The following is a 274,065-nucleotide window of genomic DNA, read 5'->3' as shown; positions in this document are numbered from 1 at the left end:
CAGTGGGACGCAGGGGTCTCAGCACCCCCGGTCCCCTCTGCCTGTGGCGCTCTCTGACCCTCAGCCCCACGGGGCTGGGAGACGGGAATCACTGGGAGGGAGCAGGGGTGCTGGCGGGAGGGACTGGTCCGGACGGCTGCGGAGGGTCCGTAACCAGCCCCGTGCCCTTGTGCTCCCTCAGATAACGCACAAGAGGAGCAGGGCGGAAAAATACCTGGACCAGAGCCTGCCGTACCTGGAGAACCCTCAGGCCAGCGTGCGAGAGGCTGCTGTCAGGTTCACTGGTGAGTCCCCGGGGACCCATTTCTGGCCACCCAGCCCCAGTCCCCACTGGTGGGCTCGCTGCGGGTCTTGCCGGGTCCCACTGCCCTCGGGTGCTGTCCTTCCCGGGGGGACAGCCCTGCCCAGGGGGAGCAGAGCTCTGACACCAGCTCTGTGCCCCAGGTCTTGCTGCGCGGCACCTGAGGATGCACAGCCAGGAGAGGCTGCAGGAGATCTGTCACGGTGAGTAGGGGCAGTGCAGTGCTGCCTGGGGCTGGTGGGGCAGGGGACAGAGCCCAGTGGGGCTCCTGGGGGTCTCTGTGGGCAGTGGGGGTTCACGTCTGCTCTGTTTCCTTCTCTTGAAGCCCTCCAGCCCTTGGAGAAAGATGCTGAACTCTCCGTCAGCTCCCTGGCAGCTCAGACCACCCTCATCCTCACAACTCTCCATCAGAAGCCCAGGTCCCGATGGAGCCTGCGGTCTCTGTGTTGCTGGCCCTGCTGAGCCGAAAATGGCCATATTTGAATAAATTGTTGTTGTTGAATGCCTGAAGAAATTGTTGTTATTATTTTAGTTCAGTTAGTTCAGTTATTAAACTCTTCTTACTTGCTGTAGTTGCCCACTGGGGGCAGTTCCCCACAACACCAAGGGGCAATTTTGCCTTCTGGAAAAAAAAAGAAATCCCTTCAGGTACCAGCAGTAGCGTTCCCTTACTGGGTCCAAGAGAGCACTAGAGAACTAATAGAATCAAGAGAATCGGAGAATAATTCTGGCTGTAACAAAGGTCCGGCCGTTAACCCAACTCTGGTGAGCCCACCACTACGCCAGGTCGCTAAGCGGCACATCTACACGTCTTTTACGTCCCCCCGGGCTGGTGACTCCACCGCTTCCCTGGGCAGCCTGTCCCAGTGCTTGACAACCTCTGCAGTGAAGGAATTGTGCCCGGTGTGAGCTCAGGTGTCCAGAGAACGCAATGCCGGGGGGGCGAGGGAAGTATCTGACTAGGGACAGAGAAGAGAGAGGGGGAAGGACCTGGCGGGGGTCTCTCCTTCGCCCCACAGCTGCTCCCCCCGGCGCCATGGGCAGCTCCCCGGGCAGGCTGAGTGCTGACCCTGGCCGGCGGCAGAGTCCCTGCCCCAGCACACAGCCCCGGGGGTGCAGGGACCCTGCTCGGAAGGACACCCCCGGGCACCCGCGGCTGCACCCGCGGCTGCACCCCCCTGCAGCCGTCCCCGGGAGAAGGCAGAGCCATGGCCTGTCCCTCCGGCAGCGCAGCAGGGAAGCCCTGCTCGGGAGCACGGCCTCCTCCTCTGGACAGGAGGGAGGTTCCTGGGGCTGTGCCGGCTGCACCACATCCCTCCGCCACCTGCAGCTGCCCTGCCCTGCACCCGCAGACCGACTGTGTCAAGAGCCGCCACAATTCCAGCTCCCGTGAGCCCTGAGTGTTCTCCCACTGCCGTCCGCCTCTGCCCTCGCTGTGCCCGGCTCCTGTGCCCTCGGTGCCTGCAGGCAGTGCCCTCGGCCCCGCTGCCCTTCGCAGAGGAGCTGCTCCTGGGCAGCGCTGTCTCTCTGCCGCGCTCACCACTTGCCCTCAGCTCCCTCCGGCCCAGGAGCCCGGCCCAGCTCCGCAGCACAGGACCAGCCCCAGGCATTTTAATGACCCCGCGGGTGGGTTTGGAGCCGAGTCCGTGAAACTCAGGCGGCGAGAGGAGGTTGAAGACACCTCTCCAGAAGTCAAAGTCAGATGCAGACTCCAGAGTTTCTTGGAGCGTTAATGGGTCCCACCAGAGCCAGCACTGACAAAGCCTCCCTAGGGGCTGGGCAGAGCAGAAGACTCCTTGAGGAGGCGACGGCTAAACAAAGGCCATGCAAAGGTGGAACAGATCTGGACTAAACCTGGATGGGTTCTACTGAGGCAAAGACTTGTGATCCCCAGCCCCTGGAAAGGGAGATAATGTCCCTCACACATCCCTCAGGGCTCTTCCTGGGACAGTGCGATGTGGGGACGGGCAATGCCAAGGCCAGGACTATGGTCCTACACCTCCCAGGCTCTCGGCTGGGGAGAGGGAGGCCATGAGAGCCACTGCTGTAAGGGGAAGGGCTTCAGCACAGGCCTCTGTGGCACAGACAGCAGCCGGAGCCCATGGAAGGAGGATCTGAGCTCAGCTGGGGGCTTTTCAGACTTTCCTCATACCTCCGTCATCTCCAGCATAGTCCTACAGTGTCTGCTAAGGGATTTTACCAGGCTGTGGGTATCTCTAGGCTGGCTTTGATAACAGCTCAGAGTTGGGCCATCACCTCAGCGAGTGGCAGCAGCTGACCAAAAGCGTCTTATATTTGTATGATTCTTTTTACCATGCAACACAATACTAATTCATCATCAGTTTCAAAAGTCCATTATATTCCACAGCTCCGACTAGTTGTTCTTGTCTTGCTCAGGTTCCTCTTCTGAAGTTGCTGCTCACTGATGCATCTTCGGTCATCATGGTTACTTGTCTTCAGAATTGTTCCTAGAGCACCTGTGCTGTATGAAACAATATCTATTTATTCATATCCCTGCTACTAATAATATCCTAAGAGAAAAGAGTTTTCTAAAGCGTTTTGCTTTTACAGCGGTTTCCAGAGATGTTGCTAGTTCTTCAGGATTCTGCACCGGTTCAGGAGTGAAGTGCCAATACAGCGGAGGTGCCCACGGTGCTGGGCACTTGCCCATGCTATCCCACAGCCCCAGCCACTCCTAATTCTCCAACCTGGGGGTAGATCTCCGGGCGATACTCTTAAATAGTGGCTTAAGCCTGAGCCTCATGCCGGAACACACCAGCTCCCAGCAGTAAGACGTCCACAAGATCCCCCAAATTCTCAAACACAATTGTAAGTCCCCTCAGGACCGACGACTTCATCGTGCCATAAGTCAGTGTGTTACAGTACAGCAAAACAAAAACCTCACTCCAGCTCCCACGGGTGGTAAACAGCAAGATGGGGACTATGTACAGCAAAAGAGGAGAGGAAATGTTAATGACCCAAGCGATCGACTTTATGACCAGCAGTTGATAAGCCAGTAAAAGGAATGCTTCTAACATGTTATGATGACACACTGACCTGATCAGCCGTTATGTGAAGGCTTCAAGCCCCACGCTGGGCACCAAAACGCACTGTCATGGTTTGAACTCAGTCGGCAGCCAAACACCACGCAGCCGGTTGCTCACCCACCCCTCGCTGGGGGAATGGGGGAAGGGAGTGGAGGGACACAAGGAAAACTCGTAGGTTGAGATAAAATAAAACCAGTTTAATGACTGGAGTAAAACAAACCAAGAACAATAATGGAAAGTACCAACGGGTAATGCACAATGCGATGGCTCAGCACCCACCGACCGATACCCAGCCCGCTCCCAGCCAGCCATCCCAAGAGAACAGAGATCCCGCCGTGGCAGCACACAGCCCTGCGGCTGTGCAGCTCAAGGAAATGACCTGTATCCCAGCTGAAAGCAGCACACTCTCGTAGCAGATTAAAGAGACTCTGTGAGCGTGGGAGAAAACTGGAGACAGGCGAGCAAGCGCTTCAGGTGACCGCAAAGTAGGGATGGGGCAGCCTGTAGTATTTCTGTCAGGATCAAAGCAGAAGGTCCGGGGTTCGTGCCGGGGTGTGTGAACCCTCTGGGAGGAGCCGGTGGGTACCGGCAGGTGCTGAGGGGACATGATGGGGGCCTGGGGGCAGCCCGAGAGGAGCCATGGGCCAATGGCCAGCTGGGTCCCTACCCCCCCGCAGGGCAACCCCTGCCCCGCCCGACCTGTGTGACATCACAATGGGAGCCCCTTTGTGACATCCCTCTGTGTCACCCCGCAGCACCATAGAGAACCAGCGCAGCCCCGCGGTGTCTCACAAGACGGGGAAGGGACAGGGCAGCAGCACAGTGAGGAGACTCCTGAGCACAGCCCACGTTTTCCCCTGGCGTTTCCCTTAAACTGAACCCCCCCCACTGTCCCTCAAACTTTCCTCCACTTTCAAAGATGGAGCAGACACCCCCCAGGCACCCCAGGGAGGCTTGGAAGAAGACGGAGGATCACAGGGAGAGCAGCTCTCTGCTGGAGCCCCACACGGTGTCCATGGTCCAGCCGCTGCAGATCGGTGAGTGAGGGGGCCGATGCCGGGACCCCATTTCCCGCGTTTCAAGCTCTTGTCACCCTTTGGGAGGCTCGCTGGCCAAGATGGCTGTTGTCTTACCAACTCTTCCATGGTTCCGTGTAGATGAGACGCTGCTGGAGGAGAATCTAGAGGAATCGGCATGCGATCCTGAGAGCACCTGGTTGCAGTCTTCACTCCGCAGCAGCATCCTGACAATGGTAATGAGCTCCCCCACACACCGAGACCCTTGTCCGTGGCATCTGCTTGTGCAAGCAAAGGGACCCAGAGGTGGTCGAGCTGCTCAGCCAAGCTCAGCGTGACACATCTTCCCCAATCCTTCCTCCCGTAGGCGTTAGAGCAAGATCTTCAGCCTTCTCAGAAGACGGACATTCTCCTTGTGGCCATTGAGGCCTTGACGGCGGATGACGTCCATGACCGGCAGATGGGCATCGGCATCGTGGACATAGCCATGAAATACCGTGTGTCCTGGCTGAAGGATGTAAGTGCCCCGTGGCTGGATTGTCCTTGCGTGTCCTTGCGTGTCAAGTCTTGTTCTCGCCTCCTGCCCTATGTCAGCTCTCTCGGGCGCCCAAAACCGTGTCAAGGCAGCAGGCAGGGATGGGAAGGGCAGCACCATCCTGACCTGTGTCCCCTCCAGGTGCCAAAAATCCTGAGAGGCATCCACAGAAATGTGGAGCACATCTGCGGGGAGCTGGCCCGGCGCAGCCTGGACACGCTGCTGCTACGGCTGCTCAGGCGGAGGCCCAGGGAGGTGGTCAGGGCCCTGCTGGACATCTCTCCAACATGTGACAGGTACCGACCCTGACAGCCCTGAGGGCTTGTTCCCACGGGGAGAGTGGCCCAGAGACCCTCTGGCTGCCAGACCCACGGAAGCAGGGAGGAGCAGGGCTCTCCATGCCCCGACGCTTCCAAGGCTTCGGCCAGAGCCGGCCAAAGCAGAGCCCCTGCCCCATGGGGAACAGCTCCTCAAGCTCCTGCTGCCTCCCTGTGCTCCCCAAAATGCGGGGGGTGGGCAGCGCCGGGCTCCGGAGGAACTGGCCCGCGGGTGCAGTGGCCGAGGCAGCTCTGCTGACGGAGTTTGCTCTGACTCGGCAGCGCTGCCGTGGCCATGTGGGAAGTGCTGATCTCCGGGCGCTGGGCTTTGTGGAGAGTCTTGTCAGAGCTGCTCAGCGTGCTGCAGGACTGCCGGCTGCGCAGGGTGTTTGGCTGTGCCGCAGAGGACTCCTGCATCTACCCTTTGGCTGTGAGTGACCACGCTCTGCCTTCCTCCTCCTCCTCCTCCTCCTCCTCCTCCTCGTCCTCCCAGCCCCCTGTGCCACACGCTCAGGCCCACCCGATGCTGGTTTGGCCCCACCAAGCCTGTCCCGGCACAGGCAGCACTCTGCCTCCCACCCTGCCTGCATCCCCCTGCCTGGCTCTGGCCCTGGCACAGAGACGTGGGGACTCTGAGGTGGCTTCAAGGGGAGAGGAGACACTTGCCACGGGCTGTGCTGGGACAGGGGAGGGAGCCCTTCAGCTCTGCTGGTCTCTCACCGCTCGCTCCATTTTAGATGCTGGTCTGCTCTGAGATTGATGTCGAGGGGTTTGCTGACCTGTACGAGGCTCAGAGGTACCTGAGGCATCCCAGCCCGGTGATGCTCTCACTGGTGCTCACGGGCCTCGTCACACTCTCAAAAACACCCAAAATGGTGAGCAGGGGGTCGGCTAGGGGAGCCACATTGGTAGCCGGGGCCTGGGGGAAGCGGTGGCTTGGCCCTGGCTGGGAGGATGTGGGGTGACGGCTCCAAGCACCCTCCCTGCTCTGGAGGGGAGTGGGTGGTGCCTGGGGGGGGTCTTTCACCGCTTCACAAAAAGGTAACCGGTGTGTTTTGCACAGGCCAGGAAAATGCCAGTGCTGCTGCCGGACATCGTGGAGAACCTGCCGGCTGCCAACACCAATGTCACGGTGAAGGCCCTGGTGGTCATCACCAATGTGACTTGCCTCATGACTTGGGAAGAGACCAGCGACATCGCCCTGCGGCTGGTGGAGAAGCTCCTGCCGCTCTTTGATGATGTAAGGCTGCTGTGGTTGCCTGAGCTGAGGTGATGGGTGAAGGACCTTCAGCCCCAGCCCTGCGGGCAGCATTTGGGCAGGGCTGTCCCCCTGGCTCCTCTTGCGTGGTCTTTTGGGGCTCTTCCCACTCTCCTTCTGTGGCCGTTCAGGGCTCCAGGGCCGTTGAGCCGCAGCTGCAGGTCTGGCCGACGGCTCCTGCGTTCAGGCTCCGACCCCAGAGCATCTCCTCTCCCATCAGCCACGCTAACACCCCTGCTCCCCGTGGGCAAGGAGTGCTGGTGCTGAGCTCCCTCTGTCCTCCTCCCTGCCAGGAGTCCAGCCAGGTGCGGGAGCTCTCCTTCCGCCTCTTCAAAGAAGTGGTGACGTCCGTGGTGGGGAAAAAGACAAGAAAAATGGTGAAGAAAGTGAAGAGTGCCCTGCTCCCACTCTTCTTCCATATGAATGAGCAGAACGAGAACGTGGCCCAGGTGCAGTGAGCAGCGATTGGTGTCGCGGGGAAGGGCGTGCTGACACTATGGGGGTGGCCGGGGAGTGAGGGACAGAGGGATTGTGTGTCACCCGCAGGGTCCCACTGCACTGGTCCTACCGCTGCTGCCCTCCTTCCCCCCGAAGGCTCCCTTCAGCCCCAGCACGAGCAGGGATGGAGAACCTGGCACAGACATTTCCCTGCTCAGCAGCGGCCCGTGGCCACCGAGCACATGAGCCCCACGGGCTTTGTGTTCTTTGAGCCCCAATCCCTGTCCCACCCTAGAGCGCGGGATGGCCCCAGGAATGAAGAGGGATCAAATCCCGGGATCACCCTGTTCCCGCAGCTCGGAGCCTGGCCCAGAGGAGGAGGATGCCAGGTCTCCTTCCCCGGGCTCTGGTGCCAACTCCCCGCCACTGCTTTTCTCTGCAGGCTTCCCAGGGCACCTTCTGTGTCTGCGCAGACTTCCTGGGGTGGAAGAAGCTCAGCTCCCTGGCCGTGACCAGGCAGACACAGCGGATAACAGAGCACTTGGTGAGTACAACCCCCAAACGCCCCGGCCGGGCTGGACGAGGGCCGCCCGCCGTGCCCCTGGGGAGGGCTGTGCCGCGCTGCATCGCTGCCCTGCTCCAGCCCGGCTGCTCCAGCTGCATCCTCCTTCCCTGCCCTGGAGCACGCAGCCACAAGGGCTCTTCTCCAGGAGACCCCGGCCCATCTGGGCTCTAGCAGTGGGACGCAGGGGTCTCAGCACCCCCGGTCCCCTCTGCCTGTGGCGCTCTCTGACCCTCAGCCCCACGGGGCTGGGAGACGGGAATCACTGGGAGGGAGCAGGGGTGCTGGCGGGAGGGACTGGTCCGGACGGCTGCGGAGGGTCCGTAACCAGCCCCGTGCCCTTGTGCTCCCTCAGATAACGCACAAGAGGAGCAGGGCGGAAAAATACCTGGACCAGAGCCTGCCGTACCTGGAGAACCCTCAGGCCAGCGTGCGAGAGGCTGCTGTCAGGTTCACTGGTGAGTCCCCGGGGACCCATTTCTGGCCACCCAGCCCCAGTCCCCACTGGTGGGCTCGCTGCGGGTCTTGCCGGGTCCCACTGCCCTCGGGTGCTGTCCTTCCCGGGGGGACAGCCCTGCCCAGGGGGAGCAGAGCTCTGACACCAGCTCTGTGCCCCAGGTCTTGCTGCGCGGCACCTGAGGATGCACAGCCAGGAGAGGCTGCAGGAGATCTGTCACGGTGAGTAGGGGCAGTGCAGTGCTGCCTGGGGCTGGTGGGGCAGGGGACAGAGCCCAGTGGGGCTCCTGGGGGTCTCTGCGGCCAGTGGGGGTTCACGTCTGCTCTGTTTCCTTCTCTTGAAGCCCTCCAGCCCTTGGAGAAAGATGCTGAACTCTCCGTCAGCTCCCTGGCAGCTCAGACCACCCTCATCCTCACAACTCTCCATCAGAAGCCCAGGTCCCGATGGAGCCTGCGGTCTCTGTGTTGCTGGCCCTGCTGAGCCGAAAATGGCCATATTTGAATAAATTGTTGTTGTTGAATGCCTGAAGAAATTGTTGTTATTATTTTAGTTCAGTTAGTTCAGTTATTAAACTCTTCTTACTTGCTGTAGTTGCCCACTGGGGGCAGTTCCCCACAACACCAAGGGGCAATTTTGCCTTCTGGAAAAAAAAAGAAATCCCTTCAGGTACCAGCAGTAGCGTTCCCTTACTGCGTCCAAGAGAGCACTAGAGAATTAATAGAATCAAGAGAATCGGAGAATAATTCTGGCTGTAACAAAGGTCCGGCCGTTAACCCAACTCTGGTGAGCCCACCACTACGCCAGGTCGCTAAGCGGCACATCTACACGTCTTTTACGTCCCCCCGGGCTGGTGACTCCACCGCTTCCCTGGGCAGCCTGTCCCAGTGCTTGACAACCTCTGCAGTGAAGGAATTGTGCCCCGTGTGAGCTCAGGTGTCCAGAGAACGCAATGCCGGGGGGGCGAGGGAAGTATCTGACTAGGGACAGAGAAGAGAGAGGGGGAAGGACCTGGCGGGGGTCTCTCCTTCGCCCCACAGCTGCTCCCCCCGGCGCCGTGGGCAGCTCCCCGGGCAGGCTGAGTGCTGACCCTGGCCGGCGGCAGAGTCCCTGCCCCAGCACACAGCCCCGGGGGTGCAGGGACCCTGCTCGGAAGGACACCCCCGGGCACCCGCGGCTGCACCCGCGGCTGCACCCCCCTGCAGCCGTCCCCGGGAGAAGGCAGAGCCATGGCCTGTCCCTCCGGCAGCGCAGCAGGGAAGCCCTGCTCGGGAGCACGGCCTCCTCCTCTGGACAGGAGGGAGGTTCCTGGGGCTGTGCCGGCTGCACCACATCCCTCCGCCACCTGCAGCTGCCCTGCCCTGCACCCGCAGACCGACTGTGTCAAGAGCCGCCACAATTCCAGCTCCCGTGAGCCCTGAGTGTTCTCCCACTGCCGTCCGCCTCTGCCCTCGCTGTGCCCGGCTCCTGTGCCCTCGGTGCCTGCAGGCAGTGCCCTCGGCCCCGCTGCCCTTCGCAGAGGAGCTGCTCCTGGGCAGCGCTGTCTCTCTGCCGCGCTCACCACTTGCCCTCAGCTCCCTCCGGCCCAGGAGCCCGGCCCAGCTCCGCAGCACAGGACCAGCCCCAGGCATTTTAATGACCCCGCGGGTGGGTTTGGAGCCGAGTCCGTGAAACTCAGGCGGCGAGAGGAGGTTGAAGACACCTCTCCAGAAGTCAAAGTCAGATGCAGACTCCAGAGTTTCTTGGAGCGTTAATGGGTCCCACCAGAGCCAGCACTGACAAAGCCTCCCTAGGGGCTGGGCAGAGCAGAAGACTCCTTGAGGAGGCGACGGCTAAACAAAGGCCATGCAAAGGTGGAACAGATCTGGACTAAACCTGGATGGGTTCTACTGAGGCAAAGACTTGTGATCCCCAGCCCCTGGAAAGGGAGATAATGTCCCTCACACATCCCTCAGGGCTCTTCCTGGGACAGTGCGATGTGGGGACGGGCAATGCCAAGGCCAGGACTATGGTCCTACACCTCCCAGGCTCTCGGCTGGGGAGAGGGAGGCCATGAGAGCCACTGCTGTAAGGGGAAGGGCTTCAGCACAGGCCTCTGTGGCACAGACAGCAGCCGGAGCCCATGGAAGGAGGATCTGAGCTCAGCTGGGGGCTTTTCAGACTTTCCTCATACCTCCGTCATCTCCAGCATAGTCCTACAGTGTCTGCTAAGGGATTTTACCAGGCTGTGGGTATCTCTAGGCTGGCTTTGATAACAGCTCAGAGTTGGGCCATCACCTCAGCGAGTGGCAGCAGCTGACCAAAAGCGTCTTATATTTGTATGATTCTTTTTACCATGCAACACAATACTAATTCATCATCAGTTTCAAAAGTCCATTATATTCCACAGCTCCGACTAGTTGTTCTTGTCTTGCTCAGGTTCCTCTTCTGAAGTTGCTGCTCACTGATGCATCTTCGGTCATCATGGTTACTTGTCTTCAGAATTGTTCCTAGAGCACCTGTGCTGTATGAAACAATATCTATTTATTCATATCCCTGCTACTAATAATATCCTAAGAGAAAAGAGTTTTCTAAAGCGTTTTGCTTTTACAGCGGTTTCCAGAGATGTTGCTAGTTCTTCAGGATTCTGCACCGGTTCAGGAGTGAAGTGCCAATACAGCGGAGGTGCCCACGGTGCTGGGCACTTGCCCATGCTATCCCACAGCCCCAGCCACTCCTAATTCTCCAACCTGGGGGTAGATCTCCGGGCGATACTCTTAAATAGTGGCTTAAGCCTGAGCCTCATGCCGGAACACACCAGCTCCCAGCAGTAAGACGTCCACAAGATCCCCCAAATTCTCAAACACAATTGTAAGTCCCCTCAGGACCGACGACTTCATCGTGCCATAAGTCAGTGTGTTACAGTACAGCAAAACAAAAACCTCACTCCAGCTCCCACGGGTGGTAAACAGCAAGATGGGGACTATGTACAGCAAATGAGGAGAGGAAATGTTAATGACCCAAGCGATCGACTTTATGACCAGCAGTTGATAAGCCAGTAAAAGGAATGCTTCTAACATGTTATGATGACACACTGACCTGATCAGCCGTTATGTGAAGGCTTCAAGCCCCACGCTGGGCACCAAAACGCACTGTCATGGTTTGAACTCAGTCGGCAGCCAAACACCACGCAGCCGGTTGCTCACCCACCCCTCGCTGGGGGAATGGGGGAATGGGGGAAGGGAGTGGAGGGACACAAGGAAAACTCGTAGGTTGAGATAAAATAAAACCCGTTTAATGACTGGAGTAAAACAAACCAAGAACAATAATGGAAAGTACCAACGGGTAATGCACAATGCGATGGCTCAGCACCCACCGACCGATACCCAGCCCGCTCCCAGCCAGCCATCCCAAGAGAACAGAGATCCCGCCGTGGCAGCACACAGCCCTGCGGCTGTGCAGCTCAAGGAAATGACCTGTATCCCAGCTGAAAGCAGCACACTCTCGTAGCAGATTAAAGAGACTCTGTGAGCGTGGGAGAAAACTGGAGACAGGCGAGCAAGCGCTTCAGGTGACCGCAAAGTAGGGATGGGGCAGCCTGTAGTATTTCTGTCAGGATCAAAGCAGAAGGTCCGGGGTTCGTGCCGGGGTGTGTGAACCCTCTGGGAGGAGCCGGTGGGTACCGGCAGGTGCTGAGGGGACATGATGGGGGCCTGGGGGCAGCCCGAGAGGAGCCATGGGCCAATGGCCAGCTGGGTCCCTACCCCCCCGCAGGGCAACCCCTGCCCCGCCCGACCTGTGTGACATCACAATGGGAGCCCCTTTGTGACATCCCTCTGTGTCACCCCGCAGCACCATAGAGAACCAGCGCAGCCCCGCGGTGTCTCACAAGACGGGGAAGGGACAGGGCAGCAGCACAGTGAGGAGACTCCTGAGCACAGCCCACGTTTTCCCCTGGCGTTTCCCTTAAACTGAACCCCCCCCACTGTCCCTCAAACTTTCCTCCACTTTCGAAGATGGAGCAGACACCCCCCAGGCACCCCAGGGAGGCTTGGAAGAAGACGGAGGATCACAGGGAGAGCAGCTCTCTGCTGGAGCCCCACACGGTGTCCATGGTCCAGCCGCTGCAGATCGGTGAGTGAGGGGGCCGATGCCGGGACCCCATTTCCCGCGTTTCAAGCTCTTGTCACCCTTTGGGAGGCTCGCTGGCCAAGATGGCTGTTGTCTTACCAACTCTTCCATGGTTCCGTGTAGATGAGACGCTGCTGGAGGAGAATCTAGAGGAATCGGCATGCGATCCTGAGAGCACCTGGTTGCAGTCTTCACTCCGCAGCAGCATCCTGACAATGGTAACGAGCTCCCCCACACACCGAGACCCTCGTCCGTGGCATCTGCTTGTGCAAGCAAAGGGACCCAGAGGTGGTCGAGCTGCTCAGCCAAGCTCAGCGTGACACATCTTCCCCAATCCTTCCTCCCGTAGGCGTTAGAGCAAGATCTTCAGCCTTCTCAGAAGACGGACATTCTCCTTGTGGCCATTGAGGCCTTGACGGCGGATGACGTCCATGACCGGCAGATGGGCATCGGCATCGTGGACATAGCCATGAAATACCGTGTGTCCTGGCTGAAGGATGTAAGTGCCCCGTGGCTGGATTGTCCTTGCGTGTCCTTGCGTGTCAAGTCTTGTTCTCGCCTCCTGCCCTGTGTCAGCTCTCTCGGGCGCCCAAAACCGTGTCAAGGCAGCAGGCAGGGATGGGAAGGGCAGCACCATCCTGACCTGTGTCCCCTCCAGGTGCCAAAAATCCTGAGAGGCATCCACAGAAATGTGGAGCACATCTGCGGGGAGCTGGCCCGGCGCAGCCTGGACACGCTGCTGCTACGGCTGCTCAGGCGGAGGCCCAGGGAGGTGGTCAGGGCCCTGCTGGACATCTCTCCAACATGTGACAGGTACCGACCCTGACAGCCCTGAGGGCTTGTTCCCACGGGGAGAGTGGCCCAGAGACCCTCTGGCTGCCAGACCCACGGAAGCAGGGAGGAGCAGGGCTCTCCATGCCCCGACGCTTCCAAGGCTTCGGCCAGAGCCGGCCAAAGCAGAGCCCCTGCCCCATGGGGAACAGCTCCTCAAGCTCCTGCTGCCTCCCTGTGCTCCCCAAAATGAGGGGGGTGGGCAGCGCCGGGCTCCGGAGGAACTGGCCCCCGGGTGCAGTGGCCGAGGCAGCTCTGCTGACGGAGTTTGCTCTGACTCGGCAGCGCTGCCGTGGCCATGTGGGAAGTGCTGATCTCCGGGCGCTGGGCTTTGTGGAGAGTCTTGTCAGAGCTGCTCAGCGTGCTGCAGGACTGCCGGCTGCGCAGGGTGTTTGGCTGTGCCGCAGAGGACTCCTGCATCTACCCTTTGGCTGTGAGTGACCACGCTCTGCCTTCCTCCTCCTCCTCCTCCTCCTCCTCCTCCTCGTCCTCCCAGCCCCCTGTGCCACACGCTCAGGCCCACCCGATGCTGGTTTGGCCCCACCAAGCCTGTCCCGGCACAGGCAGCACTCTGCCTCCCACCCTGCCTGCATCCCCCTGCCTGGCTCTGGCCCTGGCACAGAGACGTGGGGACTCTGAGGTGGCTTCAAGGGGAGAGGAGACACTTGCCACGGGCTGTGCTGGGACAGGGGAGGGAGCCCTTCAGCTCTGCTGGTCTCTCACCGCTCTCTCCATTTTAGATGCTGGTCTGCTCTGAGATTGATGTCGAGGGGTTTGCTGACCTGTACGAGGCTCAGAGGTACCTGAGGCATCCCAGCCCGGTGATGCTCTCACTGGTGCTCACGGGCCTCGTCACACTCTCAAAAACACCCAAAATGGTGAGCAGGGGGTCGGCTAGGGGAGCCACATTGGTAGCCGGGGCCTGGGGGAAGCGGTGGCTTGGCCCTGGCTGGGAGGATGTGGGGTGACGGCTCCAAGCACCCTCCCTGCTCTGGAGGGGAGTGGGTGGTGCCTGGGGGGGGGTCTTTCACCGCTTCACAAAAAGGTAACCGGTGTGTTTTGCACAGGCCAGGAAAATGCCAGTGCTGCTGCCGGACATCGTGGAGAACCTGCCGGCTGCCAACACCAATGTCACGGTGAAGGCCCTGGTGGTCATCACCAATGTGACTTGCCTCATGACTTGGGAAGAGACCAGCGACATCGCCCTGAGGCTGGTGGAGAAGCTCCTGCCGCTCTTTGATGATGTAAGGCTGCTGTGGTTGCCTGAGCTGAGGTGATGGGTGAAGGACCTTCAGCCCCAGCCCTGCGGGCAGCATTTGGGCAGGGCTGTCCCCCTGGCTCCTCTTGCGTGGTCTTTTGGGGCTCTTCCCACTCTCCTTCTGTGGCCGTTCAGGGCTCCAGGGCCGTTGAGCCGCAGCTGCAGGTCTGGCCGACGGCTCCTGCGTTCAGGCTCCGACCCCAGAGCATCTCCTCTCCCATCAGCCACGCTAAAACCCCTAACACCCCTGCTCCCCGTGGGCAAGGAGTGCTGGTGCTGAGCTCCCTCTGTCCTCCTCCCTGCCAGGAGTCCAGCCAGGTGCGGGAGCTCTCCTTCCGCCTCTTCAAAGAAGTGGTGACGTCCGTGGTGGGGAAAAAGACAAGAAAAATGGTGAAGAAAGTGAAGAGTGCCCTGCTCCCACTCTTCTTCCATATGAATGAGCAGAACGAGAACGTGGCCCAGGTGCAGTGAGCAGCGATTGGTGTCGCGGGGAAGGGCGTGCTGACACTATGGGGGTGGCCGGGGAGTGAGGGACAGAGGGATTGTGTGTCACCCGCAGGGTCCCACTGCACTGGTCCTACCGCTGCTGCCCTCCTTCCCCCCGAAGGCTCCCTTCAGCCCCAGCACGAGCAGGGATGGAGAACCTGGCACAGACATTTCCCTGCTCAGCAGCGGCCCGTGGCCACCGAGCACATGAGCCCCACGGGCTTTGTGTTCTTTGAGCCCCAATCCCTGTCCCACCCTAGAGCGCAGGATGGCCCCAGGAATGAAGAGGGATCAAATCCCGGGATCACCCTGTTCCCGCAGCTCGGAGCCTGGCCCAGAGGAGGAGGATGCCAGGTCTCCTTCCCCGGGCTCTGGTGCCAACTCCCCGCCACTGCTTTTCTCTGCAGGCTTCCCAGGGCACCTTCTGTGTCTGCGCAGACTTCCTGGGGTGGAAGAAGCTCAGCTCCCTGGCCGTGACCAGGCAGACACAGCGGATAACAGAGCACTTGGTGAGTACAACCCCCAAACGCCCCGGCCGGGCTGGACGAGGGCCGCCCGCCGTGCCCCTGGGGAGGGCTGTGCCGCGCTGCATCGCTGCCCTGCTCCAGCCCGGCTGCTCCAGCTGCATCCTCCTCCCCTGCCCTGGAGCACGCAGCCACAAGGGCTCTTCTCCAGGAGACCCCGGCCCATCTGGGCTCTAGCAGTGGGACGCAGGGGTCTCAGCACCCCCGGTCCCCTCTGCCTGTGGCGCTCTCTGACCCTCAGCCCCACGGGGCTGGGAGACGGGAATCACTGGGAGGGAGCAGGGGTGCTGGCGGGAGGGACTGGTCCGGACGGCTGCGGAGGGTCCGTAACCAGCCCCGTGCCCTTGTGCTCCCTCAGATAACGCACAAGAGGAGCAGGGCGGAAAAATACCTGGACCAGAGCCTGCCGTACCTGGAGAACCCTCAGGCCAGCGTGCGAGAGGCTGCTGTCAGGTTCACTGGTGAGTCCCCGGGGACCCATTTCTGGCCACCCAGCCCCAGTCCCCACTGGTGGGCTCGCTGCGGGTCTTGCCGGGTCCCACTGCCCTCGGGTGCTGTCCTTCCCGGGGGGACAGCCCTGCCCAGGGGGAGCAGAGCTCTGACACCAGCTCTGTGCCCCAGGTCTTGCTGCGCGGCACCTGAGGATGCACAGCCAGGAGAGGCTGCAGGAGATCTGTCACGGTGAGTAGGGGCAGTGCAGTGCTGCCTGGGGCTGGTGGGGCAGGGGACAGAGCCCAGTGGGGCTCCTGGGGGTCTCTGTGGGCAGTGGGGGTTCACGTCTGCTCTGTTTCCTTCTCTTGAAGCCCTCCAGCCCTTGGAGAAAGATGCTGAACTCTCCGTCAGCTCCCTGGCAGCTCAGACCACCCTCATCCTCACAACTCTCCATCAGAAGCCCAGGTCCCGATGGAGCCTGCGGTCTCTGTGTTGCTGGCCCTGCTGAGCCGAAAATGGCCATATTTGAATAAATTGTTGTTGTTGAATGCCTGAAGAAATTGTTGTTATTATTTTAGTTCAGTTAGTTCAGTTATTAAACTCTTCTTACTTGCTGTAGTTGCCCACTGGGGGCAGTTCCCCACAACACCAAGGGGCAATTTTGCCTTCTGGAAAAAAAAAGAAATCCCTTCAGGTACCAGCAGTAGCGTTCCCTTACTGGGTCCAAGAGAGCACTAGAGAATTAATAGAATCAAGAGAATCGGAGAATAATTCTGGCTGTAACAAAGGTCCGGCCGTTAACCCAACTCTGGTGAGCCCACCACTACGCCAGGTCGCTAAGCGGCACATCTACACGTCTTTTACGTCCCCCCGGGCTGGTGACTCCACCGCTTCCCTGGGCAGCCTGTCCCAGTGCTTGACAACCTCTGCAGTGAAGGAATTGTGCCCGGTGTGAGCTCAGGTGTCCAGAGAACGCAATGCCGGGGGGGCGAGGGAAGTATCTGACTAGGGACAGAGAAGAGAGAGGGGGAAGGACCTGGCGGGGGTCTCTCCTTCGCCCCACAGCTGCTCCCCCCGGCGCCGTGGGCAGCTCCCCGGGCAGGCTGAGTGCTGACCCTGGGCGGCGGCAGAGTCCCTGCCCCAGCACACAGCCCCGGGGGTGCAGGGACCCTGCTCGGAAGGACACCCCCGGGCACCCGCGGCTGCACCCGCGGCTGCACCCCCCTGCAGCCGTCCCCGGGAGAAGGCAGAGCCATGGCCTGTCCCTCCGGCAGCGCAGCAGGGAAGCCCTGCTCGGGAGCACGGCCTCCTCCTCTGGACAGGAGGGAGGTTCCTGGGGCTGTGCCGGCTGCACCACATCCCTCCGCCACCTGCAGCTGCCCTGCCCTGCACCCGCAGACCGACTGTGTCAAGAGCCGCCACAATTCCAGCTCCCGTGAGCCCTGAGTGTTCTCCCACTGCCGTCCGCCTCTGCCCTCGCTGTGCCCGGCTCCTGTGCCCTCGGTGCCTGCAGGCAGTGCCCTCGGCCCCGCTGCCCTTCGCAGAGGAGCTGCTCCTGGGCAGCGCTGTCTCTCTGCCGCGCTCACCACTTGCCCTCAGCTCCCTCCGGCCCAGGAGCCCGGCCCAGCTCCGCAGCACAGGACCAGCCCCAGGCATTTTAATGACCCCGCGGGTGGGTTTGGAGCCGAGTCCGTGAAACTCAGGCGGCGAGAGGAGGTTGAAGACACCTCTCCAGAAGTCAAAGTCAGATGCAGACTCCAGAGTTTCTTGGAGCGTTAATGGGTCCCACCAGAGCCAGCACTGACAAAGCCTCCCTAGGGGCTGGGCAGAGCAGAAGACTCCTTGAGGAGGCGACGGCTAAACAAAGGCCATGCAAAGGTGGAACAGATCTGGACTAAACCTGGATGGGTTCTACTGAGGCAAAGACTTGTGATCCCCAGCCCCTGGAAAGGGAGATAATGTCCCTCACACATCCCTCAGGGCTCTTCCTGGGACAGTGCGATGTGGGGACGGGCAATGCCAAGGCCAGGACTATGGTCCTACACCTCCCAGGCTCTCGGCTGGGGAGAGGGAGGCCATGAGAGCCACTGCTGTAAGGGGAAGGGCTTCAGCACAGGCCTCTGTGGCACAGACAGCAGCCGGAGCCCATGGAAGGAGGATCTGAGCTCAGCTGGGGGCTTTTCAGACTTTCCTCATACCTCCGTCATCTCCAGCATAGTCCTACAGTGTCTGCTAAGGGATTTTACCAGGCTGTGGGTATCTCTAGGCTGGCTTTGATAACAGCTCAGAGTTGGGCCATCACCTCAGTGAGTGGCAGCAGCTGACCAAAAGCGTCTTATATTTGTATGATTCTTTTTACCATGCAACACAATACTAATTCATCATCAGTTTCAAAAGTCCATTATATTCCACAGCTCCGACTAGTTGTTCTTGTCTTGCTCAGGTTCCTCTTCTGAAGTTGCTGCTCACTGATGCATCTTCGGTCATCATGGTTACTTGTCTTCAGAATTGTTCCTAGAGCACCTGTGCTGTATGAAACAATATCTATTTATTCATATCCCTGCTACTAATAATATCCTAAGAGAAAAGAGTTTTCTAAAGCGTTTTGCTTTTACAACGGTTTCCAGAGATGTTGCTAGTTCTTCAGGATTCTGCACCGGTTCAGGAGTGAAGTGCCAATACAGCGGAGGTGCCCACGGTGCTGGGCACTTGCCCATGCTATCCCACAGCCCCAGCCACTCCTAATTCTCCAACCTGGGGGTAGATCTCCGGGCGATACTCTTAAATAGTGGCTTAAGCCTGAGCCTCATGCCGGAACACACCAGCTCCCAGCAGTAAGACGTCCACAAGATCCCCCAAATTCTCAAACACAATTGTAAGTCCCCTCAGGACCGACGACTTCATCGTGCCATAAGTCAGTGTGTTACAGTACAGCAAAACAAAAACCTCACTCCAGCTCCCACGGGTGGTAAACAGCAAGATGGGGACTATGTACAGCAAAAGAGGAGAGGAAATGTTAATGACCCAAGCGATCGACTTTATGACCAGCAGTTGATAAGCCAGTAAAAGGAATGCTTCTAACATGTTATGATGACACACTGACCTGATCAGCCGTTATGTGAAGGCTTCAAGCCCCACGCTGGGCACCAAAACGCACTGTCATGGTTTGAACTCAGTCGGCAGCCAAACACCACGCAGCCGGTTGCTCACCCACCCCTCGCTGGGGGAATGGGGGAAGGGAGTGGAGGGACACAAGGAAAACTCGTAGGTTGAGATAAAATAAAACCCGTTTAATGACTGGAGTAAAACAAACCAAGAACAATAATGGAAAGTACCAACGGGTAATGCACAATGCGATGGCTCAGCACCCACCGACCGATACCCAGCCCGCTCCCAGCCAGCCATCCCAAGAGAACAGAGATCCCGCCGTGGCAGCACACAGCCCTGCGGCTGTGCAGCTCAAGGAAATGACCTGTATCCCAGCTGAAAGCAGCACACTCTCGTAGCAGATTAAAGAGACTCTGTGAGCGTGGGAGAAAACTGGAGACAGGCGAGCAAGCGCTTCAGGTGACCGCAAAGTAGGGATGGGGCAGCCTGTAGTATTTCTGTCAGGATCAAAGCAGAAGGTCCGGGGTTCGTGCCGGGGTGTGTGAACCCTCTGGGAGGAGCCGGTGGGTACCGGCAGGTGCTGAGGGGACATGATGGGGGCCTGGGGGCAGCCCGAGAGGAGCCATGGGCCAATGGCCAGCTGGGTCCCTACCCCCCCGCAGGGCAACCCCTGCCCCGCCCGACCTGTGTGACATCACAATGGGAGCCCCTTTGTGACATCCCTCTGTGTCACCCCGCAGCACCATAGAGAACCAGCGCAGCCCCGCGGTGTCTCACAAGACGGGGAAGGGACAGGGCAGCAGCACAGTGAGGAGACTCCTGAGCACAGCCCACGTTTTCCCCTGGCGTTTCCCTTAAACTGAACCCCCCCCACTGTCCCTCAAACTTTCCTCCACTTTCAAAGATGGAGCAGACACCCCCCAGGCACCCCAGGGAGGCTTGGAAGAAGACGGAGGATCACAGGGAGAGCAGCTCTCTGCTGGAGCCCCACACGGTGTCCATGGTCCAGCCGCTGCAGATCGGTGAGTGAGGGGGCCGATGCCGGGACCCCATTTCCCGCGTTTCAAGCTCTTGTCACCCTTTGGGAGGCTCGCTGGCCAAGATGGCTGTTGTCTTACCAACTCTTCCATGGTTCCGTGTAGATGAGACGCTGCTGGAGGAGAATCTAGAGGAATCGGCATGCGATCCTGAGAGCACCTGGTTGCAGTCTTCACTCCGCAGCAGCATCCTGACAATGGTAACGAGCTCCCCCACACACCGAGACCCTTGTCCGTGGCATCTGCTTGTGCAAGCAAAGGGACCCAGAGGTGGTCGAGCTGCTCAGCCAAGCTCAGCGTGACACATCTTCCCCCCGTCCTTCCTCCCGTAGGCGTTAGAGCAAGATCTTCAGCCTTCTCAGAAGACGGACATTCTCCTTGTGGCCATTGAGGCCTTGACGGCGGATGACGTCCATGACCGGCAGATGGGCATCGGCATCGTGGACATAGCCATGAAATACCGTGTGTCCTGGCTGAAGGATGTAAGTGCCCCGTGGCTGGATTGTCCTTGCGTGTCCTTGCGTGTCAAGTCTTGTTCTCGCCTCCTGCCCTATGTCAGCTCTCTCGGGCGCCCAAAACCGTGTCAAGGCAGCAGGCAGGGATGGGAAGGGCAGCACCATCCTGACCTGTGTCCCCTCCAGGTGCCAAAAATCCTGAGAGGCATCCACAGAAATGTGGAGCACATCTGCGGGGAGCTGGCCCGGCGCAGCCTGGACACGCTGCTGCTACGGCTGCTCAGGCGGAGGCCCAGGGAGGTGGTCAGGGCCCTGCTGGACATCTCTCCAACATGTGACAGGTACCGACCCTGACAGCCCTGAGGGCTTGTTCCCACGGGGAGAGTGGCCCAGAGACCCTCTGGCTGCCAGACCCACGGAAGCAGGGAGGAGCAGGGCTCTCCATGCCCCGACGCTTCCAAGGCTTCGGCCAGAGCCGGCCAAAGCAGAGCCCCTGCCCCATGGGGAACAGCTCCTCAAGCTCCTGCTGCCTCCCTGTGCTCCCCAAAATGCGGGGGGTGGGCAGCGCCGGGCTCCGGAGGAACTGGCCCCCGGGTGCAGTGGCCGAGGCAGCTCTGCTGACGGAGTTTGCTCTGACTCGGCAGCGCTGCCGTGGCCATGTGGGAAGTGCTGATCTCCGGGCGCTGGGCTTTGTGGAGAGTCTTGTCAGAGCTGCTCAGCGTGCTGCAGGACTGCCGGCTGCGCAGGGTGTTTGGCTGTGCCGCAGAGGACTCCTGCATCTACCCTTTGGCTGTGAGTGACCACGCTCTGCCTTCCTCCTCCTCCTCCTCCTCCTCCTCCTCCTCGTCCTCCCAGCCCCCTGTGCCACACGCTCAGGCCCACCCGATGCTGGTTTGGCCCCACCAAGCCTGTCCCGGCACAGGCAGCACTCTGCCTCCCACCCTGCCTGCATCCCCCTGCCTGGCTCTGGCCCTGGCACAGAGACGTGGGGACTCTGAGGTGGCTTCAAGGGGAGAGGAGACACTTGCCACGGGCTGTGCTGGGACAGGGGAGGGAGCCCTTCAGCTCTGCTGGTCTCTCACCGCTCTCTCCATTTTAGATGCTGGTCTGCTCTGAGATTGATGTCGAGGGGTTTGCTGACCTGTACGAGGCTCAGAGGTACCTGAGGCATCCCAGCCCGGTGATGCTCTCACTGGTGCTCACGGGCCTCGTCACACTCTCAAAAACACCCAAAATGGTGAGCAGGGGGTCGGCTAGGGGAGCCACATTGGTAGCCGGGGCCTGGGGGAAGCGGTGGCTTGGCCCTGGCTGGGAGGATGTGGGGTGACGGCTCCAAGCACCCTCCCTGCTCTGGAGGGGAGTGGGTGGTGCCTGGGGGGGGGTCTTTCACCGCTTCACAAAAAGGTAACCGGTGTGTTTTGCACAGGCCAGGAAAATGCCAGTGCTGCTGCCGGACATCGTGGAGAACCTGCCGGCTGCCAACACCAATGTCACGGTGAAGGCCCTGGTGGTCATCACCAATGTGACTTGCCTCATGACTTGGGAAGAGACCAGCGACATCGCCCTGCGGCTGGTGGAGAAGCTCCTGCCGCTCTTTGATGATGTAAGGCTGCTGTGGTTGCCTGAGCTGAGGTGATGGGTGAAGGACCTTCAGCCCCAGCCCTGCGGGCAGCATTTGGGCAGGGCTGTCCCCCTGGCTCCTCTTGCGTGGTCTTTTGGGGCTCTTCCCACTCTCCTTCTGTGGCCGTTCAGGGCTCCAGGGCCGTTGAGCCGCAGCTGCAGGTCTGGCCGACGGCTCCTGCGTTCAGGCTCCGACCCCAGAGCATCTCCTCTCCCATCAGCCATGCTAACACCCCTGCTCCCCGTGGGCAAGGAGTGCTGGTGCTGAGCTCCCTCTGTCCTCCTCCCTGCCAGGAGTCCAGCCAGGTGCGGGAGCTCTCCTTCCGCCTCTTCAAAGAAGTGGTGACGTCCGTGGTGGGGAAAAAGACAAGAAAAATGGTGAAGAAAGTGAAGAGTGCCCTGCTCCCACTCTTCTTCCATATGAATGAGCAGAACGAGAACGTGGCCCAGGTGCAGTGAGCAGCGATTGGTGTCGCGGGGAAGGGCGTGCTGACACTATGGGGGTGGCCGGGGAGTGAGGGACAGAGGGATTGTGTGTCACCCGCAGGGTCCCACTGCACTGGTCCTACCGCTGCTGCCCTCCTTCCCCCCGAAGGCTCCCTTCAGCCCCAGCACGAGCAGGGATGGAGAACCTGGCACAGACATTTCCCTGCTCAGCAGCGGCCCGTGGCCACCGAGCACATGAGCCCCACGGGCTTTGTGTTCTTTGAGCCCCAATCCCTGTCCCACCCTAGAGCGCGGGATGGCCCCAGGAATGAAGAGGGATCAAATCCCGGGATCACCCTGTTCCCGCAGCTCGGAGCCTGGCCCAGAGGAGGAGGATGCCAGGTCTCCTTCCCCGGGCTCTGGTGCCAACTCCCCGCCACTGCTTTTCTCTGCAGGCTTCCCAGGGCACCTTCTGTGTCTGCGCAGACTTCCTGGGGTGGAAGAAGCTCAGCTCCCTGGCCGTGACCAGGCAGACACAGCGGATAACAGAGCACTTGGTGAGTACAACCCCCAAACGCCCCGGCCGGGCTGGACGAGGGCCGCCCGCCGTGCCCCTGGGGAGGGCTGTGCCGCGCTGCATCGCTGCCCTGCTCCAGCCCGGCTGCTCCAGCTGCATCCTCCTTCCCTGCCCTGGAGCACGCAGCCACAAGGGCTCTTCTCCAGGAGACCCCGGCCCATCTGGGCTCTAGCAGTGGGACGCAGGGGTCTCAGCACCCCCGGTCCCCTCTGCCTGTGGCGCTCTCTGACCCTCAGCCCCACGGGGCTGGGAGACGGGAATCACTGGGAGGGAGCAGGGGTGCTGGCGGGAGGGACTGGTCCGGACGGCTGCGGAGGGTCCGTAACCAGCCCCGTGCCCTTGTGCTCCCTCAGATAACGCACAAGAGGAGCAGGGCGGAAAAATACCTGGACCAGAGCCTGCCGTACCTGGAGAACCCTCAGGCCAGCGTGCGAGAGGCTGCTGTCAGGTTCACTGGTGAGTCCCCGGGGACCCATTTCTGGCCACCCAGCCCCAGTCCCCACTGGTGGGCTCGCTGCGGGTCTTGCCGGGTCCCACTGCCCTCGGGTGCTGTCCTTCCCGGGGGGACAGCCCTGCCCAGGGGGAGCAGAGCTCTGACACCAGCTCTGTGCCCCAGGTCTTGCTGCGCGGCACCTGAGGATGCACAGCCAGGAGAGGCTGCAGGAGATCTGTCACGGTGAGTAGGGGCAGTGCAGTGCTGCCTGGGGCTGGTGGGGCAGGGGACAGAGCCCAGTGGGGCTCCTGGGGGTCTCTGTGGGCAGTGGGGGTTCACGTCTGCTCTGTTTCCTTCTCTTGAAGCCCTCCAGCCCTTGGAGAAAGATGCTGAACTCTCCGTCAGCTCCCTGGCAGCTCAGACCACCCTCATCCTCACAACTCTCCATCAGAAGCCCCGGTCCCGATGGAGCCTGCGGTCTCTGTGTTGCTGGCCCTGCTGAGCCGAAAATGGCCATATTTGAATAAATTGTTGTTGTTGAATGCCTGAAGAAATTGTTGTTATTATTTTAGTTCAGTTAGTTCAGTTATTAAACTCTTCTTACTTGCTGTAGTTGCCCACTGGGGGCAGTTCCCCACAACACCAAGGGGCAATTTTGCCTTCTGGAAAAAAAAAGAAATCCCTTCAGGTACCAGCAGTAGCGTTCCCTTACTGGGTCCAAGAGAGCACTAGAGAATTAATAGAATCAAGAGAATCGGAGAATAATTCTGGCTGTAACAAAGGTCCGGCCGTTAACCCAACTCTGGTGAGCCCACCACTACGCCAGGTCGCTAAGCGGCACATCTACACGTCTTTTACGTCCCCCCGGGCTGGTGACTCCACCGCTTCCCTGGGCAGCCTGTCCCAGTGCTTGACAACCTCTGCAGTGAAGGAATTGTGCCCGGTGTGAGCTCAGGTGTCCAGAGAACGCAATGCCGGGGGGGCGAGGGAAGTATCTGACTAGGGACAGAGAAGAGAGAGGGGGAAGGACCTGGCGGGGGTCTCTCCTTCGCCCCACAGCTGCTCCCCCCGGCGCCGTGGGCAGCTCCCCGGGCAGGCTGAGTGCTGACCCTGGGCGGCGGCAGAGTCCCTGCCCCAGCACACAGCCCCGGGGGTGCAGGGACCCTGCTCGGAAGGACACCCCCGGGCACCCGCGGCTGCACCCGCGGCTGCACCCCCCTGCAGCCGTCCCCGGGAGAAGGCAGAGCCATGGCCTGTCCCTCCGGCAGCGCAGCAGGGAAGCCCTGCTCGGGAGCACGGCCTCCTCCTCTGGACAGGAGGGAGGTTCCTGGGGCTGTGCCGGCTGCACCACATCCCTCCGCCACCTGCAGCTGCCCTGCCCTGCACCCGCAGACCGACTGTGTCAAGAGCCGCCACAATTCCAGCTCCCGTGAGCCCTGAGTGTTCTCCCACTGCCGTCCGCCTCTGCCCTCGCTGTGCCCGGCTCCTGTGCCCTCGGTGCCTGCAGGCAGTGCCCTCGGCCCCGCTGCCCTTCGCAGAGGAGCTGCTCCTGGGCAGCGCTGTCTCTCTGCCGCGCTCACCACTTGCCCTCAGCTCCCTCCGGCCCAGGAGCCCGGCCCAGCTCCGCAGCACAGGACCAGCCCCAGGCATTTTAATGACCCCGCGGGTGGGTTTGGAGCCGAGTCCGTGAAACTCAGGCGGCGAGAGGAGGTTGAAGACACCTCTCCAGAAGTCAAAGTCAGATGCAGACTCCAGAGTTTCTTGGAGCGTTAATGGGTCCCACCAGAGCCAGCACTGACAAAGCCTCCCTAGGGGCTGGGCAGAGCAGAAGACTCCTTGAGGAGGCGACGGCTAAACAAAGGCCATGCAAAGGTGGAACAGATCTGGACTAAACCTGGATGGGTTCTACTGAGGCAAAGACTTGTGATCCCCAGCCCCTGGAAAGGGAGATAATGTCCCTCACACATCCCTCAGGGCTCTTCCTGGGACAGTGCGATGTGGGGACGGGCAATGCCAAGGCCAGGACTATGGTCCTACACCTCCCAGGCTCTCGGCTGGGGAGAGGGAGGCCATGAGAGCCACTGCTGTAAGGGGAAGGGCTTCAGCACAGGCCTCTGTGGCACAGACAGCAGCCGGAGCCCATGGAAGGAGGATCTGAGCTCAGCTGGGGGCTTTTCAGACTTTCCTCATACCTCCGTCATCTCCAGCATAGTCCTACAGTGTCTGCTAAGGGATTTTACCAGGCTGTGGGTATCTCTAGGCTGGCTTTGATAACAGCTCAGAGTTGGGCCATCACCTCAGCGAGTGGCAGCAGCTGACCAAAAGCGTCTTATATTTGTATGATTCTTTTTACCATGCAACACAATACTAATTCATCATCAGTTTCAAAAGTCCATTATATTCCACAGCTCCGACTAGTTGTTCTTGTCTTGCTCAGGTTCCTCTTCTGAAGTTGCTGCTCACTGATGCATCTTCGGTCATCATGGTTACTTGTCTTCAGAATTGTTCCTAGAGCACCTGTGCTGTATGAAACAATATCTATTTATTCATATCCCTGCTACTAATAATATCCTAAGAGAAAAGAGTTTTCTAAAGCGTTTTGCTTTTACAGCGGTTTCCAGAGATGTTGCTAGTTCTTCAGGATTCTGCACCGGTTCAGGAGTGAAGTGCCAATACAGCGGAGGTGCCCACGGTGCTGGGCACTTGCCCATGCTATCCCACAGCCCCAGCCACTCCTAATTCTCCAACCTGGGGGTAGATCTCCGGGCGATACTCTTAAATAGTGGCTTAAGCCTGAGCCTCATGCCGGAACACACCAGCTCCCAGCAGTAAGACGTCCACAAGATCCCCCAAATTCTCAAACACAATTGTAAGTCCCCTCAGGACCGACGACTTCATCGTGCCATAAGTCAGTGTGTTACAGTACAGCAAAACAAAAACCTCACTCCAGCTCCCACGGGTGGTAAACAGCAAGATGGGGACTATGTACAGCAAATGAGGAGAGGAAATGTTAATGACCCAAGCGATCGACTTTATGACCAGCAGTTGATAAGCCAGTAAAAGGAATGCTTCTAACATGTTATGATGACACACTGACCTGATCAGCCGTTATGTGAAGGCTTCAAGCCCCACGCTGGGCACCAAAACGCACTGTCATGGTTTGAACTCAGTCGGCAGCCAAACACCACGCAGCCGGTTGCTCACCCACCCCTCGCTGGGGGAATGGGGGAATGGGGGAAGGGAGTGGAGGGACACAAGGAAAACTCGTAGGTTGAGATAAAATAAAACCCGTTTAATGACTGGAGTAAAACAAACCAAGAACAATAATGGAAAGTACCAACGGGTAATGCACAATGCGATGGCTCAGCACCCACCGACCGATACCCAGCCCGCTCCCAGCCAGCCATCCCAAGAGAACAGAGATCCCGCCGTGGCAGCACACAGCCCTGCGGCTGTGCAGCTCAAGGAAATGACCTGTATCCCAGCTGAAAGCAGCACACTCTCGTAGCAGATTAAAGAGACTCTGTGAGCGTGGGAGAAAACTGGAGACAGGCGAGCAAGCGCTTCAGGTGACCGCAAAGTAGGGATGGGGCAGCCTGTAGTATTTCTGTCAGGATCAAAGCAGAAGGTCCGGGGTTCGTGCCGGGGTGTGTGAACCCTCTGGGAGGAGCCGGTGGGTACCGGCAGGTGCTGAGGGGACATGATGGGGGCCTGGGGGCAGCCCGAGAGGAGCCATGGGCCAATGGCCAGCTGGGTCCCTACCCCCCCGCAGGGCAACCCCTGCCCCGCCCGACCTGTGTGACATCACAATGGGAGCCCCTTTGTGACATCCCTCTGTGTCACCCCGCAGCACCATAGAGAACCAGCGCAGCCCCGCGGTGTCTCACAAGACGGGGAAGGGACAGGGCAGCAGCACAGTGAGGAGACTCCTGAGCACAGCCCACGTTTTCCCCTGGCGTTTCCCTTAAACTGAACCCCCCCCACTGTCCCTCAAACTTTCCTCCACTTTCAAAGATGGAGCAGACACCCCCCAGGCACCCCAGGGAGGCTTGGAAGAAGACGGAGGATCACAGGGAGAGCAGCTCTCTGCTGGAGCCCCACACGGTGTCCATGGTCCAGCCGCTGCAGATCGGTGAGTGAGGGGGCCGATGCCGGGACCCCATTTCCCGCGTTTCAAGCTCTTGTCACCCTTTGGGAGGCTCGCTGGCCAAGATGGCTGTTGTCTTACCAACTCTTCCATGGTTCCGTGTAGATGAGACGCTGCTGGAGGAGAATCTAGAGGAATCGGCATGCGATCCTGAGAGCACCTGGTTGCAGTCTTCACTCCGCAGCAGCATCCTGACAATGGTAACGAGCTCCCCCACACACCGAGACCCTCGTCCGTGGCATCTGCTTGTGCAAGCAAAGGGACCCAGAGGTGGTCGAGCTGCTCAGCCAAGCTCAGCGTGACACATCTTCCCCAATCCTTCCTCCCGTAGGCGTTAGAGCAAGATCTTCAGCCTTCTCAGAAGACGGACATTCTCCTTGTGGCCATTGAGGCCTTGACGGCGGATGACGTCCATGACCGGCAGATGGGCATCGGCATCGTGGACATAGCCATGAAATACCGTGTGTCCTGGCTGAAGGATGTAAGTGCCCCGTGGCTGGATTGTCCTTGCGTGTCCTTGCGTGTCAAGTCTTGTTCTCGCCTCCTGCCCTATGTCAGCTCTCTCGGGCGCCCAAAACCGTGTCAAGGCAGCAGGCAGGGATGGGAAGGGCAGCACCATCCTGACCTGTGTCCCCTCCAGGTGCCAAAAATCCTGAGAGGCATCCACAGAAATGTGGAGCACATCTGCGGGGAGCTGGCCCGGCGCAGCCTGGACACGCTGCTGCTACGGCTGCTCAGGCGGAGGCCCAGGGAGGTGGTCAGGGCCCTGCTGGACATCTCTCCAACATGTGACAGGTACCGACCCTGACAGCCCTGAGGGCTTATTCCCACGGGGAGAGTGGCCCAGAGACCCTCTGGCTGCCAGACCCACGGAAGCAGGGAGGAGCAGGGCTCTCCATGCCCCGACGCTTCCAAGGCTTCGGCCAGAGCCGGCCAAAGCAGAGCCCCTGCCCCATGGGGAACAGCTCCTCAAGCTCCTGCTGCCTCCCTGTGCTCCCCAAAATGAGGGGGGTGGGCAGCGCCGGGCTCCGGAGGAACTGGCCCCCGGGTGCAGTGGCCGAGGCAGCTCTGCTGACGGAGTTTGCTCTGACTCGGCAGCGCTGCCGTGGCCATGTGGGAAGTGCTGATCTCCGGGCGCTGGGCTTTGTGGAGAGTCTTGTCAGAGCTGCTCAGCGTGCTGCAGGACTGCCGGCTGCGCAGGGTGTTTGGCTGTGCCGCAGAGGACTCCTGCATCTACCCTTTGGCTGTGAGTGACCACGCTCTGCCTTCCTCCTCCTCCTCCTCCTCCTCCTCCTCCTCGTCCTCCCAGCCCCCTGTGCCACACGCTCAGGCCCACCCGATGCTGGTTTGGCCCCACCAAGCCTGTCCCGGCACAGGCAGCACTCTGCCTCCCACCCTGCCTGCATCCCCCTGCCTGGCTCTGGCCCTGGCACAGAGACGTGGGGACTCTGAGGTGGCTTCAAGGGGAGAGGAGACACTTGCCACGGGCTGTGCTGGGACAGGGGAGGGAGCCCTTCAGCTCTGCTGGTCTCTCACCGCTCTCTCCATTTTAGATGCTGGTCTGCTCTGAGATTGATGTCGAGGGGTTTGCTGACCTGTACGAGGCTCAGAGGTACCTGAGGCATCCCAGCCCGGTGATGTTCTCACTGGTGCTCACGGGCCTCGTCACACTCTCAAAAACACCCAAAATGGTGAGCAGGGGGTCGGCTAGGGGAGCCACATTGGTAGCCGGGGCCTGGGGGAAGCGGTGGCTTGGCCCTGGCTGGGAGGATGTGGGGTGACGGCTCCAAGCACCCTCCCTGCTCTGGAGGGGAGTGGGTGGTGCCTGGGGGGGGGTCTTTCACCGCTTCACAAAAAGGTAACCGGTGTGTTTTGCACAGGCCAGGAAAATGCCAGTGCTGCTGCCGGACATCGTGGAGAACCTGCCGGCTGCCAACACCAATGTCACGGTGAAGGCCCTGGTGGTCATCACCAATGTGACTTGCCTCATGACTTGGGAAGAGACCAGCGACATCGCCCTGAGGCTGGTGGAGAAGCTCCTGCCGCTCTTTGATGATGTAAGGCTGCTGTGGTTGCCTGAGCTGAGGTGATGGGTGAAGGACCTTCAGCCCCAGCCCTGCGGGCAGCATTTGGGCAGGGCTGTCCCCCTGGCTCCTCTTGCGTGGTCTTTTGGGGCTCTTCCCACTCTCCTTCTGTGGCCGTTCAGGGCTCCAGGGCCGTTGAGCCGCAGCTGCAGGTCTGGCCGACGGCTCCTGCGTTCAGGCTCCGACCCCAGAGCATCTCCTCTCCCATCAGCCACGCTAAAACCCCTAACACCCCTGCTCCCCGTGGGCAAGGAGTGCTGGTGCTGAGCTCCCTCTGTCCTCCTCCCTGCCAGGAGTCCAGCCAGGTGCGGGAGCTCTCCTTCCGCCTCTTCAAAGAAGTGGTGACGTCCGTGGTGGGGAAAAAGACAAGAAAAATGGTGAAGAAAGTGAAGAGTGCCCTGCTCCCACTCTTCTTCCATATGAATGAGCAGAACGAGAACGTGGCCCAGGTGCAGTGAGCAGCGATTGGTGTCGCGGGGAAGGGCGTGCTGACACTATGGGGGTGGCCGGGGAGTGAGGGACAGAGGGATTGTGTGTCACCTGCAGGGTCCCACTGCACTGGTCCTACCGCTGCTGCCCTCCTTCCCCCCGAAGGCTCCCTTCAGCCCCAGCACGAGCAGGGATGGAGAACCTGGCACAGACATTTCCCTGCTCAGCAGCGGCCCGTGGCCACCGAGCACATGAGCCCCACGGGCTTTGTGTTCTTTGAGCCCCAATCCCTGTCCCACCCTAGAGCGCGGGATGGCCCCAGGAATGAAGAGGGATCAAATCCCGGGATCACCCTGTTCCCGCAGCTCGGAGCCTGGCCCAGAGGAGGAGGATGCCAGGTCTCCTTCCCCGGGCTCTGGTGCCAACTCCCCGCCACTGCTTTTCTCTGCAGGCTTCCCAGGGCACCTTCTGTGTCTGCGCAGACTTCCTGGGGTGGAAGAAGCTCAGCTCCCTGGCCGTGACCAGGCAGACACAGCGGATAACAGAGCACTTGGTGAGTACAACCCCCAAACGCCCCGGCCGGGCTGGACGAGGGCCGCCCGCCGTGCCCCTGGGGAGGGCTGTGCCGCGCTGCATCGCTGCCCTGCTCCAGCCCGGCTGCTCCAGCTGCATCCTCCTTCCCTGCCCTGGAGCACGCAGCCACAAGGGCTCTTCTCCAGGAGACCCCGGCCCATCTGGGCTCTAGCAGTGGGACGCAGGGGTCTCAGCACCCCCGGTCCCCTCTGCCTGTGGCGCTCTCTGACCCTCAGCCCCACGGGGCTGGGAGACGGGAATCACTGGGAGGGAGCAGGGGTGCTGGCGGGAGGGACTGGTCCGGACGGCTGCGGAGGGTCCGTAACCAGCCCCGTGCCCTTGTGCTCCCTCAGATAACGCACAAGAGGAGCAGGGCGGAAAAATACCTGGACCAGAGCCTGCCGTACCTGGAGAACCCTCAGGCCAGCGTGCGAGAGGCTGCTGTCAGGTTCACTGGTGAGTCCCCGGGGACCCATTTCTGGCCACCCAGCCCCAGTCCCCACTGGTGGGCTCGCTGCGGGTCTTGCCGGGTCCCACTGCCCTCGGGTGCTGTCCTTCCCGGGGGGACAGCCCTGCCCAGGGGGAGCAGAGCTCTGACACCAGCTCTGTGCCCCAGGTCTTGCTGCGCGGCACCTGAGGATGCACAGCCAGGAGAGGCTGCAGGAGATCTGTCACGGTGAGTAGGGGCAGTGCAGTGCTGCCTGGGGCTGGTGGGGCAGGGGACAGAGCCCAGTGGGGCTCCTGGGGGTCTCTGTGGGCAGTGGGGGTTCACGTCTGCTCTGTTTCCTTCTCTTGAAGCCCTCCAGCCCTTGGAGAAAGATGCTGAACTCTCCGTCAGCTCCCTGGCAGCTCAGACCACCCTCATCCTCACAACTCTCCATCAGAAGCCCAGGTCCCGATGGAGCCTGCGGTCTCTGTGTTGCTGGCCCTGCTGAGCCGAAAATGGCCATATTTGAATAAATTGTTGTTGTTGAATGCCTGAAGAAATTGTTATTATTTTAGTTCAGTTAGTTCAGTTATTAAACTCTTCTTACTTGCTGTAGTTGCCCACTGGGGGCAGTTCCCCACAACACCAAGGGGCAATTTTGCCTTCTGGAAAAAAAAAGAAATCCCTTCAGGTACCAGCAGTAGCGTTCCCTTACTGGGTCCAAGAGAGCACTAGAGAATTAATAGAATCAAGAGAATCGGAGAATAATTCTGGCTGTAACAAAGGTCCGGCCGTTAACCCAACTCTGGTGAGCCCACCACTACGCCAGGTCGCTAAGCGGCACATCTACACGTCTTTTACGTCCCCCCGGGCTGGTGACTCCACCGCTTCCCTGGGCAGCCTGTCCCAGTGCTTGACAACCTCTGCAGTGAAGGAATTGTGCCCGGTGTGAGCTCAGGTGTCCAGAGAACGCAATGCCGGGGGGGCGAGGGAAGTATCTGACTAGGGACAGAGAAGAGAGAGGGGGAAGGACCTGGCGGGGGTCTCTCCTTCGCCCCACAGCTGCTCCCCCCGGCGCCGTGGGCAGCTCCCCGGGCAGGCTGAGTGCTGACCCTGGGCGGCGGCAGAGTCCCTGCCCCAGCACACAGCCCCGGGGGTGCAGGGACCCTGCTCGGAAGGACACCCCCGGGCACCCGCGGCTGCACCCGCGGCTGCACCCCCCTGCAGCCGTCCCCGGGAGAAGGCAGAGCCATGGCCTGTCCCTCCGGCAGCGCAGCAGGGAAGCCCTGCTCGGGAGCACGGCCTCCTCCTCTGGACAGGAGGGAGGTTCCTGGGGCTGTGCCGGCTGCACCACATCCCTCCGCCACCTGCAGCTGCCCTGCCCTGCACCCGCAGACCGACTGTGTCAAGAGCCGCCACAATTCCAGCTCCCGTGAGCCCTGAGTGTTCTCCCACTGCCGTCCGCCTCTGCCCTCGCTGTGCCCGGCTCCTGTGCCCTCGGTGCCTGCAGGCAGTGCCCTCGGCCCCGCTGCCCTTCGCAGAGGAGCTGCTCCTGGGCAGCGCTGTCTCTCTGCCGCGCTCACCACTTGCCCTCAGCTCCCTCCGGCCCAGGAGCCCGGCCCAGCTCCGCAGCACAGGACCAGCCCCAGGCATTTTAATGACCCCGCGGGTGGGTTTGGAGCCGAGTCCGTGAAACTCAGGCGGCGAGAGGAGGTTGAAGACACCTCTCCAGAAGTCAAAGTCAGATGCAGACTCCAGAGTTTCTTGGAGCGTTAATGGGTCCCACCAGAGCCAGCACTGACAAAGCCTCCCTAGGGGCTGGGCAGAGCAGAAGACTCCTTGAGGAGGCGACGGCTAAACAAAGGCCATGCAAAGGTGGAACAGATCTGGACTAAACCTGGATGGGTTCTACTGAGGCAAAGACTTGTGATCCCCAGCCCCTGGAAAGGGAGATAATGTCCCTCACACATCCCTCAGGGCTCTTCCTGGGACAGTGCGATGTGGGGACGGGCAATGCCAAGGCCAGGACTATGGTCCTACACCTCCCAGGCTCTCGGCTGGGGAGAGGGAGGCCATGAGAGCCACTGCTGTAAGGGGAAGGGCTTCAGCACAGGCCTCTGTGGCACAGACAGCAGCCGGAGCCCATGGAAGGAGGATCTGAGCTCAGCTGGGGGCTTTTCAGACTTTCCTCATACCTCCGTCATCTCCAGCATAGTCCTACAGTGTCTGCTAAGGGATTTTACCAGGCTGTGGGTATCTCTAGGCTGGCTTTGATAACAGCTCAGAGTTGGGCCATCACCTCAGCGAGTGGCAGCAGCTGACCAAAAGCGTCTTATATTTGTATGATTCTTTTTACCATGCAACACAATACTAATTCATCATCAGTTTCAAAAGTCCATTATATTCCACAGCTCCGACTAGTTGTTCTTGTCTTGCTCAGGTTCCTCTTCTGAAGTTGCTGCTCACTGATGCATCTTCGGTCATCATGGTTACTTGTCTTCAGAATTGTTCCTAGAGCACCTGTGCTGTATGAAACAATATCTATTTATTCATATTCCTGCTACTAATAATATCCTAAGAGAAAAGAGTTTTCTAAAGCGTTTTGCTTTTACAACGGTTTCCAGAGATGTTGCTAGTTCTTCAGGATTCTGCACCGGTTCAGGAGTGAAGTGCCAATACAGCGGAGGTGCCCACGGTGCTGGGCACTTGCCCATGCTATCCCACAGCCCCAGCCACTCCTAATTCTCCAACCTGGGGGTAGATCTCCGGGCGATACTCTTAAATAGTGGCTTAAGCCTGAGCCTCATGCCGGAACACACCAGCTCCCAGCAGTAAGACGTCCACAAGATCCCCCAAATTCTCAAACACAATTGTAAGTCCCCTCAGGACCGACGACTTCATCGTGCCATAAGTCAGTGTGTTACAGTACAGCAAAACAAAAACCTCACTCCAGCTCCCACGGGTGGTAAACAGCAAGATGGGGACTATGTACAGCAAATGAGGAGAGGAAATGTTAATGACCCAAGCGATCGACTTTATGACCAGCAGTTGATAAGCCAGTAAAAGGAATGCTTCTAACATGTTATGATGACACACTGACCTGATCAGCCGTTATGTGAAGGCTTCAAGCCCCACGCTGGGCACCAAAACGCACTGTCATGGTTTGAACTCAGTCGGCAGCCAAACACCACGCAGCCGGTTGCTCACCCACCCCTCGCTGGGGGAATGGGGGAATGGGGGAAGGGAGTGGAGGGACACAAGGAAAACTCGTAGGTTGAGATAAAATAAAACCCGTTTAATGACTGGAGTAAAACAAACCAAGAACAATAATGGAAAGTACCAACGGGTAATGCACAATGCGATGGCTCAGCACCCACCGACCGATACCCAGCCCGCTCCCAGCCAGCCATCCCAAGAGAACAGAGATCCCGCCGTGGCAGCACACAGCCCTGCGGCTGTGCAGCTCAAGGAAATGACCTGTATCCCAGCTGAAAGCAGCACACTCTCGTAGCAGATTAAAGAGACTCTGTGAGCGTGGGAGAAAACTGGAGACAGGCGAGCAAGCGCTTCAGGTGACCGCAAAGTAGGGATGGGGCAGCCTGTAGTATTTCTGTCAGGATCAAAGCAGAAGGTCCGGGGTTCGTGCCGGGGTGTGTGAACCCTCTGGGAGGAGCCGGTGGGTACCGGCAGGTGCTGAGGGGACATGATGGGGGCCTGGGGGCAGCCCGAGAGGAGCCATGGGCCAATGGCCAGCTGGGTCCCTACCCCCCCGCAGGGCAACCCCTGCCCCGCCCGACCTGTGTGACATCACAATGGGAGCCCCTTTGTGACATCCCTCTGTGTCACCCCGCAGCACCATAGAGAACCAGCGCAGCCCCGCGGTGTCTCACAAGACGGGGAAGGGACAGGGCAGCAGCACAGTGAGGAGACTCCTGAGCACAGCCCACGTTTTCCCCTGGCGTTTCCCTTAAACTGAACCCCCCCCACTGTCCCTCAAACTTTCCTCCACTTTCAAAGATGGAGCAGACACCCCCCAGGCACCCCAGGGAGGCTTGGAAGAAGACGGAGGATCACAGGGAGAGCAGCTCTCTGCTGGAGCCCCACACGGTGTCCATGGTCCAGCCGCTGCAGATCGGTGAGTGAGGGGGCCGATGCCGGGACCCCATTTCCCGCGTTTCAAGCTCTTGTCACCCTTTGGGAGGCTCGCTGGCCAAGATGGCTGTTGTCTTACCAACTCTTCCATGGTTCCGTGTAGATGAGACGCTGCTGGAGGAGAATCTAGAGGAATCGGCATGCGATCCTGAGAGCACCTGGTTGCAGTCTTCACTCCGCAGCAGCATCCTGACAATGGTAATGAGCTCCCCCACACACCGAGACCCTTGTCCGTGGCATCTGCTTGTGCAAGCAAAGGGACCCAGAGGTGGTCGAGCTGCTCAGCCAAGCTCAGCGTGACACATCTTCCCCCCGTCCTTCCTCCCGTAGGCGTTAGAGCAAGATCTTCAGCCTTCTCAGAAGACGGACATTCTCCTTGTGGCCATTGAGGCCTTGACGGCGGATGACGTCCATGACCGGCAGATGGGCATCGGCATCGTGGACATAGCCATGAAATACCGTGTGTCCTGGCTGAAGGATGTAAGTGCCCCGTGGCTGGATTGTCCTTGCGTGTCCTTGCGTGTCAAGTCTTGTTCTCGCCTCCTGCCCTGTGTCAGCTCTCTCGGGCGCCCAAAACCGTGTCAAGGCAGCAGGCAGGGATGGGAAGGGCAGCACCATCCTGACCTGTGTCCCCTCCAGGTGCCAAAAATCCTGAGAGGCATCCACAGAAATGTGGAGCACATCTGCGGGGAGCTGGCCCGGCGCAGCCTGGACACGCTGCTGCTACGGCTGCTCAGGCGGAGGCCCAGGGAGGTGGTCAGGGCCCTGCTGGACATCTCTCCAACATGTGACAGGTACCGACCCTGACAGCCCTGAGGGCTTGTTCCCACGGGGAGAGTGGCCCAGAGACCCTCTGGCTGCCAGACCCACGGAAGCAGGGAGGAGCAGGGCTCTCCATGCCCCGACGCTTCCAAGGCTTCGGCCAGAGCCGGCCAAAGCAGAGCCCCTGCCCCATGGGGAACAGCTCCTCAAGCTCCTGCTGCCTCCCTGTGCTCCCCAAAATGCGGGGGGTGGGCAGCGCCGGGCTCCGGAGGAACTGGCCCGCGGGTGCAGTGGCCGAGGCAGCTCTGCTGACGGAGTTTGCTCTGACTCGGCAGCGCTGCCGTGGCCATGTGGGAAGTGCTGATCTCCGGGCGCTGGGCTTTGTGGAGAGTCTTGTCAGAGCTGCTCAGCGTGCTGCAGGACTGCCGGCTGCGCAGGGTGTTTGGCTGTGCCGCAGAGGACTCCTGCATCTACCCTTTGGCTGTGAGTGACCACGCTCTGCCTTCCTCCTCCTCCTCCTCCTCCTCCTCCTCCTCGTCCTCCCAGCCCCCTGTGCCACACGCTCAGGCCCACCCGATGCTGGTTTGGCCCCACCAAGCCTGTCCCGGCACAGGCAGCACTCTGCCTCCCACCCTGCCTGCATCCCCCTGCCTGGCTCTGGCCCTGGCACAGAGACGTGGGGACTCTGAGGTGGCTTCAAGGGGAGAGGAGACACTTGCCACGGGCTGTGCTGGGACAGGGGAGGGAGCCCTTCAGCTCTGCTGGTCTCTCACCGCTCTCTCCATTTTAGATGCTGGTCTGCTCTGAGATTGATGTCGAGGGGTTTGCTGACCTGTACGAGGCTCAGAGGTACCTGAGGCATCCCAGCCCGGTGATGTTCTCACTGGTGCTCACGGGCCTCGTCACACTCTCAAAAACACCCAAAATGGTGAGCAGGGGGTCGGCTAGGGGAGCCACATTGGTAGCCGGGGCCTGGGGGAAGCGGTGGCTTGGCCCTGGCTGGGAGGATGTGGGGTGACGGCTCCAAGCACCCTCCCTGCTCTGGAGGGGAGTGGGTGGTGCCTGGGGGGGGTCTTTCACCGCTTCACAAAAAGGTAACCGGTGTGTTTTGCACAGGCCAGGAAAATGCCAGTGCTGCTGCCGGACATCGTGGAGAACCTGCCGGCTGCCAACACCAATGTCACGGTGAAGGCCCTGGTGGTCATCACCAATGTGACTTGCCTCATGACTTGGGAAGAGACCAGCGACATCGCCCTGCGGCTGGTGGAGAAGCTCCTGCCGCTCTTTGATGATGTAAGGCTGCTGTGGTTGCCTGAGCTGAGGTGATGGGTGAAGGACCTTCAGCCCCAGCCCTGCGGGCAGCATTTGGGCAGGGCTGTCCCCCTGGCTCCTCTTGCGTGGTCTTTTGGGGCTCTTCCCACTCTCCTTCTGTGGCCGTTCAGGGCTCCAGGGCCGTTGAGCCGCAGCTGCAGGTCTGGCCGACGGCTCCTGCGTTCAGGCTCCGACCCCAGAGCATCTCCTCTCCCATCAGCCACGCTAACACCCCTGCTCCCCGTGGGCAAGGAGTGCTGGTGCTGAGCTCCCTCTGTCCTCCTCCCTGCCAGGAGTCCAGCCAGGTGCGGGAGCTCTCCTTCCGCCTCTTCAAAGAAGTGGTGACGTCCGTGGTGGGGAAAAAGACAAGAAAAATGGTGAAGAAAGTGAAGAGTGCCCTGCTCCCACTCTTCTTCCATATGAATGAGCAGAACGAGAACGTGGCCCAGGTGCAGTGAGCAGCGATTGGTGTCGCGGGGAAGGGCGTGCTGACACTATGGGGGTGGCCGGGGAGTGAGGGACAGAGGGATTGTGTGTCACCCGCAGGGTCCCACTGCACTGGTCCTACCGCTGCTGCCCTCCTTCCCCCCGAAGGCTCCCTTCAGCCCCAGCACGAGCAGGGATGGAGAACCTGGCACAGACATTTCCCTGCTCAGCAGCGGCCCGTGGCCACCGAGCACATGAGCCCCACGGGCTTTGTGTTCTTTGAGCCCCAATCCCTGTCCCACCCTAGAGCGCGGGATGGCCCCAGGAATGAAGAGGGATCAAATCCCGGGATCACCCTGTTCCCGCAGCTCGGAGCCTGGCCCAGAGGAGGAGGATGCCAGGTCTCCTTCCCCGGGCTCTGGTGCCAACTCCCCGCCACTGCTTTTCTCTGCAGGCTTCCCAGGGCACCTTCTGTGTCTGCGCAGACTTCCTGGGGTGGAAGAAGCTCAGCTCCCTGGCCGTGACCAGGCAGACACAGCGGATAACAGAGCACTTGGTGAGTACAACCCCCAAACGCCCCGGCCGGGCTGGACGAGGGCCGCCCGCCGTGCCCCTGGGGAGGGCTGTGCCGCGCTGCATCGCTGCCCTGCTCCAGCCCGGCTGCTCCAGCTGCATCCTCCTTCCCTGCCCTGGAGCACGCAGCCACAAGGGCTCTTCTCCAGGAGACCCCGGCCCATCTGGGCTCTAGCAGTGGGACGCAGGGGTCTCAGCACCCCCGGTCCCCTCTGCCTGTGGCGCTCTCTGACCCTCAGCCCCACGGGGCTGGGAGACGGGAATCACTGGGAGGGAGCAGGGGTGCTGGCGGGAGGGACTGGTCCGGACGGCTGCGGAGGGTCCGTAACCAGCCCCGTGCCCTTGTGCTCCCTCAGATAACGCACAAGAGGAGCAGGGCGGAAAAATACCTGGACCAGAGCCTGCCGTACCTGGAGAACCCTCAGGCCAGCGTGCGAGAGGCTGCTGTCAGGTTCACTGGTGAGTCCCCGGGGACCCATTTCTGGCCACCCAGCCCCAGTCCCCACTGGTGGGCTCGCTGCGGGTCTTGCCGGGTCCCACTGCCCTCGGGTGCTGTCCTTCCCGGGGGGACAGCCCTGCCCAGGGGGAGCAGAGCTCTGACACCAGCTCTGTGCCCCAGGTCTTGCTGCGCGGCACCTGAGGATGCACAGCCAGGAGAGGCTGCAGGAGATCTGTCACGGTGAGTAGGGGCAGTGCAGTGCTGCCTGGGGCTGGTGGGGCAGGGGACAGAGCCCAGTGGGGCTCCTGGGGGTCTCTGTGGGCAGTGGGGGTTCACGTCTGCTCTGTTTCCTTCTCTTGAAGCCCTCCAGCCCTTGGAGAAAGATGCTGAACTCTCCGTCAGCTCCCTGGCAGCTCAGACCACCCTCATCCTCACAACTCTCCATCAGAAGCCCAGGTCCCGATGGAGCCTGCGGTCTCTGTGTTGCTGGCCCTGCTGAGCCGAAAATGGCCATATTTGAATAAATTGTTGTTGTTGAATGCCTGAAGAAATTGTTGTTATTATTTTAGTTCAGTTAGTTCAGTTATTAAACTCTTCTTACTTGCTGTAGTTGCCCACTGGGGGCAGTTCCCCACAACACCAAGGGGCAATTTTGCCTTCTGGAAAAAAAAAGAAATCCCTTCAGGTACCAGCAGTAGCGTTCCCTTACTGGGTCCAAGAGAGCACTAGAGAATTAATAGAATCAAGAGAATCAGAGAATAATTCTGGCTGTAACAAAGGTCCGGCCGTTAACCCAACTCTGGTGAGCCCACCACTACGCCAGGTCGCTAAGCGGCACATCTACACGTCTTTTACGTCCCCCCGGGCTGGTGACTCCACCGCTTCCCTGGGCAGCCTGTCCCAGTGCTTGACAACCTCTGCAGTGAAGGAATTGTGCCCGGTGTGAGCTCAGGTGTCCAGAGAACGCAATGCCGGGGGGGCGAGGGAAGTATCTGACTAGGGACAGAGAAGAGAGAGAGGGAAGGACCTGGCGGGGGTCTCTCCTTCGCCCCACAGCTGCTCCCCCCGGCGCCGTGGGCAGCTCCCCGGGCAGGCTGAGTGCTGACCCTGGCCGGCGGCAGAGTCCCTGCCCCAGCACACAGCCCCGGGGGTGCAGGGACCCTGCTCGGAAGGACACCCCCGGGCACCCGCGGCTGCACCCGCGGCTGCACCCCCCTGCAGCCGTCCCCGGGAGAAGGCAGAGCCATGGCCTGTCCCTCCGGCAGCGCAGCAGGGAAGCCCTGCTCGGGAGCACGGCCTCCTCCTCTGGACAGGAGGGAGGTTCCTGGGGCTGTGCCGGCTGCACCACATCCCTCCGCCACCTGCAGCTGCCCTGCCCTGCACCCACAGACCGACTGTGTCAAGAGCCGCCACAATTCCAGCTCCCGTGAGCCCTGAGTGTTCTCCCACTGCCGTCCGCCTCTGCCCTCGCTGTGCCCGGCTCCTGTGCCCTCGGTGCCTGCAGGCAGTGCCCTCGGCCCCGCTGCCCTTCGCAGAGGAGCTGCTCCTGGGCAGCGCTGTCTCTCTGCCGCGCTCACCACTTGCCCTCAGCTCCCTCCGGCCCAGGAGCCCGGCCCAGCTCCGCAGCACAGGACCAGCCCCAGGCATTTTAATGACCCCGCGGGTGGGTTTGGAGCCGAGTCCGTGAAACTCAGGCGGCGAGAGGAGGTTGAAGACACCTCTCCAGAAGTCAAAGTCAGATGCAGACTCCAGAGTTTCTTGGAGCGTTAATGGGTCCCACCAGAGCCAGCACTGACAAAGCCTCCCTAGGGGCTGGGCAGAGCAGAAGACTCCTTGAGGAGGCAACGGCTAAACAAAGGCCATGCAAAGGTGGAACAGATCTGGACTAAACCTGGATGGGTTCTACTGAGGCAAAGACTTGTGATCCCCAGCCCCTGGAAAGGGAGATAATGTCCCTCACACATCCCTCAGGGCTCTTCCTGGGATAGTGCGATGTGGGGACGGGCAATGCCAAGGCCAGGACTATGGTCCTACACCTCCCAGGCTCTCGGCTGGGGAGAGGGAGGCCATGAGAGCCACTGCTGTAAGGGGAAGGGCTTCAGCACAGGCCTCTGTGGCACAGACAGCAGCCGGAGCCCATGGAAGGAGGATCTGAGCTCAGCTGGGGGCTTTTCAGACTTTCCTCATACCTCCGTCATCTCCAGCATAGTCCTACAGTGTCTGCTAAGGGATTTTACCAGGCTGTGGGTATCTCTAGGCTGGCTTTGATAACAGCTCAGAGTTGGGCCATCACCTCAGCGAGTGGCAGCAGCTGACCAAAAGCGTCTTATATTTGTATGATTCTTTTTACCATGCAACACAATACTAATTCATCATCAGTTTCAAAAGTCCATTATATTCCACAGCTCCGACTAGTTGTTCTTGTCTTGCTCAGGTTCCTCTTCTGAAGTTGCTGCTCACTGATGCATCTTCGGTCATCATGGTTACTTGTCTTCAGAATTGTTCCTAGAGCACCTGTGCTGTATGAAACAATATCTATTTATTCATATCCCTGCTACTAATAATATCCTAAGAGAAAAGAGTTTTCTAAAGCGTTTTGCTTTTACAACGGTTTCCAGAGATGTTGCTAGTTCTTCAGGATTCTGCACCGGTTCAGGAGTGAAGTGCCAATACAGCGGAGGTGCCCACGGTGCTGGGCACTTGCCCATGCTATCCCACAGCCCCAGCCACTCCTAATTCTCCAACCTGGGGGTAGATCTCCGGGCGATACTCTTAAATAGTGGCTTAAGCCTGAGCCTCATGCCGGAACACACCAGCTCCCAGCAGTAAGACGTCCACAAGATCCCCCAAATTCTCAAACACAATTGTAAGTCCCCTCAGGACCGACGACTTCATCGTGCCATAAGTCAGTGTGTTACAGTACAGCAAAACAAAAACCTCACTCCAGCTCCCACGGGTGGTAAACAGCAAGATGGGGACTATGTACAGCAAATGAGGAGATGTTAATGACCCAAGCGATCGACTTTATGACCAGCAGTTGATAAGCCAGTAAAAGGAATGCTTCTAACATGTTATGATGACACACTGACCTGATCAGCCGTTATGTGAAGGCTTCAAGCCCCACGCTGGGCACCAAAACGCACTGTCATGGTTTGAACTCAGTCGGCAGCCAAACACCACGCAGCCGGTTGCTCACCCACCCCTCGCTGGGGGAATGGGGGAATGGGGGAAGGGAGTGGAGGGACACAAGGAAAACTCGTAGGTTGAGATAAAATAAAACCCGTTTAATGACTGGAGTAAAACAAACCAAGAACAATAATGGAAAGTACCAACGGGTAATGCACAATGCGATGGCTCAGCACCCACCGACCGATACCCAGCCCGCTCCCAGCCAGCCATCCCAAGAGAACAGAGATCCCGCCGTGGCAGCACACAGCCCTGCGGCTGTGCAGCTCAAGGAAATGACCTGTATCCCAGCTGAAAGCAGCACACTCTCGTAGCAGATTAAAGAGACTCTGTGAGCGTGGGAGAAAACTGGAGACAGGCGAGCAAGCGCTTCAGGTGACCGCAAAGTAGGGATGGGGCAGCCTGTAGTATTTCTGTCAGGATCAAAGCAGAAGGTCCGGGGTTCGTGCCGGGGTGTGTGAACCCTCTGGGAGGAGCCGGTGGGTACCGGCAGGTGCTGAGGGGACATGATGGGGGCCTGGGGGCAGCCCGAGAGGAGCCATGGGCCAATGGCCAGCTGGGTCCCTACCCCCCCGCAGGGCAACCCCTGCCCCGCCCGACCTGTGTGACATCACAATGGGAGCCCCTTTGTGACATCCCTCTGTGTCACCCCGCAGCACCATAGAGAACCAGCGCAGCCCCGCGGTGTCTCACAAGACGGGGAAGGGACAGGGCAGCAGCACAGTGAGGAGACTCCTGAGCACAGCCCACGTTTTCCCCTGGCGTTTCCCTTAAACTGAACCCCCCCCACTGTCCCTCAAACTTTCCTCCACTTTCAAAGATGGAGCAGACACCCCCCAGGCACCCCAGGGAGGCTTGGAAGAAGACGGAGGATCACAGGGAGAGCAGCTCTCTGCTGGAGCCCCACACGGTGTCCATGGTCCAGCCGCTGCAGATCGGTGAGTGAGGGGGCCGATGCCGGGACCCCATTTCCCGCGTTTCAAGCTCTTGTCACCCTTTGGGAGGCTCGCTGGCCAAGATGGCTGTTGTCTTACCAACTCTTCCATGGTTCCGTGTAGATGAGACGCTGCTGGAGGAGAATCTAGAGGAATCGGCATGCGATCCTGAGAGCACCTGGTTGCAGTCTTCACTCCGCAGCAGCATCCTGACAATGGTAATGAGCTCCCCCACACACCGAGACCCTTGTCCGTGGCATCTGCTTGTGCAAGCAAAGGGACCCAGAGGTGGTCGAGCTGCTCAGCCAAGCTCAGCGTGACACATCTTCCCCCCGTCCTTCCTCCCGTAGGCGTTAGAGCAAGATCTTCAGCCTTCTCAGAAGACGGACATTCTCCTTGTGGCCATTGAGGCCTTGACGGCGGATGACGTCCATGACCGGCAGATGGGCATCGGCATCGTGGACATAGCCATGAAATACCGTGTGTCCTGGCTGAAGGATGTAAGTGCCCCGTGGCTGGATTGTCCTTGCGTGTCCTTGCGTGTCAAGTCTTGTTCTCGCCTCCTGCCCTGTGTCAGCTCTCTCGGGCGCCCAAAACCGTGTCAAGGCAGCAGGCAGGGATGGGAAGGGCAGCACCATCCTGACCTGTGTCCCCTCCAGGTGCCAAAAATCCTGAGAGGCATCCACAGAAATGTGGAGCACATCTGCGGGGAGCTGGCCCGGCGCAGCCTGGACACGCTGCTGCTACGGCTGCTCAGGCGGAGGCCCAGGGAGGTGGTCAGGGCCCTGCTGGACATCTCTCCAACATGTGACAGGTACCGACCCTGACAGCCCTGAGGGCTTGTTCCCACGGGGAGAGTGGCCCAGAGACCCTCTGGCTGCCAGACCCACGGAAGCAGGGAGGAGCAGGGCTCTCCATGCCCCGACGCTTCCAAGGCTTCGGCCAGAGCCGGCCAAAGCAGAGCCCCTGCCCCATGGGGAACAGCTCCTCAAGCTCCTGCTGCCTCCCTGTGCTCCCCAAAATGAGGGGGGTGGGCAGCGCCGGGCTCCGGAGGAACTGGCCCCCGGGTGCAGTGGCCGAGGCAGCTCTGCTGACGGAGTTTGCTCTGACTCGGCAGCGCTGCCGTGGCCATGTGGGAAGTGCTGATCTCCGGGCGCTGGGCTTTGTGGAGAGTCTTGTCAGAGCTGCTCAGCGTGCTGCAGGACTGCCGGCTGCGCAGGGTGTTTGGCTGTGCCGCAGAGGACTCCTGCATCTACCCTTTGGCTGTGAGTGACCACGCTCTGCCTTCCTCCTCCTCCTCCTCCTCCTCCTCCTCCTCGTCCTCCCAGCCCCCTGTGCCACACGCTCAGGCCCACCCGATGCTGGTTTGGCCCCACCAAGCCTGTCCCGGCACAGGCAGCACTCTGCCTCCCACCCTGCCTGCATCCCCCTGCCTGGCTCTGGCCCTGGCACAGAGACGTGGGGACTCTGAGGTGGCTTCAAGGGGAGAGGAGACACTTGCCACGGGCTGTGCTGGGACAGGGGAGGGAGCCCTTCAGCTCTGCTGGTCTCTCACCGCTCTCTCCATTTTAGATGCTGGTCTGCTCTGAGATTGATGTCGAGGGGTTTGCTGACCTGTACGAGGCTCAGAGGTACCTGAGGCATCCCAGCCCGGTGATGTTCTCACTGGTGCTCACGGGCCTCGTCACACTCTCAAAAACACCCAAAATGGTGAGCAGGGGGTCGGCTAGGGGAGCCACATTGGTAGCCGGGGCCTGGGGGAAGCGGTGGCTTGGCCCTGGCTGGGAGGATGTGGGGTGACGGCTCCAAGCACCCTCCCTGCTCTGGAGGGGAGTGGGTGGTGCCTGGGGGGGGGTCTTTCACCGCTTCACAAAAAGGTAACCGGTGTGTTTTGCACAGGCCAGGAAAATGCCAGTGCTGCTGCCGGACATCGTGGAGAACCTGCCGGCTGCCAACACCAATGTCACGGTGAAGGCCCTGGTGGTCATCACCAATGTGACTTGCCTCATGACTTGGGAAGAGACCAGCGACATCGCCCTGCGGCTGGTGGAGAAGCTCCTGCCGCTCTTTGATGATGTAAGGCTGCTGTGGTTGCCTGAGCTGAGGTGATGGGTGAAGGACCTTCAGCCCCAGCCCTGCGGGCAGCATTTGGGCAGGGCTGTCCCCCTGGCTCCTCTTGCGTGGTCTTTTGGGGCTCTTCCCACTCTCCTTCTGTGGCCGTTCAGGGCTCCAGGGCCGTTGAGCCGCAGCTGCAGGTCTGGCCGACGGCTCCTGCGTTCAGGCTCCGACCCCAGAGCATCTCCTCTCCCATCAGCCACGCTAAAACCCCTAACACCCCTGCTCCCCGTGGGCAAGGAGTGCTGGTGCTGAGCTCCCTCTGTCCTCCTCCCTGCCAGGAGTCCAGCCAGGTGCGGGAGCTCTCCTTCCGCCTCTTCAAAGAAGTGGTGACGTCCGTGGTGGGGAAAAAGACAAGAAAAATGGTGAAGAAAGTGAAGAGTGCCCTGCTCCCACTCTTCTTCCATATGAATGAGCAGAACGAGAACGTGGCCCAGGTGCAGTGAGCAGCGATTGGTGTCGCGGGGAAGGGCGTGCTGACACTATGGGGGTGGCCGGGGAGTGAGGGACAGAGGGATTGTGTGTCACCCGCAGGGTCCCACTGCACTGGTCCTACCGCTGCTGCCCTCCTTCCCCCCGAAGGCTCCCTTCAGCCCCAGCACGAGCAGGGATGGAGAACCTGGCACAGACATTTCCCTGCTCAGCAGCGGCCCGTGGCCACCGAGCACATGAGCCCCACGGGCTTTGTGTTCTTTGAGCCCCAATCCCTGTCCCACCCTAGAGCGCGGGATGGCCCCAGGAATGAAGAGGGATCAAATCCCGGGATCACCCTGTTCCCGCAGCTCGGAGCCTGGCCCAGAGGAGGAGGATGCCAGGTCTCCTTCCCCGGGCTCTGGTGCCAACTCCCCGCCACTGCTTTTCTCTGCAGGCTTCCCAGGGCACCTTCTGTGTCTGCGCAGACTTCCTGGGGTGGAAGAAGCTCAGCTCCCTGGCCGTGACCAGGCAGACACAGCGGATAACAGAGCACTTGGTGAGTACAACCCCCAAACGCCCCGGCCGGGCTGGACGAGGGCCGCCCGCCGTGCCCCTGGGGAGGGCTGTGCCGCGCTGCATCGCTGCCCTGCTCCAGCCCGGCTGCTCCAGCTGCATCCTCCTTCCCTGCCCTGGAGCACGCAGCCACAAGGGCTCTTCTCCAGGAGACCCCGGCCCATCTGGGCTCTAGCAGTGGGACGCAGGGGTCTCAGCACCCCCGGTCCCCTCTGCCTGTGGCGCTCTCTGACCCTCAGCCCCACGGGGCTGGGAGACGGGAATCACTGGGAGGGAGCAGGGGTGCTGGCGGGAGGGACTGGTCCGGACGGCTGCGGAGGGTCCGTAACCAGCCCCGTGCCCTTGTGCTCCCTCAGATAACGCACAAGAGGAGCAGGGCGGAAAAATACCTGGACCAGAGCCTGCCGTACCTGGAGAACCCTCAGGCCAGCGTGCGAGAGGCTGCTGTCAGGTTCACTGGTGAGTCCCCGGGGACCCATTTCTGGCCACCCAGCCCCAGTCCCCACTGGTGGGCTCGCTGCGGGTCTTGCCGGGTCCCACTGCCCTCGGGTGCTGTCCTTCCCGGGGGGACAGCCCTGCCCAGGGGGAGCAGAGCTCTGACACCAGCTCTGTGCCCCAGGTCTTGCTGCGCGGCACCTGAGGATGCACAGCCAGGAGAGGCTGCAGGAGATCTGTCACGGTGAGTAGGGGCAGTGCAGTGCTGCCTGGGGCTGGTGGGGCAGGGGACAGAGCCCAGTGGGGCTCCTGGGGGTCTCTGTGGGCAGTGGGGGTTCACGTCTGCTCTGTTTCCTTCTCTTGAAGCCCTCCAGCCCTTGGAGAAAGATGCTGAACTCTCCGTCAGCTCCCTGGCAGCTCAGACCACCCTCATCCTCACAACTCTCCATCAGAAGCCCAGGTCCCGATGGAGCCTGCGGTCTCTGTGTTGCTGGCCCTGCTGAGCCGAAAATGGCCATATTTGAATAAATTGTTGTTGTTGAATGCCTGAAGAAATTGTTGTTATTATTTTAGTTCAGTTAGTTCAGTTATTAAACTCTTCTTACTTGCTGTAGTTGCCCACTGGGGGCAGTTCCCCACAACACCAAGGGGCAATTTTGCCTTCTGGAAAAAAAAAGAAATCCCTTCAGGTACCAGCAGTAGCGTTCCCTTACTGGGTCCAAGAGAGCACTAGAGAACTAATAGAATCAAGAGAATCGGAGAATAATTCTGGCTGTAACAAAGGTCCGGCCGTTAACCCAACTCTGGTGAGCCCACCACTACGCCAGGTCGCTAAGCGGCACATCTACACGTCTTTTACGTCCCCCCGGGCTGGTGACTCCACCGCTTCCCTGGGCAGCCTGTCCCAGTGCTTGACAACCTCTGCAGTGAAGGAATTGTGCCCGGTGTGAGCTCAGGTGTCCAGAGAACGCAATGCCGGGGGGGCGAGGGAAGTATCTGACTAGGGACAGAGAAGAGAGAGGGGGAAGGACCTGGCGGGGGTCTCTCCTTCGCCCCACAGCTGCTCCCCCCGGCGCCGTGGGCAGCTCCCCGGGCAGGCTGAGTGCTGACCCTGGCCGGCGGCAGAGTCCCTGCCCCAGCACACAGCCCCAGGGGTGCAGGGACCCTGCTCGGAAGGACACCCCCGGGCACCCGCGGCTGCACCCGCGGCTGCACCCCCCTGCAGCCGTCCCCGGGAGAAGGCAGAGCCATGGCCTGTCCCTCCGGCAGCGCAGCAGGGAAGCCCTGCTCGGGAGCACGGCCTCCTCCTCTGGACAGGAGGGAGGTTCCTGGGGCTGTGCCGGCTGCACCACATCCCTCCGCCACCTGCAGCTGCCCTGCCCTGCACCCACAGACCGACTGTGTCAAGAGCCGCCACAATTCCAGCTCCCGTGAGCCCTGAGTGTTCTCCCACTGCCGTCCGCCTCTGCCCTCGCTGTGCCCGGCTCCTGTGCCCTCGGTGCCTGCAGGCAGTGCCCTCGGCCCCGCTGCCCTTCGCAGAGGAGCTGCTCCTGGGCAGCGCTGTCTCTCTGCCGCGCTCACCACTTGCCCTCAGCTCCCTCCGGCCCAGGAGCCCGGCCCAGCTCCGCAGCACAGGACCAGCCCCAGGCATTTTAATGACCCCGCGGGTGGGTTTGGAGCCGAGTCCGTGAAACTCAGGCGGCGAGAGGAGGTTGAAGACACCTCTCCAGAAGTCAAAGTCAGATGCAGACTCCAGAGTTTCTTGGAGCGTTAATGGGTCCCACCAGAGCCAGCACTGACAAAGCCTCCCTAGGGGCTGGGCAGAGCAGAAGACTCCTTGAGGAGGCAACGGCTAAACAAAGGCCATGCAAAGGTGGAACAGATCTGGACTAAACCTGGATGGGTTCTACTGAGGCAAAGACTTGTGATCCCCAGCCCCTGGAAAGGGAGATAATGTCCCTCACACATCCCTCAGGGCTCTTCCTGGGACAGTGCGATGTGGGGACGGGCAATGCCAAGGCCAGGACTATGGTCCTACACCTCCCAGGCTCTCGGCTGGGGAGAGGGAGGCCATGAGAGCCACTGCTGTAAGGGGAAGGGCTTCAGCACAGGCCTCTGTGGCTCAGACAGCAGCCGGAGCCCATGGAAGGAGGATCTGAGCTCAGCTGGGGGCTTTTCAGACTTTCCTCATACCTCCGTCATCTCCACCATATCCTACAGTGTCCCTCACATGCCCCTTTTTCTCTATTGGCTGTAGAAATGGAGTCATAAAATTACTGAGGTTGGACAATGTGCTGCCACCAAGCTCTCTTTTAGACCCTTTACCTCCTTTCCTTCTTCGTTGGCAATAAAGCCCCTCAGGTCTGCCACGTTCCCCTGCCTGCCTCCCAGAGGACAGCTGCTCCCTCCTGCAAGGTGTCAACTTCCATGCTGCATCGAGGCCTCTCAGGAAGGCTCTTAACGCACACACCGTAAGAGCACCGGTAGTTTGCCGGAAGAGCAGAGGTTGTTCCGATCTGTACAGCCACCCCACGGGATTTCCTTCCCGCTTTGGTCGCCAGCATTCTTTCATTCAGCCTTCTAGCTCGCCGCCAACTTCCACAGAGCTGATCAGCAGTGACTCTGCAACTAAATCCCTTCCCCTCCCTGCACTAGACAGGTACTTGCAGGTCTCCAGCGGGAGGGAAATCCTTCCGGATGACGGACATTGCCCAGGCCCCTTGTTACCCTCCTGTAGAGCACATGTGATTTTTTTTCTCCCAGAGGTGTATGAGGAGACTCCAGCCCTCAGTCACAGGTACTGCCCTGGGTCCCTGAGCTCTGTGGGGTAAATTCCCTGCCAGGAGTTTGCAGTCTCTGCGCTAAAGGAGTTCTTGGCTTATAATGCAAGGAGGAAGCTGCAGTTGGGACAGCAGCAATCATGGTGGGCAACAGGACCCGGCACTGGGCAACGGGAATGCCCTTTGGCTACTGTCACAAGCCAATCTACAGCAATCTTCATGTCACAAGTCCGGAGGTGACGCTAAGAGGAACTTGTAAAGTAGCTTTGCCACTGGTGTGAACTTTCCCCGGGGAGACCGAGCCGGCTGTGGGCCCAGCGAGGCCCGAAGCACACGGCCATGTCACCGGGCAGGCGGCCATGGCCAGCCCGCGAGGAGGGAGGGCTGGGCAAGGGGCTGCCAGGCCCCGGGGGGAAGAAGCCCTCTGGGCCCAGCCCCTCATGCTGACCCTGGAGAAAGGGAGAGGAGGAGGAAGCCGACAAACGAGCGCGAGATTAACTGCTAACTTTATTGAGCAGGTGGAGGGGTATCAGGGCCAGCAGGCGGGGATGGCGTACAGCTGGTCCTGCGCCTGTGTCCAGCGGGCCGGCTGTATGGCGTTTCAACGCGACGCTCCCGGCGGGAGCGGTCTCGCGTCCGCACGGGCCCAGGGGGGCTGGAGCGGCTGCCACTCTCGAGGTCTGCAGAGGGGCAGGAGGTCCCCGCTGGCAGCTGGCTGGCGGTGCTGGGGCTGCTGCTCGCCGGTACTGGGGAGCTGTGGGATGTGGCCTGGCCGGGGGTGCTGCTCTCAGCGCTTGGCCCTGGCACACAGCTGCTCCCCCGGCCCCTCCTGGGCCGGCTGTAAGGCGTCTGGGCCTGACGCTGCGCACGGGAAAGGTGTCGTGTGCGGATGGGCCCAGGCGGGCTGGAGGAGCTGCTCCCCTCAAGCACTGGGGAGTCGCGGGATGGTCCCGATGCCGCCTGGCTGCCGCTGTCCGTGCTGCTGCTCTGCAGTTCCGGGGATCCGTGGATTGGCCCGAACTCTGCGTCACTGCCAGTGCTGGGGCTGCCGGTCTCTTGTGATGGTGAGCTGTGGGGCAGCCCTAATCCTGAAGGGCTGCCATTGCTGGAGCTGCCAGTCTCTGATGCCAGAGACTCCTGGGATGGTCCTGATCCTGAGAGGCTACCGGTTTCGGGACTGCTGGTGTCTCGTGCTGGTGATTCATGGGATGGCCCCAGTTCTGACTGGCTACCAGTGCTGGGGCCAGTGACGTCTGAGCTGTCACTGGAGTCTGTAAGGGGAAGCAGGAAGGTCACGGGCACGGCCCCCAGGTTCAGGGCGGGAGAGGCCAGAGCGGTGCCCCCAGCCCTCCTGGAGCAGAGAGCCTCTGCCAAGCCCAGGCTGGGCACCCACTGTGAGGCCGTGCCTGGGCCCTGGCCCCAGCCCAGGGCCATGAAGGTGTTTTTGCCTCTTACCGGTACCCTGGCCAGCACAGCTCTCGCACTCCCAGTTGCCCTCAGTGGTCCCAGAGTTGCAGCAGCCCCGGTGGGTGCCCTCAGCAGCGCAGGACCTGCACCGGAGCAGTTGCCAAGGCCTGGGGAAGCAAAGGGATTGACGGCTGTGAGGACAAAGTGACAGCAGAACGGGGTTGTGTGGCACAGCTCCTGGTCTCAGTGCTTCTGCTTCGAGCTCTTGGCGAGACAGAGATCCCATGCAGAGCCCAGGGTGCCGCTTTGCCAACTTACCCCCACGTGTCTGCCTGCTCCCTTCCTCCAGGACAGAGACACTCGCGGGCATTGCAGCGTCGGTGCCTCTCGATGACTTGTCTGCCTGCCTCCTGGTTCTGCCATGATGGCAATCTGATGGGGAAAGGGAAATAGCTGAGCCCTGCTGCCCCGGCATAAGGCCGATGCAGGGCAGCCTTGCTCCTCCCCCCTGCCCAGTTTACAGCTCCTCCGTGAAGCTGAAGCCCAGGCTGATGGGACAGTGGAGGGCCAGGACTGCAGGGGCAGCCCTGGGCATGGAACAGGGCTTGCAGCCTCCTGTGCTGTGAGCTGGGCAGGACACCAACCTCAAGGGCATTCGGATGCCCATGAACAGCATTTCCGGCAGAAACTCATCCCTGTCTCTGCAGAGGGGGCACTTGAAGGCAATACCCGCAAATTCAGCCTGTCTCTGCAGCGGAAACATGAAGAGCAAGAGTAAGGCCCTGGTGCTGCCCAGTGCCTGCCATGCCCCGGGGGTGAGGGAATGGCTCCTACCTGGATGCAGCCCCTGTGAAACCAGGCATGTTTGCAGGTCGGGCACACCATTGTGTGGAAGGACTTTCTGTCCTCCACAGGATCCAGGCAGATGAGGCAGTCCATGTCGTTCTCTGGAGTCGCCTCCACCTCCTGCTTTGGGCTGTGTTCCCCGCAGAAGGCCCTGGGGGAGAAGAGGGAAGGGATTGGTAAGGTGGCAAGCGCTGGGTCCCCTTCCCTGGTGGGGGAAAGGAGGGCAGAGGTGGTACCTGTACAGAAGGAGGTACTGGGTGACACATTCACCCTCCACAGCACAGGGGAGATGGAAGCTGCGGTCGCAGCCCTCCCAGCAGCAGGTGATGGCGGCCCCGCTCTCTCCGCAGACAAAGCATCGCTGGAAAAAGCAGAGCAGCCCCCGTCAGCAGCAGCCTCAGGGCCTCCCAGCCAGCCCCAGGCCTCCGGGCAGGGCGCAGCATGTGCCAGCTGCTGGGTCACAGCCCACAGATCCGCCCGGCACGAGAGGCTCCTGGGCTGGAGTCTCTGTGGAGCTGCTGGGAGCAGGGCTTTTGTCCCAGAGCTGCTTGCAGGGGCTGGGATTTCTTTCCTGGGCTCTGGGCTAAGCTCCTCCAAACTTCTGACACAAATCTCCCTGACCTTGTCAGGACCTCACCTTCTGTGCTGCCTGCTCGACTACACGGAGAATGTCCTCAGGGAGAAATCCCATGAGTCCCAATTGCTTGTCCCTCTGCTGAAAAAGCTCATTGGCAAAGAACTGCAGAAGAGAAGAGATGAAGAAGCTGATGAGGAGGAGAGTGTGGCCGGGAGGTGCTTGTCAACGAGCTGGAGGGAGCCTCGGGGCACTCACCATGCAAAACACATGGGCACAGAGCCCTTGCCTCTCCAGTTTGATCCCGCAGAGATGTGAGTCCGCCTCTGCCTGGCCACACAGAACGCACGCTGGAGGGGAAAGAGCAAATGCGGGCGGCTATGAGCACCTCTGCAGGGTGAGGGAAGCGTCCCCAAGGGATTGTCCCTAGGGGCCTGCTCCGTCCCTGAGGGGCTGAGGGGCAGCGCTGGGGGCTTGTGGCAACAAAGGGGCATCGCAGGCACTGCCTCCCCCTGCCACCACACTCGGCCCCATGCTGACCATCCCGACAGCCCCTCTGCTGTGCTGCAGGAGGGAAACTTTGCTCTCACCCTTCTCCATCGTGTTGGGGGCCTCCTGATTCCTTGCGGACATGGCGCACATCCACAACAAGCGCTAGAAGAGTCCCTGTTCCAGCAGCACCGGGGTGTCTCTCCCAGATGCTCCTTGACTGACTCTGAGGAAGAAGCAGGACGCGGGTCAGCTCTCAGCACAGCCCCAGTGCCCCGAGGCGTGGGACCCCCTCTCCTCCCTCAGCAGCACCCTGCAAGCCCCTGCCCTCTCCTCACCTCCCCAGGTCGCACTGACCACAGCCTGAGCCCAGCGATCCTTTTTATAGGCTTGTCCCCACAGATCACAATGGCCATTGTGACATCATCACCCCCAAAGATGGGCAGGGATGCCCTTGGCAGGTCACAGTGGCCATTGTGACATCATCACCCCCAAAGATGGGCAGGGATGCCCTTGACCTCCTGCCAGCCCCTCGGACAGGGCCACCACCTCACAGGGGTGGATGGGTGCGAAGTGCCAAGGTGGGGGCCCGAGCCCTCAGCACCCACATCACCTGGGTGGCTGCTCCTGCACCAAGTGCAGAGCCAAACACCAGGTCCTGCGGGGCATCCTGGGCTCAACCATCCCACCCTCTCAGAGGCGGTGGGTGGCCGGGGCTCAGCCCAGGGCCTCAGGACGGTGCCAAAATGTCGCAGGTAGCCCAACATCTTTGTGCTGAACTCCTCAGCGCTTTGGTGATGTGCTGCCTCCAGAACAAACAGCAGCGGGGCTGCAAGCTGGGAGTCAGGGCAGAAATGGCCCTTTTCCGTGGCAATAAACTGCCTGTCAGAGCCAGCATGAGCCTTTCCTTGGGGGGGTAGGAAAGCCCCTGAACAAGCTCTCGTGCCAGACCCGGCTGGGTCTGGTCACCTGTGTCACCCCAAGGGTCCTGGGGGTCCCCATCATGGTGGCAGCAATGGTGCCTGTGTCCCCACACCGTCCCGATGTCCCTGTGCCCCACACTGTTCCCATGTCCCCACACTGTCCCCATGGACCCCATGCCCCCCCATGTCCCTCCAGGTTTCCCATGTCCCCACACCCCAGATGGTTCCATGTCCCATGCCCCAGACTGTCCCCATGCCCCTCCCCATATTCCCTGTGTCCCACATATTAACATTTTCCCCCTTGGAGACTTCCCAAGTAAGATTTCTTTGGGAGTGTCACCTAGATTGTGTAATTCTGATAATATTATAGACTTCCAGGGATACACAACTGGGTACAACATGACAATTTAAGGTATAATGTAACGCTTCTCTTATCACTAAAATTGCCACAGGCCTCAACTTGCAGGCACCAACTGCTTGCAGGCATCAGCTAGCGGGCATCAACCAGGTGTTAAACAAACTTAGATGACAAACTAATGAAATACTTGGTAGAGGACATGTAAATAAATATTCTTAAGGATTTGCAGGAAAAAAAATTCAGTGAGTGTTTTAGAAGGAGACATTCACACTTGCTGGGTTAAGCAAATCTCTGTAGAGTAACGTCACTCACTGGAGACCATAAAGAGCTGGAGGACCTCCTGCCTAGGCTGCCTCACTGGAGACCATAGAGCCCTAGCAGGCTGCGGCCAGAAGCAGACCCTGTGGCTGCAGCATGGAGCAGCTGGAGGGTACTGGGGGAGCGGGGAGAGCAGTGAAATGGGGAATTAGAGAATTAAAATAGAATATAGAAATTAGGTACTTAAAGAGAAAGATAAAGATGTCAGACTTAGGAGATAGACTACGGTTAGGGACCCATTAGTTAAAAGGTAACTAAGTTTAGATAGGATAATAGATCATCGGTGATGGGCCAGAAAGCAGAACAATAAAGAAACCTTGAGTAACAGAGGCAGTGAGGATAATTTTTCCTGTCAAAACAGGAAGACAGTCCTAAAAACTGGTTAAAGCCAACCCTATAGTTTGACCCGAACCCAGGAGGCTACGGAGATTGTGCAAGGAGCAGAGGTGAAAGGTGCAGCAGTGAGGAAGAAGAGTTACTTCATCTCTGCGACCCCAGCCTGTGACCACCGGGACACACTGCACAGACACAACTGGGAGGAGACCGGGGTGGAACAGAGGAAAATGACTTTTAGGCTCATTGTAAGACGAAGTGGGGATAGGTCCTGCCTATGTCTGGCCGTTAGGAATCTGTGATGCTTTGGAGCGTAAAGCCAAGACAAGGTGCCACGGGACGGGCGCACGTTTGTGGTGGAGGATCCCCCGCGCGCCTCAGCGCTGAGTAAACATACTTTAGAACCTTAGAGGTTGTGGAGTCGTGTTTCTGCAAATCAGCAGTACCGGAGACACCCTCGCCGTCCCCACAGGCCCCCCCATGTCCCCCCTCTCCTCTGCCGGGAGCTCTGGGGTCCTCACAAGGCTGCCTGTTACCAGGGGGACCCCCAGGGGGTGGCTCCAGTGCATTGTCCCACCCCAGCCCCTGCCCGCACTCCTGCCTGCACGGGGAGTGGGGGGATTGGGGACCTGGGGGGTGTTACTGGGATTCTGGGGGGGGCTGGCCACGTCCCCACATGCTCCTTTCCTTCGGCGATGGCCTGTGGGAGAGCTGTGCAGGGGGGCTTGTGCAGCCAGGCCTGACCTGTTGCACCCTCCCAGAGGACACAGCCCGTTTCTGGCCCACACGGGTGCTGAGTGGCCACTGTGGGCTCACTGCTGGGGCACGGGGGGGAGCACTGGCCATGCTGGGGCACACTGACAGGCTCCCCCTGCCATGGCCCAACCTCGTGGCCATGGCCGGGCTCTTGCTGAGACTGGGGGGGTGACGTGTACCTGTGTGCTGCTTCCTACACGGCTCAGCGGGTGCCGCAGCACTTGGCCAGCCCGCAGACCCCCTGGCAGGCCACTTCCACCCGGGGACGTGTCTCTACCTGGGCTAGAGGGGCAGAGGTGCTGGCTGGCATCTGCCTGGCCACCAGCATTTACAGGAAGAAGGGGGTTGTGCAGGGCCAGCCATTGCCCCTTACAACGTGGATCATTGAGGCTCTGGGACAGACCCGGTTCCTGCCGTGAGCATCACAGGAGGATGCCACTTGCGTGACTCCTCAGCCTCGTGCCGTGGCTGTCCTGCACCCCTGGACACCCCTCAGACTATCACTGGGTGGAAGAGGTGGGTCTGTTCCCCATCTTTACCCCTTTGCTGGTAATTTTTCACTCAAAAATAAGCTGGGCACAGAGTTACTTGATTGTGCTTTAATCCTTACGCAGGTTTTAGCCTCTGCAGCTGAATAAAGAGCATCCCCAAGCCCAGCCATGGCACGTCTGTAGGGGACCGGGTGGCACAGGGAGGAGCAGGACCCCTCCACCATTTCCAGGCCGACCACATTTCACCCCTCCTGCCCCAGGCTCCCCCCCTTGGGAGCTGCCCAAAGCTCCCAGAGCACCCCAGCCCTCCCCGGGACACCTTCCCCGCTTCATCACCTTCCCTTGCCTTGCAGTGCCATCGAAGCCCACCCCTGTGTCCCCACCCCACGGGTGGGTGCCATCACCGTGGCACAGCCCACAGGGAGAGGAGAGCAGGGCACAGAGGGATGTCACAGTCCCTCAAGGATGGTGACAGGTGGCACGGGTAGGGGCTGGCTGTCACTACAGGGACCTTTCACCACCAAGAAAAACCACAGCACAATCGGGCCGCGTTGACACAGTTTTATTTACAGCAGAAGAGACCTTGGCCGGGATGGCTGGTGGCACCGCACTGCTGTGTGTGGTGGGGGCACGTTCCTCTGGGAAAAGGCCCCCGTTGCCAACGTGCAGCTGAGACAAACCGCTCTTAAAAAAGCAACGGTCACGGCAACGTCCTAACCCAGGGAGGGGGGATTAAGCAGAAGCCAAGTCCATTGTGGGGGCCGAATCTTCAAAACTGTCATCAATCCCCTCGTGCACCCCCCCAGCAGAGCACCCACCGTGATCTTTATGGGCACTGCTTCATGCCAGAGGTCCTTGTGGCGTGTCAGGGCTCAGCTGCCTCTTCGGGGGGGCCGTGCTCATCCCCAAGCCCCCCATCACCATCCTGGCCCTGCTGCCATCCCCCCCACTCCCGCAGGTCCTGGTACAGCTCCTGGTGCTCTTCCTTCCAGCACCTGAACTTCTCCGAGGTGAGCGCAGCGTCGCTGAGCAGCTGCTCCAGAGCCTGCAGCTCCACCAGCTTCGCCTGCCGAGAGGAAGGGCCTGTTTTGGGGTGGCTGCTCGTGATCGAAAGGGGGGTTTTGGGGGGGCAGTCAGGGCACTGTGGGCCCCCACCTTGAGCGTGCTCTGCAGAGCCCGCACCGCGTGCACCTTCTCGTTGATGCGGGGGTTCTTGTTGCGCCGGATGAAGGACTTGCGGCACTGCTCCTGCGTCAGGAACCGCTGCCGCCCGATGAGGGACACCCCTCCCTGCTTCAGGCACCGCATCAGGCACTCGAGATCCTCCCCAGCGGGGTCTGGGCAAGGAGAGGGGGGGCACTGTAGGAGGGTCAGAGTCCCCCAAACCCCAGGGGGCTGCCCCCACGTGTGACCCTGCCCCAAGAGCATCCCAAGACACTACATGGTTCACACCCAAGCACAGCTCAACTGGAGTTACCACCCCCCAGCACACACACACACACACACAAGGGAGGCCCTGACTTTGATTAAAGGGTGCACGCAAGGTGACAGGGTGACAGATGTCACCCCCCTCAGCCCCTACCCATGGGTGAGCAGGGTTGGGGGCTGCCCTGGGGGCTGCTGGCTGCACTGCTGGGCTCGCCGCCATCCGGGAAGAGCTGGGCTTTCTCCGGGGCATTTTGCAGCTTCTTCTTTGGCTGGGGGAGAGATGATGGGGAGTTGAGACAAGGATACTCCTTCCCCTCCCCAGGGTGTCCCCTACGGCCACTCACCGAGTCACATCCGTGCCTGGGGGACTCATCATCAGGGTCCTCAGCTTCTGTCTCGCTGTAGCAGTCTGGAAGAGGTCACAGGGGAGGACAGTGGGAGCGGGAAACTCCAGGCTGGCCCCCCCCAGCCCTCCCTAGGGCTGAGCATCACCCCAGCTCTCCTCGCAGGGAATATTTCTCACATTTCCCCTCAAATCATGGGCAAAGCTCCCACGCAGGGGCCATAGCAAAAACCCACAGCTCCCCGCAGGGTCCCCATCTCCCGCACGGGAACTGACCCCATCTCCCACCTTGGAAAGGGCCTGTTACCTTCCTCCCTGTCCGGGACCGACTGGTGGGCCAGTGTGTACTTCGTTTTGGCTGTTATTAGGTGACTGACCCACCTGGGGAAGGAAAGGATGGACAGACACACAGACAGACAGAGGGTCATGGCCAGCCCGGTGTGGTGGCACCGGCTGTCACTGGCTGGCACGTTACTCACATGCTCAAATCAGCCAACGTTTCTGCGGCGAAGATGAAGGGCTTGTACTTCTGATGGGAGAGCTGGAACACGCTGGAGGAGGAGAAGCAGGCAGCTGCCTTTGCTGCTGTGGTTACCTGGCACCAGAGCCAGCCCCAAGCCCCTGTCCAGCCTCCCCTGCATTCTCACCCCCCCCATCCTGACCCAACCGCGGGGTTTGGGCTTTTTCCTGCCCTTGGAGATGCTCCAGTCCTCAGCTTTGTCCCAGCTAACACCAGCAGCACAGTGCCCAGAGTGTGGGCTTCCATATCGCAAGACAGCCAGTGCTGCCAGCCCTGGGGGGACCCCGCCAGCCCTGCAGAAACCCCACCAGCTCTGGGGGAACCCCACCAGCCCTGGGGGGACCCCACTAGCCCTGGGGGACCCCACCAGCCCTGCAGAAACCCCACCAGGCCCAAAGGGACATGGAGGTGGCAACCAGCAGAGCTCCTCAGCACATTTGGACAGTGTCCACCCCCGCTTCCACCACCAGCCAGGAGGTCCATGGTGAGACAGACCCCACTCACTATTTCTTCTTCTGCTCCCTCGTGCTCTCCAGGTCGTAGGTGGCCACGTTGATGAGTCCCGCAGCCTTCTCATCCTACGAGGGAGACAGCTGTGGCCATCACCCACCCCGGCACTGGGGGGGGAAAAGCCCAACTTCCCCAGGTTGGGGGGACCAGGACACCCAGTGTCCCCACTCACATTGGGGTGGTGGTACCAGTAGAGCGTGTGGCCCTTCAGCACAAACCAGCAGCGCTTCCACTTCTGGGCCATGAAGCCCACGTGGTCCTTCTTCTTCAGGAGCCAGCCATCGCAGTCCACCCGGCCCAGGTCCCGGCACGAGACCCGCCGGCGGCTCAGCCTGGTCGCCACTCCTGCTGGCCACAGCATTGTTGGGGGGGAGGGGGGGGGGCTCCACATCAAGAGTAGGGAAAGGGGAGCACGGTGGGGGAGAGCCTGGGAAAGCCCCCAGACCCATCCATCCACTCCCGACAGCGTCCTGCTCACCTTTTTGTCTGCGACCTGTCTGGGGGCTGCCCTGGATAGGGAGACAGAGGGTTAGGGATGATTGAGGCCCCCCCAGCAGCACCCCCAGCCCCTTAGGGACCCCCAACTCACCCCGCAGCAGTGAGCTCGGAGGGGAACCCACCCCAGGGATGGGAATTTTGCCTCCCACTCAGGTGGAACATGAAGTCCTGTGTGTCCCCCATAGATGTCCCCCCAGTGCTCCCCCCTGAGGCTCAGTGCTCCTCTCCCACCCGCTCTCACCTCCCCAGGGAGCTCTCCAGGCTCAACACCCCCAGCCCCTGTGGCGGGGGCTGCCGTGGGGCTGAGCTCCGCGGCGCAGGGTCCAGCAGCAGCAGGGGTGCTCAGGGAGCACGGGGTGCTCAGCGGGGTACCCCCCTCCCACGCTGCCTCCTCCTCTGCAGCACCTGCAAACAGCAATTGGGGCTCTAGCCTCCTGTCCTGGGGGAAGAAACAGCTCCGTCCCCAGACACCCCCTCTGCTCCCCTCCTACCGTGGCCTGGCAGCTCCCCCACAGCCGCCCTCGAGTTCTGCTCAGGCTCTCCCTCCTCTTCCTCGGTGGCAAAGTCCGGTGCCGAGTCTGACCCCGAGTCCAAATCAGCCGCAGTGCTGGGGAAAAAAGGGATCCCTGAGCTACAAACCCCCTCGACTGCCACGGGGGATCCTGACGTCAGGCCCCGGCTGTCCCCACGCTCCCTTGGGGCTCCTGCAGTTCTCCCTTCCCGAGGAGTGGGGCTGGAGGCAACGTGGTGGTGGTGGTGGCTCAGTACCGGCCCCACTGGCCCCCGCAGTCCCCAGCAGGGTCCGAGCCCAGCCCGATGGCTCCTGCCCGGCTCGCCCGTGCTGCCGCCGGCTCCGCGCACGCCTTTCCATTCCGGGAGAGAAGGGTCATGTCTAAATATAGTTTCAACCCCATTAAAAGGTTACCAAGTGAATGAATTACAAACACAACCACTTTTTTTCGTTCCTTAAGACTACTGGTAGTTACCCGGCCTGCTCGCAGGCAGCTGCTGCCCTGCCAGTACTTCATCCCTGGAAAAAACTGGGAAGGGTGCACCCAAACTCTGTGCTGGCCAGGCTGGGGGTGTCAGGGGACAGGGCTCACCTAGAGGTCAGGGACACGGGGCTGCCAGGGCACTCGCTGCTCCGGGCATCGGGGGCATCTGCAGCATCCAAAAAGGCTCCCGGGAGCTGTGGATGGAGCATCAGGGCCAGCCCGTCCCCCACCATGGTCCCCCAGATCTTTAGGGACCACCAAGGCAGTGGGAGATGCCTGGCTTTGAGCATTCCTGCCCAGTTCCCAGTACAGCCCAGTGTGGCACTGGGGCTGTACTGGGACCTCTGGGATCACTACCTGCTGCCTGGGAGAGGGGGGTGAGCCGGCCAGGTTGAGGGGGATCTTCTTCAGCACCAGCGTCACCCCACTCGCCTTCTCCTGCAGCTTCTTCACCAGGTTGCTGCGTGTCCAACCCACCTGCACCCACTCCCTGGTGAGCTGTGGGACACAGCCCCGGCCCCACGGCTCCCCCATCCCCAAACCCTGCCCATCCCCAGATCCCACATCCCCCAAATCCTCTACAGCAGCTCCAGCATCGCCCCCCCACCTCAGCAGTGCCTCCTATGTCCCTCAGACCTTTCCCAGCCAGGGCTCCTGCATTCTGCTGATCACAGCTCCCCTGTCCCCCCCCCAAATCCTCCTGCCCACACACACCGTGTTCCCCCAAATCCTCCCAGCCCTGCAGCTCCTCCATCCACCACTTCACTATCGAAACCAGCCCCCGTCCACCCCGACTCACCACGACCTGCTCGTTGACCTGCACGATCTCGTCTCCGGGCAGGATGCGGCCCCCGTAGGCAGCCAGGACCTGGGGAGGAGGCAGGGCGGGAGCGGGGTGCCTGGCCCCAGGCACTCACACCACCCCCCCACACACCAGTTAATCTGCGGTCAGGAGCTCTCCCAGCCAGGGAGAACTGGGGAGGTTAACCATTAACCAGCAGCCTGACCTTGCGCAGCACCAGCCAGAGCAGCTGGTGGGACTGGGGTGCAGAGGGGGGCTCCCACCATGGCCCAGGCTGTGCTCACACGTGAGATGAGCTGCACAGTCTCAGCTGCAGGCAGACACCCCCAGCTCTGGGTTTTGGGGGAGTGGATTAGGGCGCTAAGAGGCTCACAGGATCCGGCTGGTTGGGTTGCAGCTGGGATGGGTGGTGTTCCCCACTGTGGGCACTAAAAGGGGGTGACTGAGGGACAGGGTGGCACAGGAGGGGGACAGACTGGGATGGGCAGCCCCTCACTCACCTCCGAGGCAGCTGCAGACACGAAGTGCAGGCAGGAGCTGGTGGAGGTGATCTCAAAGCCCTGGAGGAGATGGGAGGGAGGTGTGAGCAGGGTGCAGGGGAAACCGGGGGGTCCCTAGGCAGTGGGGGGCACTGGGGTGGCAGGGACTCACCAGTGGGGCAGTGAGGAGTGGCAAGGGGCTCCCCAGAGGGTCAGAGGGCAGCTTCGGGGTGCCAGGGGATGTCGGGAGGCTCCCCCATGGGCTGAGGGGCAGCGTTGGGGTGTCAGGGGACGTTGGGGGGCTGCCCCACAGGCCGGGGGGCAGCACCAGCCCCACACGCTGCAGCACAGCCCTGCGGTCCAGCAGCGCCGGGGGGCTGCAGCCCACGATGCTCTCACAGATGCCCACAATGTGCTGGCACTGCGAGTGACAGCGGCGGGGGGGGCTGAGAGGGGGAAGGGGGGGCCCTGGCAACACTGGGCCCCCCACACCTGCCACTCCCTCTTCACCCAGCACTTACAGTCTGAAGGATCTGGGCGTCCCTCTCAGCCGCGGGACAGTCCTGGGGGGACAAGACGCAGAGCTGAGCGGGATGGGATGGCTCAGCACCCCACCTCCATCCCAGCTCTCCCACCCCCCCCTCCAGCAGGCAGAGTTTTGGGGGACAGCAGAGCAGATGGCTGGCTCGCCCCCCTCGCCCCCAAGCCCATCACCGTGGCCTCGGGGCAGCGCAGCCGGCCTGGGCACCCACCGCCTGCAGCGTCTCTGCCAGCTGGGCACAGAGCAGGACGATGTCCCGGCTGGCCGAAAAATCGTTGAGGGTGGAGAAGAGGTACCTGGGGGGGGGGGACAACACACACAACAGAGAGCTCAGCCCCATGCGCAGGGGGCACCCAGCACCCACGGGTGCCCCCACCCACCCCGGACCTGTTGAGCCAGGAGAAGAGCCCCTTGGCAGCACCGAGCAGGTCGACAACGTGGGTCAGGAGGGCGAGGGGGGGCAGCTGGGGGGTAGCCCCCGCCGGCGGCCCCTCCAGCACCAGGCTCTGGGTGCCCTGCGCCAGGTCCCGCAGCCTCTCTGTCAGCGTCCGCAGGCTGGTGCTCGCCAGCCCCATGTCCTGGGGGGGGCACATGGACACCGGGGGACGGGAGGGCAATGGGGGGTCTCTGGGGTGCCTCCAAATCCCCAGGCTGCCCCTGATTCTCCCCCTCGACCCAGCTCAGGGTGCGCCCATGTCCCCTTCTTTATCCAGTTTAAGATGCCCCCACACCCCACCCCCACCCAGCCCAGGGTGTCCCCGCAGCCCCCCTCCATTCAGCCCCCATGTCTCCTCTCCACCCAGCCCAGGGTGACCCCACAACCCCCCCTCCAGCCCAGGGTGTCCCCATGTCCGTCCCCCCCACCCTCAGCCTAGAGTGCCCCTGCACCCCCTTCTCCACGCAACCTTTCCCCACGTCCCCCTCCCCACCCAGCCCAGGGCGCACCCACATCCCCCCTCCTGCCACGGGACCCCCGCAGCACCCACGGGTGCTGGCACTCACCAGGGCGCGGAGCTGCTCCACGGCCTCCAGCAGCAGCTCCTGGTGCCCCAGTCGCCACACGCCCAGCGCCTCCAGGGCCCCCGCCGACAGCCCCAGCAGGTCGGGCCCCGCCAGCCCCCAGGCCTCGAAGGGGTACCCCTGCACCGCCGCGTCCAGCCCTGCCCACAGCCCTGCCCTGGAGCCAGCCGGACACCGCGGGGGGGGCCCGGCACCCCCCTACCCCACCCCTGGCAGTGTCCCAGCTGGCCCCTGGCTGGGTGACCCCAAGGGGTGACCCCAGGCAGCCTGGAGGGGCCTCTCCATGAAATGAGTTCGCCCGGTCTCAGCCCAGCTGGTGGCGATGGCTGAAGCCCCTCCCCACCACCATCCGGATCCAGGGATCAACACCCCCCCCCCCCCCCGGGGGACAATGGCTGAGGGACAGGAAAGAGCTGCCACCGCCCCCAGCCACCCACATGTCCCCAGCGCCAGACCCAGCAGCGGGGTCCCCCCGAAGTTGGGGGAGAGCCGGGGCACGGAGCAGCCGGGGTGTGGGGGGGTGTGGGCCTCACCTCGGAGCCAGGCGGCCGCCTGCGTGGGGCCCCAGGTGCCCACGGGCTCCATGGCGGCCAGGCCGGAACCGGCGGGAGCGGCTGCTCACCTGCGCGGGGGACGGGCGGCCCCATTGGCGCGCCCGCGTGCCGCTCACCGCGGCCTCCCGCCCGGCCCAGTACGACCCCGCGGGGCGAGGCCCCACGACGCACCCCAGTGAGTCACAGGCCGGACGGTGACGCATGGCTGCCGAACCACCCCCCCGCTCCGGAGAAACTGCACCCGCCCAAGGAGCACCCCCGCCTGTCATCCCCCCCCCCCCCCCCCCCCCGGCCTCAGTTTCCCCTCAGCGATGAGATGAGGTGTCTCACCCCCCGCAACCATGCAGTCAGGGCTGAGTCCCAACAGAACTCATGACGCTAGTGGGTGTGTGCCCCCCCCGCCTGGAGCCAGGTGCCTTGTGGGCACAAGGTTTGGCCGCACAGATCCCAGGAAGAACCTGAGGGGAGACACCTGCTCAGCGCCCTCCCCACGACCCAGGAATCTGGGGGGGGTGTGGGGGGGTGTCACCCCCTGCCAAAGCACAACTCCCACCCCTTCCTTTGCAGATGGGGAAACTGAGGCAGGGGGCAACCCATGCACAGGCCTGCAGAGGGGCTGTCCCTGCTAAACCTGGCTCTCCTGCCCCCCCAGATCTGCGTTGGGCTGGCGCTGGCCCCCCCCGCCAGCGCCTCAGCGCCCGTCTCCCCCCGCCCCGGCGTGTGCGCTTGGGGGAGCAGCGGGCGCTGATCGCGGCTGACAGCAGCTCGGCGCTCGCCGGGTGCGTGCTGCCCTTTCCGAGGGGGCCGCGGGGACGGCAGGCGGGCAACAGACACAGACCCCCCCTCCTTCACCGTGGGCAAGGTTGGGGGTCTCAAGGTTAGAGGTGGGGGCGGGGGGAACACCCCAGCCCCGTTGCTGCTGACCCACGGGGCCTGATCCTGCTGCTCCCCGTCACGCCATGATCATCCGCCCCAGACGCTTAACCCCGGGGTACTTCCGTCTGCTCCAGGTAAGGGGTGAGTGGGGTGGGGGGGACCCCGTGGGGACCCCCGGGACCCCGCCCGTGCTGCCGACAGACCTGCTGGCCACAGGAGCCGTGTCCCGCCAAATCCTGCTCCAGGGGAGCAGTGAGGGTGCTGCTGGTGGAGCCCTGCAAGCGCTGCATGGGGCACCCCAAAAGCACCCCTGTATGCCCCCCCAAAGCTGCCCCCAACGCTCTCACAACCCAGCTGGGTGTGATGGGGATGTCCAGGGCACAGCCTCAGGGTCCTTGTCCCCAGGGGGGTGGCTTTGGGGTTCAAGGTCTCACAGCGCTCCCCTCTCCTCTCCTCTCTCCCCACGCAGATGCAGCTGGCGGCAGGGCGGGGGGCTGAGCCGGGGGGGCGGCTGCTGACCCCCCTGGCTCTGCTGCTGGCGGCTGCCGGGCTCTGCCTCTCCTTCTACAGCGCCCGGAGAATCGCCGGCCCCACCAAGGCCCCCCCAGAGCCGTGAGGAGGGGGCCAGTGGGGCCACGGGGATGGTCCCCTGGGGGGTGCTGGGGTCCCCCTCCGCCCGCTGGCCCCCACCTGAACGGAGCTGCCGGATGCGGATCCTTTCCAGCTGATCTGCGCCACGTCCAGCCCTTCCCTCCACTCCACGCCTGGGCGGTGCGATGCCCGGGGTGCCCCGGGGCTGGGGGACACGTCCCCCTGTCCCCCTGTTTGTCCCCGCTTTTGGGAGTTGGGTCAACGATCGGGATGGAGAGTGGGGAAGCCACCTCCTGGCTCCAGAGCTGCTGCCAGACACCACGATCCAGGCACAAGACGACCAGAGGCTGAACGGACACAGACAGATGGTGGAGCCGGGCGATGCACCCATCTCCCCCTGCAAGCAGAGCAGCCCGAGGGGGCCCCTTGCACCCCGCTGGTGGCCACGCAGCCCCCCCCATCCCCGCGGAGAACGTGCAGCAGCCACAGCCAGCCCGGCCCCGCAGAAAGGAGGTCAGCACCCAGCGCCGTTAGGTAACGCGGCGGGGAGGGCTGCGACCAGAGCGGCCTCTGCAACAACAGGGCCGGGGGAAGATGGGGCCACGGGGTCAGCGATGTGTCCCCTGGGCAGGCACATCCCTCAGGGATGGGATCTGCAATTTTCCCAACCCCCTTACACCTACCAAACCCACACATCTTCCTGGGGCTGGAGGGGGGACAAATCCAAGCAGGCTGTACAGAAATAAATCCTTTCCTGCCAAGCACAGCTGTGCTGTCGCTCTGATTTTCTGCTACGCCCCGTTCCCGCTCCTGGCAGGAGGAATGAACCTCTGGTCTGGGGGTTTTGCCAGCGCTGCATCGGCAAAACCCACTCTGCAGGAATTCGCAGCAGCGGGTGGTGGCATTGTCACACAAAATCCCCCCTGAGAGCCAGGCAGGCAGAGGCAGGGTCATCGGTGGGATTACAGCTGCTTCGGGCTGGTGGATGCAAAAGGGGGGGGCTGATCAGGCCACACACGCAGCCCCAGCCCTCTAGCAAGATGAAATCACTTCTAGCCGTTGGGTTTTAGGGGACAGGAGCCTAAAAGTGTCCCTGCCGGGGAGACACCAGCAACCCCCTCTCAAGGCCCAAACTGGCAGCACCAGCACCACGACGAGCTGCTCGCTACAGACCCAAGTGCTTGATGAAGAGATCGCTCAAGCACGTTATTCCTCCAAAAATCAGCCCCGTATCTGCTACCAGCAGGCTGGGCAACCCCTGCCAGGAGGGCATAGCAGAGGGGGTTTTGCTGCCCTGCCAGGGCAGGAGCACCAGGACGAGGCTGCTCCTCCCAGCCCGGCACAATATTTCTTTCCCTTTGCATGACTGGAAAGAACACAACACCAAGAAGTTGCCCTCCACACCAAGGGGCAGCTGCCACCCTGCAGTCAGGGCCTGGGGCACACAAACAGCAAGCTCTCAACACTGCCGGCCTGTTGGCTGACATATTTTAATGGGCGACTCCCCATGGTCAACCTCTGACCCAAGGAGAGAGGCCTAAAACCGCTCTACAAGCAGAGAGGAGCGCACAGTCACGCCAGCGCTTCGGGAACGAGTGGTTTTCCCTTTCCCTGAGAAGGGGGACACACAGTGAGGGCACCCGAGGTCTTGCTGGCTCCTTCTCCTTGTTAGTGCTCTGCCGAGGAGGGCTGCCAGGAGGAGCGGAGCGTTTGCTTGCTGGCAGGCTGTGCTGGGGCATGTTTTTCTCACAAAGCTGAGGACAAAGACGCCCTTAGGGAGCTGCTCGGCCCCTCAGTCCACTGGGCTCAGCTGGATGCCTCCATCTCAGTGACTTCCTCAAGCGGCTGGGTCTGCACTTCCACCTTCTTTGGGGGGATGTAGGAGCCCATCCCGGCAGCACGCTCAGCCTCCTCCTGCGTGTACGGTGCCTCCCGCAACTGCTTCAGCCTGCAGGGAAGGCAGAGAGAAAACGTGAAGCCTTCCGCCCCAGCTCCTCAAAACAAGACCAGCCCAGAACTGACACCCCCACCCACCTCACCCCGATGAAAAGGGGGCAAGAGGCCACGGCCTGCTCCGGTGCAGGGCACAGGCCCACGGGGTGGCTCCGGGCCCCACTCAGGCCCCCCCTTACCTCTTCTTGTGCACTTTGGATCTGAAATGCTCCTTCATGCTGGTCAGGTCCACGAAGTAGCGCCTGGGGTGGGGGGGATAAGAGGATGGGGTCAGGGATCGCCGAGATGGCAGCAGCGCTGGGGAGAGCCCTACAGAGGGGCCAGGGTCCCCCCACACACTCCTGAGGGCCAGTCCCCCAGGGGCCAGCGTGTGTAACCCCCCCCCCCCCCCATGATCAGAACAATCTCCCCGCAGTGCCCAGGGTCCCTCCTGAGACCAGGACAAGATCCCTGGGGATCAGTCTCCCCTCACCAGGCCCAGGCCCCCCCCCAGGAGCCAGGGACCACCCCGCCACCCCGATAGCCCCCTCCCGGGGGCCAGAGACCCCCCCAGGACCAAGGTATCGCCCCCGTCAGAGTCCAAACAACCCCCAGCACCAGCGCAACCCCCCCCCCCCAAGGGTTAGAGCCCTCCCCAGCCCCCCTGCGACCAGGCCCCCCAGCCCCGACATGGGCTCCCCCCCCTCCGGCCCACGCACGCGCAGTGCAGGCAGTAGAACTGGGCGCAGCCCGGCAGGTCGGGGTCGGGCTCCTGCCGCAGCAGCCGAGCGGCCTTCTCGGGCTGCAGGTCCCCGTGGATCTCGTCCAGGTCACGGCGGCGCCGCTTCGTCTTCAGCTGCCGGGCCAGGGAGTGCGAGCGGTGAGCGCCGGTGCGGCGGCCATTGCGCGGCGACATGGCGGCCACGCCGGGCCCGTGCTCCGCACTGCGCAGGCGCAGGCGGCCTCAGAACACGCCCCGCAACTATGCCCCGCCCCACGACGCGGAGACCACGCCCACGAAGCGGCATCGCCTGCCCTGCTGACGCCCACGCCCATGTATCAGGCCACGCCCACGCCGCGCTAGGCCACGCCCCCGAGCGCAGCCCCGCGGCCGGTGAATGTCCCCGCGGGACCGTCCCGTCCCCGCGGACCCCCCAGCGCCCGTCCGTCCCCCCCAGGCTGTCCCCGCTGTGGGACACAGGGCCTGGCCTCGGCGCAGGGCGTGACCGGGGGGCTGTGCTGCCCCGGTCACTGCTGTGATGAGCTGGGGAGGGCTCAGCGGACCGTGTCCCGGCACTGATCGTGTTTCTTCCACCCTGCGTGATCAATTATAAATGGGGACCCACGGCGGGGGGAGCGCTGAGCCCCAGGGCCTGCTCTGCACTGGGAGCTTGGGGCAGCCCCAAGCCCTGGGGGGGTTCTCTGGGGGCGAGGGGCACTGGGGAGGGCTGGGGCAGAGGTGTGGAGATGGGGTTTGGGGGTGACCAGAGCAGCTGTCCCCGCACTGCCCCCAGCTCGGGCCGGGCTCAGGTTCCCCTTTGTGCATTGGAAGTGGCCCCTGAAACTTTAATGAAGCCACCGGATCATCGAGGCGGCGCGGGGGGTCCGGCCCCACACCCCTCCCGCTCCCCACGGCACCCGCAGGCTCCCAGCCCCGCTGAGCCCCTCACCATGACCCAGGGCTTCTGGCGGATCTACAAGGCCAAAGTGCTGCAGACCCTGGGGGGGGCGCGGGCGGACGGGGCGCTGCAGGAGGAGGTAGGTTGGAGGGGTCATCACCAAGCCTGGCTCCTGTCCCCCCCCCCAAAGTGGGGTGACCAACTTCCAGGCCCTCCCCCTGCCTGCACCCCTGCCCTCACATGGGGGCTTCATTGCAGGGAGACCCCCCCGAGCTGATGGAGACGTCCGAGACCCCCACACTGATGGAGGAGGGGCCCAGCCCCGTGTCCCAGCTGGCAAGGAAGGTGAGAAGGGGGCTGGGGGAAGCAGGAGCCGGGTCTTGGGGGGGGGCTTCTGGGACCTGGGGGTCCCCGTTGAGCCTGCTGCTGCCTCCCCCACAGGTGCAGGGGGTGGGCGCCCGGGGCTGGCGGACGCTTTCATCCCTCTTCACCCGCGAGGACGAGCACCAGCTGCTCAGCCCGGAGCCCTGCGCAGACCAGTAAGTTGCAGCTCAGTGGGGGGGACCCCACAGCCTGGATCCAGCCCCCGGGAGCTGCCAAGTCCCCCCATCCCATCACCTACACCCTCTGACTATATCCATGGGGCTGGGCTGGGGGGCAGCAGGGGGAGAGCCGGCATGGAAGGGGCACATGGGGGGGCTTGGGGGTCCCAGTCCTGGCCACTGAGGGACCTGGCAAGAAGGGTGCCCACACTGATGTCCCCATCCCTGCTCTCTCCCCAGCCCGCTGGCCGCTGAGCCGCCCGAGCCGCCCCCCTCCGAGAAGGCGCCCGGCTTTTGGGATCTCTTTGCTACCAAGTGGCAGCAGGCGTCGGGGCCAGACAAAGAGGTGCCCCCCCCGGAGCCGGGCGAGAGCCCTGGGGAGCCGCCCGGTGACGATGGCAGCGACCTGAGGGAGCCAGAGGAAGGGGCCTTCCACTGGGGCTTCCTGGCCAGCAAACTGGCTGAAATCCGGAATAAAAACGCCCCCAAGGGCAACTAGAGGAGGATGCGCTGGCCAGACTCTCCAGCAGCGTGAGCAGCCCCCCCGCGCCGCCGGCGGGCAGCCCCCTGAGGGCTCCGCGGTGGGTTTCCGCAACGTGTCTGCACTAAAGACTCCGAGGTGCCCCTTTTCCCCGAGCCCTGCCTGGTGCTTTCTTTGCCCTCGCCTCCCCCCCCAGCTTTTCTGGAAGCTCCATCACCCCTGGAGCAGCACAAGCCCCCATGGTGGGGATGGGGAGCTGCCACCCCCAGCCCCAAATCATCCCCCCCTGCCCTGCCTGGGCTCTGCCCACACAAACCACACACACTGCCAGGGTAGGAAAAAAAAAAACCACAACAGGTTTATTGAGCTCTGCTCTGGCCCCAGCAGCCCCTTTTCTGGGGAGAAGGAGGCTGTGGGGTGGGCATTGCCCACGATGGGGGGGTCAGGCTCTGCCCACCCCCCGCAGCCTGCAGCTGGTGCAGGATGTGAGCGGCCAGTGGGGGCTGCAGGCCCATCCCACCACCCTGGGTGGATGGAGAAGATGGGTGACAGCAGGGGCAGAGCAGCCTGTCAGCCCTGGGGCCAAGGAGAGACTCACCCAGGGGAGCCCCTTCCCCACCGACCCCTCAGGTACCCCCACGGTGCTCAGCCCCTGGCCCGGGGTAGACCTGGTGGCCTCACAGCAGCCCCACAGCACCAGGACCACGGATGCCACCAGCCCATGGGCCACATCCCGCCAGTGGTAGCCACGCAGGTACCCTCATGCCCAGCCAGGCTGCCTCCCCTCAGACAGTGGACTCCTTGGCGGCCGCCCAGGCCCTTTGGCAGCCGTAGAGCCACTTGATGACGCGGGCATTGCGCTCCACCACTGAGATGGCGGAGCCCAAGCGGGCATCCGGCTCCTCGTCACCCGGCCCCGCGTCCCCCTCGCTGCCCCCTGAGGCCTGCCCGGGCTCTGACTCGCAGGAGCCGGGGAGCCGAGCCGAGGCGTTATCCCAGCCCGCCGGCCCAAAGCGCTCCCGCCCCAGCAGCTCCACCAGCGCCCGGTCCAGCCCGCAGTAGTTGAAGAACCGCTCCTGCTCCGAGAGCGGCAGGGAGATGCGCAGAGCCAGCGTCTGCTTGCTGGGGGGCTCGGGGGGCTGCGCCATGGGGCCACCAGGCAGAGGGAAGATGCCACCACTGCCACCGCCGCTGCTGGCATCCGGCGTCCTCGCCTCCTCCTTCTCCGCAGGCACCCACAGCATGCGGGTCTCGGGGCTCTGGGAGGCCGGTGGCCCCTCGCCCAGCACCCTGGCTGTGGGGGAGCTGGGGGGTTTGTCTCTGAGGGGTCCCTGGAAGAGGCGTCGCACCAGCCCCGAGCCCTTAGTGTTCTCCTTATCCCCGCCCGGGCAGTCCCGTTTCTGCCGGTAAATGATGAGGGAGTCGGGTCTCAGCAGGCGCCTGCCACCGGTCCGGCGTGACACGGGGGACTGGGGACACGGCAACTTCCTGGGACCCTCCCGGTTCAGCTCCGAGCCCTGACACAACTCGTTACACTGCTGGCAGGCGAGGAGGCGCCGGCTGCGGGGGGAGAGCCGGGGCGAGCAGCCTCGCAGCGCCGGTTCCTGACGGCTGTTGATGACCTGTTGGGATTTGACGTATTTGGCCTTGTCGGCCTCCAGCCGCTCCACAGCGCTGGGTCTCCGGCCCCCACCACCCCCCGGCTCCCGCGGGCACTCGGGGCCCCGGTTCAGCCAGGCCAGGGGGGAGCCGCGGCCGGGGGCCACGAGGCGCAGGTTGCTAGAGGCACAGATGGCAAGAGGGGGGCTGCCCAGGGGCACCATCACCTCCCAGCCCCAAAACGGCACCCCTGGTCTCTCTGCTCCCCCCTGAGTGGCTGGGGGGGGTCCGGTGCTGCAGCTGGAGAGTCTCCCGAAGCTTTGCTCAGCTCCTGGGTTCAGCCCTGGGAGGAGAGAGGAGAGCCGGGGTTAGCACCGAGGATGCAGCAGAGGCAGGAGGAGGATGGGGGGTGAAGCGGAGCCGGGGGTCCCCTGGATCCCACGCGTGGCAGGGCAGTGCTGCCCTCGGCCAAGCAGGCAGGCAGCAGGCAGCAAGCCCTGCCAGCCCAGGCAGGAACAATCCACGGGCAGGAAGAAAGAAGCGCAGAGCATCCGCCGGCTTCACCCGCATCCCAGGAGCCGCTTCCAACAGGAAAAAATACCGGAGCCGACCGCCTTATCCTTCCGAGCGCAGGGACGGCAGAACAAAGCCCGTGCTCAGGAGGGCTGGCGAGCTGCCCCGGCCGGGCCTGTGTGTGGGGCAGCAGGGCAGGGGCTGGGGGGTGTTTTGGGGTCTCTGTGCTGAGCTCAGATGCCTGGGAGGGACTGAACCTTTCCTGCCCCATGCGGCAGGGGTATGGAGCAAAGGGGCTTTTATTAGCCCTGGGGTGCGATGGCTCTTGCTCAGCTGTACCCGAGCACCCGTGTGGGTCCGGGCTGTGAGCCCGGTGGTGGAGATGGGTGCTGGGGGAAGGGGGTCTGGAGCCTGAGCCGGGGGCTGTAAATGCCCAAAGCGGATGGTTCCGCAGAGAACAGGCCTGAATGGCCATGAAGAGTCACCCCCATTGCCAGGAGCTGCCCCAGCCCTGCAGCCTCCCCGGGTGACAGCGGGGACATGGGGCCAGGCAGAGCAGGGCTCACTAGAGAGCCCACGGGCTCCGACACTACACTCACTCCTGGTGTACAGATGGGGAAACTGAGGCACGCTGGTCCTGTGCTCCCAAGGAACGAGCTCCCCAGCCACCCCCAGTGCTGGCCAGAGCTCCATGGGGGGCTCAAGGGAAGGTGTCCCCACACATGGTCCCGTCACCCACTGGCTTCACCCTAGCAGAGCCAGTGTGCCCGGGAGCAAGTGCCCGTGCCGGTGTGCCTGCACACTCCCCAGCCCAGCCCTGCTGCCAGGATCCGCCCCAGACACCCGCCTCGGCAGGTGGAGGATGCTCTCGCTCACCTGAGCCCACGCAGGGACGCAGGGACGGGACGCAGGGATGCAGAGAAGGGTCGCAGGGATGGGATGCAGGGATGCTCCAGACTCACTCAGCTCCTGCCCCTCTGGCTGCCGGCAGCAAACTGAGCCCAGAGCCAGCAGGAGCCTCATATAGAGGTTGAGGAAGAGCCACCCCATTAACCCCTGCCAGCCCGGCCCCGTCAGCAGGAGCCCACCCTGCCAGCATGACCCCCACGCCCCAGCCACAGCCTTCACACCCCGGAGCCCTGCCCAGCCAGCATTAACCCTCCTTCTCCAGCACCTCCAGCTCACCTCTGCCAGCTCTCCTCCCTCTGCCTCCTTACAGGAGCCTGGTCGGGATTTTTGGATCCACAGCAGAGATCTCTGCCTCCTCCCAGGCAGGAATGAGTCCTTCTGTCCCCCCAGCCCACAGGGCATCAGGAATGGGACAGGGAAATCATGTCTACTCTGGCAGCTTCTCCTTCTACATCCACCCCGAGATGCTGGGCGCAGCTCAGGAGCAGGAGCCCCCCACGATCCCCCTCCCCAGGATCCTGCCCCAGCTGGCGAGGGAGGAGGGAGGAAGGGTCCTTCTGGCACGTTCTCTGCTGGTGGCGAAAGGGTCAAAGCCAGGCCTGAGCCAGGCCCGTTCCTGCCTCCTCTTCCCCCCGGGAAGGGCTGTAAATCGCAGGAAGACACAACGGGCTGGAGCTGGCCCAGGGGTTATTTTTACCACTGCCCCCTCCCCTTCCTGAGGGCTGAGCGATCCCACAAGGGCAGCCCCCAGCCCCCCTCCATCCCCAGCGCCTGCCTGGGGGGCTGCAAATGTGGAAGGACATGCTGCACCCTGAGCTGGGCTCCAGTACCCCGGAGCAGGGTCAGAGAAAGCCCCCAGTGCTCCCCGAGGAACCCCAGCTCCCTCCATCCCTCTCACAGCCCAGCCCAGGCTGCTTGCAGGGACTCAGGGGACCAGGAGGCTCCAGTGGGGACAAAGCTGTGACATTTATCCTGGGACCCGCAGGCCAAGGCACTCTGTCCCTGGGTGAGAGGGGACCCGGCCCCGAGCACTGCTGGCCCCCATCCCAGTTCCTTCCTGCTGGGGAGCCAGTGCCAGGAACTGGGGCCCAGTCGGCGTCCAGCACCTCCCTGTGCGATGGCACCAGCGCCAGGAAGAGGCCGGAGACAGGACTCGGGGCCTGATGAAACCGGAGACTAAAATGGAGGCTGAGCAGGATGAGAGCGGGCAGGGCTTGTCCCAGCTCTGCCGGCACCGGAAAAACATCCCGGTGAAAGCAAGGAAGGGACAAACCACCTATTCTATTCTAATAAACCTGGAGAGGAGCAACGCAGGCAGCTGTGCTGCCAGCAGCACTCGGGCTCTGTGTGCAGGATGCGGCCACCCCAGAGGAAGACGGGGAAAGGGATGGGGACGAGGGGTGGAGAAACCTGTGGCAGCCCTGGGATCTGCCCTGAGGAGGAGAGCAACTGGGTTCCCACGGGGGAGACAGGCAGCCAACAGGGCCTTATTTTTAACTCCAGGCAAAGTGAATCACTGTTTATTAGGACACGTTTTCTTTTCGGAGCCGAAATCCCGGCAGCCATTCCGGTAAAGCCACAAGTGAGTAAGAGCAGCCTTGGATTCCCCTTTCTCTGGCGGATGCAGAGTGTTCCCAGGGGATGCTCCTACCAAACGCCTACCCCTGCCCTGGAGCAACTGCCCTCCTCTCCAGCTCCTCCTCGGAGCACCCACCAGGCACTTACTGTTGAACTGTTATATTTGGACAAGGCAGATTCCCTTTGGGATACAAAAAGGAATGATTTGAGGGGCCCTTCCCAGCACCAGCATCCCAGGCAGTTCCTGCTTCCCCCAGGGAGGCGATGGGGGGTTTGTCACTTCAACTTCTAGGAAGGGATTTACCCGATTAATCAGCCTCTTGTGAATGGACCAGGTGGCTTTTCTTAGTCACATGGATGTTCAAAGTCCCTTGTTTTTATTTACGGTTACTCGGAGCTCTCACAAGGTGCTCTCTGCTCCTCAGTGGGGCCCCGCTTCCCTCCCCTCCCAGCTCAGTGCCAGGCAAGCAGAGCAACCCCGGGCAAAACCCAACCACTGGGGCCAGGTACAGAAACTTCCAGTCCTTGGGACGGGTGAGAAAAGCCCGAGAAAGTCCTCAAAGGTCACAAATCCCACAGCACAGATCTTCCGTCCAACACCATTTTTCAGAGCACGTCTAGTTCTGGATTAAACAGCCCTGCTCCCCACAAGCCCTCCTGGCCCCTGGTAAGGGGGACACGGCCCTCTCAGCGCTGCTAATTAGGTCCCCACCTCATAACCCACACATCAGGCTCGAGGAGCAGCAGCGGAACAGCATAGCAAGAGCGTGGATCCAGAGAGCAGGGCAGGGAGGGAGGGGGAAAAAAAAGAATAAAAGAGAAAAAAAAAAATCACTTTAACTCCACCACGACCAGCTGCAGGCAGGACTGTAGCACCTGATAACACAGCCATCTGTTTCTACTTGCTGGTTTACTTTCACAACCCACAAAAGCTCTTTCTGGTCTGAGGTCCATGCAAATGCCACTGCCTGGAGAGCGGCCCATGGGAGCTGGGTGACTGTGAGCCAAAGAGGGCCCAGGGTGCAGGCGCCTTCCTGCGGGAAGGCTGGCTATACAAGTTTAAAAATATCAAGGGCTCAAATGAGCATGAATAAATCTGAAACCACCACCTCATCTAAGGCAGCCAGCAACAAGTTGGTGCAAGTAGGAACCAGAGAGCAGCTGGGCCCAGCAGAAGACACTGAGGCTCCTGTTCATACCCCCAGTGGCGGCTTCAAAGCCCATGGCAGGCGATGGCCTTGACGACTTCTGCTGGCTGGCTGGTTTCTGGGAAGGAAAACAGGTCAGTCCTGCACCCACAGGGGCAGAAAGGAAAGGCAGAGAGAGAGGGGATGAGCTGCCAGGACAGAGGGAACCTCCCCTGGGTCAGCAATGAGCATCAGGGCTGAACCCACCACCTGCAAGGGACCTGCAAAGGCGTGTAGGTTGCACCTGTTTTTACTTTAAATCCCAGAGATTAGAGAGGCCTCAGGGCACTTGCAATTCTAGCAGCAGTCTGCCCTCTTTGGGGCATCCCCCAGCACCCCAGCCCACTTCAGCTGGTGGGGTGTGGGGTGGGAGCTGGACACATGGGGCTGCCCTGGAGAGAGGGGGATTCAGGGACACTGACCCTGGCTGCTCCTCACGAACTGCAGCCCTTATGCAACTGCTTTCTGCTTCAGAGACCCAAATAATCTGGAAATTCATCTGTGAACAAAGAGATTTAAACAAGAATGTGACCTGGGCTGCAGCTCCTCTCACAGTGACAGCTCATCCTTCAGGTCACTCGACTTCACCGTGCTTGGCTTGTTCCACTTAGAAAAACGTGCGGTCTGAGGCTCCCCCAAAATGCTGGCAGAGCTAGTGAACAGAGATCTGCAGCAGCTCCGTCTTGTATTTCCACCTCCCTCCCCTCCCCAGACGGCGCAGACACTCAGGATGGTTGGTGGCATTTCAGATACATCCCTTTTCCTTCGCTGCACTTAAGAATAGAAATTGCACTTTGCATAAACGGCTCCCCAGCCCCTCGGACCGAAAGGGAAATGAAACAGCGCTCAGCAGCGCCCGTTGAATAAGAGCTTGCGTTTAAATAATCCTAACTAGTTCTCTGTGGGACAACTCGTGTTCACCACACAGACCACTGGTAAAGATTAAAAACGCTTAATGATTGATACCCCAGAGGAGGATCCGCAAGAGGATCGGTGGAGCAAAGGGAAAAGCAACACAAGTCTGTGATGCCACAGTCCAAAGGCCACCAGAGCGGGTCCACTAGGCCAGTCGCTGCACAGGGGAAGGAAAAACAGTTGTTTTTGTGACACGAGGGCACCCTTCCAAGGGGTGGGCTCCCCAAGACAGGACTTTATCTCAACCACAACGCAACATCTGCCATTACGCTGCAGTTTGCGCAGCAGCTGCGATTGGCAGACTCGAAGGAAAACTCCGTTTTAAACCAAAGAGAAAAGACAAACAGGGCAATTCCTAAGCCTACAGAGCAGGGAGCACCCGGCCAAGCCCTGCCTGAGGAAAGGGGACAGGCAAGCTGGAGCCTGAGGCCTCAGCACCCTGCAGGACAAGAGAAATAAAGCAGAGGTTGGGGTACCTGAGCAGAGTTGCAGCCTTAGTGACATCTAATTTCTGCCACAAGGCGCTTCCATGAGGGTTTTTTCCCCCCTTCTCTATGGACTAGATGTATTTCAAGTATGTAGGCTTAGTTTTCTTCCTTTTGTGGGGGAGGAATTTAGCTTGTGTCTATATTTAAAATCACCACTCTCACAACTAATCAGAAGTGTGACTTTCTCCTTTAATTAAGGTGCTTATCCTTTAATAAAAAATAATCTAAATTTCAATCCCTTTCTCTTTTGCAATGACTGCATTGATTTACCGATTTAACCACACGGCTCTTGCCAGGTGGGGAATCAGCCAATTTCTGGCACCAGGAATCTGCAGGCGATGATGCAAGTGCACGGCCCACAGGAGGTGGCTGGGCTTGGGTTTGTTGCGGGGGTAAGAAATGGCAAGACAACTGACAGAATTCCCAGTTTGCACTATTCCCATTCCCAGTCTGCACCACCCTTTGTTCCAGAGGACTATTAATTAAAACATGTAAATGACAACTAGACTTTTGTATCATGTGTGTTTCCTCAAGGGTTTCTTGGGGATTGTGACACCAGGAGGCCACGGTCCCCCCCAAACCTCCAGAAACCCATTTATGCCTGGTTCAGCCCCAGGAGCTGCCCCGACAGCCTGTGCCAGCTCCAGATGAAGCCAGCAGTGCTCAGCCCACACACACCAGAGAGAAACACAGACACGTTCACTGGGCTGCCTTCAGCTCCCTGCACGGGGGCTTGTGGGGCACTCAGGAGGGCAGCAGCACCCACCCACAGCAAGGGCTGGCTGTTTTCTGGGTAAAATCCTACTCCGGCACACACAGGAACTAGAGGGAAAAGGCTCGCTTCAGCGCAGGCTTTGCAGCCTCAAAAATCCAGTAGTACCAGTAGTGGGGTAGGCAGAGCCTGCCAGTGATTTCCTTAGAGCCCAGGGTGGTACTCTGCTTGTAATAACAACTACAAGTACATACTGGATGCAAGAATGCTGCTTTTACTCTTTAATCCCCTCTTTGAAAACGAAGCACACCCAGAAGAGCACTGTTTTGATTGTCAAAGGGCTCGGCAGGAGCCGCAGGGTCCCCACAGACAGGGTTCATTCACCTCAGCTGCTCCAGGAGCTGGCTCTGTTTTCACACCCCGTTTGGCCTCGCTCTGTCACGTCCTCCAGCAGCACGTTACACACCAGTGGAAGTTTGGCACTGCTGCTCCCCACAGAAGATGAGCAGCACAGCTATTAGCCAACCTAGCACCTTTTACAAGCCCAGGATCACTTACGGGATGACTGTGATGAAGTACTACAGCTTACTTCTGTCCTAGCACAGCAAATAAACCTTTCCGTAGCTCTGCTGACAGCGAGATGACATTGTGCTGACTGAGAAGAAAGCATTTCTCTGTAGAAAGTTCAGAAACATCATCAAAATTCAATTTTTATTTCAAAAACAGTCATGAACTTAATAAATTACACAATTTTCCTCATTATAAATTCTCCATAAAATATATTTTACAATTTTAAAGAAAGATTTGAAAAAAAAAAATCTTTTCTGAGTGCTGAAAAGTATCTTGACTTCGTGTCAGGCTGGTGAATAACTCTGTAGCTGCTACAACAATTGGATTTATCAAAAGTTTTAAAACAAAGACCTCAGACAACAGAAATCAAACAGGACACAGACCTCGAGGACTACTATTCAGTGTTAAACAAGGAAACACACAGTGTCACCCAAGAGCAAGGCTAAGCACCATGAGAGGGATTTCAGGTACCCCCACCCTTTAAAGTGGCAATCAGTGCAAAGAAACACTTTGGGAGTCAAAAACCCCAAAACCTTCCTGTGCCATTCACTCCTTTCTGCACTGCAGGCAGGCATGTTCAGCATTTGCCCTCTGAAATATTTCAGAGGGGAATCAGGCGATTTGCAAAGCACCTTAGAGGTGAGTAGGATTATTCTGTAGTAGATTCTGACTTTTGCAGTGTGCAAGAGAGGAGGAAGTTAGCAATGTATTTTTAAAAAGCTCTCAAGTTTAACAGGGAAAAGTGATATACCCTCTTAAATCTTTACTCATCGAATGAGCACGCTGAAATGTAAGTACTGTGAAACAGTGTTGGCACAGGCAGTGAGAGGCTTGTTTTCCTCCTTTCAGTAACAAGCCGAGGCTTCAACTGTACTGAACTCAGCTAAAACATGAGAACAAACAGATCTCTGCTTCTAGAACATAAGAAAGAGATTGATTTCTTCTTATCATTACTCACAGATAGGCTCCAAGTCTTCTTTTACAGACTAAGCTCCCTGCAAGGAAGGAGCAACACCGGGGTGTCTGCGCAGGCACGAGGCTGCAGTCGCTCTGTCCCTGCCTCTTCACGCTGAAGCGAGGAGCTCTGCTCTAGTCAGGATCACTGTCTTCTGAAAGTTACTTTTATAGCACCTTTTAGAAAGAGTAAACTTTGTTTGGAGACAGCAGAGTGCATTTGTCTGAGAAACAGTGTTTAGACAACTTGCCTTAAATGACAAAGTGAAGCAAAATAACAAGAATTAAGTACTAAGGCCTCCTGGGTAACTGCTGCCAGCTCTGTACAGCACCAGTAAGAACGACTTGTAGTCTGTAAAGCCTCAGAAATTTGGAAGAAACTGAATCCTTTGCTTTTGGAAGACAAAAAAAAAATATATATATTTTATGCTGTTTATTCACTCAGGCAGAACCAACACTGACTGATCAGAACTGCTCTCACAGCATTAAGAGGGAACAGTGTCCCAGAAGCAAGTGACAGAAAGGAATACTTAAGGCAGTTTTCAGGTAAGATTTGGGAAGAAACATGAAGCTGATTTTATTAAGAAAACTGGGTTTTCTTGCAGCTTTAATATATCTGCCTTTAAAGGCATTTCTACTTTTCCCAAAAGGTCAAATTGATGAGAAAGGTCACGGTCCTGCACCACAAGAACAAAGTGTTACGCTATTACAAAGCAGCTTCTGTCTGCCGTAGGGTGTCAGGTGGCCTCAGCGAAACCTCTCTCAGCATATCAATCTGCTTCTGTGCAACAAGAGCCGGGCACAAGCAGCCTTTCAACTACTTCAAAGCTTTCCACCCTACCATCCATGGTTTTAAATAAAAATTACTTCTTTAAAAGGAGGAAAATAAATTAAAAAAAAAATCAGCCAAGGTTGCCACACAACTCAGAGATACCTTTCACGTGCTGGCTACTGAGTTTTCTCCTGTATTTGAGAATAGGTGTGTTCCACAAGACAAACAGTCACTCTCTTATCTCCTCATCACTACCAGGTTAAGGGCAGTGCCAGAAAGGAAGAGGCCATGACCTGCATTACTAATTAGATTCAGTCAATGGGAAAACTGTGCTGCCACCATATTTTTGAAGAAATCTTAAAAAGAACATGCTGTGCTGCTGGATTCCCTCATCCACTTTTCCACAGAGTAAGCCCACAGTACTCTGCTATTATAAATCCTCCAGGTGCTGCTGGGTTATAGGTACAAGAGTAGAGGGCATGTTGTGAAACTGTAGATTAACTGATTAATAAAGTATTTGATTACCAGAAGAAAGCAAAATTGAATGATTGATGAACTAGCCAACATGCTAGCACCTGACTGCATGTATTTTTTTATTTGACTCCCTCGGTGGCGAGCTCATTAAGCTGTAAGTGCTAAGCTCGGCCATGTCAGCACTTTAGAAACTGCTGATCCCTTTGCATTGCGTTTTTTTGTCTACAAAGTCAAGTCTCAGACCCTATCTTTGATATTAGATAATAAAAATAAATAATAAAGTTATTCAGGCCTGGAGAAGAAGGAATGCTTCTCATCTATCTTCTTCGCCTAGTTTTCAAGCAGACCCCAATCATTCAGACCCATAGCAAATAATTTAAGAAAAAGTGGCATACACTCCCAGTCACTCATATACGTAATTATATACACAGAATTACTGTACAAAGCCTGAAGATTTGCACTACCAGCATGCAAATCGCTTTTTTTCCATGAGAGTTCCTAATACTGACATAGGAAACCGGAATGTACGAAATTACTTCGTGACACAGGGCTGGAAATCAAGCCTCAGCTCTTTAAGACATCCCACCTCCAGCCAGCACACACAAACATCCTCACATCTTACACCTGCACGTAACATCCTGGTATCATACACATCAGCTCATCGTTAACACCGCAGCCAGCTCACATGGGCATCATTTATGAAACTCAAGAGAGAGATTGGTTTGGTAGGAACTACACCCTGCAGGTTTGAGTTCAGGCTCAATTCTTTTACTGCCATTAAGTTGCACCATCAGTGAGGTGAGAAACAGCTCTATGGAGAGGGGGGACTCGGCAGGTCACGTGTCCCAGCTGCTGTCTTTAAAAGCTATGTTGACTAATCGCAGTTCTAGCTCAAACGCATCGGGTCGGTCCTGCGGGTTGGCAGCCAGCATTTCCTTGATCAGCTGTTTCATTCGAGCGTTCATGGATTTTTTCTTGACGGGGATGAGCAGTTCCATTTTAGGGTTCTCTAGAAGCGCCTCACCAACAGGCACGATCGCTGTCCCCTGTTTGACGTAACTCCCCAGAAGTTCTTTCTTTGTTTCTGTATCTATGAATGTGATTCTTTCCAACATTGCCCAGATTATAATCCCTAAGGCAAAGATGTCTGCTTTGGCAGTGTAGTGTCCTTCCCAGACTTCAGGGGCCATATAGAAGTCAGTCCCACATGCAGTTGATAGAAAACACTTATTTACGTTGACTGGTTCCTCAGGATTCTGTCCTGAGGCTGAGCATACCTTGCTCAGCCCAAAATCAGCTACTTTCAGGGTAGGCTCCAAGTCACCAGCATCCATCCTGCTCTGAGATATCAGAATATTGTCAGGTTTGAGATCACGATGAATAATCTGATTTTTGTGCAGGAATGCCAGCGCGCTGCTGAGCTGAAGCATGAAACTGGTGTTGGTCTTGCGGTTTGGCTTTCGGGACAACAGATACTCGTTCATGTCTCCTCCATCACAAAAATCCATTACAAACCAGAGGTAATAAGCACTTCTGGGGTCAAAGACTATTTCTCCTTTTAACGAGGTCTCTACAAGCTGCAACAAGGAAAAGAAATGTCATAACTACCTGATGATCACAAGAACGTATGATGGAAAAATGCGTGAAGATTGGATCTTCCTCTCGACAATCCAGAGAGCAAGATATCACAACTGGCAAAAATAAAACTTTATGCAATATTTCTGATGAAAAAGAAAAACAAAAAAAAAATCATCACAATGTATTTGACAGCCTTCTTATTTTCATGCGTGCGAAGCATATCAAGTTCACGGCTCCTGCCCAGAGACTAGAGCTAGACCCAGATAACAGTATTTTGAGAGATACTAAATGGCCATTGCACTCCCATCTGTTTCAGCTGGACAGTGTCCCACCCCAGCAAAGCCTGTCCCACCCACTCTGCTAACAACTTTAACGTACAAAGTCTCAACAAGTAACTCTGTACAGTGCCTGGGGATTGTATTTGTCCTCCACTGATGAAGCAGCCCGGCGATAGGTTTTTAAAGCCAGTTCTCCACTCCTTACACATTCATGTATTCTAGCCAGCGTTAACACAGGATCCCTTAACTCAGGGGAAGGAATGTTAATGCACCCGCAGAGCCAAACAGCTCCTGTACGTAACACCTTCCCCACCATCGTGACCCACGAGCTATTTGCTAGAATATAAGGAGTGAGTAGCTCAAGCAGCCAGTTCTAATAACTGCTTCATACCAAAAAAAAAAAAAAAGTAAAAACAGCAATGAGTTTTACTAGTTCTGTTTACACAACTACACATTTGCCTCTTCAGCTCCTCTGAAGTGGCTCTTAGCACGCTCTGGAAGGTAAGTCTTGCAATTATTTCTGTTAGTAGTAAGCCAATGTATACTAAACCAAACACAGCTCCTACCAGCTTTCAAAAATTAAGGTAGCTATTAATATTTAGAGAAGCATTTTAAAGTGCTTTAAAAAAAAGCAACTTTTTCCAAGTGCAAAATCACTGGCAATTTATAGCTATCTTTCATTACTAGCACAACTAGTACTCAAACTGGACCAAGTTAAAGCTGTAAATCCATGACAGAACTAGAAAACTACCTATTTAGGGTTTATAGCCAGCAACAGTGAGATTAAGGTATCACAGGGCAGCAGGGAGCCTCCTCTGCCAAGTGAGCACCAACGCACAGCTCTGCCCTCCACACGGCCTTACAGAAGCCATACTTGCAGCCCAGTTCAGAGCGTGAGGACAACAAGATCCACATCTGTGACAGTGGCAAAGCACCAAGACCAGGCTAGTTTAGGACTCTCCCTTTACTGCCATAGTTCAGCTGACACCGGCTAAGCACCTGCCCCAGAGCCCTTCAGGAGACACTAACACCCCTGTCCCAGCCAGCCTCCACACACCCGTTCAGCTCTGTAACGTAATATCACCTGGGGTGGGGAGAGGGGAGGGCAAGCCAAGGGAGATCTGATTTTCTCTATTTTAGCACATGCTATTATAAAGCAATCCCAGGCTCTTTGGAGTCAGCTCAGCTCTGCCCTTTGCTCTTCTCTGGAGCAGGAAAACAATTCGTAGTGCTTGCACCTGACACAGGGAGGATCTACACACCACACAGTTAACAGGCACTACCACCAAAACCCAATACCACAGGTGATCTGGTAGCTCTTCCCCACCTTGCAGTTCCACCCTGCTTTTTTTTTTTTTTTTTAAGCTCCTCTCTGTACAGCTGTCCACAAATTTGATGCAATCTCTCACAGATCCACTAACCACCAGGAAGGTAAAGCACTAACTTCTCCCACATGAGCTGGTCAGTATTATTTTACCCTAATCCCAGCAGTAATGACTACCAAGCTACAGGGAGCTTACAAAGGCAAGAACCTTCTTTCTCAGGCTTGTAGAGCGCTCTGCACAACGGGATCTGCACAGCCCTGAAGGGCTGTCAGATGAGTGTTCAGTAACAAAAGGTCCTACATTAGACATGCAAGAACGACAACAATAAAAACCGAAAGGAAAAAAAAGCTGACTAGGGATAACACAACAAACATTGAGCAGGCTACTGACTTTTTAAACCAGAGACACAAATTTCTGCCAGGGGATGATTTATAGTTGGGGCAGCCTCTTGACAGGGGAATGAATCAGATCATCTTTCAAAGTCTTCCCGGAGCTACTTATTCTTCAAAAAGATGCATCTTCAAACTTAAAAGGCAACTTAAAGGACACTTTCAGTAGTCACTCAGGGGAAGCAGTATTTATTCCCTTACTTATCATACCTCTACCTCTCTTTGAAGCGATTAATATTTATTTATTCAGAAAACAGCTCACCACATGCTACCAATTGCTTATTATTTCTGAAAGAATTTTAAGTGTTGGCTTCCTAAAGCAAGAAGGTTACTTCCTCTTCCAAGGACATCCAAGATTAAGAAATTCTTCAGAGCTCTGTCCCAAGACATTAGTATGTGTCTGCTCATTAACCCTGCAGCAGGGCTTCTCCCAGGTAATACAACAGTCTGCACCTCCCTTCTGCTTTACCTATGGTGTTTCCTCACATTATCAGAGCAGATTTGCATTTTTAAAAAAAAATCCTGGAGTCTTAGTGGCATGGCTTCAAATTACAAGGCAGAGGTGACTGTTCAATAGATACGCTCCTTTAAAGATATATAGGGTTTTTTGGGTGTCATCAATGCAAACAATACCCTCTTCTAACTAAGCATACCTCAAAAAAAAAAAAAATCTTAGCTACCCACCTCCTTCCCTCCCAGCTACATATCCATATTAAGTACTTCCACCCCATTACCTCAGCTTCATGTACCTGTAAATAAAGGGAGGAACTGGAGCCATGGGACATCTTCTGCACCATACCATCTTTCTGCAAGATGCACTCCTCCAGGTGAATGACGTTGGGATGCTGGCTCTTGATACTGCTAAGTGCCCAGAACTCACGCAGAGCTAGTTCCACGTTCTCTGGAGCATGGCACCGAATCTTTTTCACCGCGACCCGGGCAGAGGTCTTCCTGACGACTGCTTCGTACACCACACCATAACTGCCACGACCAACCTCCCGTATTAGATCGTACTTAGGCTGGCTACTCACCATCTTCAAGATCAAGGGTTCTGGGGAAGGGGGAAAAACCCACAGAACTAAAACTTATGAACAAGAACTGGGCTGTATTTTCCCCCATAGGGCTTGGGGCAGCGGTATCAGGCCTACCAAAAGCCTGCAATTAACAGGGCAGCACCTCCGAGCGTTACACTGAATGCAACGCTGCATTCGAGTGCTAGAACATTCCAGAAGCTATTCTGTAAACCTGTACCTGTTGCCACGGACTTGTTAAAAGTGAAATTACATCATTTTGGCGGGATTAATTTACGATTTCAAATACAGCCCAGTTTTCAAGGTGGCAACAATTCAAACCTAGACTTGTACTGTGCCGAGGCAGGACTATCGTGTATGCTCCTGCTCCTTTCTCTCAGTGTCTTCTGTGAACATCTGTGGGAATAACAGTGTGGTATCATGCTCTCCATCCACGCCTGGGATAGCAGAGAAAAGGTTCTAGCTGAAGCCTGTGGTTGGGCAGTAACAGATTTAATTAACACTGCCTTTTATGGAGGTGATTGTATATGTTTGATATAATTTAATCATTAAATTCTTTTACTGATAACTAAGACAAGAGGATGCTTTGGATCGCTTCCAATTTATTTTTTGATGTTACTATGATTTTTCACCTAGTCTCCTCTGAACGAGGTGTCTACAGTTACAAAAAGTTAAAAAGGGTAACTGATTGAAGAAGTTTGTACCCAGCATCTAATTTTCACTTTTGCTCAACAGGCCAAGGACGAAAGTTACGATATTGCTCTATGAAGTAAAACAAGAGACACACCAAAAAAAAAAAAGGCACCAAACACTACTACAGGTTTATGACCCTCCCTGCACACTTCCCTGGAAGATTATAAACCAAAACACACCAGCACCATCTTCACACAAACAAACCAAAAATAGGACACTGACTATAGACAGGAAAAAAAAAAAGTTTGGCTAGCCAATTATCACTGGTCAAATGGAGTGAAATGGAAAAATAACAACAAAAAAAATCACAGCTAATAGAACTAAAATAGTTTGTGAGACTGCCAGTAATATATGTCATTCTCTATGTCAGTAAAGCAGGCAGTAAGGACCACACTGAAACAGGCTGTTATTAGTAGGAAGCTTCCAATTATTTCCACTGGTTTAGGTACTTTTGTTTTTATAAAAAAAGAAAAAAGAAAAAGAGAGAGAAAAAGAGGTATCATCAGTCTCAGGGAAATACCACACAGACATTTCAACCTTTCAGCAAAGTTCTGTGATGAACATTTACCAGAATATTTTGAACTAAAGTGTGATGTGCCTAAAAAAACACATTACCATGAGATTCTGCTCACAAGAGGCATTAGGCCTGCACCTGCAGCGTGACCCTGAGGAACAGGTTAAGATTACAGCCTGCACCTTAACATCTGATGGGCCCACAGCCCCTCCCACACCGGGGAGAAGAGCAGGATCTGTAACCTCACCAGCGGCCAAATATTTCCTGAGGAAGAGACTGTATTACTCAAGCACTATCACAGCAAGTTCGAAGTGAGCAGAAAATGCACCGCCCCCCCCGTTTAGAGGCAGCTGGCTGTGTGCTGTTACCAGAGAGGAGCTGTCATTCTGCCAAGGGCCGGGGTCGCTACCTGCCTTCCTTCACCCCCCCCGGCGGGCCAGGCCGGCCTGGAAATGCCACCGAGGTTTATTGCCCAAGCCGAGGAGAAGCGCCGCCCGCTCCCCAGGGCAGCTCATGCCAAGCTGAGGGCCCTGGCACAGGGAGGCCACAGGCCGAGCAGGGCAAAGCAAACAGGCCGGGCCCGGCCCCGCACCCTCCTGCGGGCCTGGGAGCCTGCAGCCGGCGCCTGGCGGGGGAAGAGCTCTCCCTCCCTCGTAAGCAGCAATTACAGAATAAAATTAATTATCCCCCCCCGCACCTCTTCACCCTGCTCCTCCAGGGAGGCCCTGCAAGCCGCTGTCACACCGGGACCCCACCCGCACCGAGGGGGAACCTCGCTCCAGAGGGAAACTACCGCGGCGCCGCTCGCTGCGGGCCTCAGCAGGTACCCGGGCCGCCCACAGCCCCCGCGCGCAGCCGGGCCGGGGAACCCCGCAGCGGGTTGCTAGGCTGGGCCCGGCGCGGCCCCCACCACTATGACGCCCTGCGGTGACCACCCGGACGCGTTCCGGGCCGAGCGCCGCGTTACCTCAGCGCCGCCGCCGCGCCGCCTCCGCCCGGCCGCCATTATAGGGCTCCCCCCGCCCCCTCCTGCCCTGCGCCGCCGCCGCCACGCCCCCGCCTCGGACACGCCCCCTCCTCCGTGACACCGCCCTCTGATTGGCCGGCGGCGGAGGCGGCCTGCGGGACGGCGCGCGCGCAGTTCCCGCGCTGGCGCGGCGGCGCGCGCGGCCGGTGCCGCCGGCCCCGCACGGCGATGGGCGGCGGGTGGTGTCCCCCCGCCTTGTCCCCCCGCCTTGTCCCCCGCAGCCCGGCTGCTCCGGCCCTGCCCTTGCATCCCCCGCCGCTGCGCTCACCTCCCCCGGCAATAACGGCCCTCCGCTTTTTTCACAGAACCCAGACTCATCCGGGCTGGAAAAGCCCCTGCAGCTCCTCCAGCCCAACCATGACCCTCCCCCTGACCGTTCCCAACTCCCCCAGATCCCTCAGCGCTGGCTCAGCCCGACTCTTCAACCCCTCCAGGGATCCCGGGGACTCCCCCCTGCCCTGGGCAGCCCATTCCAACGCCCAACAGCCCCTTCTGCACAGAAATCCTTCCTCAGAGCCAGCCTGACCCTGCCCTGGGCAGCTTGAGGCCATTCCCTCGGGGCCTGGCGCTGGGGCCTTGGCTCCAGAGACTCATCCCCCCTCTCTGCCCCCTCCTGGCAGGGAGTTGCAGAGGGCCAGGAGGTCTCCCCTCAGCCTCCTCTTCTCCAGACTGAACCCCCCCAGTTCCCCCAGCCGCTCCCCAGCAGACCTGTGCTCCAGACCCTGCCCCAGCTCCGTTGCCCTTCTCTGGCCACGCTCGAGTCATTCAATGGCCTTTTTGGGGTGAGGGGCCCAAAACTGAACCCCCTCATCGAGGGGCGGCCTCCCCAGTGCCGAGCCCAGGGCTCAGATCCCTTCCCTGTCCCTGCTGGCCACGCCAGTGCTAACAGAAGCCAGGATACCACTGGCTGCCTTGGCCACCAGGGCACACTGCTGGCTCATGTTCACCCAGGGAGAGATCTGTAATTTTCATTAATTTATTGCTTGGCATGAAGAAAAAAAAAATAATTAGTAGAGTCCCTCACACCTTTGGTTGCAGTCTGGCTTTGTGTGACAGTGGCACAGGTCCTGGCAGAGAGCCATCCCCCCGTGCTGCTCCCTACTCTCTGCCTCTCCTCTGCAGGCTGCAGGGCTGGAGGTGCCCCCCCATACACAGGCTTGGGGGGCCATGAGGCTCCTGCCACCACCCTCCCGGCTGCTGTCCCCTCGACCCAAGGGCTGTCGCAGCTGTTTTGGGAGAAGCCAGGGCCGGCCGCTGCTCAGAGCCCTGCAGACATCAAGAAGAGGCTGTTCACATACGCTCCAGCCAGAGCACCGTGCTCTCTCACACCTCTCCTGGGTTAATTGGGAAGGAGCCCGGTGGTGATTAGCGCCTCGGGGTCCTGCCTAAGCTGCTCCAAGCCAATTAGGGCCCGACGAACCCCTTGTGGATTTTGAAAGCTGATTAGGGCATTACAACCCCTCCGTTCCCGCGAATCCCCTTAATCGAGTCCAGAAGCAATCAGTTAATCAATGCCACCCCCCGGCCGTGGGGATGGGTGCCCATGTGGGTGCCCCAATCCTGGCTCCGGTCGGCGGCTGACCCCCCCGCTGCCCTCCCGAGTGCCCAGCCAGCCCTGCTTCCGTGCCAGTTCCTTCCTGGAAGAGCCCCAAGTGCCGAAACGGGGACAATTTTGCAAGATGTGCTTGGCTGATCCCAGCACAGTCACTTGGCCGACATGTGAGCCTGCCCGGAAGGAGCACCCAGACCAGCTGTGGGGGCTGCCCTGTCCCGGGGGGGTCTGGCTGCACCGAAAACAGGCTCTGTGCACCCATGGGCCTCCCCCGCCCTGCACCCATGGACCCGTGTACCCCTGCACCCGCGAATCCCTGTACCTATCCACCAGTGTACCCCTGCACCCATGAAACCCTGGGCTGCTGCACCCACATACCCTGTGTACCCATTTACCTGTGCACCCACCTACCCCTGCACCCACGAACCCCTGCACCCCTGCATTTGTGCACCCATTTACCCATGCACCCGTGTACCCGCACACCCATGCACTAGTGCACCCATCTACCCCCATACCCCTGCACTTCTGCACCCCAGCACCCATTTACCCCTGTACTGGTGCACCCATGTACCCCACGCATCCCTCCACTTGTGCACCCATGCACCCCTGTACTTGTGCACCCACATACCCCTGCACCCCAGTGCCCATCCCCTCCTGCCCGCAGTCGCTGTGGGTGCACCAGCAGCCACCAACCACCCTGCCCCACCCCGTCCCCCCCCAGCGTGGCACATAGGTGCTATAATTACCCCTTTCTCCTCCTGCAGCTGCCAATATTTACAGGTCTCCCTGTGGACAGGCGCTGGCATTTGGCACGACACCCTGTTTATCGCCGCCCTGGCCGGGCATGCTGCGCTGGGGCTGTTGTCCCCGGCGGGTGCAGGTTCCGAGGGGCTGTGCTCGGTTGTTTTGTGTCGTGTGTCCCCCCTCCCTCCTCAGCCGTTTCTGGGTCAGGTTTTGCAACCGAGCAGAGGGGCTGGTTGGGTCATGGCTGGGCACACCAGCATGGGGAGCAGCCCTTGCAGCCCTTCCTGCAGCTCACCCTATGTCTGGGGGTGCAAAATAGCCTCCCAGCCCCTGCGCGGGGAGGGAGGGGGTGACCCTGGTGCATGTGCCAGGCGTGGGGGCTGCGTCTCCCTGGTGCTGCCTCTCCCCTCCAAGCACAACCTGGGGACCCACTGGTGAAGCATGTCTGCACCCCACCAGTGGCCACATTTTGGGGGTGCAAAGAGAAATGCTCCATATAAACCACCCCCGCTGCTGCCAGCCTCGACTCTGCCCCACTCCTGGCACCATCACAATGTCAGAATGTCCACGGGGCTGGTTTTTTACCCCTCCACACCCCCACCCTGATGTCGTTGTGGGGCCCAGCCCCAGAATCTGGCCAGGCTGTCCCCCGGGGTGTGCGGCTGTTTGGCCCCGGGGCGAAGCCTTGCCCTGTTTACCCTCCAGCTCTGGTTTCAGTGTGCCAGCAGCCGCACATGGGCAGTCAGGGCCTCACGGACAGCCTGTCCTCAGCTTGTTGTTTACTGCCATCGGTGGCATCCCGATGGCTCAGTCCCATGTGACATGTGCTGCATCTCCACCAGACACCGGACTCCGGGTCACAATTTGGCTCCACGTGACTGGGAGCGACTTATAAATAGCGGGATGAGGGGTGCTGCCGGCAGCTGAGAGCGGGTGAGAGGAGTGCACCGTTGTGCCAATGGATTTCCAAGCCGGTATCCTGCGAGATGGCAGCCCCATGGACAGCCTGGAGAAGCAGCTCATCTGCCCCATCTGCCTGGAGATGTTCAGCAAGCCGGTGGTGATCCTGCCCTGCCAGCACAACCTCTGCCGCAAGTGTGCCAACGACGTCTTCCAGGTGAGAGGGGGTCCTTGTGCCCATTTCCCATCCCCCTGCCCAGGGTTGGAGGTCACCGGGATGCTCGTGGTGCTGTGGGGACGCTCATGGACCTCCCCGATGTGCATCTCTCCCTCCCAGGCCGCCAACCCGTACTGGCAGAGCCGGGGCACTGTGATTTCGGGGGGCCGATTCCGGTGTCCGTCGTGTCGCCATGAGGTGCTGCTGGACCGTCACGGCGTCTACGGGCTGCAGAGGAACCTGCTGGTGGAGAACATCATCGACATCTACAAGCAGGAGTTCTCCAGGTGGGCAGAGGCGACTGTGGGTCATGGCTTGTGTCTTGCTCCAGCAGAGACATGGGGACATGGGGACGCAGGGACATGGGGATACCCACCTGCTGAGCCCCAGCACCATCATTGAGACCACAGGAGATTGCAGCTGGGGGAGAAATTGGGGGCTTTTCTACTGGCTCAACAGTCCCCGATCCAAATCTTCCTCTCCTGACGCAAAACTTCATCCCCAATCCAAATCTTCCTCTCCTGACCCAAAACCCCCACGCTGCCCAGAGCAGTGTGGGTCTCTGTGTGGCTCAGAGGGATGGTGGGTCCCGGGGGGGGGTGTGTGTGGGGGGGGGTGTGTGTGGCAGCAGGGCAGGTCCTGAACCCCCCCCACTCTCCAGCCGGAGCATTCGGTGGCAGATAAGGGGTGTGGGGGACAAATCCAGGCTCTGCTCGTGACAGCAGGCACTGCTGGCTGATAAGGGGCAGCTGGGGGGGGGGGGGGGAGGGGGACAGAGGGGTCACAGGCTCTCAAGGCAGAGCAGTGGTCCTGGCCAAATTCCCTGAACTGCTGTAAATATTATTTGAGAGCCATGGGGACAGGGACGATGGCACATGGCAGGTGTCTGCGGCTGCCGGGGGGGCTTGAGGGGCCAGCCCTGCCTTTGCTTCAGTGGGTTGGCTTGTCTCCATGTCCCCCCTTGCTGTAGAGGGGGTGATCTGGCTGTAGAGGGGGTGACCTGGCTGTAGAGGGGATGATTTGACTGCTGCCCCTTGGCTGGGACCCCCCGGAGGTTTCTGGGCGCTCCCACCCCGGTCATGCGTTGGGTGTCAACAATAAATCCTGGAAGATCAAGGCACTTATGCAGCCTCCCTAGAGCCCCTCGCCTACTGGTGCTGGCTGCTGCTGTACCCAGTGTCACACTGGTTTAAACTGGGGCTTACTGGGCTTGAGGCTTACAGAGGCACAGCAGTCAGTGGCTCCCGATGGAGCAAGTGTGGGGTTATGCCAGGATCTGGCCTCTTTCCCAGGGACCTGATTTTGGGGTGGCTGTGCAGCATCAGTGGGGACTTCACCGCAGTGGGGATGATGCTCCGAGGAGAGTGTCATCGTGGTGGGGATGATGCTGCAATGGGGACACCATCGCGGCAGGGACATCACAGCATTGGGGACATCACAGCATTGGGGACATCACCCCGACGGGGATGTCACCCTGACGGGGACGTCACCGCAGCCGTGCCACTCTCTCCAGCAGGCCACTGAAGAAGGGGGAGCACCCCATGTGCAAGGAGCATGAGGACGAGCGGATCAACATCTACTGTGTCACCTGTGAGGTCCCCACCTGCTCCATGTGCAAAGTCTTCGGTGCCCACAAGGACTGCGAGGTCGCCCCCCTGCAAACCATCTTCCAGGGACAGAAGGTGCCTTGGGGAAGGGGGGGGGTGGGGGGGAGCACAGGGGGGGGCTGCGGGGGACATGTCTGGTCCTGGGGCGATGTGCTGAGTTGGGGCAGCCACAAATAGCACTGGGACCCGCTCATGGGGTATTAATAGCCCCCGGGTGACTTCGCCCAGGAGACAGCCTATATTTAGAACAGTTACAGCTTGTGGGGGGAGCAGAGCTGGGGCCAGGCAATGCCCAGCCCATCCCCATGTCGGGATGGGAGATGTCCCTGTCCCTGTCCCTGCTGGAGTTCAAGCTGTTTCTGTCTATCCCTGCCCAGACCGAGCTGAACAACTGCATCTCCATGTTGGTGGCGGGGAACGACCGGATCCAGACCATCATCTCCCAGCTGGAGGACTCGTGCCGGAGCACTGAGGTGAGGAAAGAGAGAAAAGGAGCCCTCCGAAACACGGGGGTGAAACCTCAGCCAGGGGCTATTTAGGATGGCCAAAAGTGAGCTGGAACCCCCAAGAGCAGGGAAACGCCCGGGATGCTGCCGGTGCTGAGGGACACACACACACGTGGCATCCCTTGCCCCTCGTCCCCGCAGGAGAACAGCGAGGCGGCCAGGCGGGAGCTGTGCGCTCGCTTCGACGCCTTGGCAGCGCTGCTGGAGGAGAAGAAGTCGGAGCTGCTGCAGCGCATCACCCGTGAGCAGGGTGACAAGACGGGCTTCGTCCAGGGCCTCATCTGCCAGTACAAGGAGCAGCTGGAGAAGTCAAGCCGGCTGGTGGAGACGGCGATTCAGGCCATGGAGGAGACTGGGGGGGCTGCCTTCCTCATGGTGAGACCCCCAAACCTCCACCCTGTCCCCGCTGGTGCTCGCACGCGGTCCCACCGGCTTGGGGACATCCCAGTGGCTGCCACGTGGCTTCACTCACCTCTCCTCTCTCTCCCTACAGAACGCCAAGCAGCTCATTAAAACGTAAGTGTCCCAAAATGAGGAAAATTTGGTGCTCCTCAGTCCTGCAGCCAGACAGGACTCGGCTGCGGGTCTTTGCTGGTGGCACCCAGGCAGCGAGTGCGGGGATGCCCCGACCCCCCACCCCAGCACCCCAGCATGGTGAGGGGACGGCGGTGGGACATGGCTGTGCTCTCCCTGCTCAGGATCGTGGAGGCCTCCAAGGGCGGCAGGCTGGAGAAGATCGAGCACGGCTACGAGAGCATGGACGCCTTCTCGGTGAGCCTGGACCACCTCGCCGAGGCAGTCCGCGCCTTGGACTTCGACCCCGGTAATTCAGCCCCTGACCCTCCCCGATGCCCCTTTACCAACTCCCACCGACCCGGTGGCACCCGTCACCCTTCCCGGTGGTGACGTTTGGCCGCCTGTTTGCAGCTGAGGAAGACGAGGAGTATTTTGATGGGGAGGAAGAAGAAGTGGAGGAGGATGTGGTACCTGAGAGGACGGTGATAGGTAAGGGGTGGCACAGCCGAACCCACCTCCCCGGGACCCTCAAGCACCCACGGGGGAGCTTTGGGGGCTTGGACCCCCCTTGACTCCCCCATCCTTCCCCCCAGCAACTCCCCAGTAGCCGCAGTGACGTTGCCAGCGCAGGAGAAGCGCCGCGGGCACAGGATGTCCGGCGATGGGACTCAGGGTGGGGGGGACACATGTGGGGGCCGACGGCCTCACAAGCTGGCTCCTGCTCCAGCACGGGACACTTTTCTATACGGGTGCAAACAGACAATTCCGCACGTTTTATATCTTCTTTGTTTTGTATATAATTGTCATGGATTTGAATTTTGTGTATTTTGTAAAGAAAACTGTGGTTTGGATGTTTTTTTTCACCTCGCCTCTCATTCTCACCTCACCAGCCCCGCGATGGGCACTGGGGTTTGGGTGGGTTTTTCTGGGCCGGTGCCATCACTGGTGTCCCCGCCAGCACCCGGCACGGCAGAGGGACACCTCCCAGTCCAACAATTAATTTTTGACCTCATTAGCACCTTCGGTAGCGCTGGCACCCTGCGCCTGGCCGCCTGCCTGGGGATGTAACAGGCACCCGGCAGGATTTATCTCCTGGGGTGCCCAGGGCCAGTGCTCACCCGGGCTTGGGGATGCGGCGTGGGGGGTGAGAATGCTCCGGGCTCTGCCAGTCCCCAAAATGGGGACAGACTTGACATCGAGCTGAGCTCACACGGCTGCAGAAAGCTACCATGAATGCAAAACTATGGCACAGATGTGAAAACGTAAGGCTGGCTCGGCGCCTGGCCAAGGGGAAACTGAGGCAGCGCCCGCAGCAGGGCTCTGGGCTGTGCCACAGCTGTAATTAACCTCAGGGCAATTAGCGCTTGCTCCCCGGGGTGGTGGGCAGGAGTCACAGACACGTGGGGGCGGGGGGCGGCCCCAGGCTTATCTAAACTGGGGGGGACCCGAGGGCTCCCTGGGGTGGGGGGAGTCACTGGTGCCTTCAGGGGGGACAGGGGGACGCTCCATCCTCTCCCCACTTCAGGGGCTGCACCCGCGCCCTGGTGTGCGGTTCCTGAGGGGACCCATGGCGGGGTCCCGGGGTAATTCCCCCCCTCCCCGCTCCCTCTGCAGCCCCCCCGGGTGCCGGGTGAGCGGGCCCCAGGGCGGGCGGCCGCGGGCGCTCTGCAGCCGGCCTGGCCCCCTCCTCCCCCCGCCGGCCTTTGCACACGAGTCCCGGTCGCTTCGCACGGGCCGAGGCCACCAGCTGCCACCGGCGGCGGCCACACGCCGGGGTCACCCGCTCCGGCCCCCCCGCCTCGGAGGAGGATGGCAGCCGGCGAGGAGAAGCGGCACCTGCTGAGCGAGGGCGCAGGCGGGTAGGGAATGCCCGGGGGGGGAGCTGGGGATGTGGTGTCTCCTCTTTCCCGTGAGGCTCCCAGGTGGGGTCCCCTGGAGGCGTCTGGCTGGAGAAGGGGCCGGGGGGGAGCGTTCAGGGGCCAAGGCGCTCCCCAGAATTGTCCCAGGCTCCCCACTTCAGCCCCCGACCACCCCTTTCCCCAGCAGGTCCTACCTGGGGGCCGCGCCTAAGAACGGGCACAACTCGGTGCAGGGACAGGCGCCCGCCCTGGAGCTGGGGGCACGGCGCGGCCAGCACTGCCACGCACGGGGGGCCGCTGGCCACCCCGGCCAGCAGCAGCGGGCACGCAGGAAGCTTTACCTGGCTGCTGGCATCTGCCTTGTCTTCATGGTGGGGGAAGCCGTGGGTGAGTGGTGGGCGCAGGCTCCGGGCGGGGTGGTCCCCACGGGGGCACCCCGAGTGGCTGCCCGCAGCCCCTCGTGTCCTGGCTGCCCGTTGTGGGTGCAGGCAGGGTGCGGGCAGGGCTCCCTGTTGCTTTTCAGTGGGTTGAAGCACCCAGTGGGGTCCCCACTGTGGTTCAGGGTGACCTGGTCTGGGTGGGACCCTCCCCACGGTGGGACAACCGCTCCCCCCCCTGCCCCCTCTGGTGGGACATCTCCCCCCGATGCCACCCCGATGTCCCCTCTCCACAGGGGGGTACCTGGCCCACAGCCTGGCCATCCTGACAGACGCAGCCCACCTCCTGACAGACTTCGCCAGCATCATGATCAGCCTCTTTGCTCTCTGGGTGTCCTCACGCCCCCCCACCAAAACCATGAACTTCGGCTGGCATCGGGCAGGTAATGGGGTGACACCAACCCTGGGGGCTGTCACCCAGCTTCTGGGGACCCCAGGGAGCACTTGGAGCATCCCAGGGTGCCTCGGGGAGCCCTGGGGAGCGTGGGGAGCCAGGGCAGAGGCACCAACATCCTCATGCAGGGAGCAACCCTGGGGATGGGTGCTGGGTGCCCACCCCGAACCCCGGTGCTACTGGGGAGGGGGAGCAGGGGGGTGCTCAGGCTCGGTGTGATGGCGAAGCAGCAATGTGGGGTGCGTGGGGTGTCTCTGCAGAGATCCTGGGGGCCCTGCTCTCCGTGCTCTCCATCTGGGTGGTGACGGGTGTCCTCGTCTATCTGGCGGCCCAGCGTTTGCTCTCGGACAACTACGACATCGAAGGCAACGTCATGCTCATCACCTCCGCCTGCGCCGTGGCCGTCAACATCGTGTACGTACGGCCGGGTCTCGCCCTCCCCGAGTGTCCCCGTCCCCCCACACCCCCCATGCCCAGTGGCCCTGGGGATGTCACCGCTGCCCTGCCCGCAGGATGGGGGTGGCTCTGCACCAGACGGGCCACGGGCACAGCCACGGGGCAGCCAGCGAGCAGCCCAACGCCAGCGTCCGTGCTGCCTTCGTCCACGTCGTGGGGGATCTGCTGCAGAGCGTCGGCGTCCTCATCGCGTCCTACATCATCTTTTTTAAGGTATGGGTTGTCACGGGGGCAAAGGGGATGTTGGGGACTCGGGGACAGTGGCTTCTGCCAGCCCTGGCCAGGCACAGGGGCGAGATGGAGGGGCCTGTGTCTCCTCCCTGCTGGTGCCGATGAGGATTTGGGGTGGGGTGACAGCACTGGAGGGGCCTCACCCTCTCCCCCCTCCCCTCCAGCCCGAGTACAAGTACGTGGATCCCATCTGCACCTTCCTCTTCTCCGCACTGGTTCTGGGGACGACGCTGACCATCCTCCGCGACGTCCTCCTCGTCCTCATGGAGGGTAGAGACTCGCCGGGGGGGTGGGATCTGGGTTGTGGGGGCCACCCATGGGTGCCGCATCCCCCGTCTCCCCCCAGCACCCATGGCTCTCCCTCCTCAGGTACCCCCAAAGGGATGGACTTCAACGCCGTGCGGGAGACGCTGCTGGCGGTGGCGGGGGTGGAGGCCGTGCACAGCCTCCACATCTGGGCGCTGACGGCCGCGCAGCCGCTGCTCTCGGTGCACATCGCCATCAGTGAGTCACCGCTCCCCGGCGGAGCGACGGAGGGGGTGACGGGGAGGGATTCGGGGTTCACTCACACCCCAACATCCCCTCCCTTGCTCCTTGCAGACGCGGGCGCCAGCGCGCAGGAGGTGCTGGAGGAGGCCAGCTCCCGGCTGCAGGGCACCTTCCGCTTCCACACCACCACCATCCAGGTGGAGAGCTACTCCGAAGAGATGCGGGACTGCCGGGAGTGCCAGCCCCCCCGCGACTGAGCGCCCACCCCGGCAGCCCCCTCGTGTTCTGAGAGGGACTTCTCATGCGTGGAAAATAAAGTGGAACAAAGGGCTGGGTGTGCGCAGTGGGGGATGTTGGGTCTGGCGGCGCCGGGCGTTATCTCAGGTGTCTGCTCGGAGTGAAGCCATCAAGGACGGACCCACGGCTGCGGTGGCCGGAGGAGAGCAGCTGTTGGAGGCCAGCAGCCTTAATTTTCCCTATTTCTAGTCAACTGGTGGGGAAATGAAACTGAAACAACTCTTTCCCCTTCTCTGGGGAGCGCTGCGAGGCAGTGGGGTGCTGGGGTGGCCTGGGGCTGTGGGGGGACCCATCCCAGCCTGGGGGGAGGGAGGACACGCCTCGCTCTCGGTTCTTATCGCTTCTCTGTTTGCGCTTGGGAAGGCAAAGGACTCGCCCTTTCTGCGGGGCTGGGGGCCAGGGGGGGGGCGCTGCATATACAGCTGGGTGCCACACAGGTTATTTCCAGGGTGCCCGGGTGCCGATGGTGCCCCAAACCCCTGGTGCTCCCAGTGCTCCCCGCCAGGCACAGCCCGCTCCCCCATATCCTACAGCCACCAGCCAGACTCTGCCTCTCCACCCACCTTTATTGTACTGGTAAAACCCAATAACGAGTAAAACCCCGTCAGCAGCGACCACCCGCTCTGGGAGGGCTCCGTGCACCACGAACGGGGCACCCGGGGCCGGCCCTGACCCCGATCCCCGGCAGCCCTCAGGGTTTCTCCAAACGTGGGTATTTCTTGCGCAGGACGGAGACCTGGTCCTTGAAGAGGATGGGGTCGAGGCGCAGCTGGGAGGACACAAGGGGCATGTAGCCGAACCAGTCCGCCAACTGGTTGAGGCAATCCTGCTGCTGGGAGAAACGCCGGCCGCCGGCTGCCCCCGCCGTGCCCTTCACCTTGGCAGGAGGGGAGCATGGGGTGAGGGGCTCCGCTCCCCAGCCTGGGGGGGGGTCCCCACATCCCCATCTTTGCACCCTACCTGCTGGGACACCGTGTCCTTGTGCTGCTTCCGCTGGGTGACCTTGATGGGTGGCAGCTTGGTGACGGCGGCCACGAGGACGTTCATCAGGATGTCCTCGCAGGCGGCCAGGCCGTCCACCAGCTCCCGCAGCCCCACCGGCAGGTATTCCGTGAAAAGGGTGTGATAATACCTGGGGTAGGGAGCGAGGGAGGGGGGCAGGATGCAGCTGAGCCCCCCACCCTGCCAGCCCCCTCCCCGGCCGGGTACCTGTGGTAGAAAGCGGCGGCGGTGAGGACGATGGAGAGCTCGTTGGTCCACTTGGACGTGTAGCCCCAGCGCCTCTGCTCGGGGTCCCAGAAGTGGCTCCGCGTGGGGAAGCCCACGATGCGCTCGGGGAAGCTGCGCCACACCACAAAGGCAAAGTCCACCTGGCACAGAGTGGGGGACTGTGTCACGGGAGGGGGTTCACCACCACCTCTGCCTTCCCCCGGCAGCATGCCCTGGGTGTGGGGACATGGGGACAGTGGGCGCTGCTCCCTGACAGCCCCGTGGTGCCCACTGAGCATCGTCCCCGGCTCGGCACGGGGCTCGCCCCAGCTCCACGGGGCTGGGGACCGCGGTGCCCATGGCCTCACCTCGCTGGTCGAGAGGCTGGTGTGCTCGTCCAGGCTCAGCACGGCGTCCGTCTGGATGGCCGCGTAGGGGAAGAAGCGGTCGCTGAGCTACAGAGGGGAATAATCAGGTCGGGATGGGCCGCGGGGTGGGTGTCCCGGCTCCCTGCCCACATCCCAGCCCCCTGCCCGCGTCCCGGCTCCTCTCACCTTCCCCCTGCCCTGGATGATGGTCACAGGCACGGTGGTCTGGGGCCATTTCCCACGCGGGGGTGGCGGTTTCTCGCAGCTCCACAGCACCACGATCTGCAGGCGGGAGGATCAGCGTGTCTGAGGAGTTTGGCCGGGGTGGCCCATCGGGGTGTGTTGGTGTTTATGGGGCGGCCAGGGCTGAGCCCCCCCTCCCCTCCCAGCACTGCAGCAGGACCCACTCCAGCCCAGCTCACCCCAAAACCATCTCATGGTGGTTTGGACCAGAATAAACCCACAGATGGTCCCACCTCCACCCCGGTGGGCTGGGGGGGACAGCTCTACCCACCCAAAGGTGACACCATCAGCCACCCCCCACCCACCCCCAACCCCACTCTGGCCCTTCCCTGCCCACAGGACCCTGCCCCATCCCTCCCGCTGCACCCCCGGGAGCTGCACGGAGCAGCGTGGGGCTCAGCTCCCCCCACCTGAGCGCAGTACTGGGATCTGGACACGGCCTGGATGAGCCTGAGGATGGGCTGGGAGGGGGAGCCCCCCGGCGAGACGGCCCGGATGAAAGCCGTGAACTTCTCGGAGGGGCTGGAGCCTGAAAAAGGCCGGGGAGAGGATGGGTGTTGTGGCATGCGCTGAGTTTGCCGTGCTCAGCTGGGCAGGCAGGGTCCTACCGTGCTGCAGGTAGTAGAAGGGAAATTCCCCGGGGTGGGTGGAGAAGTCGGGCAGAGCCAGGAGCCCCCCCGGCAGCGTGTTCCAGAGGAAGCGGGAGCGGGAGCGGTGCGGGAGCAGCCGGTCCTTGATGATCTGTCAGAGGCCGGAGAGATGCTCTCAGCACCCGGGTTGTGACCCCGGGGGCTTGGGAGGAGGGGGCGCGGTGTTCAGGGGGGGGCTCACCTCCAGCGTGGTGTGCACGATCTTGTCGACGGAGGAGAAATAGGCGTCCCACAGGAACTGGGTCTGCTGCTGGAAAGCCAGCACGCGCTCGGGGTGGATGCAGCGGACGGCGGAGGGGATCTGTGGTGGCAGGCGGGGAGCTGGTTCCTCACCTCAGCCCCCCCCAGCCCCCCGGCAGGGTTGTCTCACCCCCATCACCTCCACGCCATCGCCAGGGACACCCCATGGCCGAGGATGCGGTGCCACCACCACTCTGCCACCTCCTCTCCCTGGAGCAGGATCTGGCCCAGGTGCTCCAAGAGCTTTGGGTCTGGGGAGATGCTCAGCACCGCCCCAGGGCTGCGGCTGGGGTGGGACCCCCAGTGCGGGCTGGATGAGACCCCCCCCTGCATCCACCCATAGCCGGGCTGCTGGGCTCAGCTGCAGAGGTTTCACCCCCAAACTTGACTGGGGGCTCCACCACCACTGGCACCAACATGGGGGGGTCCCTCGTGCCTGGCGTGGGGCAGGATCCGGCCGCGGTACCTGCAGCAGCAGCCGCTCGTTGCCCACGACGGCAGCTTTGCCCCAGTCGATGGCTTCGGCGAAGGGCAGCTCCCAGCCATCGCTCAGCAGCACGGGGATGCAGGCAGCCTACGGCAGGACCCCACACAGGCTGGGACAGAGCCCCCCCCCCAGATCCCAGGGAGGGGGATCCCCCGACCCCCCAACCCGGCCTGTACCTGCAGCGCCTCCAGGAAGCGGAAGGAGCCCAAGCGCCTGCCCCGGGGCACGATGCAGAAGGTGGAGTTGTGCAGCAGCTCCTGGTAGTCGAACCTGGGGTGGGAGATGGGGTGGGGGTCAGACACAGCCCCCACCCACCCATGAGCATCCTGAGGGGGGTCACTGGTGCCCAGAAAGGCTCAACATCCCTCCTGGGGGGGCACGGAGTCAGCCCAGGGCAGCGTTAGGATTGATCCAGGCTGATTTTGGTTCCAAACAGCCCCGGCTCTGCGAGGCCAGCGGAGCAGAGAGGTCCTGGGTGATGGAGGGATGCGCGTGGGCATCGCTTAAAGAGCGGGGGGGGTCAGCATAGGACCCCGGTGCCCTTCGAAGGCGTTACCCAGCTCCCTCCACCTGCCTGTAATTAAACCCTGTGCAAAGCCAGCGCCCAAACCCCCGAGCTCGAAACTGCAGCAACTCCTCCGCGGTGCCCAGGCTTGCAGGGCAGGACCGGCCCTGCCTGCCCTGGCAGCGTTTCAGCGGGGGCAGAGGGCCGGCTGCCTGCAGGGGTGCAGGCAGTGGGCCCCCCCTCTGGGTTGGGCTTGCACCGTGGGGCTATGAAAGCCCCTTCTGTGAGGCCGGTGGGGAGAGGTGCATCCGCTGCCGAGTCCCTGCGACCGCGCCGGAAAATCCAATATTGACTTTAGGTCGGGACAGACCCCGTCTGTTCCTGCCCGCGGGAAGGGAGGGACGGGGCAGCCAGGTCCTGGATGGGCCCGGGGGGATGAGCGTGGTCCAGTGAGGGGGGGGCCACAAAGCCAAAGGGCTGCTTGAAATGTGCTGGTCCCCAGGGGTGAAGGGTCTCCCCGTGGTGGGGACGTGGGGCTGGTCCCAACCTGGGGGTTGAGGATGTGTCCCCTCTGTGGGTTCGGGAGCACCTGGGAGCATCCTGGTGCCCTGGGATGTGAGAAATCAGCCCCAATGCCAAGGCACAAAGTTTTATGATCAAACCCTTCCTCCGGAGGAACCACCCCAACGTCTCCAACAGAAGGTGAAACCCCCATTAGCACACCCTGCCTCATTAACACCCCGGCTCCTGGCTGAGCGACCCGCCGGAGGGGCTCAAACAGCCTCCAGACCCCCCCGTGAAACTACAGCAGCGATGGCCACAGCCCTGGAGTTGCTCGCCCTTGGGGCAGCCCTGCTGCCACCCATTCCTTGGGCACCCCAAACCCTGCCGTGACCCCCAGCACCTCCGCAGGGCCGTTCCCACTGCCGGAGCTGGGCGGGCAGCAGGATGCGTCCCGGGGGGGCAGAGCGGCTGCGGGCAGCCTCCCCTCGCAGGCGGTCGTCGCGGGGAGGCTGGCGCCGGCCGGGCTGTGGGGCCAAAACCTCCCGATGGAAATACTTTGCTCCTGACGCGCTGCGGTTTCCGAGTAATCACGCCATCAGGGCTTCCTTGTTTTGTTAGGAACCAGGACGGGCGCCTGCCGTGCTCCCTCCACCCGGCCCCTCCGTGGCTCCGGCCAGGCACGGTGCTGTCGGGGGACCCGTCGGCTCCAGAGAGCCTTTCCCAACCCGCTTGGATTGCTTTAAACCCGGGGCAGCCCGCAGCAGGGCCGGACCGCGGCGCTGCCACAAGCCGCCCTTTATCCGGGCACAGAACCGGTTTGTTTTAGGCAGCCCCCCGGCGCGAGGAGGGTGATGGAGCCCCCAGCAAGGCCTTCCTCCGCTCCCCGTGCTGCCCTCCGCCACGCCGGCACCCACCACCCCGAGCAAACTGGCACTGGGTGAAGGGGACAGCTGGGATCTCACTTTACCAACCGTGGCCTGTCCCCAGTGTCACTGCCCCAGCTCTGGGTCTGGGACATCTTCTCCCGGCGCACGAGGCCATAAATCCCTGATGTGGGGTCGGGCAGAGCATGATGCAGACACTGATGGCTTTTTTGCCTGGGTGTCCCATGGGGACAAGCAGGACGGCAGGGGCTCGGTGTCACGCACCAGCACGCTGCCCTGCGCCACGTGTTTTCCATCTATCTGCTGCCTCAAGCCGCCCCACGCGAGGTGTAAATCTCCCCGTACTTGCAAACAGCATTAGGGGATTACCTGGGCCGGATGGGAGGGGGATTTCTCATCCCACCAGCCCTCGGCACAGCGTGGGGCTGACTTTGGTGTCCCCCATCCCACCATGCTGCGATGTCCCATCCCCAAAAAGGCTTCATGGCAGGGGGTGACCCTGCGGGGCTGGTGGCACCCACCGGGATGGGGCCATGTGGTGCCTGAGCCACCCCCACGTCCCGGTTAATCCCGGTGCCTGCAGCACCCCGGCTCCACTTTTACCTCTCAGCACCTCCTAAGACGCTTTGAGGATGATGCCCAACGTGGCCTCTCCCCATCTGCTCTCCAGCCAGGTGGCTGCGGGATGTCCCCAAGCAGCGGGACGGGGTCTGCACTCACCAGCCCCGCACCGGGTGGTGGGTGACGGGTCCCAGCAGGACGGGGAGGTGAGGAGCCAACGTGCGTCCCCGCACCGTGGAGAAAAACCCAAACTCACAAACCTTTGCCCCCCCCCCCCCAATTTTTTTACCAAATCCATCACACACTGCTGCCACTATCCCCATTTGCGAGAGGGGATGCAGGGGGACCCCCCACCCCACCACGTCTGGGTGAGCTCGGGGCTGCCCACAGCGGGGTGCCCAAGGAGCCACCGGTTTTGTGGGACTTTTGGTGGAGCCAGTGAGGGGGGGGATGTTTTGGGCTCATCTCCAAGAGAAACGTTTACGTTAGGGGAGGGCAGGAGGGGGGAGAAGAAAAGCATCATTCATCAGCGTTAGGAAAAAGGGAAATCGTATTAGAGGCAGCCGCAGTGATTGCAGATAAGAGCTGCTCTCGCCAGATTACTTGAACTTTAATGCAGAGCAGGAAAGCCCTGAACAATCGGCTCCCCTCCATGGAAATGAAACCCTCAGCTACTTCAGGAGAGCCCAAAACTTTCCTCTCTCCCCACATCTGGAGGTCCAGCCACCAGACGGGCATGGCTGCACCCCGCAGAGGGGCAGGAACATTTGCAGGGTGCGTGTCCCCCCGCCAGACCCCCTTTCCCACCCCATCTTCCCACTCACTTTTCGTAGTCGACGTTATCCTTGTCGCAGCGCGTGTCCTTGTGCTTCTCCCAGTCCTTGCCGTGCTTGCAGGTGGTGAGCGAGATGATGTCCTTCCCGTTGTGGATGTGGTGCAGCGCGTTCCTGGTGCCGGAGCCGATACCGGTCAGGTACCGCTTCCCCTTGAACACCAACAAATATTTCTTTTTCGGGGGGATCGAGTCCTGATACAACCAACCCTTCTCCCCGCCGCGCTGGGGGTGGTCCTTGGAGAAGAGAGGGATGGAGATGTCAAAGCCAGGCCTGAAGCTCTCGGTGTAGAAGCTGGCTTTGGCCAGGATGGCCTGGCCGATGTCGAAGCCCAGGTCCTCGGTGTAATTGGGCCAGGTGCCCGAGTAGAGGTTGAAGATGAGGTGGTTGCGGCCGCCATTCCACAGCGGGAAGCTGCGGATTTTCTCATCGACATTACGGACGTATTGACCCGAGAGATGGTCGCGGTCCAGCGTGTCGATGCTGAGGACGAAGAGACAGGCTTCCTCGGGGCTCGGGGTGTAGTAGCGAGAGCGCTCGATGGAGGCGAGGATTTTGCTGTAACTCTCCGAGAGGGGCTGGTCCCTCTCCCGGGGGTAGGTGAAGACTTTGAAGCCGTGTTTTTCACACCTGGAAAAGTCAAAGCAGGTTTCCATCCGGCATCTGCTGTTCTTGTAGACGCTCAGCCGTGCCACCTGCCGCTCCCGGGGCGATGGCAGTGAGGGGTCCCCATCGCTCAGGAGCTCCTCGGGGTCTGCAAAGCTTTTGAGGAGGGACCGATCCGTCCAGTGGGGCCAGTTCCTGCGGGCTTCAACTTTTCTCCGGGAAAAGAAAGCGAAACGGCGCAGCTGGTCTCCTCCAAAGAAGAAAAGCAGGAGCCAAGAGGCGAGGAAAGTCAGGAAAATGTATTTCTTCCTGGTCTGCATAGGTTCACGCGCAGCCCCGGCTCCTCATCGGGCTCGGGCAGGAGCCAGAGTCCGGTCAAAAGGCCAATGTCCTGCACCTCAAGCGGGCGGCGGGACGGCTCCCGGCCCCCAGGTATTGTCCCGTGGCCCTTGTAGCCCGTGGGAGCGTGGACGAAGCCCACAGTCCCCCCGCTGCCCCCTCCGCCCGGGGCTGCGCTGGCTTTTCGGGGCCAGGCGCCTCTCGGGCTGCGGAGCAGAGCTCGGTGCGGCAGCGTCCCGCTCCCGTCCCTGTGGCGCAGCCCTTTACTCCTCCGGGCCCCCGTGCCGTGACAATGACATTTCCATCGCCGCTTGGCCCAGCGTCAAATCCCTGGAGAAGGGGAGAGGTCGCGCCGTGGCCGTCCTGCCGCTGCCAACCGTGTCACCGCAAATCGGTCCCCACGTCCCCGCGGAGTGACACCCCCCCCCCCCCCCCCAAATCCCTCCTGGGAATAAAACCTCCCGCTCCCCCCGGAGCCCCCACCGGCTCCTTCCAAACGCGGTTCCCCCCCGCCGCCCCCCCACGCCGTTACCTCGGAGGACACGCAGTCCCGGGTGGGTTTTGGGCCGCCGTACCCCGAAGTCTCGACCCAGGGTTCCCCGCGGCTCCGGGCTGCATCCCCGGCTGGGGACGGCGGCGGAGGGGCCACCGTGCCGCCCCCCCCACCCCCGGGGTTCTCCCCGCGGCGGCCCCGGGACGAGACCGCCCGGAGGAGCCGGGAGGCAGCCGCGGTCCCGGGGGTCTCCCCCTGCGCTCGCCTGCCCCGGGGGGTGCGTCTGGCTGGGGGGCGGAGGAAAGGGGGGGGTGGCTGAGGGTGCGTGTCTGCGTCTGTGTGTCCCCTTGTCACCTTGTCCGTCTGTCCCTGCCTCGGGCTGCCTGGCCCCGTGTCCCCCCCGTGGCTGCCTGTCCCGTGTGTCAGGCCGCCTGTCCGCGCCCCCCCCGCCCCTCCCCGGGGCTGTGTGTCCCCGGTCCGTCTGTCCCAGCGTGCGTCCCCCCCCTCGGGGCTGCCTGTCCCTTATCCGTCTGTCCGTGCCGCTCCCCCTCCCCGCTCCCGGGGCTGACTGTCCCCCCCGCCCGCCTCTCCCCGGTCAGAGCCCGGCCCCGCCGCCCGGCCGGTCCCCGTGACCCGTCCCCCCGCCGCCATCCGTCCCCCCCGTCCCCCATCGCCCCCCGTGCTCCTTCCCCCCCCGTGTCACACCGCGTCCAATTCCCACCGTCACAACATTCGCCTTGGCCCCGCCCACCCGCCCACCCATTGGCTGACCGCTCCCCGTGGGCGTGGCCAGAGCCCAACGGCGGAGCCCCACCTACTCCCCCCCCCCGCTCCGCGGCGTCTTCCCATTGGCCGCGCCCGCAGAGCGCCCACGTGGGATGGGGGTTCCCCGCGCGCCGTGAGAGGGAGGGGCGGCCCCGGGGGGGGCCGGGGCTCCGCAGGGTCCCTGCGCCGCCCGCCCGCTGTGGGACCCCCGCAGGGCCGTGACACGTCTCGTGTCCCCACTCGCGTCCCCGCTGGCGGCGGCGGCCGGTGCCGGGGAGCCCCGATGGGGCGGTTATAGGGCAGCGATGGAGGCACGGGGGGGCACCGGTGGGCACAGACACACAGTGGGGCCACCTCCACCAGTGACCCCCCCGGGCTCCAGCGACCCCCGGGGTCCCGGCACGGGGCAGGAGGGACAGGCCCCTCCACAGCCCGACAGCTCTGCCTGGGACAAACCCAGCTCCAAACCGTCCACGCGCGGGATCCGGGGCCGCGGTGTCGAGCCGGTGGTGGACCGCGGGGTTCACACCCCCCCCCGGGGCAGAGATGGGGGTCCCAGCCTGGCCTGACCCCCCCACATCCGCCACCCACAGTGCTCGGCTGTGAGAACTCGACGGCGTGGCTGGAACAGGAGCCGAGCGGGAGCGTGGGCTGAGTTAACCCCTCCAAGAAAGCCCCTGTAAAGGCCCCGGGAGCAGCAAAGCCAACCAGCCCCCCCAGTGCCCCCCCCGCAGCACCCACAGAACCGGGACCCCGGGGAGCCCCTCAGGGAACCCCTCAGTGCTCCCTCGGAGGCGAGAGCGGGATGGCCCCGACCCGGCGGACTCGCCGCCTTGAGCACCCCCCACCATCTCCATCCAGGACCCCAATCTGGGGGCGGCTTTGTGGGGGTGCTGGGGGGGGGCTGAGCCCCGCCGTGGGTTCCAGGCGTGGGCTGGAACGGGCAGCAGAGGCAGGTCGGGGCTCGCCTCTCCCACCCTGCCCCGGCACTCCCGGCCGTGCCAGCCGCCCTCCGCCCTGCCCCGCCGGCCGGGCAAGCCGGGACGCGACGGGGCGCTGGATCCCGTCCGTGGGTGTAACAACCCGGCCGGCCTCAGCCTGCAGGTGGCCCAGCCTCTGGGCAGGATGGGTGCTCGGCACGGGGCAGGGCGCCGCCAGCCCCAACCGGGCACCCCCAGGGGTGGGGGGGCTGTGTGGGTTGGGAATGGGTTGGGGTCCCCCTCTCCCTGCCCCAGCAGCCCGGTGGGACTCAGGGGACACACACACACACACAGCCCCAGGGTCCCATTCGGTGCCTGGCCTGTGCCTCAGTTTCCCCAGGGGACCACGCTGGGGACCCGGCGTGGGGCTGTGTGTGTGCAGCAGCTTGGTAGGGCCGTTTTTTACTAAATCTGTGGATATTTATTTGCCGGGCCGGGCCGGCTCGGCCCTGTGGGGAGTTAATCCCTGGCCGTGGAGGGGATTACTGCGGGCGCCGGCTGCTTTAGCTGCAGAAAGCGGATTAACTGAAGCACGGGGAATGTGGGGTCCCCAGGGCACCCCTGGGGCTCTGGGGGGGGACATGGGGACAGTCCCCAGCCCCGGGTGGCAGGAACCCGGCTGGGGCGCAGAGAGGGACAGGGCAGCCCCGGGGTCAGGGTGGACAGACCCCCACAGCCCCCCATAGAGGGGCTGCGGCTGCTGTGGGGGAACTGGGGTTGTGCTCTGTACTGGGGAGCACTGGGAGCTGTGGTTTTGCACTGGGGGCACTGGGAGCTGCATCTTGCACTGGTGATGCTGGGAGCTGTGATGTACTGGGGGCACTGGGAGCTGTGATGTTGCACTGGGGGCACTGGGAGCTGTGATGTACTGGTGGCACTAGGAGCTGTGATGTTGTACTGGTGGCTACTGGGAGCTGTGATGTTGCACTGGGGGCACTGGGAACTGTGATGTTTTACTGGTGGCACTGGGAGCTGTCGTGTTGCGCTGGCGGCACTGGGAGCTGTGGTGTTGTACTGGTGGCTACTGGGAGCTGTAGTCCATGTGCACGGGTGGCACGGGGAGCTGTAGGGCAAAGTGCACTGGTGCGTGCTGGGATCTCTGACCCGGTACAGTGGTGAGGTCGGGGGGCGACTGGGGAGGGAGGGAGGGAGGGACTGGGCGAGACTGGGTGCTGGGAGCTGGGGGGCACGGAGGGAAACTGGGACTGGGGGGAGCTCTGCGGCCCTGGGAGGAGCACTGGGAGCCGCAGGGGGAGCTGGTGGGGGGGTGGCACTGGGAGCTCTTGGGGAGCACTGGGAGCTGCGGGGTAATTGAGGGCACTGGAAGCTGGGGGTGGAGCTGAGGTGCACTGGGAGCTAGGATGGTAACTGGGAGCACTGGGGAGAGACTGGGGGCTGCGGGGCGGGCTCTGGGAGACGGGCACTGGGAAGCACTGGGATCTGTAGTTCTGCTGGGGATACTGGGAGGTGTAGTCCGGGGACCCAGCGCATACTGGGAGGTGTAGTCCCACGTCAGGGCCATGCTGGGAGCTGTGGTTCCCCAGCCCCGGGGGCTGCTGGGAGCTGTAGTTCTGCACTGGGGGGGTGCAGGACTCTGTCCCCCCGTGTCCTCAGTGACTCCGTGGGTGCTCGGGGTCACCCCCGCACTGACCCCTCGCTCACACCTCCCCGTACCGCCCCAGCTCTGTGGTGTCTGGCCGTGCTGCCTCCCCCCAACCCTCAGCATCCCCATGGGGGGGCACAGGGATGCCCCACAGCAGCGTGGCCATGGGGCAGGTTCTGCTGAGCCCCCCCTGCCCCGTCAGGCACCGACCACCCCGGGAGAGAAACTCTGGGGTTTCACCCCTGAGCAGCCCCGAGGGCCTTTTGGGGGGGGAATTGGGAACCTGGGGTGCTTTTTCTGTGCTGGGGGGATGCCCAAGGTCTGGGCAATGGGAGAGGGGTGGGGGAAGAAGGAGGGACCGAGTCGGGGTCCCCAGGCAGGGGACAGACGCTGACCCTGTGCCTCCGCCTTAGGCTCGGCCGCGGCAGCATGGGGGGGACGCAGTCGCTGGCGCTGCCCCGGGGGAAGGGACCTCACCCCGTGGGCTGCACGGATGTCATGGTGGGCCACACGCGGCAGGTACGGGACAGGGACAGGGACAGGGATGGGGACAGGGCCAGGGATGGGGACAGGGAGAGGCTTCCCCACACAGCAGGATGGCTGCAGCCAGCTGGGTTTTGCAAGAGCTGAGCTCACCGAGGACATGGCTGCTGCGGCTCTGTGCTGTCCCCAAAGTGTCCCCCCTGTCCCCTTCCTCCCTCAGGGGCTCTTCCTCCGGCTCTTCTACCCCTGCCTGCCCCGGGCAGGGGCTGAGCAGCCGCTCTGGATCCCACGCTACGAGTACTGTGCCGGGCTGGCCGACTTCGCCCTCCGCAGCCGCCGCTGGTGCGCGCCCCTGCTCAGCGTCGCCATCGGTGAGGGGGTGGCAGCACCACGTCCCCCATCCTGGGTGCTCCTCCGAGTCCTCAGGGACCCTGAGCGGGGTTCAAGGCCGCCAAGCCCTGCGCTTGGGGCAGCTGGGTGGGTGCTACAGACAGGGACGGAGCTGAGCAGGGACCTGCCATGGCAGCAGCACCCCGCTGCCCGTGTCCCCCCTTTTCCTGGGGGGGTTTCTCTTCCCCGCAGGCTCCTGCAGAGTGCCAGTGAGCTGGAAGGGGCCGTTCAAGCCCTGCAGCAGCGGGTACCCACTGATCATCTTCTCCCACGGCCTGGGAGCCTTTCGGTAGGATGAGCCCTGAGCGGGGCTGGGGGTGCTGAGCCCCTGCTCAGGGCCAGAGCTGGGATGGGGTTGTGGGTGTCCCGGGCCCCCCGTGGCCCCGCTCAGAGCTGCCTTGTGTTGGCAGCACCGCCCTGACCCCGCTCCCCCTCCCTGGCTCCCTTGCAGGACCCTGTACTCCTCGGTCTGCTCGGAGCTGGTGTCCTGGGGCTTCGTGGTGGCAGCACTGGAGCACAGGTGGGTGCCCCGGCACCCACCGAATTCGGCAGCCGTGACGGGGGCTGGCAGGGCATCGCGCCCCGGGGAGCTGCCCGTACCTCCACAACATGGTTCCCTGCCCTCCTCCCTCTGCAGGGACCATTCTGCCTCCGTGACATATTTCTGCCCAGCGGAGGCTGGGAGAGAGGAGTGGATCCCCTACCAACGGGTGCCCCAAGGGCAGAAGGAGTTTTATTTCCGAAACAAACAGGTACCAGAGTTTGGGGGGGGTGGTGTTAAGGGTGGGCAACCTGGGAGGTGTGAAATCCCTCCTGCAAGACAAGCTGGCCTCCATCCCTGGGGTCTTCATCTCCTCCCCCTCCCAAACCCGTACTGCCACGATGCTGGCACTGAGCTTTTTCCTTGCAAGTGGAGAAAAATCTGTTCAACCTGTTTATCTCTATTTCATGAGGTTCCCTCTGTCCAGCTCCAGCTGACACCCAGCAGGACCTGGGCTGGGCTTTGCCATGTTCCCCCGATGCTTAATGTCACCCGCACCCTGGGGACAAACGGGCTTTCTGCCCAGCCCAGTGCCACAGGCTGGCAGAGCTCCGGACCGGCTGCTGGGTTTGTTCATGCTTTGATTTTTGTCTCCCCGGGATTATCCCAGACAGCTGCTTGCTGGGGAGCAAGCTTTCCTGCTGCGCCTGGTTCCCCTCTGCCTTGTTTAAAAGGACAACATCGAGTCAAGATTTGTCATAGAAAAGCTCTCTAGGAAACGTAGTGGTTGGAGGTGCTTTTGGCAGTCTTAAATCACCTCCCAGCCTCTTATTTTTGTGTATGCTCCGTCTCATGGCACATTGCACAAACAAGGGAAACAATTTTCCTACAAAGATGAACCCACGAGCATAAATGTTGAGGATGAATGACAAATAAATTATAAATAGAAGGAAATGTTTGCCAGGTCAGCCTCAGTTACAGCATCTTCTGTGTTGGAGGGAGCAGGGAGGAGCAGGGAGAGGTTTTCATCTGAGTTTTTTGTCACTTGTCACCTCGGGGGAAGGTCTTTAAATGTGCATGGCCAGCAGCATTTGTGTCTTTAGGGGAGCAAAGGATTTAGTCCAAAAGTGGCTCCAGGTCAGGGCTTCCTCCCCCCTGAATCAGCCGTTTGGGCTTTTGAGCTGCTCCTGGATGGAGCCCCCGGGCTGGGTTTCAGGGTGATGTCCAGGTTTGCTCCTGGCAGCTGGGGTGGGACGGGGGTTCTGGGCTCCCCACGGGTGTTTACACCAGCGGATGGCTCCAGCAGGCTTGTCCGGGGGGGGGGCAGCTGGCGAGGAAACCAGTCTCTCCCTCCTCTGCACACCCCGCTGCCTCCTCCCCAGAGCAGAGGTCTTTTGCTCATCTCCAGCTGTCTGTGCTATCAGATAAACTGAATTAAAAACAAACAAGAAAAGAAACCATTCCAATAAATTCACTGCATCCCTGCAGGAGCCGCTGCGGTGAAGCCTCTCACTTATTTTTTTTGTTGGCTGTAATTCAGGGAAAGCCCCGTCGGGTCTAAGCGCTGCGGTTTTGGAGGGATGAGTGTGGGTGGATGTTGGGGGGAGGATCTGGCCCCAGATTTGCAGGGTGGAGGAGCTGGATTAACCAGGGAAGGGGCAACTCTCACTCCCAGGTTCATCAGAGAGCGGAGGAATGTGTTCGAGCGCTTCAGCTCTTCAAGGACATCAGCAGCGGTAAATCTGTCCCGAACGTCCTTCACCAGGACTTTGATCTCTCCGTGCTGAAGGTATCTGGGTCTGTCTGTGCAGAACAACCAGCCAAGGGGATCCTTTGGCTGTTGGGGGGGTCCGGGTGCCCTTTGCTGGCAGGATCAATTCTTGTTGTGTGAGACTTTTCCTCCAGGGACAAGCAGGGTCTGTGCAGAGCCACAGCTTTCCACGTTTCAGCTTCTTGGTGCCCCTCTTTTCCTTTTTCTCCCCCGTGTATCTTCTTTTTCTCTCTGGTGCATTCTACATCTCAGCTTCTTGGTGTTTCTCTTCTCCTTTTTCTCCCCCGTGCATGCTGGGGAAGCCCTTGCACCGGCGGTCAAAACAGGACACAATAATGTCCCTTGCGGTGGGCAGGGCAGGGGGGCTTTGCGGATCTTCTTCCCTTGGCTTTTTATTCCCTAATTAGGGACCTTCTGCAGCGAGTTTTGAGCACAGGCTCCTCGGCCTTCTCCTTTTTGCAGGACAGCATCGACCTGACCAAAGTCGCCGTCATGGGCCATTCCTTCGGCGGGGTGACAGCAGTGCTGGCCTTGGTGAAAGAGCCCGGTTTCAGGTCAGCTGCAGCGGGGGAAGCTCCGGGGCCACGTGGCTCATCCCGGTGGGAAGGGAAGCCGTGGTCTGGGAAGCAGCACCGGTGTCTGTCCTGCTGCAGCTGCGCGGTGGCTCTCGACGCCTGGATGTTCCCCCTGGAGAACTCATTGTATCCAGAGGTGCCCAAGCCCGTGCTCTTCATCAACACCGAGAAGTTCCAGACGCCAGAAAGTGTTGCCAAAATGAAGAGGTTGAGCTCCAGAAACAGCCAGACGAAGATTATAACCATCCTGTGAGTCAGGGGCTGGGGACGGCCACCCACCAGTACCCTCCTGGGAGCACCTACGGGCTGTGTCCCAGCAGGAGGATCTCTCCCCAGCTCCCACTGAAGCAGATCTCTTCCTTATCCCAGGGGATCTGTGCACCAGAGCCAGACCGACTTCACTTTTCTCACCGGGAAGCTCATCAACCGCATCTTCAGCGCGAGGGGGACCCTCGACCCCTACAAGGGTCTGGACATCACCAGCCGGGCGGCTCTGGCCTTCCTGCAAAGGCATCTCCGTACGGCGCGGGGTGGGGGGCGCGTTGCCTGGGGGCTCGGGAGGGCACGGGAGCTCCCGCGCTTGCAGGGGGCTGCGGGGGGGCCGCTGCCTCCCTGGGCTTGGCTTTGGTGCTTCCCATCCCTCTGCACAAAGCAAAGGGGTCTGGTGGCAGCTTCTGCTTTACCCCTGGAGCTGGGCTGATAATTTCTGTAGTAACCCCATCACCATCTCTGCCCCGTGCAGACCTGCAAGAGGATTTTGATCAGTGGGACAAGCTCCTCGAAGGCATCGGAGAGTCTGTTGTTCCAGAAGCGCCGTTCTGCCGTTCCAACCTGTAGCTTGCTCCGGGGTCGCTGGTGGGAGCCGGGTACCAGGAAATCGGCTGCTTCTTGTCCAGAATGAGCCGTGCAGGAGCCAACAAGGGCAGGAGGATCCGTGGGCAGAGCAGAACCAGGGGACTGTGCTCGTAGGACGTCTGGTGGCCGGGGTGCTGGGGGAGCGTGCCAGGAGAGCCCCTCCCTGCCATGAAGGCTGCAGAGCCAAGGGAATAAAATCCCCGGGGACAAAGATGGAGTTGGCTGTCACTGTGACACCCTGCTTGAGCACAGGGGGTGGGTGGGCATCGATCCCTCGCTGGGCCTGGCTGGATCTGCTGCAGCTGTGGCACATCTGGCAGGAGGAGGCAGGGGGGTCGTTTGCGGTGGGTTGGGGGCAGTTTAACCACGGCCAGAAGAACCAGCGGCATCGGGGCTCCAAGCACAAAGGTAACAACAGTCTTATTGTCGTCCTGGAAAGCTGGCCAGATTGCTGATTCCACGCCTGAAATTTGGGGGGAAGAGAAAGAAAGAGGATGGTTTTAAACAAGGGCCTGGCTGGGATTATCTCTGAGCACCCCAACAGTGCAGGGATGTGAAATGGGGACTGAAAGCTGCCCAGGGGATGGAAGGAAAACAGCCCAGCCTGGTTTTGCAGCGTGAAGAGCGACGCTGCTGCCAACAGGCACATGCTGGCCGGGGGAATAAGGCGCTTTGGAATGACCTCCAGCACATTCCTGGGTAGACCCCAGAGCAAGGGGTGCGTTTTAAGGGGGGTCTGATCCTCAGCCATCCCGAAGCAGGGCTGAAGCCAGCGGAACTGCGTGGATTTACCCCACCGGAGACCCTCGCCAGGGCCCTCGCTGGGGCTGCGGTGGGAGAGGCGGGAGGTGGCCCCGGACACGGCGCCTCAGCAGCTGCTGGGGACATCCAGGCTCGTGGCACAGCAGCTGCTTTTGCATTGTCCCACCGCCACACTCTTGCTGGGGGACACACCGGGGGACGGCAGCGGCGGCCCCAGCTTTGCTTCACCTCCTACCATCGCAGAGAGAAGCTGCTGCAGACGACAGCGCCCGGAGCTGCGTGGAGGCAGGATTTACTGGGGTGCTGAGCTGGAGGAGAGGGGGAGTTTGGGTGGCACCTGCTAGTCCTCACCCAGTGACAGCGGGTGACATGGGTGCCAGCAAAGCCCTTCTCCTAGGGGAAGAAAGGGGAATGGAAAAACAGCATCTCCTCCAGTGCTTGAGTTGTTTTGTCACCATGATGGCCACGTCCTCACCTCGCTGGTGGCCCCCTGGCCCCTCTTAGTCAAGGGCAAGTCCTAGGGCTGAGGATGCTCCGGGTTGGCCTCAGGGGGAAGGTACAGCGCTGGGCAGAAGCAGGGGACAACATCTTTCAACATCTCCTCTGCTCTCCAGTGACACAAAGGACTGATGTGAACAGGACCACAAGACCCCAGTGGCTTTTGAGGCTTCCAGATTTTTCTTTTTTGAATTGTTTTACACTTAAAACACCATTTCTAGCCTTGGGAGCAGGCTGGGGTGTGACGACACAGGGAGCCTCAGGATCGCTCTGATGAGATGCTGAGGGTGGGTGGGGGACATTCAAGGTCAATGTATGCAATGGATCGTGTGGGGGAGCTGGGGGGGTGCAGACAGAGCCCGTCGGGTCCTGTTTTAACAGTGAGAGACAGTGACTGGTGCAGAAATCAAATCCCATTTTCCTCCCCGAATTAGCACAGCCAGCGATCTGCGCTGGCAGCTCCAGGGGAGCAGCTCGGCCACGGCTCCAGCCCGGCACAGCTGAGGCAGGCTATAAATTCTGCAAGACTCTTATGTAAAGGCTTTCGGGGAAGGGGGTGGCAGAAACCGACTGCGCTCAGAGGGCGACAGTGACATTCATTAACCCTTCGGTTCACAGAAAGTCACTTATTCCCACCGCCAGTGCCCGTGGGGCTGGGGGAACGGGGCAGTGGGCACATGTCCTTCTGCTTGGCTCTGCATCCCTTTGGTCCCTGCTCCAGAGCTGGCCTCTGCACCCGCGACCACGTGCCCAATTTTCTGAACCCTCCAGAAGAGGAGACTTCAAAAAAGCCTGGGGGTCACTTGGGCAGGGCAGACACCCTCTTTTCTCCGCTCCATCAGCCCCTTTCTGCTCTCTGGGATGTGGTGCTGCAGGAACCCTCTCTGAGCATTTTCCTACTTCACTGACATGATGCATCTGCTTTAAAATCCAGCCCGGAGCCATCTCTGCAGTCAGGCTCCCCCTGCAAGCAGCAATTTCCTCCAGATCCCCCATTACATGCTCCAGCCTTGAGGCCAGAGGCAGTGTGCACAAAAGATGTGGCACAAATCCCCAGCGTAGCACGAGAGGAAGGTGTTTTCCCTCACCGCAGCTCGCTCGCATTGCTTCACAGGGCCTCAGAGCTCGGAAGGAAAGGGGCTGGGACAGCTCTGCTGGAGGCAGAATTTCCCAGGCCAGCCACGAGTAGGGGCAGGGCATCGTTCCCTGCCCACCCACCTAGGCCAGCGACAAGAGGGGAGAGCCTTTGGGGTGGCCTGGGCTGCTCCAGTCTTGCCTGTGCCACACTGGAAGGTTTTCTGGCAAAAAGCAGGATTTAGGGATTAGCCTGGTATGTGATCTGCCACAGCAGCCCACCGCCACCAGCTCTTGGTTGCTGTGTCCCTACAACGCAGAGGTTTGGGTCTGAATGTGAACTATCTGGGGTTTATATCCATAAATCCCCCGTGTTTTATCCACAGAGGGATTTTGCTTCGCAGGGATACGGGAAGGAAACACCAACCCTGTTAAGTTGAGGGGGGTTGACAGCGTGGCCATCCCCTGCCCTGGAGGGTTGTGCATTGGGAAGAGTTCACTTCCAGCCAAGCATTTCAATGTGTCTGATCTGCTTTAATATTCAAACTGGTGGCTTTAAAAATAAAAAAACCCACCACGCTGCCCATTTATATTCCCCTCACAGCTGTGCTTGCAGCATGGCTGGGGCATGAATGGACGCATTCCTCTTACCCACGGCTTATCTCTGCAGAGCAACCTCCGCTCTCCGACCGGCTTCAGCTTCAAAGCTTTCCCCTCTCCGGACTCGGGGCTGAAATCCGACAGTGTCAGCACAGACCCGGCTTGGAGCTTTTTGTATATTAGAGCTGAGAGTCTTCTTCTCATCCTCCCCACCCCCAGCTCGTCCTGCCTGCGGCTGCCTCCCTCCTGGGAAGCCCCTTCCAGCCGGCAGATCCCTCCCCATCCCACCGCACATCCATGCAGCAAACTGGAGTTACCAGCTCCAGCCTGCTGCAGCATTTGCTGCTGCTTAGGCAAAAAAAAAAAAAAAAAAAAATCATTTACTCAATTGAAGCTTCCCTGTTGATTTAATTAATGCAAATTGAGACATGTGTTAAAACCTCTTTGTAATTACCGTAACACACACTGTCGTGTTAGTTTTGTGTGGGTTTTTTTTTTTTCTTGTATTTTTCTTGTATTTTTATGGAAAATAGTAAGGCCTGGATTCACAACAGCTTATAAAGGTCCACGGCCCTGCAAGCTGAGCCCAGTGGTGCCGTGAGAACCCGACGAGCTCTGGTAGAGGAGCTCAGTGCCCGGCCGTGGGCTGTGATACCAGCCCCGAAGACCAGCGTGGATGCAGGCACAGGGCTGACCCTGCTCCTAACCCAAACCCAGGCAGCACCCTCTTGAGCAGAGTTCCTTAGATTCCTTTGATCGGTGAGTATATGCTTGTTTTTATCTTGATTTTTCTACTGGCGAATCGAAACTTTGCTCTGGGTGAAGTTCTGAAGAAAAATCGAGTTTCTTAATCTCCAAAGTGAATTGTTACCGTCTAATGCATCGGCTTCCAGGCTGCCTTGAGCTGAAAACCCTGGATGCTCGCAGTCACGCGGGATCCAGCTCAACTTTGTCATCTTCCCAAGCAGCAGGTCCTCCCACGCTGGGTTACCAGGGCTGGGATCCAGCGCAGGGCACGTGCTTGCTGGCTTCGAGACGCAATGCTGCGGGGCTGGGCTGCAGGCGCGATGCTTGCCGAGCTCTCTGGCCTGCCAAATGCAATGCCATGGGCCAAGAGGGCTCCTGTTCTCTCAGCCAGCAGCATCAGGGGTATTTTGAGGGCACAACAGGGGTTTTTTTTGTCAGTTTTCACTCTGTAGCAGAAGCCCCATTTCAGGCTGGAGTGGTCTCTTGCTGGCCCTAGAGAGGATTCCCAAATAAACAGGGGAAACAGAGGGGAAACTGAGGCACTAGAGGACAGAAAAAGCTTTGTGATGTCTCTCTAGTTCCAGGCTAACCTGAAAAAGCCCTTGAAATAGGTTTGAAGGGGATTTTTTTTGTTAATATCCAGATTTCCCCGAATTTAGGAAGGACAGGCTGAGCTCAGCCCCATGGATACTGGGTCATTCTTTGCACCTGAACGTGGTGGTGCGGCAGAGCAGGGGGCTGCATGAGGTGGGGACCCCAAATGTCCCCCACACTCCTTTTTAACCCTTTGGTTTACATCTTCACCCCGGACAGGGGTGCTGGGAGGTGCTGAGACTGTCAATACCCCTCCCTGGGTGACATGGTGGCACCAGAATCCCCCAACCCAGCAGCTTCAGGGTGCCTTCGTCTCCTCATGTTGATAGCAGCTCTCTAACGATGTTCATCTTGCAAGGTCTGGGTTGGTTTTTTGTGTGTGTTTGGGTTGTTTTAATTAAAACGAAGCACTTAGCTTGGCAATCACAATATAAGGGTATCTCTCTGGGTATTGATTTTAGCACAGGGCAGCATTTTGCTGGTTTATTGCATAAAAGACAGAAATGTGGTTTTCCTCCAGAAAGGCTGGCTTTGTTTGCCTGTTCGCACAGCTGCAGTGGATGTGTCTGGTCTTTTTTCTTTTAATATATATATTGATCTATTCTGAACTCAAATTAGTAGGGGAAAAGGGATCAAACAGCACTGAGAACGTGTTAAGTACAGGTATTGTTTCCATGCTGAGCTATTACAGGCAGGGGGTGAAGAGACAGAGGGATGGAGCAGGAATTAACCTATTTTGATGCAGAATTGTCGGTGGAGGTGGGAGGGGAACTGCTTATTGTCCTGAGAGGATCCGAAGTGTGAAAGCATAAATCTGGACCTTCGGGTCGGACTGAAGTCGAAAGGTGCCATAAAAAAAAAAAAAAAAAAAAAAAATTAAAAATAAATCTCCAGGCTTGTTTCTTTGGCTCACAAATCCTGTGGGAAGAGGCATGTTTTATTCTGCCCATGGCAGGATATGTCATCCATAAACAGCACCTATAGATATTGCCACAGAAAATGAGCTGTGGCTGTTGCACTGGGCAGGTCAAGACCGTCCTGCGTTACCTGAGCGTGGGGTTGGATGCAAAGAGGTGGGGGTGCCGGGTGTGTTTCAAAGTCCTGCCTTTTGATCTGGATGCACTTCAGAATTGCAAACTCACCCGCTCCCCAGGCAGCAGATCTCTGAAAAATAAGTAAAACCTGTTACCATTTGGCTGCGCACCAATTTTGTCAGTGAAACAGCTTTGATAGCAAACGGCCTGAGAGCTCTGCATTGAGCGTTATTTTCAGATTTGCTCTTGGTGGGAACAGGCTCAGTCTGGGGGCTGTTACAAGCTCATTCGTACTGTTTATTTGACAGAGGAGAAGTCATATTCCTTTAAGAGGATTTCCATCCCTGAACTCCTCCCATCGTGACACTTCCAAGCTACATTTTGTCTTGAAAGGGTGGGAGTATTTTTAACTATATCACGCCAGGGAAGTATTAATAGCACAATAGGCTTGCTGAGCTGCTGGTAGAGCTGAATCCATATTTTAAATTCAAGGAACTAATTAGGAACTAGGGAATAATTAGTGCTATACCCTGCTTTTCTTTCCCCCCACTTCATTTTCAAAGAGCCAAAGCAAATGTCTTTACTGGAATCTTCTACGGCTGTTGAATATTTTATGGCTTTGCTATGCATTGCTATTCCATGTGGTTGTCAAAATCACACTGTCTCCTTTGCTGTATCCCAGCTGAAATGGCTGACTCTGACACTTTTGAAATCTAATTAGTGCATCTCCTGTTGGCTCACATGCAAAAAAAACAAAAAAAACAAAAAAAACCACAAGCCCAAAAACCCAAGCCCATAAACCCTTTCTTCGTGCTTCTCTCCCAGCCACTCGCTCTCGTTGGGTGATGCAGCTCTTGCAGCATAGTTATTTTTGAACCCTCGGCAGTGAGTTGTTTACGGGCTTCCTTGAATAGCAAAGCTCATGGTGCTCCATATGGGAAATGCAAATTTGTGAGCTCCGTTTGGGAGCAGAAAGGGAAAAGCAGGGAGGATGCAGAGAAATGGGTCGAGGCTCCCAGCTGGGTTCGGAGCTGTGGGAGCAGGGAGGGGGGGAAGCAGTGTGAGGAGCTCTCCAGGCCAGCTTTTAGTGTGTGTTTCTGGACGTAGCAGAGGTGGGAGCCAGCGTCCACACAGCTCTGTCCTTACATTTGGCAGGTAGCTCCCAGGGGAGCACAACTGCACCTTAGTGTCTTGGAGGATCTGCTGGTGCCGTGAAGAAAACAACCAGTTCTGAAATTGTACCTGCTGTTGGGAGCGTCTGTGATAGCTCTCCCTGGTGTGAAGTCTCTGGTCTCTAATAATAGTTGGGCTTGTGTTGAAGCCTTTTCCTCACTCCTGCCTCTCCCCAGCCATCTGTTTTCAAGAAACTTGTGGAATTCGTGTCACTGAGCTCTTATCCATATTTATCGGAGGGGCAGAGACTGGCTCACAAAGCTAGAAGCTGGGAGAGAATTCAGAGATACAGAAGTAGTTTGATTCTGTAAAATCTCATTTTTCTTAGGAAACAAAGAATGAAAAACATGCCGAAGATCTACCAGCGGGCTGGGAAGGGAATGCTGCTGTTCCTTTGCCCAGGCTGGATCAAAGGCAGACCTCACTATTTAGGACAAAGCATCCTGGTTGCAGCCAGGATGAAGGTGCCTGCGTGTGGGTACCGCAGCCGCTGCCTTACTTTAGGGTCTGTCACTGTTTCAGTGTGTTGGAGAATTTTTTTCAAGGGCAGCAGAGTGCTTGTGGGACCTTTGTCTTTAGTTCATTAGAATCTTACATTATTTTTCTACTCTAGAGCCTTGTCAGCCCTCGTCACCATAGTATTTGGATATCACGCAATACAAATGCAATCCTATGACTGCATTTGGAGAGGTATGACATTTCAGGGTTATATTGCCCCAATATCAAAGCAATTAATTTATATTTTCATCTCTCTTGCTGCAGGCGCAATCACCATCTCTGGTGAGTGCTTTTACTTGCCTCGCTTTATGGAGGAATTAAGTGAGTTCGAGTGAATTTGTCAAAAACCAAATGATAAATCGAAACCAGGCACCCTGTCTGATTTGAAAAAAATTAAATCATTTCCAACAGCACATTGGCAAGTGCAAATTTGTTCCGAAGGGAACATTTTCTTAATGGTGTTTTTGAGCATAAATATAGTATCAGCTTAAACACCTCCAGTAAACTAATATCAATTACCTTAAACATTTCTTCCGGTGGAAGAGCTTTCATTGTGGGGGGGACACTCCCTAAAAGTCTCGTTTTGTTCTTCAATTCCATGAACTCCTTGGCTGCATTCGGATGAAAAAGTATTTTTATCTGAAGATCAGTGAGACCTTTGCAGCCACTGATTTTCCTTCGAGGCCTTTGTTGGGCAGCAGCATGTCAGTACAGCCAGAGTGAAGATGGGCAGGCTGCAGTGTGGAGAAAAATTTGCTGAAGGTTAATAAGAAGACTGAGAAACATAAATAGAAAGAAACCTTGTAGCCCTTCTCTCTACCTCTGAGAACAAGTTTCTTTTAAATTACTGTCTCCTCTAGCAGGTTATTTCTGAAATCACTTAAACTGATTGACTCAGGTCAAATAGTACATTGAATTTCTAGTTTTAAAATGAACTTTGCTAATGCACTGACTGTTACCAAATACTTGCTAATATTACTTACGAAGGTGCTTTAAAACATTCTCTGATTAACAAATAAGCTGTCAGTCCATCTACCACGAGTGCTTAAGGGTGGCAATTTAATACTCAGAAAGCACATTTTCTCATTGGAGATTAAATATTTTTGCAAGTTAAAAGAGCTGCCGTGGGCTGAGTTGTCACCTAATTATGTCAGTCTTTGTGGGATATTTTGATAAGCACATCAGAGGAGACACTTTAATCTTTATGCTAAATCTGATCACATCACGTCCCAAATTCACACGTACAAGGAGTCTTCCGATGAGACTCATCCGAGGAGCCTCGTGTTTTGTCTGTGCTGGGAACCAGCCCCCCTCCAGCAACCCGTGGGCAGTTACAGCTGTGGCCGCGAGCTGCACCAGGGCAACAACTTCAAGGGGGGGCAGTTATCGCCGGCTCAGATGCATCGTAGCCACTGACCCCGAGAGTAGATCAAATTCCTAATTTTTAAAGCCTTTTTCCCATTCTACTCTGGGAATATCTTCTGCAGGTTCTGCTGTGGTCCTTTATTCTCCTCAAGATGCACAAATTCATCTGGCTGCTGTAGTTAGATCTGGGCTTGAAACGGTATCTTTCGTCTCAAACCCTGTTTTGGGGCTAAATAGTGACATATTGGAGGAAATTTCTGGTGCTGCTACTTGCTCTTTTTTTAAAAAAATCCTGTAATTACAGCAAAAAGCTTTTGTTGGTGATAAGGAATCCAGTAGATGAAAACTACTACAGCCACATGCTGCTAGGCTCGACGAAAGAGGAGTCTGTTTAGAATCGCAGTAAATGTGTCAATAAACACAAATCAAATGCAAATTAAATAAAAGCTTTTCATATACTCCATTCTCCTTGAGATCAGACAAAAATAAATGCCACATAAACAAACGGGGTTTATGAAATATTCCAAAAATAAAACCACTCTTGCAATGAGGCCAAAAATGAGATTGTCTCCATGCCTTTCCAGCTGCTAAGAGCTGATATTTCTCTTTGTATCACAAAAATACTCAAAGATTTTGGTTTAAATCGAAACCAGTTGTGGCAGGTTGTTGCAAAAGGGGTGGCTCAACCTAAGTGACATGGCATGGAAGATGCCAGAGCTGAGAACAGATCCTGAATCTGATTCCCAGCTCAGTGCTTCTCATCAATAAACTGTGTTGCCTCTTACATAGCAGAGTTCTTACCTGAAAGAAATGTTTTTGGCCTTAAAGACAATCTGCAAAGGAAGGTAAGTTATATTCAGGTCTTTGTTTCTTTCTTTCTGTTTTTCCCTGTGAGAAGCCCAGGAAATAAGATGGATAGTGCTGAGAACAGACCCTGTGTGACTTGTAGATTTATCTCAGCCTGCATTCCTTCATCAAAAGCAATAAATGATATTTCATCATCATCTCTCCAGGGGGTAAGGACTGACTAAAGGCAGTCACACAGGTACCAAACAAAAAGCCCTGAGCCCAGGAAGCCTTGTTTCCTCTGGGAAATCCTGAGATCACACCAGGATAAGCTCACTGATTTTACTAAAAAGCATTAATATTAAAGCATCCAACACACTGTTGATCTACATGGATGATAATTAATAAATGATAAAGCAAAACACAGGCTGATGGCATGGTCTCTTGGCTGCTTTGTTTTCTAGCAACATTTGATGCAATTTAATCCAAGCACTCAAGATGTCTCATTTAAAAACATGCGTGTTGTATGTGATATCTATGCACATACAGCTGGTATTGAGCCAGGAACCCCGTGATTGTACCAGGCATGAGCCTGAAGGGCCAAGAAAACCATTTTGAATCTGAAATCCCTTCAATCTCACAAAAAGGTTCTACCATGCTGCTGGAAAATGGCTCTTCCCATGCCCAGCGAGCCACTCCGGCAGAAACCTCTCCCAATTCTAGCAGCTCAGCGCCTGGATGTGGTTTCCATGGAAATAGACGTCAGATCAGCAAAAAACAGGGCAAGTGTTTAAAATAATCTCTGTTTTGAAAGCTTTATGCGTTTCTGTCACAATATTAACCTTCCTCAAGGTAGGAATTTTTTTTTTTTTTGGTGCAAAATCCTTGTTTTTAAGAGTGTGTACAACAAGGATGAGTCCCCTCAGTAAAGTCCTGTCTTTGGTATTTAGGGTACAGAGGCTGCTGGGCTGGGCTTGCATTGTAGCAGAAGATTTGTGCTGTTCTCCGGCCATCTGCCTTTTGTACGTATTGACTCTTGGTGTAACTCAGGTGACTGTAGCATGGAAACCGCCACGGGAGTTGTGCAGAAGTCATTCGTATAGAGCATGTGAAATGCAGCCAGTTCATTTAAAGCACATTTGCGAGCGAACCATTTATCTACACTTGGCAATAGCGTTATCCTGGGAAGGGAACTGCTCACAGTGCAGCTCTGGGACAAGGAGGGATCGTTTTTACACACTCATTAGGTACATACTGCGGAATCCACGTGAACGATGGCTCTTCTGGATGTGCTTCGACTTGCTGGTGTCACCCCATAGGAGAGGGTGGCCATGTGGCTGTCCCCCAAAACACACTGCCAGGGGCTGCGGGGCCAACACGTTGTCACACCCACAGATGCTCTTTGGGGTTGGCCTGTGGTGGCTCTGACCACGAGGTGACCAAAGAAACGTGGTGGTCATCTTGATGGTGACCAAGAGCCCTGAGGTTATCGTGGCCCTGAGATAACTGACTGGCCCTGAGGTGACCATGCCCTCAGGCAGGTGACCATGGTTCTGAGGTGATCAAGAGCCCTGAGGTGACTGTGGCCCCAAAGTAAGTGGCCATGGCTATGAGGTGACCAAGGGCCCTGAGGTAGGTGATGATGGCTCTGAGGTGACCATTGCCCTGAGGTAAGTGGCCATGGCCATGAGGTGACTGTGGCCCTGAGGTAGGTGACTGTGGCTCTGAGGTGACCATTGCCCTGAAGTAAGTGGCCACAGCCCTGAGGTGACCGTGGCCCTGAGGCCAGTGCCCAGCCCCAAGGCGACCACCCGACCCACGGCTCCGTTCCTACCAAACACCCCTGAGGGGCCGGACGGCCCTGACCGAAGGCAGCTGCACCGAGGCCCCGCTCCTCCCCACCACTGGGGCGGGAGACAAAGGGAGTCCCGCCGCCCTCCGGGCCTGGGCGCAAAGCCCACCGCGGGGGGTGCGCACGGCCCCGGGGCGGCCCGCGGAGACAAGAGTCGTCCCGACGAAGCCCCGCACCCTCCGCCCGGGCCCCGCCGGGCCGCGGGGGTCGCCGCCCCTCACCTCCCCCGCCCGCCCACGGCGGACTACGTGTCCCGGCATGCAACGGGCGGCGGGGAGGTGGGCGGGAAGGGGCGCGCGCCCCCCGCCTCGCTCTCGCCGCCGGCCCCCCGGCGGGGCGGCACGTGCCGCCGCGCTCGGCCAATGGGGGCGGGGCGGGGCGGGTCACGTGCCATTGTTTGGCGCTTTTGTGCGCGGCGGGGCGGGCGTGAGCGGAGTGCGGGGCTGGAGCGGCGGCGCGGGCAGGTGGGTGCGCGGCGGCGGCGCCGGGGCTGAGGAGCGGCGCGGCCCACCCGGCGCTGGGGGGGTGTGGGGGGTGTCCGCGTTCCTCGGGGTGTTGTTGGGAAGGCGGCGGGGAGCGCGGTGGGTCACGGAGGCTCGGCGCTCCTGTGAGGCTGGGCGGCGGTACCGCCGCGGAGGGGGCTGTGGGGGGTGCGTGTGTCTGAGGAGGGGTGTCAGGGCGAGGGGCGGCTGCTGGGGGTTCCGCCGCCGTTCGCGGGCGCTTGGGGAGGGGGTTCCCCACGCCTGGTGCTTTTGTCCTTTCTCCTCGTGGGGGGTCGCGTCACCGCTCGCTTCTCGGGTGTCGCGGTGACAAAGGGAGGGGAGACAATGGGAGGGGGGTCCTCTCTACACCCCCCTCCCCTCTCCCCCAAAATCCCGGTGGGGAAAGGGGTGTCTATTGTCCGGGGAACGGGCGACGCTCTGTGAGGGGCGACGCCCTACCCGCGGCAGCGGCGCCCCCTCCCCTCCCTGACAGGACCCCGCCATTGTTAGTGGGGAAGGGGCGGCGCCCGGGCGGCCGCACCCCGACGCCATCGAGCTCGGGGACCCGCCGCTGCGCCCCGGGTGGCGGCGGTGGGGTGCGGGTCCCCCCTTTTTCCCGCGTGCCCCCCCCCGCCTCCTTTCCACCCCGGGGTAGAAGCGGGGGCCCGCACCTGCGGCGGGAGGAGGGGGGGGCGGCAGGTGCCCGGATGTTACCGTTGGCCCCGCCCCTCCCTCGAGCCCCCCGCGCGCGCCGGCGGGCGCGCGCGCGCTCCCTCTCTCCCTCCCCGGCGGTTTGAATTCGGTGCGGTCAGGAAGGCGCGTGCGGAGAGGGGGCGGGGCCAACGCCCGGCCCTGCGACGGCCTCGGCTCTCATTGGTTGGCGGCGGGAGGGGCGGTGCCGCCGGGGGGCCGGGTGGGTGCGCGGTCCTAGCGCCGCCCGTCCGAGCGCGCACCCCACCCGGCCCCCGCTTCATCGTCGGCTAAAAAACCGTAAAAAACCCTAAAATCCTTCTTTTGGGGTTTTTAGAGCGCTTTATGGCTTTTATTTCTTTATTACGTGCCTTTTTAACAAGGGATGCCGGGCGGTGGGCGGGTTCCCTGTCTGTCGTGATGTGCAGCATCTGGCTTCAGCTGCACAAATAACATCGAATTTTAAATGAGCTCGATGCGCACATTTAAGGCCCTATGGTAGCGGCAGGAGTCCTGGCTGTACTGTCCTGTTGTGCGCTGTATTTTAATTCAGGGAGCTATATCCATTATGTGCAGTGTCGGTGAAATCCGTAGCGCTGTCTGCTGCTGAATTAATGGTGAAATGGGAGTCTTTGTTTGCATATCTTAATTATGGTGGAGTAAAACAGACTGAAAATGCCCGGCTATACTGTTGTACACACAACAGCTTCTGCAACATCAATAATAGAGAACCTTTCTGCTTGTTCCTAGCGACGTACATCAGCCTCAGCCCCCAAGACTGACTGCAGTAACCTACCTGACTGTCTTTGTTCAGGAGGTCTGATGATGCTTAGCAATTTTTATGAGGAGTTAAAAGAAATCAAATTCTTATACTTACTGTTCAAAGGTATGTCTCTTTGTTATCTAGGAATCCAATCGATTGAAATTCTCCCTGACTTGGCTTCTGGAGTCATATTTTCTTGGTCATGGCTACTTCTGGTACGTAGTATTATGTACTAAATGCTCTTGTGTCTTATTTTTTTTTGCTCTTAACTTCCTCAAATTAAAAAAATCTAATATAGTAAAATAAACTGTCATCACCATGCTTTTTTCCCCATCTCTAGGCTGCTTTGGAGAAGCTGTTAAAACCGGGTGCTTGTGAAAACATACCAAAAGCCCTCTCAGACTAGGCTGTTAGCAGATGGGCTTCAGCTCATCTGCATGCCATCTGCTCAGTTAACAGAACTGACTATCATCTAGACATCTTGGTGATCAAAACTGGTGTGCTGGTACAACTGACACCGTGCAGGGCTGACGTGCCTGTTCATAGGTGTTTGAAGGCAGAACACTGACTCACATATTTCTTTGAAAACTGATTTCAGTTTTTGGCTACGTCAGGTTGTAGGGGAGCACCTTGAAACTCTTCCTCAGGCTTGCTGTTGGAGAATAATTTTATTTTTATCAGTACTTCACATGCAGAAAAGAAACTTGTTTTCATGACCTTGAGTATCAAAGGCTAAAATAAAATGTCAGGTGCCTGGATAATGTAATATCAAGGAAGAATTGGAAACAAAATTGCATGCCACATTTTTGAATGGTGTTGCTGCTGCTTAAAACTGTCAGCTCAGTCTCCTTAAGTGAGCTTTGTGGCATTGAATTTTTGAAGGCTCTTGTTCAAGTTACCTAAGCCAGTTCCTGGCTTAAAATACTGTTTGTTTGGGTTTTTTTCCCATGTTCCTAGATATTCAAGTGAAGGAACTGGAAAAGCGTGCCTCTGGGCAGGCATTTGAGCTGATACTCAGTCCCCGCTCAAAAGAAGCAGTTCCAGAATTCCCTCTTTCTCCCCCAAAGAAGAAGGATGTGTCATTGGAAGAGATTCAGAAGAAGTTGGAAGCAGCAGAAGAGAGACGTAAGGTAAATTTGAAACAGCGTAAGTGGGCTCTGCTCAGCTAGTCTGTGCAAGTTGTGTGGGGTTTTTTTTAAAATTACTTGCTGCTTGGGACAAGTGATCAGCAGTTTGTATAATGGTAAATGGAATATTCGTTCAACTTTGGAATCTCTGGGGCTCTTATGAACCTTTGTTGTGGTCTGCAAGGCTGTAGCTTTCTTCCTGAAGTGATCTTGAATGGGAGAAAATGTCTAGTTGAGAGGGCGTGGTTTTTCATGAAGCTGTTTTTTCTTGTCTTTAACATCTAACGGATTCATTTTCTCCTAGAAAATGTAATGGTGGATCTGTAATGAGAAGGTTTGTGAATACAGTGTCTGACTTGATGCAGAATCTTGCTGATGAGGTGTAGCTGGGAGCTCCTGGGTGTGCAGAAGTTTATTAAGTGAAGTGCAGCCTCCTGTGAGACCTCAATCACAGTGATTCACCATTCTGAGAACTGGGGGCCTTCTAGGAAAGATCTGTCGATGTTAACATAAAAATCCGTGTTTTTTCCAGAAGAATCCCATTTAACAACACTTGGAAGTAATGACAGCAACTTAACTTTCCTTATAGTTTGTAATGGTGAAATATGGGTTATGTGAGTGGGGGGAGCACCAGGGAGCTCTGTCCTGCATCACGAAGTTACGTTGTTCTCTGATAAAATAGCAAAAAATAATCTTTTTCTCATGGGAGTTGTGAACAACTCGACTGTGGCTGCCTCTGTAGTTCATCTGTTTTATGTTCAAAGCCTGCATCCTCTGTTTTGCTAGTCTCATGAAGCAGAAGTCTTGAAGCAGCTAGCTGAGAAGCGGGAGCATGAAAAAGAGGTGCTTCAGAAAGCAATTGAAGAAAACAACAACTTCAGCAAAATGGCAGAGGAGAAGCTGACCCACAAAATGGAAGCTAACAAAGAAAACCGCGAGGCACAAATGGCTGCTAAACTGGAACGCTTGAGGGAGAAGGTGGGTGTAGAGTCCCAGGGAGAGAGTTTATCCATGCTCCAGACTGTGAAAGCAGGCTAAATAAAGCCAAGCGAACGTCCAAGTGAGGGGAGGTGCTGTGACTAGATGGACATCCTTGGGAGTTCTGTGGTGGTATCATCTTGAAAGATGATTAAATCTGCAAAAGACTTTGCAGAAATCCTCCTCTTGGGGGAGAGGGGATGGATGGAGTTAGTGCAGCATCTCCCTTTCTCTTCTGAGGCTTCGGTAGCTTGCCTGGGCTGGGGGGTGAGAAGCAAGGCAGGGCCTGCCCTGCCTCCTTGCACTGGGGCAGCTAACTGCTTCCCTGCTGTTGCCTTTCAGGACAAGCATATTGAAGAGGTTCGAAAGAACAAAGAAGGCAAAGACCCTGGTGAGGCCGAAACCGACTGACTTCATTCTGGAAACTGACTCTCTCCCCCTCCTCTAAATATCCAAAGACTGTACTGGCCAGTGGTTTTATCTTTGGTTTTGTTTTTTTTAAGTTTCTAGAAACTGATGTAGAACTGTAAAATTAGATCCAAACTGTACACTTTCTTTGGGGGCTAGAGGGGAGACCTTACATGTTTCACTTTTTCTAAAGTGTTGTCTTTCCAGTGTAGCTATCTTCTTGTTGCATCCTTTTCTACTCCAGTGCGCTTGCTACTGGGTTGATGGCTAGTACTGTATCAGCTCTGTAAGACATTTGTGAAAGGAATATGTAGTATACTGTTCCATGCTGAATATCTGTTACACTTCAAAAATCTGACTGTCCCAGTCTGCTGAAATACTGCTGTAACTGAGTGACTAAATAAAGCTGCACAGTGCTGTTATCATGAGAATTACTTCTGAAAATGATGTGAGAAACAAAAGTGAGTTGGCTGAGGTCTGCAGCAGGAATCCTTGAGCGGTGCTGAGTGGAAAGGGCTGCAGCAGCACTTCTCCCTCCACCCGTGGGCACACTGCACGGCTGCCTTTCCCCTAGAGCACACTCATTGTCTTAATTTTACAATCAGAGCTTTGTTTTGACACCTCAGCGCTCATCAGCTGTTGTGTGTGTTTGTTAAAAAGAGTTCAGAACCACCTCCCTGTGGATGCTGACACTTGAACAAACAAGTCCTTGTTACCCCATGACTGATCTGAGCTTTTTTTTTTTGGTAAAGGGTTTCTAGAAGATGACTCGTTGCTGTTGAATGGTGACTTGTGTACCGCTTCCTGCCTCAAAGTCAGAAACCCGCTCTGTGCTGGGGTGGTGACCCTGCCCCCATTGGAAATGCTGTTGTGGATAAGAGTTATTTTTGTTTTGGTGTCTGCCGCGGCTGTGTTGGGATGGTACACTGTGCCTCAGGGCGAGTCTGAAGATTAATTCCTGCCCACAACCAGATGTCTATCAACTTTGTTTTTTCTGGGGCGTGAGAAATAGATCCGACTGTCCTTGTGCTCTCGGGGGAGATGCTTTTTATGTGGATTGGGTGGAGTTGCTGTATTGTGCAGGTGCCTTTAAAAAAAGAAAAACCCTCTAAGGGCAGCCACAGGTACTCACGCTAAAGCTGCAGTTGGGGGGTGTGAGTGGCCCCCTAACCAGTATAAACACTGTTCTGAGCTGCTGGGTGTTTGTGAGCGTGTTCCCTCGGCGTGGGAAGCTGTGGCTTTCACAGCTTCTTGCATCAAACACTCGGTGGTACTGGCCTCGGTGCGGCACACTCGGTCCTGTCCCTCCTTTTGTGTCTCTGATGTTGAGGCTTGGCTGCCAGGTTTGTCTGCAGGTTAACTCTGCGTCTGGTGCTGCCCGGTGACATGTTCTGAGGATGAAAAAAACTGGTAGGGAATTATTTTTAAGGGGCTGATTGAGTGCTGGACCACCTGACCTGTCTTCTGAGGCTTGCTAAGGAAGGAACCTCAGTTTAGAAAGCTCTTGTGTGTCACACTTAACCACTTCTGATTGCACCAGAGTTGTACTTAACCAAAAGCTGATGTTGTGCTGCTTGAATGAAGGAAGAGCAGTGAGATAAAGCCAGGCTTGATGCCCTGGAAGGCTGGGATCAGATCCTTTCCCTGAAGGACTTCCAGAAGTGTTTTTATACTTCATCATTTAAGGTAAGAAAAACTGTACTTGTCGGGCAGCCCCCCGCCCCCAATCTGTGGTGGGGGCATAGTGCAAGTTTGGGGTTTTAATGGCCCATATCAACCGTGTGTGAGCCGAGAGCACAAGGCAGGGGTCAGGATCCACCTGGGGAGGGGCAGAGGATGGGGAAGTAGAGCTGAACTTTGAGACAAAGGCTTGAATCCACCACACGATGCACTTATGAAAGGCATTGAGTGTCTCTAGTACTACGTAATGGAGGTTCAGGTGATCACTGGATCAGTTCCTCTAGACAAGTGCAGGCATAATCAGCAATCCAAAACCCCCAGCTCTTCCTTTAATGTATCTGCCTGCTGAGGAAGTGTCCCAAATTCGGGCGGGGAGGTGTTCCCCCATCTTTTCAGGGCGTGGGGGAGGAGAATGACAGCACTGCCAAACCCCAAATGGCGTTGAGAGCACAAAGAGACGTTAAATGTGAGGTTTTGACTTGCCAAAGCTGTCAGATCTCAGCTCGGGGCCTTCTGTTCCCTTCTCTTAGTTCTGTGTTATGTGGCTGCCTGTGTTAGGCTTAACTGGAGCTTAATGCCCAGGGCCTGAGCTTAGTCTGGTTCCTCTGAGAGCTGCTGGGGGGAAATGGAAGTTTTAGGGGGTGGGAATGAGATTGGGGGATGTGAATAGGGAGAGGATGGTAATGATCTGAGAACGGAGTAAGGGAGGGAAGTAGCACGGAGGAGGTGGTGCTCAGGCAGGAAAAAGGAAACAATAGTCTGATAGGGAAAGCTGGACTATAAACAGGTTGCTTTAAAAAAAAAAAAAAAAAAAAAAAAGCGGTGGGGTTGTATTTCCTAGGCTAGACAGCCCGCCAGGCGGTAGCAAGTGACAATCGCAAGCGGTGTGACGGGTGTGGTGAGGGGAGAAGTGGCGATTCCACCCTGCTCGCGGGTGGCCGCGGGCTGTGCTGTGGGGGCCAGAAACCCGGCGCTTTACTCGCCCTCCTGTCCGTGACGGGTCCCCGCTGAGGAGAGGAGCCTGGGCCCCGGCAGAGGGGAGCAGCTGCCCCCCGGACCCGGGGGAGCCTGGGGGTGAGCGGGCACGGAGGGCTCCGGGGGGGGGGGGACACACGGGACACTGCGGCAGCCGTTGTGGGGAGCAGAGCTGTGGGGGCACCGAGGGGGGCTCCCCAGGGCCGGGTGGGGGTGTCCTGGGGGGCGGCTGGGGCATTGGGGGGGGAGACCCTGCTGACCTTGACCTCCAGCTGCACCCCCATCCTGAAGGAACACGCCCTCGGGGGGAAAAAACCTTCCCAGAATGGGGGGGATCAATCCCCTGCTGCCCCTGAAAGGGGTTTGGGCAGGGGTGGAGGGAGAGGCTTCCCCGAGGCTGGAGCTTGGCCACCAAAAACCCACTCGGTTCACCCATCCTGGGGGCTGGGTGAGCCTGTGCTGAGAGAAACCAACCGATCACGACTTAAAAAACTCCATGTTTGTGCTTTAGAAGCCTAAATACAGTTGTACGCAGGGAGCAAACGGGCACGTAAACAGCTGGGGGCTGAGTCTGTATCACTAAGTAAAAATTCAGCAGGGTGGGTGGATGCTCTGGAGAAAGGAAATGCTCTGCAGGATATGCCAGGCAGCGTCACGGACATCTCGGAGGTATGCGGAGGGTGCTCTTCAGACAACGAGCCAGGTGAATGATTTCCAGCGCCGCGCAGGATGTGCTCCGTCCGTAACCCAGCATTGCTCAAGGCTTCATAGCTAGGAAGAGCTTTGCAAATTAAGTCCTGCTCCAACAGGTTTTGGAGGACCCGAGGTAAACACCGCTCCCTCTCCCGCCTCGTGCTCGGCTGCTCCGAACGTGGCTTTTCCCGCTGCTTTTGCCACAGCATCTCCCTGAGCAGCCCCGGGGGTGCCTCGCCCGGAGGATTTTGTCTTCTGGCAGCAGTGACAGGGTCAGGTGGGTTCTGGAGCTGAGCCCCCTCCCAGGCATCCTCCTGGGCAGCCCTGGTGCAGAGGTAAGTTCTCTGGGTAGCGCAAGGGTAACGTTTTCTTCCAAACTTCCTGTTGAATTTTGGTCAAAATAGCTTAATATGGGAAGTTCTGCTTTTGCCCCCACCTCCCCAGCAGGACTCGAGGCTGTTTCAGTTCAGCGCAGTAGCTGCAAGTCCGGAAGAGGTTTATGAAGTTAATTTTTCACTGGCAGCCTGCGCACATCGCAGTGTTACAGGAGGGTTTAGGAGGCCAGGCGAGGGTCAGGATTGCCCTCTGCGAGGTGCTGCCCCAAGCCAGGCTGCTTGTTTTTGATGTGGAGCCTCTTTAACCAGGCAAGGGGGGAAAAGAGCATCCAACAGTCTGGTTTTTTATCTGCATTTGTGCTCCTCAGCTTTGGGCAGGCGGGAGTTACACAGACCCATCTACTCCATTTTGATGAGGAAATTACAGAGGTTTTTAAAATAAACAGTCCCATCCTCTCCTCCTCCCATTCCCAAACTTTGAAGGGTTTTTCCTGTCTGAGCTGTCCCTGAAATGACTGCACTTGCCAGGAGTTGAGGCGTAAATCAGCGCTGGAGTTGGACAGGAATCAGGCTGTTTTCTTCAGAACTTGTCTGAGCAAGAACAGGTAAAGAGGGGGAGGAAATCTCCTTTCGAGTATGTTCTATTCAATATGTTTTTAAGGCTGTCGTGAGAAGGCAGAAGGCAGCAGCAAGCCTGTCTTTATCTCGGAAAGGACAGCAGCTTCAAAAATGTAAATATGGAAATGCTTGCTCTCAAAGATTACACTGTTGGACCTCAGTGATGCAACAGGGTGAACTCACTCGAGCTGTGTTGTTTTTGTGCAAGGCCGCATGGAAAATCAGGAGCTGAAAAAAGATGGTCAAAACTCTAAACACAGAAGTTACATCTTCTGTTACTGGTGTTAGTGATTTACGTTCCTGGGTGCACCCCTGGTGAGGCAGAGCAGGTTGTCCCACCGCTCGTTGTTATTTGTACAGACAGATGCTGCAAACAGGCTACCAAGAGGAAAATTTGGGCAGCTCCTAGAGCAGGAAGTTTGTTGGGGGTGTTTAGTTTGTTTAGAAGTTCCCTGCTGGGAAGAGGTGAGCTAGGAACTGATGCATCCTGGTGTGTTAATTATTGTGTTAATTAACCCTGTACTGGTGTCTTCTACCTCTGTACTCCTCCAGACAGTCTGTCGCCTCTGCAGCGTGGGGCACTCCAGGGGTTCTTAAATCTCCCTTCAGCCTCCTTCCCATGACTGGTTTTGGTAATTCTTTTATTTCAGCTGTGAGGCCGTTCTCCAGTCATGCATGATTTTATGTATCTGGAAAAAAAAAAACAAAACAGACAAAGCATTCAAATGGCCCCTGCTTGTTGATTTTTTTGTTTGTTTGTTTTTTTTTTGTTTGAGTAAAGTCTCTATTAAACCCCGCAGCAAAACTTTCCTTCCCAAAGGTCATTCTGCACGGCAGGGACCCGGAGTTCAGCTGCATCATGGCAACAGTCGTCACAGAAAAGCTCAGCCGCCTCTTCATTAACGTGAGGCAGGTCCCTGCGCTGCTGGTCCCCCTCTCTCCCTCCACCGTCAGCAGTTCGGAGGTGCCAAAGGTTTTCTGGAAGCCCTACATCCATGCCGGCTACCGGCCTGTGCAGCAGACCTGGCGTTATTACTTCTCGACGCTCTTCCAGCAGCACAACGAAGCCATCAACGTCTGGACCCATCTGGTGGCAGCGCTGATCCTGCTGCTGCGGTTCCAGCAGCTCTCACAGCGGGTGGATTTTGGGCAGGATCCGCACGCCCAACCCCTCCTCATCATCATCGCGGCGTCCATCACCTACCTGACGTTCAGCACCCTCGCTCACCTTCTGCAGGCTAAATCTGAGTTCTGGCACTACAGCTTCTTCTTCATGGACTACGTGGGGGTCGCCATTTATCAGTACGGCAGCGCCCTGGGACACTACTACTACACCATCGAGCCAAGCTGGCATGAGAAAATCAAGGGGTTTTACATGCCGGTGGCTGTCCTGTTAGCATGGCTGTCCTGCGCCGGTTCCTGCTACGCCAAGTACCAGTACCACCAGTCTGCTCACCTCCTGAGCCGGCTCTGCCAGGAGCTGCCCTCTGGCCTGGCTTATGTGCTGGACATCAGCCCCGTGGTCCACCGCATCTACACCGCCCAGCCCTCCGAGCAGGCTGACCTGGCCCTTCTCTATCACAAATGCCAGGTGTTGTTTTTCCTTATTGGTGCCTTCTTTTTCTCGCACCCTTACCCCGAGAAGTGGTTCCCTGGGAAATGTCACTTTTTCGGGCAGAGCCATCAGATTTTTCACGTGTGCCTGGTGCTCTGCACGCTGGCGCAGATCGAGGCGGTGGTGTTGGACTACGAGACCAGGCGACAGATCTATTCCTCTCTCCAGGGTGATTTGGCACACAACTTCTCTGCCCTGTGCCTCTTCACTGTGACCTGCTCTGTCCTCACAGCCGCTTACATGGCCCGGAAGGTGAAGAACAAGCTGAGTTTCAAAGAAGAGTAAGAGCCTTGAAGGAGAAGCAGGTGAACTCACCCAAAGGGCTTATCTGCAGCCAGCTGTGGCGACACCAGCATGAACCTGGCCACAGACCTAGAGAAGAGGAATGAAATGCTTTGCGAACTGTTAAAGCAGCGGTGTTCTCTGTAGGGAGGGAAAGGAAGAGCTGCTTTTTATGCTTTTTTAATTCAGTATTAGTTCCAGCTTGCTCTTAAAATGGCACACCGGTTTAATTCACGTTTGAATAAACAGTTGGAACAAAATGTCGTTAGTGCTGCAGCCCGGTACCCGAACAGCGGGGGGCTGGGAAGGGTTTCTGCAAAAGGTAAGGGGCTGCCATCCAGCCCCTGGTTAGGGGTGGCAGAATCTAACCCATGGCTAAGGTGAGCTTGTATAAACCACAAGTTTAATAACGTCTCAAGCCCTTTTTGTACAGCTTAGGGAGTTGCAGAGAGCTCTTGGCGCAGTGACAGAGCCCTGTCCCTTACCTAGGGGGTGCAGTCAGAGGCAGCAGGTGGTTGGGGTTGGTGTGGGGGAGGCCGAGCCCCAGGGCACTGACAGGGACCTCCCCGCCCTCCCCAGAGTGGCGATGGGGCCCGGTGCGGTGGCCGTGGTGGTTTGATCTGAGCATCAGGGCAGGGAACTGCAGGGATGGGGCTCGTAAAGACAAAGCGAGAGGGGCTGGGGGGTGTCTGGGCTCGGGTTGCGTCTGGGAACCAGCCGCGCTGGGGGCAGGACCGGGGGAGGCCCCGCCGGGATGTGTGGCCTGTGGAAGCCCCCGCCTGCTGCTCGCGGGCCCGCCCGCCGCCATCGCTCCCCCTCAGCGGCCGCCGCCTTATATAGCGCACGGCCCGGAGTGGGCGGGGCTCCGCCTGCCGGTCATCCCGCCCCGCCGCTGGGATTGGTCCCTCGCTGCGGCGAGCGCGCGCGGTGACCGTTGGCGGGCGGGAGGTCGGCGGGAAGCGGGAGCGAGGCTGAGCCGGCGCCTGAGGGAGCGCCCGGGCCCGGCTCCCCCCGGCGGGGCCGCCCTGCCCCGCCGCCCTGCCCCGCCGCCCTGCCCCGCCGCCCTGCCCCGCCGCCCTGCCCCGCCGCCCTGCCCCTGCCCCGCCGCCCTGCCCCGCGCCGGGAGCCGGACGGAGGCCGCCCGGAGGCCGCCCGGTGCCGGGGATGAAGCGCCGGGGCGGCGCGGCCCCGCGGGCCGGGGCTTGCGATGTCTGGCTGGACACCGCCGCGCTGAGGCAGAGCGCGGCTCAGGTGGGTGCCGGACGGGTCGAGGGGCTGCTGCGGTCCCGGGAGAGCGTGTGGCCCCCGTGGAGTGGGAGGAGCGGCGGTGGTGGGAGTTAGGAGAGGCTGTTGCGGGAGTATTTCGGGAGGTGCGAGAGGGACGGGACTCCCGTGGGCCCCTTCCACCTCGGCCGTTCTGTGGTGGTGTCACAGGAGGAGCTGAAGCGTTTCACAGAGGTGGGCATTATGCCACAACGTTGGAAGTGGAATTGTTTTTAATGCATATATTCGCTTTCCGCTTGCTTCTTTCCCTACCCAGTCTCTCGCAGCCAAGTCAAAAGTCTCTCGTCGAATTCTGGGACAGAAGGGCGCTGCAGTCTCTCTCATGCAGGCAGGAGCCTCTCGGCCACACGCCAGGCAAACCACCATCCTCACCTTCTTCAGCTCGCAGACAGGTAACGTGGGCCAGCGTGTGCCCCTGTGGGAAGGTAGTTTCAGGCTGTAGTAGGAAACCCATCTCACTTTACTTCTTGGCAGCTTTACTAGGCAGAAAAATGTATTTTCTAGTGAAGAGGGTAAAGGTTAAAAGTTTGAACTCCCACAAAGAGTTTTATTGTGAGGGTTAATGTGGATGCAGGCAGTTTAGTTTACTGTCACAGTCAGTCTTTGTTGGAGGGCAGCTGAACTCCAAGTAATGCACTAGGCTTTACTCCTGACAAAACTGGGGTTTTCAGTGGAACACTGGACAGCCTGGCTCACCCTAAGCGCGACTACAAACCGCCCAGTTCTGGCTTGTCCAGGGGTATCGTGTAAAAGACAATCCGGGGGTGGGGGGATGAACACCGCTTCGGCCAGGGCTGGGTGTGCTCTGGGCAGGAGCAGTGGGCCTGGAGCTGGCTGGAGGCAGTTCTCCCTGCCCGGGGACAGGGCAGCACCCAGGGCGTTACATGCTGGGTTTATTCTAAACAATAGCAGCCCTAAAATTGTTGGTTCAACGCCCTTGGAAGAACAGTATTGCTGGAAATTAAAATGAATGTTACTTGGTTCAAAGAGCCTCCCTGTAAGGGGAAACAGCGGGAGGTGAGCGAGGAAAGCTTTTTATTAAGGGTTGGACAAAGCCTTTTCTAGAGAATGTGATGTTTAAGCCTAACTGAACCAATGAAGGGATCACAAAGGAACTGGAATATTTAGGCTAATTAAGCCAACTCATAACCTCCTGTGCTTTTGAGGCTGCTTTTGTGCTCTGGAATACAAGAAACTGGGATTTGTCCATGGGTCTCAACAAATGTGGAGAGAAATGAAATGGCTGCAGCCACCAGCAGTGTAGGATTGTGTAGTTGTTTGTACGCTGTGGGCTGTGTAAGGGCTGGTTCATCAACACTGAGCTACGTTGGTGATAAGCAGATGAGAGGAAGCATTGCATAAATTGTATAATTTAATTATCTGGCAGAATTTTTGTGTTGTGACCGGGCTATTGATGGTTTTTGCTTTGGATCTGTTACATTCCTACTCCTTTCAATTGTGTTGTGTGCTTTCCTCTTTTTTTTTTTTTTTTTTTATTCCTTCAATTGATTGCATTTATTTATTCACTGTGTGTGGTGAATTCACTGAATGCTGCTGCTGCTCATCCAAAGTCTGTAGGATTTAAAATGCTGGAATTTTTTTTTTTTTTTTTTAGCTTATCCTGAATTGAGGATGAGCTTGCTTATATTGAGAAGTTATATTAGATTTTAAATGGTTTCAGAACCAAATGTGGGACTTGCTGCCTTCATCAGGCATGGATTCACGCTGTAGTTTCACGGTGGAGTTTTTCTGGGTAACTCTTGAGCTGTTGCTTTTAAAGGGAATATCATAGGTGAACTGCTTGGAAAGCTGAGGGGAGGAGGGCAGAGAAGCCAGTGACAAGCAGCTGGAGGTGCAGCTTTTGCACCTCACTTGAGGAAAGTTTACGTTTTTGAGCTGCTCCAGCACTCCAGGCTGCCGCTGCGTCACAGCCTCGGCAGCACAAATTCGGGTCGTGGCGAGGCGGCGGCGGTGCCGCTCTGGTGTGGAACAGTCCGTGTGGCACGACTCGAGGGAGCAGCGAAGCTGCAGTTCTGAGTCAGGCAGCAGGGAGTGGTGCTGTGGGTAGTGATAACCCTGAGAAATGTGAGTGCCAGCTCTGGCTGTAACCAGTTCTGTGTTGTTTTCAGATGAAACAGACAAAGAAAACTTCAGGCCATCTCCTTTCAACCTGAATAAAGACTCTAAAGAAAAAGGTATTTCTCTGGCTGCTGCCCCTGTGAAGATCTTGGCTTTGCCGCAGATGGGGGAAGCCCAGAAACAACTCTTCGGGTTCGAGGGGACGGCGCAGGTGACACCCCAGCGCCATGCACGGGCAGCACCGGCCTCGCCGCCTCCTTTGCCAGGCTCCTGGTTGTTACCGGCGGAGTCCCACAGCCCGAGGGAAGCCTCCTGTGGGGCGGGAGAGGATTCCTGCTGCTTCAGCCTCACCCAGGATTCAGAGGGCAACCGGATCATCGCGCACAGAAACAAGTCTGGTTTATTGGCTGGAGAAACACTTCCAGAGGGTGGGATAACGGAGCGAGAGGAGGCCAAGACCGGACTGGATTTCCAACCAAGACTTGGTGCAAGCCGGAATAAGAAACCGCACCACTCGAGTAGTGTTGATTCCTTAACTGATTTCTCTGAAACTGAGAATATAAATCCTGCTCTAACGGGAGACAGTACCTGGGCTGCCGGGTTTTATTCATCTCCACGCCGAGCAGCTCGAGCACAGCCCCTGCGCGAGTGTGGCCGCTCCCCCGGCGCTGCCTCGGCCCTCGGCCGTGAGGCGGGACGGAGCCGTCCCTGCAGTCAGCTCTTCACCCAGGATTCGGAGGGGAACAGAGTCATCGCCCACCGGTGCCGGGACGCCCCGCCGCCTCCTGGGGGCGAGGGCAGCTCTGGCGGGCAGCTGCCCGACTCTCCCTGCGGGGGCCGCTCCGGCCACGCTGCGAGGAGGAGCTGGAGCGAGGCGGGGGAGCAGCCGCTAGAGGTGTGCTACGAGTCGCTGTTCACGCAGGACTCGGAGGGGAACAGGGTGATTAAACACTGATCAGGGACGTGACTGCTTGTGAAGCCTTTTTTTGTAAGAAAGTGTTGGGAATTAGGTAAGTGTACTCATTGTTTCTATATGTACAGTCTAGCCAGCAGATGCACTAGATCTGTGCCAACAGGCAGGACCTCCTTGTTCTCTGAAATTTTGCTTTAATAAAAATAAAATTTAAAAGGAATGTTTATAATGGCTTTGCTGTTTCAATCCTGATTGGCAAAGGCCTGGCTTTAGTCCTGCCTTGGTGTTCATGTAACGTGCTGCTGTCTGGCCTGAAGGAGCCCGCTGCTAACAAAAATGTCTGTGTCTCTTAGGATCCTGGAACTCCAAATTTAAAGGTTTTCTAGGCTTGGCTTAGGAACTGCGCTGTCTGCTTCATGCCAGCTGCCTCGAGGAAGCACCGGGCTCAGCTACATTCTTATTTCAGGACTGTGGTTGTGCCACCCCTGTCCGTGGGAGTGTGTGGTGATGACAGGAGGGGCCATCGCAGCGCTGAGCTGCTGCTGCCAGACTGACCGACCCGAGGTTTGAAGTGAGGAAGACTCTGACAAAGAGAAGGAATTCTGAGAGCGAGTCCGTTCTGGGTAAGTCTGGACTAATCCCGACGTTGGACTCGGGGCTCTGTCAGGGGCGGGATGCACCGAGGTGGAGCAGGGCGGGGGGGCTGCAGCTGAGCCGTGCTCCTGCAGGGCCATCGTTGTGGAGGGGTGTGCTTTAAATTCTGTCTGTTCTAAGTGCAGGGACCAGCTGCTCCCAAACCCCAGGGGGTCACGAGCCAGAGTCCATCTGCCACCAGGATCACACTCCAGAACAGCAACCTGCTCTGTCAGCAGAAACAGCTCACTTTTAACTTTTTTTTTTTTTTTAAAATGTCAAGTAGGTCTTTAACAGTGTAAGCGCTGCCCTTTAAGACATCCTGAGTGTCCCACGGGGTTAGAATTTCAATACAACAGATCGGACAGGTGTTATGTCATAGGCCAGAAGTTAATTGTGCTAATGGGCTCTTAGATCCAGCCTGCACGCTGGGGTGCAGCTCCGTCCTACCCCACCAAATCCTTACGCAGAGGAGCCTCCCTGGGACAGAAGGATCGCGTGGCCCCGTGCTCCCGGTTTGCATCCGGGAGGGAGAACCTCTGTCAACTCTCTACAAAAGTGATTAAGTCGTAAATACTCTCTCTGCTCCCCCACACTGGGTGGCCAGAGGTAGTGCAAACCTCTTCTCTCGCCTTTAACCTAATTTTTCAAGGGTTGATTAAGAAAATCCTTCAGCTGCAGCCCCGCCAGCCCCCGCTTCAGCTGCAGCAGCTGAAATTCCACCCCCCGAAGCTCCCCAGGATCCACCCCCCTGCTGGCGTGTTTGGAAATCTGCACAACCATAATATCAAGGACAACCGTTGTCTTATTAAGGCTCCATTTTATATAAAGGAAAAAAAAAAATCATAAATACAGCCATGAGGAACGTTGCAGAGAAGGTGTAGCTGAAGGAAACCTCTTCAGTGAGAGCTGCAGCCACAGACAAGGCCAAGTTCCTTCTGCCCTTCCCGGCTGACAGCTCTTGCGGTGGGTGCTTGGTTCTTAGCATCGGTGGTTCAATAAATAGACCTTCTGAATGCTAAATAAAATACGTTATCTGAATACAAGGACTATTAATGAAACATTCAATTACTGGCAAGAAATTAAGGCCATTCTGTCATGCAACTGCGGGGATCCCTTAGGCGTGACTGAGCGCTTTGATCGCTGCCGTTTCATCCTCCCGCCGGCTCGGAGCCGCCTCTGCGCGCTGAGCCCAGCACCTCCTCACCCCCAGCGTTAATTAGCTGGGGCTCAGCTGCTCTCTGCTGTACGCAGCACAGAGAGAACTGGATGTCCAACATCCCTTTATACTGGAAATGGTAACTAGTTCTATTTAAGGGCTGTTATATATTAATGCTTAGTTTGAACCTAAGGAAAACTGTAGGTAGAAAGAACATCCTCCAGCAGCACTCGTTGCACTCTTCAGAAGATCCTTATCAATAATCAACATCAAAATACAGGTGGAAAAGAATTTCCGTCATCTTAAAAAGTTTTTTTTTTTCTTAAATATAACAATACATGGAAAACACATCAAATCCATAGGGGCTTTCCTAAGTGTCCAGTGCAGAAACCATTTCTAATTAATAAAAGAGGCAAAAGGCTCAATCCTTAGGAAGGCAGCTACTGTGCAGAAAATTCTGGGAGCATAACACTTTTGCTTACAAAGTTTAATGACAGTAACATCATTTCTCCTTCAGGGCCAGATCCTCATCCTTTAGGGCAAATTTTCTCCTCAGAACTTCTGCTATAAGAACAGCTGGGTCTTCCTCCTTCATTGACGTTCGGTTTCTACACAGAAGACAAAAGCAGAGAGTATTAATAAAGAGAAGTGCCAAAATTGATGGTTTACAGCTCTGATTGAGTGTCTTTTAAGTATTTTTCTGCAGCCTTTGTCATCAGCTTTTGTCGCAAGTGGAGGAGGTGCAAGAACAACAAAACAAAATAACAAAAAAGCAGCCAAAAATTCAGCTTTCATGTTGGCTTAAAAACCTGGAGCTCCTTTCGTGGATCAGTGGGTATCCTGAAAATCTTGGCATCAAAGCCCTTTATAATTTTCATTCAACTGTGTTAATAACAAGTAAGTAAAGTAAAACTTCATTAGTTATTTACAGCCTACATCCCCTCACTATAAAGCTACAAGTGGTGTGGTGGTTTTGTTGATTTGCTCTACAGTGGATGTACGCTTTCATATTTAAATATGGGTAATTACTGGTAATTTCAAGGGGGCCGGTACACATTTCTCTCCACTTAGCTACTGCACATGAGGTTTTTCTGTAGCATTCTGTTATCAAAGCCTCCTGCCTCTTTCTGCAAGCTCAAACAAGCAGTTCATGTTCAAAGTGTTAGTGAGTTTATTTTACAGGAAGCTGAAACCCAGTTCCTTTTCCTCAGGTATCACAAATTGCTCACTCAGGTTTTATTTAGAACCTGTAATAATAATAATAATAATAATTTCAGAGTTAAATTTGTTAAAATAGCTGAATTCCTCCCTTGGTCAGAAAACATTTTGGGTGTTCTACACATTCCTATAAGAAAAAATCCCCCCGGTGTGTTTCCGTATGTGTTGGTGAGGGGCTGGTTCTCAGCGGAGCTCTGTCAGACACCGCTGAGCTGCTCCCGGGCAGCCCTTAGCGCTGCGCCAGGTTTCTGTCTGAAGCAAGTTCTTCGTTCACAGTTGTATAAACGTGTCGCCATTTGAAAGATGATTCTGTAGACAGAAGCAGGTGCCGTTGACTCCACCCAGATGGAAAAGGGTGCAGAGAAAAAACACAGTTCAGGGGCTGGAGTCCTCCCCAAACCCTTCCAGAGGCAGAGCTGAGAATTCAGTTACCTGAGTGTCGGAGGAGGGAGGGGGGAGACAGGAGCAGCCGGAGGAGGAGGAGGTGATGCAGCCTGGGCGTAGCCTCTTGCAAGGGGAACCTCTCCAGGGGGAGCGAAGAGACCGAGAACCCCCAGCAGGGTGAGAGAAGGACCCTCTGCCACCCCGGGGCACAAGTGTCCTGCAGGGAGCACGGCCTCCCCCCTCAGTGCCACAGCCCCTTCCAAAGGGCCAAGGAAATCATCGTGGAAAAAGGCAGCTGTTCAGTCCCAGGGTAGTGCTTACACGCAGAAGTGTCCTCCCAGTCCCTGTGTTTAACCCCCAGCAGGCACAGGGCCTGGCCACTGCACCAGGCTCTAGTTCCCGCTTGCTGGAACGTGCACATTTCTGCAAAGTGTTTCTCACTCATTCCCGAAGCTTCCAAGGCTGTGTTTAAGCACCGAGTCCTAAACAGGAGCATCTATGTCACTGGCTCATTAAGCATCGAGTACCATCATCCCCTGGATGAGTTCACGAGCCTTTTAAGCGTTACGAGTCCTGACCCTGTGCCAGCACAAAAGCTCTGTGTAACCTAAGAGTAGAGCTGTAGGAGCACTGCACTGACACCTGAGGACGGTGTCTAGGACCTAAAGCTCATCAAGTAATGAACAGCAGGGATTTATTTAATGTGATTCTTCAAACAGCTTTAATTAAGACGTACTAACCACTCCCTAAAACATCACTGTTGCATGTAGGAGGCAAGTTAAAGGCTGAGAAATAGGTGAGAGGAAAATGGTTCAGCTCCAGCAAGAAACAGTCTCAAGCTTTCCTCTTAAAACCTTCCTGGCCTTGTGGCAAGCAGGAGAAGGGGCAAGTGTCACCCAGGTCCTGGCTACTCAGTCAGGCCCTCACAAGGGGTCCTGGTGATTCAGTTCCTTTGCCCACTGTCCCCTTCCCCAGGTACAAACCCCTCCCTCTCCCCTCTCCTCTAACACCAAGAAGAACCAGCGCTGTTGGTAAATCCTTTGTGCACAAGTCGTCTCTCCCTCCCCCTCACTCCCACAGCTTCTCTCCCAGGGTAACGGCAAGATCAAACACCCTCATCCATTAGTGGCTGTTCTCATATGTTCTGTGGAGGAAACTAAAGTCAAACTGTGACCCACCATTATCTCCCTGTCACCTACAAGCTGCTTCTCACAGCCTCCCCCAGCCAGCACCTGCCTCCTCGTGACTGCGCCAGCGCTGGCAGAGCAGTTGTGGCGTGGATCAGAAAAGCCTCCCCTCTCCCTACTATAATCTGTATTTCTACAAGTTCCTTCTTCCCCTGAATAATACACGTTTCCCTGCCTTCATCTGACGCAGATGGCAGCAGTTTTCTTACCCTGGAAAGTCTGCTTCCATATGGCTGACATACCAGTCGGCACTAATTAGAGATTGATAATTACCTTGTTACATGTGAATGCTTAGTCCTAGAGGTACACGTGTTTCTGATAAAGCTAAAACATTACATGTCACAACATGAAGCATCCACAGGCTTTTCTAGACCAAACAGAGCCAGTGAATGGCCACTGGAAAGGCACAGTCCTAACGGGTTAAGTTTTAAGTTACCTAAAGCCTGACCCAGACCCCTGCTGAGCCAAGGTGGAAGGGGGGTGCACACAACGGGAGGGTTTTTGGGTTTTTTTTTTGAGAATTCTCTCTGCCTAATAATTCAAAATTATTTTTGGATGCCCAAAGCACCGCTTTGCAACAGACAGAAAGAAAGAAGAGGAGCAATTTGTCTGTGGTCCATGAATCCTACTCACCCCCATGGAAGATTACAGGCGTTTATATAAAGCAAGTGAGTGGTTAAGCTTTCAGGAACACAAGAGCAAAAGGGTACGCTGTGTGAATTATGGATGTGTGATACAGTCCTGACATTCTAGATGCGAGCTGAACATATTTCTTCTCATTTGACTACATAATTTTTTCAGTGCTAAGAATTTAATTTCTTTTAAACTGAATTAGGCATAAAAATTGTGAACAGCCGTTACACAACGTGTTATTTTTGGCCAGGAATTTTACTCACACAACATAATGGCTGGATAGATCTTTGGGCTGAAAAATGTGGAAACTGAACTTTATCCCTGCGCTTTCCCATGTGAAGCGAAGGCGGTTCAGGCAGCTCCTTTCTCAGCAGGGCAGAATCCTGCAGCTGGCAGGTCAGCGTGGGGCCTTCTCGTGATCCATGTGTAAACTCGTCATGAGACAAGTGAAAACTCCCGGCTGCCCACGCTCAGAGCTGGGCCACATGCAGAAGCTGAGAAGCTGAAAAAGCTGCCGAGCTGCCCGACCGCTTGGGTCCGTGCGACGACTGAGCAGCAGTACCTGGGCCCACCCTCGCTGCGACGCTGCCAGCACACACAGTGCTGGTTTTCATCAGGGCAAACAAGATTTTTTTTTTTTTTTTTTGCGGGGGGTGAACAAGGTGAAACAGCCAAACATTGTGCTAATTGGTTTCAGTTCCTCTCCACTGCTTTCTATCCCAGCGGGTCAGCCATCAATTAAAAAAATCCCCAGAAACGCGTGGGTAAGTTCTACCATAAACAGGTATTTCCCCCCTGTAAATCATGAATAAAGAGCAGCACCAACAAGCAGTGAATGCAACGTCCAGCGTCTACAATGATCTGACAGACAAAAAAAGATTAAAATTGAGAGGGTTCAGGAAGCACTTACAAGTCTTTGCTCTGCTTCATCCTATGAATGTCTTTAAGGATGCCCATCATGTCCGCAAAACTGCTGGCCTTTGAGAGAGACACCGAATCTTCCTCGTCAGGGTCCTTGGGGTCTGGTTTACAACACTCAGAGGCTGCAGAACAAAGCATGGAGACCGACGGGAGCTCGGGGCTTTCGAGTTCTGCCTCCTCCTCTGTGATATCACTAATGACAAAGGAAGTTGTAGATTGGAAAGAGGGTCCAAAACAAGGTAAAGGAGAAGATGCATTGGAACTTCCTGGAGATAGTAAGTCTGGTGTTAATGCAGCAGAAGCTGAAAAAGAAAACAGTATAGGTGGATAGATAAACTCATACCAAACCAGGTAGGTATTTTTTTTCCCCAGAACAACAGAATGTAAATCAAGAGGCACCATCAGCCAGCCTCCCCCACGCTACAAGAAAACAAATTCATCCCGTTCTCTGTTACCCTCCGTGTCCATTCTGCTTCCAACAACCCCGTGTGGCAACACGAGCCCTTCTCCAGTACCTCTTACCCCACCGACCCCCTTGCGTATCTCTGCTCTGATTGTGCCCATCACTGTCTCACCCCTCCAGGCCAAATGCTGCACCCTGTCCCGGCACAAGCCAGGTAATGTTTGCTTTTTCCATTTTTACAGCTCAGAAATAGAGGAGCAGAGGTTTTAGCTGCTGTTCTGGGTCATAGTGGGAGCCTGTTTCACAGTGTAGATCTAAATTGTCTTTTCTCCTCTTTTTCTTCATCACCTCCAGAACCACTTGCCTTTCTTTTCCTTCCAGGCTCCTTCCCCCATAACCACTGGACCTGGTGAGATGGCAGAGCTGGTGCAGGAGCTCCAGCGTTTTACACTAGAGGGTCCCAGCAGTTCACTCTCTGACCACAGGCTTTCTGGCCTGTCTTGCTTCCCAGCAGCACCCTGTAAAATGAGAACTGCATCCACCTATTCCCCAGGGAAGATGGGATTTATTTGTTCGTGCTTTAAAATGCACCAAGAACAGCTATATAAATTCCGAGTGTTATGAAGTGAAAATGAGTTAGATATTTCCAGTGTAAAACAAAAAAGCAAAACAAGCAAAAACCCAGAAAAATGCTTAGTGCACAACTCCTTGAAAGAACCATCCTGTACTGAAAACAAACTGTACCTTAAAGCACTAACGCCCTTGGCCTCGAGAGTAAACCTGTAGATAGTTATCAATTTCCAATTAAGGGATTTCTCTAACAGTATATAATAAAGCAGATTGCACAATATTTCTTTTTTGACATCAATCTTTCCAAAATAAGCCTGCTAAATAGTTATCTCCTTCATCAGATTACCGAGCTACAGCTAGGCCCTAAATCACAGCTTCCCATTATTGACTTAGAGGACGCAAAGTCAATACGAGCTGTTCTCAAACGCCAGCTGATAACAACCAGGCCTGCTGCCGAGTGGAGAGGGAAGAAGGAAAAGGTATTAAATGATTAAATCATTTTTCTCCCATCTGGATCTCTAATTTTCCTGGTTATTACTCTGCTTGAATTAAAATGGACTTTTCTATCACACAGCTTGAGCAACTGTAGAGCTGAGGCAACACTTTGAAGGAGAACAGTCACAGGATTTCCCATTCTTTATTCCAGTTTGGTTGCTCCTCTGATCTCACCTGAAGAATAAAGAGGACACACGCAGCCTCTCTGAAGGGGACATCCGTGGGGCCTTGTTTTCTGCTTATTCCCTGCGGAGTTGAGGGTAACATGGCTCCCTCCCCTCCTGAGCAGGTTCATCTCCCCACGCTGCTGTCAGAGTCGAGGCAAGCGGCACGCAGGACCCCGTGTGCTGTGACAGGAAACACCCGCCCAGGAGGTGGGTGCTCCGAGAGCGTGTGGATCATCCAAAATACCCAATCTCACCTAAATACAACTTTGCATGCTAAAAATATCCCGTATATACTCATGTGGTGACATATTATTTACAATATCGCTACCAAGTAGATTCTCGAGAGTCCACCGACCATCACACAGAACTGGAAAAAGAAAAAAATCTCTCCTGTAGAAACTGGCATTTCAACTAAATCAAACACCACAACTACTCTGATGTTCAAATGTGTTTGTGGCTCGTGGACAGCTGTCATTAAAGCTGCAAGTCCCGTGGGGCTACGATGGATCATGAGGGATTTGCTCCCTCCACGTTACGTGGTGCAGCACCAAGTAGCAATCCAGGAATGAAAATATTTGCTGTCAGATGTAGGATAAGGAAGGTTTCATCAGTCACTGTTACCCATGACAAACAGGAATTAACCTGCCTGATACCACTTCAAGTGTGGCACAATCCCGTTTAGTGGCTTTTTTTTTTTTAAAGTAAGAAGAAAAATGATAGGTCTTTTTTCTCTGGGAAAAGGTACAGCTGTCATCTGGGTTATCAGCAAAAGTACTCTGTGTACAAGAAACGCAGCTTTTAAGAAAAACTGTCTCCAAGGAGGACTAAATTCCTTTAGTTTGCAAAACTGTTCAATGTTTTTGAGTTGGGACATCAGCAGCTCTCTGCCTTCTGAACACTCCATAAACAGACACCAAGGAATTCCTGTCTTACTGGTTTCCACCCTCTAAACCAGCCACTGTTGCAGGGAGCTCCGTAGAACCACTGGGATTTGGATCCTACCAAATCTTCCCATTTTCAGAGGTGAGTATACTGGAAAAGCCATGAAAGGAAGAGAACCTCACGGTTCAGCTTCGTGGCTAAAACATGGCTCTTAGTTGTATACAAATTTACTAAAAGAAATAAATAAATTGGTTCAGCTCGGTTTTCCCACAAATACCTTATCTGCTACAAAAATGGCACTGTCCTTTCCACAGAACAAACACTGAGATCTCAATCCTGCCCAAATCAAGGTGTAACTCTCACTCATGGCTGACTGGGAGCAGGAATGGCAAGAATACACCAAAAGTTCTCATGAAAAAAGGTGCTGGAGTTGATGGTCAGCCTCTAGATCAAATGCAGCACACACAGTTATTTATTAAAAACACGCAGGACCCCTCCAACGAAACAGATGCACATGTCTGAACACAGATCCAGCACTGAGCTGACACCAGAGTGGCCCCTCACCAACGGGAGCCACAGCTCTGCTGGAAAAACACAAGTCTGCTCTGCATGGAGGGGAGAACATGGTTCACCAACAGCCCTCCTCGTTCAACAAAAACCCGCTCGTTACAGTCCTACCTGACTCTGCAGCGACTATTTTAGCGATCTGACTCCGAAGGTGACTCAGCTCGTCCTGGAGCTCTGTGGTTCGGCTCAGTGCTGGCAAACCAGGTTTCTTCAAGGCGAGCAGCTTCTCCTCCTGCTTCCTCAGGTTGGGGACCGAAGCATTTCGCTGTATAACGGTGAAGGGACTCGGCTTCCACTTGTGCTTCAGCGGGCGAGTGTCACTTCTACAGGACAGAAACCTGTTGGTCATTTACAAAGCCCAGACCCCTCTGTGACAACAACGCTGGGCAGCACTCTGCCCGCACCCCAGGACAGCAGAAGATTTCAACACAATAAATGAAGCCTCTGCAGCACTGTGCTGTAGGTACCGCCGTACAGATGCGCTGTGCCGCTGTATGTGCTCTCTCTGTGTTACAGGGAACAGAAGTCATGACCCAACGGCACAAAATGTGGTGAGAAGACGCAGGGACAAAAGTCTGGGCGTGCTCATGTGGTTTCAAGTAATTTCTCAGCGTGTTCCCATGCTGGGCAGTGCACTGGGTGCACATGGGGAACATCACTTACCCATTAGCTTTTGCTTCCAATCACAAAGTCCATTTTATCTTTCACAAGATACCTATTACTAGTGCCCTGCTGTAAGGACAAAAGTTCAACTGACCAGAACAAAACTCCTGGGAGCAGAACATTTAAATCCCAGGAGAACTCAACTCTTCAACTTTCTAAGCAGAAAATACCACAGATCAGGGGGGTTACTCTGCACAGATCTTTCAGTGAGTAAAACAGGGCATGGCACAGGCTCCTGGCACTTCCTACAGAATTCCTCCCAGGGTTCTTTGTCCATTTTTTTTTTCCCCTGTCTCTTAGGAAAAATGTTTTTCAACATGCAGCACATCAAACCTTGAGAGGACTGGAAGTTGTGATCATTTAACCAGTGTCTGGCCTATGCTGTGAGAAATAAAGCAGTGTATGAAAATAAGGACCAGTAAAGAGAAATCCAGCCTGACTCTGGCATAAGGACACAAAGAGAAAACCAACCTGACTCTGGCGTATGTTTCTTCATCATCTGCTGCTATCCACACAATGTCTGCCAAGGTGGGGACTGGAGGGACATCATTTAAATAGAGTTCTGAAACACTTGGTAGAACCTAAATAGGAGAGAGTTACATTAAGGAGAGGGTGGTTCTGTCTCCTGAGGCTGCCCCAGCTGGGCTGCACTGGCTGTCAGAGCCTTTCTACCCTGCCCCAGGGCAGCAGCTGCATCTGTCAGGTGTGACAGCAACACTGCCGGCTCCGGGAAAGGCAGCGCTTCCGCCTGTCGCCTCGGGCCGTGTCCTGGGGCGCGCTGCTGCGCTCTGCGGGGCCACGAAGGGACACTGGGGACAGCCCAGCACGCTGCCAAGGCCACGTGCAGCACTTTGCCACTACAAGTCCCAGCCCTGTCCTTGAGCTTAAACAGGGACGAAAGCGTTTCCATAAAACTTGTTTTACTCTTTAGGAAACACAGGCCCAGAGGGCATGGGGCTTGCTGGAGGTCACACAGCAAAGCACTGCTTCAGCAACATCATGTTTCTGTCTCCTCCAGCTCTCTAACCCAGTCCACAGATGCTATTTTAGGAGGTATTTTCCTCAAGTTGCCAACGATCATTTTACAAGAACAGAATTGAAAAAAGAAGAAATAACAAAAATCTTAAAACTATACTGCTACGTGAGTTTAGCGAATACAACTCTGCAGACACCCGGCTGACAGAGCAGCAGCTCGTGGCGGTGCCTTGTCTTGCTCAAGAACAGCAGCTTCCCATACACAATCACCAGATCCCTTAGGCCCCCGCTTACCTCAAAGGTTGCTCTGGGACAGGGTTTTAAAGGGAGGTTTGACCCAATCCTCCTGACAACGCTCCGTGCTGAGCCGTGGGGTTTGTTCTGCCAGATGGGGATCGTCTACAAGAAGCCATGTGATATAATTCAATATTTCAAGTCAGTTGCCTTTCTTAAAATGTATTAAATTGGAAATTGTCCCATACAATCAACTCAGGGCCTCTGATCTCTGACTTATTTGTTCAGTGAGACTTTTAATTGGGAACCTGCTAATAACTAAGGTCCTCATTCCATAAAACTGTATTTCAGCTGAACATACACGAAAGTCAGCCACTTACTAAGGGGCATTTTGAACACGGGTGTAGTATTTTCAGGACTGAAAACTAAAAGCACTCAGTAACAGACACTGAGCTCCAAATGAAAACACACCAAAAGGAGGAAAAGAGCATCACATGGGGGCCCACAAGAAAAAATAAGTAAGCAGAAAGTCCTATTGAAAGGAACACTTGTGATCTTTAATATACTGAACAGACTCTAAGCATTTCTTGGATGACGGCAAAGTTACGGTCTGCTATTTCCCATGGGGGCCAGTCATAAGCCACAACAAGTCTACTGGATGCCTATCCCAGCTGAGGGGGACGGGAGCAGCCTTGGAGGGTGTTTTCAGAAAGAGCAAATGTTTTGGTGATCTCTGGATACTTCTGAATTGGATTCAAAAGGTGAAGCGCTCTGTCCTTTGACTGCCTTCCCCCTCTGCCAGTTTTACGGCCAGTTTACAGGCTCTCGTGATAGAAGACAGTACACGACTCCGGACAGCGAACACCACAACGACAAACTGGAATCCTGACAGGTTTCACTGGTCAATCCACCAACAAATCCCTTAATTTATTTATTGCTGGAGCTTGTTACACACACAATGCCTGAACGCTGGTCTTATGCGGCTAAGATTCAAAATTCCTGACGTGTTTTAAATTGAATCTCCGAGCTGGGAGTGCACTGGCTGCTCTGAGGGTCCCCTGGCCACCGGCGAGCCAGGGCAGGGCGGGGAAGGGCCCCGGGGGCCCGCCGGCGCGTTTCGGGCAGCGTTACACTTACGGAGTCCGCAGCCATCTCCGGCTCTGGCGGGGGCCGCCGGGGCGGGCTCAGCGCTGGGTGCTGCGGCTCCCGCGGGCGCGGACCGGGCTCATCTTACCGCGCTCCCGCCGCTTCTCACTGGAAGACAGGAGGGACGCGCTGTGGGGGCGGGCGGCCCACACCAGGCCCCCCGGAGCCGAGCCGAGCCGGGCCCGGTCTCCCCCCACCCCACCCGCGGCCGGCAGCGAGCCCCCACCCCTCAGCCGGCACCGGGGGCGCGGCGCGGCCCGCTCCCACCGCCCGGGGCCCGCCGGTACCTGAGGGGCGGCGGCGCAGCGCGGCCCCGCTCCCGGCCGCTCCGCCGCCATCACCCGGAAGCACATCCCGCCCCCCGCTTCCGGCCGCGCCCGCGCATGCGCCGGAGCCGCCCGCGGCGGAAAATGGCGGCCGGCCCCGGGCCAGGCCCCCCCGCTCCCCGCCAGCCCTCCCCACCGCCCCGCTCCCCAAACCCGGCCCAGCCCTCCCGCCCGCGCCCCGGAGACAAGGACAGCAGGAGGCCGAGGCGGGTGGGACGGTTTAACAAGTGCAGCTACAGCCGGGGCCCGGGGCCCCTCACGCCGACCGGCACCGAACCGCTCGGGGCTGCTTCCCCCCGGACCCTCGCTGACAAAACATCGGCTCTGGCCCGCTGTGGGTTTCAGACCAGAGCGTCACAAAGCACAGGAGGTGGGGGAAAGCAGCACCTCCTCCCCCCCGCGAGGTATCACAAACCTATCGGAAAAAAAAACCCAACCCAACCCAACTTAGTAAGTTTACAAATAGGAGACAAAAAAGCTCGGCACGTATTAATAAAAGCTTCAGGCAACAGCCTCTGTCCGCAGCCCACTCACGGCAGCAACTAGGGAGTGAGGGATCAATTAGGCAGCTTTGCAGTTAATGCGTTAACAGGGGGACACACAATAATTGGGATTGAGTCCCCCCAGATCCCCCAAAACTCCAGCCTGGGGGCGGCTCTCTGGGCTCCTGCCGCGGTTCAGACAAAGCCCCTTCACCCCGAGCTCCGGCAGCGCTCAGGGGGCGGCTCTGGGCAGGGCTGCAAGAGCCCGGCGGTTCACCAGAGAAAGAACAAGGTACTCTGAGGGATCCCGAAGGCTCTGTGCGAGCCCAGGCTCACCGCAGGCTCAGACACAGACCCTCTGCGAGGCAGCGCTGCAATCTCCAGGGTCAACGGAGTGATGCTGCCCCTTGGAACTCCCGACCTCCGCACAGCACAAGGCAGCGGGCTGCCCTGGCCCTGCAGAACCTCTGCTGTGCCCCTTTTTTCCAAGCCTTGAAAGACAAAAGCAATCCCTGTCTGCTCAGCCACTGCCCTCTCTGGCCCCTTCTTCTGCAAAACCAGTTGGAAGGAAAACAAATAGCGTGAACTCTGCACCCCGGCGCAGGTGACAGACACAACTTGGGAGTGTGAGGCCCCTGAGTGAGGGGCTCAGGAAAGGGGCAGCAAAAACACCTCAAGGGGAAGCTTTGTAAAAGCCAGAGGCCACTGCAGCTGCGCCTCTCGAGGAGCTGGGGGGGAGGCAGGCACTCGGTCTCCTCTGCTGCTCTCTGCTTTGGGCTTAAGTCTCCCACAAGGATGAGACCAAAGTCCCCCAAAGGGACGAGACCGCTGGTGTGACAGGAGCTTGGTCTCAAACGCTGCCTGGAGGCTTTGGCACTTTCTGCTGCTGAAAGCGCTGCCGGATCCAAGCCCGTCATTCTGCAGGCCCCTTGGAGCTCGAGAAAAGTGCAGAGCTAATGCATAGTTATAAAGCTGATACTGAGAAACATCCCGGGGGTAATTAATCTCACTAGAGCAATTAGTGAAGCTACACTGGTTCAGCCCAGAGGTCCACCTAAGCTCAGTCTCCAGCCATGGATAGAGATGGGAGGGCTGGGGTGGGGTGGGGACAGGGTAATCACCACCCCTGGGTTCCAAACAAGTCCTGGAGCCAAGGAATGGAAACACCCCTTCCAAAAAAAAAAAAAAAAAAAGGCGGCTATTCGCCCCGTTTGATTTGGTCCAACAAAATTGTGCTTCAGAGAGCAGAAAAAGCATCAAGAGCCACGGCTGTCTGCAGCCATCTATTGAAGCTGCTTTGCCTCCTCACTCTCTCTGGGAATATGCTTTAAACCCCATTTCATTTAACCCTTCTTTCTCCAAATTACACTCACTCCATAGCCAGGCATTGATACAGAGTAGGAGCAACTGCTCAGGGTGCTTATAGGTAAGGGACAATGGCGTTCTGCCTGAAGAATTTCTTTGAAAAAATCTCCTGAAAATCGCTTTAGTACCACTGGCTTTTAAAACTGCTCAGCTATCGACCAGTTAATGCTCTCAGGGCAATGCTGAAGCTCCTGTTCCCGAAGGGAACTTCATTGTGGTTCATCCTTCAGTGACTGGGAAGCTCAAAGCAAACATGGACGGAGCATTTCACCACCTCTGAGGAGACACTGGGAGAACAAAACCCTCAAAGCTGGTGGGGCAGGAACGGCCCTGGGCTGAATGGGGTGGGGGCACTGCTCACCACTGTGTCCTACAGCCTGGGGTGCACGGACTGCACTGGTGGAGCTACCAGAGGCTCTGACCCCTAATCCCCCCCGAGTTAATCCATGCCTGGTGTCTCTGAGCTGTACCATGCCCTAACGCCCTGCTCTCCATTCCTAACTTCACCGGGTCAACCTGAGCACCTCCCTCAGACACAATGAACCTGAGTAAGTGAGACCGCTCGCCCGCCCTGTCCCGCAGGGCGCTGGGAGAGGCCACCCCAGAGCTCTGGCCTCCGGGCTGAAACACCACCAGCCCCAGTCCCATCACGCATCGGGGGCCGCTGCTGTCAATAAACGCTGTCGTGAAGAGCTGGCGTCCAAGCCACAGGGCAGCTTCCAGCTCAGAGCTGCTGCTGGCAAGGTGTGGAGGACAGCGGCTACCAGGTGGGAGCTTCCCACCTGCGCTGGATTCTGCGCCTTCGCCCACGGCGCACGGGCACCACAAGTGTTGGGTCGTATCGGCAACGCTGCTCTCCGTGGGTCAAGTCACAGTCCAGTCCTTGAGGGTTTCTGGGTGATGCTTGGTGTAGCTGTTACATGAGTTTCCCCCCAGTCTGAACAGGAGCTGGAAAAAGATGAGGGTGGGTGGCAAACCAAGGTGTATGCACCGAGAAGGTTTATAGATTCAAGTATTTTCACTCCTGTAAAAATTTGCCTGAACTCAAAAGGGCAGGTTATGTAAACTGGTATCACTTGAACCTTAACCTCAAACCAGCATCAAAGCAAAGCCCCAGTGCTGGGACTGTCTGCATCTTATTTGCTGTTATCAAAATAGATCTCTGAAGTCTTTGGCCATCTGCATGGGGTATTCAGGTGCCTGTGGTTTTAGGTCTGCAGGTATGGTTTTGCTCTTTGCAGTCCTTCCTTCAGGAACTGGAGGTAAGTTGCAGTAGAAGGGTCTTCAAAATTGGTTGAGAAACTAAAGATGCTATTTTCAACATCTTCAGGCTTCATAGAAGTAATGTCCAGGAAGTAGTTGGCATTGATATGGTGAACCTGGGAAAGAACACAGAGAAGGAGAGGAGACTTTAAGGGCCAGAACAATTCCCCATCCACGGCCTTGGCCTCTATCCAGGACACAGGTGACAAGACTGTAACAACTCAAAGAAGCTCTAATACTTTGCAAATGCTATTGTGTTCAGGTTTGGGCACCTGAATACAAGAGAGATCTCAAGGGGCCGGAGCAAGGGCAGAGGAGGGCAACGAGGCTGGGGAAGGGCCTGGAGAATAAATCCTGTGAGGAGCCAGTGAAGGAGCTGGGAGTGTTCAGTGTGAGGAGGAGGAGGCTGAGGGGAGCCCTCATCCCTCTCTGCAGCTCCTGACAGGACATTGCAGAGAGGCTGGGGCTGGGCTCTGCTCCCAGGGGATCAGGGACAGGACAAGAGGGAACGGCTGGAAACTGCCACAGGGGAGGGTCAGAGTGGACATGAGGGAAAAATTTTTCCCAAAGAGTGGTCAGAGAGTGGAACAGGCTGCCCAGGGAGGGGGGAGTCCCCATCCCCGGGTGTGTTTAAGGGTCGTTTGGGTGAGATGTTGGGGTATGTGGTGTAAGGGAGAACTTTCTAGAGTTGGGCTGAGGGTTGGACTCGCTGATCCCGAGGGGCTTTTCCAACCTGAATGATTCTGTGATTCTGCTAATTCAGCATCTGTAATTCAGGTTTGCATTTCACAGAGAAAGATGTGTGGAAGACAGTGGTCTGTTTCTTCCCCCAAGAGTGCTGACCCCTCACTTAGGATAAGAAGATGATGAAGGCAATTTGGGAAAAGTCACACAGGTGTAAGACCTGGCTCTGAGCAGGAGTGGGGAGGTGGCAGCCCGACCACGCTGACTGCAGGGTGCGTGCTCCCAGCCCAGCCCAGCCACGAAACCAGCCCCTGAGCTTCAAACGCTTCCGTGCTTTCTGCTCCCCCACGGAGGTGGGCAAGGGGGACATGTGGCCACTGAGCTGGAGCCAACCACCAGCCCATGGCCTCATCTGGAGGGCAGCCACTGAAGAGACAGTGAGGAGTCACTGCGTGCATTACGGGCGAGTATCGGGGGAGTGTGGGGCACAATCAGATTAGCCCTGGCAGGAGCCTCAGCTGCAGACAGCCTGGCCACTGCCACACAGCAAAGCGCTGCACTGTCCAGTGTCGGAACTGTTGTCGCTCTTCAAGTTCAAGGCAGGGGGGCTGCTGGGGGGAACAACAGAGCTGAAGTGTGTGGACTTGCTAATGGCTGATCTGCTGTGACAAACTTGGGGAATCGAGAGAAAGATAAATGTGCTAGAAGGTGCTGATAAAAATGTCCTCCAAAGCATGAGCACAAGGGATGATGGGTGCAGGAAACAAGGCACAGTGGCTTCCCAAAGGTCACTGACTCCAACTGGGGACAACGAGGAATCACAGGCAGACATTTGGTCCAAGTCTGATTGTTCCCCTCCACCTTCCCCGAGCCGTTGCTGTTCTGTCTCTGAATAAACAGACATTTGTTTCAGATTTCTTGGTAGAGCTGCTGTCTGCCACAGCACCCCTGAGAGCACAGCACCGTGAGGAACTACGGCCCCACAGAGGCCCGAGGAGGCAGAGAATGGCTGGGGGAGCAGGCACCCACTGCAGGGTCTGCAGATGACCCTGGAAAGAGCAGCACATCCAGATGGGAAGAGCCAAGCCCAGCTAAAGAGGTAACGAACATACCACCGTGCCGTTGGGGAGGCAGATGATCATCTCCACGGGGAAGTTGTATTTCTCCAGGTGCAGGTCAGCCAGCTTGCTGTAGAACTCATTCTCTCTGTTGCTCTGTAAGAAAACCCCAGAGAAACATGCCAGTGCTCACCAAAACTAGCAGAACAGAGCAGGAGTTGTACACCGAACCCAGGAGGAGGAGGCAGAGTGCAAAGCTACTTTGCAGCATGGTAGTAACTGGCTCCATTCTCACCATCTGCTTTACTATTCCCCTTCCGTCAGTCTCCCACTCACTTTTCAGCTGTATGTTTTCTCCTTGAACAACAAAATCACCCCATTGCTGGCAGCTCCCAGGCACGCCAACACCCTGACTCTTCCCAGTCTCCAGCTCTGTGACAGACCCCAGCACAGGCCCAAAGACAGGCTCGTGAGTGGGGAAAGGTGCAATCAGGAGACTCGGGGTTCAGACAGTATTTGGTTGCTCCCTGGGTTACCGAGAAGTCAGTTTGCTGATGGCACAAATGGCCTTGGGCAGGGCTATCTCACAGTGAAGCATCTGGTTTAGCTTTGAATACTGGCACGCTGACAGAGCAAAGGGGGTCATTGTGCAGTTTTCTTAGCCTGCCTCCATCTGGTGTTTGCTTGGCCCCTACAGTCACTGGCTTGGAGGACACAGAGGGCTTGGAACCAAAATCCCCCCTGGCACAGGTGTGAGCTCCCCGCTCCTGCCGGCACCCCGTGCCAAGCGCCGTCTGCACTCACCAGTGCCGAATGCGAAGCCGACGTGGCTTCAACACCCACCTGCAGCTCCTCCAGCTCCTTCACCAGCGACCAGCTGCTAACGAAGCTCTCGTTCAGCAGGGCGAGGATGGGCGAACTTTCCAGGACGGTTTCCCGGAGAGTTCGCCCCGAACCTGGCGCAGGAAGAGAGGCAGACAGTAGTTTGCCGAGTTTCCTAAGCTGACTGTTGCCATGTTTGATGCCATGGCCATGTCACCGCTCTGGTTGCTGTGGCAGCTGGCTCAGGCTCCCCCCAGCCTGGCCCTTTGTCTTTTTTCTCCTTTGTTGGCAGTTTTCCACAGCTTATTGTTTCCTGTGAGTGCTGCTGGCAGAGGAGACTCACCAGAGCAGACCCCAGCCACTTGCAAGGCAAAGAGAAGGACCAGGACAAGCTTGCCACAGAGCTGGACTGGTTTGGTGCATGTGGGAAAGGATCAGGCCCCGCGGATCCACCCTGAGTGCCTCTTGCTGTTCATGCTGAGCAGGGCCCATAATTGCTGGCAAGTTTTTAAGGGCAGACAGGAGTAAAAATACCTGCCCCTCTGCCACCCATTGCTCCTGCCCAACGTGGCACATAAGTTCTTGGGTGTGGAGGCGGGAAACAGCTATATATCAGGACAACCTCAAGCCCACATCTGGCTCTGGCTTCTCCTGTGAAGATGTCAGGGGAAGAGAGCAGTGTCGCTTTCACCCTGCAGATGCTGCCTCTACGCAAGCAGACTGAGAGGGGAAGAGAACAGAGAAAGACCAGACCCGTGTCTCCACCTTGACAAAGGCACCTGAATTAGTGAGTTGGTCTTGGGCTTGTCTCAGACAGCTTCTGCCCCTGGGGTTCTAAGCTCTGACAAGTAATTTCCCACTTCCAGCCCTTTTCTGCTCAGCATCTTCAGTGCCAAAACAAGTAACACAACATCGTGACCAGCTCCCTGACCCCCAGCTCTTCTCAAGAGCCTGAACGAGGCACATCGTTCCTCCAGCCACGCTGGGAATGGCCTCACCTCAGCAGGACTGGTCGTCCAGGGCACCCCACAGCAGGATCGAGTGCACCAGCTTCTTTTCTGCTTTTGCTCTCTCAAAAGCTTGTGTGAAGGGAAGATAGGAGACCTGGAGGCAAGAGAGACAGCCTGAGAAACAGCCACATCCCAGAGGCAACACACAGAGAGTTTAATCTGCGGATTAAAGCAAACAACTGTGATACCTTCCCCAGGGACAACTTCATCTCCTGGTGAGACTGCAGCGAGCCCTCACAGCATGTGGGCTGTTACTGGCACCCACAGAGCCCCATCTTTACACACTGCACACCTGCGGGCAGGCTGTCTGCAAACACACCTCAGCAGCCTGGGAAATCTGGCCTCGAGATATTTATTGCAAAACCTCACCTAAACAGCCTAAAAACTGGCTGTGAGGGACCCTGCGCAGAGATTGTTCCAATCTCTCAAATGAAGGGAACTTTATTAACATCTTGGCAGCTCAAAGGGACATTTGTAAGCTCAGGCACAAGGAGTCAGCCACTGAAATGTGTCCCTTCAGCCAAGGAAGCAGTGACAGGCAGGAGCCATCTGCTCCACAGGCTACTGGCATGTTACAGAGTTTGGGTCACCCAGTGCTATAAATCTGTGTCTCCCTGTGGGATGCAGAGGCACAGGCGGATTGTGTGTTTTCTGCTGATAAGGAAAGCTTGGTCCAAAGGTAGCTGAATGTTGCAAAAGTAACGCCAGAGGAAAATTGTTTGTAAGCAGCATGATTACCTGCCTCACTCAGAAATCGCATCGGCAGCTACTGATAAGAGAAAGGAAGGATGAACCTACGTTTACAATACAAGCCTGGGACACGTGACATCTAGGTTTTGCTCCTGGCTGTGCTTCTGTGCAACCTCAAATGGCCTTTCAGAGATGCTGAACTCCCTCATCTGGAAACTGGAAAGTCCATCAAGCCACACACGCGGTGCTTGGGAGGCAGATGCTGAGCTGGGAGACCCTCATGCTGCTCTGAACGCTGACCAGGTTGCGGCCTCTGGTTTCTGCTGGTCCTCGAGGTGACCAGACACCTCAGTGAAGATCACCTGCCCCAAATAAATGTGCCATTACCTTCTTAAATGGATACATGGCCACTTCCAGCTTCTGGGCTGCCTCTTCCCAGGGGATTTCCTGCTGCCAGGTTATCTCTTCGAACACAAACTGAATGGGCTCCCCTGAGGGATCCCTGCTGTCAATCACATTTCCATTCTCATCGTGGATCACAGAGGGGACTGAAGGCCCTGTCGATTCCAGCTCCATCTGCAGGGGAACAGGCTGAGTTGGACACTGCAGACATCCCACTCCTGGTTTCTCTGTATTCCAGGACAGGATAAAGATGCACAATAAGACTGTGCAGCTTCTAATGAAGATACAGCTTGATCTATTGTCTCCCAGAGCTGCACTTTATCAGTTGCAGATGTGGTTTATTGGGGAACAGCAAGAAAGCAGCTTCATTCCCTTCAGTTACTGTCCAACTGTGCTCGCTAGATTGGAAATGCACACTGTTCACTCCATGTTCCCACTTTCCCAGAGGAGATTTTTGACTATGGGACACCACCAGATCCTTAAAATCACTGGGACGTGCAGGGCTAGTTTGAAGCTCTGGCTCCTGTCAGCAGCGCAGCCCCACGCAGCCCGTTGCTAGCCACAAGAGGGTGCAACAGCTGCTCAGGAGCTGCCTGGTACATCTGAAATTATTTTGTAAGTCTCTTTTCCTGACTTTTGACAATTAAAAAGAAACATGGATCTAGTTTAGGAGAAAACGGGACTTTTAAATTCAGGCATTCAAAATCCTGACTTATGTTTCCTGTCCCAAGAGCTGGGATTACCACAAAACAGAGGAATAACCTCATGCAGTTTCTAAATTCAGACACGCTGTTGTTCATACGCCCCTCTGGGCTCAGGGCCTGGGTTCAGCTCCTAATCTCCCCCCACTGCCTGTCAGACAACTTTTTAAAATAGAAAAAGTCACGTGACTCTAGGAGCTTAGGATTCAACCCAGAGGGGAAAAGAAAAAAAAAAAAAAAAAGAAAAAAAATCACAAGAACTGGCAATAGGGAGCCATCCTGCTGCAGAGGACATACACAGATCAACAGAGAGTATATTATTATATTGAAATATTCAAGAGAAAGCTCTAAAGAACAGGGATAACTGAGGCTGTACAGCCTAGGGGCACAGCATCATAAATCCCTGCTGAGATGCTGCTCACATACAGAGGACTGAGAGCGACTCCAGACCTGAGGCAGGTAACCGATATCCACTTCCATGTTGCTGCTCTCGCTCGCCCCATACAGCCACTCCATATCGACATTCAGAGACCTGCAAGGCAAACGCTGTGTATGAGAAACCCCAAGCAAATGAGAACATCCAGTGCTCCTCATGCGGTGTCAGCACTGAAGCCCAAAGCCTCTGGCTCCTTGGAGATCACCAGCAACACCAGATCCCCGCTGGATCAGGGCGCAGACACCCACTCCTGCCTTTGAGTGCTGTCAAAGTACTCAAGAGAGGTGTGTTTTCTCCCCCTTCCTCCCCAGCACTTGCACGTTCTGATCCTGCTGAACTTTTAAAAGTGTTTTTTGGAAGTGAAAGGCTTTTGTAAGGAGTTGCTGGCAGAGCTGTAAGTGTCTGCTTGCTGTAACAAATGTGCTGACAGAGCCATAGGGATTGAGTCGCCAGGGTAATGTTATAATAGAATTTTCACTCCAGCCGTCATGGGCAAAGAGATTTGAAGCTTCTTTCCCCTGAAAATGCTTCCAGCTGCTTGCCAGAGAGCAGGAATGAGCTAGTGCAAAGCTATGCACACAAAACCTTAACCTGTAAAACAACAAGCAAAAAATAGGTTGAAGCAAGAGCCATCAGGCTTTGCTGAACTTTGGTGCTTTAAGTCAGGCACTGGGATTGCCCGCGGCTGCTCTCCACCCCCTGCCCCCCTCTCCCCATCCTCCAAGTACCAAGGGACAGCTACTGGTGAGTGAATCAGACCCCGAAATGGGTCAGGGATCCTCAGTGACTAGAGATGCATTTGCCAGTTTTACAGACAACTGCTGAGCTCGATTCACTCAGATTTTCCAGGGACGTGGCTGAAAATCATGAGCTCATCCATCACAGATACCCAAGGAGCCTTCTGCAGCTTGCAACAGGTATGTTACATCTGCAGGAGTCCCTGCCACAGCCAGGGCCTGCTGGGACAGCTCAAGGGGAGCAGCACTTGCAGCAGTGCTCCTAATGAAGAGGCTGCTGCCTGTCTCGAGGGCAATACCAGAACAACATAAAACTCCCCATCCTTGTGCATCTTCCCATCAGCCTGCGGGTACCTCCCTCTGAAGCCGTTTGGCACAGGGCAGCTCAGGCTTGAGGCACGTGCCAGCTGCAGCCAGGTTGTACAAGAACATCCATCCCCAATGCCATGCTCCATGTCCCCAGTAACCTCTGCTCTGCTTCCCCCCTGCCCCTCCTCTGCCCTTGTCCCTCCCTGCCTCTTCCAAGCCAGGTGCTCCCCAGACCTGTTGATAAACAGAGCTATTTCTGAAAAATTGCATCAGAACCAGTTTAGGGAGCAAGTGTATCTAGAGAATTGATGACACGATGACTGTGATGACCGCTGGCAGAGAAGGATGTGTGGGGAAAACAGATAAGCAAAGAGCCAAAGCTCAGACTGCATATCTGCTGTCCCTGCGTGAGCCAGGATGTCCCCATACCGCAAGGGACAGGGCTGTCCCTGCGCTTGGATCTTCAGAGAAAGAGCCCCCCAGCCTCCCCCCAGGCACAGCCCCCCGTCCTGCACAGAACAGGATCCCTGAACCCCCGGCTTCCACCGGGCTTCATGTATAACAATCCTCCAGTCTGATCAGCACCCAGGGAGAGAAACAGCTGTACCTGTTGTTAGGGACAAAGAGTTTAAACTCTCGGACATGGGAAGAATCCTTGGAGAGGATGATGTGACCTGTGAACTGGCCTGGGGAAAACCAGAAGGGGAAGTCTGGTGGCTCATTCAGCTGGAACTCAGCATGGATCCTGAAATGAGAAAGGAGCCATCAGCTGCAGTGCCAGGAGAAGAGAATGGATCACGCACTGCAGATGACAGCAGGGAAAAGTTATCTCCAGGCACCAGAAATTATGAAGCTAAATTGGTGCAGAGATTCAGTTTAAAAAGCTTTTTGTGTCACACAATGAAGAGAGTAAAAGACTGGAGCAGATCCCCTGGGTCAGAATCATCTCCAGTATCGATGCCTTTTGCAATTGGGCAGTAAGTGTCCATGCAGGAAGGATGAATTACATCATCATTCCCTGAAACACAGGAACAGACTATGACCCCTTCAGCCTCCCTTCCAGCTTGATCAGGCAAATAAAAGCTGCATGTAACACTCCCAATGAAATAAGAGAACAATTCCCCAGACTCTCCCCCTTGGAAACACACTCCATCCCCACCCACCCCCCATTAAGCAAAATCTAACAAATTTCTTGCTAACGAGACTCTCCTCTTTCAGCCAGGGATAGCTCCAAACCAAGGGTGGTGGAGAACAGCTGCTATTCTGCATCTGGGCAACAGTCCCTGTCTCACCAGGGACACAGTGACACTGGGAGCACGGGTGCCCTCTTCGGGCGCCAGCAAAGCAGCACACACAGGCAAGAGCTGGCTGGGAACCACCTTCTGCCTCCCGCCCAGCCAGGACACATCTGGTCTGGCTTGGGAACACGACTGCACATGCAATGACACGCACGCTCTCTGTTACGGGCTCAGGGCAGCCTTCTCCACTCCCCTGAGATACAGAATAAATTCAGAAGTGCCCCCGAGCCCTCCTCTAACACCCGGATCCACGGACTTACCTGAATGCTACGGTGTAGTAGAAGGTGCTGATGGCTTGGATGCAGGCCACGGCACCCTGGGGAGCAAAGCGGGTTTTGACAAAGGGGCGTGGGTGGAACATGCTCAAAAGCCTGTGGATTATGATCTAGAGAAAGAATCGTAAGAAAGTAAAAATGAGAACAGTTCCTCCACCGCAGGTCAGCTGCAGCTCCAGAGTAACACCAGATCAGGAAGGCAAGAGAACCGCTATGACTTAAAAATTAGCTCGGAGACCTACCTAATCACAAACCAAGGAGATAAAGCAAGAGACTGCTTTAAAAATAAATCCATCTTCCATGCTTTTTACGCTATTCCCATTGTTTGCAAGTTTCCATCATCCCAGCCGGTTGAATGTCTGAGTACGGTAAACTGATCTATGAGGCTGCCTCCATCAATACCACTTAAGACTTTGAAAGAGTGGGTATGCAATCAATAAACACACCCGGCTGCGAAGGTGTATCAACTCTGTGATCACTAACACCTACCCGGGCACCCGGGGGAGAGCCATGTACACGCCTGGCTTTACAAACTCTGTATACACATCGTTTTGCTTGTCAATGAAACGCTCACCTCCGGGGTGGCACAGGGCAACTGTTCCTCAAGGCACAATCACTTCATACAAGTGCTTTTAGAACAACCCTCCCTGTCCAGGAAAGACTAGCCTAAAAACCCAAACACTTCAACAAAGCAAGATGAAGTTACTCAAGTCAGCTTCCTCTGGCCATGACAGACACCCAAAGTTTTTGTCTGCTCTCAAGTTTTACCTCCAGTTTAGGAGACGGTGCTCCTGGCTGTACGCTGCAGCCTTTTTGCTCCCTTAAAAAGTCCAGGGAGACACAATGCAACAACCTTATCCACCCAAGGACTCCCGCAATTCATCTGGGCTATAAGCAGAACATCTACACAAACTACCTCTCAGGTATATAAAAATTAAGTTTCATATCTCACCTCTTTGCCCTTGGGGGGCGGAGGGTAAAATCTGTTGTTGGAAAGATACCCGGTGAAGATGTTCAATTCACTGGGAATTATCCACCACGGATCCCCAAGATTCAGTTTATTCTTTGGAGGAAGAAAGGCTTTAAACTGCCTGGCAAACATCACGCTCATAGGAGCTGCTGGGGCAGTCCAATTCCTCAGCCCAGACAGAGCAACGTGAGAAATCTGTGAACAAAAGACACTATCAGAGCCTAAGCCAGACTTCTCCAATGTGCAGTAGCGCTGACGGACTTAAATAGGCTTTGAAGAAGGGGAGAATATATCATGTTTTAAATCTTTCCTACCATGCCAAACACCACCAAATAGTTCCATAAACTTTCAATTATGTCAGTAATAGAAAACGGGAGAGGGACACGTACCACGTAACACCACTGCTTTTGGACTTAGCTCCAAGAGAGCCATCTCGAATGTCTGCTTCAAGCTTCCCAGGAAGGGCGTATTAATTGGGGCATAGTGCTGCTGAGTGCACTGAAAACAATGAAACGCTGCAGAAAGCAGTGAGCTTTCTTGTCAAAGCAAATCCCACAGGCTCAAGCAACACCATCTCCCCCTCCCAACAGGCTGGTGCTTATTCCAGCTGATGTTACCAGCCCACAGGACTTGTTTATATCAGAATTTCTGGCCATACACACCCTGTGTGATACTTACTCCCAAGAAACCATCTTTGCTCTTCGTCATCGTTTCCATGACCAAAGGCTGGAATTTAGCCACAACGGACAACGTCTCGCCGCTTGGATCAGGCGTCTCCTCCTCTTCCAATTCTGACATGGGAGCAACCCCTAGACAAAGAGAAAGGAATTTAAGCAGCTGTTCCTCTTCCCTCCCCTTTTAAGCAGTTGTGATTACACATTTATCCTGGCAAATCCAGGAGCACTGGGAGTTCCCCAGCTGTCCCTACGCTGTATGCAGCGGCCAAACTCAGACCCACCCCAGCGATCAGCTTCGGCCACATGAATTAAAGGGGAGCTCTCTTTTTAGCAGACAACTTTCTAAACCCCACGGCTCAGCTAAGCAGTTTCATTCCACCAAGGAGGGATCAGAACACACGGCTCAGCTAAGCAGTCTCATTCCACCAAGGAGGGATCAGAACACATGCCTTAGCCAATTCATTACAGCACAAGCAATCAACTGTCTGTATTTCGACTGTGCCGTAAGCTCTCTTGCACATTATCATCACCACACTTCTTCCTGCTTGGCACCACCAAGAGATGTCGGCCACACACTGATCCAGTCTCCAAACATGATCTCTCACAATTGCTAGGTGAGACAGACTGCTATAGCCGGAGGAGCGTGTGAATGAAGCGCTGCCACTCACTAATAGTTTTGGCCCAGCCCCGGCTGAGCTGTATTTGTTGCATTCACCCATCCCAAATCCTCTTTAAGCTCTAGACAAAGTAACTTATGTACTTTGTTAGTCCAGCAATGGGATCTTCCATCTTATAAAAACTCTACTTTGTGAAAGTGATGTCTAGAGCTTAAGCCTTTTCAAAAACATGCAAAGCTGAGCAGTCTATCTTCATGTAAATAAGACCCAAAACAGCACCCAGAAAAAAAACCAAAGGACATAAATAAAAACTGTTGAGTGCATTATCTTTGGCTTTTGCTCAGTCTGTGCAGATAGAGCTTTGAAAGGTAGACAGATACCCACCCGTCAGCTTCTCAGCTATCGGTTTGAACTCTTCTGGACTGAGGTACAGATCGTTGTTTGTGTCCAGAGAAGAAAAGAGAAACAGCCCCTCATTTCCCAAAGACTTCAGTGCCAGCTCCTAGTTTGGGAAGAAGAGGCAAGTGAGATTTCATTCCAACCTCTTGCAGAAATCCACTCCGGCCCCTCTCAGCTTCAGAGTTAATTTGCATTCTTTCCAGCACACAAACAGCCATCAAATCGAGAGATTAATGCCCCTTGGCAGGATTTTGTGCTATTTACAATAGGGATCGGTGTCCAGGAACTGTTGGCATGAGCATATTAAAACTACATCTGGCTGAGTAATTCAAACTGAATCATTTGCTCAGAGTCGGCCTCAAAGCCTTTTGTCAGAAAAATTTCCAACTTTTTCCAGATAGTTACTCCTAAACCTGCAGATATTCAGAGCACCTGGAGATCGTGATTTCTGTAATTAAATGATGTACAGTGAAACAAAGGCAGTCAAATACATGACTATCCACATTACAAAAAACAAAGTAAACGAACTGAGCCCTTGTAACTCTGCAGAAAGCAACTTCACTCACACCTGTACTGAGATCCATGCCAGTGTCACCGCACACTAGTGCCCTGCTCTGGGCAGGTTCCCCTCCAGGTCTCCATCGTCAGGACTGGATGGAGGATTTCAGCCCCTTGCTCCGCAGGGAGCACCGACTCCTCAGTCAGCCATCCATCGGGGAGCCACAAATCCCACGGTCTTCTCCAGAAATTTCTGCAAGGTCTCAGCCACCCTGTGCCTCAGCGTCTCCCTCTGCAAAGCCCACAGGGAGGGCATCCCGTGGAAAACACCACTGAAACACAACGCTGGAGCAGCCCCAGAAAAGCTCTAGATGCTTCTAGTCATTTCTGCTCCACAGCGCTCAGCACTGAAGGGGAAGGGACAACTTGGAGGCAGAACAAGAGAGCTCCAAGTCGGTGTGAGAGTGAGAGAAAGACATGCAGCGAGTCAGGCAAGCCACATCGCTGCCAGCCAGCCTGCAGCACATCCCCTGTGACCCATCATTTGGGGCAGCTTCCCCTGCCACCCCCGTAAAAGCCTCAAGCTGCAAGGATAAATACTCTGTATTCTGCTGTTTAACCGTGTTTATTCTCTATTGCCTGCAGCACCATTACCATCCCCAGAGCTCCTGAACTAGTTTATTTTCCATCTGTTGCCTGCCAGCCTGAAGCAGCACTAATGCAGCCTGGAAGGCTTTGCTCCTGTCAACTGCAGCAACAAAAGCACTTAAGAGCCTTCCAGGGCAGTTTCAGGACTGAGACAGACAGAAATAAAGACCCTGGAATACAAACCAGAGATCTGGATGCAGACATGGCCGAGGGAAGACAAGGAGGGGAAGGCACAGAAACTCTGCGGCTGAAAAAAGGAATGAAGGAACAAGATGGTTATTTATCTATCCACAGGAACAATCCAGAGTGTCGATGTTCCTGGGGCCAAAGCTGTGCTTTTGCTCCCCAAAGCATGGGGATGCACAGCCTTAGCTCTGTAAATAGGTAACAACATTTTTCTGAGCAGCTGCCCTGCTCCCTGCCAGGGTCATGCCACGAAGCCTTGCATGAGGCTTCAGTCTCTTTCTTGGCTTCATCTCTTGCTCCTGCACGGCACTTAATGCATTAACCTCGCGAGGGCTCACAGCCCAGCGGGGTGTGCAGGGAGCACGATGGCTTCCTCCTCTGCAGAGGAGCCCATCCTGGGTGCGTACTGAGCTCTGAAGAGACAGACCATTTCCTAGTCCTCTCCACAGCGCGTCAGCGATTCCCTGCTGATGAATCTCGTCGAGTCTCTCTTCTCTTTGCATTTCACAGACACGGACCTCAAGGGATGAGAGGCAAATGAGCAACAAAGTTTTGAGTTGGTTGGACTGCCTGCTGCTCTAGTGTTAGGAAAAAGGCATGAGCATTTACTTATGAGGGCTGAAGGCAGAAAGAGAAGCAGTTATACCCCACACACCCAGAAGAACATCTCTGACTACATCTAAGCAGAAGGTGAAGAGGGGAATACTGATACCTGGGGTTAGACATTAGCATCCAAAAATCAGTCTAAATTGAGAGCACGCTCCCATCCCCTCAGCCTGCACTTTCACAAAGGTTAAGCAATGAAAAGCCCTCAGCTGCAGGACCATCAGATAATTATTCCCACAACCACAACTGGCCAGAGATATGGCAGCTTTGTGGTGAGGAGACACATGTGTGTGTGCACACATCTCACACGCGTGCCCGCAGGCGGCTGAACGCAGCCTCCCTGCTCACTGGGCTGGTACCCAGCTCCTGCCTGCTCCAGCCGACGCTGCCTTCCCCAGAGCCAGTTAAAACAGCCACTTCTCCAGCAAAAGCACGCTCCAGGCAGTACTGGCAGAGCGCATCAGTTCTGCACACCCCCCTGGAACAGATCACTCCCTTTGGAAACATTTATTTATACCCTGGTGAAGCACGGCAGCTCAGCTCCGCACAGCCTCACTCGCGCCGGGACGGCGGATCCCACCCGGCCGGAGGTGAGAACCCAACCACGGAGGAACAAAGATTTCTGCAGAGCACACACCAGTCCTGCCAAAAAGCATGATAAAAATTAGGTTTAAAAGGGGAGAGAGATGTCAGGGCTTGGCCTTTTGCTTTCTGATAACATTCACGTTAAAGAAAGCTCTCCAGAGCTTGTGGTTTTTTGCTTTTTATTTTCTAATCTAAGATTATAAGAAATAAAATGTTTCCCTGTTTATGCTAGAGGAGTAAACCAGCTTTTTCAGTCTTTTTGTAAAGGAGAGTTGTGTTTTTCACAAAGAGTTTTCTTCTCCCACCTGCCAGTGGGTTGTTTAGCTAAATAAACATTTCCATAGAAAGAGACAGACATATGTTTTAAGCACGATGAAAGAAAAATAAAAACCTTGGGCTGTTCACATTTTGTTCTCCTCTCCAGCAGCGCCCAGGCACAGCCCATCGTCTAGAAAAAAACCAAACCTCCAGAAGACCAGGATTTTTGTCAGGCAGGGCTGAGGTCCTCTCAGCCAGTGGTGACTGTCCTGACCCTTCTGTCCCTGTAGGAAGAATCCTTCTAATTAACTGGTTCGAGCAATTTTCCCCTTTTTGCAATGCAAGAAGAGACAAAGAAGAGAGGCATCCTTTAAAAAACACTTTCCTTTTTACTACAGAAATATCAAGAACAAGAAGTCTGCTCTTTTCCATGAACCTTTTTAGATGTTCAAGGATACCCGGCGAAGCGAAGCGCCGGGGGAGTGAGGTCTTAAACAAAGGCTCCTCTCTCCAAAGCATGCAGCAACCACTTGAATTATACAGATTACAATCAAAAACAATGTCAATCCGCCTAATTAAAAAAAAAAAAAGCAACAAAGCCCCTAAAAAAATAAAAACCCTTCCCATTTTTCAGCTCACATCCTCCATTCTTTACTGCTTCTGCAGTTTGGAGTTGCTCAGGGCACACAAGACCTGCATTTCTAGGATGAAAAAAATCAACATCTGAGGGTTTGGGGCCTTTTTTACAAAGAATAAAGCCGGAAGGAAAAACACCTTCAGAGGCCGCATCGAGAGGAGGAGGGGCCGGTGCTCCTGCTCTTCCCCTGCTAGCCTCAAAGCCGTGGTCACTGCTGGTGCCTGGTGGTCACCACAGCCCCGCCGTTGTTTCAGCCTGGTGGTGGCCACCACAATCCCTGTGGCCATCACAGTTCTGCAAAACCACAGCCTGGCAGTGGCCACTTCAAGCCCATAGCCACTGGCATGTGGCAAGTACTACAGCTCAGTGGTCACCTCGACCTGGTGATGGTCACCTCCAGCTCCGCAGCTGGTGCCTGTTTGTCCCCACAGCCCGGCAGTGGCCACCTCAAACCAGCAACCACCAATGCCCCATGGCCACCACAACCCAGTGGTCTCTCAGCCTGATCATGGCCACCTCAACCCTGGTGGCCACCTCAACCCAATAGCCGCCAATGTGTGGAAGTCACCTCAGCCTGGTGGCAGCTATCTCAGCCCCTGTGGCCACCTCAATCCCAGTGGCCACCAATGCCTGGCAGTCACCTCAGCCTGGCCACAGCCACCTTAACCCCAGTGGCTACCTATGTGTGGTGGTCTCCTCAGCCCAGCAGCAGCCACCTCAATCCCCATGGCCATCAATGCCTGGTGCTTCCCTTAGCCTGGTGGTGGCCACCTCAAACCCCAGTGGCCACCTATGTGTGGTGGTCTCAGTCCAGCAGCAGCCACCTCAGCCCCCAGCGGCCACCACTGCCTGGTGGTCACCTCAGCCCGCAGCAGTCACCTTAAACCCTGTGGCCACCGCTGTCTGGTGGTCTCCTCAGTTCCAATGGCCACCTCAACGCTGGTGGCCACATCAGCCACCATGGCCACTGCTACCTGGTGATCACCTCAGCCTGGCCACGGCCACCTCAACGCCGGTGGCCACCAATGCCTGGTGCTTCCCTTAACCCGGTGGTGGCCACCTCAACCCCAGTGGCCACCGACGTGTGGTGGTCCCCTCAGCCCAGCAGCAGTCACCTCAACCCCTGGAGGTTACCTCACCTCCAGCGGCCACCTCAACCCTGATGGCCACCAATGCCTGGCGCTCCCCTTAGCCCAGTGGTGGCCACCTCAACCCCAGTGCCCACCACCACCACCTGGCGATCCCCTCAACCCCGGGGGCCATCTCAACGCCCGCGGTCCCCTCATGCCTGCCGCCATCCCCGCCCCGACCCTCACACGGCGGCGCGATGGTGCCCGCCCGCCATTTCATCCCGCCCTCCCCTCCCTGAGGGGCAGCGCGGCCTCAGGACCGCCCCCCCCCCCCCCCGTTCCCCCGCCACCTCTCGCCCCTTCCAGTTACCTGCTGCCGGGCTGCCTCCGCGTCCCGGTAGTACTTGACGGCGACCAGCGCTGCCAGAGCGGCCAGGGCCAGCGCCAGGCGCGGGGGGGCCGCGCCGGGACCCGCCATCCCCGCGCCGCTCAGCGCCGCCGCCGCCGCGCCGCCATGGCCGCGCCGGCCGGGGGAGGCGTCAGGCGGGCAGCGCCCGGCGAGGAGGGGCCGGGGCCGGGCGGGGGCCGGGCGGGGGCCTGAGTCCTCCCGGCGGGGGCCTGAGTCCTCCCGGCGGGGCCCGGAGCGGGGGGGAGCGGCCTCCAGACCCCGGCCGGCCGCTCAGCCCCGCGCCGGGCCCCGGGGAGACCTTCCTGCAGTCCGGAGGGAAAAAAACCCAACACTTTTTGGCCTTAAATTTATCCGCTGCAGGGATTCTTGGAGATTATTCACCTTCCTCTTCAGCAATCTCATTGTTTTCCGTGGTTTTTGCTTTTAATTATCGATGGGAGAGTGGCCCGTCCTCCCCCTATGAATTTCCAAAGTGGTCTTTGGTGTCCCAAAAAGAGCTCTGTCCTGCTCCTCTACTTAGTTTCACCTCACCAAAAAGTAATTTTTTATTTTTATTTTTTAAAAAAACCCACAGATATTACCAGTTTCACCTGCAATGATTCCACTGGGGTTTAAACCCCAGGACTGCAGGGATGGGAATGACTTTGCAGCCATGAGGTGACGGTGCTCGTCTGCAGCTACCACCGAGCCTCAACCTCCTGCCACCACATCATCATCTCCAGATTCTGAGTCATTGCTACCATCACCCCGCATTTTGAGTTATTCCTACGATCCTTTACGACACCCCAAACTTTTCTACCCTCCCTGTGTTCTTGGTGCCCTTCAGGTTCTTCTGCATGGTTGTCACATTGCTCCTTAGCAGTGGCTTGGCCAAGAGATATATATTTAGTCATTTTAATCTTTCCTCATAAATCAGTCTCCTGCTCCTCCTTACATGCAATCCTGCACCGCCACTGAAATCCCTTGATTGCTGGGGAAGATTTAGTACCATTTTCTGCTGCTTCAGGGCTAACAGCGCAGAATGTTTGATCTCTCTAAGGGTAGCAGGAAGCGTTAGCATTTAATCCTTTGAAGCTTTTGCTGTTTCCTAAGCCTGCCTAATCATTTTTGTTTTAGGTTTAAAGAGCGTTTTGGTTGGAGATGAGGAGAGCATGACCAAGCCATTAAGAGAGCAATGGCAGCTGCATTGAGGCTGGTTATCCTGGGCAGAGCAGGCCAGGAGTGTGCAGAGTTTTGAGCAATTCTGGGGACAAGATAAAAAAAATCATACTGTGCATTTTCTCGCAGACCACAGCAAGGAGGATTGGAGGGAGCAGGACTCAGGTGGTGAAGGTGAGATACAGCCTTCTCCCTGGGACCTGGGCACTGTTTCTCTCCCTGCCATAGATCCCGCGTAGCCCTTGATGTTTTTCTTGCAGTGACAGTGCAAGTTTGGGCAACAACCAGACTGGGGAGCCCAGAATAAACACTGGGTTATTTGTCACTCATATCAGTGTTGTTACAAAGGAGAGGTTCCTCCTGCCAGCTCCACCACAGGAGAAAAGGTTCATGAAACTGTGCCACTGTTCTTTGCTCTCCACCTCCCCGTCCATCAAAGAACCTGTGCCTGGGCCATGGGGAGGAGGAGATGGGAGGAACGGAATTAACAGAGCATTGAAAGAATGTCTGGGCGCAGAGACAGGTGTGAATGAGTTAAGCACTCAAGCACTTTAAGCAGATGTGCTTTAAAACTTCCCCAACTCATTAGGTTGGGCAGTGAGGTGTGGAGAGCTGTTGCTTACCTCAGATAACCTAGCAAGTACCTTTAGAGCACAAAATGTAACAGGAGGAGATAGCTTTGAAACAGGATAAATGTACTTGGGCGTCTGGGAAACAAGCGAGAGCAAGAGGTGATATGACAAAGCCTGCAGACACCGGGATGGACAAGGAGACCTGACGGGGTGGCTGGTGGAGCCAAAATGATACCATTTAGATGAGAAGCAGAGGGGCTCATTTTACATCTGAACCATTTCCCGTGTCATCAGCGACCGTATAAAGAAGACAAATGGATGAATTATTTGATAGGAATAAAAAGAATGAAAGACAAAAGGTGAAATATTTCAGGGCATCTGCTGGGAACTAATCCTCCTCAGAAGAACAAACCCAACAACTCCTGGCTCTATGCTGCTGATTCCTGAGATTACAGATTACAGCACTCAGAAAGAATTTTAAATATCCAAGCATCTGGTGCATGGCCCACCCAGGCATACCTGTATCAAAGGCAATCCTTGCGATAGAGAATGAACAAGGAAGATTTCCACACAGCAAATTCACCCAGCAGGAAAACTATCCCAACTGAGAGTAAGAAAAATAGCGAGAAATTGGTAGCAGGGATGAAAAACTTGGAGCGCCCTTTTTTGCAGTAGAGGGATGGGTTTTCCATATGTTGTAGTACACGCAGTAACTCCACATTCCAGAGCGGCACATTGTGAGAGCAGAGAAACCCTGTCCTTGTTTAAATTGATGGCCCCATTCCCATAGCCTGAAACCCTGGCCTGTTTCGAAGTCAAAGCGATCACGGTGTAATAGAAGGAGGCATTAAAATCTGAGCTCTGTGCACAAATGGGGAAAGCACCTGGAAAAAGAAACCTCCCTGAGGAAGCAAGTCCCGACCAGACTAAGGCCCAAAAAATATGAATCCTCTGGAAAAGAGTAAGGAACAAGGAGTATCCAAGTCTGTTTTCGCATGGGGCATTTCAAAGGGGACAAGAAAAGCAGAGGTGTGTTTGCTGCAGAAGAGGGGCTTGCATCCTGCTCTGGGGACGTGCTGTGACAAAGCTTCACAGCCATGGAAAACATACAGCTCATCCTGGAAAAAGAATGGCCAGCAAAGGGGTGAAATGAAGTTCGACTGAGACATTTCAAAGCAGAACATTTAGTTGAGGAGCAAGAGCCGATGCCTACCCAATTCCCATGGGCTGACTTTCCTAACTCTCCCTTGGCCTTTCCCATTCAGTAGGAAGCAGTCCAGTCTGGGGGGGGTCACTTCCAGTTCTGACACTCAGCTCTCACTAAACAAAAGCCTTTACCATGCAGGGGTGTTTTTTTTTAAAGGATTCCTAATTACAGCATGGTACCTGTTTGAGGCTCCACAGGGAACGAAGCCAAAGACCCAAACGTGATCAGAAGTTACTGCTGAAACTTTGAAACTGGCAGCACTGGGAGCCAGCGCTCAATGCATCACATCTGAAACAATCAGATAAATAGATCAGATCAAAATGTATGTGGAAAAATACTACGACTGCCAGGCTTTTGAATTCAATAACCAATTCTGCTGAAAGCCTTCCAAGGGAATTTAATAACGCCGTAAAAATGAAGTGTGGGTTACAAAAAGATGCATTTATTTTCGGGATAGTTTTGTCTTATCTATTTGTATGGCCAGGCAACAACAGCCGGCCTGTTCTACAAGCAATAGTTATTAGTTTTCATCTCTACCACTAATGCAACTTTCTTTTATCAGAACTTAATTTATAAGAAATTCCTCCTGACATAAAATAGGGCCACATGTTCTGACAGTGAAAATTAACATGATAATCCTGGCTTCTGAATGTGGGTGTAACAGAGGAGATGGGAAATAATTTAGGCTGATCACATTTCCTGGTAAGGTGACTCAAAAGTAGAAAAAAACCCCACCATAAATCAACCACAGAATTCCCACTGGGGTCCCACATGCCTGAGACTGAAAGGCAGGAAAGCGGCCCAAAGACACACGTCTTCCCAGATCCTTGCCATTAGACATTTAAACCAAACCTCTGGCTCAAGGTAACACCCCGCTATGTATCTTATCAAAGTGTGAAAACAAAGGGGTTCCCATGGGGAACAACAGAAGTCCTGCCACTCCCACCTAGCAGGAAGTATACGGGGGGTGGGTGTGTGGAAGATTAGAGGTGAAACCCCAGAGCCTGCTTCCACACGCAGGGCTCCCGGAGCTGAGGGCTCTGCCTGAGCGAGAGCATCCAGCCAAGGCCCGAGGTGTGCAGAGGAGCAGGAAAGAGCAGGAGCATTTCAAGAGCAAACATTTCTGTTACCTGCATCGCCGTAGGACAGAAAAATCCCAGTGGTGGATCTGGGCCAGGCCTTGGAACAAAGCTGATCCTTGGAATAAATCTTTACTCCTGCTAAGGATATGCATGCTTAACTTGATGCCTGTGATTAATCCACTGGCCTCAGGGATTTAAATCTGTGAGCACAGGCAGAAGTATTTGCAGAATTGTGGTCTGTGAGAGTGGAAATTTTCAGGCATGGCTGTTTGAAACAAAAAGCTTTCATTGTGACTGGTGCTGAGCTCCATACGAGTGTCTTGGTGAGCAAACTTACCAATAAGCTTTAGAGCGTCAGGCATGCTGGGCACCTAAAAACCCTCCCTGTTTGTGATGCAGCCACTGAACTGCAGGAAGGCAGCAGCTCTGCTCTAGAAGTGTATGTGACTACAAATACCGTTCTTGCTCACTTGTGTGGAAGAGAAAACAAGAGCAGAGTTTTAATGTAACACCAAGGATCTATTTTCTAAAGGAAACTAGAACCATACTGTTTATTTGGAGGGGGGTTAAATTTTGCCAGGTGAAGTGTTCTGAGTTATTCCAAGAGTAGGACATTTTTATTTATGGAATTCGCTTAATCCGTTATAAAAATCCTCTAAGCTAAACCAGCTTCCTGGTATCCAAATCTCTCGGATAACATAACTCACTCCCAAGATGTTTATTTACCAATAACCATTCCTCTAGGCAAAGCTCACCAGCCAGTATCTTCATCCCTGGGATAATGCTAAGTCCCCATCTGACAAACTTATTTCTCTTGGGGAATTACACAGGCATGAATTTAGAAACACAGTTTTTGTTTTCACAACTTGCTCTAAGGAACTTTATCTTCCCAAGCTGCTGAATGAACCAATTATCAAGAGGATGTCACAAGAATGAACAAAAATGTTCCATCGCCAAGGGCCACGCAGCTTTGCAGTGACCAGAGGAAAGGCTGTGGGAGAAAGGATCCCAGATCCAGCCCTTGTCCCAAGAACTGTTCCACAGGTACTCGGGACTGCCAGGGTCAGAAGGGGAGCAGTGTGTGATCACCCCTGCACAGTCGTCCTGCTTCACCTCACAGAGGACACGCAGGCTAAACTGCCAGTTCAGTAGCTGGGCACAGAGAAGAATCTGGCTTTCTCTCTCTCTTTGGTTTTATTTTTTTTTTTTCCTTCTGTTGCTTCCTTCCAGAAACAATGTATACAGAAGAGCAAACTTGGCTGGGGATTATTTATTTTTTGCTAGAAAAATACCGCATTTAGTAGAACTCCTGCTAACCCCTATCAGATGGTAAACAAGCAATTTAAGAGAGCTGGTGAGATGGGAATTGCTGTCCATGCACTGGCTAGATTACTCTGGGAATCAACATCTATTGTGAAATATTCTTCAAATCAACCAGTATTGTCACCTAGTTATTCTGAGCATGATGCAGGTCTTTGACAGAGGGCTTTAAAGAGGATCAACCCAAACATGGTTTTTATTTTACAAGACTTTTATTCTGTTTCACAGATTTGACTATTACAGCAGTGAAATTATTACAAGTGACTCATAACATTTAGTTCCAAATAAAAGTAGAAAAACACAAAAACGATAAAGGAAAGTTAAATGAGATGTGATGTGTGGTAAATGTGTTTTAAGAGCACAGAAAAAGTATATAAAAATACATTAGGATCAAGAATTTTGCAGACAGGTTTTGATTTAGTTACAATTTTGACACCACAGAGTCACAGACTGGTTGAGCCTGGCAGGGACCTCTGGGTCCATCTGGTCCAACCCCTCTGCTCAAGCAGGTGCCACCCAGAGCCAGTTGCCCAGGACTGTGTCCAGGTGGCTTCTGAATATCTCCAAGGATGGAGACTCCACCGCCTCCCTGGGTAACCTCTGCCAGTGCTCGGTCACCCTCAGAGTAAAAAAGTGTTTCCTGATGTTCAGAGGGACCCTCCTGTGTGTCACTTTGTGCCCACTGCCTCTGGTCCTGGCACTGGGCACCACTGGAGAGAGCCTGGCTCTGTCGTCTTTGCACCCTCCCCTCAGGTATTTATATACATTAATGAGATTCCCCTGAGCCTTTTGTCTCCAGGCTAAACAGTCCCAGCTCACAGTCTTCCCTCATGGGAGAGATGTTCCAGTCCCTCAATGATCTTCGTGGCCCTTCGTTAGACTCTCTGCAGTATGTCTGTGTCTTTCTTGTACTGGGGAGCCCAGAACTGGACACAGCACTCCAGGTGTGGCCTCACCAGTGCCGAGTGGAGGGGAAGGATCCCGTTCCTCACCCTGCTGGCGATATGTCTAGTGCAGCCCAGGGCACCATCCACCCTCTCTGCAGCCTCATGGCCAATCTGGTGTCCACAGGCCCCCCAGGTCCTTTTCTGCCAAGCTGCTTTCAGGCAGGTGCCCCGGCAGATACTGGTGCACGGGGTCGTTCCTTCCCGGGTGAGGACTCTGCACTTCTGCTTACTGAACTTCATTAGGTTTTTATCAACCCGCTTCTCCAGCCCGTTGAGGTCCCCCTGGATGGCAGCACGACCCTCTGGCGTATCCGCCACCCCTCCTCGTTTTGGGTCATCAGCAAACTTGCCCAGGGTGTGCTCTGCCCCATCATCCAGATCATGAATGAAGATGTTAAACAGGACTGGACCCAGTATGGACCCTTGGGATACTCCATTAGTTACTGGCCTCTAGACTTCATGCCACTGATCACCACCTCTACATCCAACCATTCAGCCAGTTTTCAACCCACCTCACTGGCTGCTCACCCACCCCATACATCAGCATCTCCTGTGACAGTGCCAAAGGCCTTCCTGAAGTCTGGGCAGACAGGATTTGCTGCTCTCCTTGCATCTACCAGGCCGGTCATTTCATCACAGAAGTTTATCAAGTTGGTCAAGCGTGACTTCCCCTTGGTGAAGCCATGCTGGCTACTCCTGAAGAATTTTTTTGTCGTTTGTGTGCCTGGAAATGGTTTCCAGGATTAGCTGCTCTGTCACCTTCCCAGGGATTGAGGTGAGGCTGATGAGCATATAATTCCCTGGGTCCTTCTTTTTGCCCTTCTTGAAAATAGGAGAGGCATTTGCTTTATTCTTCAGGCATGTCTTCCAGTCACTGTGATCGATCAAAGATTACCCAGAGTGGCCTTGCAACGACATCTGCCACCTCCCTCAGCACTCGTGGGTGCATCCCATCAAGGCCCATGGACTTATGTCTGTCCAGTTTGCTTAACTATTCCCTGACCTGATCCCTTCTCCCCGGTCTATGGAACCTGGGATTCCTGAAGGCCAGTCTTGCTAGTAAAAACAAAGGTGACATTTGGTATTTTGACCTTTTCCATCTTCTGTGTCTTGTTAAGCAGTGGGCCCACATTTTCCGAGTCTTCATTTTGTCACCTATGTTCTTATAGAAGCCCTCGTTGTTGTCTTTGATATTCCTGTCTGAATTCAATTCCATTTGGGCTTCAGCTTTCCTAACATCAGCCCTGGATGCTCCAACAATGTTTCTCTAGTCCTCTCAGGTTATCCATCCTTGCTTCCACCCTCTGTATGCTTCTTTTTTGTCTCTGAGTTCAGCTAGGAGTTCTCTGCTCCTCCACACAGGCCTCCTGGCATTTTTGCCTGACTTCCTGCTCATTGGAATGGAACTCTTCTGAGCCTGGAGGACACGATTCTTGAATACTAACTGGCTTTCTCAGGCCCCTCTTCCCTCCAGGGTTTTATCCCACAGGACTCTTCCAAGCAGAACTTTGAAGAGGCCCAAGTCTGCTCTCCTGAAGCCCAGGGTTGTGAGCTTGCTTTTCACCCTCCTTCCTGCCCTCAGGATTCTAAACTCCACCATCTCATGGTCACTACAGCCAATGCTGCCTTGGTTCTTCACATCCCCCGTGAGCCCCTGCTTGCTGCTGAGCATGAGGTCCAGCAGAGCAACTCTCCTTGTTAGCTCCTCTGCCACTTGGTGGAGGAATTTATCATTGATCCACTCAAGAAACCTCCTGGATTGCTTTTGTGCTGCTATGCTGTCCCTCCAGCTGACAGCAGGGTGGTTGAAGTCCCCCATGAGGACCAGGGCTTGCAAATTCAAACCTGAGGCTGCTCCTATCTACCTGCAGAGGGCCCGATCCTCTTGTTCTTCCTGGTCAGGTGGCCCATAGCAGACACCGAGTATAATGTCACCTTTATCTGTCCTCTCTTTAATCCTAACCCATCCCATAAGCTCTCAGTCAGCTCCTCATCCACCCCCAGGCAGAGCTCCACACACTCCAGCTGCTGTCTCACATAAAGGGCAACTCCTCTTCCTCATTCTCCTATCCTGTCCTCCTGAAGAGCCTACCACCTAGAAAGCACAGTCTGTTGAAACCTGTTAATTAGAAAGGTGATAAATCCAAGAGTATATAAAAGGCAAAAACGAAACAGAAAAAGGAAAGGAATATGTGAGTGTGTGTGTGTGTGTGTGTGTGTGTGAAGTCTATTTTATGGCAAACTTCCAGTCCTTTGGCCACTATAAAGCAAAGTCAGTGGATTTCATATAAATTCTCTGTATAAAGGAATGTCTATGAACTGTGTACAATATGGCCCAGAATAAACATCTCATTATCAGGCTAATAGAGCTCCTCACAGAGGAAAAGAAGGTGCTTACGTCATGGTTTCATCTTCCCAATATAATACTGTCCGGAATTGGACTAGTGCCCCAAAATACCATTTTAGGAACAATGCGAATTCCTTTAATGGAAAGGAAATGCAGTCACCCGCCGACGCTGCAGAAACAGGGCGCTGGGCAATGGCCTCACTACTGCACACTTGCTTTAAAGTTCGTGTGGTTGACTGGCAGGGGGTGAGCCTCTGTGTTGAACACCCAGTCGTCCAGGGACAGCACGTCATCTTCACAGAACAGAAGATAGAGGTACCTGGAGCCACAAGGCAAGGGTGGGTGGGAAGGAGATGGACACAGAGGGAGATTTAAAGGCAATTCAAGTGGGACTCCAAGCACGCACAAGCAAGCGCTGTCTGCAGGACTGTGATGGGGGCTGCCATGGGCCTCACCTGCCAGGGTTTATGGGGATACATCTCCTGAGACCCTGCCTGAAAACTGCGAGCCCTGGAGCAAAGGTGGCAAAAAGGGGATGGGCATCTGCACTCAGGCACCCCATAAACATCAGCTCACGCTACCACCAAAGGCAGATCTGCACCAAGGGGCAGCACATTCAGGCCATGGCCATGCCTCCTCTGTATGCAGGACATCAACCTGGCAGAGAAGACAGCTGTCTCTTAAACCATCAGAGCTAATTCAAGGGAGCTCAACAGTCAGACCCTCCCACTTAGAGCAGCTCTAAATCACAGGAAGAGTCCTTTAAATCCAGCACATGAGCAGAAACCACGAGAGTGCCAATGACAGCAGTGGTTCTACAGGAGGAAACTACCAAAGCTTTGCAGCACCCATAGCCTTGCCCAGTTTTCCCCGCAGAGGACAAGATTTCCCCCTTATTATTAGAGACTTATTAAGCAGGCAAGAGTGTTGATGCTGCAGGAATTACGCTAATCTGAAAGGCCTCTGTCATACTAGACTTACTTCAGAGTCTCTGCGAGGAAAAAACTCTGTTGCATGTTGTCATGGGTTGGGGTTGTGGTGTAAACATCTCGGATGCCAGAAAAACCAGCTTCTACTCTACAATGTTTTTCCAGGGCCTGAGAAAGGAAAAGAAATCTCAGTAACACACAGTAGCATGGAGTAACTCATTAATCATCATCAGCTGCATTACAAGTCAGCTTTACAAATCAAATTCCAGGTTTATAGTAGCCTCTGTCTCTCACTGAGGAGCGTGGTGATTACTCCAGACTCTGGGAATAAAGCTAGTTCTAATGAAATAGCGAGAGAAACATAAACCACCTAAGTGAGTTGATTGATCGACCTTGACGTTACACACATAGCAAAAACGGATCTCAAGTGGCAACTCCAGGCGTTTGCGAAGCCTCTTTTCCAGGGCAGCTGACAAATGACAGCTCTGCCATGAAAAAGCAGCCACAGCTAGGATGTGGGGCAGCAGCCAACGGGCTCTTGCATGAGCTAGAAAGAGGTGAGGGACATTCTGGCTGGGAGGTCTTTGTGGGAAGCAGACAAGATAAAGGGCAAAGGCAGGTTTGCTGATTTTTCCCTGGTCAGCTACGAATCAGCGGTTCTGAGCAGTCCAGATATTTCAAATGGAAGGTTGACTCCTTTTTGCTGAGGGCTGTTACATTAATAGCAGGTTTCGCTGCTGGCAGTGCTCCTCTCCATAAACCTCTGCTGTTCTGACTGACTGATTTCAGCACAGCCCAAAAGGGAGAAGAAAACATTCGGAGTGATCAAGACACCACACTAAACTGAGCTATTTTGTGTATTCCTGACCCACTGCTAATGTGTGTCTAACATTATTTAAATAATTTCTGCTCTTTTTATTGACTGAAGATATTTGTAAGAGTCCCAACAACCTGTAGGAGTTATTACTGCGAATTTTCCAACCATACCTTCACAACCTCCCAGCCCCACTGCCTGTACTTGGGATCGTGTGTCAGCCGCCACATGTACATGTAGCTTTCTACCACTTCTGGACGTAGGATGTAGTAGCGCTCGCTGAGTCTGGTTGCCATGGCTTCAGTTCCAGCATCAAAGCGAAAGGCTTCAGGGCCAAGTTTGGTATCTAGACAAAATCACACGCGTGCAATGATCAGTTTGAGGAGAAAGCAGGTAAACAGACTGTCCAGGGGCTTTTCTGCTGCTCAGGCTGTCAATATTTAACTAAGGTTTGCGTGAGGTCAGAGGAGCAGTTCAGTCATGCTTGTGTATCAGATCAACCTCGCAGCTGATGTCAGAACAGGGGCAGCTCCCAGAGTGCAGGCGCTGCGAAACGGCCACTCCGGGTGTTGCTCATTCTGGGGTTTGACTGGGGACTAGCTGGGTGAGGAGAAAGTGTTGCTGAGGGTGGATACAACAGAAAAAACACTGACTTGGACCAGATTTGAGCATGGAGAGGCATAAATCTCCCCCACGGCTGAGCACTTTTGCTGCTATTCGCTCCCAGGAATTGCACTGCCCCTGACCCTGCGCGCGGAGTTCATCACTGAAGACAGAGCCCAGAGGAGAAAGAACAGAGAGGTAGATCCTGTCGTAAAGGCTCAAAGAGAAAACACATTCAAAGGAAAATCTAGCCATGCAGCTGGCCCTGCCATCACAGAGATGTTGGCACACTGCTCCCAGGCAGGGGGTTTATTTCACAATTAACAGTCCCCCAGCCTGAGCCCTTTCGCCTGCACTGCGGCACGGAGGCTGTAGTAAGTGGGACTTGGGATCTGCAATCACTTCTGCCTTTCCTTCTGCTCCACTTGCAGCCTCTTGGAAAAGAAGACATCAGGATGATGTCTTAATCAATTTCACTGGTATTTTATAAATAAAACATTAAGAGTACCTTGTCTTTGTGAGTGTCCCTTACATGCACATCTCACTCAGATCCCTACTTTCAACACCAAGCCTCTGCCTATTCGAAACGTGGGAAAACTGAGCATAGAGGTTGCTCCTGTTCATACCACAAGGCTTCTCTTGCTGCACCCATGTGTCTACCACAAGGCTGCATTTCAGGGAGTCATTTTATTTCTCTAAATGTTTTGCACACCTTCCCCTGGGCCCTCCTGTCTGCGTGGGGATCTAACAGTGTTTGCTGGCTGGACTATTTGCTGAGAGTCAGGGTGACATGCACAGACATTCTCTGCAAAACAATGAGCTTGCTGAAATGACAGCACCGTAACCAGTGTGGGCAGGCTTGCTACTGCCCTTTCTAGGCTGATGGATATTGCTGAAGGTGAAAATTGGCTCCAGGCACTCACAACCAGAGGGTTATTAGTTCGGGTGGCTTGTGTTAGCTCTGTAAAGTGCTGGGGGGGGGGAAAAAAAAAAGAGTTATTTGCAAACATCATTTCAGGTTAGCTTGAAGTTTATTGGGCAAACATGCTGAACACCGGCTGCCAATATGGTCTTGCTGATGTGGTGGTGGTGTGAAACAATCTGTGGGAACAGTTAGTATAGACAGACCTGGGCTTGACAAGGTCCTGGAAAACAGACTGCTGCTTCGCTGCCTGCAGTGTCAGAAGAGCTGCAGTTGCCTACAGAGAAAGGAGCAGTGTCCAGAGCAGCTCGTCTTGCAGAAAGCCCTGCAGGCAGAGAACTAACCGGGTCTCGTTCATCACCACTCACTGCTCTCCCAAAGCACTGGCTGATAAGCACACTGCGCGGTGAAACGAATTTTAGTGGACTCGTGAAATACAAAGAGAGCTGGGAGAGGCTGAGCAAATTCGGTTTTTTGTTCCTACTAGCAGCTGCAGGTCTCCAACACTGTCCTGTCGGGCTTCTCAGCTGCTCTGCTCCATATAGTGGGACACCCCAATGAATCTGTTAATCTCCCCTTCTGGCCTGCAAAGGGATGTGGAAAGACAAACTATAGCCTCACTGGGAGAAGGCTAGACGTATGACTGGGAGGCAGGACTGGGATTCAGGTCTGGGTTCATTTCCCAGCTCTGCCACAGGAGCTCACACCTGCCTGTCCCTCTGCTCCAGCTGTCTGCTACATGAAACTGCTTTCTCCTCTAGATATCCCAGAAAAGAGAAGTGAAAAATCACACGCAGGGATGCAGATGCTGCTGAAGCACCAAATACCCTACTGCAAACCTCTGCCACACGGAAGCTGAGTCTCCTAAGGCTGTAGGTGATCCTTTACTAACATTTTCTAGGCAGCCCCCAGGTTTACCTGAGCGTGCATAAGACTCGTGACACGTGTTTGTTATTTCTGCAGCAAGATCCATGTAATGTTGCTTCCTCTCTTCTCCAGCATGTTCAGCTCCAAGTGCTATCATGCCCCCAGAGAAGCAAGCCAAGTGGCCCATTTTGTGATCCAAGATGCCACCCCTCCATTCAGCAATGTATGTCAATCCTCCAGCAGACTTTTTGACCAAATGCTTTTCTATTGCCTAAAGGGATGAAAATCAGGATTTCAGGATGCTTAGTGGACAGCAAGTACAACTTACTTCTTAAGTATTTCAAGATACTTAGTGGACAGGAGTGAATACCAAGGAAACCCAAAGATCTAAGACATTTTTGCCTGAAACATTTTGATGAACAATGTCCCCCACAAAAAATACAGAGCAGCAACCTGCTCCTTACCTCTAGTGCATCGTCGTACATCTTTTTAGCTTCAGAGTCTTTTTTGTCTGACATCAGCCAAGATTTGATGAGATACTCATAAAAGCTGTCCCCAAGCCCCCCAATGGAGACGTGGTCTGTAGTGGGAAATCCAGAAAAGAACTTCAGGTTCATGATATACAATGAGCAGTTGCTTTACAAAGAGCAAACAACCATGTCCTATTTAATGCCCTTGTTCTCTCCTTCCTCTTTCCAGTTTCCTGGGGAGAGCTTGCAGCATTTCTTTTTCAAAAAGAAAGGTGGAAAGTGCAATCAGAAGAAAAATGTTCTGTCATTTTACAAAGCATTAGTATCCCTTACCAAAACTATTCAGAGGTCTTATTTTGCAACAGTTATTTATACTGCAACTTGAAGATGCTTCCTGTTTATGAAGCAATCATCATAAATCCCAGCCTTGTAAACCAAGAGCAATGGCAGGGATTGATAGACCTCAGGGATTGATAGACCAGCCACTGGGTGATGCCTCCCTGCCTCAGGAAAGGGAGAACACATGTTGGATCCCGCAGAGCTCCCAGCGCGGGGCTGCTGTAGGGACTTCTCCATCGTGCCATTTGTATTCCTGGCTCGTGGTGGGACCCCGTGCCCTGGGGAAGGGTGGGGTTGTCGGCGTATTAAAATGATAAAGTCAGGTACAAGGATGTGCACTGAATATTTTCTTCTGCAGAAATCAGATTTTCAAGGCGATCTGTTCAGAGTACACTATGCTATGACCTTACTGGAGAGAAGGATGCTAAGGAATTGCAGAGTGAAATGGGCATGACAGCTGCAGGTTTCTGCCTGGGGGGAACCGCTGGATGGATTTATATCTTTAAATTATACCACAGGGGGAAAAGCGGCATTCATTCTATCAAGCAGCCAAGCACTCCCCTTTTTTAGAAGAGCAAGACAAATTACCCACCACGGACTGAACCATCCCTGTTAATTAACAGTGTCCACCTCTGTGTCTGCAAGATCCTCATTTTAAATGTAAGCAGATGCAGCAGGGTTTTTGGAGTTAGCTGTTCGGATTTTTATTTTCCCTTTCACTGTACATATCTAAAGTCCTGAGGCTTATTCTAAATGCTAAATCCTACCGCCAGAAGAGATCAACAGCCATGCATTTTCCTGACCTGAAGAGCAAATATCCCTGATACAGTGTGACCAATGATCCATGGAATAATCCACAGCAAAACAATGAGATTAGACGCATGAATTTGGAAAAAAAAAAAGAGGACAGACTATTTGCAAACACCGGCTGCACAGCCTGTCTTTAAAGAGAAGCTCTGTGATCCTAAGTGTGTCATTCATAAAATCACCAAAGCAGGAGCTCTGGTACATAATTGCTTTCCATATGGCATCAGCTTTGCCAGCATTTGCCTCCTAGGCACTTTGCATAAACAAACCTCTTATTTCAGCAGGGGACCGTGCTTTAATTTTCTAAAGGTAACAACTGCACTCCGAAGAGGTACAGCACTGCCTCTTCATTTAGAAGATCTGCTCATTCAGACAGGTCAAAGATACACCTTTTAAGAAAATCACAGCAATTCCAAGAAAAACAGCTTCCCACAAAGAGCTTTAATGACAAGAGAGAAAATGAGAGCCTGGCACCTACAGGGAACATCTCTGTGGCAGGCTGCAGCTGCCTCCCTACTTTGGTCCTAATCTATTTCTCACCAGCAGTATTGGAGATGCAGAAGAGGCTGATCAGCCTTTTCCCTCACTGGAATATGGATTCAGACCACAAGGTCGTATTATGAGCAACTGCCACAAACAGCCTGTGCCATGAGTTGCCCTCGTGACGTGAAAGTCTAGGAGAGATTATCTCTAGTCTTTTTGCATAAATCGGCCCATCCCGGCACAAGTAAGAAGCTACTTTTAATAAGCTCCAAGAACCAGCAACAGGCCCCTCTATCTGTCAGGAAGGGGTGAGAGCAGGTCAGTACAATGAAGTTAAATTTGCGGACATAAATAGAATTAAATTAGTGGCGGAAGAGATGAATACTGAGTTTCAAGCTGACTATTTTAACCATCTGAATTAAGAGCACAGCTCTTCAGTTTCCCAAAGATTCTGTAATGATCAATTATCGCAACAGACAGGCACTTCTTCTCCTCTCAGCACCAATGAATAGCCAGAACTAATGCTCGAGTCTGGTAAAATGTGCAGTATGGATGTCACTTGGGAATAACCTAAAGAAAATGGCATCTCAGGGGTGCAGTAGGGGATGGGAGATTAGCTTTCCAAGTGGAACATACTGCAACAACTCTGCAGAGACAAATGTGGAGAGGAAGCTGAACTGCTTACAAAGGGACTGGATAACTTGGAAGATCAATTAACGGGACAAACACAGAAGCCTATTTTCTTTCCTCGTGGCACCAAAACACAGCTCTGGTTTCATGGGACAACTGCAACCATCCCAGATGCTTTGTTGGGACATCTTTCAAACCAAGCCCTGCCAATGACCATTAGAGGTGCTGATATGGCAGTGAAAGGTCAGGGATAGCCCCCAGCTGGAGCGTTCTCACTGTCTCAGACGATGGCAGCCATGCAACTGCCTGTCCGTTATGATCAGAGCTATTAACACAGTAGTTAGAAAGCTCTGGAGCCATCTAGCAGAGCAACCGACACACGGGGACACAAGGTAATGCAATGAGTCATAGAAAACTGCTTAAACAATTTAAAAGTAATCCACTGACAGGTTAAAAACAGCTTCTGCAAAAAGAGACTTTCCTTTGACAGAAGAACATGAAATCCAGCAACTCTCCCTTGCCAAAGCAAGCAAATCCTTAAGAGTGGAAAGTTAAGGTCAGAGATCTGGGGCACAGCAGCAGAAGTGGCCTCACATTTTCCTACCAGAGGGCAAGCTTCTGCCCTTTGGGGGCACAGAAAGAGGGGTACGGTCTCTTCTCTGGGTAAGGAAGGGGCAGGACAGTAAATAATCTTTCCCTGGGTATACTGCTTCTAATATTTCCTTGCTCTTTTCAAGCCCTTTCCTTGTTATTGCTCCTCTTTCATATCAAAGCAGTACCTGTTCCCATGTCTGCAGTGCTGGTCAGTGCTGGGTTCCCAGCGAGAGAAAAAGACACAAACTTGTCTCACCCTTCTTGCACAAAATTGCACTACCCAGAGGCACCATGGTAACAGGTACACGAATGCACACAAGAACACATCCCTACACCCTAGGGGGATCTGTAAAGCCCTCTGCCTCTCCAGCTGGTTCCTTCCTTGCTGCAGCACACTCAGGAGGTAAATCCTACAGCACTTCTGCTCACAGCCTTCCCGTCCAACTCCCAAGGAGGTCTGTGGGCTATGTGATGACTGCAGGATGAGGTCTTAAAGAGATGTGCTGATTTCTAATATCTGTGTGATGAACCATGTACCATTATCCTCCTCCGTGCAAGAGAGGCCTTAATTCTCTCTGGAGGTGAGACACTCAGCTGGAAACAGGGCTGATGGAATAAGTGTACATTACTATATTGCATCTTACAAACCGGGTTGCATTATCTAATCACATGTATAACAGGCTGCACGACAAGACATTTCCTTGGCTTGCTGCTCTGACAGTTGCTATTGCTTCCTAAAGAATAATGGAAAGACTGAAATGCTCCAGGCAGGACTCTGAATGCAAAGCGATACCTACGCTGCACCCAGTTCCCCGTCACCGGGCTGAGAAAGTTGGGATAAAGGCCCTGAGGCTTCTCGACTCTGTTCAGGACTTTCCGGATGTTCGTCACCTAGGAAAGATGAGAGACAAGAAGTATGTTACTTCTCTGTTGAAAAAGCCGACTGCTTTGCCCTGCTGCTGAGAACTGTGTAATTCATCAGCGCTGATCCCTGGCTGAACAAGTCCCGCAGCTGGTAAGCTGTGAATCACCGTGCAGGCAGAACCCAGTGACATGGCTCTCGGTGAGAGGCTTGTGATGGAGAAGCTTTCGGGCTGGACTGCTCAGCACAATTTTATCCAGCTCTATGGGATTTTAGAAATGATTCTAAAAACCCTGCAAGGCCCCAGTTCAGCAAGCAAGGGGAAGCAGTTCACTAACAGTGGTCTAAAAGCAATCCCAAGGATTTGGGATCTGGGTGGAAATGTATGAGATGCAGAGTGTGATTTTTTCCATGATCCAAAGAGAAAGGAGTGGCAGGGATAAGTGACTCACACAGTACTTAAATTCACCATGTGGTCACTTAACATGATGAATTGGGGCCTTTAATTTCAACAACAGACAGCTCCTTTAATATGCTAGAACAGCCGTACTTATTCTCTAAAACCTCCCTTGGTTTCACCCCCATTAAATCCAATAGGTCTTTCCCATAAGGGACAAAGTTAAATGGTATGCAGCATAAATATTCTATTATAACCTACGGAGCAGCTAACACACTCTAAACCTTTTATAAAATTAGACAATTTGTACGCCAAAAGCTGGCTACAGACTTAAGTCGGTGCTTCCAAGTAAGTCGTCAGGCTGCATAATATTTACTGAAGTTTAGTAGCATGGCATATTAATGACATGTTTGAATAAAAGACACAGATGGACTTTATTCTTGCTAAAATCACACAAGTCTCAAGCTGCAAGTTAATGAGTTGATCTGTTTCTCTGAAGTAATTTCCCACAGGATGGGCTGTTTGAGCCCACATCATCCTACATTTTTTCTCTCAGAGGGTGTTAGGATGAATGTGGTACATTTTCTGTGGCACACCCCAGGCATGCTCAGCTCAGAAGAATCCATCAGAAAGGTTCTGCCCTTACCCCTCTATGGGCTTAAAGGCAAAGAGGAAAATGTGTTAGGCTGGGGACAGAGGCTTGACCCTGGCTCTAAATGCCACAGTTTGAACCTGGAATACGGATGCAATTCTAGCTTTTAACAGTGCATCTTCCTGCCCTTGTGTTTTCAGTGCTCAGTTCTCCCCCCACACACTTCATTTCCCTAGCACACATTTTGTTTCCATACCACTGTTTCCTTTATCAGTCTTTTCTCAGCTCCCCCCTTCCTCTGAGCATTTTGTCATTATCACTGTCCTCAGGATTTTTTAGCTTGTCTCCTTTATTTCAAATCACCAGTCTTTCTTTACCTTCCATACAGAGTTTCCTGGGCTTCCAGTTTTCCTTCATCCTGTTTTTCTCTCCTGCTCACCCCTCTGTGACATTCCTCTGCTCACCCCACCCTTCCCTTATTGCTTTCCCTACACTCCAGCCTACTCTCCGTTTTGCTCTCCTAGCTTCTTCTTTCTCTTTCCTGTCTCTTCTTCAAATTCTCTTCTTGTTTCACAACTGACAGACCTGCACTGGAAATATCCTGGAAAAGTATCATTTTGAGCTTTTTACTGGCAATCCTAGAACCACTGTCTGTTTTCACCCCACCGTGGGACTTTGGACAGGCCCCATTTCCTTTAGGCTCATGGGGGCAGTTTGGATTCTAACTGGAACAATTTGTCTCCATCAAAGCTGGTTCCTCGGGGATGTGCAGCGAAAGCTAATGACTTGCTGGTATCCAACAGCATATTTATTAAGTTGCTCTCACATGCACTATAAGATCACTTGTGGAAAAAAAGAGCTCAAGGTAATGTATAATATTAATAGATTTTCAGTTACTAGTTACACAAAAGGAATCCAATATGTCAACTGTCAGATCTGTCCTACACTAGAAACCTCAGCAGAAATCTTGCTGGCTAGAGCATAACATTTAATGCCTGTTTAGAGTAAAAAGGTCTGCAAGTACAAGGCACTACTATTAGGATATCAGAATTAACAATTATCTTTGCAGTCTGCATCCGACAGATGGTTTCATTTTGGCTGTGTCTTTGTCTGAGCAAGTTTTTGCTACAACTTCACATGGCTGAGACATTGGGAGAAACATCCCCATCACCCCGGTGGCTGCGAGTGAGGGAGAGGGAGGTGAAGGGGCTACAGTAAATGGGCAAAGGAAACACAGGGGTAGCTGCTTTCCAAGGGCTATTGGTGCGATGGGATCTCCAACGGGAGCTTGCTGTGGCTTTTTCAGGGAGCTGGTGTGTAGCAGGCTCCGAGGCCTGCAAGACTCAGGTTTCTGAACCCCGTGTCCCACTCTGGAAGGTTTCTCTGGCGAGTTGTGCTGGTACTGGGGAGAAGGAACATACTGTTGCCATGTTGTCTGCTGCCCCCAGTGCTGCTCTGCTCCAGCACTGACCCCAGGAGAGACCAGTTCACTGAAGACCAAGCTGGGAAGTACTTGCCTTTTCTGCAAACACCGGGTTGCCAGAGAGCTCCGAGAGGTGCAGGAATTCCAAGTGCAAAGTACCAAATTCTGCTAAGATGCTGCTTCCAGCCGATGCCCAACCCCAACTCCAACTCATGCCACTGCAAGGAGAGAAAAGGGAACCTTCACTGCCAGGAAAACACAGCCAAAGCCTGAGGTCCCCCACCACCCCAGTGCAGATCCTGCCCTTGCTACGTGCATGCACTGCACACCAGGTCTCAACAGGGGCCATGGAAAGGACATACATAGATTTTTAGGGTCTCACAGGAGCAGTTCTAGTGGGATGGAGCAATAGTTTTACATAGGACTGCTTAGGGTAGGGCAAACACACAGACTGCACATGCTGGGAAGCTGCAGTTTTTGTGCGAGAGTATTCCCTCCCAAACTCAAAGCGAACCTTGGAAGAACACTGACAACCTGCCCTACACAAGACACTTTGAGATAAAATATGTCTGTAAGTAGCCTGGCCTGAACTCTCGCATCTCAAATGTCCCACAAGTCCAACAAGCCTGCTATTTTATGGAGAGTGCAGACTGTCCCTAAGCACCTTGTTTCAGCAAGATTTCACACTCTTTATATATATTTGACATTGACATTCCCTGTGTACGTTTGCTTGAAAGGGGATACAGTGACATCAACACTCAGGGAAAGATGCCATTGGGCAAACCTGACTGTAATGAAAAGCCATGGGGAGTCTTAACATCTGCAGAGGACAAAGCTCACTCTGAAAGCACCCCACTGGTGCTCATCTCATGTGCTCTGCAAGAACAGGAGGGCCAGCATAAAGCGACAAGAGGTGGCAAACACTGAAGCAGTCAGTTATATAAAGTGTCTCTGTTCCTACTTTTAATGTACTGGGATCCCTTCTCAGTTTTCTGTTTGTCTCCCCTCACCCTGTCCAATCCATGCAAAGAGAGAAATCAGCACTGAAGCAAAGCAAGGAGTCCACTGTGGTGATGAGGAGGACATCACTTCTCCCTTCGGTCCGAAGGAAAACAAACCAAAGGACGTGGGAGGGCTCTTCCAAGCACTAACAGCCTCACCCTTGGATTTGCTTTTTAATTCCACCACTTTCTTCTTGCATCCCACTGCTACAGATTACAGCTCCGTGCCTCTCTGAAATCTACACAGACATGAAAATGCCAAATATCCTTAAGCCTTGGTCCCAAAACAGCCTCTGCTGGCCCAGGGAAGCTTGGCAGAGCCATCTCAGAAGCGACGTGCCTTGGGATTTTCAGGTCTCTCTGCGAGCGCTGTTTGCGGTTGATGCTGATGAGGAAACAGGTTTCCAGGGTTGGGGGGGGGGGGGGTAACACTAGATGGCGCCTGACTATTAGAAGGAAAGGGTTTCTGTTGTTTACAGGAGGCTAAAACTAATGATCTTTCTGAGAGGGGGAAAAAAAAAAAAAAAAAGTTTCCCCTCCATGTGATATACGGAAAACCATTTCAGGTCCAGAGCTGTTTGTTTTGCCTCCAGACAAAAAGAGCCATTAGATAAGCAATATGTTCATGCCGTTTCAAATTGCTCAGCCCCTGCCAAACGTCAGCCTTCCCTGCAAACTGTCAGGAGGTTGTATCACCAGCTTTTCATTTGAAAGCACTGTATGCAGCTAAAACGGGTACCCCACGAGCATCGAATGTTTATGGCAGAGATCTCCCTGTGCAGGCAGAAAGGTTCTCCAGTGTGACCAGCTTAACCTTGGCATTACCACTGCACTGGATGTATCTGCTGAGCCTGGCAGCAGCCAGCCCTGGGATGGGTGTGCTAAACAATCCCATGGTGTGCTCGTATCTATAAAGACTCACTCAATTACTTTTTTTTTTTTTAATTTACTGCACTGAAGGGACGTTGTAACAAATACGATCTCGCAAACAGAAACTGCTTTCGGAGCAAGTTCAACTGAGGAGTGCTTGGAAGCAGCCAAATGGGGCCGTGTTTGTTGTGACAGCGGTTATGTGGGGTCACAGCAGCTGACACAACCCTTCCCTGGGAGCTTCCGTCCCAAACACGCAGCCAGGCACTGCCTGCAAGGACTGTGCTGCTGGGAACGCAAGCCCTGGGTTAGAAATCACAGTAAAAAACTCAAGGAGAGGTGTCTGGAGGAAACAGAGTACGTCTGCAATGCGTCCCTGGGTTAAAGGGCAGCCTGAGATGACCCCCCTGTAGGAAAACATTTTTTCAGCATTACAGACTGGATAAACTGGGTGTTCACAGCTGCCCTGTTTTATAACATTTCAGAGGAAACTACTGTTTAAAGGACCTTGGTCCTCAAGACCAAAAAAAATGCCCAGAGCTCTCTTTATCCCCCAGATAAGTGGGTCCTCCTTAAACACTGCCCAGTGCAAGCAAGGACTGAAAATGGTTGTATCATCTCCCTCCCTCACGGAAATCCAAAGCAGGAAATCAGTGCCAAGTCAAGAGAGAGAGTGGGAGAGGATGATGAGGAAAAATCTGGAGGTACAGAAGGTTTAGGGGAAAAGTGAAGGAAAGCAGGGGCCAGGGACCCGAACAGGAGGTATCGGGAGAGAAATCACAGTGCGACACCCAGGCAGAGAGCACAGAGCAGCAGCTTGAGAAGACAATGTACGCTAGGACCTGGCAGACGACGTGGCAGTTGGACCAGCAGGATGGAAAACAAGCCTGTGTGCGATATGATACAGTGCCTGTGTGAAAACAGAAGGCCACAGGGAAGCACATCAGCGGAGAGGGGACACGAGAGGAAAAGCTGGTATGAGGTGATAGGAAGAGATAAAGCCAGTTGGCTATGGGAAGAGCTGGGGGGGGTAGCTGTCTTTGTACTTGGGTCCTCAAAAATGTATACGCAGAACTGACTTAACGGCAACTTTTCTTTGTTTCAAAATTTTCAATGTCATTCTTAAACACACAAACCCCCCAAGCTACCACCAACAAAAGCCTACACATGCTGCGAGACTCTCCCGCTTTTGAGATGATGAGGTCTCTCTGGAATTAGCACATCCTTGCAACAGTAGGACTGGAGAGAGAATTCCTTCTTGCAAAACTCTTCCCAGGCTTTGGTTGGGCCCTGACATGTGGGTCAGGGTGCTCTCACAGCACCACCTCCCTCTCCTCTGCTTCCACTTCCACACGCTAGCTCACGTGGAAGAACTCCCTTCCCGTTGGGTTTTACAGCCTTTGGCTGTTCATTATGCTCCTGCAGTACTCAGACTACAGATTTAGCTCGCTTCATCCTTGCTCCTAAATCAACTGATACTCCGAGTCCTCACAGCAGTTTCACAGCCCTGAAGCCAGAGCTCAAGCCAGTACTACAGGTTCTGGATTGTGGGCTCAGTGTTATTTTGATTTTTCTTTGCTCTTAGTCAAGGTCATCAGCAAAACATTTTGGGAATGTCTAGGCAGACACAGTCTGTTTCAATTGCCTTCACAAAGGGCAGGGGAGGGTTTGGCATTTCTGTGAAAGGTTAGTCTATGCCGCGTCTTTATCCGCCACAGAGGAAGCAGAATGTCTCTTCTATAAAAAGAGACAATTAAAGTCGTGGTGGTGGCTCAAATTTTCCCCGGGATCACGTGCAAATAAGACAACTGAAGGGTGACAGAGATATTTGAGGAATGGATCCGTGTGAGCCAAACATTCGAAAATCCTGCACTTCACAGAGACACAAGCCAAACGGGAGATTTGGGCTAAGAGATGGAAATTATTTTCAGGGCTGCTGCTCTGAGTTTTGCAGGAGGTGAGGATGAGAGGCTTTTGTTAACCCACATTTCCTGCTGTTTCAGCCAGCACGCAGCTTTTACCCTGGGGGATTTGGTTGTAGGCATCAAAATGAGCCAATGAGCCCTTACTGGCAGGGAACATTGTCTGCAGCAAGAATCAGAGGCCTCCAGGTTTGCCTCTGTTTGCTGAGAGACCTTCAGGAAGGTATTTAACCCAGCTGCCTCGAAGCTGCCCTCCAGTGCGAGAACACCACCTACCTGACATCAAATGTTGTGGCTCTAAGTGAAGGATACACACCAGGCTGGGTGCTGCTGGCAGGGAGGAAACTAGAGGATCTGTATACTCCCTCCTTTCTAGCAGCAAAACTCAGCCAGTCCCATCTAGTTCCTTTCCCAATTTTTCCAAACACGGAGCCTGGGTAAATTCACATGCATCTAGTGGGCACACTGCAAAAATACAGAGAGCACTGCATGCTACGTGCAGACTACAAATAACCTTTCAAAGAAAATGAGAGTGAGGAAAATGCTATTGCAGCAGGGAGCCCTGCCAAGAGGTAGAGGAAGAAACTGCGGATAGCCCAAAATTAATAAAACACAGCTGGGTTCAACTTGAGTCACCTGCAATCTCTGCCAAGGCACCTCTTGGTTTTGAGTTGGCAAAACAAATGACCTCGAAGAATCTGCACTAGAGGGGGGCACCTCTGAGGAACTGCTGCCGTTCCTGCTTGAATCCTGGTCTTTTACAAACACTCAGTAATAAAATGACATGCTTGTAAGGACGTGTGTCTTGCCTGCCCAGATTTATGACGCCACGTGGGATACCAGTGGGGGTGTTAAAAGCTGGTAAAAGTTTCTCTCCAAGTTCCAGAGCTTTACTCTTGAACACCTGTTAAAAGAAAAAGAGAGAATAAATATTTGATGGACTGGTTGCGAACACTAGTCACACTGGATTCTTTCAAATCCATCTTTTTCAAACACACCGTTATAAAAAGCTAAAACTGCTGCACTGCAAGAATCTGCCGTTTCAGGTATGCTGCTGCCCTAGTTCCACTACATGATAGATCTGAACCAAAAGTCATGCTGAACTCCGGTATCTACCTGAATGTCCTCTAAAAATCTACAGGGCACCAGCCCCAAGTCCCCTGCCAAACCCTCAGCCTGGATGAAAGCAGCTGGAGCTGCAGAGCTTCGAACACCCCAAGTAACTCAGTGGCAAATTTCCATGATCTGAACTGATCCAAAGAGTACTCTTTGGGGACAAATTTCTCCCTTTTCCCAGGGTGCCAGAGGACACAGGGAGGTGAAATGACTGAACTGAAATCAAAAGAAGTCCTTCTCGGGTGAAGCATTGTTAAGATTTACAACATGGGTTTGCCTAGCTTGTGTCATCTTCTGTTGTAAAAAACATGATTTTCAACAAACAATCTTTTACTTGCAACTCTTTTCCAGGAAGGATTCATGGTTTCATGGCTAAGCTGCTCCTTTTCCATTTGTGATGCCTCAGTTTTGGGCTTTCAAATCAAATTATAGCTTACGGTGGCTTGCAGCACAAAGCCATCATACACAATTATTTTGGGACAAACTGATATAAGCACTAATCTTTTCTCCAGAGATTAGTCCTGATCAAGAGAAGCCTGTAAGTGACTTAGGAGATAAAGCACAAGCCTTTTACCTCTAACCCCCTATACCAGCCCAAGCTGTCATAGTAGTTCTCAGAAAGCAAGAATTTATTGCTCTAAAAATACAGCACTGAGGAAACCTGAGCTCTCCTGTGGGCTTGCAGACCTTTGATGCACTCACAAGGAGATAGGGGTTTGGTTCAGAACGGAAAGCGAGAGACAGGGACTTGATTTTTGCCTTTCAGCCTGGTGACACTAACTGGGTATATGACAGGCACTGCCCTGGCTGCTGAGCAACACTGCTGACTGAACTTCAAGAGGTCACTGCTGGAGTTTTATGGTTTAATATGGTTTCTTTTTGCTCTGTTGATCTGAAGCCTGTTGAAGTTGTGACTGAGACAGGCCCTGAGTCGGGGCACTGAGTCTTTGAGAGTTTTCCCTGGAGGGAAATCACAGAAAGAAGTCATTCCTAGAACTCATTTAAAATGCAACTGAAGTAACAGAGCTGCTCCTGTGACTCCACGGATCAATGGTGCCACTATGCAGTGATGAGCCATCCCATCCTATTATGGTGGACAGCACCCAGCCACAGTCGGTGTATGCCACGAGAGCTAAGCTCTCATTTAAGAGCCAATCTTCCAGTTCCTTCACCCACAAAACTCCCCCTGGAGTCAGAGTTTCTGCTTGCCTAAGACTTCCAGGGCAAAGGAATAATCTCTTCATCTCTCTACAGCTGTAAAATTCCAGTCCAGTCACATTATATAACAGATTATGGCATTAAGCCCTGGCCTCTGCTTGGGCTGGGGAGAAAGAAGGAAAGTGGCAGCGAGAGCCTCCTGCTTCAGCCAGGGCTCCTGGGGATGGGAGAATCCACTGAAGGGCTGCTCCACCACGCTACAGGAGGGGCTGTGACACTGAGCCCACACCTACTGGGCAAGGGGACATTCTGTGGGGCTGTGTCACCCTGTCACACAAGCTGGCAGGATACAGGTACCCTGCCCTCCTTCCTTGCACCCCAGGACACTTTATCTTAGAAACTACTGCTACAGAGAGACTGTCCAGGTAGAGTCTGGAGCACTTGCCACTAATCAGTTGCCTTCCATAGTGTGAGGCACAATTTGGAATGTCTGATGAAATATTGCCTAAGTTTAGAATACAAAGGAACCAGTACAAAGATCACTGCATTTCACTGGGGAGCAATGCGTCCAACCAAAACCATGTCTTGCTAGAATTGCCCACAGGAGAAAAAGATCTTTGCAAATGAGCCATGCACGGTGTGTGCAAGGTAATTATGTGAGACTTAATTAAAAGAACATTAGTGGCATTTCGATATTCATAAAAACGATAGGTTTTAGCCTGTTGTTATGGAGGGATTATCTGATGCTCAGAGAAAAGCTGCTGGAGAACCCTTTCAGTTCGTTACTGGTGACTGTGTGAGACATGCAGGGCTGCTGAAACAAACCTCTTCTCCAGTCAAGTAGTACGCGGCCAACAGTCCTCCAATGTAGCGGATGTTCACCTCAAACAAGGATGCTTCTCCGTTCTGAAAATACATAATGATATACTTGTCTGCAAAGTCTGCACGCACAAATGGCAGCTAAGGGGAACAGATTGCAGGCAGATACTCAAGTCTCCCAGTCCTCACCCACAGTGTAACACAGCTTTTTGTCTAAGATCTCACAGCACTTTTATTTGCTCTACAGTGACAGGTGGAGCCTGAAGGGAAGAGAAACACCCAAGCTGCCCATTTATCACCAGCTGACAATATGTAAATCAGTTGGGGCAGATGTACTGTCCATCCATCCACCCAACCCTGTCTTGGGTTATGCCTTGCAAAAAACTGTGAGTTTAGGGCAAAAATTTGCTCCTTGAGAGGTTTTATTTAAAGAGAAAATTGTACAGCCGCGTGGAAAAATTACTTTCTCCATTTTCTTGTGGAGAGGGCACTGCATTAGACAGACGTAATGCATCTCCTGCATTAGGTAGGTATTTTGGGTCATTCAGAGACTCACCCCAGCCTGCAGGCTCAGAGGGGACCGCAGCCTCTAGGCTGCCTGTCGTGGGCATGCTCATGGAGAGACAAACTACACCATACCCATGTGGCCCCCCCCCCCAGACAGCAGCCACAGACGGGCACGGTTCACTGAATCGCTCAAGAACCCACTCACCTGGAACAAGTTTTGCTCTACCTACTCAGCTGATGATCAGCAAATGTCAGAACGATTGCATTCAAAATGCGCCTTTAAAAAATACATGCTCCTGGCTGCCGAATCTGCATGATAAACGATTCCTACCCTCACGCAAATGCATAAAGCCCAAAATCAGAAAGATCTTCCACCAACACAGCACTTTCAGTGAGTAAAGGGGCACTTGAACCTCTGCTCTAGCCTGCCCTTTCCAAATACCTGCAGGTTACAAATCAGAGCAAATGCTTTCTTGAGATGATGACTGCAATTGCATGAGACACATCACGGCACCCAGTTTCAAACAGAGCTTGTGGGCCTTGGAGTTCTGCCTCAGTTTTCTGGACTATGAGAGTTCCTTGTACATAGACAATTTTTAATTAATTTCCCTCCTTCCCTCCCTCTGCTGTGCTTTCTGACTCCACCGATCAATCCATAGCATTCATTCTTGTCTTTGAAGATCAATCTATTCTGCAGGCCAAGATTAAAAGCTTTTATGAAATCCAGATAAATTATCTCCCAGTTGATTTTGTCCCTTGTTTATCGATTCAGTAACATACTGAGAGCATTCACCAAATTTATCAGATGTGGTCTTCCTTTTATGAATACATGAATGCCAGTCGTGCCCTCCCAAATGATGCTTTTCTATAAAGGCAGCTGCATGCATTGTTCCCATGGGGCGAACCATTTTTCACAACAGACAACTAGGCTGGCATTAAAAAAAAAAAAAAGTTTGAACTGCGCTCCGGTTTTGACATTCTTTGTATGCCACTGATGAGATCCCATCAGCTCTCCCATGAGAAATACAAGGGTTGGCTTGGAGACCAACAGAGTTATGGCAAGGGGCTCTGGCCACACAGTGAGATAAAGGACAGCATCCTTCTTCTGACAGCACTGCAAGGTATGTGTTGCACCCAGAGTCCCTGCAAGTCTAACACCAGCTGTAAGAAGCGGCTAGGAAAGCTTCACGGGCCACAGAGAGAGAGCATCTCCGGCCATTTTTAGAGATGATGCCCTTCCTTCCAAATGTAGGCTCCTGCTTTGCTGCCAAGGTGCCACGCTCCCACTGCACAAGTCCCAGCAATGACATACCAACAAAGGGCCCAGTCAAGGAGATGAGCATTTTCAATCTCAATCTATAGCATGTAAAAAGAAAAGTTGTCTTATCACAGGCAGACATTTAACTGAGATGAAACAGAACTTGTTCTTTGATGAATAAAACTTCCTGGGAGTATCTAATAATTACAGTTGGTTTTATAATCCAAACCAAAACACAAAACCCATCAAACACTGAATCTCATTTTCAGCCAGACACTGTGAATCTGATCTGGTGGCCCCTGGCTGGAACCCTGTGCCATGTATAGGCAGAAGATGGGGTGAATCATCACAGTAGTCCCTTTAGTCTTAAAAAAAAAAATAAAAAATCAGAGTTGAGTGGTTTCTTCCCCGACAGACTTCATAGTTTCCCTCCCCACATGATTCTTAGAGAAGATTGTGGTCAGAACTGGCCAAACGCGCAGGTTTTGGTGACACAGACAGGCATTCCCAGTAACTGACTCACCACATTCAAGTCAAAGCTCTTCTCCACCCACTTCTTTGCTTCTTGGAATTCCTCCTCGAGTTCCATGATGTACAGTGTATCTAAGGCATCTACCACCGTAGCTCCTCGAAGGCCTCCTGCATGGCAAACAGAACAGCGTGGTGAAGCCCCGTTCATGCAATCTTCTTTAGCTCTAAACCGATCTGCAGGAGCTGGGACAGGCAGCAGCTTCCAGTCCCAATACTCGATGGGATCCAGACCAGCCACGGTCTAGGCTGAGATCTTCTAAAAGGACTAGTGAGCTCTGGAACCCACAATGGGCTGCTTTGGAGAGGCCTGGTTTTCAAAGGCCTCTCTGAAAGAATACCTCCAAGGAACAGCTCAAGGTCCACCCTTTAAGCCACCAGTCATGACTGCAAGCCTTGACCTTGTTTTCCAGTCTTGTCTTTGCCAAAGTGGTCAGGCAATTCCATCCCTAATCTTTGTTCAGCTGTAAACCTAAAGTCAGCCTCTTTCTAACCCAGTTACAAGCATAACCTTCTTCTAAGTGAGAGAAATCTATTTTAACAAAAGCATTCAAGACAGGACTTTGATTGATCTGTCCTGACGCAGTGTTTGTTATCTGGGGCACAAAGTACTTTTGCACCGTGCCACGACCCAGGGTTTCCCACAACCAGCATATATACAAACCACAGACTCATCTGGCAGCAGGGAGACCAGAAACTCAATGAATCTTGAACAGAGAGCGGGTGACTTTAGGGACAGCTCCCTTTGGCTAACAGCACGGTCCCTGCGAGCACGCTCGCCAGTCTCCAGCAGATGGCAATGGGACACACGCAGATGAAGAAAATGCCAACCAAGTACTTGGACCAACCATGTCATTCATGTAAAAATATTGCATGCCAAGCGTTGTCTTACGCAAATGGGTTATAGGAGAACTTCCAGTGAGACAGAATGACATGGCATGCCATGCCAACAAAACTATAAAGGGTGTGTAGACAATCTTGTAGCAGTCAGGATTAAATGAAACTAGAGACGTTAACAACCCTGGGTTTGGAACATCTCAGTGTCAGAGTTTTATTTCTGTAGGGTTCCCTAAAATTATTCCTGGCATGGGAAAGCAAAGGGTATGAAGCACACTGTGACTCAAAAGCCTTTGTGCTTTAATTACAAAGCCCATCACTTTCCTGGGTAACTCGGCAAACACAAATCCTCACATGGAGGATCCAGTTTGGAATCATCATCACTCATCCCTGTGTGGATGTAACGCGCCAGGGACATGGGCGTGAAGCTGCCTCTACGCTGCCGTCAGCGAGCTGCATGTGCAGGCCCACACACACACACACACACACACACACACACTGCTCAGTTGCAGCCACATTCCTACCCACCCCCTGACAGTCAGACCTCTTGGAGTCTCTGGCAGCAGAGATGCTTGGATGAAGTTCAGGTTTCGTTTCTGCTGGAGAAACCGCTTGTATCGGCTCTGTCCCTATCATCTCCCTCTCCAGTGTAACCACAAAGACACACGCACAGTGCTTACACCCAGGGGTTTTCCCGAGACGTATTTCTATTTAGCTCAGGTCAGTTCCTTCTTCTCACTAACAGACTTGAAAATACCACCCCAAATTCCTCTGGCTTTCCCAGCCTTTTATTGCCTGCTCAGATTGGCTTGGCACTTTTGTTATACCTTCAGTGTTACTTCAATTCTAGTTCTGCTTAAGAGAGGAAAACCCAGCGGGATGCACTGTTGAGGAACTACTGCAGAGGGGAGAGGAAGGCAGAGGTGAGTCATGTGTCATGAACCTTTAGACTCTGGTCTTTTCTTATTAAGGAAAAAAAAGTGACTGTGTCTGATGCGCATCATACCTTTTCCCCAGAGAAGTGCTCAAATCCACCAATTTCATGCAGGGCTCATTTATGCTTTCAGCATTCCTCTCCCGTAAGAAAGACATCCTGCCTTATTTTGTTGATGTTACAAGATTGCAGTTTTGACACTTTTCAGCCAGTCAGCACATCATTGCTTTAATGAAAACCCAACCAAGACTTTACTGCTCAACTACAGATTGCTGGCTTTCGGATGCTGTCTGCATCAAAAACAGGGGCTGTGGAAAAGGGATGAAGGCAGTAGAGACAGGCTCTAGAAATCCATTTATTCCTGCAGGCTGGTGAAATTATCATCTAACTGGAGCTATCTCCGAGAGTGCAATAGATGGAGTCAAACAGCCACTCGATCAACTGGTGGGTTCTAAAAAACAGCTGAGCTGATGTTTGTATGGCATGTTTTCCAAAAGCAGTGACCATGAAAAACAACATCAGCGCAGTCAGAGCTGCTTTTATCAACCTTAATGATTCTTCAATATTAATGATTATGTGATTTTTATACACTTTCCTATTAGCAAGGAGAGACACACCAGCTCAGAGCAATACGGACGCAGACAAAACATTTTAAAAAGAGAAGGAAGGGCAATGCCGCCTGAGGCACAGCCCATTACTGTGATATTCTTAGAGTAACACTAACAGGCTCGATTTAATTTGATGATATAATCCACAAAGGCTTTCATAATCTGCAGAGAGACAATGAGAAAAGTTGGCTTTGCTCAAACTAAACAGATACAAAGAGATGATAAAGTTAAAATTTGCTGGGATGATTAATTGAAGTGAAAAATATTGCTGGAATTGACAGAGTCTTTTATGTTTTTAGCAAGTAAGGCCTTTAAAATACATGAACTGCATCGGGGATTAGGAACACGCTCGGATCTTTGCTAAAGCATAGCTGGGAGTTGCTTAGCTTTCCTCCCCTGTATTTGACAAAGTGGAGGGCAAACCTTGCTTCCCTGCTGGTTTGTCTTTGTGTCATTTTAAACATTTGTTTTAAATATTCCCCTAAACACTCTGTATCTGAAGAACCTCAGGCTGTGTGTTTTGTACAAGGGTCTTGTCAATGTTTCCTTTCTTCTGCACCGGCTTTGAAGCAATTGCAAAATGCATGGCTGACTTTTTTCCTCCAGCTAACAAAGCCTATTGCAATACCAAGAGCTACTTGTCTCAGCTTCAGCCGTCTCATGAGTATGATAAAAAAAAAAAACAAACCTCCTTCCCCTCCGCAACCATGCAGAGACAAACAGGACTTTGCTGCTGCATCTCTGTTGCTTGCCAGGACAAAGGGGACATCTAGGAAGGTCCCTGACCCCGCTGTGCACACTTGGCACGTTACTTCTTTGCTACAGGAGCATCCTCCTTCTTGCCCAGACTTTGCTTCATCAGATCACGGCAGAGCTCATGGTACAATGTCCAATAGCTCTGATTATACTCAGCTGTCAAAAGATGGTGCTATACATATCCCAGCGTGTTCATTACAATATATACACACCCATTTATAAAGGTGGTGGTATTTGCTTGACACGCTGCTTATTTTGAGAGATGTTAAAAAATAATCACCTTTCCAGATCTACACATTATAATGGGAGGGATATAATCAAAGGGGAAGCAGCTTCAAAAGGAAAAGGAATCAAAATCCACTCTGTCACTTTTGACTCTTGCTGACACTCCCCTCTCTAAATTACTGGTTTCAGACTCTTTGTACTCTCTCTGAGGGAGTTTTAAAGCAGAAACCAAGAAACCCTCAAAGGAAATCCTTCTGAAAGTACCCAGAAATGGTAGCAATGACTTTTAAGCAGGACTCCCGTCTCCACAAATCTAAGGCCCTGCGTGCTATGAGGAGCATCCCCGCGCCAATCCTGTCGCAGAGCTGCCTTGGAGTGGAGATACGCCTCGCTCGGGAGAGGCAAAGTCACTGTGCTGATGGCCAAAAGGGATGAGGTGTCTATTGGACACAGCTCTGGGAATCCACACCAGCTCCTACACCGCCCAGTGAGAGCCCACAGCCATTCTGAACAGGGAAGAGGAACCCTCCACTGGGACCAGTGGGAAGAACTGGAACCTCAGGGATGCTTGTCTGGGGGCATTTCTAACTGAAGGACTTCATGGCAGCTCTTGTGACAGCAAGTGGCAGGGCCTCTGCCTGGAGTTTCATCTGTGAGAGAACAGCAGCACACCAGAAGAAGCAGCTCATGGTAGCAATACAAAGGTTCATCTCTTCTTGAGCTGAAGGAGGGTCTGTACCACCCTGTCCCGAGCCACAAGTGTATTTGCTCTTTTGTGCACAAGAAGAATGGAGACATCCATGTAGGCAACAAGGCTGCTCTGTTCCTACTTCCACCCACCCAGAGGAACGAGCCTCCACCCGCTTGCTTGTGAACACTGCCACAGAAATCACTTAGAAACGTGACATTAATTAACATAATTCTTGTGAAAGGTGCTGAATGGAGCACTCCACGGGGAGGAGATGGCATTGTACACACACCGTACCCCCACAGCCTCAGTGGGAATGTCCTTTAACGCCAGTCTGGAGGAGCAAGACCATTCGAGCAATAAAGTCTCAGAAGGGCCTTCATGGGAATTAATGGCAGTGTTATCTCTGAAAACCACAGATAAAGCCTGTAGCATCTCATTCTACTCTGGGGTAGATAATCTCAATAGAAGGGCTCACCCTCTTCTCCTACCCCCGACTCATCCCTGCTGCCTGCCAGCTTAGAGGTTTGTTAAAGCCACTTGCAGCAAGAGTTTATAAAACAAAACACAATTCCAAAGGCTCATTAGGAGGTTTAACGTGTGTTCTCTGGGCCAGAGGTAGAACACTTTGACAGACATATGCCAATCTCAACAACCGAAGGAACTAACAGGTACCAAAGCATCCAGGCTGCCCGGGGAGCTGCCAGCCAGGCTCCTCCTGCCAGGCAAGGGGCAGCCCTCTCCGAACCCCCTGCGGAGCCCAGGGCAGAGGAGAGGAGCTGCCACCACAGCCTGCAGCTCCTCGGCCCCCAACAGAAAGATCTGCATCGGCTGTGAGCCCACGGACTATGGCCAAGAAGTGACAGATACGCAGTCCCGATCACAACCTGAACGAGGACTGTGAAGCGTGAAAACTCCAAGTCCGGCAAGTGGGGAACCTACGAGTGAGAGATGGGGCCCCCCGGCACATGTGCAAATGGGTGAATCTCGTGAACATCCCACAGCCCTGCTCTCCTGCAGCGTTCCAGCAAGCCAGCGTGTGGAGGAGAAAAGGGAACAGCTTTCTTCTCAAAGTACAGTTTAAAGGGAGGCCATGAGGGCTGATCAAAGGTGGAGAATATCTACCCTACCACCTGCCAAACATGCAAGGGCTAATTAAGGCTTGAAAAGCACTGCAAAGTACCAAGCAGGGACTAAGTATAACTGCAGTAACAATCACAATCGCTGCTGCATCTGTGAACTTCCTTTTAGTTACCCATTATCTGCAAATCAAACCCACCAATTTAGGCAGAAACAGGACAATCAAACATACTGGCGTCAGGTACACAACAGAAACTGCACGTTTGATCATTAGTAGAGCAATAAGAGTTTACGTCTGACTCACTGAAGTTTTCATGACCCACCAAATCCACAAGTGAAATTCAACCCATGTGAACACTTGGCATCTGCTCACGTTTACAGCCCAGCCCTGCCTGTGAATAGCAAGGGATGGCCACGTTGTATCGGGCTACGACGTGGATCCAGACATTGCTCACGCAGCACAGATGAGCTCCCCCATTAGAAAGGGCCCAGAAAACAGGATTACATGTTTTAGGAAGTAAGATGAGCAAAAGACAAAGTCTTCACACCAAAGAATTTCCTTTTATCAGGAGACTGTGACATTATCCTGGGTATAGCTCTCTTTCAGTCTCTGTGGGAGCTACACAGAACAGAAGACAGTCACGTCAGAGAAAGCCACAACTTTTCACATGGTTTCTTGCAGCCAAGGTCAAAACCTTCAGCTTGAAAGAACCTCTGCCTCCACCCTCTGCACCCCGCAGGCAGACAATAGCAAGCTGAGATGCACAGTACTGGGTAGGTTTCTCTTAACAGCAACTACACGGCTGAGGAGTGAGCAGGGACTGAAGGAAAGGACAAAAATTAAGAAAGGAAAGGGAAGAGGGACAGAACCAGACTATGAAGAAAGAAAAATGAAAAACAAAGAGACTGCAGAACGCTTGCAAGAGCATCCAGGATATTTTCAATGCGTTCCCTTGGCACCAGAAAATAGATTGTGGTTTTTGCTGTGCTCAGAAAATGTTTTGTCTTCCCCTGCTCTGCTCCTGCTCTATCAGTTCAAACTGCTAAAGTGTTGCCTGTAACTGAGGAAATCTATCAGCCTTCTGGGCCGTGGAGCCTGAGCCTCATGCCATCTTCTCAGCCTATCCAGCTGCCAGCGAAACAAAGCCCCATCACACTCCTTCCAGTGGGAAGGGGGCCCGGGGTCCGTAGGCTGCTCTAATAAGGTGTCAGTGACTCACTGACAAGAGAAGAGACAATAGTTAGGCAACAGAGTGACTCACTGGTAACAAAGCACGATTCATTTACCTTCATCCTACCTCTGGGGCTTTGCATAAAGCAGGATGCAGAACAGCAGGCCCGAAGAGAAGGGACAGCCAGTGCAGCAGCCTACATTCCAGGACTTCTCTCCAGAACCTCGTAGAACCCCCTCCCATGCTCCTTGCACCAGCTCACAGAGCTGAACCAAGCCCTCGCTCTTCCTTCTGGCTTTTCCACCTCCATTCCTACAAAGTCCAACCAGCTCTGCTCCCTGATGCTTATGCTTTTCAGGCTCAAAGAGTGCCCCTTTGTCAAAGTCTTGTGTTGGTTTGGTTTTCTTTTTGCTTTGTATTCCTTTTTTTTTTTTTTTTTTTTTGTGGGAAGTTACTCAAGCTCTAGGAAGGAATTTTGGTCAAACCGAAATACCTCCTGGGGGTGAGGTATTTGCAGGCTGGGGATCTAAATGTTCAAGTCCTTTTACTACCAGTCTTAGTACACAGACCCACACCTGCTTCTCCCAACGGGTGAACAAGAGGCCTAACCCCACGACATACTCAGCCTCCACAGCTCAGTAAATGTTTGATTTTCGAGACAAAGTGGAGCAGCTGTGATGGGAGGGACAGAGAGAGTTGCCTTCCCTCACTCCCCTCTTCCCAAAATAGCCAACTTGGAGTATCACAGGCCAGATATGAGACTTGAAGGGCTCCCAGCTGCAAGTCTGTCCCTTGAGAGTCTTTAAAAAAAGCTGTAAAAGTGATGCTTCAGCAAATGAGTAGCTAAGAGTGGGGTCTTTAATAGCCCTCTTCCTCAGGAAGGAGAAATGCCTTTTACCAATGGCTTTGCCTGACTCCCACAGCCGTTCTGTGTCCTGGGAACCACTAAGCGTGATGGCTTGCAGGTGTGTGATCTGAAGTGTGGCTGCCCTGCTGCAAAGCCAAAATGGCACGCACATCACACACAGCGAGGCAGCCTCCCTGTCTCAACTCTCACCAGCTTTGCTATCTAGGTGCAAGGAATAACGGTGACTGTAGCGTGTGCCTGGATGCAGTGCCTTTGCAACACTGGAAATGGCACAAGGATTCCCAAGCAGCAGGAGTAGAAGTCTCTTCAGCAGCTTTCCAATACTCTTTCCTCGATGTCAGGGTTTAGCTCAAAGAAAATTCTCCTTTGGGCCATCACCTGTGTTTAGAGAGCCACATACCCCTGCTGTTGCTATTATGCTGCTGTTCTGAACTGTCTGTCACAGAGATGGATGGAAGCCCGAACTGACCTCACCAACACACCTATTCAGCAGGCAGTGCCTAAGCACTGGAGCAAGCAAAGAGGTTAAGAAATATCATCTCTAATGACATGGAGACTAAGACCCAGGGGGCCTGGTCCTGCCATTTGGCAAACAATCCTTTATGAAGTTTCTCAGTGAACAGAAACCGAATCCTTCATTTTCAACAAAGCCACTTAAAAAAAAAATCTGTACAACAGTGCATTGTGCCAATGCTTAAAATGAACAGCACAAGTCATTAGGAAGCTATCATACTTAATCTTGCATATAGCAGGACTGTTTAAATGCTACAGAACAGAGAGTTTCAAATAGCTTTTTGCTAACTTTAATAACCAAGTTTACAACTGAAAGGCAGGAGCGAAAGGGGGAGGAATTTTAGATCAGCGCAATGTAAACCTAGATCAAAAATGAAAGGTCTTGACTCCCACTGTTCTTATGTCAAATCATATTTGTCAAAACAAAAATTAGTGCTGAAATCTTGTTTGGAATAAAAATTAGGATGCAGTTTCTATGAAACATGATGAACTTGTTAACTGTTGAGGCACAAAGGACTCCAGTTACTGGTTATTTGTCTTCACCTCTTGGGGTGCAGGCGACGCAGGGCAAAACAAGAACTGAAAACACTGAGATCCCTTCTTCTGGTTGTGTTGGTACTGAAGGCTTCAAAAGATTGAACTGGCTTTGATTAAAATCAGTGCCTTGTTAAAACAGGAGTTTGAAAAGCGACCATCTCTGAGCGCTGCTTTTCTTGTTCTTTTTGGTTCTTTTTCTCATTGATAGTGCTTGGAGATCAGACTGAACTTTTGACATTTATCCAGAGATTTGTGTGAGAAAGCCTGGTAGCTGGCTGAGACCACGTCACCAGACAGCTTCTGGGTGGTGGCATACTGTCGAATTCTGGGGGAAATCTACACAGAGACTTCTTACACAGCTCAGGATCAGCTTGGCAACAAAGTAAACTGTGAAAATCACTGCACAGTTTCTTGAAAAGTCTGCTTCGCAGTGAAGATTTGCCAGTCCTCTCTGCTGAGTGCTCTGGGTCAGGAAGAACAAGTGGTTGGGAGCCTGGAACTCCTGAGATAGGATCTGGGTTTAGGCCAGAGCTCCCCGCTTGCTCTGGGCCTTAGTTTCTTTTGCCAGCAAAAAAGCAGGAGGCATTTTTCCCCCCCACCCCCAAGTTTTAAAAGAGTTTAAATAAAGTGCTGGTTAGAGAAATAAAAATATTTTAAAATCCGCGTTCAGGGAAGGTGCTGCAGCACGCTGACTGAAGCTTGAGCTTGTTCTACTCAGTTCCAGTTCCAGCAAGACAAGAAACAAGAATCAACAGACCACAAGGCACTAAGCAAAGAGCCCCTCGTGCACTGGGCTGCTCCCTTATCAGCTGCTGTCTCACCACCTCTGCTCATCACATTAGTTCATCCACCATCATCTGACCTGGCGCTTCTGTCTCCATTTGCCCTAAGCACCTTGCACTAGCCACGCACCTTCCCTCTGGAATGGCATTGCTGGCCACGCAAAAACACTCCTGCTAGTTCATTTTTTAACTTTTCCTTTCATAATTGTCCTCTAGCATGGAAACCTTACACTGGTTATCAGCACTGGAAGATACACTCCAGTTCCAGAGGATATTCTCGAGGAGAAAGACAATTTGCTCACGTTGCAAGTAGGATCAAGCCAGTTGTCAGTGATCTCTAGGTCAGGGCTGGTACTATTTGTTCTGCTGACACAAATTAAATGGAAAATCCAAATTAAACTAGGAAACAGGTTGCAGGCTTTTCCAGAAAGAAAGAAAATTTCTCAGTTAAGTCTCATTACAACCTGGCCCTTCAGCTGCCTATGAACTGTACCTACATACTGCAGCTGAAGCCTGCAAAGTCAACACCATCAGACCTGAGTTACGGCCTTGCCACTGTGTCTTATTTATTGAGGCTTTTGTCTGTGAACCTGATAGCTGTAACAGAGCAACTTTATTCCCTTTATTTAAGGTAAACTAAACAAATTACATCTGAGCAACAAGGTAGCAGCATAGAGAGATAAAGAGGACAAAAAAAGTACTCCAAGAATTAGAAAAGATCTATTTCTTTTTTTATCAGCACATTCTCCTGCAGACAAAAAAAAAAAAAAAAAAGTCCATTAGCTTTTCAGCAACCTCATTTTTCTTTGCTTTCCAAATAAACCACTGCACCTACACTTCAGGGACTTCATCAGAAAACACTTCATATCCAAGGTTATTTTCCTGTCTTCTTCATATTAATCTTCCTCACTCTCCTCTCCAGATATTGGTCAAAAGGTCACACCCCCAATACTCTCCACCCCACGCATGCTGCCCTGACGAACAGAGCAGGGGGTGTCTGCAGAAGAGCAGACCCACCTCGCAGAGCCCTTGGCCTCTGGCAGCTCACGGGCAGTTGCCACGGGCAGCTCTGTGCCCTGCTCCCCTGCCGACCTCAGCCCTGAGCAGCCATCGGTGGAGCTCTTGGGGCAACACGCTGGGCACTGCCATGCTCCCAGCTCACTAACTGCACTAGTTCTGGTTACCTGCAGATCCTGCCTCTCCCTGGCATTTGAAGGGGCAACAGACACAGGGGGGGCAGTGACAAGCTCCCCCAGATCCCAACAAACCACCCTTGATTTCAGTTTATGTTGACGTGCCATGCCTGATCTCTTCCACTTCATGATTCCGGAGAGATTTGGCTCTGGTAGCTGACAGAACGATGACCCTGCTTTGTAGGCTACTAACTGGCACTCATCACTTCAGCTATCAATTATCTGATCCCGGAGATGCTAATTTTCTTGCAGTTCTGGAAGAAATACTTAGTGGATCCATCAGAAACCCATGCGTTTTACTAGACACAGGGACAATGCTGAGGTCACTGCCACTAAATCAGCAAAAAACCTAGTCCTAGACACTGTAGGGTGTACAACGTCACACTTGCCCCAACTAAGGAGAGGTCAAAGGGCTGATCATTCCCTGAAAAGATGCTTAGAAACAGAAGGGCAACTAATCCTGGAGCACGTGGCTTGGAAGAAGCAGAGCCTATGGTATATCAGAGTGTGCAAAGAGACTAAAAGGTAACACCGCCTTGAAAGAGCCATCGGCCAAACCAGGATGACCCACCTCCCACCTAAAGGCAAGGAATTTTGAAGACTGGCATTAGGGAGACTGCCCAAACATCTGGGCTCCTAGATAGCTCAGTCTATTTTTCAGTGTCAACAGGAGCCATCTGAGTTCACACGAAGTGGTAATGAATCACAGTTCCACCTGCACTGCACAATGGGTGTTAGCATATGTGCTGCACAGTTTCTAGGTAAATCTGGCATCACGGAGAAGCATCTTGAAGTGTTGGCTTTTAGGCTGCTATGATCAAATTTAATACAGAATGTGTTCCAGCTGGGGAAGAAATAGCTTTTTTGGATTACAAACCACTCATGTTTTTCAAATATCAATTTCCCCTGAAGAATTAAGTCTATCATTCAAACTGAACTAGCAATGGCAGCTCTCCCCTGAACAAGTGATGGGTGAGAGAGAGAAAAAGAGAGCTCATGCTCATTTAGGAACACGGCAAAGTAGACTGTGTCTAGAGGAGATCAGCCTGGTGCGAACAGGTTAGAAATATTCTTATTATGCACGGAAAAAAAAAAAAAAAAAAAGAAAGGTGTACAGCATAAAAATGAATTGCTTGTCATAGTAACAGCCCTTCAGACAGTTACTTCCTTCAGTGGAAGGGGAGAGAAGATATATGATAAGCACCTATTGCCAACTGATTCTTAAGTATTTAATACTTGGCAGCAGCTCCCCAGTTTAATCCTCTTTTCCTCCGTTTCTCCAACCATCTTTCATCATTTAGAGATCCTCCAACAACAGGCACTGTCCCATCACTGCATGACTCCAAACCTCCTGGAGCTCAAATCAAACCGTTTCTATTCAGAAGTGTCATAGCAGAGGAAACGGTTTGACTGAGCCTCAGGAACACAATCCTTGATACAGGAGAGATACTGCAAATCCACTCTCCACGTGCATCCAATCCGTTTCCCATGACACACGGATTCTATTGCAGGCAGACTATGTCGGCTAAGGAGAGCTCAGTGGAAAATTGAAAGCAATAATCATTCAAATGCTCCTTCGGGAAAGAGGTTTTCTCCTTTGTTTGGGCAACAGGGCTCAGATGTCAGCGAAGCAGAGGTAATTACTTCTGGCAAAGATAGGCAATTTGACAAGCAAGGAGTAATGCTGGGACCAACAGTTCAACGAGGTTAAGCAGAAGACAACAGGAGCAACACTAGCAGGGCAACACACTGCTGGTCTCTCCTCTTCTGGATGTTTGAAATTAATTTTAGACTGGTTAAAGGTAATCTGATTATATATTATTTACTGATCCTTCACATACCTCCTCGAGGACTGGCATCATTTAATGTGAGGGGTCCCAACAGGCCTATTAAAACAAACACACACATCCTACCCGCAACTATTATCCACGGACTCTGAGAGACACAGGTAGCAGTTAAACAAGCCGAGACTGCTAATTCATCTTAGAATTCAAGGGAGAAACTCTTTGTTATAATAATCAAGAATAATGTGCCCTTCTATCTTCCAAACACAGTTCCCAAAAAGTGGCTATGGCAGATGTGTTATGACAGCACAGGAGAGAGATGCAGCTTATAACTCTAGACAGCATTTTTCCCTCAGTAGATAAGATACGCTCTGGAGGGGCTTTGCAGAACAGACAGTGCGTTCTAGTTTGGGTTATAAAACTGCTCATCCTTGACATGCTTTTATCTATAGTCCAGACAAGCAAACATCACCTCCCATAGTGCAGACAGAAATGATCTGATCCTTAACACAAGCCCAGGTGTGAGAGAAGAATTCAGAGATACGGGAATGAAACTGTTCTTTGCCTCAAAATTAATAGAATTAATTATGCTGTTTAGAATGCAACAGAATGGGAGGTGCTGGGCCTGGACATCTGCTATCAATCCAGATACTGCTCACAATCTGAGCTAAGATCCTTAATAATCAACAATGAAAGAATCTAAATCCATTTTATTTGTGAATGCAATGGGTCAGGAGAATGCAAATGGTCCATTATATGTCTCAGCTGACGAGCAGGAACACATCAAGCCATGGTAACTCCATCACTTGGAACCATCTGCCCACATTCTTCCTTTTCTCTCCTATATTGTTAAAGTCACACCAAGATGACCCTGGCTGAAAGACTCCAAATGCTCTCCAGTATGTTGCTTGACAGGATTAGATATCAAAATAATCTTAGCGAATTGGGAAAATAGTCTGAAATAACCAGGATGCAATTCAATAAGGACACACAACGTATTTCACCCTGAGGGAAGAACAACAAACCACAAAGCATACGGAATAAGTGGTTAGACAGCAGTCTGCAGAAAACGGTACCGAGGCTACAGCAGATCACAAATTCAGCTTAAATCAACAATGTTGTAATGGTGCAAAAATGAGCAAAACCCACCCCGGGACGGGTGAATAAAGTGTGTCATGTGCAAGCCATGAAAGGGCTCTTGTACCCCACTCTGCACTGGTAAAGCCTCAACCAAGACACAGCACCCACTTCAGGAAACATTTGGCTCATCTGGAGACTTTGGGGGAGCAGCAGCACTGAGGAGAAGGCCACAGAAGGTGGCCCACCATTAAAGCTGGAAAGCTCTGGGGTTGCTCAGCCTTGAGGGGAAAAGACTGAAGGGAGCTTGGCAGTATTTTGCAAAAACACAGAGAGATGCTGCAAAGAATAAGATGGTAAACCATTCTCCACATCCACAGGGAGAGGCCAAGAAGTCGCAGCTTAACTCTCCACGGGAGAGCGAGGTCAGACACCAGTACACGCTCTAAAACTGTAAAGCACTGATGCAGAATGCCCGCGACGACTTTCCAACATGGGGTAGCTTAGGGATGGCTGAAGAAGGGAAGGACTAAATGACCTCTCACTGTTTCTTTCTCATTCTGTGATTACTCACCAAGATGAATGAGAATTGCAGGTCTCCAAAAAGCCTCATGAAGATGCCCTTTGGAGAGGCACCAAAGTGATTCTGAGGGAAGGAAGTGCTACATAAAATGCTTTGTGATGGCTCGATTCCCTGTAAACCCCCAAAGCTACCTTAGTGACAGAGTACATCACAGTTACAATTTTGGATGTACACAGAAGTCAGGAAATTAAAAACGCTGGTTCCCACAGCAACCAGGATGCAGCCTGCCAAGAGAGAAGGAATGTTCTAGCCTAGTCAAAAGGTGTCAATTTTAATACCTGAAGGCCATTTCCACTTCCAGATGCCTGAAGAAAGCCTCGGTGAAGTCAATGAAAGCTCTCTGCTCTCATGTACGGGAAAAACTTGATCCTCAGTTTCTTTGTTCCTGAATTATCTGCTCTCTCTTGCAGTGCACAGCACAGATTTGAGTTTGGAAATTAAGATGAGAGACAAATCAAGGCTGCTGCAAAGACCATCATCAGGAATGCTGTGATCTTGGACCACACTATGCTTTAGTATTCACATAATTTGTGCTCTCCCATCCTCCAGCTCTGTGAAGAAATGATATCCCTATGTAATCATGTATTCATGATTACATTCATAAAAGCACTGTGGTGAGAAATAGGCGTAACTTAGGTGTTCTTAATTGCATGTTTGTATCAGAGCAAGGATATTATGGGTATATTGAAATTTGTACGGAAACAACCTCTGCCTTTAGAACTTTCTCCTGAAACACCTTCATTTTCCTGCACTGAGTTTTTTCCTCCTTTTTTTTTTTTTTTTTTTTTTCTTTTGGGAGCTGCATATAAAGTGTGTTAGGGTGCAGTAGATTTTTTGAGAATAAAACATCAGAAGAAGGATGAACAATTTTAGTAAGACCAGAAAAATCCTCCCTGTTTTTCACACTGGTGCCTCAAGCAAAGGCTAAGGGATTTTCTTGAACTTCCCCCAAAAAATTCTCTCTGGAGACAAGAACAATCCTGAGAGGCTAAAAGATAGTATTTTTAAAAAGGATAAAGGTCTTCAAACGACAAGTGCCTACCACAATATTCTGAACACATATATCCAACCTTGAAACCAGTGACAAATCTGAAAGTTGATGTCCTATGGGATGATGTTAAACCTACTGATTAAGTGAGAGAAGAGACTTCTCTTGTCCCAAAAGGCAGCAGAGATTAAAAAAAATATTGGAAACAAGTACCTGGAAAAAATTACAGAAAAGGAAATTCTGTAGCAGGAGCCATATGAAATGTGATCTCCTGAAGGTGAATAGAAAAATGTCAAAATCTAACACTAATCCAGACGAATATCCAATGAGATACATAATGAAGGTGGCAAGAAACCAGCAGTAGCACAGAAAGAGATATGATAAAGCAATTAAGTTCTAAATGTGAAATCTAACACAGCAAAGCCAGTTCTGAACCTGCCTAATCTCTTCAGAAGTTTCAAGAGTGGGGAAGGAGTGAATTAAAAACAAAGAAGGTAAGTGGGGGTTTTGCTACACAGTTTGTAACTATCCATTTCCTCTGAATAAACAACGAAAAGCTAAATACAGAGGGATGAAGATAAGAAAACCAGAATTCTTGAGATATTTCCAACATAAAAAGGCACAGCTGAAAGTACATTTAAAATACATTCGTAACTTGCTCTGCTTTTTTATGTAGTTTCTGGTAGCGCGTGTCTGCACGTGAGTTTGTGTCTGCAGTGGAAATTATGTAAAGCATCTCATTGCAAATGGTGGGTAGAAGACAAACAGCCCTCAGCATTTCTGAAAGATGTATTCTGACCAAAGCAGAGGTAGCTGTGTTGTCAGGAGCTCCAAGTCTGGTATTCAACTCTGTATATTCCGTGTTATTATCAATTCTGCCCAGAGGGGCACCATTAAGATCCTTGGAGTGGATGCTGGATGTTAGTTGAAGCCAGTTGGAAGTGCCAAGCCTCCAACTCAGCTTTTGCTGTGGAGTTGCCACCAACGCCTCCGTAATCCAGAGAAGAATCGGTGAGCAGTCCAACTACACCCACTCTCAGTTGGCTGCCTTTTAATCACACGCTCAATATCTCTGAAGATTAGACAATTATTTCCGCATAATTAGTGTCCGGAATGAGGCACAAACAACATCCATAACAGGGTGATTTAAAAAAAAAAAAAAAAAAAAAAAAAGAAGAAAAAAACCTTTTAAAGCTCACTGTATTTTGAAATGCAGCCCCCAGAGTCTGAAAAAAGGAAAAAAAAAAAAAAAAGTTACAGCCTGGATTGTTCCCCTGTCTGCATGGTAACGGGGCTGCTCATGCGTGGCTTCGCTTCCTCCATACCACCGTACGTTCTGCTCCTCAGCATCTCCAAACGAGGTCCCAAAGAACACTCTCTAGTCACAACATCACAACAGAATTTTCCTTCTTTTGCTGCTTTCATTTGCTACTTTAATGGCTGTTTTTCTAAATTTTGTTTTGTTTTGTTTTGTTTCCTTCTCCTCTGTTTTGCTGTGCAAAGCAGTTCTGACAAATCCCAAGACTCTCTCTTACTTTTAGGCCTCATTAAACTCAAAACTGTTCAGGGTCAATGGAAAGTTCATGGAACTCATGAGGAAGCCTGGGATGATTAATGGTTTTACACTGAGATAATGTGAAGTTTGCCCGGTTTCCTGCTAAAGGCAGGCCCAGACCAAACCCTTGCAGTCCAATCTCCGCAGCTGTCCTCGCGTCTAAAGGGCTGAACACGGAGACACTGCAACGTGCATCTGTGCTTTACATCTTAAGCCAAGGCTGTCCTCCGCTGAATTTTCTGAGCTTGTTCTTTGTTTTCTAAAATGTAAATCTCAGCTGAGGGGAGATGAATCTGTTTGGTTCAAATAAATTTTTTTCAAGAATTGCTGCCATGATGGAGCTGATTAGGTCTAGTTCTTTTTGCTTTGATAGCAAAAGTGCTTGAAGAAGGCCCTAGGCCACTATACGAGACATTAATTTTTATTTTTTTTTCCTGGTTAAACTTTTTAAATGAGTATTTCAAGCTGACAAGTTACTACCTGTCAGCTGAGCCACTGTAAAAAGCTTAAAACTCTGTGTGAGGTTTAGGGTTCAGTGGAGCCCTTATGTTTGAGCTAATTCTTGAAACCAGCATGTTTAAAGGAAGCCACCATTCCCAGCATGGCCCAAGGTGTGAGCAGAGTGGGAACGGATCTCCTACAGTATTAGCGACAACCTTGGTGTCTGGAAGGAGTGATCCTGGCAGGTGGAAAGCAGGGGAAAAAAACAGAAAAAACATAACAGGGATAAATGTCAGCTCTAACATGAATCATGCAACCAATCTCTGAGTTTGATATTTGGAGGATATCCTGATTCACTGCTTCCTGCTGACAGGAATTAAGTTTGTTGCTACAGATTTCAGTGACAGCAAAAAGCCAACGTCAACTCAAAATGCCCCTCCTGAAAATAATATTCAACTGGCTAACTTTATACATTAAAAAAAAAAAAAAGATGATGAAGCCAGGGAGCAACAGTGTTCCAGCAACATCTTTATTACTATATATATTTTTCTCTTTAAAGAGCCCGTAGAGCCAACCATCTAATGTCATCTGCAATAGGCAGCAGGAATAATTCAGCATACAAATTCAGAGAGCAATTATTATTATTATTATTATTATTATTATTTTAATCACATAAAAGGACACTCCGGGGTTTTGTAATTTTGTGATCACAGGGAAAGAGACTCATAGGCAGAACAGAAAAGCTGCACCAAGTGATTGCACAATTGGAGGATACCATTTCTCTTCTGGTCGTTAGAATGTTGCTAGATTAATATTTTCATCCAATTACCTTTCCACGTTAAATATTCATACATCAACTCCTGTTGCTTCTAATTGAGGTGGGAACGTTTCCTGCCTGCTGCACGGTTTCCTAGCTAAATCACTGATGAAGGAAGCAGCTATTTGGAAAATGTTTGGCTCAACAGGCAAGACTGGATGGTTGAAGGACTAACTGGGATGTGGAGCCTTCTGTGTCCAGTTGGGCCCAGCACCTGAGGTGGTGGTCAAAGAGCAGTCTACCTGCTGTTAAAAGTCGCTGTGAAAGGAGTTTGGGGTGTAAGTCCAGTGGGGAGATGTCACCTGAATTTCCATCCAGATCAGAAACTGGGCAGGTCACAGTGTCACGGTGCAATGAGAAAGTCCAGTAGGATTGCACTGCATTAGCCAGGGAGAAGAAACCTGAATATATATATGTATATATTCATGTGGTCACTACTTTTCTTCCCCAGCCAGTTCAAACCCATTTTTTATCTTGGAGAACCAAAATAGCACTATTTCCAGGCAACCGAGACCAATGACCTCCTGTCTTCAAAACAAACTGTCAGGACAGTTCAGGCCAAAGTTTGCGCTGAGTACACAAACCCAGCCTAAGCAGCCACTGATCTTCCAAGCACTGTTACCCAGCCTGTGCAGATAGCCCTGTGTACTCTGTCAAATGAACAACGTGGAGGGCCCTACATGAGGATGAAGTCTAAACGCCTTAAATCTTTTAGGTCCAGCTGCTGTCAGATCCTTGCCATCCAGTTCTGGTGACCTGGCTGTGTCCTAAACGTGACAGTTGTCACATGGATTCACATCAGATAAAGCTAGAATGCCTTGCAAAGATGCACAAATTCAGCATATGCTGAGAGAAGCATTGGCTGTCACAAGGCAATTCATAATTTCAGGTGTGATTTCAGGCGGAGAGAGAGGAAAAAAAGGGGGGAAACCTAGTTAAGGATTGCTATTTTTATAATAAAATTAATATACTAATGTGCAGTTAGGTGGTGAAAAATGACTGTCTAACAGCACAGCAAGGTTCCATATTTACTTGCTGTCACTGATTTCAGAGCAAATTGGCTCAGGTTATAAGTCAAAGAAGGATTCTAGTGCTGCCAGCACTGCACACTTCAAGAGGTATCTGAAAATCGGGCTTCTTACCTTATCATTGTTAAAAGACTGTGCAATCAAAACATAACTGACAATTCAGCTGATGCATGAGCAGAAATAGATGCCAGCTCACTCTCCCATAGCTAGAGAAACTCTGTAAAGCTAACAGGATTTTAAAAACATTTTGTCAGAAAAATAAGTGGCTATGACAGACCCAGGGAGCGGGCAGAATAATAATTCAGCTATCTAATGCTGGGTATCACAGTGACAGGTGCATTTCAAGTGCTGCGCTACATAATACGGTTGCCCTCTCCAGCAGCCTCACTCCAAGGAATTCAACATGCTTTGCAAACATCAATTAAATTAATGCTCACAACACCAAAGACAGGAATGCTGAGATGCTGGGGTAAGAAGGGTTAAAATAACTAGATGAGCACTGGGAACAGAATACATACCTGTGGATCTCTAGCCCTCACCCTTAGCCACGAGCCCAGCTGGGCCGTTTTTGTTAAATAGTTCTCCTAAACACGTACGTTTTGGGCCTGATTCTAACAGTGCCTAGATATTCTGCAGGTCTCCCTTGAGTTAGCTAAAGTACGGAGAGAAATTCTGCAGATCATTCTGAAAACCCTACAGTTGTGCAGTCGTTCACATTGCAGCCTTGTGGTGCAGGTTTTTATTCTAAGAGAGATCATCCTTCCACTCTAGTAGTGTGCTTTGCCCATTTCCATGGCATAATTTCCAGGGAAATCATCACACATCTGAAATGGCTGCAAGTCTAAAACATGTTTACCCACCGGAGGGCATGGGATGGAATGTTTAGCATGGCACATCTCATCACAAGTATCACAGATGAATAAATAACACTTATGAAAGAATCACAGCTAACGGGTTTAAGGAAAGGGCTTTCAAGTTGCAATGATTATAAATGACAGCAATCAGAAGACTTCTGTACAAGTAAGCTACGTTCAGAATATGAGAGAATCCTGATGAAGCTGATGCACTAGGAACAGGATCTGGAGAGCATCAATCACAAGGAGGAACGTAAAACCAAGTTACCAGATCAAAGTCCAAGTGAGTGGGAACGCTGCCTTCCAGGGCATGTAGCAGTCCAGCACTTACTTGGGTAGTGGGCCAGTCTGATCTCTGAAAAAATATGGAAATGGGACAGATAGTCCCCCAGATGTGACCTGCCACCTTCCAAAGCAGAGGAGAAAGGAGATTAGCTAGGGTCGAGATACAAGAGTCCTTCTGCCTGTGATTTTCCTGACATCGGGGCAGGCATCGGGGAGGGATGCTAGCTCATGGCTGCTAAGAGAAGCAGAATGCTAGCAGGAGCACAAGGTGAATGTTTATTTTGTATTTCTACTTTGATTAGAGAGAATATTTGATAAAGAGCAGCTCCCCTGCTTCCCCCAGGGTGAGGCTGCTAAACTGAAGGCTAGGCTACAAGTGAGCATCACATCCACAACAGGAAAATGTATCACCCTTCAAGAACTCGATTGCTTCTCATGCACACAAACATACTTGAAAAGAGCCCCAATGAGGTTCCTTCCCTCCCACACGGAAGCAGCTGCAGAGAAATCTCAGTTTAATATTGACACCTCCAGCATGGAGAGTACTCGATTTGCCTCATTACATATGCAGTTTGGAATAAAAAGATGCATGATGTGACACGAGGGGCAATGGGCAACAATGAAGAAGGCGAAGAGTGCCCTGTCCTAATTTCTAAAAGTCTCTGGAGACCAGAGGGATAGTAGGCTGCAGCTATGGCTTGCCTAACGTTTCTGTTCTTTACCAAGAACAGTTAAATGAGGAAAAGCCTACTAAGAGGCTGAAATGTACCACGTACCTTCTTTTCTGCAATTGTCTGCAAATCCTTGAGCTCCAAAGAATTTTCCTTGAGAGTGCTCACAGGCACGCCACAAACAAGCATAAGTACTGCCAATTGTTTTAGCATGATAAATGCATTTAAAAGCTTTCAATATTTTTGTCTGTTTACAGGCATGCTCCTTGAGGAATTCTGACAAGCCTGCCAGAATGGAAAAGTTGCAAAATGCTTAACTTAGTGCTGAAGTTAATGCAAATTGTCAAGTAAGAAACCTGGGGTGTTGAAGGAGGGAGGCAAAGGACAAACCAACCCAAATCTCTGCTCCTGACAAAGTGAGACTGGGGAAGAGCAGTGGCGGGTCATACACAGCCTGTACGAGCACAAGGGCAAAACTGCTTCCTCCAGATACCCCAGCAATCGTTAGCACGGCTTCTGTGCAACTTCCAGCACTGCGCAACCAGATTTAACCCTCCTGGTACTTCTGCAGGAACTAAAGAGCCAAGCGCCTCATCTGGGGCAATAAAAGGACTTGATGGTGGCACCACGAGTGGAGGTTTCTCCCCGTGCTGTGGCTAAGTGAAAAGCCAGCCCTTCCTCTGCCACCTCCATCATTTTGGCCATCCTAGAAGACACGTGACGCTATTTCCACCTTCAGACCTTCCCTCTCACACACATCTCACAGCTCCCTGAAGCTGCTGAGGTCTGTGAGGGAGGCTGTGCTCAGTCTCCACACAGAGCAGGAGATCTTCACACCTCCAGTCTGGAAGATCGCCCCCATGGCACGTACCTGATGTGGAGAAGGGCTGGGACACCCAGAGAGTGCAAAACCAGCAATGGGAGTGTTTCTTCCAAGAGTATTAGCCCAATTCCTTCGCCCTGAGGAAGTAAAGCTCACAGATAATTTGCCCACTAAAGAACTCTATTCCACCTAATACGGGCAAGGGACTCTGGGAGACAATCTCTGCAAAACAGACTCCTGTGGAAAGAAGCCGAGAGACCTCTGTACAGCAAGTGTTCCCCAAGGACGGGAGGGAAAGGGCTGCTAAAGCAGATTCTGCTGGCTGCCTCACCATCACACAACCTCTGCAGGCAAGGCCAAGCTAGGGCAGAGCAGGCAGAGCAGGGAAATGCTTTGAGTGCAAATGAGGAAAAAGACAATTTATATCCCAAAAGGTCAACAAGTATCCCACCAGAACGAGCAGGGGAATAGCACTGAAATTATGTAAGTGGCTCACATAAAAAAAGGTAATCTCCTAAAAAGTAAAATTACACAAGCCAGTAAGCACATAGTATAAAGAGCCTTTAATATTGATTCACTCACTCAATATTTCATGGAATTCACATCTTGCTCAACAGTGGAGCAATGAGAGAGAAAAAGCTCAGTTTGGTCAGGTCCTGACGTCTACAAGCTTAGACAAATAGCAGCATTGTCAGGTTTGGACTGACTTCATGTTTTAAACAAGACACTGGTTGGTTTTAGCACTGTTCTCAGACACGTTTGGTGCTAGATCTGTACAGAGGTGCTGCAGGCTGGGACTGAGAGATGCCTGGAGGAATGAGATTCCCAGCAATGGGATATGGGTAAGTAACCCGTAGGAGCTGTGTTAAAAGTCTCACTTCATAAAAATGGAAAGAGGAAAGAGATCAAAGCTCTTACAGATACCTCACTGCATTGCAGAGAAAGGAACTGACATGGACACACGACCTTTAAAAAAATTCAACAAAATTGCACTGAAATTGTTTCAGAACTCACCAAACATGTTACCGATGTGACCATTCTTAGTCAGGGGTCGCAGTTCATTTTTTCCAAGTGCATATTGTTTGTAGTTATCCCAAGCAAATTTCATCATCTGTAAAAAGAAAAATTGAATGAAAGTGCTGAACAGGATGGAAAGTTTTCTGAACTTTAGCTCTGGGAATGAATGGGAGCATCCCATTCACTACGAAACCTGGCAATCAATAGTCCATTATTTATAGAACCTTAATTCACACTGAACACTGAAGTCTCAAACTCATCGCTCCTAGTGCAGAACTTGGGACTGGCACATTTCTGAAGTACCACACACTGAAATTCTGGTTTTGCCCTGGTCGTGCAAACCAAGTGGGAATTTTAGAAAGATGTCCCCATCTCTGAATTTCTGACGTTTTTCACGGAGTACCAGTATTTCAAACAGTAATTAAAACAGGCTAAAAATGTACGGCCAAAGCTGTTATGTCCCTAAGTATAGGGATGTTATCTTCTGATTTTTTGCATTTCTTTAGGATAGGAACAATAAAACTTGATCAAACTGCAAAACCACCCACCATCTGCCCACCCTGCAGCAGTTACACCTACAGCTTGGGCAAAGCAGCACTACGGAGGCACGCAACACGCTTAATACTGTGGTGAGAAAAGGAAGAAATTGGTCTTTGCTTAAACACCGCACAGAAATTGTCTTTCTATTAATTAACAGAATACATTCATAAAGGAGAAAGGGGAAATCCATGACATTTTGATATCTTCCTATCAAAACTCAAAAGTGCTTTCTTAACAGAGCCCTGCAGATGGGCTGTGTGCTTTCTGAGAAACCCCTTCCAACTCAAACAATTCCTTTCGGGACATTTGAACTGTCCTGCCCAGGCTCAGCACATTAACCTTTCCCTGAGGGCTGCAAGGCAGCGTGTTTGTGCACGTTCCAACACACACACACACACACACCAGCACAGCTTTTTTCTGTCCTCCTGCCCCCCTGGCTCCAGCTAGTAGGAAAAATTAAGCCTACAAGTATCCTCTCTTCAGCCAGCACAGGCTAGGAGTTGTCAGGTTCTAAGGACTGCCTTAAATAAAGCTCTATTTTATAATCCACACAGCCTGGCTCTGAGCAGTGTCAGCCCCAGCATCGCAGTGACCTGTACATTCTTTGATTCAATCCCTGGAAAAAAGTCGGATAACAAAAAGGAAGAAGGTGGCTTCAGAGAATCGACAATATTCTCCACTGCCGCTCAGCAAAGATAAGAGTCTTCTAAAATGCTTTACTCAAACAAGACATTTGAGAGAAAATGACAGTTTAAAACAAATCATTCCTCCACAGAGTGCCCCATCTAGCACCTGCAACAGCATTTACTGCTCTATTTCAGGATCAGAATATGCAGGTTACTTTGGTCTGAAATTCCTACCGTCGTTTCAGTTTTGACTTTCGTCCTTCCCTCCAGCTGTGCGTTTCACAAACCCAACATTGCAAGCCTCTGGCAGTACCCTCCTTGATTAGCACACATACACAAAAAAGCCGTATCACCAGATTCCCCCCGCCGCCCCGTTTTAAACATCAAGCTTCCAAAGTAAAGTTTCACAGAGCTCGTCATATGGACAAGGATAAACATTTGCTGAACTGACTGATAACATTCAGACTCCAACATCACCAGGAGAAGGAATGTTGGACAAACAAATAAAGTCAACTTGGGTTTTAAAAACTCAAGTGTGGGATGTATAAGTCACTGGAGGGCTCTGTTCTGAGGAAACTAAATAATGACCGGGGGGTGTGTGGGGGGAAAAAAACATCCACAAAATTCACTCAGACATGCTTCAGTCGTATGACTCAGGGTGTTCATTTTAATGCTGCCACTGAAAGAAACCCCAGAGAGCTAGCAAAAATATTCTAAATGGGAAGTTCTCACTCTGCATTAATGTAACAGGGAAAATCTTAAAGGAACTCTGGACTCTCTCTGATGGTACCAAGCGAATGCTTTTATGTCTCAGAGCCTGGTCTGGCAGTTTACTGCAGGAACGATGGTGTTTCCACAAAGACAGCGTTCCCCCAGTGTGATGGGGCTTGTGCCCCAGGAAGGAAACAGCTAGGCAATCTATTCAGTTCATTTCTCTTCTAAATTGGAGCTGAGGAAGGAGGACCCACCCTTCTGGCACACAGAAATCCTGGACACGGAGAGGATGTGGAAATGACTTTGTTTTGTTGCATAAAACTCCTAACGTTGTAATTCTGAATCAGCCTCATTTTAAGCTGAGTATGAAATTTAAAGTTATTTCCTTCCCTCAACTTTAACCCCTCCATTCCACAAGGTCTGAAGTTTCTTCTTCAAAGCTTGTGAGAAACCTGGGCATCTCTGCCACGGTGGCACAGATGGCTCTCTGGGATCCAGAGTTCGCTGGCACCTCCATCACAGGCGAGAAAACTACTCCAGGTTTCCCTTCAACAACCACTTATAACCCACAAGGAAATCTCCTCCTCTCCTTCTGTCTTCTCATACAAGGAGGGACATGAGGCCTGCTGACAGACACCCCAAAGTGACTCACTTCACACAGGACTCCCAAGTGCTATTTGAATAAACATGTTTATTCTTAATTTGCCTATTCAACCATTTAAGCTGCATTTGTCACGGTGTTGCAGAAAGTTCCACTACAAAACGATTCCTTGGGCTGTGCTGGCTGCAGTGTCTTAAACCCTCCTTCTCTGTTCTGTCCTGATAATCAGGCAGACAGAGGATGGATGAGATTGGATATGCTGCCTCGTCATACTAAAGCGTTGTCAGTTTTCCTTTACGTGAACAAAATTTTGCTCACTGCATTTAAACCCTGCATATATGGGAGGCAAGATGCAGCATGTGGTACTCTCCCATCTTCCAAGATCAAGCTTTCCTCTCTAATGATGGATCCAAAAGCAGCAACTGGAAAAGTTTAAAAGCCAAAAGCATCTGTGCCATTCTGCCCATTCTGGCTTTCTGCAGCTGTCTTTCTAATCCAAATTTAGCAGTTCAACTTCCAAACCACTGAAGAGATTCATCAAGTTTCTAAAAGCGAGGACTCCACATTTATAGACCGTAGGGAGGACTGAGACGGAGCTTTCGGGAGCTTTCTTTGACAGAGGTTCCAAACGCTGGGCTGAGACATAAGGGGATGTAGCCGAGAGGTGCAAAATGGAAATTTGCATAGCAAGGTGTTTAAGTCAGCTTTCTGATGAGACGCCAAGGTTAGAAGTGAATATTTTATGCCATTCTAGCCATGACAGATCACAATACATCAGCATTAACATTGTGCCATTTTATATTTGAAAAATGGCACCGGAACCACAAAAATTATGGAAATAGATCCATAATTTTAGATTTTGTTCTTACCCGTGTGCCATCTGCCATCTAATAGACAATTATCTATTTGGCCCTGAAATTCTAATCACCCTGGCTTGCAGCTGATTTATAGCAGAGACTTCCAAATTTATAATCAAATTTGTCAGATTGCTCTTTCTCTTCTATAATCTGTAAGTCACTTTTTGCTTTCAAGAGTTTCAGCTACTCAGCTAGACGATTATATACTAAAATCAACTACAAGTAACTTAACTGAATTCTGAAAACGCACTTTTCTGAAAACCCTTATCACTTCCATCATTTAAGCCATTACTTTTTCTCATGCTTTGCTCTCATCCAAACCCAAAAAAGATCTCGCTCCCAAGCCCACGTGCATTTCATACGGGCAGAAGCCTGCAGCCAGGAGCTGGGTGCTGAGTGCCAAGTCCTGCACCCAGCTGTTTGTTGGTTCAGGGTCTTCGACCACGTCTTTGCAGGTTCCCAACACTGCAGCATTTAGATTGCACAAACCCAATGTAGAACAAGGCTAGGTTAAACTGCTTTCAGTTCATTTTTTTAATTTAATGTATGGAAATATTTATATTTAGAAGTCAGCTTTATAAATACTCTCCTTCAAAATACTGGGCCAAACACCAAGTGGTTGTGCCTCTTCAAATACTGCAGGAAATCATACAAATATTTCATGTTTCCACTGATACTCCAAACTTCTCTACTTGCTAAAACTAACAAGCACACCACAACAGCACCTATACCTCTACCACAGCTTTGCCCATTCTCTCATTTCCATTTGCTCTTGACATGTCTGAAGAAGAATTCTTAGGTTATACAACATCAAATATGCCTAATCACACATTAAAAAATCACCAGACTCAGTAAATAAAAGCATCAACAAAACTGATACCGCTCCCTCTCCGCACGCGCTGCGTGGGAGCACCACAGCTCCTCGGTCTGGCACCCAGGAGGTAACATGGGAGATACTGAGCAGCTGGGATTTATAATTTCTGCCCATGTGTACTACGGTCTTGATTTTCCGAGTGCCACTGCTTTACTGATTTTCAGGGAACTTGAGGTTATGGATAAAACGAGAGTCCAGTGGAAAGGAAGTCGGGATGAGTTCAGAACAAGAAGGTGTTTAGCAGGTTCTGTGATCCCAATAATGAAGAAACAGGGCTCAGGATAAAAACTTGACCAAGGAAGTGTTTTCACTCTGAAGAGATGTGCAAACCTGGTGTTCTTTAATATATGTAATAACTAAACTACTGAAAATCCCTGTAAAAAGCAGAGAGAAAAAAAAAAAAAAAAGAGAAAAGAAAAAAATCCCCCATGCTATCACTTGCCCTCCTTTTGTTACCAGGGAAGATTTCAAAATGCAGAGCATTCCCAAACAGCTATTTGATTAGTTTTATCCATCTCGCCTGGGATAATTAGTAAATGCTTAAAAGATGAAATCTAAATATACCAACCAATCAGTCCTTTTCAAGAACTTCCAAGGAACATTACACAAAGCCATTATCCTCATAAGATAACCACTTTTGTGGCTCTTTAGCCTCCTTTCTTCAACCCCCCCCCCCTTCAATATTTAACTATTAAGCTATCTAAGAAATTTCCAGCTTGGGTTTTCAAAGACAAAAAAAAAAAAAAAAAAAAAAAGTGTGGTTGTGGGTGTAATTTTAAGTATTTCTTTCTCTGCTGTATTTCTTACTTGTTTTTTCCCACCTCAAAAATTACCAGACAGGTTTCTCTTCCTTTCTCTGTAGTTGGAAGAAGAGTAGTTGTCACATCAGTTTCAAAACTAGGACCTGTTCTTTCCCATCTCTAACCCTCTTGCTACCCCAAAATAGCCCTGTTCTAGTTTGGATTTTTAACCTGCAATATAATGCCATATATTTTCCCCAGATGTGTAAAAAATAATTTGCCAGATGACAAGATGCAGAGAAAAAGAGGAACTGCCTGTCAGTCTTGCAGACAGAAGAAAAAGTCTGCCTGAACACATCAGGATAAGCCATTTATATCTGGAATAATGTATGGTATTTTTTTCTAATCAGACTTGCATACGCTTGTATAATTCAGGATTGACTGCAGGAAAGGTAATGAAACAGTACCATGTTTATTTTCTGTTGCTGTTTTTAATATTATCACATGGAGATATAAATATCCATACAAACACCATGGCAGAATGTTATAAAAAGGCTAGAATTGCTTTGAAAATCTTTAACATAAAGCTGAGCAACTTCTCAGGCTACTTCTTTGAGACACTGTCCTTAGAAATGTTTTTAAGTAATAGCAAAATAACAACAAAAAAGCTGCATTGTTAACTCCAGTTGACTGAAAGGTTCCATTTAGGCAGACATTAATATCCACAGGCTTTTACTTTGTGGGTTTAAAAGCCTGCAACTCGCAGAACAGATAGTGCTTCAGCACATGAAAGACGTTACCAAGCAACCCACAGAAACGGACACCAACATTGATAATCCATTCTAAAGTAATTACATTTTATAATTAAAGATTACAGTAAATCCAATAGATCCCAACAGGAACTTGAGCAATTTAGAGAGATGCTAGCTAACCTGCCTGTTTTCTAGCATCCATGTTAGCCTTCATCTTTGAGTAAAACAAGAAGTGAACTGCAGAGATTTTCATTTAAGAGGCTTTCAAACAGCTGATAACCATTCCGGAGTCTCACCTTGGTTAGTGTTAATCTAACGTCACTTCATTTCTCAAACTCTAAATGTATCATTCCTTTACGGGATGGTAAAGGTGTGGCTGTCAGTGAAACCCCAGTCTGTCACTACCAAAGGAAAGCCCTGACAAAATCAAGTGAACGCAACCTCTTTGACTTTCTATTCCTGACCCTTCCCATACACCCGTCGGGTAACTTCCACCACCACGTGCCTCAGTTTATCCACTTGTGACACAGAGACCCAGAGCTCAACCTCTTCTGAGAGCACCAGGCACAATAAGGAGAAACAACCAAAGCGCTTAATAAACAGCGTGGGACTGAGTTCACTCGGTGGATTTGTGCTCCATATTCTTTCACGCAGGGATCTTGCAGACCCCCAATCATTTTGCACAAGAGGGCAGTGGCTGATTCAGGGTCAAAACTCAATGCCTGGCTACACAACACCTGGCATCCGTGATGACAACACGGCAGCGAGAGCGCGGGTACCTGGGCAAGGTCCCTGACTCGGGAGAGTATAAATTATTCTGCTGCAGCTGCACCAAGACAATCCCATACCTCTTAGTCAACGAGGTGATCTGTGTGAGTGAACACTGGGGTTACACGCACAACCGCAACGGGGCCGGAGGCTGATCAGCCTCTCAGATAACACAAAACTGATTCCGGTCGCAAAGCCACTTCCTCAAAGCAAATTTCTGTAAATACACCCTTCAGAACGACACCCAAAGCTCAGGAAAGCCTCAGCTCTTTGACAGCTGCCTTTGCCACTGTTCTCCCCATTTTTTTCCTTAAACACAAGATAAAGGCTCGTGTTTTAATACCCAAAGCACCAGCCCGAGTACACAGCTCCTCCCGTGTGCTGTGGCTCTTTATAATGGATTCTAAAACAAAATTTCAAACCTCGTCAGCCTACTGACTGCAAATACATCAGCTGATTGTTCAGTGTTAGATGGTAGATAGATACTGTGAATTACTTGCTACATGTCACTTTATCTAGAAGTAAATATCACAGAGTAATTCAAGCAGCGGGTGAGTGGGGCTTCGCTTCAGATTTTTCTGGCAAAGTCTTGGCAGCTTGTTTTCAAACTTGCATGGGTGGGTTTTTTTATTACATCAGTTACTATCACAGCTCACTCTCTCTCGCACAATAGCCACACAGCAGACCGTTGCTCAGAAAACTGATCTCCATCACTGGAAGCAATGGAGATATTCTTTATGAAGTTTGAAGAAATCACCTTCCATCACACAGCCACAAGGCACCTTCCAGCAAGTTGCAATAAAAAACAAGTTTCAACTTCGGCTTGCTGTTCCCAGACAGACAGTCCAGAGAGCTATTCAGTTCAGATCTGCAGAGGTAAGCACTCTCTACCCACCACAATCAGGAAAAAAAGCAGGATGAGAAGCCTGATTTGCACTGGGGGAACAGAAAAAAAAAACAGCACAGAGAAGTCCAAGGCCGTTAGTGTTAGTGACAAGGACAGAAATAGAACTCAAGAGTCTTCCTGACTCACAGCCCCTGCTAAGAAAGCTGAATGGGAGAAAGAACAGCTCAAAACACAATTAAACTAACTCCTAATTAAATTCCTAATGCAACTAGATTTAACCGTGTCAAGAGGGGAAAAAAAAAAAACAACCAACCCTTCGATAGGGCTATCTCAGGCATTAAGACCCAGCTGGATCCAGCTGCATCTAAATCAGGAAACATGTCAGCAAGAGCAGTTGATTTTGCAGTTAGTTTCTTAATGAGATTCTAGACTGTAAGAGGACGACAATGGTTTTGAGAACAAATTTGCAAGTCTAGACCAAAGCACAGGGTGATTTAGTAGAGAGATGAGGGAAGCTGTAGTCTCATCTCCTTCGTTTCCCAGAATCAAAGCTTGTGGAAAATTCTAATAGAAATAAAAGGTATTTGTGTTCCCAGCCACTCTAAAGCTGTCAGCTTCGTATTTCCTCTGAGTCTCTATAACTGATCAAACATATGATATTCCAGAGCACGACCGAAGCTGACGCTGTACAACAAGGCCAGCAATAAAAACAATGAAGATTCTTCTTGTCCTAAGCTTGTTACCTCCAACTGCTATTCAAGCACTTGCTGTCATGAGGTTTAGAGAACTTGCACAAAAAAAGGGGATGCACGATGTCCAGTTTGCAGCCGGCAGTCCTAGCCAGAGGAACTGACCCTATTAAATTTGATGGATGATTTCTTCTATAGATGGATATTCAAAAGGTAATTTGGCAAACTGCAAAAAAATTGGGGTCAGTGTCAAAGAGCAAATCTAACTACAGCTTGCGTGATGCAGACGAAAGTGAAGATGTTGTGCCAGCAAACATACAGGAAGTGAATAGCGAGATACAGGAAAGATTAAAAATTGAAGAGAGGAAACTTGAAGAAAGATGAGCTTAAAACCATATGAATAATTATAATCTCCCTTGTTATTACCATAGAAGGAAGGCCGGAGTAGCTCTTTGAGCAATATCTGTAAGTATGAGAAAATCAGAAAAGAAATTTAAGGTCCTCATATAAAACATTGGGGGGGTTTCTGATACTGTTCAGAATTTGAAGTTAGCTCTGGTTTACTCCTTCCATGCATTCAGATTTCCCACCCAAAACAGATTTCTTAAATTTAAGTTGTCAGTATGTACCTGTAGCCCTTAAAAATGCTTCCAAAGGAGAAGATATCAGAACACGTTCAACTGCAGAAGACAGGAAATCAATCTCTTTTTGTAAAATATTGAAATACTAGATAATAATATTCCGATATTAGATACTAAAAAGTATTAAAAGATACCTGTGAACTACATCACACTGTGCTCTACTTTAGCATGATGCTGGTTTCAGGAATTACTGTATGTGCTGCACTTTGGAAGTGAACAGGTACCATATATCCAAATACACGTACAGAGACTTTCACGCACAAAGAGGCATATCAAGCAAATATTTTCCCCAACACTACTGCGACGTCACAAATCATTACCTTTACGTTCTAATGTAATGGTTCGCTTCACAAGATTACTTTTGCTAACAAAGTTCCGTATTAGGAGATATCCGTCAAACACGCTGCAATTCTTTTCACAGCTACTGCCAGGGGCTGCATGCACAAAGGATGGCAGGTGGACCCAGAAAGCAAGCAGTACACTTTGTGTCACACTAGTATTTGGATTTTTCAAGTCCTTTTAACTCTAGGTGGGACAGGCTGGTAATGGCTTTTCTTAGTGACTACTATTTCATTCCAGCATGCTTTGAGGAAAGAAAGTGAAAAAAAAAAATTACTTACCCAGTAATTGTGCTTCTTCAAATGTCACCTCAGAGTCCCCCTCCTGAGTTTTGTGCCTGCAGCATAAATCATGCACGAAATTCCCCTAGCTCTTAAGATTTTGGGCATTGTGACATACCTATAGGCTGCCTTGAAGCCTCTTACATTTCAGCTACGTCCCTTCAGGCGTGTACAGCACAGGGTCTTCGTAAATCCCTAATTACACACAGACTACAAATTCTTGTGACCAGCATTCCAGGTGAATGATGTACAATGATCAGTTAAACACCCAGACCAGAATCCATCACTTCCTCACCATAATATTCCCCCGTTAAAAAGGAAGGTGGCTGGAAACACAAACACTAAGCAAGATTGTTTTTCCAGACCTGCATTATGACAAGGTAAGTAATTTTCTCTTTCCCTAAAGATACCATCTGCACAGGATTCTTATTTCTGGAGAGCCAGAGCCCAAGGGGATGCTCTAAAAGAGGCTGTAGTGATAACTAACCAAAAATGGGCAGACTGGAAGATAAAAAGAAAAAAGAAAAAAAAAAAAAAGAAAGAAAAAAAGTCTGGGGACATTTTTCTTTCATTTTTCAAGGAAAATAATAAAAAGGAAAGAAAAAAGTCTCTAGAACCTATTAGGCCTACCTGCAGGAGAGACATCAAACAGATCAATTATGAAAAGAAACAAAACAGAGAGGATATGAGAGGCTTTGTACTCCTGAGCCTTGGATGTGGGACCATGGCAGGAATACTCTGTGGGAATGGAAATGAAAGACTGAACAGGGACCACCTCTGTGAATGTGCCACGGAGCCGTCCTGAGGCAAGTAAATAAAGCCTTCCTCACCCAGAGCAGAAATATCCTGACAGTCACCATGAAGTATGGTTATGGAAACTATGATGGACCAGAAGGCTGGGGCTCTGTATCCAACAGCCCAAGTTGGACAGCTGAAGAGCTCTAGTTCAGCCAGAGAAACACTTCCAAAGCATTTTAAGACATAGAAAAAGTGAAGACCACCCTCACAATCAGCCACATCCTCTTTTGGGAAGAAGGAATTTTCCAGCCCGGGACACAGCAAGATGCTTTGGAACTCGGGTGATGCGGAGCTGCTGTGTCAGCATAGGGAGCCGGGTGGATAAACGGAACCGATTCACACCACGGCTCGAGGTACGGTTCAGACAACCTAAACAGACTGAAGAGGCCTCTGTTAGGCCCTTAAATCTGGAAAAGGAAATCACAGCTCTGAATAGGACCCACACTGTAAGATATGAAAGGAGTCCTTTCACGTTGGAAGAAAAACTTAGCACGGTCACAGGTTCACTCAGCGGCTCAATATACGTGTCTCACTCTTTCTATTTCAGGACGACGCATCTGATCTGCCTCGTTCCTCCCAGCACTGGCAAAGCGCGAATTGCTTTTGACACATGGATGGCTCAAGGGCCCAGAAAGCAGTCATAAGCAGATGGGATAACTGAAGGAAGGAAAGAAAGAAAGAAAAAAAAAAAAAGTAAATACAGGCCAAGAGTTACCCGGCATCGCTCCTGCTCTGCACTGTGAGAATGGACTTAGGGAGCAGAAGGAACATCTGTTTGAAAACTGCCTTTGTCTCAGTCCAAATGCTGGAACAGGAGAAAAGAGGGAAGTTGAGAACTGCCGGCACACCTCATGCTTTATCTCACACTTGGATGGCTTAACAGGAGAGATCTGGGAGGATGAGTTTAGTTTAATGATTTCTTGCTGGTTCACCTGCTCCCCATCTGTCTTTGTAGTTCTTGCTCGGAGGGACAGATTGGAGCATTGCTGTCCTCTCCCTTCTCTCCCCTTCCGAGAGTTACTTGTGATTTGAACTTCTGAAGAGAGGAACAGAGCAATTCTCAAGCATTAAGTAGTCAGCAGAGATTAGTCCAGTAATTTATCAAAGGTAATAGCTAATATAGACACAAGAAACTTGCTCACAGCCTTCCTAGAGCCTCATGTCGGAGTTGTCAACTCACAAAAGTGTTACAAGAAATTCTTGGACCACAGTAGCAAATTTATTAGCCAGAGGCTGATAAACTCTTCCAAGAGTCCCACAGTCAACAATAAATCATACAAATCAGGTTGCAAATACTGGATCTTTAATAAAAATGAAGTTGGTGGAGTGGATGTTAGAACAATGTTAGAATTCAGCTGGCAGGATGAAGGGGACTCGCTTTCATTTATCCTGACCTTCCATCATGAGAGGGACCAGGGCTTGGCCCTGGCATCATTCCAGCACTGCACTAGACAGTCATCATACGACAATGATTAATGAACTGCCGAAAGAATACAGCAAGAAATGGCAAGTTAGGGGGATCTGGGTAATAAACTAAAGAAAAGAATCATCAAGATTCATCAAAATTAGAGACAGAAGGCACCTCCTAGGTCACAGACTCCATGTCCCTGCTAATGTAGAGGTGGCTCCCACAGTACTGCTCTGGCTGTGCTTCCTTTCAAGACCTAAGGAACAAACTTCCACGCTGTTCCACTTACCAAATCTCACCTTAACATTCAATTCGAAATTTTATTTAAGTCTTTGAAAACCAGAAATGAAAGAACCAGAAGAGAAGACACCTGTCTACTGCTTTACCCCACGCCAGCCAAGAAGTTGCCTTTCAAAAATCAATTTTTTGAATTATTCTACTGTGCAGCCACTGATGAGAGTGAGCAGATCCACACCCAGCAGCGACAATGTTCCGGTGGTTGGAGAGCTCACTAACACACAGAACAAATGTCTGGTATATAAGAAGGAAGGCCTTCAAGAAAGCCAAAACAGCACCAAAAATCAGCCAAGGATTCATTGGTGTTCATCTAGCACAATGCTGAACTACCAACATAAATATGTGTCCTTCCTAGATAACTGCAGAGAAAAACAGAGGCTCAAGTGGAGGAAGAACCAGAAACATCCCATTTCCACTTGGAAGTATTTTATTTGTGAGCTGGGCTGGCTAACCCAGACAGCAGGAGGGTTTCGGGATGGATGAAATGTGATTACATTATAATTATCTTTTGTTACTTCGCAAAGTACATGGTTATGCACTTTCTTTACTGCCCAGGGAAATCATGTTAACACAATTAGAGCAAGAGCCCCGTTTCAAACACGGTTTGCTCAGACGTTACTAACATGGCTCCAATTCTCAGTACAGACAGTCTTCAGAGCCATCTTGCTCCATAAATCAGTGGGAGTTCTGTCACCGACTTCCTCTGAAGCAAGTACCAGCTCTTCGAGAAGAGACATTCTCTAGGCTGTACTGAACATATAGCTTCCCTGTATATCATCATCCTGCGCAAGTGCTGTTGGCATGATGAGATGCTACAGAATTTCTAAATCTCTTGCATTGATTATTCTTCGCAGCCTTACTCTTAGGATATCGTTCTACCCACTAATAAACTGAGAGGGAGAGAAATATAACAGCTCTGTGGCCATGTAATACAAGTGTTGGAGGCCAGATTAGAACTAACGAGTTCCTGGCTCCCACTCAATCACAACCATCAGAACAATTAGCTCAAATAAGCCTGAGAACTGTTTTCTGCTCCGCTGTCATCTGACCATCCTCCCCGGTAACTCCTGAGCTGGAAAACTTCAATTGGGTTTGACAGAGGGTAAAGGTCACAAAGGAACTAAAATTCAGTGCAAATTGCCGGCGGACTGGCAGAGACCCCCAGAGTGCCCCACTGAAGGCCGGGGAGCAGTGTGAGCCCCTGCCCTGTTCCGCCACAGCCCGCTGAGCCGGGTGCTTGGTACCCAGAACTGCATCACTGCCTCCAGCCCTCACAGCCCAGGGGGGACACGGGGAGGAACAACAGCCACCACTGGCGGGGAGGGTGACACCGAAGGAACTACCAACACAAGGATGGGGAACGTCACAAACTGCATGAGGGGGATGCAGGGGGGGTTCAGCACACAGGACTCCTATTCCTAGAAAGCCAGGCTCCGTTACCTCTCTGCTAAGGGAAGAAGTAAGTCTTAAGAGCACACTTTCCTTTTCAAACACCGTCGAGATCTCTCCTTTGATTGTAGTACACAGCAGATACACACACAAGGGACTCTGCATCTTTGCTGTCAAGATAAATAGATGCAAAAGGGAAGCACTAAAGTCACTTCAGTTTAGTGCAACCTCTAGACATTACTTACGCTCCAGTGTCCTCCCAGGGAATGCTGAAGTGCCCGAGAGGAAACAGCTTTGCTGCATAATAGCTTGCTGGATTGGGGATTTTAAAAAATTGTGCCCATTTTACAGAGGTGCATACTGGATCCATACAGTGACATGATGGATCAGGAACAGAACCCAGGACCAAATGTCCTGTTCTAATTAATAGTAGGTGCTCTGCCCCCTTTAGTAAAGGTACAAATGACTAACACCCCTGTCCCATAAATAGAGGACGTTTATTATCCAGTCCTTCAGTGTTCCCACTGTGCTCTCTCTCCTACAGTGGTTTGGGTCCATCATGCACAATTCACTCGCATTATGCACGGATCACTGACACCGCTGCCCATGACAGCTTCTCTGGAGCCCTTCCAAAATATTGTGTCATATGATGAACTGAAGCGCCAAGGGGATACGCAGTAAAGACAGCAATCATGGGAGTGTGTTCGCTCCTCATGCCAAATCCATTCACGGCATTCAGTGAAAAGCACTTTTTTTGGGGAATGTAAATTTAGTCTGTTTCCTAAGTTTAAAAATGAGAATGCTCCAAGCACAAGATTTCCTCTTCCCACCAATGACGTGAATTCTCTTTCCTGCTTTCTTCTTTTGACAGCTTCATGTCAGTTTTATATTCAGAACTAAATAACAGACTGATCTAAGCTACTTCTCCTTTCTCCCTCTCGGTCTCCTATCTAAAATTGGAATCATTTTAATTACCAAAAAAATATATTCAAAAGCATCGAAACAAAATGATAAATAATCTAACAATAATAGACTAATGGAGTAAACCAAACATGATTGATCAACATCATTTGGTAAAGCCTTGCATACAGATCCAAAGGAAACAACACTAGACACAGAAATCTTTCTCCCATTAAGGGCCAGATTTAATCGTTGATTAAAAAGTTAATCAGGAGTCTATAAATATTTTGGCTGGAAAGATGGAATCTTAACTGAGGTGACTGCTTTTTAGTAAATATTTGCACAACTGCAAACCCACAGTTTGATGCACATCACCCAGATTGATGGCAGAACTGGGGGGGCGCCGGGAGCTTGGCCCAGCACTGGCATCACGCAGGGGGGTACAGTGAGGGCTCCTCACCTCACACAGCCCCAGCGACGTGACCCCTGCTCGGAGCATGGCCACGTTCAGTCCTGCTCCCCGCAGCTACGGGACGTGGTTACAGCATAACACCCCCCCCATCTTTATATTTGAGAACTTTCAAAGAGCTTATGTGGATTTACTGAAGTCATTCAGCAAGGTGCAGGTCCTTCTGCACAACGTTCCTCTGTGTGCGTGTGTCCTGGAAACTCATTTCACCACGTCCAGCACTCGGATTCAGTCATTATCTGTAATCTGCCTGGAGAGCTCCACGCTCCAATTTTGCTGTTGTGTGAACAGTGCATTGTCTTTAAGTGGCAGTTTACAAACTAGTCTCGCACCAAATTCAGTCGTTGTGGAACAAGTGCTTTCAGTGCTAGATTTCGTAGATAAGAACAAATGTCTTCAAATTGCACAGTGTTCCAAAATGCCCTCAGCTCCAGTAACATCAGTAATTGCGTGCACCAAGGTATCGCCGGCATCTCTAAGGCAAGCAGCACTGCAGCACGGATCACAGCATGTGAAAGATTTTCCGTACTCATGCATTATGCCTACAGAACAAATACATTTATAGTTGATTAACTGTATACCCTACCGCCAAAAGAGGCTGAGACAGGTTAGGCCTAAATTTTGTTTGCATGAATCCACCGGAGGCTAGTGAAGCAAAAAATACACTGTATGCACCATTTGTGGGATTTACAGTATAGTACCTTTTTCGCAGGTACAGTAAATAAATGCATGAGAAGCATGGAGCAAAGGAAAATTCCAGCAAGCCTGGAGCCAGCCAGTGCTTCAAACTGCATAGAAATTCTCTCATTGCAAAGATATTTCTACCTCAGAGAAAGAATTATGATCCGATCACAGTACACCTGACTGGTTTGAGATCATCACTCTTTTCTGTTATAGTAAGTATTTTACTGAGAACGGTTTTCTTGACCCCCGCTGCCCAAAGTCAGTCTGTTGGAAGACACTGGATTTATATTTGACCAGCACAAAGGGTTGAGATGTTTTCCACGGGTCTCGGGGAGAAAGATGTGCGTGGGGAGGTGCACTTCCACCTAGAACTGTGCGTGGTGCTACTCACGTACTGAAGCCGCTGACAGATTACATTATTTGCTTGTAGTACTGCTCATCCCCAGATTACAGAAAGAAAAGGCATTTTCTCCGAATGGAAGAATAGAAGTTGCACAGTGTAGGGAAAGGGAAATGCCTGGAATCTTTTTACTGCTGGCTTCAGAAATGAGATGGCTCAGGGACGTGATTCACAGCGTTGTACCAACAGGCTGATTGTAACTCACACTGAGAACTGTTTTAAGCCCTGCTCTCAGTAAACTGGGGATCACAGCCCAGCTCCCGGTGCTCGTGCACCCATACCCATGTAAAAAATCCCCGGAGAATCCCCACAGCTTGTCTCCGCCGAGGTGTGCGAGACGAAGCGAGCGTCTGACCAGACACTTCTCCCACCAGAGGTCAGGGCTGCGGCACAAATTCCGAAGGAGAAGACAGCAGCTCCCCCAGCTCTGCCCCGACACCCGGCTCTGTGCCGCTGCGGAGGGGATGGGGGGTCAGGACTGTCCAAACCACACCACGGGAACTCGGTAACCAACACCAAGTAACTTCCCGCAAAAGTTGAGCTCCTGGTAACATTCCTGTTTCTTGCCAATTATCTTCCAGTGACATGCTGTCAAGATCTTGGCGTTTAAAAGACTGTTCTACATTCGAAGGTGCCTGTTAATCTGCAGAGCGATGCCGGATAACCGCGTACACGGACTCTGATGGCCTTCCATCCCCTGGGCTCTGATTTTCAAAAGCAAATACATCTTTTTAGAGGACAGCAGACAGCAAGGGGAGGCAAATGAAGGTGGGGACAGGAAGAAAAGCCAGGATGAAGAGAACTGCACTGTAAAACAAATAGGCTTCAGTATTACTAATCCGGAGGAAATGAATGCATGTGTCAAACCCAAGGGTACAATCCCAGCAGAGGACTAAAAGCCTGCCTGAATTTGACATATTTCCTTATTTGAAAGGGACAAAGGACACTGTCAGGTTAAGGTATTAAGTATTCTCAGACATCAGGCAAGGAAACTTGCCTTTTGTACCCAAAGGGGAAAAGAAAAAACAGTAAATCTCTTTTACTGTTCACATTTTTCTCACATCTCATGACTGGAAGCAAGCGAGCTACTTTAATTTCACCGATGGGCGCTTTCTGGTCTAGCTGGTTACCAGGGTTGTCCTTAAGCACTGGATGGCATTAGTAGAGTTGGTATAAAAATACTTTAGAGAAATGCTGTTCTCTCTCCCCACCACTGCCCTACCTGCGAGACCCACAAAGCCGACACAGCTACAGTACAGCAAGCAGCAGTCTGTTTTGCTTCATCCATCATCAGCAAAACTGTCAGCTCAGCTCCAACAGCAAAATCTTTATTACTGGTTATGATGCAAAAGGCAGAAACCACACGGTCTGATTTTCCCAGATCTGAGGCCGAGTTTGCAGTAGCAGCAGTTGGAAGGGAAATCATTTTGACTTTTCACTGAGCCAATTTGATCTGGAAATTGTTGAGAGCAAATAAATACGGAATCCCACTGTGGTATTTCTGCAGTTACTTTCTGACTACAACCGCTTCTTTTTTTTTTTTTTTTTGAACATTAGTGATTAGTATTGGGCGCATGTAAAAAAATCAGCTATTCCCTGAAGCCACGCACGACTGATCAATTACAGAACTAATACGGTTTTTAGAGGTCAGTTTAAGGGATGAATAATCTCAGGCACTTTTAAGTTTCCCAACCTGCAGCATGGGGAGACTTTTATTTGGTTTTATTGCCGTTTTCTTCAAAAGGTCAGAGTGCCCACAGTACTCAGCTGCCCACAGTAACACACAGCAGTATATCCTAGGCAATTCTCCAGGTGACCAATGACCTTTTGCAGTAAGCAGTCCGTGCAATCCAGGTGCTCTCTTTCCTCCTTCTCAGGAAAACAACTGCTTATTGACTCTGGACTTGTCTTTAAGTCTCTAAGTCGAACCCAAGAAGTCTGCCACTTTGCTAAGTTACCCACCAGTGCAAAGCAGCACACCTGCATGCACGTCAGCTCAGCTCACTGCAGCACTTACTCCTTTTAACAGATTTCTATGTGCCATTTCAACTCGCTTGCTCCTTTCTGTGCTACTAGGAAACATGGCATTCAAAGCACACAAATCAGTGAGGTAAATATACCCCCAGCCAGGCTCCTTCATCTGCAAACAGCTCCAGTGCCCCTAGCACTGCTCAGAGCTTTCCCCAAACAGCAGTAAAGCAGGAGACACCACAGGGGTGGGTTTCACACTCTGGACAACACTTATCTTTAAAGCAGAAAAAGTCTAGCAGGACGCTTTCCACATGTAACAGCCAAGAAACTAATGACACACCCTCTTCTTTGGCTGAAGCATCAAGCAGCTTAGAGACTGGGTGGGAAAGAGCAGACGCCTGCTTGGAATCCTGTTCAGATTGAAGGGTCCTGCGTGAAAATAAAAAGCTCCACGTCTCTAGGTTGGGCATCAGCCCTAGTCTTTGATCATGCACCAGTTCTTTCTCCTGGCTTTCATCTAGGCTCTGGCAGACGGAGGGGAAAAAAAAAATACCAACAAATCCCATCCATATCCATCCACCCTGTTCTATAGGTGCTGACCTGTAAGAATGGGCTGAGGGGGGAGGGGACCAACAACAAAACTTTAAGTACCAGAACAGTTTGGAACACATTTTAACAAATTACAGGGCTTAAAACACTGGAAGAAGGAGAGAAAAACTACTTGCTACTGCACACAGCACCTTAAAACATCCAGCAAACCCACTACCTGCCTCTGCTGGCATCTCTCACATCACATGAAGAGTATTTGCTAACCCAAATGCAGTATCATGACTTGATTTATTTCTTCCTTGCAATTTTTTTTTTATTTTTTTACCCATCTGTTTCTTTTTATACAGCATTTGTCTTCTAACCTCTCTTGGTTTGTTTTCTTCATGTCTTTTTGATTCGCAAAAAAAAGGACACACCTTATCTCTCCCACAAGCTGCACCACCATCCCTTGTTCTGCACGTTCAGTCTCATATCTCAGCACCATATTTGTTTCTCTCTCTTTCTGAATAAATAGAAGTGCAGGCACTTTTAAGGAATAAGGGCTCTGTTTGAAGAGTAATTAGCTGTCAGCATAAAACTAGTATTTATGGATTCTCATCCTTGAAAAATCTAACTCTGCTACCCGGCACTGATTACGGCTGTTATAAACAGATGGGGCTGAATCCATACAACTTGAAATAATCCTGTATTTAAAAAATAATTAACTACAAATAAAGAACTGAATTCCACTGGCTTTCATAAATTAGATTTCCAATTTGATTTGTTTGTACAGACTGGAAGCTGGGTTATTCATGGGTATGTTGTGCTACCCTAGCATACCTTGGAAGTGGGAGTCTGAGGCATATTCAAGCACACACTCCGCAACTCCAACTGCACGAGAGGGCCAGGTACTGGAATGTTCTGAACACCCTGAAGCTGATATGCGGAGTGAAAGGATGGCTCAATCACGCCTGGGATCATAAAGAAACCCAGCACCCCTCTGTGTGTTGTGTCTGGTTGTCTGGCAGAGAAGTCAGAATCTTACCAGCGGTGCAGCCTTTGTTTTAATGACTGACAGAGATATCAGGAGGGCAGCTTTAAAAAACTGCTTTTGAAATGCAGGTTACAGCGGATGAAAGCCCTCGGTGTGTTACTCCGACCTCCTTCTCTGTTCAACCTGGGGCAGCATCTTTGCTGAATGCCTACACCTCTGTGAGAGAACAAACCCAGGAAATTTATACTCCGCTTAATTAAATCTGTGCATTTTACTTATTGGCACTTCTTACTAGACCAAAATTCACTCCAAGTTGGTTATCCATCATAGCAAAAGATACGACAAACACAATCGAATACTACACAGAATCTATAGCTCTTGGTTAACTAGGTCACAGATTGCTCTGCAACATTTGCGAGGCTGCCAGGCTTTTTACGCACAAGCTGTGGGCACCAGGCCAAACTCTCCCTTCCGTTACACCCCGGTAACCCACCGATGAGGTGGCCCGGGTGCGGTGGGGTCTAACTGAGGGCAGCCTTCAAGTTGCTGTTAGTGGGTAACAAGTCCTGAGCCAACTCCATCCCGAGTAAGCGACAAAACGATTCACAGGGCCAGCCAGCCTCACGCCTCCTCCCCGACTTCTGCGAGGGCACATCCCGTCCCCCCATCCCCGTGGACCAGCACAAGTTTCATCATCTACCAGTTTTTGTGTCACGCAGCCAGGTTTACGCCGATACACCAGGAGGGAGCCTCTTGCACAACTGCAGACACCTCTGGCCAAGCAAGTTTGGGGTTTTTTTAATCCTAATAATCAAGCTGAAATTTCCCTTTGCATAATTTCAGCTCTTTAATTTCTCGTCACACCCTATCAGGCTGCCCTGACATTTCCTCTCCGGTGAGAGGAAGCATGTGCACCTGCACGCTCTGCATGCGCAGTGCCACGCTGCAGGACACCCCCACGGAAAAAGACACCCCTCTAATTCCTGTCACCCTCCTTGGGAAAAGGAGGGAGAAAGGAGCACAAGGGGCCTGTGTGGGAAATGGGGGCAAGGCTGGGGAAGTAGCGGGTGTGTGAGAAGAGTGGGGGCAACGAGGAGAGGCCGAGGCCGTGAGGGGAGGTGAGGGATGAGGGGTGACAAAGCAGTGAGGGGAGGACATGACTGCTGGGGCTGACTTGGGGAGGGGGGGGCAGGACACGACACTGCCATGGGGGGAGCCAAGGGCTGACTGAGGGTAGGACATGGCCGTGAGGGCTGAACTGAGAGCTGAGGGGGGACATGGCTGTGAGGGGGGGACATGGCTGTGAGGGGGGGACATGGCTGTGAGGGGAGCTGGGGCTGAAGGGGGCCCATGGCCGTGAGGGGAGCCAAGGGCTGACTGGGGGGGAACATGGATGCGAGGGGGGGAAATGGCTGTGAGGGGGGGACACGGCCGTGAGGGGAGCCGAGGGGGGACGCGGCCGTGCGGGGAGGGCGACGCGGGGTCTCACCTCTTTAATCTTCATCCTGCGGGCGCGGGTCTCGGGGTCCTCGCCCTGCCGCCTCCCCCGCACCGGGTGGCGGAGGCTCCGGCGGAACCGCTCGTAGTCGAAGCGGAACGGAGCTCGCGTCTCCCGGGCCGGGGGAGCGCCGGTGGCGGGCTGGGCTCGCCGCTCGCCGCCCTGCACCTGCTGCCGGGAGCCCGGCGCGGTGTGGGCCGGCGGGCCGGCCATGCGGGCGGCGGTGCGGAGCTTCTCCCGGAGCCGGCGCGGGGCGGCGGGGCTGGCGTGGCGGGGCTCGGCGGCGGCGGGGGGGCTGCGGGGCAGGTCGGTGTCGCGGGTGGAGGAGGAGGAGGCGGAGGAGGAGGAGGCGGAGGAAGAAGAGGAGGAGGAGGCGGAGGCGGTGGCCCGGCGGGGCAGGAAGAGGCGCTTGAAGCGGGAGGAATCGGGCAGGAGGAAGAGGGCCCCGAAGCACAGCGTGAGCAGGCCCGAGAGGAAGAGCAGAAACAGGAACTTCTGCGGCAGCCGCAGCCCCAGCGCCGCCGGCCAGCCCGGCATCCCCGGCAGCTTCCGCAGCAGCACCATGGGGCACCGGATCGCGGCGGCCGGGCGGGCTCCGCCGCCACCCCCGGGGGACGCCGCTGGCTTCTGCGGCGAAGCGCTCTGGGATGTCCCCCCGCACCACCGGCTGGAGCGGGCGCCTTCACCGGGGACCGCCGGCGGGTGACACGTGGATGGCTCCGGACCGGGCTACGCCGCGGGGCGCCGCCGCTGCCCGGGGTCCTGGCCCGAGAGGCTCGCAGGGCGCGGAGCGGCGGTTCAGAGTCCCCCCTTCCAGCATGAAGGCGGCGGCGAGCGCATCCCGCCGGAGCCGGGCGGCGGAGCGGCTGGGCTGGGCAGCTCCCGGTGTCAGTCCCCCTGCAGGCTCCCCGCCGGACGGCTGCTGTCGGGCGGCTCAGGGAGCGGTGCCGAGGAGGCGCGATCCTTTCGCTCTAGGCGGTGGGTTCATGCTGCAGCATTTCTGTGAAGCGGGAGGGGGGGGGACAGAAGAGCGCGTTCATTCAACACCAAGAAGGATGCAGCCGGCGTTATAAGCCTTTGTCCCGGCGGCTCTGCCGCCTCCCCAGCCGCGTCCCTCCCCCGGCTCCAGCCACACTAGTTCGTTTTCCCTCTCTCCGGACTTGCCATCAACTCTCTAGTCTGTGAGCAGCCCTCAGCTCTGAACCATCCCCTACAGCTCCGGGCTGCTGGGCTCCTCCGGCGGGGCAGCCCTTGGGGCTAAGAGGAGGACCCGCGCCCTGACGAGGAGCGAGGAAAACCCCCGGGAAGGGGCAGGGTGCGCAGGGACAGGGAGCAGCCAGCCAGCCAGGGACGAGGCTGCTCCACTCCTCACCAGGCTGCCAGGAGCTGCCTTCGCCCGCAGAGGGCTGGAGACGCCGGGGTGCAAACAAGCCATGCGGAAAGCTCGGCTAGGGGTAAGTTTCTTGAGGGAAAAAAAAAAAAAAATCTACGGATTTTGTTTCTGTTAAATAGATCCCGGCAAATTCCCCCTTTCTCCCAAACCTCTGCTTCGCTATTAGTTATTCATCACCCCCCACACACCAATTCCCTCCTTGCGTGCGCTGGAAGAAACAAGAGTTCAACTTTCCGACCACGACAAAAAGCAGGACACGTTTTCAGGACCTACCTAGAAGCCCCAAATCACCCCTACTCCTACGGGTAGGAACGGCGCTGCCCCCCCAGCACGCCGTCAAACCCGCGGGGCAGACGCTTTCCTATCCCCAGCCCGGTTTACTCACCCCTCTGACAAATCCAAGCCACCTCTGGGTCCTACAGTGAGTAAAATCTTCTCAATCCTGCCCGCGCATCTCAAAAGCGAGAACACCCCTCGCTGCTGTCAGCGCTCACGAGTGCCCGTTAAATTAAGAGGAAGAGGCTGCCTGCCTGCCGGGCTCTCCGGGGAGCAGCGCCTCTCTCCCGCCCGCCCAAGCATCCAGGAGGGAAGTACCTAACTACACCGAGATACTCAGAGGCCTCTGGTTTTCCACCTCCTCCCCGCCGAAGGGGACCCGCCGGGCTGCGCTGCCCGGTGCCCGCACAGGCAGTCCGCCCGCACCGCCCGCCTCCACCGCCGCTCACTGCGACAGCGCGGCGAGCCCCGCCCACCGCCCCGCCCACCGCCCCGCCCCTCCCGCCAACGGTCACTCGGGGGTGGAGGCGGGGGCGCCGCCAGCCAATCAGCAGATCAGGCTCTGCCCGCCGTGACGCTCGCCCCCAGGGCCGCGCTCCGCCCCTCACTCGCTATTGGCTAGCTAGCGGAGCCTGGCCTCGCTCATTGGCGCTTCCAAACGCCAGGAAAGCCGGGAGACCCGCCCGCTTGTTTACCACAGTTGCCCGGCTCCAGCCGGAGGAGCGCCTGGCCCCGCCCCTTTCCCCCAGTCGGCCCTTCCATTGGCTGCGGGGGATGCCCCGTCCCCGCTGCGATTGGCCGAGGGGTGTGCAGCTCCTTTAAAGAGGGGCTGAGGGCGCAGGGCGGGCTCAGGAGCTGTGAGGGCTCGGCCGGGGCCGCGGGGCCCGCGCCTCGCTCCTGGGGAGGGTGCTGGAGGGGCGGCTTTTCCCGCGCAGCACCCATAGCCCGTCCGGCGTGTGCCGGAGGGGTGATGTGGCCCGGAGGGCCTGCCGGGCGCTGCCTGACACGAGGAGGGGAGTGGGAACCTCCGGCATGGCTTGGGAACCGCCTTTCTACACCCAAACCCGCCCTTTCTGGGGCTGATGAGCTCACAGTCAACCGCTGTGAAGCACGTCTGAAACCAAAATACTGAAATCCTCATCACCCACCTTAGCCTTCAGTGCACCGTGCAAGCGCTAGCCAAATCTGAGTCACCCTGGGAGGTAATACTGTATCAGAGGTGAAAATGGTGAACCAAAGCGTTTCTGCTCATAAATGTTAGGGGAACACCCCCCCCCCCCCCAAATCTGCAGAATGAGCAACGGAAGAGGAAAAAAAGGCACCGCCCAAAACTGAAGGCATCTGAAATGGCTCAGCAACAGAGCTGGGTGGGTGGAGGAGGTCACCAGATGTGGCTTTTTGGGTGCTGTGTGTGTGAGATAGAGGAGGCCGCTTACAGGAAAGGGTAAACTGCAGCCACCCAAGTACTGATGTGACTAAACTTGGAAAAGCTAAAAGAGAACATTTTGTAGGCTGGAAAGGAGTTGGAGCTGCAAGGAAAGAAATCATCTGCTGTTTGCATCTTCCTGCACTCAGTGTGCTCCTTCTTCATAAACAACTAACACTGCAGGAAAGAAATACCTGATCTGATTGCTGGGTCTAGCGGATGCACGCTGCAGGGCTTCACATTTTGAACTGTTCAGCCGAGAATCCGTTATATTGTCATTTTCCTATGAAAAGTGCTTTAAGTAATATAAAGCAGGTGGCAGAGCAGCTCTGGGAGCAGAATTCAGGAACTGTTACAGACCCAGCTATGCCCAAGGTCAGTGATCACCCTGCCTTACCCTTCCTTACACCTCCACAACTGCTGCAGGGTTTCATCCAGTCAAAATAAAACCGAAAAGTAAGCCTTGTGCTTTTAGCTGCCTGGTGGCTGCCCAGTGGACCTTGAACGCAACCACCCTCAAAGGCAAATTTGCATCTTGATTATTTCATTTTGAAATGTGTCCTTTGAACCATCCCCTGAGGTTTGCAGGCAGGACCAGTTCAGCCTGAGCAAGAGGAAGATGTGGGCACCATTCCTCAGCCACCACGTACGGTTTCCTCCGGAGCAGCTGCTCGAGGAGCTCTCTGCACAGCTGCTCTCCCTTCCCTGCCCCGTAGCTGCACCACGAGGGACAGGGGAGTAGATTTGGCTGCTCCGTTTTGGCAGGTCGCACAGGAGCCTCGCTGAGCACAGCAGATGCTCCACAGGCTTCTTGGAGCCCAGGGGAGCTGCTTGCAAAGGATGATTTGGTTTTGCTTCTTTGCACGCCTTCGCAGGGCAGCTCGGGAGAAGGGGGAGAAACCTGAAAGCCAGCTGCTGGTGACATTATTTTGAGCGCTAATGCAGTTGGGAGAGCTTTTACTGCTGTCGTGCCTTGTGCATTCATCAGCGGTCCCCCAAGGACCAGCACCAGCAAGAGTCCATCGCTCCACGGGCTTCCATTACCCCTTCTTCCACCACCTAACACCCTGCCTCGGCCTCAGACTGAATGGAAATAATCCTTCACCCTCCTCAGATCTCCTCTTCCCTGGGGAGACCTCGAGCAGCAGGCTGAATTTTGTCTGAACCTCATAAAAAACACCCCAAAACCAATCAAACCCCCAACAAACCAAAACCCTTCGCTATTGCAGTGGTGGTCCCTTGATCTCTTATAGATGGCCCCAGGACCGAGCAGGTTAGATAGCTCTGCTGGCTGAGAGGATTTGGGGGCATCAAGGGAGATAATAAAATCGACAGCTGAGAACAAACCAGAGGGATAATAAAATAGACAGTTCTGAACAAACCAAAAGGCTCTGCCTAGCTCTTCATTTTATACAGCAGTGATATAAAAGTTGAAGGCTTATCTTTTAATTAGGTTAAATTAAGAAATCTTTTTGTTTTGCTTTGTGTTTAGCATAACATTGTCTTGAAGGTAAATGCTTAGAAATTAAAGGTTTTCTAAATTAGGTTAAATTAAGATATCCTTCTTCTTAAAGAAGACAAACCATTGTCTTCAAGGTAAATGTTTAATTACATTTTTAAAACAATTTAGTCTGTGTAATAATAAGACAGAGAACCCAGTCTCTGTGTATGACTGCAGTTCCAGACATAAGCCAAATAAATTGAGAAATGGGTGTTGAAGGAGTTATGAGGCAAAGTGTAATTACTAGAAGGATGGGGGTCCTGCTGCATTATGATTCTTGTTTTTAGCAGGACTGGAAGAAATAATTTTGAGAAAATTACCTTTTTTTTATGGCCAGAAGAAAAACAGAATTTAATATGTACCTTTCTGTGAGGAACAAAACTACAGAGTGATAGATAATACTCAAGGCAAAAGAGTTTGGCAAGATAATTATGCTCAAGCCTCCAGCCTATCTGTTAAAGTAAGCTTGATTTTTTTTTTTTCCCCCTCTCACTGTAGAAAATGCTCCCATTCTGGCTGCAGGAGTGGTGGGATGTCTCTCTTGTGCTGGAATAGCACTCCAGCCCTTAGCCAAAAAGCCCTCTCTGACTCTCAGAACCACTCAAACCTGTGATTTTTAGGCATCACAGCAATGGAAGGATAAAGCAGGCAGATGGAAGAAAGTCTCTGTATTACTGGCAGACAGTTTGAGTCAACATAGTTGGTTTTGAAAAAAAAAAAAAAAAAAGAAAAAAAAAAAGAAATCCAACTCAACCACCCATCCTTGTTTCATCGAAGTGGAAAGGGATAGTACATTTAAATGCATCCTTAAAACAGGGCAGCCTCAGCATGTAAACCAGACACCTAAACTTTGTTGATAGCTACTACAAAGTATAGATAGTGACAACAAAACCTGGTGAAATTGCCAGCTTTAAAGAGGAAGGAATCCTTTACCTCTAGAAGAACAAGCACGGCAGTTGACAGAACAAGGTGCCATCTTTCGGCAGGTAGTTAAAAGATTTCTGACACTTTACCGTGGTGTGGAGCCTAATTTGTTGCTCAGCTTTCTGAAGCCTGATCTTAGGAGCTGCCTAGTGCCCCGCTGGGAACGGAGGGCTCATGCTGTGTGGGATAGCTGCTGGCTCTTCCCACCCTGGGCTCTTACTCACGCGTGGCCTAGCGGGGACGTTGCGGGGAGGACGAAGCTGCTGAGCCATCCTCCCCCTCCACGCAGCCCCAAAGCTGCTTTTCCTCACCTGCGAGTAGCCAGGTCTAATAATGTCTATTTAAAGGCTTAGATGTGTGTAGGCTGTCAAGCCCACTGCAACTACCCTCATTTTATCTGCTTGCGATCAGATAAGGGGAGATCCATCCATTTAAACTGGCTGATACATTATGCAAACAACAGCCCTAAACTTTCTCCAAGTAGGGCTCATCTACACGCAGTGAGAATGAACAAAACAATCCCTGATGGCCTGTAATGACTCAGGACAGAAGAAATCCGTCTGATATTGATTATTTTAAGGTTTTAGAAATACAAGCAAAGGACACGAGGCTCCTGAGAAGCCTAGATAATTAGGAACTTTGTTATCTGTTACGTGGAAGTGGATTGCAGTTTCACAGTGTGTTTTAACCTAGGAGAGTTTGCTGTTGCCTTGTGTTACTTAAGGAACAAAGCGTGGAAAGCATGATTGCTTGTTAGATTAGACCATGTGCTGATGGATTACTGGCATTGTTTTGGTAGGAGGTGTTCTAATAAAACACCTGAAAGGCTAAATTGTAATAATAATGTTGCCATGGCAATGTCACCTAGACAGAGTGGATATATAGCCCAGATGACTTCAGCCAACAGAGTAAGTTCCCTCCAGCCATAGCCTGGAGTACCAATCTACACACGGTGCGAGAAAATTAATGTATAAAGTAGGTAATAAAGGTGTATAAAGACATGTTTAAGACATGGCTCTTTGGAGCAGCCTCCTCCCTCCTCCAAATGATCCCATCAGCATCTATTGACCATCTCGTGCTGCCAAGGAAGAGGTTTGCGGGCTGTAAGTTATAAGAACAGATAAGCTAGTAGCGGATTTTGCCCTGATTTCATTCAGTTTGTGCCTCGCAGGCATACGGTTTTCATGTGATAATTTTCACGTGCTAAACCTGTAAAGCAAGGGGCTACCAAGCCCTCTCATCTCTTTGCCAGCCAAGAGTGAATGGCTGATGCAGAGAAGGCAGCTCCCTCACCCTGGCTGTGAAGCTGTTGTAATGCTTGTAGCAGCTCCAGCCAAATCCAACACACAGAAAACAGCATATCTAGCCCCCCAACCTCTGAATTGGGACGCATCATCATGCACTGATCTGCAGGCTTGACTGCTTTGCTTTTAACTCCACACTCCTACATACGTGATATTAATTATCTGAATTAAGACTCACATTCAGGGATGCACGGAAGCCTTGCTGAGAATTCAAATGGCATTTCTCTGCTAGCAGGGGAGAGACATTTGTACAAGGTAAAACACACCACCACCTCAGGTTTTCTAAGAAAAAGGAAAAAAGCCATTCACATCCGAGATAACAGTCCATCCTATGTCTCTTAAACTGGAACTGGGTAGGAATGAGCTTTCACAAGAGGAGGAGTCTTTCTTAATTATGGTAAAGGTCTACGTCTCAACAATCTTACCTCTTCAGTGCCAGGGAAAATACAAACCAAGAAGAAAAATAGTGCAAAAAGCAGAAACATAGCATGAGGTGCACAGAGGAAAAAGCAGAAACAGTTCTAGTTTATTACATTCTTGTAACACCAGGTGACTAATACAGCAGGCTGCACGAGCTTTTCTTCATTAAAATCGGCATCATCAGAATTACTGTATTCCATTTTCCCCTACTTAAGTAAGATAAGGGCCACAAGAATGTAATGAATTTGCTGTTGTGAATGTGGAGCAACATCCTATTTTAGATGGCTTCAGAAATGAGATCCCAAGTGGAAAACATCTAAGAATAATTTTCAGAAAAAGAGTTGACTTGTCAGAAAATGCAGTTCAGGCTAACCAGAACTGCGGAAAAATCAGCTATGAACTTTGCTGGTAGTTTCGTCTAAGAAAAGCGAAACAAAAATCAGTTTTCAACGAACAAAAGCGTTAAGAAAACCCAAGAATCTTAAACCAAGCTTAAATATTTGGTTTGGGTCAAAAAAGTATCTGAAGTCAAGCCAAAAAGCAGTTTGTATAAAATGTGGTAGTCCCGATGGCATCCTGGGGAATGAATTACCTCTGTCTGTAGCAGTTCTTTATTTCAAGTTGTTTTGAGCAGGAAGATCTTTCCTCCTTTTCAGGTAAAATCTGGCTGTTCAAAGTTTCCTAACAAGTCTGCAGTCACCTGACCTGTTTGGAAAGAAACCAGGAGGTGACAATCTCATTTTACGTTGGTGGGGACTGAGCACAGCTCAAAAAAATGTGCCAGGGGACCCTATTTGACAAAACCCAGGAATTTTCCAGCCAGAGACGGAGCCAACCAGAAGGATGCCTTTGGAAACTGCCAGGCTTCTTAGTAGTCACTAAAAACTGGCATAGTTGTTAAAGGAAAATAATCTCCCAAAGGGTGAATTTTCATTTATTTGACAGCCATCTGTGCAGCCCATCGTCAGTCTTGAATCCAGAGACGTCCTCATGTGTCTGCAGCAGTCTCTGCTTTCCCCCAGATGTGATAATCTCTGCTCTCCTTGAAGGGTTGGGTTAGGTTTGCTCTGAGAACGTTGAAACAGATGCATATTTCACAAAAATCTTCTATCATCATATAAATATATCCTCCTGCTGCTGCTTTGTAAGAGTGGATTTCAAGGCAAGCCAGGAAATAATGACCAACATCTTCAAATGCTGGGAAGATTAATCATCATGTGGGAGCATGGGAGGAAAAGCCTTTCTGTTCATCCTATTCATTGTCCACAGACTAGGAAAAAAAAAAAAAAAAAATAATTCTTTTGCTTCTGCTCTGTGTTTTAGCCAAAGATGAAACACAGTCATACATTTTCATTACCTGCCTCCAGAGCTCTTACGGTTTATGTCAGCCCCACAAGCAACGGTCTGCTTTGGACCCGCTGCCTGAACTGTCACTTCTGTTAATAGTTATGCCACGGGGTTAGTGGTTTCAGCAGGGCTTCAGCAGTTTTTCAGCTCTGGTGCTGAGTCTGAAGAGGATCGTGCCCAGAGGGGATAGTTTTAGATGAGGATTAGTATGTGAATTCTTCTGGGCTAATAGATAAGTGCTCCAATAATTTAGGACAGTGATCTCCAACTTGTGGTTAGCAGACCCTTGGGGTTAATACACTGCTCTGCAGCAATCTATAAAAAAATATTGGGGAAAAAAACAAGTTCCTATAAACCATATGGAAATCTACACACAGGACATTTGCTTTTAGGAGACCACGAGACTAAAACCCACCAGTTTATGGAGGCTGCAAAGAATCTTATCAAAATAGCTGTTAAAAGACAAGCAGTCTTGTGAGTTTTTTTCAGCAAGTGATAACAGTATAAGAAACCTTTGGGTCAGATTATTAACTAGAATTATTAGACTTAATTGCAAGTGATAACTCCATGAGCCATGGAGGCCCTCTGGCCATTTGTCTACAGATAGGATAAGTTACTGTCCAACACTGCTGCCTCTAGGTTGGATTTCATCTGACACTGTTTAGGAAGTCCTTGATAAACTCATTGGAACAAACCTTCAACCCCTCTCGATTATTTTCCTGCGCTCCTAAAGTGATGTAGAGACCCTGAATCTGCTGCAGAGACACTCCCCTGCACTTGGTAAATGAAAAGCCTGCGCCATTACAGAGCAAGCACCTTCCTAAGGCAAACAGATCCATCTTAGAGAGGAAAAAATATTTTCCTACTTCCCTTGGTGCCAAGCTCATTTCCCTTAAACTTTAATGCTTTTGAACTAGGCCGTTATGAGTCAGGCCAAGAGAAATAAAGACACCTTGGAGCATTTGAATGGGATAACATAAATATTTCCATTATAGGGAAAAAGAAGCACTTCCAAAGAGTTAAAAGTCAGTTAAACTATGTGCTGCAATGAAAATTCCAGCTTATAGCACTATATATTGGCCATCCTCAGGTGACCACTAAGGTTCTGTTAAAATCATTTGTCAACTGTACGGTAACTTACGCTGGAGGGTAAAGTAGGTCAGTAGATGCCCTTTGGGCAATTATATTAAGATTAATACACAGGTTCTGGAGTATTTTATTGGTACTACTCGGATGTTACCAGCCTCCTGCTGTAGTGATCTGAAGCTGCCAGGTTATTGATTGGGATAAATGCCTCATGTGTTTTGCATGGATCCTGGTGCCTGGCAGGTGAAGTCCCTCCCCAGAGACTTTCAAGGTAAGCAGAATTTAAACCTCTTTCAGAGAGGTCAATAGTGCGTAGAAGAAAAAAAAAAAAAAAAAAAAAAGAAAATAAAAGATAAGGTTAATGGGGCAGATGTTCCAGCAGCTAAATATATTTCTATTCCCTGTAGAGAGGAGTAAAAGTTGTTGAAGCGCTTTGCTATGCATTGCTTTGCCAAATTATAGAATTACCCTTTTCCCTATGCAGACATTAACCAATACAGGAAAATAGACACTGTGGAGTTGACGTTTCCAGAGTGGGAGTTCCTGTGTCAGATCATTAGTATCCAGACAAGAAATACGAGTTAAGATTTTAAATGATCATGGCAAGTCATAAGATAAAGCTATAAAAGAAGAAGAATCTGCAATTTGTGGACATGCTGGTGTTACAGTCCTATTTTGCAGGTTGTTTTTTTTTTCTTCCCCTGAAGGCAGGATTGTCGCTCTTTTTTTAAAAATTGACTTTTCCCCTGAGTGCCAATATCTCCCTGTAAGACCAAATCCACCTCAGACGGTTGCTTGCTATTTGCTGTTCCCTGCACCATGGTAAACACTGCAAGACGGAGAGGACTCAGTGTAACCCAGAATAATTTTTAAGTCACCTTCAGGGTGAGGTTCATCTGTCCCAACCTGAGAAACAGGTCACTCCTAACACTGCTCAGTGAATCACTGTCTACACTATATTTATCCGGGAGCCTGGGGAGGTCTGCACCAAACCGTCAACATTTTGCTGGTGTAAGTGAAAAGAGCTGTCCCATCGAACTCCTGGCATACGCAAAGCAAAACGCAGCCCCGACAGACACAGCTTGTAGATGCCTCATCATCCCACATCGGCACTGGAGAGGCAACTGCACTCCACTGACAGAGGAGCTCCCTTTCCCAGTATCAGCCGTTCCTGACTATGGGGCTTTACTGGTGGGAGTGTGCCAGCAAAGCCTGTGCCGTAGGAAGGACCCTGCTGTGTGCTGGGGGGGAGAGAGCGGGGTTTGATCCTCCAGGCTGCTACTGACTTCAGAAATGTCCTCTTCAGTTGCCTTTCCATTTTTCCTGGGTCAGTACAAAAGAAAAGAATTTTACGGTGCTGAAGCCCTATGAAACAGGAAAATTCTTCTTACCTGATGTCTTTGGGTGGTACCAGCCCAGACTCACCATCCCATTCTTCTCCATCTGTTACCCAAGAGATCCCATGGAACGACAAATCTCCTACTTTGTCCCATAGATCCAATTATATTTCAGGAGACGTTTGCCTTTCCTTTTCCTACCTTAAACTTGCACATAGGGCAATGCCTAATCCACACAAAAGATCAAGAAAAATCTTCCTTGGATCCTCATCCAGGCTAAACAGATCCTCTTCAAAGACTCTAACGAAGCTTGTATAGGTTGGTGCTTTCTCCCTCTCCCAACAGATACGTCTGTGTGAGCGAGCGTGCTCACACTGCAGCCAGTGCCCAAAAGAGGGGGAAAAAAAAGCAGTTGTATTTCTGTGCCTCAAGCTGTTGTATATTAGCACGCATTTTTAAATACAGGTCTCCTATGGGCTGCACCAGGCATGCACGCTGCATACAGATTAGAAAGGCTCTGACCAGGTGGCCAGGCTGTAAAATAGAAAATGAGAACTGGAGAAAAGAACAAATATGGGATTATTAAAATACCTGCCAGGTATAAGAAGTGCAAGGGAGGGGGGAAATCAAGTACTTATGTGCGAAGGAAGAAGTAAGGAAAGGAACGTTTTAGGGCAGTGTCCTCCAGTCCTGGCTTCAGAAAGGAAAGAAACCCCAAAGATTTTGTGGCCAGGACGTGAAATGCGTGACCTGTGGGGACAAAGTGTCCTCTAGCCTGGCTGGTGGGTTTCTCGCAGGGACCTGCAATACCAACAGTCTTCACCCTGCTCATCTCCTCCCAGGTTTTGTGGCTCTTTGAAGCCAGAGACACTCAGGACAGGCTAAGCTTCCTTGGAACACAACTCCACGACTCTCAACGCCGTATGGGATACGGAGTTAATCACAGCCGGTGCTGAGGCCACGTACTTTCAGGTGCCTTCGTAGGAGTAGCTGGCGCTGTGGGGAGGTTGCAATTGCTCATTTTCCAGCTGGTTGGTAGGGGAAAAGCCGTGTCACCTACACTGATCTTGGAAGGCTGTTGCTTCGAGTCTGCTTCAATTTGTCAGGTGGTTTTTCCAGCCATCACTCTGACACGAGCCACTGAGTCTGCGATGGCCCTCAAGGGCAGCCCGTGGGCTGTGCGGCGCGGAGGAGGGCACACGTACACCCCGTGTGCTGCGACTCCTCACCTGCAGGGTTGGAGGAGCAGCATCACCTCAAATCAGGGCCAGGAAGGAGCCTGCAGAACCCAGGGAAGCCTGCGTGTACTTGCCAAAGGCAAACTCAGCCTTTAATGCTTTGTTAACGGCCAACTTCCAAAGCCTTTTCCCCTTTTCCTCCCTCCACTTGCTCAGGGCTCTTCCCATTTCAGCCTAGAAAATCCTCCCAGCACTGGCATCAGAAGCTCTGAGGGTAAGAGAGGAGGAACTTCAGCCCTCAAATAGCCGTTGCTGAGAGCTGTCCTGGAGACAGGAGGAATAATCTAGGAGAGGTGATCAAATGGTTGGCTGCAGAACTCCGCTTCACACGGAAAGGGCTCACCCCTTGAGCTAGTTGTCCACCTTCTTGCTCTTTGAAAGGACTTTCACACCTGGTGGGTCAAACTTTTGAGGAGAGGGAATACAGTATTGTATCAGGGCTGGAAAGGTCTTTCAGATATAGGAAGTTCTTGTCTTTTTTTGTCTTTTTTTTTTTTTTTTTAAATAAATAATTTTGAAGACTGTGCATGGTTTTAAAGAGATCCGGTAACTCACGTGGAAGTTTGGAGTTCAGCACAGATGTTACTGACATCTTTGAACCATGTGTTTTTGTATAAAATCAGACTAGATGCTGATAATGGTTTCCCCTGGCTTTGCAATCTATTGCACTATTCTCACCACACAGCCAGAAACCACCTTTCCAGATACTGCATTATGTTAGCGCTTCAGCACCTTCCTGAAACGGCCTTAGTAGGTCCTAAACCAGATAAAGCCCGAGCTCATCGGGGTAGCCAGCATTTAAAGGAGGCTTTAACTCTCCCTGCTTTGAACGTTGCAGCCACAGCAAGAGGCAGGTTAGGATTAGGCTCACCTTGCTCCAGAATGAACGTTTCCCAGGTTCTAGCCACATCTCCCAGCTCCATCACTCCTGGCCCAGCATGTGGTTCATACCGAGGGTTTGAGAGCGAGTTAATCACTGGGAAGAGACTGATTCAACGACATTTCACTGAAGCTGGCAGGAGCAGCATAAGGGGAGAAGTGTTGGCAATACAGGGGCAGGACCACACCTGCACTCCCTCCCAGTGAAATGAGGAGATCAACTCGCAGCCATCAGACCCAGATCTGCTGATGAGGGATCAGAGAGGGGATGATGAGTGGCATCACATTGCCAGCCAGGCTGCAGGGGTGACGTGAGGACATACGAGGGACCTCCAGGGTGGAAGTGTCTGTTCCCTGCTCTCAGAGAAGTCACCTCACAGACTCTCCTTTGTTATCACAAAGCGACCAGCCGTTCCACAGGCATCCCATAAATCACAGCTTGTTGCAGAACGCATGGGTGGGCGCCCTCAGAAGCGCTGCAGGGCTCTGGGCCAGCGCGGAGCCGGTATCACGCGGCCGTGGCACTCACGGGCAGCAGCATCCCGAGCTCCCCCCAGGCTTTTGGTTAGCCAGATGAAACCCAAACGCCTTATCTCCTGAATTTTGCTCTGAGGTAGCAATACTTTTAAACTTGTTTGCAGCTGTCTCTCTCATCTGCTGCTGCTGCGTCAGGTAGGAAATAAAGAGCTGTAATTTTGAGCTCAGCAGTATTGCACCTCCTTATGCAATCTGGTTAACGAGCCGAGGGAACACTCGTAACTGAGATGATCTGCTCCAGCCTGTGCTGGCTCTGGCTTACCCCAGCCTCAAGAGATTGCGTTCTCGTTTTGAAGACATAAAAAGCAGAACTGGAAAGGCACATAAGCATCAAGGGCAGGGGGGAAGCACCTATGAAATACAACCAGCACACTAGCCAAGTTTCTCCTGTCATAGTTGTAAAATGACTTGTGTGCTCGTACCTGTCTGAAGCCCTTCAATAACTTCACCAGAAGCTTTTCCCATTCTCTCATCACATTCCAGGCTTGAGTCAGGTCAGCTAGATACATAAAAGGGAGACCACAAAGGAGCAAGTAATCCAGATACTGACAGTCTTCCCCCAGAATTTAGTCTTGACTCATACAACACCAGCCATCTGCTGGATCACAGCGTTTTAACCAACGTGAAAAAAAAAGGTCCACCTTCTTGTCACCCTTAAAAGCAAAGGTCTTGCCCTCCCAGCACTGACTCTTTCCAGACACAATCCATCACATTTTGCTGATTATCTCTGACCCACTGCCCAGCCCCAAAACACTTACGAATGCACCAAAGTCTCAAACACAAATGTCGAGGATCAAATCCAACCCAATTTAAGAAGCAAATCCCAAGCAGAGCAGCACAGCCACATCTCTCTGCCCACAGACATGCCACTGGATGACAAATACTCCCAATTACCTGGGGCTGTGGCTTTTGGGATTTATTTAATTACTCCAAGAGGCAAGAAGGTGGGTTCAGGGAAACTGTGAGTCAAAGAGCTCCACCTACGGATTAGGGAAACCTTCCTGCTAGACCTGATGCTGCGCAGCTGGGAGGGAGGTGAGGCCGGGAACAGCAGCTTTAACTCGCGGCCTCGTATCAAAGGTCAATGCCCAGCATTTCTGTATGATCTTGTGTGCTCAACACAGAGTAAATATTTCTGACTCCAGCTGGACCCATGGCTTTAATAATGCTATGCAAGAGTGAACTGGATTGTCTTCTGGCTCATGCATCAACCACAAAATTATAGGTTTCTGTTATAGACTCTTTATTAAAAGGTGACTTCACCAGAGCCATAAAGAAGGTGATTTTCAAATGCGAGCCGGATCTGCAGGTCCGACAGATTTTTTGCATCATTCTCAGTCCTCTTTAACCACCCACCTTCTCTCACTCTGACTTTTTATAAACTTGCATGTGAAAACAACTTGATCTGAATGTCCCTGACAGACGATACACCTGGTTCCTGTAATAGCGTTTGCCTCCATCACCCCTGATGACAACCAGAGTTAAAAACCTCCAAGTTCTCTCCTTGGACCCCCCTGTCTTTTTCCATGGATGTGGAGCTTCCCCGAACCTTCCTTCCAAACAAATCCAATCAGCCAGAAAACTCCAACACATTTTCTTGGTTTTTAATATTTTTACTTTGGGCTGGCCTCGGTGAACCACAAGCACTTGTCTGCACATCAGCACTTATTCTACAAAGGTTAAGTGATTAGTAATATTTTATATTTTTAAAGATTGCCTTGTTCCACTGTAATTTGCATGTTCTGCTCTGCAAATACATCCTCCTTGAATTGTAGCCACCTCTGGGGGAAAATGCAGGAAATGATGGCCCAGGAATGTACCAAACGGCAATGGGAAACAAAGGACGTTTAAAAAGCAAATCTTTGCTATTACTGAACATGATAAGATCTCAGATACATACAGCCTTGGTTTAAGATCTTGTTACTATGTACAAGTACATTTATTAAGCTTTTGTTCTTAACCTGAGCTTTCTAAGAGAGCCTGTAAACATGGTTTACTACCATAATTTCAGTTATAACATAATAATACATGAGCTTAGAGGAAGGCTATCGGCTGCTGCTCTTTTAGATATAAAATCTTTCTGGCTGAGCAATTTCATCCTACTATTGATCCAGATGATGCATATGATTCCTATAATTGAGATTGGAGAGAAAAAAAAAAAAAAGTCTATTTCTTCCAGTATGTTTGTTTCCTACATTTGACAGCTCTGTGCTTGGGTATCGGCAGGGCTTTTTTCATGATTAAGGTGAAGGAATTTTTCAAGAGTGAAAAGCTATAACCTCTTCAGACCACAAGTCACTGAAGAGGATCAGATATAGGGGTGGTGGCTGAAAAAATGTCTGGGTATTTTCCTACCGATCGCCTTTTAAACATCGAGCAGTGGCTGAAGTTGTTTTCTGGGGATGACAACTAGGAATTTTGAAAGGATAAAGTATAAAGCTGACTCCAGCTTGTAATCTAACAAGCAAGTTCTTGATGCTGTGGGCTCAGTGGGTTTCCCTTTCCCCTTCCCTCCCACTTTCCCCTGATTCAAGACAGAATTTACATCAGCTGAACTCGGTGGATATTCTCTGGTTTCACACGGGATAACCAGGAGGCACAGGCTCGGGTGAGAAAGCCCCATATGAAGTAAGGATTGCAAGAGCAAGCCTGAAACCCTCCCTCTCTGGGTGATGAAGTATGCTGGTAGTTATTAGGTTTAGATCTTTCTGTAGGCAGCATACGGATGGAGAAAGTGCTGTGTATACAGTTGTTTATTTGCAAAAAAGGTAAAAAAAAATTCTATTAAAATCCTGCACCTCTGGGACTGTCTTTGAAAGGCATGTGATGTGACTCTAGGAGAGAAGTGATCAGCCTGTAATAATTTAGATGTTCCTGTTGCTATGGATACTTTCTTTTTTTTTTTTTTTTTTTTTTAAAGTGAAGCATACCATTATAATTTAAATTTCCAGTAACAAAAAAGGTAGCATATTAAAAGTAATAAAAAATGCCAGAGACATAACTGTTTTATTCTTTACTGTCAGTTTTACTTGTGCTGTGACAGTATATAGAAGTGATAAAATTGCCACATCTGAGGAGATTTAGTACTTTTACACATTTTATTACATTAATTAGACCCGGGGCTGATACGTATGAGCGTGTGATACAGGCAATAGCCAAGTGACAGGCCTGGTGCTGGGATGTCACATTAAAATTCATGCCGCCAAGCAGGGAAAGGAGGAGAGTTGTAGCTAAAACAAGACCTGACAAGCAACAAGTTGGGGGGCTGTTACGGCAAGATTTGGGTAGGGAGATAGAAACACAAAGGTACAAGCCAAAGAACTCCCTGCAAAGAATCATCACTGAGGCTTTTAAGCAAAAACTTTGCCTGGAGTGGTGTTACCATCCATGGGATTATTAACAGCCGAGACAGGAACTGCTGCTGTGGTTTGCAGCGTGTCGGGAAAACTCTTGCATGGAGGCTGGAGCTTCTTCTGGGTAAGAAATTGCTGACAGCAATGGCTGGAAAGGTGAAAAAAACCCTTGGCAGGAGAAAGTGAGTGATCTGGAGCAGAGTTTGCGGAGTAGCCGATTTGAAAGGAAGGGAAGAAAAATTCCCTGGGCATCACGCTGTCTGCCTGGAGAGATGATAGCTCGGTGTTGCCCCAGGCATGTGTTTGCTTCTGTTTGCCTGAAACTACAATGGCAAAAGTTTGGGGCAAACGAGGTGCCTGGGCAATAAATTGAAAGCCAAGGAAGGCAGCAGGGGTTTTGGTATCTAAATACTGGTTTTCTCCTATCATGATTCAAAAGACATGTCAGGGAAGAGAAGGCAAGAGAATTACCCTCTCATACCTCAGCCTGAAGTGGTTGGCTGTTTTATTTCAGCTGTGACCAGTAACGTTGTTCCTACCCTGCTACCTCGGCCAGGACAGGAGTCTTGGCCTGAGACTGTGGGCTTTAAAGCCAAGCTTTTTAAATCCGTACTTTTTCCCCCTTGCTTATCTCTTCCAAGCTGCAAGGAGCAGCTGGGTGAGTGATAAATCACAGGAGTCAGCAGGGATTTTCAAGCCAAAACTTGACGGGGTTGATGTTTCACAACCTGCCTCTCCTGATATTCGCTTTTACAGGGAGAGGAGCGACCCCGTGGCCCTGACGTGGGAGAAGTGACGTTGGTGATAATCACGCCTGGCTCCTGGAAGGAAAAGTGAAGAGGAGGGCTGGAAGGTGGCACGGTCCCTGCCTGCGAGCACAGCCGGCACCGCTTTCCCCAACGCTCCCACGCTGGGTTTGCTGGCACGACCCGGCTCCTGCGACTCCCAACAGCTTCCAAAGAGCCCGCCCGACCGCGCTACGGGGAATAAGGAATGAGCACTCAATTGCAAAGCTGCATCTCTGCTCACAGCCAAGGCCGACAGCTTTCCAGCAGGTTAATGCCCCGGGAGATGCTTGGCGCTGCCAAAGGTGAGCAGTGCCAGCCGGGTGCTGGGTGAGATGGAGAGCCCTGGGCTCCGGGTCCCTGCTCCGAGGCGCCTGGCTGGAGGCCAGCACCGGCTGCTGGCGGCACGTGGCCCCGATAGCAAAGGGCTAATCCGCTTTCTGGGCAGAGCAGAGGGTCCCTCTGGCTCTGCTGGCCAAGAGAGCCGCCACGCTGGGAGCTGCTGCAGAGCTGGGAACGAGAAGCAATCGCTGCTGCTCAGCAAAGCAAAGCAAAGCCCAGCAAAGAAGGGACTAACTGTGTGTCTGGCGTGAAAGGCTGGTGGCAGTAAATTAACCAGCACTTGGTCAGTCACTAATTACCTTCTCCTTGCACGTTCACTGCACAACTGCCTCCGATCTTCCTGCGCTTCCTACATCTGGCTCCAGCTCTCTGGCCCCTTTTCGACTCCCATCTCTGAAGACTTCCTCTTCCTGCAGCTTTTAATGACTTGACATCCCTTCTTTTTGTAAAGCCAATATTTCTTCGTTGAGCCAAGAACTAGCTGGAGATGTTTGCTTTTAGCAGGGAAGAAAAATAACCACCAACCCCCAGCAACCCCCAACGCTCTTTCCCATTATCCTTCCCCTGGGCATTAGAGGAGAGGTGCTAAATAAATGAAGTAATGCAATATTAAGACTCCCTCTGTCATAAGCAGTATCCACTCGCTCCTGATAAATTGCTTGCACTCAGATGCTGCCTTGCTGCTAAAAGGACTTTCAAGCCAAGGGCTGACAGCAAAGGCCCCGCTCACTCGGGTCTCGTTTGCGCCGGGTAATTTCATCAGCTTCTGGCCCTGCGGCTGCTGGTGTGGGCTCCTGGGTCCCCTCCGTGCTGCAGATGGGGGAAACTTCAGGGTCTTGCCAAGCCCACGTTGCATCTTGCTCAGTTCCCAGTGTCCGATGGGGCTTGTGCTGCCTCCACAGAAGGAGCCGCTCCAGGAGATTTTATTGTGCAACAGAGCAGGGGCACAACACGGAGACCATCAACCCCAAGTTACCACCGACTTGATGAATTGAGGCACCACGTTTCAGGGAAAGATGAACCAGAGGCTCAGCAAGATTTCCTCTGAAGGGGGGCATAAAAAACTTTTTGACAAGTTTATGGATTTTTGGCACTGAAATTACAGCTTTTCCAGGAAGAAGTACTTTCACGCACAGAAGGGATTTGGCAGAATAACCCCACAGCCCTCGTGGTTCGTGCGGACCAAGGGTGGCTGCGCCGGCACGCGGCTCAGCAGCTCCCTGTGATGGAAACTTTGACAAAAGCCATTTGCTAACGCTGCGTTGCTGCTCTGGGCTAATGCTGCAGTAGCGTCTCCTGCCATTAAATGCTGCAAACCCTGGAAGAAGTTCAAAAGCAGAGGCAGAGACACACTTGCAAAATACCCTTTCAGCTCTGGTTGCTGACCCGTGGCGAGCTCCTCTTGAGCAAGCCCCTGCCCCGGGTCCCAGCAAGGCTGGCGGTGAGGCTTTCAGCAAACATCGCCTTTGCCTGGTGTTTTTTTCTGGTTCAGCTCCCCTTGGCTTCAACAGGGATGAATCTCATCGGGGTCTGGCAGTTTGTTGTTGCCGTTGCAGACAGCCGTCACGCAACGTTGACACGTTAGAGTGGAGAAGAGCAGTGTTCAACCAACACCCCCCGCTCCATTCCCACCCGGTTTCCCCTCCATCCTGAGCCAAAATGCATTTGTGCTTCTCCACAAGGATGGTTATTTCTTCTTGCTTCAGAGCACAGAAAGCCTTGCAGAGCAGCCCACAGCTCCTGGCACCCTGGGGCTGGCTATAAAAAACATAATACAGCATTCAGGTGTTCAGATGAAATGTTGCTCTCTTTATTTGTACTTTAAAAAAGAATGATCTGGGTAATGCCAGCCTTACAGCTCTCACTCAAGCTTGGCACGAATTTACAGACTCTCTCGGTGCTCCAAGGAGAGAAGTTCAGAGCTCAATAGCTGCTGACCTGCCCGCCGTCGTCCTTAACAGCTCAGCACTTCCCTGAGTCAGTTTGTAACCTCAGAGCTGGATTTGGCCTTGACTCACCTAACAACTGACCAGCGCTCGAGAGCACTCATTGAATAGAGAAGGAGCAGCAACGCTTGATAAACTTAACGTCTGCGTGCAAACCCAGCCTGTAGCTCAGCAGCAACAAGCTGGGTTTGTTGTTGCAGTTTTGGGGGATCCATTAAATGAGTTTAACGAGTAACCACACCAGCAGTTCAAGAAATTAGCTCTGAACCACGTGGCTTGCACTAGCTGCAGGTTTTGTTTCTTTAGTGATTTTGTGGTTTTTTCTTAGGTGATTTTGAGAGGGAGATTGAAGACAGGCTCTGCGTAGCTTCCTCGCCCACGCTGGCTACCATCTGTAGGATGGATGGAGTCGTTACATCCTATATACACCCCGTGCCAAGGCAGGGTGACAGACCAGCATTTCACAGCACTGCCACAGCCCACGCCACCACCTCTGCTGCTGCGGCTGCTCCAAGGGAGGAAAACGGGCAGCAGAGTTGCTCCACATGCCCCCCGGAGAAACGTGGGTTTGGGGGTGAGCAGAGCCACAGCTCCCCCAGCTCACGGTAAATGCTGCAGCCCCCCAAGCAGGCAGCTGCCTTTTCGTGGCAAAGCCGTGTCGCACCACGGTGTGCCCCTTCCTCCCTCCCTCCCTCCCGAGCTCGCAGCCATCGCAGGTGAAGGAAACAGATGCTGAAAGTTTCTTAACTGGCACTTAAAAAAGGTCACATCAAAACTGAAAGATCAATTTGTTCCTCAGAATCACCATCAGTTATGCATGAAGGCGCAGACTGCTGGTACTCAGTACTCATAATCTGGGACGTCTCCCCACACTGGAACAGGCAATTTAAACAGAAAAATGAACTTTTATTGCTTTTTTTTTTTTGGTTAGTCTAACGCTATAGGAACAGAGGCATCTCTGCAAAGCCCCTTTGCTCTGCCCACAGCCCAGCTCCAACACTGCGAAGGGAGCGTGGCGGTACACGCAGGTTTAATCTTTTTGCCAGCATCCCCAGATGAATTTCTCTGTGTGCTTCCCAGCCGATTAGCCGGTGGCTGTGGGAGCCCAATTGCTCCACGCTCGCAGGCAGCAAAGGCAGGAATTGCAGGGAGAAGCTGAGCACACAGGGCTGTGCTGGGGTCTCCAGGCTGTTTTTAAAAAGCAGCTGTACAAATTAAACACACACGCACCCCCCCCAAGGGAGAAGCACTTTTCGCAGTGACTCAAAAACTCTTATCAATTAAGAGATTTGGGGTTTTGATGTTACCAGCACCACATTTATCTGCAGAAGAGCCCAAAGCACCAACCTTTGTCTTCTCATCTGTTGTCACACCCTTACCCGGATGGCAATCCAGTGACACAGGGGCTCAGGCAGGGACAGATTTACTCACGGCCACATCCAGTCCCGTGTTTCCTGGAGGCAGCACCATGGACTAGTGTCTAACTGCAGCCAACTTCTCACCTGGGCGGCCCTGGAAACAGACTTCAACAGACAGAAACCTCCCGTGGATGCTTCCAATCTTACTGCTATGCATCAAGGGAGATGGAGAATTCAACCAGTTAGAAACACAAAGGCTTCTACACATTGAAAGAACCACGGGAAAAATAAAGTCACCCAGCACGGAGACTCCAAAAAAAAAAAGAAAGGTAGAGCTTTTATTTTCCTCGGTACAGATATTCTTTACAGCGTAAGGTTTTTCTTAAAAAACTATATACATACATATATAGTATTGTGCATTTCAGTATATGCTCCTAGAGTCTCTACAAAAGGAGAAAGATCAATGTACAGAGAAATCCTCACGGCCCATTCCTACAGCCTGAGCTCTTTCCCGGGAAGAGCAGCACTCCTCGGGGTTGGGACGAGGCACTTGCTACAACCTCTCTGCACAGTTTTGGGATCACTTATGCAGTAGGTTCGTGTCTCTACCATGTGCCTCTGTAGCATGGATAAACCTGGAATAATTCCTTCCATCGCAAGAGACTGATGCTACACGTTAAGATCAAGTAAGTCATGGGCACAGTAGTTTCAAGACATAAAATTACTTTAAACACAATTTTGCAGGATAAACAGAGCACACATTTTATTAAGAGACATGATGAGTCAGCTTCACAAGTCCTCGATACCTTATCACAATAACACTTAGGGGGAAAAAAAAATAAAAATCAAATCTAAGTTAGAGTCACTCAGCTGTTTCCTAATAAATTCTTACAGCTGACAAAGAGGTTTTTCTTTTATTTTTTTCTTTTTTTTTTTTTTTTTTTTCCTGCAAGCAGTTTTAAGAGAGTTATAAAGAGCTATCTGGGGAATGAATTAGTGTTTCAAAACCAAGTTACAAATCTATAAAACAGATTAGTATACTTCACATAAGGCCACAAACACTGCAAACTGTCAGTGTGACTATTTAGGATCATTAAACTTAATCTTTTAATTAGCATAAGCTTTATACCTCCATTACTTATTTTCAATTCCAGGAGCAGATGAAGACAGCTCCCCAAGCCTCACAGGAGATGTGGCTTGTCAGGGGGGGGAAGAGGACGGGAGTACTGCTGGAGGGGGCACCTCTCGCTAATTGAACATCCAGGTATTGGTCTTGCCTAATCCAATTCCATTTGAGTCTATTGAGTGAGAAACAACCAAATGGTTTCGAGACAGTAAAAAGGCATGCACAGCCAAATCCACTTAGCAGAGCTAAGAACACAGATCTATTGCTACTGGGTTCACCCAACCTGCAACTTTCAACACGCTTTAGCAAAACAAATTGTTACTCCCTGGTGGTTTTGATTTTAAAGCCAAACAGTGCGACGGAGCCTCAGTATTTCAAGTCCCATCAGAAATGGTGCACGTGAGCAGTCAGTTTTGCAACAAACCTGCAGCATTGTGGGGTTGGGGATTTTTTGGGGTAAATAGCTTCTGAAGAGAAGTTACAGGCACTGCTTACCTTGACAATTCGGACCATTGCTTTCAGTTCAAGTTTTTAAAGTGCAAAACTTCGTAGAGTCTTTGGGTAAAAAAAAAAAGTGTCAATTCCCACACAAAGCTGGCAAAGAGACAGCCAGAACACAAGAGGGGTGATTGACAACTGTGAGAGTATCACAGACATTCACAACAAAAGCAAGATCTCTGCTACCTCTTTGATTTTAACAGTTAGCAGCTGCTGCAATTCTCCTCCTCTCCGCCTAGGCAGGTGATGTGTTGTTCAAGAAACAGTGGATTAGTAACAGTTGTGCTTGCAATTGCATTTGCATCTGCAAACCTTTGTCTAGAAAAGTATATACAGAGAGACTTTGGTGTTGCATAGTCTTTTTTCAGAGAGGGACAGGCACTGCTGAAGGTTCTTCCATGGTATATTGCCACATAATACTGTAGATGCTCTACACACCTTCCAATAATATTTGTAAACTGTAACAGCTATGAATAAATATGTTCAAGAGCATCTCGTGGTTTAGATAAAAGCAAGGTACAAAAATCTGCATTAGATTTCTAAAGCTTTGGTCTAAACTGTGCTGTAGCATCATCTGACTTGGTGAAGAGCCCTCGGAAGAGTCCCTTGCGTACAGCACCTGGAACAGCATGATTCACTCCACAGACTTTTAGTGGTTATTCTCTTGTCAGCTCTTAGATGCCTTTGACCTCAAAACATGAACAGATCATCTTTCTCGCCTGTGTTGGAATCTATTTTGTTCCAGTCTACAGGTGAGAGCGTTTCTGCACTCTGGATGTCTTGAGCCGTCAGTCCCGTGTCGAGGACGTGAGGGTTTGTTCTCGACTGAGCCAGTCTAAGAGGAGAAAAAAACCCAGAAAGTAAGAACACAAATCCGTGCGGTTTATAGCCTGGATGCTTGATGCATCCGTAATGCTGAACCCTAGCTGCAGTTCTACATTTCAAAATCCTCCAGCAGAATGAAATAATTCAGTAAGAGGAGAGCTGGCTGTAACATTTGCAGCTCTCTCAAGTTTGTTGCAGTTTCGCTGCTGGTTTATCCTAACGTCTCCCCTACAGGCATGCAGGGAATTTGTAGTCTGGACATCCCGTATATTAATGATCTGGCAGAATGGTGCCATTTTCCTCACCCGAGCTATTGCTGGCGGGTGCATCGTTAGCTGGGCTCTTATCTCAGCGTAAAGGCTCTGTTGACCAAAGGAGCAGCCTCATTGCAATGACTAAGTTTTCATGGTGGTGTGTCTGGACACGCAGCATGTGCTGCAGCTCCTGCCCGCCGTGCTCCCCGACCCCAGCATTTAACTCTTTGGGTTAAGACACGGGAGGATTCAGAGGACGGTTAACAGCCCGCAGGATCAGCTTTAAGAGGCCTTCACCTCAGCACATCCCAGATGTTTCGCAAAACCTAACAAGCCCCAGTTTGTTGCGGTGTTATTAAATACTCCTGTGAAAATGTAACACTGCAGCATCAATTCTCTGAGGGCCAAAGGTTAACTCAAATATTTGGTGTTTCATCCAGGGGAGGCATGATTGCTAAGATGTCGAATCAGCCTCAGATTAAACTAGCCACGCACACTTTTTTTAATCAAGAAGTGTCCAGCGATGATGATGTGGCAGGAACGCTTTCGGAAGCATCTGCCTCGGTGGATGAGCAGTCCAAATACTGAGTCACCAGAAGGCCAAGGGTGATGCGACAGCTCGGCATCCAGCAATGCAAAACAAAAAACCACCACCACCACCACCATCTGCTTAATTAAGTAGGGCAAGGAGCAGAGGTGAGGAAGTTAGATGACATTAAGACATAAATTCAAGCAGCCCCTTTATCAAACACAACCTGGGACAGGGCTACCCTGCAAGCAGAACCTGTAAATCACTCCCGAGTGCCAAACAAGACACGAAGGGCTGTTTCCTTAGGGCTTGAGCATTTTTTTTGCACTGCTGCAAACCCCGGCAGAGGCGAGCAGCTCTCGGGGAGGTGACGGCGCTGGGCTCAGCCCTGCCACTGCCTGACTCCGTCTCTCAGCACCTCCCAGCTGGAGGAGGAGGAGGAGGCCTGGCAGCTCTCTGCTGCCTGTAGCATCTGCACCCAGGGCAGCTCTTTGCCCAAACTGGGGCCTCCGCAGCCCAAACGGTGGCCGGGTGGCTTCATGCCCTGATCTGGAGGAGGGGACCCACGCTAGCTAAAGCACCCCATCACCCCGCAGGGACCTGACTGCACGAGGACAGGCAGGAAAACTCCCCTGAAAGAAAATGGATTTGTTTAACATTGCTGGACTGCTTGGCATGCACATGAAGGGAAGCTCTCAATTTGGACTGGGAAGTGAACTAAGCCACGTGAAGCTCCAAACTCCACAAGTGCTCAGGTGCAGGAATTCAAAACTGGTGCATCAGAGTCACCCTGATGCAACCACACTGAACAAGGACCAGTGGAGCAGGGAGGCTCCCTCAGCAGTTGCTCTTGGTTTGGGGACAGACGGGAACAAAATCCCAGGGTTAGTCCAAACCCCACAGAGGGGTGAGGAAGGGCAGAGTCCCCCGTGCCAAGAAGCTGGGACCAGCATCACCACAGCTACCACGGGATCTGGGAACAGGCAGCCTCAAACCACCCCGGCAAGCAGGAGCGGACACACCAACTGCTTAGGGAATTAAATTCCCTATCACATACAGCTTCTCTCCATCCTTAAAAGGTTGTCAAAATATTTGGCTTATCAGCCAGCCTCAAAGCCTATCTTTCAATTAACAGCTGAGGCACTGATGGGGCAGCTGCCTAGGTCAGATCACAGTGGCTGATTAGATTAGAAGCTTTATTAAAAGCCAGTCACTAGTCAAGTCTCCAGGGCTGGTCCCTGGTGGCATGAACTTGTAAAGGGAGTTATTAGAATTACCTTGAAAATGCCTCGTCGAGACCATCATCCATTTCCTTTGTTAAAGAGATAAAAAGAGAAGTAGTTGCTAAGAGAACGCACAAAAGTGTATTTAGAGATCTGGCTCTACACTTGAGCATGACAGACAAAAAATATATATACGTATTGACTTCCGAGTGCCTAAAGCAGCGCTCCTCTTGGCAATCTGCCTCCTCGGGCAGGTTTTATCTCACTCTGCACAAGCCCAGGGTATCAGGCATAACTCCGGGTGGTCCTGGCTTCCTACGAGCAGATTCCAGGCTCGGGGATGCTGCACTCCCCTCGCAGCCCAGGGACGGGGCAGGGGCTTGGCCGTTTCCTGTCTGCCCCGGTGGCCTGCATGGGCTGGAAGTGGCCCATCGGCTGGCCCACGTCCTGCTCTGGGGTTAACCACAGCCCCTGGCTCTTCCAGCTCTCCCATGGAACTTGCTGTGGGTACCTGCTAAGACGAGGGACCTGGACAGAGCTCTGCAAGATGCTCCGGGCATCCCTCGGGGCTTTTCTGGATCAGGAACCAGAAAGCAACTCTGCAGGGGGGGCCCTGAGATCTCTGTGATCCTTTATCTCTGATCTCCTCTTCAGGTTTCCCAGGGAAAGCATTTGAGTTGCCTGGGGGTGGAAGGTTTCCCATGCAGGAGGATGGGCTCTGGGCGAGCTTTGCTATGGACAGAGCTGACTATTCCCAAAATCCTGTGATGCACTTACAGACTTAATGTAATATGGAAAGTATGAAAACTCTGCAAGAAGGGAGGGATTGGAGACCGCTGATAAGCCTCCAGGATTTGATATGACTTAGAGCTGATCTTCAGGTTTAACCTGAAAAGCTGCAGGCTCAGACCCAGCAGGCTCAAGAAACAGGCTCCAGGCAAACGCCTTTATCCTTCAATTCTCAAAAAAAATGGTGGCGGGGAGGTCCTGGGTCAAGTGGGGCTTCAAAGATCAGCCCCAGCCCAGATGGTGATGGAGCACTTGGGTGTGGAGGAGGCTCCCTGAGGGGCGCACCCCCAGGCACATGGACTGGGTTGTTATTTTTCTATTAATGGGCCATGAAACAATTAACCCAGAGGACTGAAGGCATTTTAGAGAAGCCACCCGTGCTCATACAATCCAGATAGAGCCGCAAACGAGAACAAGGGAAAAATAAGAGTAATAACGAACATAAATATAACCTGTTTTAGTGAACAGTAAACAAAAGCCATCAACATAATGATTTTTTCCCCTGAACAGAGCAGTTAGGTGGTCTCTCAATTAAGTGACAAACCACTGAGAAATGCTGCTCAAGAATAAGTAATATTCAATTATCTGACAGTGGCGTTTCTCAGAGTGCTTTGCAATCTCGTTTTTATTTACAGAGACTAAAAAGGGCAGTAGGTACTTGAACACTGATCGATCATTCTGAGTAGGACACCAAAATCCAGCTTGCTCGGCATCTCTGAAACCCTGCCTGAACAGCTCAGCCACCCCAGAGCTCCCGGGGAGAGGGTTTAGCCAAGAGAAAGGCCCGTGAAGGGGTCTGGAACACACGAAATGGAGGTGACATCACATCCCCCCGGCTCGGCAGGTGCGGCGGTGCCCCGGGCACGCACTTACCCACACCACGTTGTTATTTACAGAGGAGCTGGGCCCAAACATGCTGTTATCTAAGTGTGGGGAGTTTGCGCTGCTGGTCAGGGGTGATTTGGCAGGATCTTCTAAATCCAGCAAGTTCCCCGTGGCTGCTGCTGTGAACAGAGCAGAGAGGGAATGAGGCAGGGGAGGGGAGAACAGAGATAACATGAGACTGAGCCTTTCTGCAGTAATCACTTCCCCTCAAGAGAGGAATCAAATTCCTTCAGGATGCCCCCAAATTTCAGCACAGAGAAGCTGCTTTCACCCCAGAGGGGGATGTGGTTTCAGCCTGAATAATTTGGGATGCTCAGCTCAGGCATCCCAGTCCCCCTCGACAGGGATCAGGAACACAGGGGAGGATCAGCCGGCTGGTCCCTCCAGCAGCCATCGGGGGAGGCTCCTGGGTACCTGCTTACGTTCAGGGTGAGTCAGGATCAGCCCCAGGCAAAGCTGACAGCACATCCCAAGCCCAGGGCACAAACAGACCCTGGGCGACAGCCTCAGCTCAGCCCATGCATCGATTCAGCACTTTACAAAGACACATCATCATTTTATAGGACCAAGGGCAAACCCTGCACTGGGTGAAGAACAGTTTATAGCTTGAGGGCTGCCAGTACACCGCAGGCTGGGTTGTTTCAGGGAAGCCTCAAGTCCTCCCCGTCACCCTGCAGTGAGGGCAGATGCAGAAGTGCCCCAGCTGTGGAGCATCGATGCCAGAGCCCATTCCTACACCCACGGCAGCCCCGGGCCTCACTTATCCCAGTGTGCCACCATTTGTGACAGATTCCTCCAGTCCTGGGCCTTCACATGAAGAAACGAGACGTGGCAGGCTGGAAGGAAGCCCAGTTTAATGCTATTTTCCTCTGTGCCAAATCCTCTTATCTCCGTGGCCAGCATGGCAGAGAGATTAGCCTTTTGTCCCACTTCTCCCTGCCTATGCATCTTGTGTTTCAGAGGCAGGAGAGGACCCACAGCCAGGCACTGAATTAAGAGGGGGTTTACTATTTAATTGTTTTATTTTCACGCATGTCTCCTTCCTTAGGGAAGCCGAAGGCAGAGTGGCACCTGGATGTCCATCTCCTTCAGCCGATGGGATGGCAAGTGTTTCGGGTCTGAGACAAACCCAAAATCAAACTTAGCATGTGGGAGTCCACGCTAAGCTCATAAAGACATTACGGCCAATTTGCCTGGGGCAGAAGTAAACAGATTCGGGGTGGCAGCAGCTGTGTGAGGGGCTGTAGGAGATATTTAAGGGGGAGATGAAAGGACTTGGCAGGTGGCCACCGCGTCTCAAACACTCTGCTGAGGGCAACATCTCCACTATGACAAGTGTTTGCTCCTTACTGATCTTCAAAGCCCATGGGGGAGCCTGCCCCATTCAGGGAAAACCCCTCAAACCTCCAGCCGTTCCCCAGCCCTGAGCTCAAACCAAAGCTCTGCTGTTGGTGACTTACATGCGTCGGGGTGGGCAGGGGCTTCCGAGCTGGGGCTGCTTGTCCCTTCTCCTTCCAAGATGGATCTTTCCCGCTTTTCCTTCTCTGCAAAAAAAAGGAGACCCTGTCACTGCCTGTAGAGCATTTCCCTGCAAGCTTTTAGGGAGTAAGGACAGGAGGGGACAGCTAGGATGGGCTACCAGGTCTCCTCTGCCCACAGCAGCCCAGGCTCTAGGTAAGTTTTATAATCTTGTGAAAGGTGAAAGCAAAAATCCTGACAGCAGCAGGGCTCTGAGGTATCACAAGCACCAGGTCCTCCACACCCCGCCTGCAAGAAAGAAGCCCAGCCAGAATGTGGCTGGATTTACAAAGGCTGTCAAGAGAAACCTCAAAGATGCCTTAAATCACACCACAGGTTGGACCAACCTTAACAGCAGCCTGGAAATTCGGAGGGCGAGGGCAAAAGGCACTGGAAAGCTGGAAAAACCCTAAAGTCATCCCTTGAATTTTCACACGAAGAGTGGGAAGAGAGGAAAAAAAACTCACCTTCCTTAGCTGCTTGCCAGAACTCAAATGCGATTTTGAAGGCCTGGGCTACAGTGAGGGTGACTGCTTGTGCCTGGAAAGACAGCGGTGAGGCAGCACGTTAATCACGGGGCCCTCATGCAGATTTAAATCACTCGGAGGTTTTGCTTTGCAGATTCATGTTAACCTGGATCCAAGCAGTCCTCTGCTCAGCACGCTCCCCGCCTGGCTGGGGAGGGGTGATCAAATATTGATGGAAGCAGAGACTTGCTCTGTGTAGGACACGCAGCTCGTTGTAGACACGTCTTTAGGTGTAATGGGAAGATGGAGGCGGCAGGGACGTGGCTGTCACAGGCACCGTGCTGACGGATGGGGAGGGAAGAGCTGCTCCTGGCCACGGGGCACATGCAGCTCTTCCCGCACCCCACACCTCAGCGCCATCTAAACAACACAAGTGTCCCACGGCCCCGGCTCGTCCTTGCAGCTCCCTGGGGGATGGGGCTCCCCGTTGCCCAGGGCTGGGCTGGGCTGCACCCGCCACAGAGCATCACCCACCACAACCACCAACATCTCAAAGGGAATCAAGCCCTGGCCCACGCTGCTGTCGGCCACAGCAGTGGTGGGGAGGGATGCACAGAGCCCGGCACCACGCCCGACCGCACGCACAGGGACCCTGAGAGCAACGGGGTAAAACGCCACGAATTTGCAGCTCTCTCCAACGGGGAGAAATCTTAGAGGCAGGACAAGAGACCCCAGGGTCCTCCCCTGGCTCCCCCGAGCGAAGCTGGGGTCTCGCTGGCTTCAACCAACAGCCATGGCCGCAGCAGGAGCAGGGACACCTTCCCCTTCAGCCCCCCCGTTCCTCCCCATGCCAAAAGTATGAGCAGCAATAAAAAAAACCCACCACCTTAAATAGCCTGAGTTGCTGGAGATGTATAAATAGTGACATAAATGCCAGTTTCATTAGGAGAAGGCAGAGCTCACGAGCAGTTTAAGTGCAAGGAGATAACGAGTAACACTCTACAAGGCTGGCGCGCCGCAGGAGCCTCGAGGCGTGAGTTTGTTTTATGAAGTTGCAAACTAAACAAACCCAGATCCGGGGCCGTAACCCGCAGCCCCTGGTAGCTCGGAGCACGGAGACGTGGGGGGAGCACGGGTGTCCCCCAAAAACCGGGTGCTCCTGCGCAGGAGGGACGGGGAGACCCAGCAAACCTGCGGGTGCCAATTAAGCCTCGCAAAGCAGGAGAGCTCATCTGAATGTCGGAGCTATTTACATCTTTGATGGAAGTGCAAACGCTTTATGGCAAAAACTTAAATATGGTAATTAAGTATGAAACTCCTCACAGCTGTTTACAATTTAAGCTGTCACATCTGAATCAAGTTTAATAGACCCAGCTACCGTTGAGAATTACCCATGAACTAAAAATACGGACTAATTATATGTCCATGACTGGTAGCTGTGAGTACACTCAGGGACCCTGCCCTGGGGCAGGGACAGACCCTTGTCTGGGAGCAGGGCATCACCCTACCCGCATGTCATTCATGCATTTTATAGACAAGGGAAAAAAAAAAAAAAATTCTCGTTTTTGCCACAAAAGGCCTTGGAGAACTTTATTTGAGGGAGACGCACTGAGCTGATGTACCACTGAGATAATTCTTTTAGCACTGGCGAGATTTAAATTTTAATTTGCAGAGCGAGGCTTATCTTCACTGTGCAAGGATGGGAGCGCACACGGCAGAAAGGAGAGACAACTTGTAGCTTCCATTATTCTCTCCCCAGGAAGAAAAAAGAAAAAAAAAAAAAGCATTGGGAGAAGCGTGGAATATTAACAAAGCTGCAGTGGCCACGCTCTGGGCACAGGGATGCCCGTAAGGACCCAGGAATCACCACGCCGGGATGCACCGGGTGGGAACAGCTCTCGGGAGGTTCATTTCCCTGCGACAGGCACCAGGGGAAGGATTCCTGGGAGCAGAGGGATCTGACCTGCCCTACCTCTCCCCTAAAGCCCCTTCCTGCCCAGGGAGGGGGCTCAGCCCCAGCTTTGGTTCCACTGGGGAGACCCCCAGGGCTCTCCTTGCCCCACTTGCAGCTGGTGCCCAGTGACCCAGTTCTTCCCCTCGCCAGCTCATCAGGGCTGGTTCCCTGCCCAGCCCGATGCACTGAATCAGCAGGAAAAAAAAAGAGGGTTCAAAGCAAGAGCCAGAGACTGTTTTCTATAGGCAGATCTCTGCTCCAAGCCCCATCCTCGGCACGCACAGGGTCTCTGTGGGGAGAATACAGCCTCGTCCGCAAAGACGCCGCTAAAAATTGGATAAGGAGCTTCCATGGGAAGAAGTGGAGGGAAGCCAGGGCGGCGAGCCCAGAACCGCTGGCTAAATGCCTCCCATCAACGAGGCCACCCCCGGGCACCTCGCTGCCAGCCTCCCCGGAGACCTCCCCGCACGCCGGGCTCAGCCGGGCTCCGGCAGCCTGGGCAAGTGGCTGCTGAGCCGGGAAGAGTCCCAGCAGCTGGGGCTGCAGCCTGGCAGGGGGGTTTCAGGTGCAGGGCCAGGTCCTCTCAGCCCTGCCCCACACCTTGGGGCAGAAAGGCTTTTACCTGCACTGAGGTGATGGGCTGGATGCAGCCCGGAGTTACGCCCGCACGCGAGCGAGCGAGCGGTGGCCAGGCAGTGCCAGGATGAAGAGCCTGTGGGCCAGCAGTGAGGGCAGCACGAGGGTGGGTGCTCTCCCGTGGCCGTTTGCTGGGGCAGGGCCCCCCCTTGCTCTAATTAGGGGCAGAGCCGTTATCTCACCAGCACAGCCCCTCTCTGCTTCCTCCTCCTACAGCCACATCCCCATTTCTTCCTCTGGACTGACCATTTTCCGTTTGGTACAGAGGAAGGCATGGCACTCCAGGTTCTCATTGAGCTGGTTCTGGGCAATGTAGGCAAACACTTTATCGTGGAT

At 53.5% G+C, this 274,065-nt stretch overlaps 17 protein-coding genes and 1 long non-coding RNA gene across 27 annotated transcripts in view; 8 read left to right on the top strand and 10 right to left on the bottom strand.

Moving 5' to 3' along the window:
• Positions 1–49,228: 49,228 nt before the first annotated feature.
• LOC141969767 (uncharacterized) lies at positions 49,229–52,446 on the bottom strand. The gene is given in 10 exon segments (XM_074925846.1): positions 49,229–49,435; positions 49,734–50,257; positions 50,442–50,560; positions 50,712–50,825; positions 51,038–51,170; positions 51,173–51,390; positions 51,476–51,600; positions 51,877–51,978; positions 52,072–52,163; positions 52,404–52,446. Coding segments are annotated over 10 exon segments (1,677 nt in total).
• A 3,587-nt stretch (positions 52,447–56,033) lies between these two features.
• CNKSR1 (connector enhancer of kinase suppressor of Ras 1) lies at positions 56,034–63,311 on the bottom strand. Its single transcript, XM_074926023.1, has 21 exons — positions 63,151–63,311; positions 62,600–62,769; positions 61,985–62,175; positions 61,809–61,893; positions 61,578–61,619; positions 61,208–61,477; positions 61,078–61,137; positions 60,575–60,643; positions 60,133–60,252; positions 59,884–59,969; positions 59,272–59,387; positions 59,022–59,185; positions 58,761–58,791; positions 58,455–58,627; positions 58,277–58,350; positions 57,732–57,803; positions 57,560–57,633; positions 57,254–57,318; positions 57,064–57,178; positions 56,637–56,818; positions 56,034–56,547 (listed from the first exon to the last, which is right to left on the bottom strand). Exons 1-21 carry the CDS (start codon positions 63,200–63,202, stop codon positions 56,347–56,349), a joined length of 2,412 nt encoding a protein of 803 aa, XP_074782124.1. The 5' UTR covers positions 63,203–63,311; the 3' UTR covers positions 56,034–56,346.
• A 225-nt stretch (positions 63,312–63,536) lies between these two features.
• LOC141969953 (uncharacterized) lies at positions 63,537–65,404 on the top strand. The gene is made up of 2 exons (XR_012635121.1): positions 63,537–64,181; positions 64,517–65,404. It is a non-coding gene; the product is annotated as an uncharacterized LOC141969953 (long non-coding RNA).
• Positions 65,405–66,109: 705 nt separating this feature from the next.
• On the bottom strand, positions 66,110–67,530 carry ZNF593 (zinc finger protein 593). The gene is made up of 3 exons (XM_074926190.1): positions 67,290–67,530; positions 66,771–66,833; positions 66,110–66,586 (listed from the first exon to the last, which is right to left on the bottom strand). The coding sequence occupies exons 1-3, from the start codon at positions 67,484–67,486 to the stop codon at positions 66,445–66,447; spliced, it is 402 nt and encodes a 133-aa protein (XP_074782291.1). The 5' UTR covers positions 67,487–67,530; the 3' UTR covers positions 66,110–66,444.
• Positions 67,531–68,194: 664 nt separating this feature from the next.
• Positions 68,195–69,344, top strand: C24H1orf232 (chromosome 24 C1orf232 homolog). The gene is made up of 4 exons (XM_074926286.1): positions 68,195–68,328; positions 68,448–68,534; positions 68,631–68,728; positions 68,972–69,344. The coding sequence occupies exons 1-4, from the start codon at positions 68,242–68,244 to the stop codon at positions 69,228–69,230; spliced, it is 531 nt and encodes a 176-aa protein (XP_074782387.1). The 5' UTR covers positions 68,195–68,241; the 3' UTR covers positions 69,231–69,344.
• Positions 69,345–69,545: 201 nt separating this feature from the next.
• Positions 69,546–72,678, bottom strand: FAM110D (family with sequence similarity 110 member D). 2 transcript variants are annotated; one of them, XM_074925913.1, is made up of 2 exons: positions 72,510–72,678; positions 69,546–71,154 (listed from the first exon to the last, which is right to left on the bottom strand). In XM_074925913.1, the coding sequence occupies exon 2, from the start codon at positions 71,033–71,035 to the stop codon at positions 69,998–70,000; it is 1,038 nt and encodes a 345-aa protein (XP_074782014.1). In that variant the 5' UTR covers positions 71,036–71,154; positions 72,510–72,678; the 3' UTR covers positions 69,546–69,997. The 2 variants fall into 2 exon arrangements, with proteins under 2 accessions (XP_074782014.1, XP_074782013.1); XM_074925912.1 differs by lacking the exon at positions 72,510–72,678 and adding an exon at positions 72,201–72,390.
• A 5,127-nt stretch (positions 72,679–77,805) lies between these two features.
• Positions 77,806–86,713, bottom strand: PDIK1L (PDLIM1 interacting kinase 1 like). 3 transcript variants are annotated; one of them, XM_074925915.1, is made up of 4 exons: positions 86,659–86,713; positions 84,602–85,625; positions 84,203–84,504; positions 77,806–81,460 (listed from the first exon to the last, which is right to left on the bottom strand). In XM_074925915.1, exons 3-4 carry the CDS (start codon positions 84,485–84,487, stop codon positions 80,720–80,722), a joined length of 1,026 nt encoding a protein of 341 aa, XP_074782016.1. In that variant the 5' UTR covers positions 84,488–84,504; positions 84,602–85,625; positions 86,659–86,713; the 3' UTR covers positions 77,806–80,719. The 3 variants fall into 3 exon arrangements, with proteins under 3 accessions (XP_074782016.1, XP_074782015.1, XP_074782017.1); XM_074925914.1 differs by having other exon boundaries at positions 84,203–85,625; XM_074925916.1 differs by lacking the exon at positions 84,602–85,625 and having other exon boundaries at positions 86,659–86,711.
• A 3,228-nt stretch (positions 86,714–89,941) lies between these two features.
• Positions 89,942–93,611, top strand: TRIM63 (tripartite motif containing 63). 2 transcript variants are annotated; one of them, XM_074925876.1, is made up of 9 exons: positions 89,942–90,131; positions 90,252–90,418; positions 91,648–91,813; positions 92,116–92,211; positions 92,386–92,619; positions 92,738–92,760; positions 92,943–93,067; positions 93,172–93,249; positions 93,354–93,611. In XM_074925876.1, the coding sequence occupies exons 1-9, from the start codon at positions 89,973–89,975 to the stop codon at positions 93,365–93,367; spliced, it is 1,062 nt and encodes a 353-aa protein (XP_074781977.1). In that variant the 5' UTR covers positions 89,942–89,972; the 3' UTR covers positions 93,368–93,611. The 2 variants fall into 2 exon arrangements, with proteins under 2 accessions (XP_074781977.1, XP_074781975.1); XM_074925874.1 differs by having other exon boundaries at positions 91,645–91,813.
• Positions 93,612–94,560: 949 nt separating this feature from the next.
• SLC30A2 (solute carrier family 30 member 2) lies at positions 94,561–96,883 on the top strand. The gene is made up of 8 exons (XM_074926167.1): positions 94,561–94,619; positions 94,807–95,006; positions 95,293–95,439; positions 95,711–95,864; positions 95,963–96,119; positions 96,302–96,407; positions 96,507–96,641; positions 96,738–96,883. The coding sequence occupies exons 1-8, from the start codon at positions 94,570–94,572 to the stop codon at positions 96,881–96,883; spliced, it is 1,095 nt and encodes a 364-aa protein (XP_074782268.1). The 5' UTR covers positions 94,561–94,569.
• Positions 96,884–97,457: 574 nt separating this feature from the next.
• EXTL1 (exostosin like glycosyltransferase 1) lies at positions 97,458–105,359 on the bottom strand. The gene is made up of 12 exons (XM_074925873.1): positions 104,885–105,359; positions 103,399–104,682; positions 100,297–100,390; positions 100,100–100,207; positions 99,575–99,694; positions 99,352–99,484; positions 99,154–99,272; positions 98,687–98,782; positions 98,501–98,587; positions 98,133–98,293; positions 97,884–98,055; positions 97,458–97,800 (listed from the first exon to the last, which is right to left on the bottom strand). The coding sequence occupies exons 2-12, from the start codon at positions 104,331–104,333 to the stop codon at positions 97,615–97,617; spliced, it is 2,211 nt and encodes a 736-aa protein (XP_074781974.1). The 5' UTR covers positions 104,334–104,682; positions 104,885–105,359; the 3' UTR covers positions 97,458–97,614.
• Positions 105,360–107,646: 2,287 nt separating this feature from the next.
• PAFAH2 (platelet activating factor acetylhydrolase 2) lies at positions 107,647–112,961 on the top strand. Its single transcript, XM_074926174.1, has 11 exons — positions 107,647–107,697; positions 108,607–108,712; positions 108,897–109,047; positions 109,259–109,355; positions 109,518–109,586; positions 109,704–109,818; positions 111,223–111,336; positions 111,781–111,872; positions 111,972–112,142; positions 112,263–112,411; positions 112,636–112,961. Exons 2-11 carry the CDS (start codon positions 108,623–108,625, stop codon positions 112,728–112,730), a joined length of 1,143 nt encoding a protein of 380 aa, XP_074782275.1. The 5' UTR covers positions 107,647–107,697; positions 108,607–108,622; the 3' UTR covers positions 112,731–112,961.
• An 11,173-nt stretch (positions 112,962–124,134) lies between these two features.
• Positions 124,135–128,610, top strand: STMN1 (stathmin 1). The gene is made up of 5 exons (XM_074926132.1): positions 124,135–124,195; positions 125,811–125,881; positions 126,624–126,796; positions 127,580–127,771; positions 128,114–128,610. Exons 2-5 carry the CDS (start codon positions 125,869–125,871, stop codon positions 128,180–128,182), a joined length of 447 nt encoding a protein of 148 aa, XP_074782233.1. The 5' UTR covers positions 124,135–124,195; positions 125,811–125,868; the 3' UTR covers positions 128,183–128,610.
• A 2,124-nt stretch (positions 128,611–130,734) lies between these two features.
• Positions 130,735–134,671, top strand: PAQR7 (progestin and adipoQ receptor family member 7). Of its 3 annotated transcripts, none has more exons than XM_074926129.1 (3): positions 130,735–130,933; positions 131,644–131,862; positions 133,301–134,671. In XM_074926129.1, the coding sequence occupies exon 3, from the start codon at positions 133,340–133,342 to the stop codon at positions 134,378–134,380; it is 1,041 nt and encodes a 346-aa protein (XP_074782230.1). In that variant the 5' UTR covers positions 130,735–130,933; positions 131,644–131,862; positions 133,301–133,339; the 3' UTR covers positions 134,381–134,671. The 3 variants fall into 3 exon arrangements, with proteins under 3 accessions (XP_074782230.1, XP_074782231.1, XP_074782232.1); XM_074926130.1 differs by lacking the exon at positions 130,735–130,933 and adding an exon at positions 131,429–131,537; XM_074926131.1 differs by lacking the exon at positions 130,735–130,933 and adding an exon at positions 132,346–132,467 and having other exon boundaries at positions 131,850–131,862.
• An 854-nt stretch (positions 134,672–135,525) lies between these two features.
• On the top strand, positions 135,526–140,597 carry AUNIP (aurora kinase A and ninein interacting protein). Of its 2 annotated transcripts, XR_012635110.1 has the most exons (4): positions 135,526–135,628; positions 135,918–136,053; positions 137,791–138,750; positions 139,120–140,597. XR_012635110.1 is itself a non-coding variant. In XM_074926088.1 (3 exons), exons 1-3 carry the CDS (start codon positions 135,542–135,544, stop codon positions 138,693–138,695), a joined length of 1,128 nt encoding a protein of 375 aa, XP_074782189.1. In that variant the 5' UTR covers positions 135,526–135,541; the 3' UTR covers positions 138,696–138,822. The 2 variants fall into 2 exon arrangements, 1 of the variants encoding a protein (XP_074782189.1); XM_074926088.1 differs by lacking the exon at positions 139,120–140,597 and having other exon boundaries at positions 137,791–138,822.
• A 139-nt stretch (positions 140,598–140,736) lies between these two features.
• Positions 140,737–151,293, bottom strand: MTFR1L (mitochondrial fission regulator 1 like). 2 transcript variants are annotated; one of them, XM_074926090.1, is made up of 7 exons: positions 151,178–151,293; positions 150,882–150,998; positions 149,805–149,909; positions 149,007–149,116; positions 147,984–148,195; positions 144,778–145,090; positions 140,737–141,053 (listed from the first exon to the last, which is right to left on the bottom strand). In XM_074926090.1, exons 2-7 carry the CDS (start codon positions 150,894–150,896, stop codon positions 140,948–140,950), a joined length of 861 nt encoding a protein of 286 aa, XP_074782191.1. In that variant the 5' UTR covers positions 150,897–150,998; positions 151,178–151,293; the 3' UTR covers positions 140,737–140,947. The 2 variants fall into 2 exon arrangements, with proteins under 2 accessions (XP_074782191.1, XP_074782190.1); XM_074926089.1 differs by lacking the exon at positions 150,882–150,998 and having other exon boundaries at positions 151,178–151,228.
• Positions 151,294–151,422: 129 nt separating this feature from the next.
• Positions 151,423–170,417, bottom strand: SELENON (selenoprotein N). Its single transcript, XM_074926229.1, has 12 exons — positions 170,270–170,417; positions 165,397–165,514; positions 164,397–164,527; positions 163,701–163,913; positions 162,734–162,858; positions 161,783–161,920; positions 160,144–160,225; positions 158,978–159,166; positions 157,889–157,994; positions 156,912–157,024; positions 156,123–156,224; positions 151,423–154,442 (listed from the first exon to the last, which is right to left on the bottom strand). The coding sequence occupies exons 1-12, from the start codon at positions 170,375–170,377 to the stop codon at positions 154,272–154,274; spliced, it is 1,596 nt and encodes a 531-aa protein (XP_074782330.1). The 5' UTR covers positions 170,378–170,417; the 3' UTR covers positions 151,423–154,271.
• A 5,432-nt stretch (positions 170,418–175,849) lies between these two features.
• Positions 175,850–243,690, bottom strand: MAN1C1 (mannosidase alpha class 1C member 1). Its single transcript, XM_074925877.1, has 13 exons — positions 243,352–243,690; positions 241,565–242,573; positions 220,966–221,062; positions 198,848–198,963; positions 196,566–196,646; positions 194,276–194,370; positions 189,768–189,891; positions 187,197–187,290; positions 183,541–183,656; positions 183,128–183,347; positions 180,858–181,030; positions 179,923–180,038; positions 175,850–179,260 (listed from the first exon to the last, which is right to left on the bottom strand). The coding sequence occupies exons 2-13, from the start codon at positions 242,135–242,137 to the stop codon at positions 179,143–179,145; spliced, it is 1,923 nt and encodes a 640-aa protein (XP_074781978.1). The 5' UTR covers positions 242,138–242,573; positions 243,352–243,690; the 3' UTR covers positions 175,850–179,142.
• Positions 243,691–263,335: 19,645 nt separating this feature from the next.
• LDLRAP1 (low density lipoprotein receptor adaptor protein 1) overlaps positions 263,336–274,065 on the bottom strand; it is an 18,163-nt gene continuing 7,433 nt past the window's right edge. Inside the window, exons 4-9 of one of the 2 annotated variants that reach the window (XM_074925944.1) lie at positions 273,976–274,065; positions 271,140–271,212; positions 270,615–270,698; positions 269,143–269,273; positions 267,535–267,569; positions 263,336–265,484 (exon numbers count right to left, since the gene is read on the bottom strand). The exon at positions 273,976–274,065 is cut by the window's right edge and continues 25 nt beyond it. In XM_074925944.1, coding sequence (XP_074782045.1) covers positions 265,340–265,484; positions 267,535–267,569; positions 269,143–269,273; positions 270,615–270,698; positions 271,140–271,212; positions 273,976–274,065 — 558 coding nt within the window. In that variant the 3' untranslated portion in view covers positions 263,336–265,339. The remainder of the gene's footprint in view (positions 265,485–267,534; positions 267,570–269,142; positions 269,274–270,614; positions 270,699–271,139; positions 271,213–273,975) is intronic. The other variant, XM_074925945.1, reaches the window with a different exon arrangement.

This window comes from Athene noctua, chromosome 24 (genome assembly GCF_965140245.1).
Source record: "Athene noctua chromosome 24, bAthNoc1.hap1.1, whole genome shotgun sequence".
Lineage (NCBI taxonomy): Eukaryota > Metazoa > Chordata > Aves > Strigiformes > Strigidae > Athene > Athene noctua.
The sequence above is the reverse complement of the archived record's forward strand: the minus strand, read 5'-3'. Positions and strand labels throughout refer to the sequence as shown.

Bases quoted from the DNA above. Each gene is read 5' to 3' on its own strand.
- PAQR7 (XM_074926129.1), top strand. From the start codon at position 133,340: ATGGCAACAGTCGTCACAGAAAAGCTCAGCCGCCTCTTCATTAACGTG.
- PDIK1L (XM_074925914.1), bottom strand. From the start codon at position 84,487: ATGGTGAGTAGCCAGCCTAAGTACGATCTAATACGGGAGGTTGGTCGT. The intron at 81,461-84,202 runs GTACATGAAGCT...TCCTTGTTGCAG, and splicing joins GTTCCTCCCTTTATTTACAG to CTTGTAGAGACCTCGTTAAA.
- C24H1orf232 (XM_074926286.1), top strand. From the start codon at position 68,242: ATGACCCAGGGCTTCTGGCGGATCTACAAGGCCAAAGTGCTGCAGACC. The intron at 68,329-68,447 runs GTAGGTTGGAGG...GCTTCATTGCAG, and splicing joins ACGGGGCGCTGCAGGAGGAG to GGAGACCCCCCCGAGCTGAT. The intron at 68,535-68,630 runs GTGAGAAGGGGG...CCTCCCCCACAG, and splicing joins TGTCCCAGCTGGCAAGGAAG to GTGCAGGGGGTGGGCGCCCG.
- CNKSR1 (XM_074926023.1), bottom strand. From the start codon at position 63,202: ATGGAGCCCGTGGGCACCTGGGGCCCCACGCAGGCGGCCGCCTGGCTC. The intron at 59,186-59,271 runs GTAGGAGGGGAG...TGCTGTTTGCAG, and splicing joins GGGGGAGCTGCCAGGCCACG to GTGCTGCAGAGGAGGAGGCA. The intron at 57,319-57,559 runs GTAACAGGCCCT...GACCTCTTCCAG, and splicing joins GGTCCCGGACAGGGAGGAAG to ACTGCTACAGCGAGACAGAA.
- FAM110D (XM_074925913.1), bottom strand. From the start codon at position 71,035: ATGGTGCCCCTGGGCAGCCCCCCTCTTGCCATCTGTGCCTCTAGCAAC.
- EXTL1 (XM_074925873.1), bottom strand. From the start codon at position 104,333: ATGCAGACCAGGAAGAAATACATTTTCCTGACTTTCCTCGCCTCTTGG. The intron at 100,391-103,398 runs GTGAGTGGGAAG...CTCCCACCCCAG, and splicing joins GATAACGTCGACTACGAAAA to GTTCGACTACCAGGAGCTGC. The intron at 99,485-99,574 runs GTGAGCCCCCCC...GGCCTCTGACAG, and splicing joins TCGTGCACACCACGCTGGAG to ATCATCAAGGACCGGCTGCT.
- MTFR1L (XM_074926089.1), bottom strand. From the start codon at position 151,228: ATGGCGGCGGAGCGGCCGGGAGCGGGGCCGCGCTGCGCCGCCGCCCCT. The intron at 148,196-149,006 runs GTTGGTTTTCTC...TCTGTCCTGTAG, and splicing joins GAAACATACGCCAGAGTCAG to AAGTGACACTCGCCCGCTGA. The intron at 141,054-144,777 runs GTAAGTGCTTCC...TCTTCTGTGTAG, and splicing joins ATGAAGCAGAGCAAAGACTT to AAACCGAACGTCAATGAAGG.
- MAN1C1 (XM_074925877.1), bottom strand. From the start codon at position 242,137: ATGGTGCTGCTGCGGAAGCTGCCGGGGATGCCGGGCTGGCCGGCGGCG. The intron at 183,348-183,540 runs GTAAGGAGCAGG...TCATCCCTTTAG, and splicing joins TGTACGACGATGCACTAGAG to GCAATAGAAAAGCATTTGGT. The intron at 179,261-179,922 runs GTAAGTCTAGTA...TTGTGGCTCCAG, and splicing joins TTCCTCGCAGAGACTCTGAA to GTACCTCTATCTTCTGTTCT.
- ZNF593 (XM_074926190.1), bottom strand. From the start codon at position 67,486: ATGTCGCCGCGCAATGGCCGCCGCACCGGCGCTCACCGCTCGCACTCC. The intron at 66,834-67,289 runs GTGCGTGGGCCG...CCCCCACCCCAG, and splicing joins TTCTACTGCCTGCACTGCGC to GCGCTACTTCGTGGACCTGA. The intron at 66,587-66,770 runs GTAAGGGGGGGC...CCTTCCCTGCAG, and splicing joins TCCAAAGTGCACAAGAAGAG to GCTGAAGCAGTTGCGGGAGG.
- PAFAH2 (XM_074926174.1), top strand. From the start codon at position 108,623: ATGGGGGGGACGCAGTCGCTGGCGCTGCCCCGGGGGAAGGGACCTCAC. The intron at 112,143-112,262 runs GTGAGTCAGGGG...TCCTTATCCCAG, and splicing joins ACGAAGATTATAACCATCCT to GGGATCTGTGCACCAGAGCC. The intron at 112,412-112,635 runs GTACGGCGCGGG...TGCCCCGTGCAG, and splicing joins CTTCCTGCAAAGGCATCTCC to ACCTGCAAGAGGATTTTGAT.
- TRIM63 (XM_074925874.1), top strand. From the start codon at position 89,973: ATGGATTTCCAAGCCGGTATCCTGCGAGATGGCAGCCCCATGGACAGC. The intron at 90,132-90,251 runs GTGAGAGGGGGT...TCTCCCTCCCAG, and splicing joins GTGCCAACGACGTCTTCCAG to GCCGCCAACCCGTACTGGCA. The intron at 91,814-92,115 runs GTGCCTTGGGGA...ATCCCTGCCCAG, and splicing joins CCATCTTCCAGGGACAGAAG to ACCGAGCTGAACAACTGCAT.
- SLC30A2 (XM_074926167.1), top strand. From the start codon at position 94,570: ATGGCAGCCGGCGAGGAGAAGCGGCACCTGCTGAGCGAGGGCGCAGGC. The intron at 95,007-95,292 runs GTGAGTGGTGGG...CCCTCTCCACAG, and splicing joins CATGGTGGGGGAAGCCGTGG to GGGGGTACCTGGCCCACAGC. The intron at 95,865-95,962 runs GTACGTACGGCC...CCCTGCCCGCAG, and splicing joins GCCGTGGCCGTCAACATCGT to GATGGGGGTGGCTCTGCACC.
- AUNIP (XM_074926088.1), top strand. From the start codon at position 135,542: ATGAAGCGCCGGGGCGGCGCGGCCCCGCGGGCCGGGGCTTGCGATGTC. The intron at 135,629-135,917 runs GTGGGTGCCGGA...TTCCCTACCCAG, and splicing joins TGAGGCAGAGCGCGGCTCAG to TCTCTCGCAGCCAAGTCAAA. The intron at 136,054-137,790 runs GTAACGTGGGCC...TGTTGTTTTCAG, and splicing joins CTTCTTCAGCTCGCAGACAG to ATGAAACAGACAAAGAAAAC.
- STMN1 (XM_074926132.1), top strand. The intron at 126,797-127,579 runs GTAAATTTGAAA...CTGTTTTGCTAG, and splicing joins CAGCAGAAGAGAGACGTAAG to TCTCATGAAGCAGAAGTCTT. The intron at 127,772-128,113 runs GTGGGTGTAGAG...GTTGCCTTTCAG, and splicing joins TGGAACGCTTGAGGGAGAAG to GACAAGCATATTGAAGAGGT.